At 41.6% G+C, this 243793-nt stretch overlaps 3 protein-coding genes and 1 long non-coding RNA gene across 19 annotated transcripts; 2 read left to right on the top strand and 2 right to left on the bottom strand.

Moving 5' to 3' along the window:
• Positions 1 to 3187: 3187 nt before the first annotated feature.
• LOC139180668 (uncharacterized) lies at positions 3188 to 8535 on the bottom strand. Its single transcript, XR_011564922.1, has 3 exons — positions 8347 to 8535; positions 8045 to 8128; positions 3188 to 3472 (listed from the first exon to the last, which is right to left on the bottom strand). It is a non-coding gene; the product is annotated as an uncharacterized lncRNA (long non-coding RNA).
• A 483-nt stretch (positions 8536 to 9018) lies between these two features.
• Positions 9019 to 33992, top strand: PCF11 (PCF11 cleavage and polyadenylation factor subunit). 2 transcript variants are annotated; one of them, XM_070782749.1, is made up of 16 exons: positions 9019 to 9535; positions 13227 to 13352; positions 15118 to 15306; positions 15689 to 15883; positions 16958 to 18072; positions 18477 to 18657; positions 18764 to 19247; positions 19772 to 21336; positions 23191 to 23290; positions 27792 to 27911; positions 28414 to 28519; positions 29780 to 29963; positions 30456 to 30611; positions 30984 to 31076; positions 31672 to 31707; positions 32870 to 33992. In XM_070782749.1, exons 1-16 carry the CDS (start codon positions 9344 to 9346, stop codon positions 33083 to 33085), a joined length of 5058 nt encoding a protein of 1685 aa, XP_070638850.1. In that variant the 5' UTR covers positions 9019 to 9343; the 3' UTR covers positions 33086 to 33992. The 2 variants fall into 2 exon arrangements, with proteins under 2 accessions (XP_070638850.1, XP_070638851.1); XM_070782750.1 differs by having other exon boundaries at positions 9020 to 9535; positions 18764 to 18854.
• Positions 33993 to 40864: 6872 nt separating this feature from the next.
• ANKRD42 (ankyrin repeat domain 42) lies at positions 40865 to 110415 on the top strand. 12 transcript variants are annotated; one of them, XM_070782751.1, is made up of 14 exons: positions 40867 to 41926; positions 46252 to 46418; positions 57485 to 57592; positions 61232 to 61351; positions 62170 to 62305; positions 67418 to 67618; positions 71488 to 71613; positions 76032 to 76137; positions 78714 to 78785; positions 80086 to 80261; positions 84274 to 84400; positions 91832 to 91976; positions 97185 to 97267; positions 102644 to 110415. In XM_070782751.1, the coding sequence occupies exons 1-14, from the start codon at positions 41869 to 41871 to the stop codon at positions 102795 to 102797; spliced, it is 1779 nt and encodes a 592-aa protein (XP_070638852.1). In that variant the 5' UTR covers positions 40867 to 41868; the 3' UTR covers positions 102798 to 110415. The 12 variants fall into 12 exon arrangements, with proteins under 12 accessions (XP_070638855.1, XP_070638857.1, XP_070638858.1 ...); XM_070782753.1 differs by having other exon boundaries at positions 40868 to 41926; positions 102764 to 110415; XM_070782761.1 differs by lacking the exon at positions 40867 to 41926 and adding an exon at positions 41940 to 44006 and having other exon boundaries at positions 46255 to 46418.
• CCDC90B (coiled-coil domain containing 90B) lies at positions 104511 to 130517 on the bottom strand. Of its 4 annotated transcripts, XM_070782765.1 has the most exons (10): positions 130097 to 130489; positions 128239 to 128382; positions 116979 to 117098; positions 114828 to 114931; positions 111650 to 111751; positions 110629 to 110670; positions 110467 to 110538; positions 110306 to 110359; positions 108053 to 108167; positions 104511 to 104973 (listed from the first exon to the last, which is right to left on the bottom strand). In XM_070782765.1, the coding sequence occupies exons 3-10, from the start codon at positions 117061 to 117063 to the stop codon at positions 104918 to 104920; spliced, it is 630 nt and encodes a 209-aa protein (XP_070638866.1). In that variant the 5' UTR covers positions 117064 to 117098; positions 128239 to 128382; positions 130097 to 130489; the 3' UTR covers positions 104511 to 104917. The 4 variants fall into 4 exon arrangements, with proteins under 4 accessions (XP_070638866.1, XP_070638867.1, XP_019810380.1 ...); XM_070782766.1 differs by lacking the exons at positions 128239 to 128382; positions 130097 to 130489 and adding an exon at positions 130496 to 130517; XM_019954821.2 differs by lacking the exon at positions 128239 to 128382.
• Between the last annotated feature and the right edge of the window lie 113276 nt (positions 130518 to 243793).

Genomic DNA, 243793 nt, shown 5'->3' with positions numbered 1-243793 from the left:
AGATTTTGTGTTGTATCTTGGACTGCATCTACCCAGAGTCATTATTCTTAAGCCATTAAGGAGCACATTGAACTCTTTGAAAATGATATGATAGATCGAATCACTGCTCCCCATGCTTCATGAACTTCCTGTATTACAGTTCTACATCCACGTACTTACCATATAATTTTTCAGTGTCTCCTACTAGAGGAGGCAGAGGACATCTCCCCTCACCCCAACCTATGATGCATTTGCCTTGTAACTTGGTTTGGTCAATGAGATGTGGGCCAAAATGACAAGTGTGCCAGTTGCAGGCTGAGATCTCAAGAGGCATCTTATGTTTCAGTTTACTCTCCTGGACTCCGGTGACCCTTCATGAGAAGAACATGTCCCAGGTAGCCACTGGTCCAAGGAGAATGAGGAAATATGTGGCATAGGCTTGAATTCAACCAGCAGCCTGGAATCAAGCCTAACTGATTCCTGTCAAGCCTGGCAGAGCCACATCCAACCTACAGATCAGTGAGAGAGGAAATAAATATTTGCAGTTAAAAGCCTCTAAAAGTTTAATGTTGACTGATATGCAGCAAAAACATTTTCAAGCCAATGATTAAACAATTTTTTTAAAGTTTATGATGATTTGGCTCTGTGAAATTTTCTGATTTGTCTTAGGTTTCTTCATTTGAGTGATCAGGTAGCTCATTTATTTGCTGTGTGATTGAATTGACATTATTTTCAGATTTTTGTTTGTCTATGTCCATGATTGTTATGATCATTCTAATAACAGATGCAAAGTAACTGATTCTGATAACAGATGTAAAGTAACTGCAGTTATCAGGATGTTTAGATTTCATGTATTTAATTCTGAAGCAGCTTAATAAAACTGTGTGCATTTGAATAAAAGATTTTTAATTATCTTATGTTTTTCCTATTGTTAAAAAAACAAAGAGTTTTTAGGGGCTTCCAGGTCGCAAAGAGTTGGACACGACTGAGCGACTGAACTGAACTGATGGTGGTCCGGCAGTTAAGACTCCATACTTGCACTGTAGAGGGTGTGGGTTTAGTCCTTGGTGGAGGAATTAATATCCCACATGATGTAGCCCTCCCATCAAAAAAAACATAGAAGAAAAAAAACCTTTTAGAATAATGGCTTTATCTAAGAATAAAAAGACACTATATGTAATTCATTAAGCATCTTCCAGGACTTGTGGAAAGTATGTATACATATCATCATTTTCTTTAAAAAGAAATTTAATTTTTTTCATTAATACTTTCATAAGGTGGAAAGTTCCAAAGGCAAAAAAGAGAATGAAGTGAAAAGATTTCTTCTTACCCTGTTTCCCATGTTGCCCTGTCCAAGGGCAATTACTGTCACCCGTTTCTCTGGTATATTCTTCCAGTGATACTATCTGCACATACAAACATGTACATCATTATGTGTGTATATTGTGTTTCCCTGATTTTTAAAAACCAATGTAGTATTAACATTGGTTAATATAATGTGACAACATAAATGGGAAAAGAATTTGAAAAGAAGTGGATATATGTATACGTATAATTGAATCACTATGTTGTAACCCGAGACTATCACATTGTTTATCAACTATACTCCAATATAAAATAAAAATATTATATTAATCTATAATGGAAAATAATCTGAGAAAGAATACATATTCATACATATATAGCTGAATCACTTTGCTGTACACCTGAAACTAACACATCATTATAAATCAAATATACTTCAATAATAATAAATTTTTAAGAAAAGAAAAAAAATGTGTTTAGGGAATTTCCTGGTGGTCTAGAGGTTGAAACTCCATGCTTCCACTGCGGAGGGACCCAGGTTCTGTCCCTGGTTGGGAAACTGAAATCCCACAAGCTGTGCTTATAGTATGGCCAAAAAGAATTTAAATTTTTAAAAAATATATTTTTAGATTAATATGTAAAGGGTTTATTATTGTATATTAAATGAATATTTTTTATGTCTAAGTTCTAATTTCTAAAATGATAAATGTTACTATATGTAATCCATATAAACTAAAGATATTTGGGGTCCTCAAAAAATTTCAAGAGTGTAATATGGTCTTGAGATTAAAAAGTTTGAGAACTGCCCTTCTATTGCACAGATGTATGGGCTTTCTTTGTGGCTCAGCTGGTAAAGAATCTGCCTGCAATGCGGGAGACCTGGATTTGATCCCTGGGTTGAGAAGATCCCCTGAAGAAGGGAAAGTCTACCCACGCCAGTAGTTTGGCCTGGAGAATTCCATGGACTGTATATTCCATGGGGTCGCACAGAGTCGGACACGACTGAAGCAGCTTAGCAGCAGCAGCAGCAGAGCAACTGTCACTTCACCATATTTTAGTCTGTCCCACGACAATGGACATTTCAATCGTTTTCAGTATGTTGCTACTTCAAGCCATGCTGGAATGAATAACCTCCTGCTGCACATGTGCTCAGTTGCTTCAGTCGTGTCCGACTCTTTGCGGCCACCAGGCTCTTCTGTCCACGGGATTCTCCAGGCAAGAATACTAGAAGGGGTTGCTATGCCCTCTTTCAGGGCATCTTCCCCACATAGGTATCGAATCTGAGTCTCCTGCCTCTCTTGCATTGCAAGCGGATTCTTTACCCACTGAACCACCTGGGAAGCTCTACATGCTTTATTTCCCAAATGTGAGTAAATTGGTTTTGTGTGGAATTAGAAGTGAGATTGCTAGGTCAATGTACCAGGACAAAGTCCACAATAATATCTATCATCTCATTCCATCCTTGTAATTACCTTATAAGGTAAGACTTGTCAATAATTCCCTCTTACATATGAGAAATCAGAAGTTCAAAGATGTTAGATAATTTTTTTTAGAGTCATTGGGTTAAGAAACTGCTACAGGGAAAGGAGTAAAACTATTTTATCAGACTCCATGCTTTGAACCACTATTCTGAGTTATGGTTTCTCTATGCAGTACACACTCCTTCAGTTTAATTCACTTACCTGATAACAGGCTCTGTTCTTGCCTTAACCCAAGTTATTTCCTGGCACAGAACAGTCCTGAAATTAGATGAACTGGCTTCTCAGAGCAGAAATCACCACCAGAAAATGATTTAAGTGCTAAGAAGAACAGGGCTTTTATTTTGACTCACAAGAATTTCCGCCACCAGGTAATCTGGGAAATGAATTTTAGAATGTGATGCAGTTAAAACTGAAGCACATAATTCCTTTTTAAAATCTATATTTATTTATTTTTGGCTGTGCTGGGTCTTCATTGATGTGCGAAGGCTTTCTCTAGTTATGGGCAGAGCAGGGGCTACTCTCCAGTTGCGGTGTGCGGGCTTCTCTTTGCAGTAGCTTCTCTTGCTGGGAAGCAAGGACTCTAGGTGTGTGGGATACTGAAATTGCAGCTCGAGGGCTCTAAATTGCAGGTTCAGTACTTGTGGCCCATGGGTCTAGTTGCTCCTTGGCATGTGGGGTCTTCCGAGATAGGACTGAATCCATGTCTCCTGAATGGGCGGGCAGATTCTTAACCACTGGACAACCAAGGAAGTCCTAATTCACATAATTCTCAGAGTAAACTTTATAACCAAAACTATATGTCAAAATTACATTATGTATATCTACTTTCCACCCCATGAAACTTACACTGTAGTTACCTTTGTTTAAGCAGCATCACTTTTTTTTCTTAAATACACAAAAAAGGCAACCCTAAGAGTTTTGAAAGAAATAATTTTGATTATTTATAAATATATTTGAAAATACAAATAAATATTTAAAAGAAATATAATAATTTTTTTTTAACCAGACCTGGCACTCACAGAATTATCTTTTGATACAAAAAATCTGGCCACTCCCCAATAAAAATCCTTCAGTGGACTCCTATTTCTTATACTTCAAAGCTCATAAAAGGCCATTTGCAATTGCTCTTACTTCATAAATTCTCCTTCACATATATTTTTGATCTGTTTTAAAATAGTTGCAGATCTCAGAGATTTATTTCCTTGTTTGAACAGGTTACTTCAAATAGGTTGGACATACAGTGAAACCAGCAAAACCTCACTTAACATAGGCCATAAAACTTTATATGTGTAATATTGCACTCTTTTTCTCTGAGAAGGTCTCCAAATTGTGTATGTTTTGGGACCCATGAAACCTGGATCTACCTGTCTTTTTGCTAGGAATGCCTTTTTCCAAATGCCATGCCTTTGAAAACTGTCAACTGTTAACAAATCAGGGAGGGCTTACCTGAGCACTCCAGTCTGATTTACATGCTTCTTTCACACTCACAGTTTATGTTGCTATCTTGTCACACTGTGTGGTAAGACTCTTGTCACGCTGGTTTAATTGCTTATCTCACTCAGCAGACTATGGCTCTCTTTCTGTTTCCTCTCTCTCTATATATAAAATATAGACTACATATATACAATGGGGCTTCCCAGGTGGCGCTAGTGGTAAAGACTCTGCCTGCCAATGCAGGAGACGTAAGAGATGAGGCTTCCATCCCTGGGTGGGGAAGATCCTCTGGAGGAAGAAATGGCACTCCACTCCAGTACTCTTGCCTGGAGAATCCCATGGACAGAGGAGCCTGGTGGGCTACAGTCCATATGGTTCCAACCAGTGGGGCTCAACTGAGCATTTGAGCACATATACAATGTAACTATCTCCATGAAAGCAGGGGCCATGTTGAGTGGACTAATGAAAAACATCAACTTTTTAGCAAGAAAATCTAGCTACCTATAATCTGTTATGAAATAACATTTTGGAGGTTTTCTGTTAGTATATATTTGCTGCATATTCTTTTGCTTTTTTCAAGCACAATTGGAAAGAAATGCTGAATGGTTAAAAATAAATATATGGGAGTAAAACTTAAATTGAGAAATTATATCATCATATTTTTCTGCAAACAAGTGAAAAGATTGCTAAAAGTAGAGGTGTTGGCAAAATTTCTAAGGCCCCAAACTATGAACTGATTTTTGGAACATGGTGATCACATCATTCGAATTGTCAGCCTCTTCCCCCTGATTATCTCTCAACTCCATATCATCAAGTCCAGCCTCAGCCTAGGTTCTCAGCTGACCTTGTATTTGCCTATTTCAGCTAGTGGAATACCACAGTGGACAAACAAGGCGAAACTGAAATCGAAAGTTTGGGTTTGTCAACAAGTGTTCTTTGAATAGTTACTATACGCCAGTTTTAGAACTTCGTTTAGAAATACCAGAATTGCTTTATTCTTGAGAGCTATATTTCTAAGCCATAAACTTTAAAAACAAATACTTTGAGTTACATAGTTTTAGGTCTGCTCTTGAAAGGATGTCCATTATACTTTGAGTTTGAAAAGTAATGGACCCATTTTTGTCAAGATCAAATATAATATACTGTACATATCATATTTATTATACGTTCATTGAAAAAGGCATGGAAAATACATTATATACTGAACAGTAATTATCTTGTGGCCAAGAGCAGAAAGTGGAACTTTCTTTCATTTTTTAATATTTATTTAATTATTTGGCCACACTTGGTCTCAGTTGCACTACTCAGGATCTTCCATCTTAGTTGCGTCATTCAAGATCTTTCGTTGTATCATTCAGAGTCTTAGCTGTGGTATGTGGGAATCTAGTTTTCTGACCAGGGATCGCACCCCGCTTCCTGCCTTGGGAGTGTGGAGTTTTAGCCATTAGACTACCAAGGAAGTCCCTCATTTTTTATTTATATATTTGTACTTGAATTCTTAAGAATAAGCATGCATTACTTTTATGATTGTAAAATATCTAAATAACAAAGAATGTTTTAAGTGGATACAAATTTTCTTCATGTTTTGAGCAGTCATGTGATAAGTTGCTTCAGTCACCTCTGACTCTTTGCGACCCTATGCACTATAGCCTGCCCAGGCTCCTCTGTCCATGGGATTCTCCAGGCAAGAATACTGGAGTAAGTTGCCATGCCCTTTTCCAGGGGATCTTCTGATCCAAGGATCAAACCTGCATTTCCTGTATCTCCTGCAGTGCAGGTGGATTCTTTACTACTGAGCCACTGGGGAAGCCCTTGAGCAATCATATACATACATATAATTAAAATATGCAAATATTTTACATATATACATACACACGGGGCTGTCCCTGGTGGCTCAGACAGTAAAGAAATCTGCCTGCAATGTAGGAGACCTGGGTTCGATCCCTGGGTCGGGAAGATTCCCTAGAGAAAGGAATGGCTACCTACTCCAGTATTCTTGTCTGTAGAATCCTATGGACAGAGGAGCCTGGTAGACTACAGTCTACGGGGTTGCAAAGAGTTGGACATGACTGAGCAACTAACATACACACACACACACACACACACACACACATACATATACTCATATATATATATACTGTAAATATTATCCCTGCATATTATTTATACAAACTGGATTCACATGTTAAAGATAATATTTCACCTGCTGGAAGTGCTAATTATCTGTTTATAAAGGGGTTGCTTTTTAATTCTCATTCTCGTATTTCCTTTTGACTTTTTATGTTTACTGCTACTGCTAAGTCGCTTCAGTAGTGTCCAACTCTGTGAGACCCCATAGACGGAAGCCCACCAGGCTCCTCCATCCCTGGGATTCTCCAGTCAAGAACACTGGAGTGGTTTGCCATTTCCTTCTCCAATGCCTGAAAGTGGAAAGTGAAAGGGAAGTCGTTCAGTCGAGTCCGACTCTTAGCAACCCCATGGACTGCAGCCTAGCAGGCTCCTCCGTCCATGGGATTTTCCAGGCAAGAGTACTGGAGGGGGGTGCCATTGCCTTCTCCGTTCTATGTTTAGTATATACATTTTAGTGTGATGACATCATTTACATCAAAAAGGTACCTGATTTCCTAAGACAGAGGTTTTTTTGGGGAAGAGTTAAGTCCTCTTGTAAACACTGTGAACCAAGGGAGGAGTTTAATTATTTTCCTCAAAAAAAAAAAAAAAAAAGAAAGAAAGAAAAGGAAAGAAACAATAACCAGTTGGTTTGATTTTTTACAATAGCTCTGGGAAACCCACTGTTTCCTGGTCAGGTGTAGTACTTTTTCCATTTTATTCCATGAGATTATAATTGGGCTGTACGTATGATAAGGGCCAGGCCCAGCGCCTATCATGGTCACCGATGAACCTAGCATAGAGATGGGCTTAATGTAGGTGCAGAGAGCATTAAAAGAAAACTGGCGTTGAACCTGTCACGGGAGAAGTTTCATGCATTCATTTGTATATTTAAAAATACTGATGATCTCGTTCTTGGAGTACATAAAGTAAAAGTGTATTCTTGTAAATAGTATTTAAATCAATTTAAATACGATTGTATAACACTCTTGAGTTTTCCCCGTCTTTTGTGGGTACATAGATTTGCTGATTTATATGCTAAGCATATACTGTTTACTCTCTGTGTAGCTTCGGAGGGACACAATAGAAGCCAAATCAGAGCTATGAAAACTTATTTTTTAAACGTTCACTTGGTTGTTAAGATGATTTAAAAAATAAGGAAAGACAAGGTATTTTCTGTAACTAAAAGTTTAGTAACTAAGTTCAGCTTTAAAATTACAAGGAAAACTATTAGAAGGGCTGTTTTACTGCGGACATGTGCCTTGAGAAAAGAGGAACTTTGACAGTTTCTCAACTTTATTATAACTAAGAATCATCACTAACAATGGTATTGAGATTCATAAATACTTATTCAACAATATTTAGTAGCTTCAAATAACAAAAAATAAGTTCTCCTCCCTAGGCTTTCATTCATTTGCGGTATCACGTTAGGAAGAAATGAAAAACACATGTCAAAACAATCTTGTACACTTTAAATATGTGCTACTATGTATCAATAAACCTCAATCAAGCTGCTGAAAAACCCCAAAAAGAAACAAAAAGAAACGAAAATGTTAACTTTACATAGGACAAATAAAGGAATTACTTCATTTTTAAGAGCAGTTTCTTCTGGGGAACAAGTACCTCTGCAGAGCCTAGTAGCCTGAGGGCAATGCACATTTTATGTAATTAATACCTATTTTTTTTTCCAGCCTACATTTAGATTACTATGTCGACTCAACGAAAACAAAACCCACCATTTGTGTTCTGTGGCAGCTCCTCCGCACTTGAATGCTCTGTGTTTTGCGTCATTTCCAGCCTCCAAATAGGACTTTAGAAACCTGGGAAAAGATTCTTTCAAGTATTTATGTAGTATTTCTTAGGTGACCCAAACTGCGAACCCTAGGGGTGTTTCGAAGGGGCTATCGGCTCGGGGCTGGGTGAGGCTGTAGTGAGAAAGCTTTCCTAGAACTCAGGACTGGGTTCCCAAATATCTCCTCCACATGCCTCATAGAAAAGCCTTCCTCTTTTCCTCTCTCTCTCTCTCTCTCACACACACCTTCTAAATCAAGGGCTTCAACTCTAGACAGTCAACTGAGGTGTTTTTTGTCTGTGGCAGTGGAAAGCGGCGCGCCGGGGCCGAGTCTAGCTCTTCCCGAGCTTCCGGGTGAAGCCGGCGTTTCCCTCTGGCCCTCGGCTCTGGGAGGGGACGGTCGGCCGCGACAGCGGGGCCCGCCCAGGCTCTCGGGAGCACCTGAGTCGCAGGACGCGCCAGGGGTAGGCGGGGCGCGCCAAGCGCCCCTTCTCGGTTCAGCCCTGGCTTTCCGCTGCGGCCGCCTGGCTGCCGGAAGGGCTGGTGATTGACAGAGCGCCTCAGCGGCCGGAGCGATGCGGAGGGAGGGTCGAAGAGCCGGCCGCTGAGAGCTAGCCTTAAATCGGTTGGGTTGGGCCTCGGGAATAGCCTCCCCCGGGCCCACTGGCCTCCCTGAATGGGTTGTTATGGCAACAAATGACCGAACAGTCCCTTACGAATCGGCCAATGAGAGAGGCCGTCTTTTCCACCCCACTTCTGAGAAATAGGTGTTGCGAAAGCCCGGGTAGGATCCCGAGAAGAAGGTGGTGCCAGGACGTTCAGCGGAAGGGCCGGTGGCGGGGCTTATGACGTTGCAGGGCAAGCCAATCGCGTCTTGTGTTATCAACGGCCCCGCCCCCTTACCGCACATTTCCCCTCCCCTAGCTCATTTCGCACGACGCAGCGGTTGGGAACACAGACATTTTCGGAGCTGGAGCCGCCACTGCCGCCGCCATTTTGTGTCTGTGGAGAAAGAAGATTCTGTGGCGGCTGGAAGTGGACGGAGATCACCCGTGAGACGGCGGCGTTTCATACCCGAGGTTCCCCCTGTGTCGTCCCCCAACCCCCCTCCGCGGTCAGCATGTGGTGAAGCCGGAGCCGCGAGAGACCCGGGGAGAGGAAGAGAGGAGTCGGAAGGGAGGCGGGGTATCCAGAGCGGCTTCAGCTTCAGCTGCGGCGGACCTCGGAGGGGGGCCGCGGCGCAATGTCAGAGCAGACGCCGGCCGAGGCCGGTACTGCGGGGGCCCGGGAGGACGCCTGTCGGGATTATCAGTCATCACTCGAAGACCTGACCTTCAATAGCAAACCGCACATCAATATGCTGACCATTCTAGCCGAGGAGAACCTGCCCTTCGCCAAGGAGATCGTCTCTCTCATCGAGGCCCAAACCGCCAAGGTTTTTATACACCCCGCAGCCTCCTATTCTTCTAATACTCCCTGATTTTAGTGTCAGCCTCATCCCAGGTCTCGCTTCCATCCGAAGGGGGACGGTGTTCCTCCTCTCCAACCCTCCCCCCCCCCAACTCAGGCTCTCGGTCTTTGGCCCAGGCTTCGAGCATGGGCCTCTCTCGGGGGGAGGGAGTGGGGAGGATCAAGGGTGGAGTCCCGCTTCCGCTCCCCAGCTCCCTATTTAGGCCACTGCCTCGTGTATCCCGACACACGCGCTCCTTTGGGGAGGGGGAGACTGGAAGGCAGTTCGTGGTGTGGGGAAGTAAGAGTTAAAGCCCTTTGAAGTGTCCCCCCCCCCCCCCCCCCCGCGTTGGGAAGGTGGGGAATGATTCTTTCCCCGTTCCCGCCCCCCTCTCCCCGAGCCCTTTTGGGTAATGGTGCTCTGTGGGTTGGAAGGAGGTGAAGGGGGACCTGGGAGCGAGCTATTGGGGGGTGGGAATAGGGCCTTGGCCCCGAGTGGAGCAGCCGCCTGTTAGGAGCCCAACATGGCGCCTGGAAAGCACATGATGCGAAAGGGAAGAGAGGAGAATCCATTCTCTGCCAGCCGGGCAGCTGCTCACACCCGTCATCCCCATTTTGGGGTGGGGGCGGCTAGATAGAACTTGTGCACATTCTCCTGTCGGAAGGTCTCATTTGTCCCCAAATCCGGGAAAATTGGGGTCGAGGGTGGGGTTGGAGAGGGTGGGGAGGAGATCTTATCCAACCTGTAGGTGGAGAACTGGCCCACTGGGTAACAAGTACTTGTAGTTCTTCTTGTTTTTTGAAAAGTTCAGTCCCTCCTCTTCCTTTCCTGCTTTCCCCCCTCCCTGCCTTCCCTGAGAGTGAAGACGTTCTTTGCTTCACCCCTGACAGTAGTGGTCCTCTGCCACCCTAATTTCCCTGTAGTTCTCCTCTTCTGTGGATTCATGTGGGAGCGAGGTGTCATTTAAGTCAACTTACTGTTAAACTTAGTTATCGTAATGAGTTTTAAAAGCTTCCCAGTAATACGTTTTAAGTTATTTTTGAAGCTTGTACTTACGGTTTAGTTTTTTTTCTAGTTAGTGATTGAAATGATCAGGATCAGCCTCCTTTTAGCAGAGTGAACCCCTTTTAAAAGGCCACTTTAACAACAACCACCAATATATTGTTTAGAGGCGGTTTCTGTCTAGTGTAAAACTGAGTGGTCTGACTTTAATAAATGGTTTTGAAATGTGTGACTGGTATTATAAAATTTGTGAATAAAACATATGAAATATGTATTTGTCTTTTTTATTTACCTTTGTAAGGTGTAGAATTTGTTTCCAAGACTTATTTTTATCTACGTGGTTGTGTGTTTTAAACAAAAGTCTTTAAGTGACTTGGGTTCATTCTCATAGGTTCTGTCCACTCTTTTGGGTAAATGTGCTCACAAGATACACGGTTTCAGGCGGTCCTTTCATACTTTAAAGAGGACAAAAATAAGGGTGTTTTTTTTTTTAAGCCCCAACAAGTTTGTCATGCTCAGTCTGACAGCTAAAATATGAGTCCTTACTCACCTTTTCCTGTGAATGTCTGTGAAACAGCTTTTGTTCTTTTTTGAAAGTATGAGATTTTAAAAGGAAGCATTCCTCATATTCAACATCCTTTTTATTGATACCACAAACATGTTGGACATGAAAACTTAAGTTTTTGCCTTGTTGAAGGCTTAACATGAAATGCCTTTTCTAAAAAAACAAAAGTGCACTTGCGTTTTTTAAGAAAATATCATTGGTTTTTAAAATCCTACCTGTATTTTTGGTGTTACTAATATTCCACAGAGCCTAATATTTAGCAGCTTAGGTTGTCACTCAACCGTTTCCTTGCTGGTTTTTAAAAGGATCCAGAAGACCTTCGAGAAATGAAAGCTAAATGCTGAATATAGTGACCACATTAAAATTTGTATTTGTGTATGGCTACACAGAGTGGTGAAAATAGATGGACTATTTGCTGATGAAAGACAGCTGAATCTTTTTTTTGGCACACATTTCCTGGTTATTTTTGTAAAGCCAGATGGAGGGAAAGATGTAACAGTCACTTTGGGGAAATATCTTAATGAGGGATGGGGGCAAGGGTGAGGGGAGGGATTTTCTGTTATTTGGTAGCAAACTGGCTTGGTTTTGTGTTTCTGGAGGTGAATGTTTGTGTCCTTATCCTCTAGTGTCTCAGCATTACTAAACTTAAGGATTCACACTTCTTTGACTCCTCCCATGAGGCAGTAGTAGCGAAAAAATATTACATACAAGGATTCATTTACTTGTACAATAAAAAGTTAGCCTACTGAACAGATTCTGGTTTTAAAGAGCCTGTTTCTTCATAAGTACAACAATGACTAAAATGGTATAAAACATGACATGGTAAGATAAAGACACAGCAGTAAAGCAGTTGACATGTTGGTAATAGTTTACCCACATGCAATGGCCTTGTGAAACCCTTGTATTAGTACTGTAAAAAACTTCTTTCATACAAAGTTATTCAAAGGTTTCCTTAGTCAACTTTGGTTGTTATCAGAAGCAGGAGCACTTCCACACACTTGTATGGGCAATTGGTTTTGTGAAATAATGGTGGCATTGTGTACTGCAGAACTGTGAGCTTACCCTAGCTTACCCTAGCTTCAGGTAGCTGTGGGTAAGTGTTCAGGGTTAATTCCTATACACATGGGAAGGGTAAAATGGGGTTAATTTTGTTTTTAAATCGTGGGTGCTCCTGTGGAGTGGGAGTTAACACTTGGTTTATGTGGTGTGTTTTAATGCTCCTCAACAAGTCTGTGAACCTGCTGATGCTTTCTGGAAACTTGCTGTGCCTTCTAAAAGCCAGTGATGGGTAGGCTTTACAGTTGAGCGGGGACAACGTTTCTTTGCTTTGGAAAGGGCCACCTGTATCGGCATCATCATACAGGCCCTGCACAAATTTAGAACCTTGGTTTGTGCTGGTCAGAGGAAAACTATTTCGACGGAGAATCCATGCGGTGAAGAAAATCTTCAGGACAAATCCTGGTTTCCAGAGTCAAGTTCAACCTGACTTACATGACTCAGCGGCTGCTCCATCCAGTTTTTCTTGTATCAGTAACAACTTGCACTTTTATGCATGTTAATGTGCAAGTTAAAAAAAAATTTTTTTTTGTCATTAACTTCATATGTGAAGTGTACTTAATTGCTTTTGTTCATTGGATTATAGAGAAATAATCCTAATGATTTTACAGGTAACAAGGGTTCATAGACTTTAACATATAAAAGACTAGGGCTAGAGGTCTGAAAACTGTTTCATTGAGTCTGGGTACATCAAAGTTAATGTGGGTCACAAAGCTTACACTTGGATTGCAGAAAATATCCACCCCCTTTTTTGGTCACTTTTAAACACATTTTTTTTTTACTATACAAACTTGAAATTCCATTGATTGTTAAATGAGTGTACTAGGGACTTTTTTCTTTCCGATTAATTCTGAAATTTGTATGCTCAACTAAAGACCGTTGTAAGAGGTGAGAACTTGAACACTTAAATTTCCTAAAGGTTAATATTGATTCAAAAGTATTTAATACCAACAAAATAGAGGTCTGTATTGTAGCCTAAAAATTCATTTTTAAAAGTAATTCTTTGGTTGCAATTCATTATACTAAACTTCTCAGTTTCTTTTTATTACTCAGGCTCCCTCCTCAGAGAAGCTTCCTGTTATGTACCTTATGGATTCTATCGTGAAAAATGTTGGAAGAGAGTATCTCACTGCCTTTACTAAAAATCTAGTTGCAACATTTATTTGTGTGTTTGAAAAGGTATATATACATTTAGAAACATTTGAATTTTTTTAAAAAATGTTCCTGATTAAATAAATTCTTGTCTTTGTGTTGGGTTTTCTTGGGTGGTTAAATGTTTATTCTTTTTGGGCTAAAGTTAGTGTTATACCTAAAGTGGGTGCTAGGTTTTTTAACATTATCCATTCAAAAACAGATGAGTTTGCTTTTAGAATTTTTTTATGTGTGTGTGTTTATTAGATGATCTGTTTCATTACTAGCATGTAGGCAAAAAGATCTGAAGCTGTCAAGAGTACTTCAAATGTCATTGTTTAGGTTTCCGGTGTTAGGATGTTAACTATTTCTTAAAAAGCATAATGCTAGTGTGTGTCAACCTGTGATTCCTGAAATTTGACTTTTTTTTTTCCTTCTGGAATTGTTACTCTTGTTACTTTGTTCAAGTATATTTTATGAGATACCTGAATGGTGGATCAGTGAAATGCTTTAGGTTATTTTGGAAGTACACCCACACCCACCCCCCTCCTGTGCACCACCAATTCTGGATCTTCTTAGTGTTTAGAAGAAAGGATTGTTAGTTTCTCTTACCTAGAAATTGTAAACTTCTATAACAGTGTATCTGATAGTTTGGTTAATCTAGTTATTATGTTGAGGAAGACAAAGGATTCGCTGAAGTAATTCTTTTTCCTGTCAGGCTTCATCTTTCACACTGAGCAAAAGGACATTTGTAAGATACTTGGGTTTAAATACTGTTTCTCACCAAAAAATGGGTGGTTTTTACATTTTAGTAGATATCTTGAGAAATCTTATAGTTGTCAGGTTTGGGGAATTGGGATTATTTAGAACTCCTGGTTATCAGATTTTACTTGTTTGTTAGAAAATGTGTAGTTGCTACTTGAGTAACTTTTCCCTTTAAGTTCCTAGAGAAAATAAATTTTAAGTATATGCAGAAGAAATTTGGAAAGCCATATTTCAAATTGTATTAATAGAACTTGTTAATAGTACTGTAGACCTTTACTAAATACTGCTTGCCTGGGACTTTAGTCTAAGGAGAAACCAACTTTGCATTGTAGAAATAGGGATGCTAAACCAGTTTCTTGGTTTCAGTTTCGGGATGTTCAAATTCATTTGGGTGTTTGGTAGAATACTTGTACTGACTCTTAACTAGGCCTTAACACTGAAGATGATGAAAATGACTTTGTAGTAAATATCTGAAGATTCAAATATAGTTAAAAATTAATTCAGTTTTCCCAAGTGCTAGATTTCTCTGATGGTAATTTAAAAAGTATTATTGTGCTCATCACAAGCATGAGCAGTTGTTATATAAAACTAAAGCATGAGCAGATATGTTATATAAAGCTTACCAGTGAGTAAAATTTTGTGAATTTAAATTATTCAGGTGTCTACCACACTACAAATAGCTTATTCATAGGTACTAACCATATTGTATTGCATGAAATCAGTTAAATAGTTTTGTCTTACTTTGTACTAAATGTAAATAACTTAAAATTTAAGTCATCAGATAAACTATTTTCTACTTTTATATTTTTGTCTAGAGTAAAAGTTACATTAGGAATACTATGTTAAGTCTTTTTTGACAAAAAGTTTTTTTAATTAACTTTGTATGTGCAAATACAACTTTATTAAATTATTACTGCTATATATAATTATGAATGAGAAGTATGTGTGCTATATGTGAAGTAGAACTGAGATTGATGTAGCATTATACTTGATATATAAAATATCCTATAGTAACTTAACAAGCCATAGAATTGTTCTGTTGTTCTAGGTGGATGAAAATACTAGAAAAAGTTTATTTAAATTACGTTCCACATGGGATGAAATATTTCCTTTGAAGAAACTTTATGCCCTGGATGTCAGAGTCAATTCGTTAGATCCTGCTTGGCCTATTAAACCTCTGCCCCCCAATGTGAATACATCTAGCATCCATGTGAATCCTAAGTTTTTAAATAAATCGGTAAGTTTTAACATAAATGATACATAACTAATATTTTCAACTGTCAAGTTTTGACTTCTCTAAAATTTCTTGCCAGAAAAAATTATCAAAATATGCTGTGCTGAATCAGTTTAATTAAAAAGTGCCCCCCCCCCCCCCCCCCCCCCCCGCCGCCTCAGGTTCACAGTGCCTTTAAGATAAGTATTGTCCTTGTTCAGTGCATAATATATTTATTTTGGTTTTTAAATTCCTGAAAATTTTCTATGCTTTTAAACATGATTAGCCATTTAAAATTATGGATAGTGTTTATTAAAAGAGAAACTGATAACTTTTAGTTCCCCCTTAGCTACTTCCTTTTTAGCTGTGATTTTTTTTTTTGTTAACAAATTATTTTTTCTTGTAGCCTGAAGAGTCTTCAACACCTGGCACAGTGGTCAGTTCCCCTAGCATCTCCACTCCTCCTATTGTCCCGGATATACAAAAGAATCTTACTCAAGAGCAACTAATAAGGCAGCAATTACTGGCAAAACAAAAGCAGCTGTTAGAACTTCAGCAGAAAAAGCTGGAGCTTGAGCTTGAGCAAGCTAAGGCACAACTGGTAAGTAAAGGAGATTTGGTATTCTGAGTGTTTTTAAATTTGCCTTCTGATGGAGGTGGAATTATTTAGTATTAACATGTTATGTTTGTTAACAGTGTATTTGTTTTGCCTTTATTTTGCAATTAAGGTATATTTATTAGGCCAGATTTTTATATCCTTATTATAAAACTCAGGAATCCCTCTTAGCTGGTAAAGAATCTGCCAGCAATGCAGGAGACCTGGGTTCCATCTCTGGGTGGGGAAGATCCCCTGGAGAGAAGGGAATGGCGACCCACTCCAGTATTCTGGCCTGGAGAATTCCATGAACAGAGGAGCCTGGCAGGCTACAGTCCATGGGGCTGCAAAGAGTTGGACACGACTGAGCAACTTTCACTTTATTGTAAAACTCACCTGAATATACACTGCACTATTTTTTTCAAAAACTTTTTTATTAGCTTGCTGTCTTATGAGATAGCATCTTAGTTTTGTTAAAAATGTGAATTTAATATCACTCCCCAGATGGTGTATTGTGGCAAGTGTTTTTGCCTAGTCTTTATTGTGAACTTAGGTTTCATGAGCAGAAATCTTTAGCAAGTTCCTTAGAAGGCTACCAAAAAAAAAAAAAAAGCCATCACAAAATTAAGGAAGCCAGGAAGATTGTGTATTTCTGTTCATGAATAACCTTGTATTATTTTACTTAGTGCTTGGCCTTATTTGAGAGTGAGGGAGTACAGCACTGCAAAATTTTAAAAGTTCATTATCAGTGCCACTGTGAGAGGAACTGAATTTTATGACTTGAAATTTAGCTGGAATGACTTTGATGCCTGTGCAACTAGAGTGTAGTGATTTATTTAGTAGTTTCTCAATATCAGTCTGGCCCAGAATTCTGAATAATTAGAAGATTTTTTTTCCCCATTCTACCTAAAAGTTATAAAACCTCAAAGTAGAGAACCAGGAAGAAATAACAGGCCACATAAATAAATATAATCTTTCTCCTTTTATTTTTATTTCCACTTAAAATACCAAAAGGATGCACTGAAAATTATGTTGGAATGTTTTCACAGCTCTAACATGAACATTTATTTTGTATTTCAGGCAGTTTCCCTTAGTGTTCAGCAGGAGACATCCAGCTTAGGTCCTGGATCTGCACCATCCAAATTACATGTTTCACAGATTCCCCCTATGGCAGTTAAAGCTCCCCATCAGGTTCCTGTGCAGCCTGAGAAAAGTCGTCCAGGTCCATCCTTACAAATTCCAGATACGAAAGGAACTAACCGGGATCCCCGTCTTAATAGGATGAGTCAACATTCTTCTCATGGAAAAGATCAAAGTCACAGGAAAGAATTCCTAATGAACACACTGAACCAATCTGATATTAAGACCAGTAAAACTGTACCCTCTGAAAAACTAAATTCATCCAAGCAAGAAAAAAGTAAATCAGGTGAAAAAATAACCAAGAAAGAACTTGACCAATTGGATTCTAAATCCAAATCTAAATCTAAATCACCGTCACCTTTGAAAAATAAATTATCCCACACAAAAGACTTGAAAAATCAAGAAGCTGAAAGTACAAGGGTGTCTGATATGAGCAAGAGAGATCCAAGATTAAAAAAACATCTTCAGGATAAGACTGATAGCAAAGATGATGATACAAAGGACAAGAGAAAAACTGCAGAAAAAAAGGATAAAGATGAGCACATGAAATCATCTGAACACAGACTGGTGGGAAGTAGAAATAAAATCATAAATGGCATTGTACAAAAACAGGATACAATAACGGAAGAATCAGAAAAACCGGGGACAAAACCAGGGAGATCGAGTACTAGAAAGCGATCAAGATCACGATCACCCAAGTCTCGGTCACCAATTATACATTCTCCCAAGAGAAGAGACAGGCGGTCACCCAAACGAAGGCAAAGGAGTATGTCTCCAACCTCAACCCCCAAAGCTGGGAAGATTCGCCAGTCAGGAGTTAAACAGTCACACATGGAGGAGTTTACACCTTCCAGGGAAGAAAGAAGTGCAAAGAGAAGTACTAAACAGGATGTTCGAGATCCAAGGCGGATAAAAAAGACTGAAGAGGAACGACCCCAAGAGACTGCTGGTCAACATTCTACCAAGTCAAGCACTGAACCAAAGGAGAATGTAGAAAATTGGCCAAGTTCCAAGTCTACCAAAAGGTGGAAATCCGGTTGGGAAGAAAATAAAAGGTAGGATGTTAACATTTTTAATCAAGTAGAATAATGTGTATCTTTAAAAACATAGTGTTACTTTAAAAACTGGATAATGTTTACTGGGTGGTATAATTAGTACTCCCCCCTCCCCCCTTTTAATTCTTAAAACCTTGTCAAGTTAAGTACCATTATTATTGCTTACCTTAACAGATAAACTGAAGTTTAGGAAGGTTAACTAATCTACCTAAGGTGGCACATCCAGGATACACAAGAATCAGTATTTATATCTGATTTTCCTGACTTCAGATCTTGTGTTCTTAATCATTTAATTCACTTTTATGATGTGTTCATTTTAACCAGATCCTATTAAGGATCTTTGAATATGGTCCTGAGTATTTAAGTATTTTTTATAAAGTAACATATTCTTTTTATGGTTTCAGTTTACAACAGGGTGATGAACATAGTAAAGCTCCTCATCTAAGGCATAGGGAGAGCTGGTCAAGCACTAAAGGAATCTTGTCACCTCGAGCCCCAAAGCCGCAGCATCGATTAAGTGTAGATGCCAATCTTCAGATTCCTAAAGAGTTAACTGTTGCAAGCAAAAGAGAATTACTTCAAAAGGTAGCTACCACACTCCCATGTAGTCATGATTCTCCTTTTGTCTGTAACTTTTATAAGTACTTTTTATATTTAAAATATTTGATTTCCTCTTATCATCCCTATGCAGACGAGTGAACGTTTAGCATCTGGTGAAATTACACAGGATGAGTTCCTTGTTGTTGTGCATCAAATACGACAGCTATTTCAGTATCAAGAAGGTAAACATAGATGCAGTGTACGGGATAGTCCTACAGAAGAAAATAAAGGTGGATTAAAAAAGAAACCTCTCTTATCTGATGCTGAATTAACCTACTATGAACATAAAGCAAAACTGAAAAGGACACAGGTTCAGCATTCATTTCCAAGACTTGATCTCTTAGATCCTGATATTTTTGACTACCCTTTGACTGATGCCTTGTTGTCTGGAATAGAATGTGAGCCATCCAAAAGTAAACATGCAAGTAGGAATAGTGGAGCACAGTTTGACAGAAAAGAACAATTTAGTGAAAGAGCAAGACGTCTTTCTCCTATATCTGGGAGTCGTACTTATGCTGAGAATCTTTCACCCCATGAGGGCCGGAGAAGACATGACGAGCAAGTCTCTTCTAAAGGTAGAAAAAGTTAAATCAGATTATACCTATTGAATCACACAGCAGTGAAGGGAAAATGAACAAGCTAAGTGGGGATGGATTTTTGTGACTGTTCAGACTACTGCTTTGTTGTTTGTTTTGTTGCGGTTTTTTCCCTCAAAGGGGAGGGAGCTAATACTAAAAGGGTCGACTGTGTGTTAGGTACTTACCTAGTAATCTGATGCATTCCTCACGGTGACCCAATGCAGTATGTATTATCCGCATTTTACAGATAGGAAACAAGACCAGAGAGGTTAAATAACTTGCTCTCAAAGTCAAATAATTAGTAAATTGTCTGAGTGGGGATTTTTTTTACCCCGGTGTGTTTAGTTCTAGAGGGCATTCTCTTACCCGCTGCTTGTTGCTGTCTTTTCCCTCCCCTCTGATAGTGAGATAGTTATGGGTGTTGTTGAATAAACATTTACAAGAATATAGGAAGAAGATTTTAAGATAATTTGATATACATTATCAGATTCAGGAAAATAATTTTTTTTTCCTTTTAAAAGGTGTACGAGAAGAGCAGAGATCACCATTCAATGATCGTTTTCCACTTAAACGACCTAGATATGAAGATTCAGATAAACCATTTGTAGATAGCCCTGCATCAAGATTCGCCGGCCTTGATACAAATCAGCGACTTACGGCTTTAGCTGAAGATAGACCGTTATACGATGGACCTAGCAGGCCATCAGTAGCGAGAGATGGCCCAGCCAAGATGATTTTTGAAGGACCTAATAAATTAAGCCCTAGAATTGATGGACCTCCTGCACCAGGTTCTCTTCGGTTTGATGGGTCACCAGGACAGATGGGGGGAGGTGGCCCTTTGAGATTTGAAGGACCACAAGGCCAGTTAGGAGGTGGATGTCCTTTGAGATTTGAAGGTCCTCCAGGACCAGTCGGGACACCTCTGCGATTTGAGGGGCCGATTGGTCAAGCAGGAGGAGGTGGCTTCCGATTTGAAGGTTCCCCTGGTCTGAGGTTTGAGGGATCTGCAGGTGGTTTGCGATTTGAAGGACCAGGGGGCCAGCCTGTGGGCGGTCTCAGGTTTGAAGGACATCGGGGTCAACCTGTGGGTGGTCTGAGGTTTGAGGGACCTCATGGTCAGCCTGTGGGTGGACTTCGATTTGAGAATCCTCGAGGTCAGCCAGTAGGTGGACTTAGATTTGAGGGAGGTCATGGTCCATCAGGGGCTGCAATGAGGTTTGATGGACCTCATGGTCAGCCATCAGGTGGGATCAGATTTGAGGGCCCATTGTTACAGCAGGGAGTTGGAATGAGGTTTGAGGGCCCCCATGGTCAGTCAGTAGCTGGTATGAGGTTTGAAGGACAACATAATCAGCTTGGTGGGAACCTTAGGTTTGAGGGTCCACATGGTCAACCAGGGGTTGGGATCAGGTTTGAAGGACCTTTAGTCCAACAAGGAGGTGGAATGAGGTTTGAGGGTCCTTCGGTCCCAGGAGGTGGCCTGAGAATCGAAGGACCTCTGGGTCAAGGCGGTCCGAGGTTTGAAGGTTGTCATCCTTTAAGGTTTGAAGGGCAGCCAGGTCAGTCATCACTCCTGCCAAGATTTGATGGATTACACGGTCAGCCAGGTCCTAGATTTGAAAGAACTGGTCAGCCAGGCCCACAGAGGTTTGATGGACCTCCTGGACAGCAGGTTCAACCAAGATTTGATGGTGTGCCTCAGAGATTTGAAGGACCACAACACCAGCAAGCATCAAGGTTTGATATTCCTCTTGGTCTTCAAGGCACACGATTTGACAATCATCCTTCACAGAGGCTTGAATCAGTATCTTTCAATCAGACTGGCCCATATAATGATCCACCTGGCAATGCTTTTAATGCCCCATCCCAAGGACTACAGTTCCAAAGACACGAACAAATGTTTGACTCACCTCAAGGACCAAATTTCAATGGACCACATGGCCCTGGAAACCAGAGTTTTTCCAATCCCCTTAACAGAGCTTCTGGACACTATTTTGATGAGAAGAATCTTCAGAGTTCTCAATTTGGAAACTTTGGCAATTTACCTGCTCCAATAACAGTAGGAAATATTCAGGCATCTCAACAGGTAAGTCTGTTATTCTAAAGTTAATATGAACCATTTTTAATGTGTCTAGTGTTTGAGAAAGGTTTTTAGGATATAGTTTATGGGTTAAAGGGCTTTTAAAGATTTAATTTTTTTTTAGTAAATTTTTGTTTTTGGAGGAAGTTTTTAGTGTACTTCAAAACCCCAACTGCTAGGAAAATGGGATGACAGTCTTTAGGAACTGAAATTTGTGATTTAAATCCAAAATTGATCTTAGTTCTTTCAGGATCTAGAGAACCCTCCCAGTCTCCCTCCCCTTACCCCACAAAATCTTGTTTTTTTTTTTTAAAAAGACTTGTTTTTTTAGAGTCGTTTTAGGCTTACAGCAAAATTGAGCTATGAAGTATAGGAATTTCCCGTATACCCCTTGCCCTTACATATGCATAGCCTCCCTGTTACGGCTTTTCATTTTATGGGTTTATTTTTATTTTTTTGGCTTCAAAGGTATGATTAAAGTATGATACAGTTGTGTGTGTTTCATAGACCTCTGCTATATTATACAACTGTTAAGCCTTCATAAGCTTTTAAGTAACCATAAAGCTGATTTTATGGACTGTTCTTTGAGAACTTCCTTAGCCTGAGTTAAATAAACAAGAAAATCAGATTGTCCATGTTTTTATGGTCTGTAGTTTTTTCTTCCTCTCTTTTTACTTTTCACCACCTTTCTGTCATTCCAGTCAAATAGAGTTGTTTGATGTTAACTTGTTCTGCATATATTTTAAAATGCACATTGAAATAATGTTAAAGCATATGCTTATAATTTGTGATTAATACGGTTGATGTTAATGACTATTATTGTTTGCCTGTTCAAATTCTCCAGGGCTAGAATTACTGTTTTGCAGGTACTGACACTTTCTTACTAGGATGAATTTATTTATACTAGTAACATCGCATGGAAGAAAGTCTAAAACAAGAAAGCTTTTAAAGCATGTTATAAGCATCATTGTTAGAAAGCAGCCTTCTGTCCATATCCAGTGGCTTGAGAAAACAATTGGCCTCCTTAGATTTACGCTATTACCTGTTCTTAAATGATACTGTAATCAATAAGATACTCTAGAATGGGACTTGACTTAGTCTTGTTCCTACATTATACAGAATTGATGGGGGTTTCATACATAAGAAAAAATACATACCACTAAAGGTTCAGAGGAATCCTGAACAAGGCTTATAAATGAACATTTGTTTATATAGTAGCAGTATGCAGATGTCCTACCTCACTCTTGAGTACAATACAATATTTGTATGCATATACAGCTCTTGTTTCATGGCTGTTTTAGTTTTTAACAGTCCCCTAAAATTTTTACAGACTACTTTGTAACTCAAAGTTTGATGGCTAACAAAGTGATCATAAAGCAGTTCAGATTGCTAATTAAAGCAGGCTCCTGAAATCTGTAAGGAAGTCAGGTCAGGAGTTCTGGCCTCAGCTCTGATATTTACGGCCATTATGATTCTGTATGGGTCACATATCTGCATGTCAGCTTTTCTGTTTGTAAAATAAGAGAATGCACTGGCAAGGTAAAGTGATTTGTGTAAGGTCACACAGTTCGCTAGTTGCTGGCTACCTTAAGTTTGCAGGGTATCTTAAACTTCAAAGAACTTTCACATCCATTCTCAGTTTCTTATAATTCTATGAAAAATCTAAGGGAAGGTATTACTGCTTTTTATAGAAGGCCTTAGAAGTGAATGAACTAGTCAGGTCATACTTTCACATCTTCATTATCATAAAAAGCTGGCCTTATGATATCTGTGACTATTTTAATGTATTGGTAATTTGAATGTTAAGATTTTAGTTAAAATAGAGAAAAAACATTCTTAAAACCAAGATTTTTCTTAAAGGTTCTGACTGGTGTTTCTCAGCCAGTAGCATTTGGCCAAGGACAGCAATTTTTGCCAGTTCATCCACAAAATCCTGGAGCATTTGTTCAGAATCCTTCAGGTATGTTAACTTTCTGAGCTTTGTGTTTCTCAAAAGATATTTATTGTTTGATTGAATAGCTACCTTGTCAGTTTTAGAAGATGATAATTTTGAGAGGGATGTGCAATTTAGAGAAATTTAATTTGACTGGAATGTTTTGCTTCCTTTCTTTGCTTGTTTGCATTGTTGACGTGTTTTCACATTAATCCCCTTTACAACTATAGATGGTTAGCCAGGATTGATAGACCACAAAAAAGAGGGAAGGAGTTTTGTTAGGTGGCAGCTAGAGGTTGGGATAGGAATGTGACAGTTGTGTTGAGATAAAATGAAATCAGTGACAAATCTCAGAAGTCTTAGTTATTTGATACTTTGAATTTTTGTTTTGTGTGTATGTGATGATCCAGTAAACATTAAGTGAATACTGGGGACATCACGTTATAAGTTGATTCATTTATATGTCTTTATGGATGCTCAAGTAGTAACTGTACACAACATGCTGAAAGAGAAGTAGAAGAACACTTTTGTGATTTCCTAGATATCTGTCCCTGATAAGCATCTATGGGATGAAGCATAACAGTGTTATGAATACAATAACAATAGTAGATACTGAGGCTTTAAAAATAAGTTTTAGGAAATTCCCTGGTGGTCCGGTGGTTAGGACTGTGCACTTGCACTGCTGAAGGCCTTGGGTTCAATTCCTTGTAAGGAAACTAAGATCCTGCAAGCCACATGATGCAGGCAAAAAAAAAAAAAGAAAAAAGAAAAAGTTTTAGTTTTAATAGGTGAAAATGGAAATATGTAAATAAGAATTGCCGTGAAGTCAATGTACTGAGAGCTAACTTAACCAAATTGTAGTGGTACTTGCTTTATTTCTGAATCATTAAAACAGCCATTTTCAGAAACATGGTCTAGTGTGCCTCTGTTAGGGGTACAAATTTAGAGTTTTCGAAAAGTTCTGAAGTAATGAGTAAAGTCCTAGCCAAGCTCTAGTTTATGGATTAATTATTCAACTGTATCATCACAAGAAACTAAATTAATTTGAAAACATTTTGCTTTTAATTGCTAGACTGACAGGATTAGTATTTTCTTATTTTCACATAATGAAAAGGGAAGGAAAATATTAGGATTCTAGAGTCAAAAGAGCAGGGATAGAACCTCTCTACTCTGCTGCTATACATGTATGTAGGCAGTAGTTCATATAAGTTCATATAAGCAAATAGCCTTTCTGGGCTTCATTCAGATTTTTCCTCTGTAGATAGGATATGATAAACGTCAGGATTTGCCTGGGAATCTTATTTTTTTCAGAGAATCAAATGAGATAGCATATGCAAAAGTACTTTGTGACTTGTAAAGTGCTATATTAGTGCATTTTCCTCGAGAACTCAGTTTTTCTTGTTGAGTGGAGGGTTTGTTGTATTGGAGTTGGTAGCATGAGATAGTGTGCAACGACTGTAAATTTTGCTCTTTTTTGTAGGAGATAATATACAGAACCTGTCAGTGTTCTTTTGCTTTAACAGCCTTAGGGTGCTGATGTATACAGGGCATGGCAATGTCACAGAGGAAATCACATCTTATGTCCTGGGTTGGAGGTTATTGAATATGTTAGATATGCCTGCCTTCTTCATTTTACTTAAAGAGATATGAAAAGTATTCCGTGTTTGGCTTCTCTCAAGGTCTTTTTCTCAAGATTTAAAACCTTTTTTTCCTTGTAGTAAACATACTCATGTTCATTTAGTCATTCAAACAAATATTGATCATTTGCTGTATGCTAGGCATTGTGCTGGGAGAAGGCAATGGCACTCCACTCTACTCTTGCCTGGAAAATCCCATGGACGGAGGAGCCTGGTGGGCTGCAGTCCATGGGGTCGCTAAGAGTTGGACCTGACTGAGCGACTTCACTTTGACTTATCACTTTCATGCATTGGAGAAGGCAATGGCAACCCACTCCAGTGTTCTTGCCTGGAGAATCCCAGGGACGGGGGAGCCTGGCAGGTTGCTGTCTATGGGGTCGCACAGAGTCGGACACGACTGAATCGAGTTAGCAGCAGCGGGCGTTGTGCTAGGATAACTTTAATAAGGTTTATCCTTCTAAGAGCTTTATAGTGTAGCAGGATCTATAGATTGTTTTTTTATTTAAATAGTTGTTCAGTTACATCTATCGGTTGATAAACTAGACACCATCATTGGGTACCCAAGTTTGAAATTCCAGGTCTGTTCTGAGAATCACCTCTTATTCCTGTTTCTAAATGCACAGAAAAGTAAATCTGAGACTGTCAAAGCTTCTTTTTGTTTTCTGTGTTTTTTTAAAAAATTATATTTTAGAGGTGTACAATAGAGTGATTCATAATTTTAAAAAGTTTTGCTCCATTTATAGTTATTGTAAAATATTTACTATATTCCCTGCATTGTACAAATATATTGTTGAGTTTAGTTTATACCTGATAGTTTGCACTTCCTAACCCTTTACTCTCTATATTTATATCGCCCTTTCCTTCTTCCCTCTCCCAACTGGTCACCACTAATTTGTTCTCTTGTGTTCTCTTCTTTTTTTGTTATATTCACTAGTTGTATTTTTTAGATTCCACATGTAAGTGATACAGTATTTGTCTTTCACTGACTTATTTCATTTGGACTGTTTTTCTTTAAACAAATATTATATATACTGCCAAATACCTCAGTGCCTTTATAAATATTAATTCATTTAATCCTTATAACAACCTCCGGTAGGAACAGTTATCATTACCCTTTTGTAAATAAAGTAAACTGAGGCACAGATAAGCAACTTAGCATGTAACACAACCAGAAAGTGGAATTTCTAGTTAGAATCCCAGGAGTCTGATTCCTGGCTCTTTTTCCTACAGTTCATGTTCTTGATCACTAAACTTGGCTGCTGGCAGACATGTGATCAGCTAGTTAGGATTCCTAGACATATAAATAACTAATTCTAATGAAATGTAAATGTTAAACTAGTGTGTGAAATGGCTGATGTAATTGACTTGTTCGTGTAGTCAGACGTTTCAACAGACATTAATTAGCCTACTGTACACACGGCACTGTGCTACATGTTAAGAGTGTGTGCATGGTAAGTTGTTTCAGTCGTGTCCAATTTTGTGCGACCCTATGGATTATAGCCTGCCACGCTCCTCTGTCCATGGGATTTCCCAGGCAAAAATACTGGAGCGGGTTGCCATTTCCTTCTCCAGGGGATCTTCCTGGGATCGAACCCATATTTCTTAGATCTCCTGCGTTGGCAGTCAGGCTAGCACCACCAGGTAAAGAGTACGCAGTGGTTAGGGGCAGAGATTATGTATTGTATTGTGGTGGTGGTGGTTCAGTTGCTAAGTCGTGTCCAACTCTGTGACTCGTGGACTGCAACATGCCAGGCTTCGTCCTTCACGGTCTCCCCGAGTTTGCTCACATTTATTGTGTTGTGGATGCAAATTGAATTTCTCCCATTAAGAGGAATTTTTAGTGGTTCAGAACTGTTGTGTAAAGGTGTGGTAAATAAGATGGATAGTAATGGTACACAAACATATTAAAATACTGTCTTTCATAATTGAGTTAAAGAATTATAATTTTTAAATTAGAACTTAGCCAAATATGGAATTGGATTGATTGCTTGCCAGGGGGCTTAAGGAGAATATTATTCTTGTTTCATTTATTCAAATTATTGGAGCTTCAGTAATTTACCTCTTCAGCAGTAGTTTGAGCTGCTTTCCCAGGGCAGTGATTAAGTACAGGTCAGAGGGGTAGGTATATTCTGAGCCCTATGGCTCATCTCCCTGCATTAGTTCTCCTGGGTAGTTATGGGGAGGCGGGGGAGTTGGGGAGCTGAGCAGGAGTACTTCTGTTTAGGCTCTGGTTATTTTTTTTTCCTCTTGGAAATCTCTGCTAAGAGATGGTAGCCTACTTCATCTGTATAAGACTACCTTTCCCAATATAGTTAGGTGAAGAACAGAGAATTGAAAGGGTGAAAAGTTGGATCTAGAGGTGTGGTGCTACATTGCATAGAAGGAAGCATTAAGCTTTCTGTACTCGGTCTTTCTTTGGCATGGATTAATTGGGCAACAGTGGGTAATACTGGTTTAATACACGAAAGTGAAAGTGTTAGTCGGTCAGTTGTGCCTGACTCTTTGCAGCCCCATGGACTGTAGCCTGCCAGGCTCCTGTCCTTGGGATTCTCTAGGCAAGAATACTGGAGTGGGTTGCCATGCCATCCTCCAGGGGATCTTCCTGACTTAGGAATTGAACCTGGTCTCCTGCACTGTAGGCAGGTTCTGTCTGAGCCACCAGGGAATGTCCTTTTAAATATTTGTGGTTCCAGTATTTGTCCTAAATAGATTTTTAAGAGGTGATGATTTGCTGACGTAAATTGCAAAGTACATTTTTAGGAGTTTTGATAATTACACTGATCTTAAGATTTTTTCAAAGTTAATATTGACAGGATATCTTAAAAAAAACTTTAAAAATGTTTAGTATAGTTTGCCTCTGTTCTACTTTTAAGAGTGTTATTTTTTTAAAGGAGCCCTGCCTAAGGCTTATCCTGATAATCATCTCAGTCAGGTGGATGTAAATGAATTATTTTCAAAACTGCTAAAAACAGGAATTCTCAAATTGTCCCAGCCTGATTCAGCTACAACACGTAAGTATGGATCTGTAATTCATCTACACAAAGCTTAAGTTATAAAGACATATGATATAAAATGATATGTTCTGTGATAGAGTTCTTAAAATAATTGAATTCTTAGGTATACTTTGTTTTTTGAAAATTAAATATAACTGGTTTATAATGAAACTTAAAAATTTTCTAACATGGAACTGTTACCTTTATAGTGGACACCGTTATCAGTTAACAAATATTCCTGCAAATACCATGTGCAGACTTTTTTCTAGTTGTTCTATATTATTTTAGCCTATAAAAATAGACTATTAATGAGTTTCATAAAGATTGACTTTTAACAGATCAAACATAATATCACTTATCAAAATAAATAATTGTATTAGGTTCCTTGGCCAGTAAACCTAAGATCAGAAGCCCTGAGTAGACAGGATGGGGTTCTCCATATGCTTTTAACACCCTAGTGTTCCCCTATAAAGAATACATGGAAACCGGTATTTAGAAATTTGTTTTTTTTCAATTGAAGAAGTAAATGAAGTTGCTGCTCAGCCCCCTGCTGAGGAGGAGGAAGATCAAAATGAAGATCAAGATGTTCCAGATCTTACCAATTTTACAATTGAAGAATTAAAACAGTATGTAATTTAGTTTACTGATTTTTCTCAGGTAAAAGGGACGGTGACTTTGTAACAGTGGTTATTGTCATTAGTGCCATTCATCTTACCCCTCTTACTGTTTTATAGCAAGTATAAGGAGATTGAGTATTAGGTATTAGTAAGTCACTCATGTCTTCCTTTACCTTTATTTTCTCCTAATCATAACTTTTTTTCTTTACTGCTATTCATGCTTTTGAAGTTAAGAAAATGAGATTTTTATAGGCTGATATTTAAAAAATTAAAACTTTTCATTTTACAGAAATAAAATCAAGAAAATAAAGTTACCTACAGTTCCCGCTTTACTGATAACCAGTGTTAACATTTGGTGCATATATTTTCATTTTTTTATTGCCTATATTACTTACATAAAATCATTTACAGTTGCTTTATTAGATTAAGAGCAACTTCTTAAAAAAAAAATAGAACTTCTGATTTAGTACATTTCTTGATTTATCCCATTTAGACAATTTCTTGACTTCCTGAAAGTGAAGACTTAGTTGGGTCTTCTGCTGTCCTACCAGCTCTCCTCTATATAGTTATTAAACCATTTCTCATTAAATTTTTATTCAGTAGTAATATTATGCCTCTAAATATTTTGTTTTCTGTTATATAGAATACTAGTGTACTATGCTTTGCTTTATTCTATTATTTTAAAAACGTTTTTGGAGTTTTTAATGGCCTGTTTGTTCACTTACTTGTTCTGCATTCCTATTTCTTTCCAAATAGGGAGCCCAGAATTTTAAAAAAAAACTGATTATTGCTGACCTCAGTTTCTCTTTCCTTATTCTTTAGACCAGGGTGGGACAGTTGAGTTGCTCAAAACTGTGAAGTTCTAGAAAGGTGAACCTGAATTGTTCTGCCATATCCACCTTGATACTGACATTAATCGAAGAATAGGCCAAGTATTGCCTTATTAGTGGGCCAATGATCATTCCATTATTTGCTAGAGGGAAGTAAGTAACTGAGCCAGGTCTGTTGATAAGAGGGTAGACTCCATGTTCCAAAATTTAACCAACAGTAAGGTAAAGACAGTCAGTGATACAATACTAGAGAATATTATTGATCTTTGGATAGTAAGTCTCAACCAGCTCTTGGCTGAAACGGTTATTTTGTCACATAATAATGGCTTCACCATTATTAAAATGTGGAAAATTGAAGTACTTATAACTGCCTTTTTTTTTAAAGGCCATTAAACCATGTTATCAAAACGAAAAATTATTTCTGTATTTTTCAAAATAGACGTTATGATAGTGTTATAAATCGACTGTACACTGGTATTCAGTGTTATTCCTGTGGAATGAGGTTTACAACATCACAGACAGATGTATACGCAGATCACTTGGACTGGCATTATCGACAAAATAGAACTGAAAAAGATGTAAGCAGAAAAGTCACTCACAGGCGTTGGTACTACAGTTTAACAGTAAGTAATTCATGTGCCTCTGAACTTCTAGCCTTTAAATTATATCATTCTAAAAGTAAATTAAGTAATTGATGAGTACTAGTGAATTTTTTGAATAAAATTTGACCCCTAGAATATAAAATCTTTTTAATTAAAAAAAAATTTTTTTGAAGAGTATGTATTTGCTTGTATTAGAGTACAACACAGGTTTGTTCCAGCTCTAAAATTTCAAGGTTCCATGACTGATTTTTTTTTTTTTGGTAAATTGTAAATGAAATTTATTTTACTTGCATAAGTAGTTGTAACTGTAGAGGTAGTGGAATGTTGATACTAAGATCGTAATTGTTCATTAGTTGCTTTATGTTGTCTATTAGTTATGGGGCTCATAGAGATGACAAAATTTTAAATAACCAATATTAAAGTATATTGTAGAAGAATGAACTTTTTATATTGAGATGGCATTATAAGTAAGAATTTAGAATCAAATGAAAATACTCTTTAACTGTTTTTAAGGACTGGATAGAATTTGAGGAAATAGCTGATCTCGAAGAACGTGCAAAGAGCCAGTTTTTTGAAAAGGTACACGAAGAAGTTGTACTCAAAACTCAGGAGGCTGCTAAAGAAAAGGAGTTCCAAAGTGTACCGGCTGGACCAGCAGGAGCAGTCGAGGTAAAAGGGAAACATTAAATTTTCTATCTCTGGTCATGCCTTTCATTTCCTTTAAGTAAATAACCATAAACATATAACTTTATTTACATCCCTCTTTTAATGAATTTAAGATTTCTTGTGAGCTTTACTCTTCTGTGTTTTTCTTGAGTTTGGTTTTGTATTTTATACAAAAGTGAGAGCAGTGAAATGTTAACTATTTTTGCATGGAAGAACGCAAAATTCTTAGGTCTTATTTTGTATTATATATTTGAACGTTGTTTAAATTTGCAGAAAACTCATTTTCTCCACGTAACAAAATGTTTGCTTATTTTTACTTAATGGGATTAAATGTGTTGTTACATAAACTTCATTTTTATATGATTCTATTTTTAGAGTTGTGAAATCTGTCAAGAGCAATTTGAACAGTACTGGGATGAAGAGGAGGAGGAATGGCATTTAAAAAATGCTATTAGAGTAGATGGAAAGGTAATTTTCAGCTCTTTATGACGTACTTTATAAGGAAGTGTTAAGATTTAAAAATTTTTAATTTTGTAGGGATAGTTCTACTTTGAAAGAAAATTGTTTTTGTTTTATGGTTTTTAATAAAAGCAGTATTTTTTAAGTATTAGACTTTAGGGAGTCACAGTATTTGAGATGGAAGGCATTTTACCAGTCATCTGGTCTTGTACTCATTTTATAAAAGAGGTTGCCTAACTAGTTAATGATAAGTCCAGCACTAGGTCTTCTGAGTCTAGCTAGTCTTCTGCTTAATCCCACAATTTTGATCTGAAATTATACTTCATCATCAAAACTCATATATTAACTAGTTTACTATATACCATGTTAACTAAATATACAAAGGAAGCTTTAAGAAAAATCAGAATGAAAATTTTGTTTTTATCTGTTTTTCTGACCAAATGATTTTCTTTGCCTTTCCAAAGATAGTTTACCTTCTGGTTTAAATTTAAAAAGAAAATTTTGTCAGAATAGTCCATTAGAAATGAGAATGCATGCATATGAATACTTAATTCGTGAATACTTAATTCTTTTTGTTAATAATAACTTTTTGTTTTTGCTTCAGATTTATCATCCATCATGTTATGAAGATTATCAAAATGTAAGTTCTTTTTGGTTACTCTTTGTTCTCATTTACATTGACAAATTTTATTTTTTGCATCTCAACATTGTTAATCTTGATATGTTGAGCTGTTAGAGTTGATGGAGCATTTAGGTTGTTCACTAAATATTGGTGGTAGATTGATATGGTCTGTTGAGATTGTGTGTCATTTTCCTTGCATTCTTTTCATTTGAATCTTGATCTTACTACAGCATTAGGCCTAGAGAAATGTGAGGAAGACTGAAAATGAGAAGGTTCATGATGGTAATATTGAACAAGTTATAGGTCACATTTACTTCTTTTATACACCCTACTCAGCCACGTAATATAGGAATAATTTTTAAATTATCATATATGAATTATGAAAAGACATCAGTATATTGACTTTAGAAGTTCAAATTTTCATATTTGTAGAGTGACCATTTTTTTAAAAAAACTAAACAGTGAAACATATTAATTCTCAGTGAATATGTTTCACAGGTTCAAGGGGCAGTTTGGAAGATATACTTAGGTCACCAAAAGATTAGACTTCACAGGATGTTTTGATGGTTTGGGAGGATTTTTTAAAAATCCTCAGAGTATTTGAAACTAGCAGTCACAAATCCCAGGATATATGTAGGGGGTTATGCTGCTGCTGCTAAGTCGCTTCCAGTCATGTCCGACTCTGTGCGACCCCATGGACGGCAGCCCACCAGGCTCCCCCATCCCTGGGATTCTCCAGGCAAGAACACTGGAGTGGGTTGCCATTTCCTTTTCCAGTGCATGGAAGTGAAAAGTGAAAGTGAAGTCGCTCAGTTGTCTCCAATTCTTAGCAACCCCATGGACTGCAGCCCACCAGGCTCCTCTGTCCATGGGATTTTCCAGGCAAAAGTACTGGAGTGGGGTGCCGTTGGGGGTTAAAATATAGAAACATGTCTAGTCATTTAATCAACTTCTTTTGGCCTCATGACTGCTTTTCTTACCTTATCTCATTACTTGAGTAGATATCAAACACTCAGTATACATTCTAATTGGCTGCCTTTATGGCATGTTTTGCAGGACAGCAGGGTTTTCAAATTGCATTTGGTATATATATGTTTCTTTGCCCATAAAAGGGTCTTATAAAACTAAATGTCATTTAATGTGATATTTATCGGTACTTAAAGGGTTTTTCATTTTGTAGACATCTTCATTTGATTGTACACCATCTCCCAGCAAGACACCAGTTGAAAATCCCTTGAACATTATGTTGAACATTGTCAAAAACGAATTGCAGGAACCCTGTGAAAGTCCCAAAGTTAAGGAAGAACGAACTGATACTCCACCAGCTTGCACAGAGGAAAGCATAGCAACAGCCACTGAAATTAAAACAGAAAATGATACAGTCGAGTCAGTTTAAATAAAATGAGAAAGGTATGTTTTTCTTTTAAAAAAAAAAAAAAGCTGCTGTTGAAATCTAGAAGGTGAAGAAATTTTTATGTATATATAGACATATCTATATAAATTGTCTAGCTGGGGCAGGGCCTTCAGCTATCATTTGGTTAATAAATACATTTTAGTATTTGCATTTCCTACTGCCTGCACAGTTTCAGGTGCTTGTCGTGTGAAAGTTCTGTAGATGTGTGCAAATTTAACAAAATGAAATTGTATGTGTAAAAATGTACGATTTTCACTTGTGAAACTGTAAATTATAAATAAAAAATATTTTTGCTATCCATGGAGTGTAATATTTATGCACACCATCAAATAAAGACAGTGTTTCTGTACTTTTTATTGGGCGAAAATGGAATTAAACAGCAACCTCAACATAAGATTTTTTTCTAGCAGCTTCCCATGATTAAAGCAAAGTCTGAATTACTTTAATCCTTCAAAAGGGGGTTGTGATGAGAGCACCGCAGGACTTTTCTCAAAATGAAAAGGCAGATTTGAAAAAAAACTTTTAAACGAAATAGGACGTATTTGCATATCTATCTATCTATGTATGTATCTCCAGCTAGAGAGAACCATCCAGATGTCCATTTTTGAAAAGTACCTAATGAAGCAACTTTTATTCTTGGACACTGATGCCCTCAAAAGATTAACAAATATATTTAAGTACTAAAGGTGATTTTTTTTTTAAATGACATTTTTCAGGTTTGTCAATTTAATGCAGATGAACATATTTCTATTTTAAGTTACAGGGGAATCTGTAAGAATGTTAATTTGAAACATGGTTAACCTTTTTTCCTTTGTTGGTTTTGACTGAATTAGATGGATGCCATGACATGTTAATATTCATACATGTAATAAATAGAATGATGAAGAAACTCCAGTTTGTATCTCTTTATTTCTTGAGTGCCTTCAGAAAGTGATTTCCTTTTCCTTTGTCTTTCATCACTCTGTTCTTTAAAACATGAAGAAGGCACTTGCTATGAGCTGGGCACTCTGAGATGCAAGATTAATCTTTCCTGCCATCTACTGGAGGAGATAGGCTATTATAAAACAACAAAAGTCTGTGTTTAGCACTTATTATATGGTAGGCACTTACATGGTAGGTATATTACATATACTCTGATGGTTACAAATAATTCTAAATGGTAGATGGTATTCTCACTTTACAGATGAAATTAAATCATTTATGAAGTTGTAGAGTGAATCTGGCTTTGTTTCACTTCATTTCATACTATTTCTGCAAATTACAAAAATCCCCTAAGACAACAAGGCATACCAAACTCTCTGAAGGTTGGTTAAGGAAGACTTTGTATGTTGAGGTGGTAGAATCTGAGGGCAAACTAGAGTCCACACTGGGTAGCAGGCAAGGGTATCTATGAAGAATGAGCAGCAGATGTGAAGGCTTGTATTACACTGATGACCACAGGAGCCACTAGAAATTTTAAGCAGAGGCGATAGCCTATCTGCATCCAAGGTTGGTCTTCGTTTTTAAAGAAAGTGAATAAAAATTGAAAGATTTGTAGTAAATGCAGTGGGGAGGTCCAGTGAGAAAACTGGTCTCCACTAGATTTGAGACAAACATTTATGATTTGCGAGAGATAAAACATTCATATGTTGTATGAACAATGTCATGGAAGAAATGCTGCAGTCTGAATCTAAAAATGTAGGCCAAGACTTCATGTGCCTTTTTGGGGGAAGACCATCCATAGCTTTTATCAAATGCTTATAAGTATGTCACAGTCAAGGAAGGGGACATTCAAACCTACATATGTATCGAGAATATTCAGGGAACATTAAAGACTCACTGGTGGGAAGGTGAGAAATAACCACAACTGAAGAAGCAAAAACCAGCAACTGGGAAACTGTTTTCCAGATAGGTAGTCCAAAAGGTCAAATACAGAAAAAGTGAGAGGTATCCCTTACTGACTGAACAACAGTTGAGTATGGGTGAGAGGTGACAAGCTATTCTATGAAATTTAACTGGAGAGATTTGATTGTAGTTATATAAACAGATGTTAGCACTTAGTTTACTAACGGAACTCACTGGAGAGACAGACTGAAGACGGAAATGATGGAGAGACCAGTCTCAGCTGGAAAGAGATGTGGCAGAATAGCACAAGAGGACTTAGTCTGAGGAAGGACAATATTTCTCTTACATATTCACAGGTATCTGCAGGTGAAGTTGAAAATTCAGTTCCTAGTTTTTGATGTAGATGTCAGGCAGTGACTTAGAAGGATGGCCCTTCAACTTGGCTATGCATTAGAATCATGGTGAATGCTAAGAAGAGACTGCTTACCTCCAGTCTTACTTAGTAGATTCTCAGAGACACCTCTAATACGTAAAAAGCTCCAGTTACACCAAAACCAACGTTCTATGTCGATTACATCCCCATTAAAAAGCCGTATGGTTAATTCTAGTAAATAGCCAGATCTGACAACTGATCTAGAAATCAGCAGCACCTACTTTTTTGGCTGTTAAGAAAATGGAAAAGAGTTACACATACCATTAGGAACTAGAACCATTAATCTACACAAGAGAGTATAGCAAGGAAAGCTAAAGGAGGCCCCAGGGAAGATGGAATATTGTCTTTTTTTTTTTTGGTCCTGCCTCACAGCATGCAGGATGTTAGTTTCCAGATCAGGGATCGAACTTGTGCCCCTTGCAGTGGAAGTACGGAGTCTTAACCACTGGACTGCCAGGGAAGTTCCTGGAGTACTGTCTGGAAATAAGAGTTGGAAGTTTGTGAGAAGAAATAAAAGGAATATTTCACTGTTTATACCCTCTTTACAATATCCTCTGATTTTAACATAATTTACCTACTTTTAACTTCCAACTTTCATGTTCTGTAAAATACAAAGTAATTTGTTATTCAGCTAACAATAAGCTTTGGGGAGAAAAATAAGGACCTCATATATTAAAAACATAACAAAATAATGATACCAAATGTGTCGAATCTAAAAGATAAAACTAGTAAACAACAAAAACAATTTACAAATATAGAACTAGTAGTTAGCAGTGGGGGAAGTGGGAAGGGGAAGAAGAAAGGTAAGAGGAAGGGATTCAGGGGTACAACACCTATGTGTACAGTCAACTACAAGCAAATACTGCACAGCACGAGGAATATGGCCAACCAACATTGACAATAACTATAAAGGAAATATAACCCTTACCACAAAAACTGTACGTCACTGTTGTACATCTAACACCAAATGTCAAATATACCTCAATTTAAAAAAAAAAGGTTCTCAGAATAGTTCAACCTAAAAGACAATTTTAGATTTTCACTGTATTTTCCTGGATGGCTTTCTTTATGCCTAGTTAGCACTCATTGAATGCTTTGATGGGTTTACTCAGAATATTCAGAAAGATAGAATAAGGTCTCTAGGCATTGTCTGCAAATAGAAAGATATAGCTGACTAAAGAGGCAGTCTGGAGGTGGAGACGGAAAATCAGGTAACTGTCAAGAACAGCCTGAACTTCTGTGGGAGTAGGAATTTTGCTCACTCCTATATGGGGTCAGCTCTCTGAAATAATGGGCACTGCTGGGCAGGTGGGGAAGGACAAGTTAATAGAATAAGAGCAAAAAAGCACCCATGGGGCAGCCCAGTGAGGGTTTAGAGGGGAGCACAAAAGGGAAGCCAAGAAGGTGTAAAGGCAGAAAGCAGAGATGGTTTCCAAAACCCACTTAATTCTTGTCCTGGGGTTGGCCCTACTCCCTCCTGTAGAACTAGATGGAAAGAGTTAGTTTACAGAGGATTATAGGAACAACCTGCTTTATCACCCCACTTTGCAAAAAATGAGATAGCCAATTTTACTTGTAACCACAAATTTCCTACTTACAAAGGGTTCTGATTCTCTGGAATGCCGATACCCACTTCAGTGTTCTGAAATGTTTCACTTGAGAAACTTCCTTCAGTTAGTCCCTCACTTACCTTGAAATCCTGTGCTTTTATACAGCTGGCCTATTTCATTAAAATTGCTCTCCTGAATATTATCAATGACTCCTTGCTAAAATCAGCGTCCTCTTAGCCTCTTAATCATTCTTGGCTCATATACTTCTTAAAAGTTTGCTTTATGTAAGAGTGCATGTTTTCCTGTGCTTCCTAATTTTACTTGAAAGTGAAAGTGAAGTCACTCAGTCGTGTTGGACTCTGTGAACCCATGGACTGTAGCCTACCAGGCTCCTCCCTCCATGGGATTCTCCAGGCAAGAGTACTGGAGTGGGTTGCCATATCCTTCTCCAGGGGATCTTCCCAACCCAGGGATCAAACTCGGGTCTCCTGCATTCCAGGCAGACACTTTAACCTCTGAGCCACCAGGGAAGCCCTAATTTTACTTAGGAATATCTAAAAAATAAAAAATTGATACCAGACAAAAATAGTTTCTTTTCATATCTTATTCTCTAAAGTAGCCACTGAGTTAACAATTTAGATCTTTACCAAACTTTGGAAAATTCTACAAACTAATTTTTAGAAATTAGATGAGATCACATATGTATTGTTTTGCCTTCTTTTTCATGTACTGTCTTACAACTATTTTCATTTTGATTAATGCATGGAGAGCTGCATTTCTCCTCATGTAATATTTCATTATATGAATATAACATAATTTATCTAGCCATTCTTTCCCTAATGTATATTCAAGTTTCTAATTTACAAAGTACTACAATGATTACTCAATATCTGGGTCAGGAAGATTGCATGGAGAAGGAAATGGTTCCCTACTCCAGTAATCTTGCCTGGAAAATTCCATGGGCAGAGGGGCCTGGCAGGCTATAGTCCACTGGGTCCTAAAGAGTTGGACAACACTGAGTGACTGAGCACACACAAATAATTCACTTCTGTTTTCAAAGTCCCTCATATCTGTAATATGTTCCCCTTGTTCCCGTTTTCTTTCCTTTTCTTCCTCAGATTTGCTATTTGTTCTTTTCAAACACCAGCTACTATTATGATCAATTTTACTTGTTTCATTAATTTCTGCTTTTATCTTTAATTCAAGTTTATTTTGGGAGATTTTCCTTTTTCTGCTTGTCTGTTTTCTTTCCTGATTCTCTCCACCAAATGTATATCAAAAGTGCGCTGCCTTATTCCCTCAGGGTGTTTATCCATACAACAGAGCAAAAAGGAAAGTCTTTACCATTATTATAATGTGGCTACAAACACGGGATTAATTTGGAGTCAGTCATAGTGGGTTCTAACTCCCTATCACCTAGCTATGTGATCTTGGCCAAATCTTGGTTTCTTCACCTGTAAAAATAGAAATAATAATACAGATTAAGTTTAAGACTATTTACAAATCATTTAGCATAAGAACTGGCCCATATTAATTAACTCAATAGATGTCTGATAAGACAAAAGGCCTCAGTTACACCATTTACAAAAATGAGAGGACTAGGCTGACTAATCTCAAATTCTCTACCAACTGAAAAATTTTGCTTTTGGCTTCACTGAGCAGCAAGTAGGATCTTTGTCCCCCAAGCAGGGTTCAGACCGGCACCCTCTGCAGGGGAAGCGCAGAATACTGTTAGGGAAGTCCCTGAAAAAATTTATGTTCAATCTACTAGTTCATTTACCAGACAATCAACCAAACATCAACCCACTCATTCACCCAAACAACAGTTAGAAAGCACTTCCCTTAAACTAGGTATTCTAGATGTTAGGAATGCCACGATGGACTAAACATATAGTTCCTATCTTCCAGGTCAGAGTCCCTAGGGGGTAGGAGTGGGCACCAACTGTTAAAAGGTAACTAATACAAGGTGATAGGAGAAGGCGATGGCACCCCACTCCAGTACTCTTGCCTGGAAAACCCCATGGACGGAGGAGCCTGGTGGGCTGCAGTCCATGGGGTCGCTAAGAGTCGGACACGACTGAGCGACTTCACTTTCACTTTTCACTTTCATGCATTGGAGAAGGAAATGGCAACCCACTCCAGTGTTCTTGCCTGGAGAATCCCAGGGCCGGGGGAGCCTGGTGGGCTGCCGTCTATGGGGTCACACAGAGTCGGACATGACTGAAGTGATTTAGCAACAACAACAATAAAAGGTGATACTTGGTCTAATAAAGACCGTGGGAATTCAGAGACTTTGAGGAGTATGCACAGCAAAATCAAGACTTAGGTTGGATACCTCATTCGGGGACTCACTACTTACTAGCTGTGTGTGCTGTACTGTGCTTAGTCGCTCAGTTGGGTCCAACTCTTTGCGACCCCATGGACTGTAGCCCGCCAGGCTCCTCTGTGCATGGGATTCTCCAGGCAAGCATACTGGAGGGGGTTGCCATGCCTTCCTCCAAGGGATCTTCTCAACCAAGGGATCAAACCCAGGTCTCCCGCACTGCAGGCGGATTCTTTACCGTCAGAGCCTGCTGCTAAGTCACTTAAGTGGTGTCCGACTCTATGTGACCCCATAGACGGCAGCCCACCAGGCTCCCCCGTCCCTGGGATTCTCCAGGCAAGAACACTGGAGTGGGTTGCCATTTCCTTCTCCAATGCATGAAAGTGAAAAGTGAAAGTGAAGTCGCTCAGTGATGTCCGACTCTTAGCGACCCCATGGACTACAGCCCACCAGGCTCCTCCGTCCATGGTATTTTCCAGGCAAGAGTACTGGAGTGGGGTGCCGTTGCCTTCTCCAAATGTACCCTCAAAAATTAACTTTGGCGTTAAACTTCTCTATCTGTAGAAAGGAACAGTAATACCAACCTGGTAAGTTATATTAAACAACACATCATTCGAATTCAACGAATGGAGGTTATTAGTATTACAAGAGGCGATGAAAGGTAAAGAAAGGCATTTACTATATTTCAAGAGAGGAAAAGCAGGGTCAGGGGACTTTCCCAATTGTGTTCACAAAACAAAACCTGTGGCAAGGCAGTTAAGGTTGTGGGGGGGGGGGGGGGGACAGGGTAAGAGGAGAATCTAAGTGTGTGATGCCCTTGTCCTTGGAGGGCAGAGAATTCTAATTTCTGTATCTTCAGATGCTAGCACAACACCTGACCCGTGTTTGCTATAAACACGAATGGAAGAACACACGTCAAGCAACTGGGCTGCAGAGAAAGATCTGGGCCAAACTGTTCAAAGAAACCATTTTACAGTGAAACGAGATCTTGGGAGTCAGGAGATCTGGAGCAGTCTTTTGACTAAAGACCTCTCTTTTCACACTGGCTTTGCAACTTACCTGCTGTATGGCCTTAACAAATTACTCATACCTCGAATCTCCTCATCTGTAAAACGGGGAAAACACCTACCTTACAAAATTAGTGTGAGAAATTGTACCAAGCGATTATCAAAGAGGCTGGCGGTGGGCACCCTCAATAATAGCACAGCACTGCAGCCGCTTAACTTCTCCATTAGGTCTTTTGTCCGTACTTATGACAGGGTAAGAATATACTTTCTCCAACGGTTCAACCGGCACCGAAAAAGTACACTAGGTTTCCAGAGGATGCAAGGCCCCGCCCGGTTCGCGGCACACACTCGGGTCACGGACGCCGACTGCAGTCCCGGATCCTCTCCACTGGCGTAGCCGAGCTCTGGCGGGCGCAACCGATACCAAGCCGTTATAGAGACGGGGCCGAGACAGGCTGGACGGGAGGCCGAGCGCCATTTCACCGAAACCCGTTCCACACCACCATGTCTAGAGGGGACGCCTCGAAAAAAATAAAGAGTACTTAAAAAAAAAAAAAAAGAAGAAGAAAGGGCAAGGAAGCCGGAAGTGACGCACAGCGGCGAGGAACCGGAAATTACCGCAGCACGCCGGAAGTTTACCCGTTTCCAGGGCGCCGGCTCCGCGTCCCGCGCCCCCCGCCCCCCAACTCTCTAACCAGGTAGCTGGTGTCGGGACGCTGGAAAGCGACTCAGTGGAGCGGGTGCTCGTCGACGGCGGCCGCCGCCACAGCGAATCTCGCGGAGTAGCAACCGAAGACGGCGGCCGCCGCACCAGCCAGCGCGTGTGGAGGATAAACGGCCGGCACGGCCGTCGCGGTGATCCGTCCAGGGATAGAGTGAGCGAGGGCCAAGGCTCTCGTCTTAGCGAAGACAGAGAAAGAATCCGCGAGGAGAGCGACCGCCGCTGCCGGGTACCGACGGGAAAAGGAAGTGAAGACGTCGGCTTCTCCCGCGATAACTCGAGAAGGGTCAGCGAAGACCTGGACCACGGCCGCAGCGTCTCTGAGGAGAGAGTCAGGGGAGACGGCGGCCACCGTCCCGGCAACTCTTGGGAGAGACTGAGGGGAGGCCTCAGCAGCGACGCGAGCTTCAGTGAAGTCGGAAGTCACCCAACTAGTGACTCCTCGGGATCCGTCAGAGACGACCGCGGCCTCCGCCTCGGCGGGACTTGGGAGGAAGTCCGGGAGGTCCGGGGCCCCCGAGCCAGCGACTCGGGCGGGAGGGGCAGTGACGACCGCCGTAGCCGCCTCAGTGGCTCTTGGGAGGGCGCGAGTGTGGATGGCGGCCGCAGCCTCAGCAGTTCCTGGGAAGGGGTGAGTGAAGATCGCGGCTACTTGGCCAGCGACTCCTCCGCGGTGAGCGTCAGCGAAGACGCCAGCCGCCGCCGCTTCTGGGAGAGGGAAAGTGAGGACGAAGGTTCCCGCTGCCGGGCCTCCTGGGGGAGGACGACGGAGGACGGCGGCCCCGGGCCTAGCGACGACGAGGGAGACAGCCGCTGCTGCAGTGGCTCGTGGGTGACAGCGAGCGAAGACCGCCGCAGCAGCGGGGGCCTGGACTCGACGCCCCCCCGGAGTCCGAGTCGCCGCACCATGCCCGGGGTGTCCGATTCGGGACCGTCCACCTCCTCCACGGAGACTGCGACCCCGTGTGAGTCGGACCGCTTCGCTGGCCCTTGTCTCTGCCACACTCCACTTTTCTCACTCGAGCCCCTTCTTGGCATTTCCCTTTCTCACCTGTCACTCATTTCTTTCCCCTTAATTGACCTGTTTACAGTGGGTCCCAAAGCTCATCTGGTCATCTGGCCCCCATCCTTCCTCGTTTCAGCTTTCCTTACCTTTTTTTTTTTTGGCGCCCATTTGCGCCCATTCCTGAGACTTCGTTCCTAGGTGATAGCAACTCTTGTTAAAGTTTATGGACCCTTTTAAGTTCTTGGCATCTCTGCGGCATTTGACTCTGTGAAAATAGTATTTGTTTGTTGTTGTTTAGTCGCTGAGTCGTGTCCGACTCTTTGCGACGCCATGGACTGTAGCCTGCCAGGCTCCTCTGCCCATGGGATTTCCCAGCTAAGAACTCTGGAGTTGGTAGCCATTTCCTTCTCCAGGGGATCTTCCGGAAGCAGGTTATGGAACTCGCGTCTCCTGCATTGGTTCTTTATCTCTGAGCAACCATGGAAGCCCTGGAAATATTAGACTCACCTAATTTTCTTCCTTCCACTTTCCCGACTCTCCCTGTCTGTCTGTCTAGCTAGCTAACTATCCACGCATCCATCCATCCACCCTAAATTTTCTTCTATCCTTTCCATAAATGTTGCTTTTTTCTCCCCCCTCCGATAGTGCCATCACTGATGCTTTTTTGCTTGTTATGTTCTACGACTTCAACCCTACTGAATAATAATAATAACCCTATTGTTCATTCAGTCATCCAGTAAATATTGAGTGTCTACTGTGTGCTTTTTCTTAAAGATACTGTGAGCAAAGAACACAAACACATTCCTTCCTCCTAGTGGGGAAGATAAATACTGAGCAAGTAATTACTAGCCTGAGGAATATTATAAGAAAGAGTAGAGGGCCCCTGACTCCATTGTGGGATGAGGTTGGGGATCAGAGAAAGCTGCCTACTACTGAGACACAGGTAACCGTGAGAGCTCAGCTCCAGACCTCTCCTTGGAGCTGCAGACTTGCATATACAGTTCCCTTGTGGAACTCTTCCTTGGGCACCTCAAGATCAACACATTCAAAATATGATTTTGTATCATTATGTCCTCTCTGTCCTTTAGTGTTGGTTGTTTCAGTGGCCCTGTACCACTGATGTAACTTAGTCACACACCTTGGAGTTGTCCTGTTATTCTTCCCTTATTTCACATACCAGATCCCTCCGAGTTCATTTCGTCCTGTTTGCCTAATATATGTTGAATCTGTTTCGGTTTCTGTTCCTACTGCTGTTCTCTTAGTTGAGGGTCTCAACCTCTCTGGTGGAGACTCCTGTAGATATCTTCCTACATGGTCTCCTTGAGTCTCTTCTCTGCTGTTTTGCTCCCCAGTCCATTAATTCCCCTCACTGCAGCCAGCGTTACACATCTGATCATTCTTAGTCCTCTACTTAAAATCCTTTAATGACTCCCCGCTATCTGTTCAACTCTCACAAGTTCCAGTACATCCTGTCTCTTGTCTAATTCTAGCTTCTTTTCCTTTCAACCTTATGCTTCCACAGTAGGGTGGGTATTTTTATAGTTTCTTGAACTGTCCAGGATGCCTTTCCCTGCATGCATTTTCACCTGGAAAAATCCTGCTAATCCTTGAAGATTCATCTCAGGTGTTACCTTTCCTAGAAACCCTTTTCTGCTCTCCTTCCCTCCTATCCTAGCTGAGTTAGAAGTCTTCTGCTTCCTAAGTTCTTAGGAATATTTCTGTCGTTGCTCTTACTACATTGGTTTGTAATTTGTATTTGTATATCTCTGTGAGTTCTTTGAGGATAGAGACCATGTCTTTTTTTTTTTTTTTCATGTTTCATCTTTTTAATCAACTGAGTGAAGGACATCCTAAACACTACATGAAACAACAGAATTTTTTTCTTCCAGTTTAAAAAAAATGACATACACAAGTATTTCTTAGAAAGTTCTATATAATCAAGGCAGAAATCTTGAATAAAAAACACCTATAAGTTATCATGCTTTTTAATTCTTACAGTTGGAAACTGCTTCCTAATCAGGATTCAACATTGTGTACAGGTTTTTAAAATGTTTCTAGATACATATTAGTAAAATAATCTGGCCAAACATTTCTTGTAATGTGGAGTGGGTGGATGAGTGGATGAATGAATAAACTGGAATGGCATTTGGTGAGAAAAAGGTTGTGAAATTAGATGGAGGCAAGTTATGGGAGGGCTTCGCAGGTGGTGCTAGTGGTAAAGAACCTACCTGCCAATGCAGGAGACATAATGAGATGCGGGTTGGATCCCTGAGACACAGGAAGATCCCCTGCAGGAGGGCATGAAAACCTGCTCCAGTATTCTTGCCTGGATAATCCCATGGACAGAGGAGCCTGGAGGGCTACAGCCATAGAGCCACAAAGTCAGACACGACTGAATCGACTTAGCATGCAGCAAGTTATGGGAGGGCATAGACAGTCATACTGAGAGCCTCTAGATGAGCACTGGATAACCAGAAGCGGTTTGGAGTGTGGAGGCATGAAGTGATCAGGGTAGTGTCCTTGCATATGGTGGATTAGAGTGTTCCTGTATAAAATGGATGAAAATGGGTAGAATGTCATTTGTAGATCTTGCAGTACTTGTTTAAAGGAGAATAATGGAGATTTCAGGGTGATTCAGTGGTTAAGGCTCTGCACTGTCACTGCAGAGGGGCATGAATTCAGTCCCTGGTCGAGGAACTAAGGCCCCACTGCTCATCTGGAGAACCAAATACAAGCCCTTACGCCAAAGTTTAAAAGAAATCAATAAAGGAGAATAATGAAGGTTTGACCTAGGGGGATTAACATCATTAAACATTTACCAAGTAGTTTGGTTTTTTGTGGGATGCTTCCTTATTCCTTTGCCCGGATACATATATCTCAATCGTTCTTCAGAGACTTGTTCCACTGTTTCCTCCTCTTCCTCCTTTATTTTACCTGAACTCTTAGGATGTTACTGTCAGGCTTTTTATTGTGTCGAATTTATCCCAGTAGTTTTAAAAGCATCTGTGGAAAGAAAATGTCTAAAATCCATGTCTGTTCATTGTATTATCATAATGCCTGGCACATGGTAGATGCTCAGAAAGGATTTTTGAGTAAAATGCATAGTATTTTGCTAATAGTTGGTGTAAGAAATGATTTCAGCTGTCAACTGATTTGAACTATTTACTTCTTCCCCAACTACTGTCTGTTCATGCTTAAGTACTTTCAGTGCTTCTGGTTCACAATGCACGTTAAGATATTTCACGGGACAGTAAGGCTGACGGTGCAGTCTTGATGTTTGGAACATGAAATTATAAAATATGAAACTTCATGTATGAAGTAAAAGTTGTGCCATCCCTTTCTTAGTGTAGGATATATGAGAAAGATATGAAAAACATTGATAAGATGTATCTGCCCATGTGAGATAAGGTTCTGGTTAAGTCTTTTCCACTGGAGTGTAGGCCTTTGTTACAGAGAATAGCTGGGCAGGTTTCCAAATGGTCACCTCTCTCCTCCCTCTACCGAAGACATGAAGCGATTTTTTTTTTTTGGTTTTTCACAGTGATAACCTGGTGGAGTTTTGAAGGTAAAATCTATGAAAATGAGGAGGCCTTGTAAGACTATTGCCCTGAGGAGTTTCTCACTCTTAGGCTAGTACATAACCCAGCCCCCAATAGTTTGTCAAAATTACCACTTGAGTGCTTCTGGAAGTTTGTGGTTCCAGTGGCTTCTGCTCCAGGTGAGCTGAACTTGACCACATTTCTCTTGACCTGTCTTTCCAAATTCAGGGTGGCTGTTTGCCCTGAGACCTGAATTCTGATGAGTCTAAGGAAAGTTGTTGATTTTCAGTTTGTTCAGCTTTTTTCCTGTATGAATGTATGTGATGACTTCTGTGCTCTTTACATATTAGAGCTGAAAATGAAGTCCGATTAAGATGTTATTCATGAGTATCTTTGTTAGTAAATTATTTGGAAAGCCAAAGTGACTTTGTACTTTCGGTTCAATTGTTGTTTTAGTCTTTTTTTATCTTAAATTTATTTTTTAATTGGAGGATAATTGCTTTACAATGTTGCACTGGTTTCTGCTGTACAACAATGCGAATGAGTCATACTTCTATTTATGTATATACCGCTACCTCTTAAACCTCCCTCCCGGCTCCAGGTCGGCACAAAACGCCGAGCTGGGTTCCCTGTGTTATAGAGCAGCTTTCCACTAGTTACCTACTTTACACGTGATAGATTATATATGTCAATGCTTAGGCTTTTTTTAGTTTTGCAATATATTTTAAGCAATTTGGTTTTTCAGTAGGTGCCAGGAAGAAAGTGCATTTTGGTAGCATACATGATGCAGTACGTGCTGGAGACGTAAAGCAGCTTTCAGAAATCGTACAGCGTGGTGCCAGCATTAACGAAGTTGATGTTCTCCATAAATTTACCCCTTTACATTGGGCAGCACATTCTGGCAGTTTGGAGGTAAGAAACTATAAATTATTAAACTGGGTAAGTTTGGAGCTGTTGGCAGCTTTGTAAATTTAGCAAACAGGACTGAGGCCTTATGCTGGGCACCGCAAATGTTTTTCTTTTTTTAAATTTTATTGAAGCATAGTTGATTTACAATGTTAATTTCTGCTGCTTAGCCGAGTGATTCAGTTATACATATATACACAAATATTTTTCTTTTCAATTCACTAACATTTGGGTGTTCTGGTTAGCTTTGTAATAAATTGTATCCTAAAACTTAGTGGCATAAAATAACTATTTATGCTTAGGAGTGAAGCAGGAATTTGGATATCAGAGACACCTTTGCTCTGCTCTATGATGTTGGGGCTCCAGCAAGAGGATTTAAAAGCTAGGGCTGGAATCTTTCAAAGGCCTGATCACACAGACATCTGGTAGTAGAGGCTGGCTGTGGGCCCTGGCCATCTTGATTCCTCTCCACGCAGGCCTCTCTGTGAGGTCGCCACATGTGGACTAGTTTGTGGTTCCTCTCAGTGTGGTGGCTGGATTCCAAAAGCAGCAGAGAGGGTGGCTTGCAGAGGATAACAGATCAGATCCTGATCTTTTTGCTGTAGTTGCTTCAGATTTTGGGCAGAGATGGAATCTCACAGATGCATTTTAAGCCCCTAAGCGCCCCTCCCAGGTGTCGTTTCTCTTCTTCCAACTCCAGAGGTAACTGTTGCTCTGAAGTTGGTGTTTATTATTACCATCTATGTTTCATGCTGTTATTACATATGATTAGATCATAGTTTTAAATGACATGTTTTATATGAATGTCATATTATTTGGATCATTCTGCAGCTTGCTTTTTTTTGTTCAACAATGTAGTTTTGACTTAATGAGGTGGTTACATATATGTACTCTGCTGCTGCTGCTAAGACGCTTCAGTCCTGTCCGACTCTGTGCGACCCCATAGACGCAGCCCACCAGGCTCCCCTGTTCCTGGGATTCTCCAGGCAAGAACACTAGAGTGAATTGCCATGTCCTTCTCCCTATATGTACTCTAGTTCATTTCTTTCAGCCATGTTGTAGTAGTCTATTCTTAGGTAAATATCAGAATGTATTCATTTTTTGGTTGATGGATATTTCGTTGGCTTTAGTTTTTCAATAGTATAAGCAGTGCTTAGTTAATATTTTAATGCATAAATTCCTTTTTTTATTGATATATCTTATCGAAGTATAGGTGATTTGCAATGTATTCATTTCTGCTGTACAGCAGTGATTCAGTTGTGCTTGTATATATACATTCTTTTTCATTTCTTTTCCATTATGGTTTATCACCAGATATTGAATATAGTTCCCTATGCTATACAGTAGGACCTTGTTGTTTATCCATTCTAAATGTGATAGTTTGCGTCTGTTAGTCCCTAACTCCCAATCCTTCCCTCCGCCCTGCCCCCTCTTGGCAATGGTAAGTCTGTTCTCTGTGTCTGTGAGTCTCTTTCTGTTTCATGTGCTGTGTGCTTAGTCACTTAGTCGTGTTCGACTCTTTGCAACCTCATGGACTTTAGCCCTCCAGGCTCTCTGTCCATGGAATTCTTCAGGCAAGAATACTGGAGTGGGGTGCCATGCCCTCCTCCAGGGAATCTCCCCAGCCCAGGGATGGAACCCAGGTCTCCCGCATTGCAGGTGAATTCTATTTCATAGATAAGTTTATTTGTACGCACAACTTTTTATTCTTGGGCTGTGTACAAAGCCAACTGGAATTTTCCTCATGATTCTCACTGTTGTGTGTGGGGAGCTTATTTTAGCTATTACATTTCCCTGTTGCCTGTAGGCTGCACTATGCATCTGTCTTTTTCCCCTGCCGCACAGTCTGCTTTCTATGAATATGGAGTCTCTGTGTGACTTCCTGTTTGGGCTTTTCTGCTTCTTGGAACCAAATCTGGTCCAAAGAATCTCTCTCCACCAGTTTGTGTGCCCCACTTGAACTGTGGGATTTCTCCTTTGCCCTTTTGGTGGCTCCCTCTCACCTGGGAGGAATGCGCCTGATGGTCTGTCTGTGCCTGCAGCCCCGAGTGGGGACTTCTCTCTGCTGTTTCCTCCCACATCCCTGATGGATCTACACTGTGGCAGCTTTCCCATCTATTTTATGGTTTCAGATGTCTCTTAGCTTCATCAACGATGGGATTTTCTTGCCTTTTTGTTAAAAATGATTTTGAAGAGAAGAGGAAATACTGATTTTAGTCTGCCAAATTAGTGGTTTTCTTTATGCCCTGCCAGTGGACTTCTCTCTTCTATGTTACCTCCAGGCCATTTTTAGACTTCCTTGTCTGATCTCTTCTGTATAATAATTCACAGAATTGTTTTCTCTCCAGAATCTGAATTGTGGTTTCTGCATACAGTGCTTATCAGCAGCTCATGCATACCTGACTGGCATCTCATTCAGTTGGTCTGAAACTAAACCATTATTCTTTTCATTCCCTTTCTTAGCTTTCCAGGCTAATGATTCAAATGTCCTTTGAATCATTATTGAGTTGTCTCAGAAGCAAAACTCAGTATAAGCATTTGTCTGGATGAAGTGCCTCACGGTGCGTATGGATGTGGTGAAAACTGATGACGAGGTTTGTTGATTCTCTTCCATCTTTGACTCTTAGAATTGTCCTCTCCACCTTCATAGCCACTGCTTTAGAGCTACTTGATTTCCTTCTTTCTTGGATCGTCTACCTCTAGTTATAACTGACACACAAGATTACTGCTCTAAAACAGAAGCAGTAAACCTTCCTGAAAGAAAGTGAAAGTGTGAAAATGTTAGTCACTCAGTCGTGTCCGACTCTTTGTGACCCCGTGGACTGTAGCCCACCAGGCTCTTCTGTCCATGGAATTCTCCAGACAAGAATACTGAAGTGGGTTGCCATTTCCTTCTCCAGAAAACCTTCCTTAAGTCCCTGTAGTGACTCTCTGCTCTGTAGGATAAAGTTTGGGCTGTTTAATATGGTAGACGCCTCTTCAGCCTCCACCCCTGTCCCTCCACTCCTGTCAGACTGGTTTTATGCTCCAGTGCAGGCGACTGGCATTTCCCAAACCAGTCTACCGTTTCATATTATTGCAGACTGCCTATGAGCCGTTTCACGTGTCTGGTCTCACCTCTTCCCAGTTGAAATCCAGCTCAAGTAGCACTTACTCAAGTAGCAGAGCCTTCTGTATTTCCCCTCTCAGTATCATCCAACTAGCAACTTTTCCCTCAATTTTATACACATTTGAAAAATTCTATTTATCACATGGAATTGTATTCTCTGTTAGATTTTGAGCTCTTTGAAGGTACCATTTTTTTCATTTGAGTTTTATCTTTTTTTCCCTCAATATCTAGTATAGTGCCTGGAATATTGGAGTCATGTTGTGGATTCACAATAAATGTTTGTCGTATTGCTAAGTTTGTTGAATTAAATTTATATTTTTAGTGTCTAGCACAGTGTATAGCAACTGTTCAAGAAATGTTTGTTGAATTTTAACAAAATTAAATCTAAATAAAAAAGTTTTGGTGCATTTCTTTGTTGCCATTTAACGATCATCTCCTACTTCTCTACTTCGGTGTTGCACTAATACCTTTACATTCTGTTAACCTTTTTGAGATTTCTTAAGACTTGTAGGACTTATGTTGGTAGTATAAAATGACAACTAAATTAATAACTGGTGAAAACTGTGCTTTACTAGACTTCATTTTTTTTCTTTTATCAGATGAAATCAGCTTTTGAGCCCCTGTAGTTCAGTTCAGCCACTCAGTTGTGTCCGACTCTTTGTGACCCTGTGTACTGTAGCCCACCAGCCTTCCTTGTCCATCACCAGCTCTCGGAGCTTGGTCAAACTCATGTCCATCGAGTTGCCATCCAACCATTTCATCCTCTGTCGTCCCCTTCTCCTCCTGCCTTCAGTCTTTCCCAGCATCAGGGTCTTTTCAAATGAGTCAGCTCTTCGCATCAGGTGGCCAAAAGTATTGGAGTTTCAGCTGCAGCATCAGTCCTTCCAATGAATATTCAGGACTGATTTTCTTTAGGATGGACTGGTTGGATCTCCTTACAGTCCAAGGGACTCTCAAGAGTCTTCTCCAACATCACGGTTCAAAAGCACCAATTCTTCAGCACTCACCTTTCTTTAAAAGGTCGAACTTTCACATCCGTACATGACTACTGGAAAAACCATGGCCTTGACTAGATGGACCTTTGTAGGCAAAGTAATGTCTTTGCTTCTTAATACGCTGTCTAGGTTGGTCATAGCTTTTCTTCCAAGGAGCAAGCGTCTTTTAATTTCATGGCTCCAGTCACTATCTGCAGTGACTTTGGAGCCCCCCAAAATAAAGTCTCTCACTGTTTCCATAGATTTCCCATCTTTTAATTTCATGGCTGCAATCACCATCTGCAGTGATTTTGGAGCCCAAGAAAATAAAGCCTATCACTGTTTCCACTGTTTCCCCATCTATTTGCCATGACGTGATGGGACTGGATGCCATGATCTTAGTTTTTTGAATGTTGAGTTTTAAGCCAGTTTTTTCACTTTCCTCTTTCACTTTCATCAAGAGGCTCTTTATTTCTTTTCACTTTCTTCCATAATGTAAACTTTTAGTTCAGATATATTTTGTACTTTCAGAATTTTCTTTTTAAAAAATTCTCTTTTTTTCTATTTGATGAATCATTGTTGTCATCATACTTTAATTCATTAAATTCTTTAAAAAATAATTTCTTTTCATTCTCTGAAGCTATTTATTACAGCTTTGAAGACTAAGTTGAGCATCTGTATCCTCTCAGAGAAAGTTTCTATTTACTTCATTTTCCTGTGTATATATTACAACATTCTTGTTTTTTAATTAGGTCCCATTTGTTATTTTTGCTTTTATTTCTATTCCCTTGGGAGACTGACCTAAGCTAAAACGTTGGTACTATTGATGTCATAGAATGTTTTGCCTATGTTCTCTTCTGGCAGTTTTATGATGTCATATCTTATTTTTTTAAGTCTTTAAGCCGTTTTGATTTTATTTTTGTATATGGTGTGAGAGTGTGTTCTAACTTCATTGATTTAATGAGGCTGTCAAACTTTCAACATCACTTGTTGAAGAGATTGCCTTTTCTTCATTGCACATTCTGGTGGATGTTTAAGATTGTATATCATAACACCTCTGGGTTCAGATTCTACTTCCTCTATCCCTCTTCCCTGGGGTGCTTGTTCTGTGTTTGTATGTTGGTTTGTTTGGACTAATTTTGTGGAATCTGTTTCCCTCACGGTTTGTGTGCACTGTTCTTTTTTTTTTTTAATTCTTTTATTTTAAAATATTTATTTAGTTTGGCTGTGGGGCTTGAGAGATCTTAATAAGTAGTTTTCCAACTGGAGATTGAATTTGTGCCCCCTGCAGTGAAAGAGCTGAGTCCTAACCAGTGGATCACCAGGGAATTTCCTTCTTATTTTTAAAGTCTGGCTTCATAGGGGTCACCCCTGGGACAGCATAGCTTAGTGGTCAGCCAGTGGTTAATCAGAGGCTGTGCTTAAATACCTTGAGCCACTAAGGCAACCACCTTGCTAATGATTCTGTGTATGGCTTGGGGAATGTCTTCAAAGTCCAAGCAGTTTACAAGTCAGCTTGCCTTTTTTTTTTTTTCCATGTGTTTTCAGGCCTTAGCCAGGAATGTCCAGCCAGCTTGGGACCTCTTCAATCTTTCCTGGCTATGAATGACGTTGTACATGTACCCAACTTTTTAGACCAGAAAGGATAAGTGGAATTTTAGCAAGGCTTTTGAATGTTGAGTTTTAAGCCAGCTTTTTCACTCTCCTCTTTTGCTATCATCAAGAGGCTTTCACCTTCATCAGCATTCAAAATCTTAGCAACTTAGGTTGTCTCATTTCTTGAATTTTTCTGTTGATTTTCTAGGAGGATTTTAGTTTTGTGTTTGCCCCAACCAGTATCATGACTGGTTCTGATGTTGGCTTTCCTAGATTGTTGTCACTGAGGAGTAGATTTGTTTTTAAAATGTGCCTGGGCAGGGACTTCTCAGTCTCTTCAGCAGGGCAGTGGAGCTGTCCACCTGGGTAGAACTTCTGTGTCATGAAGCTGGGGCTAAGGATGCTTGTAGTCCCAGGCTAATATGCCACAGGCTCCTCCTGTTCTTAGAATCAGCAGATATTTCTTGATACATGCTTCTCATTTTGTTATATGCCTTGCAGAGTCTTTAAATTTTTTTTTTTTTTTTTTTTGGCCATGGCTGCTTGGCATGCAGAATCTTAGTTCCCCTACCAGGGATCAAACCCATGTCTACTGCAGTGGAAGTGCAGAGTCCTAACCACTGGATGGCCAAATGGTTGTTTTTGACAGTTTTGTCGAGCTTTGTCATTTGCTTCTTGGGGAGGATTTACTACGCTCCTCACTTAGTCATTTCCGAAGTCCTGCTGATTGGTCAGTTGATTATTGACGGAGATGCAAATATAGTCCAATGGAAAGCAGTATTTTATTAAATGGTGTTGGCACAACTGGACAGCCGTATGTAAGAAAGTGAACCTTAATTCATACTTGGTACTGTGTGTGAAGATGTACTGAAAACAGATCATAAACACATGTGAAACTTAACCTTAATAAAACTTCTAGATGAAAACATAGGAACTTTTTGCAAATCATAAATATGACTAAGAACTTGTAGCCAGAATGTATGACTCTCATAATTCAGTAGTAAAATAAAAAACCCAATGAAAAATGGGCAAATGGTTTCAGTAGACACTTTCTCAAAGAGTATATATGACTGGTCATGAGCACATGAAAAAAGTGTTCAACATCATTAAATGCTAATTAAAACCACAATTAGATGCCACTACACACCTATTAGAATGGCAAAACAAAAAGAAAAACATAACCCAGAAAAATGATAATAGTAAATATGGACAAGGATATGGAGCAATGAGAAGTCTCATACACTGCTGGTAGAAGTGTAAACTGATACAGCCCCTTTGGAGAACAGTTTGGCAGCTTCTTGTAAAGTGAAACTTAACTGTGTCCTAGCAATCTCACTTGTACATATTTACTCAGGATAGAAACCTTGTACATGAATGTTTACAGTGGTTTTATTCCTCACTACCTATGCAGTGTTAGCATACACTCCATAAATATTTGTTGAGTAAAAACAAATGACTTACTGTGATTATTAGTGAGGTTGAGCACCACCCCCCTTATATTTTATCAGCCATTAATCTCTGTGATAGACAGATGATACCTAAGTTACTACCCTTTCCAAAAAATGATTTATCATAATGACTGATGTGACAGTGTATCTGAATGACACAAGAAAGAAACTTCTTGAAGGTAGACGACAAAGTTGAAAATATAAAGACAGTGACACCATATGTGGCACAGACCTCTAGTACTGTATTTGTTGAGACTTAATTTTAAAAGATCTTAAGATTTATTTGGCTCCCTCCCCTTTTTAAATATGCTACTTATTTTCTTTTGTCATTCAGTCACTAACTCATGTTTGACTCTTTCTGATCTCATCGACTGCAGCAAGCCAGGCTTCCCTGTCCTTCACTATCTCCTAGAGTTTGCTCACATTCATGTCCATTGAATTGGTGATGCTGTCTAACCATCTCATCCTCTGTTGTCCCCTTCTCCTGCCTTCAATCTTTCCCAGCATCAGGGTGTTTTCAAATGAGATAGTTCTCCACATCACGTGGCCGAAGTATTGGAGTTTCAGCTTCAGCATCAGTCCTTCCAATGAATATTCAGGACTGATTTCCTTTAGGATGGACTGGTTAGATCTCCTTACAGTCCAAGGGACTCTGAGGAGTCTTCTCCAACTCCACAGTTTGAAAGCATCAGTTCTTTGGCACTCAGCTTTATAGTCCAACTCTCACATCCATACATGACTGATGGAAAAACCATAGCTTTGACTAGACGGGCCTTTGTTGGTAAAGTAATGTCTCTGCTTTTTAATAAGCTGCCTAGGTTGGTCATAACTTTTCTTCCGAGGAACAAGCGTCTTTTAATTTTGTGGCTGCAGTCCTCATTCACAGTGATTTTGGAGCCCAAGAAAATAAAGTCAGCCACTGTTTCCCCATCTGTTTGCCATGAAGTGATGGAACCAGATGCCATGATCTTCGTTTTCTGAATGTTGAGCCTTAAGCCAACTCTTTCACTCTGCTCTTTCACTTTCATCAAGAGGCTCTTTAGTTCTTCTTCTGCCATAGGGTGTCATTTGCATATCTGAGGTTATTGATATTTCTCCCAGCAATCTTGATTCCAGCTTGTGCTTCATCCAGCCCAGCATTTCTCAAGATGTACTCTGCATATAAGTTAAAGAAGCAGGGTGACAATATACAGCCTTGATGTAGTCCTTTCCCAATTTGGAACCAGTTTATTGTTCCATGTCCATTTCTTTTTTTTTTTTTTTTTTTTAATAATCCCCGCCCCTCCTCTGCTCCTGGTTGTGCCTTTTCTATATGTTCTAGCCCAAACACTTATATGAACAGATATGTGGAATTCTCTGCCATCGTGGGATATTTGGCAGAGGCAACTTTGTTGAGTTATGGATGTTTTACTGGTTTTAGATGGAAGGGGAGCGGCAAAGGGAGCCATACAGCCATGATGCTGACGTCACCCTGAGCCCATATATCTTACTGAGGAGACTACCAGGAAGAATTGTGAAAGTTCCAAGCAATTTCTTTCAGTTGACTATTATAAAATACATAAGGAATGAGATGAGCTAAAAACCAAACCATTCAGCTTTCAAGCAGAATTTAGAGGAAAATTAAAGAAGCCAGGACAGTTTAGACTCAAAAGTTTAACTGTATGTAAGTCGTAGATACTTTACATGGTAGAAGGTTATCAAAGTAAAAATGATGTCGAGGCAAAGATCAAATTCTTAGGTGCTGGGAGGAAAATGTGGTCTTTGGTTAGAGATCTCAAGGATGTGGCTGTAAGATCCTTTGTTGGGACCTCAGTAAAATAAAGAGGAAACCTAGATTAGATTCTAAAAGACTTAAGGTCAGGTCTCCTAGATGCTCTATGCTAGATAAGAAAATCTCTAAGAATCTTAAGGACATGACTTATAGACTTTCAACCAGACAAAAATGTTTCTAGAAATCTTAACAATATTGTTCCAAAGTACCCTGACCCTCAGCCCAACTCAGAGAAAAGCTTGTATCAAAGAGCTTTGTGAATATGGCATTTGTCTAATTCAGTATATCTTAATAATAATTGTAAGGCCATAAAATATTTTTAAAAATAATTTCATTGGTGTCATCATTTTCAATTTCATCATATTGGGCTTTAGGGGCAAATTTAGAAAAATGCCCCCGCTTGGAGTTTACTACTACTATGTTGCTGTTAAAGTGAAGTTGCTCAGTCATGCCCGAGTCTTTGTGACCCCATGGACAGTAGCCTGCAGCAAGCTCCTCCATCCATGGGATTTTCTAGGCAAAAGTACTGGAGTGGGTTGCCATTTCCTTCTCCATCCATGTCCATTTCTAACTGTTGCTTCCTGACCTGCATACAGATTTCTCAGAAGGCAGGTCAGGTGGTCTGGTATTTGCATCTCTTTCAGAATTTTCCAGTTTGTTGTGATCCACACAGTCAAAGGCTTTGGCATAGTTAATAAAGTAGAAGTAGATGTTCTTCTGGAACTTTCTTGCTTTTTTGATGATCCAATGGATGTTGGCAATTTGATCTCTGGTTCTTCTCCCTTTTCTAAATCTAGCTTGTACATCTGGAGTTGTCAGTTCCCTACTGCTGAAGCCTATCATGAAGGATTTTAAGCTACTAGCACATGAAAGGAGCTCAATTTTTGTACAGTAGTTTGAACATTCTTTGGCATTGTCCTTCTTTGGGATTGGAATGACAACTAACCTTTTCCAGTCCTATGGCCACTGCTGAGTTTTCCAAATGTGCTGATATATTGAGTGCAGCACTTCAACAGCATCATCTTTTAGAATTTGAAATAGCTCAGCTGAAATTCCGTCACCTCCACTAGCTTTGTTTGTAATATTGCTTCCTAAGACCCACTTGACTTCGCATTCCAGGATATCTGGGTCTAGGTGAGTGACTACACTATTGTGGTTTTCTGGGTTTAAGGCCTTTTTTGTAGTTCTGTGTATTCTTGCCACCTCTTCTTAATATTTTCTACTTCTGTTAGGTCCTTATCATTTCTGTCCTTTATCGTGCCTATCCTTGCATGAAGTGTTTTGTTGATGGCTCCAATTTTCTTGAAGAGATCTCTAATCTTCTCCATTTTATTGTTTTCCTCTCTTTCTTTGCATTGTTCATTTAAGAAGGCCTTCTTATCTCCCCTTACTATTCTCTGCAACTCTGCATTCAGTTGGGTATATCTTTCCTTTTCTCCCTTGCCTGTCACTTACTCTTCTTTTTTCAGCTCTTTGTAAACCCTTTGTAGACAGTCACTTTGCCTTCTTGCATTTCTCTTTCTTTTGGATGGTTTTTTGTCATTGCCTTCTCAGAATAACAGTGTTTGCTCTGATATAGAATTTTCTGGACTCATTTCAAAACCTATGGCAGAGGTTTTAAATTGGTGGCTGTTGAATGAATTTAACCACAGATATGTTTTGTTTGGCTTGTAAAGTATTGGTCAAACATAAGATTTGGACCAGCGTTTCATTCAGTGCAAAAACCGACTGGGATAGTGTAGCATTTCACCTTATGGACAAGGAAGGTGGTCTCCAGTTTTCCTCATCTCCTACCACTCCGTATTGTTTACCCAACAGTAAGGCCAGATGTGGGCTACCATATCACTGTGATTGTGCTTTTGTTTTTCTTATACCTGCGCCCTCATTCATTTGTGATGCTTCTCAGGCTGTAGTATTTTATGATGATAGACTAAGATATAAAAATGTTACATCCTGCTAACATGGTTAACATGTTAGCACGTTTACATGTTAGCATGTTTACATGTTAACATGTTTTATATCTAACATGGTTAACATGTTAGATATAAAAATGTTACATCCTGCTAACATGGTTAACATGGTTGTTAACCATGTAGTATTTTATGATGATAGACTAAGATATAAAAATGTTACATCCTGCTAACATGGTTAACATGGTTGTTTTCTTAATGTAGTGTCTTCATTGGCTCCTCTGGCATGGAGCTGATATCTCCCAAGTAACCGCAAGAGGCTGGACGGCAGCTCACATATCTGCTATCAGGGGACAGGATGCTTGTATGCAGGTAATAATAACTTGGTTACGTTTTCTGTTTTTCTTATAATTTTATTTATTTATTTATGGCTGTCCTGGGTCTTCATTGCTGTATGTGCTTTTCTCTCGTAGCGAGTGGGGACTACTCTCTGGTTGCGGCATGCAGACTTCTCGTTGATGTGACCTCTCTTGTTGGGGAGCACAGGCTCTAGGGTGCCCAGGCTTCTATAGTTGGGGCTCCCGGGCTCTAGAGCACAGGCTTAGCAGTTGTGGCTCATGGGCTTAGTTGCTCCACGACACATGGGATCTTCCTGGATCAGGGATTGAACCCATATCTCCTGCATTGGCAGGCAGAGTCTTTACCACTGAGCCACCAGGGAAACCTTTGGTTACTTTTTTAAAAAGTCAATACATTTAATTGCTTTAGAAATTCCTTCCCTAGTGGCTCAGTGGTAAAGAATCCACCGGCTAATGCAGGATATGCAGGTTCAGTCCCTGGGTTAAGACAGTCCTCTGGAGAAGGAAATCACAGCCCACACCAGTGTTCTTACCTGGGAGATTCCATGAACAGAGGAGCCTGGCGGACTATAGTTCATGGGGTCTCAAAGAGTCTGACAGGACTGAGCGATTAAACAACAACAAAACAAATCACTCAAACAGATTGTTTAAGATCTGAAATTATTTTCTCTCTAAAGTAGTTGGCTATCTGTTTGGGTTGTTTTAAGGGCTGTTACAGTCATGTCCAGATTACCATGCCTAAAATTCCTCATTTAATGTATTTCCTTAGCTAGAGTTACACATTAATATGTGTCAGGATCTAGTTTATTGGAGTAAGTAGGTTGAAAAAAATGTAGTGAAAGGATTGAAATTTGGAGGAATACGAAATCGTATAAGCAAACAGTCCCTAACTGTAAGAAGCCTGAGATTCTATTTGCAATGACAGGACCTTTACTCAGTGAGTTACAAAACAGTACACATCATAGTCTTTGAGTAAGATTCTCATGAAAGTATAGATGAGAAGAACTGTAGAACTTGAGATAGAGGAGTCATAAATGGAGGGAATGAAACTTCCAAATGAAACTTCAGCTAATCCTAAAAGAATGAGTTGATTTTAAGAAGATAATTTGTGAGGAAGCATTATATGTAGGGAATGTGAAAAGAAAAATAGTGATTAAATTTATCAAACACTTTTTGTCAACCACAGTCTCCCATGCATCACTTAATTTAATACAATGGTGTTTTGAGTTTCCTTTCATGTAAATTAGGAAACAGATTCAGAGTTAAGTATGTTGCCTATGTTAGTGAAAGAGCCGAAGTTTGAATTCAGACTTTGTCCTATTAACATCTATGCTATAATTCTGTGTGAAATCTTTGAATTGGAAAAGTGTGGTGTGTTCAAGGAATATACTATTGTATGAGTTTGACTGAGTGTAGATGGTTTGTTATGTGAACTGTTCTGAACTAAGTTTAGATAAGCCAGATTTGTAAAATGTCTTAGTAATAGAATAAAGATTCATTTGTATAGGAAAGAGACTTTTATATGTGTGTATATATGTGTGCATATATATATATATATGCACATATTACACACATGCACATGTATGTTAACAGGGAAATGTGGTAATGAAAACAGTATTTTAGGAAGTTATTTTAGCAAGATGCATCCAGGATTATCTAGAATGAATAGTTTGGAAGCAAGAAAATCAGGAGACTTTTGGTATAATCACTAACCGTAGAGGATAAGATTAGTTGGTTGCAATGAGAAACAAAATTATTTAAAACATCTTACAAAGTAAGCACTGACAAAGTATAGTGAGACTGTAAGGTTTTGAGTCAGAATGACGGATAATTATGGCACTATAGATAGGGACATCTGAGAGGAAGAGGAGATTTGGGAGGAAGGATGTTGAGTTCAATTTGGCCCATGTTGAGTTTAAGGTGCCAGTCAGTCATTCAGGTACAGATGGTCTAGGCGGTTGAAAAGGGCACTGGGGAGCAAGATTTCAGGAGAAATAAAGCTTAGAGAAGAGTGTCTGGAGAATTGAGTTTTGAAGCATGTTTCTAGTGGGGATGGAAGCAAGTAGTGAAATGAGTAAAGAATTCAGAGGAGAAAGAGAGATAGAGAGCCAGGATGCATCGACTGCAAATGAAGGAAGAAGCTGAAGAAGTCAGGTAGTGTATCAGTTACAGAATAAAACTAAAAGGAACAACACTTAAGGAAATGCCATTGAATTGGAGAACTCTATAGTGGGAGGTTGGCTGTATTTCTGGAATGATAGAGATAGCATCCGGTTTGTAGGTGGACTTTACATTCAGGCACTGAGGTGTTAATTTGAAAAGTAGGCAATGGAAGGAAGGTACAAATACAGTAGTAACTTAAGGGGGTATCAAGGTCAAATGAAGTTTTACTTGATGCTTGCCTTCCCCTAAGCACTCGTTTAAGCCATTCTCTCTGTCTTGATTGTCCTTTTCTTCCTCAAAGTGATCTCTTCATTCTTGGAGCTTTTGTGATGCTTTTGGGTACTGTGCTGTGCATTTACTTACCAAGGACTGCTTTGTATAGTTGATTATCTTTGTCTCTACATATATCCTAATTGCCTAAGTTAGTACATCTTCATATTCTTTGTAGTGACGTAGTAAGCCCTTGGTATGTGGTTTGTGATGATTATTGACTGGTCTGTTAATGAGAGTCAGCCAAAATCATGGAAACTATTCTTCCTAAAACTCTTGGTAGGAATTATGACTAAGTAAACTTTAGCTGAGATACTGGTAAATATAGGCTGGTTAGAAAAGAAAAAGGTCTGAGGGAGATAAAATTGAAAAATGTTAGCTAATAATTTTTTAAACTAATTACTCTGTATATTATATAGAGGGACATGTTGTGTATATTCCATAACCCATATATAGAAACTGGGCCAAGTGTAAATTCATATGGAATCTCCTCAGATGCAGTTAGAAGTTTGATTTGGAGCTTAGAACTGGTCACTTTAATAGTGAAGTCCTTTTATTATATTAAAAACCCAGTTAATAAAAGATCCTGCTTTTGGAATAGAGGATGTTTAAATTTCAGTTTTATTAGCTTAGCATTAAATTATTTAAGTTAATTTTAATCTGTGCTCATGAAAAATTTATGAATTATATGTACCTGCTGCTGAGTCACTTCAGTCGTGTCCGACTCTGTGCGACCCCAGAGACGGCAGCCCACCAGGATGCCCCGTCCCTGGGATTCTCCAGGCAAGAACACTGGAGTGGGTTGCCATTTCCTTCTCTAGTGCATGAAAGTGAAAAGTGAAAGTGAAGTCGCTCAGTCATGTCTGACCCTCAGCGACCCCATGGACTGCAGCCTTCCAGGCTCCTCCATCCATGGGATTTTCCAGGCAAGAGTCCTAGAGTGGGGTGCCATTGCCTTCTCCGTATATGAGTATATGTACATACTCAAATCAAAATGTGAAATCAATTATGAGTGTCTCCTAGGTAATCTTAAGAAGGATTTCAAGCTTTTTCTTAGGACTGGCTAAGAATTTCTTAGACTTTGCGTGTAGCACACATGAAAAAAAGTTATGTAGTAGCTTAGCTATATATTAATAAATTGCTTGCCTTTAAATAATCTGCATCTGCATGATTTAGCGTCTGTGTTCACATACATTCCTTCTTATTTCTCTGCCTTCAGGCTCTTATAATCAATGGAGCCAACCTGGCAGCTCAAGATGATCGTGGATGCACTCCTTTACACCTTGCTGCAACACATGGACATTCTTTCACTTTACAAATAATGCTCCGAAGTGGAGTGGTGAGGTGTTCCTGTTAATATGTGAGAATGTATAATCATATAGATGGACTAACATTTGGTAGTCTGGTTATCTCTTCCTGACTTTTTATATCCTTCATAAGACTCTGGACATAATTTGGTCTCTCTTTTTAACTTTCCCATCCTTAAACATGGGAGCAATAATTTAATTAAATCTTCAGCAACAAAAAAAAGAGCTTAGTGGTACAAAATATTTCAGAGGCCATAGGTCCTTCATATGAGTTCAGAGTTTACCAGGGAAGATTTTGAGGCTTTCAAACACATCTTAACCAGCAATTGTAACCTTTTTGAATTGATATGTGTTTACCCGTGTTTCTTTTGTAACTCTTAGTTCATGAACTAATTTACAAAGTGATTTATATCTCCAAAAATTTCATTTATTGTAATATTTATTTTTAAAATTGCAGTGGTTATAAAAAATAACTTCTTATAAGAATTAAATATTTTTCATTAACTCTTGGATTACATTCCCAAGATATGATTTGATCATTTGAATCCATCTTTCATTTTGTTGGTCAGGAACTTGTGACCTGTAAAATGACTAGTTAAGTACCTTTTTAGAAACAGTTTCTACGTGGCAAGTTATAATCTTTTTAAAAAGATTTTAAAATATCATTAGTATTTTATTTTAGCTCATATGTTCAAATCAATGGTTGCAGTAAACATTTCTGTTATATTTAGTGTTTGCCTTACAGTTTTAATAACAGCTTCTTGTTCTCATTTGTAGAATTAAGCTGCTAGACTTAGTGTTTTTGCTGCAAAATGGGAAGAAACTGAGTCCTTGTGAATGTTATCTCTAGGATCCCAGCGTGACTGATAAGAGAGAGTGGAAACCTGTGCACTATGCAGCTTTTCATGGGCGGCTTGGCTGTTTGCAGCTTCTCGTGAAATGGGGATGTAGTGTAGAGGACGTGGACTACAACGGAAACCTTCCAGGTATTTGCAAAAGCAAACATTTTGACTTTTCATTAATATAAACTTTTCAAATGTTTGAATCATGTTTAAGAAGTTTAAACTGTCATCATTCTAATAGTTCCTAACAAAACTGAGGTAGTAAAATATATTTGACATGAACATTTTTTTAAAAAAATGTATTTATTTATTTGGTTTTAGTCATTCTTTTGAGTATATAGTAATATATTTTTGTGGTTTTAATTTGTATTTTCCCTGATGACTAGGGATGTAGAACATCTTTTCATATGTTTAATGGCTGTTTAGTTATTTTCTTCTGTGAAATACCAGTGTGAAACTTCTGCATTTTTTTTTTAATTAAACTGTCTTTTTTCTAATTGAATTATAGGGGTCTTTATATATGCTAGATGCAAGCTCTTTGTCACAGGCGTTGCAGCTATCTTTCCCATTTAACTATCTTTTCTATGTCTTGCCTTTTCATTCTTTTGAGATATCTTTCGATGAATAGAAGTTTTAATTTTAATGTTTAATAAGCTCTTCCTTTATGGTTAGCGTTTTCTGAATCTTATTAAAAAGTCTTTTCCTACTAGGTGAAGACACTCTTTTGTGTGTGTGCGCGCGTGTGTGTGTGTGTGTAAATTTTCCTCCCTTGGCAACACTACACGGCTTGAGGTGTCTCAGTTCCCTGACCAGGGGTTAAATCTGGGCTCTGCAGTGAAAACGTGGAGTCCTAACCACTGGGTCATCAGGGAATTCCCAAGGATACTCTTATAGTATCTTCTAGGAATTTTATTATTTCATTTTACGTTTAAATCTCCAGCCCACCTATCACCGACCTTTCTGTAATGCAAGGTAAGGGGCGGTTTCATTTTTATTTAGTACTTTATTGAATTTGCCTGATCACTTCGCTCGTCTATTGTTCACTGCTCATTGAAAAAACATTCAACTTTTATTTCTTTAAAACTATACATTCTAAAAAATGTATAATTATTTTATAACCATTTATAGTATATTTTTAATAGTATAATGTAGAGGTTAAGAATGTGGCCTCAGGACTATACTGCTTATATTCAGATCTCTCTCTTAAAAATTATTAATTCAAAATTTATTTCTAAAGCATCTGTCCGTCAGTCCCTAGGTGCTGTGGATATCACTGCAAATAAAACAGACAAAAGTGTCTGCCTTTGTATGGTGGTAAGGGGGGAGACAGATCCTAATATAATAATAAAAATGAATAAAGAAAGGCAATGCCAAAGAATGCTCAGACTACTGCACAATTGCACTCATCTCACACGCTAGTAAAGTGATGCTTAAAATTCTCCAAGCTAGGCTTCAGCAATACGTGAACTGTGAACTTCCAGATGTTCAAGCTGGTTTTAGAAAAGGCAGAGGAACCAGAGATCAAATTGGGAACATCTGCTGGATCATGGAAAAAGCAAGAGAGTTCCATGAAAACATCTATTTCTGCTTTATTGACTACGCCAAAGCCTTTGACTGCGTGGATCACAATCAACTGTGGAAAATTCTGAAAGAGATGGGAATACCAGACCACCTGACCTGCCTCCTGAGAAACCTATATGTAGGTCAGGAAGCAACAGTTAGAACTGGACATGGAACAACAGACTGGTTCCAAATAGGAAAAGGAGTACGTCAAGGCTGTATATTGTCACCCTGCTTATGTAACTTATATGCAGAGTACATCATGAGAAATGCTGGGCTGGATGAAGCACAAGCTGGAATCAAGATTGCTGGGAGAAATATCAATCACCTCAGATATGCAGATGACACCACCCTTATGGCAGAAAGTGAAGAAGAACTAAAGAGCCTCTTGATGAAAGTGAAAGAGCAGAGTGAAAGAGTTGGCTTAAGGCTCAACATTCAGAAAACTAAGATCATGGCATCTGGTGCCATCACTTCATGACAAATAGATGGGGAAACGGTGGAAACAGTGGCTGATTTTATTTTTCTGGGCTCCAAAATCACTGCAGATGGTGATTGCAGCCATGAAATTAAAAGACACTTACTCCTTTGAAGTAAAGTTATGACCAACCTAGACAACATATTAAAAAGCAGAGACATTACTTTGCCAACAAAGGTCCATCTAGTCAAGGCTATGGTTTTTCCTGTGGTCATGTATGGATGTGAGAGTTGGACTGTGAAGAGAGCTGAGCACCGAAGAATTGATGCTTCTGAACTGTGTTGTTGGAGAAGACTCTTGAGAGTCCCTTGGACTGCAAGGAGACCCAACCAGTCCATCCTAAAGGAGATCAGTCCTGGGTGTTCATTGGAAGGGCTGATGCTGAAGCTGAAACTCCAATACTTTGGCCACCTCATGTGAAGAGCTGACTCATTTGAAAAGACCCTGATGCTGAGAGAGATTGAGGGAAGGAGGAGAAGGGGACCACAGAGGATAAGATGGTTGGATGGCATCACCAACTCAATGGACATGGGTTTGGGTGAACTCCGGGAGTTTGTGATGGACAGGGAGGCCTGGCATGCTGCGATTCATGGGGTCTCAAAGAGTCGGACACGACTGAGTGACTGAACTGAACTGAATGAACAAAACATATATTAAATAAGGATATGTGTTTAGGTTCAATTGCAAAGGGAAGTACAGTGTTACAGGGATCAAGTTAAAATAGGGTGGTGAGAGAAGCCTGCATGAAGAGTTGACAGTTGAATGAAGACTTGGAGTTGAGAGAACAGGTCTTGATATCCTGGAGGAGAAACATTTTAGGAAGAACTTGAGCAAGTGTAAAGCTCTTGAGGCAGCGTCGTGCCTGGGTATATTTGTGTAACAGTGAGTAGTAACACCAAGTCAATATAGTTCAAACAGAAGTGAGGAGGTTAGTAATAGATGATGAGGTTGAGAGGTAACAGGAGCCACTGAAGGATTTTTACATAAAGGTGATCTGTTTAAGAGCATCATTTTTGGCTATTATGTTCATAATACTAGATTGTAATGAGGGTGTGGGCATGAGCATTTAGGAGCTTGATGCTATAATTTAGGCTGCAATTTCTTAGCCAGAGTAGAGGGCAGCAAAGATAGTAGAGGCAGCAAAGATAGTGAGAAGTGATTGGGGTTTGTGTATCTTTTAAAGATAGAGCCAGTAAGATTTGCTGATTGATAAGATGTGGGGAGTGACAGAAATAGGACTCAGGGTTTTGGCCTGACCTTCACAGAAAGAAGAGCATTTCTAGTAACTGAGATGGGGAGAGTTGTGTATGTATGTAAAAAAGGGTAAGGAGTTCAGTTTTTGACCTGTAAAGTCAGAAATTCCTATAATACATTTCAGTGTATACAACGAATAAGTAGTTAGAGGAATCTGAACTTTCAGGGGGAGTTTTCTAATGGAAAGTTCAGCTGAGAAAGTGTACAGTGGCACGTGCCAATGAAGTGTCTTTCGGATATTGTTACTTAATTGATTCTCCTGAGTTTTTCTGGTCACTTGGGCACTGCCCTATTTGTCCAGAGCCAAGATTTATACATGAATTGGACTGTTTCCCAATGGTCACTTCTCAAGAGGTGTAAAGGCTCTCCTGTTCTTTGTAATTATTGCCTCTAAGCTTGTGGTACTCCAGAACCACTCCTTTATTTTTGCAGATTTTGGGGTATGGCTCTCCAGTCTAATTCATTATATTTTCTTTCAGGGATTCCTTAACATTAAACATTTTTAAAAATTTATTTAGTTTCAGTTTATTTTCGTGGCGCTGAGTCTTCATTGCAGTGCGTGGGCTTCTTACTGTTGTAGAGCAGGGCCTGTAGGCTGGGTGGGCTTAGTTGCCTGGAGACATGTGGGATCTTTCTAGACCAGGGATCAAAACTTGTGTCCCCTGCATTGCAAGGCAGGTTCTTAACCACTGGACCACCAGGGAAGCACCCTCTGCCCCCTTAACATTTTTTGTCTGTTCACAGTATTCTTGTCTGTTTTTCTTGTCATTACGGCTTTAAGAAATATCTTTCCTATTGTTTTCAAGAATTTAAGAGAAGGAATGGGTGAGATAGTTTGTGTGAATAGATTGCAGTTTTGATCCAGTTTTCTTGTTTATAATAAAAGTAATATTTATAGAAAAGGACAAAATGCATAGTGATAAAAATAACATTACCCCTATTTGCATAATGACTATTTTGGTTTATTTCTTCCACTTTTTTCCAAAATATTGAGATAACCCACCTATCACCTGTATTACATAGAGGACTTCCCTGGTGGTGGGAGAAAGGGATGACAGAGGATAAGATGGTTGGATGGCATCACTGACTCAAATGGACGTGAGTTTGAGTAAACTCCGGGAGCTGGTGATGGACAAGGAGGCCTGGTGTGCTGCAGTCCATGGGGTCGCAAAGAGTCGGACATGACTGATAATAATATATAGAAAGGTTTTTTTCTCATATAAGCTGCACAGTTTGGATTTCGCTTTCCATGAAAATTTTTTCAGATCTGCGCTTTGGTGACCTTTATTTAGCTTTTCTAGTTCACAGTAAGTGTAACTGTTCAACCATTTAGCCTACTGCTGTGGCCTGACTTGGAGGCTACCTAAGGATAAGTATGCTGAAAAAACGGTCTGTGATCCTTGACTTCCCTGGTGGCTCAGACGGTAAAGCATCTGTCTACAATGCGGGAGACCTGGGTTTGATCCCTGGGTGGGGAAGATCCCCTGGAGAAGGAAATGGCAATCCACTTGAGTACTATTGCCTGGAAAATCCCATGGACAGAGGAGCCTGTTAGGCTACAGTCCATGGGGTCACAAAGAGTCGGACATGACTGAGCAACTTCACTTTCACTTTCATCCTTGCGTCCAGAGTACATCTCTGTTATATAAGAGTGTGTGTGTGTGCATGCTCAGGTGTCTGACTCTTTGCAACCTCATGGACTGTAGCCCACCAGGCTCCTCTGTCCATGAAATTCTTGAGGCAAGAATACTGGAGTGGGTTGCCATGCCCTTCTCTGGGGGATCTTCCCAACCCAGGGAAGGTGGTAGATGGATTCTTTATCACTGTGCCACCTGGGAAGACCCGTTATTTAGAGTAAGGATAGTCATCTCCCTAGGAGAACTAGAATTAATATGTTATTTCTTTTTTCAAGTTATTTTATTGTCAATCTAAAATTAAATTGTTATTTTCCCTCTCACCTCTAGTTCACTTAGCAGCCATGGAAGGCCACCTTCACTGTTTTAAATTCCTACTCAGTAGAATGAGCAGTGCTTCCCAAGGTTTGAAAGCCTTCAATGATAATGGAGAAAATGTATTGGACCTGGCCCAGAGGTTCTTCAAGCAGAACATTTTACAGTTTATCCGGGGGTCTGAGTATGAAGGAAATGATCCAACAGATCAAGAAAGTAAGTAATAAATCTGAAGTGTTTTAGCATTTAAAAAGCAGAATAGAGAAGAAAAGGAAAGGAGTTATAAGGCAAATATTATATTAAAATATATTGCATATCATTGTTCACACAATTCATCCAGATTCTCTTCTTTGTATGAAATATTTTAAGCAGATATATATATAGAGAGAGATTAACATAATGAACATCCTTTATACCACTAGATTTAAGAAAAAAATATTAGGTTAGATATACTTGAAGTTTTCTGTTTCAGTACCATTCATTCCCTTTTCTCCATCCTCAGAGGTAACCATTGTTTTAGATTTATAATTCCATTCTGTGGTTTTATATTTAGTATATATGTACTCACAAAAATATGCAGTATCATTTTGTGAATTTTTAGAGTAGGGAACTAAACTGTTGTAACTAATGAGAAATCCTAAAATTCAACAGCTTAAATGATATAGAAGTTTATTTCTTTTATGGGATAGCTTCAGTTGGAGAGTGAATCTTGTTCTGTGTAGTCAATCAGAGACCTGTTGTCATCCTAACCAGCTCTCTCTCTAGGTGTTGCTAATCCAGCAGGAGGTGGGGAGAGAACAAAGTATAAGCTAGGATTTTCAAAGTCTAATTTGCAGTCATCACTTTTTTTAACCTCCTGTTGGCAAGAGGTTAGTCAGTCACATGGCCACACTCAGTCGTGGGGAAGCCTGGAGAATTCAGTAACCAACTGAGAACCCTCAGCTCTGCTACACCTCTTGTTGCTATGAAAGGAAGGAGGTTTTAGTGGACAACTAGTAGTCTTTGAAACTTTTTTTTTTAAGATTGATTGATTGATTGATTTTTGGCTGCTCTGGATCTTTGTTGCTGTGCGCAGGCTTTTTCTAATTGTGACGAGCTGGGGCCACTCTTCAGTGCAGCGCAAGGGCTTCTTCTGTTGCAGGGCACTGGGCTCTGGGTGCACGGGCGTGCGTAGTTGCAGCATGACGGCTCAGTAGTTGCGGTTCAAAGGCTCTAGAGCACAGCTTCAGCAGTTGTGACGCACGGGCTTGCTCCACAGCATGTGCGATCTTCCTGGACCAGGGATGAACCTATGTCCCCGGGATTGGCAGGTGGATTCTTAACCACCACCAGGGAAGTCCCTGAAACTTCTTTTAAAACTTTATAAAAATGGCATAAAACAGTATGTATTCTTCTCTGAGTTTTTTTTTGCCAAATGTTATGATTTTTTGGAAGGGAAGTTAAGAGCAACCTAGATAGCATATTCAAAAGCAGAGACGTTCCTTTGCTAACAAAGGTTCATCTAGTCAAGGCTATGGTTTTTCCTGTGGTCATGTATGGATGTGAGAGTTGGACTGTGAAGAAGGCTGAGCGCCGAAGAATTGATGCTTTTGAACTGTGGTGTTGGAGAAGACTCTTGAGAGTCCCTTGGACTGCAAGGAGATCCAACCAGTCCATTCTGAAGGAGATAAGCCCTGGGATTTCTTTGGAAGGAATGATGCTAAAGCTGAGACTCCAGTACTTTGGCCACCTCATGTGAAGAGCTGACTCATTTGAAAAGACCCTGACGCTGGGAGGGATTGAGGGCAAGAGGAGAAGGGGACGACAGAGGATGAGATGGCTGTATGGCATCACTGACTCGATGGACGTGAGTCTGGGTGAACTCCGGGAGTTGGTGATGGACAGGGAGGCCTGGCATGCTGTGATTCATGGGGTCGCAAAGAGTCGGACACGACTGAGCGACTGATCTGATCTGATCTGATCTGATGATTTTTTGAGGCTTATTAGACAGATAGATGTATTCTAGTTTATTATTTTTAGTTTTTGTGTAGTATGGCATTTAATAAAAACATAATTATTCCATTCTCCAGTTTGATATTTAGGTTGTTTACAGTTTTCAGTGTTACAATCCATGTGGTGATGAATATTCTTAAAAGTGTCCTTGTGTGCATGTGCAAGATATTCTTTAGGGAAGTGCCTCCCTACCTTTTGCACACATAGCCTACACTGAAGATGATACTTGGGTGGCACACTGGTGCCAGTGGGTGAGACTTCTTGAGGTGTACTGCCTGTCTACTCTGAAGACTGAGAGTTGAGAGCTCTGCCTTGGTAAACACTTGGGAAATTCTACTTTAGGCTTTGTTTGGTGGGATACGCCCATCTTCAGTATAAATAGGTATAAATGCTGCATTCTTCATCAAAGTGGTTGTAGTAATTTACACTCTCATCAGCAATGTTTGGTGAGAATTTAGGCGAACAATATTCAGTATTGTCTGACTTAAAAGTTTTTGCCACTTAGTTGGGTATGAAGAGGTTTAACTTGTGTTTTAATTTGCATTTTTTGATTACTAATAAGGTTGAACATTGTTTCATAAAGTTACTGGCTGTTCTAGTTTACTTTTCTATGAATTGCCTGTAGAGTTGTTGTTTGTCCTTTTCTAAATTACTTGAGTTCTTTTATACAGTTCTGATACCTATCTTTTATTAATTTTATCTGATATATTTTTTCTCACACTGTGACTTGTTTTTTCACAAATTATGTCCTTTTTTTTAAAAAACAACTTTATTAAAATATGATTTATGTACAATAAACTATATTTAAAGTATGCAGTTTGAGTTTTACTATATATCATGAAACCACTATCACAATCAAGATGCAAAGCACTTTCATTACCTCAAATATTTTTTCATACCCTCTCATCCCTCTTTCACCCTGGCCTACACAACCACTGATTTGTTTTCTGTCACTATAGATTAGTTTGGGTTTTCTAATGGAAGTCTTTTGAGATTCATTTGTATTATGTATATTAGTAGTTCATTACTTTTTATTGCTTAGTAGTATTCCATTGTGTGGATGGCCCATATTTTGTTTGTGCATTCTGTCTTATTGATATTCCATTTATTTACCAATACTACAAAGTTTTGATTACTATAGCTTTATAGTAAGACTGGTAATCAGCTACTATATTTTCAACTTTGTACATTTAAAAATAATCTTTTGAGTATTCTAGGTTGTTTTCTTTCCATATATAAAATTGAGAATAGCTGTTGCAGGTTGTTAAGAGGGCAAAATGAGGCAGTCCTTATAAGTGCTTACTGCCAAGCTTGACATTCAGTAAGGGTCCAGTGTGTGCAATGGTTATCATTAAAAACATTTTATTAAGTATTTGCTATGTGCTAGGTGCCAGGTCAGTTGCATGCACACCTGTAGATGTATACACACACATATATACTTTATCTGCTTCCAGTTTCTTTTGTTTTCATCACTTCCTTATAAACGGAGTGGTCTGTGCAAATGGAGAACTTGAGACCAAGTATGCTGCTGCTGCAAAGTCGCTTCAGTCGTGTCCGACTCTGTGTGACCCCATAGACGGCAGCCCACCAGGCTCCCCTGTCCCTGGGATTCTCCAGGCAAGAACACTGGAGTGGGTTGCCATTTCCTTCTCCAGTGCATGAAAGTGACAAGTGAAAGTGAAGTCACTCAGTCGTGTCCGACTCTCAGCGATCCCATGGACTGCAGCCTACCAGGCTCCCCTGTCCATGGGATTTTCCAGGCAAGAGTACTGGAGTGGGGTGTCATTGCCTTCTCCCGAGACCAAGTATATCTTTATGCAAAAGGTTGAAAATGACCATCTCCTTGTATTTTGTGGTGGCCTGAGAGAAACAGGGAAGATGACAGGAATAGTTCTGGTACAGTATAGTCCTTTTGATATCCCAAGGGGTGGAAAGGCACATAATAATAATCTTATTACTTTTCATTGCATCAACTAAACTAATTCTAATATAACATTCTCATGATATTGAAACCTGAAATGTGTGACTGATTAAGGCAGGGAAAAAGAATGAATTCCTGTGTTTACTGAAATACTAAATTTTTTTATTCATAGCTTTAGCATTTCCAGGTCATGTGGCTGCCTTTAAGGGTGATTTGGAAATGCTTAAGAAATTAATAGAAGATGGAGTAATTAATATTAATGAACGTGATAATAATGGATCAACTCTTATGCATAAAGGTAAGTTATGATTCCTGCTTCAGTTTTGACACAATTTCTGTTGAGTTACTTCGGAGAAGGCAGTCGCACCCCATTCCAGTACTCTTGCCTGGAAATTCCCATGGATGGAGGAGCCTGGTAGGCTGCAGTCCATGGGGTCGCTAAGAGTCAGACATGACTGAGCGACTTCACTTTCACTTTTCACTTTCATGCATTGGAGAAGGAAATGGCAACCCACTCCAGTGTTCTTGCCTGGAGAATCCCAGGGACGGGGGAGCCTGGTGGGCTGCCGTCCAGGGGGTCACACAGAGTTGGACACGACTGAAGTGACTTAGCAGCAGCAGCAGCTGTTGAGTTACTTGCCTGTTAAAATAATTATTCATTGGAAGCACATGAAAATGTAAAATTTTTCCTGATATGCTGAGAGGTATCAGTCTACCTTATATGGGACACAGGGTACTTAATTTTCAACTCAAGTGTGATAATTTCTTTTATGTCAGACATTTACACATTATTACATTTGAGGGTAATTCACAAGAAATTCTCATGTGACACTGTCATGTTAGCTACATAGCAGTGTCATATTCACGACCAGAGAAGTTTCTGAGGACTATCATTTCTTTGGACTAAAAATGACTGATTAATTTATTGAAACAGAAACCATCTCTCTAGAAAAAAAGATTGAGCAGGGGACTTCTCTGGTGGTCCCTTTGTTAAAAAATCCGCCTTTGCAGTGCAGGGGATGTGGGTTCGCTCTCTGTTTAGGGAACTAAGATCCCACATGCCTTGGTGCAGTGAGCCCACAGCCCACAACAAAGGATCCTACATGACAAAATTTAAGATCCCACGTGTGGCAGCTAAGACTTGATGCAGCCGAATAAATAAATATATATATTTTTAATAAGGTTGAGTAGAATTTTCTTCTTTCTTGTACCCTGCAAAAATGTTTTTACTGCCATAGAAATATCAATGAACATTAGATTTGAACACACTTTCAAAATATCTGCCACTTTTCTTTGTGTTCTCCTTCCCTCTGTGAAATTCTAGAATCTTAATCTCCTTATGTTTGTTTTTTAATCAGACTGTTAAATTGTCAGCTCAGTGGTGGGAATATATACTGTAGGATTTATTCTTGACAATCTTACTTTTATTTATAAAATCAAAAACCAAATCTTTAACCTACTGCATGTGAATTTCCATTCTGTTTCATTTGTGATATGTCATAAGTTTCTTTATAATCAGTGGCATATAATTCTTTTAAAAGTCTTAGTGTAAAAAGTAGGCTTATTAATATAGTCTTGTGTTTAAATTGGACTTTATTTCATACATTACTCCTGGGAGTCCCAGTCGCAGATTATGTTTCTGTTGGTTCTGTTGTTAGCTTAATCATTAAAGTTCATCTAAGTCATATTGCGTCTCAAGTATAGAATCTAAGCACCATATTTTAGCAGAGAGAGAGGGTCAGTGGAACAGGAGGAAGAGGAACATGAAAAAGGGGTTTCTCCTCACATAGGAAGGTCCTCACTTCGGTAAACATTCTACCCTAGACTTGGAGAATTTCATTGCACCTATCTCCGCTGAATGTTTGTGAATGGGGAGGAGATTCAAAATGTTCATAGAGTATTTTTTAAAACGTGGTACCCTGGAGCAAAGTTCCATATCATATCCTATATATATAAAACTGGTTTCTATTGCTTATGTTTATGTGGGGTGTCATTGTTGTAGCATTATAACAAAGATGGGCATCTTGAGGTCTGGGAAATCCCATAGTGTTCTCTTTTTAAAATATATATTTATTTATTTTTTTGGCTGTGCCAGGTCTTAGTTGCCATGCATGAGGTCTTTAGTTATAGCATGAGAAATCCTTGGTTGCAGCATGTGGGACCTGGTTCCCTCACCAGGGATTGAACCCTAGGCCCTCTTCGTTGGGAGTGTGGAGCCTTAGCCAGTGGACCATCAGGGAAGTCCCCTGCAGTATTCTTTGTTAGCTGGTTTTAGATTTGCTGAGAGAAACGCCCGTCTCTTGAGGAGCCAGCACTGAATTTTGGTGATGAGTCAAGCAGAGAAGGGGAGGACAAGAGCCTTACAGGCCTCTGTAAGCTGGCTGCATGCTGCAGTGAGGGCATTGCCATGTCACTGGGTCTGGCTTTGTGTCCTTTCCTCACTGTTGCCAATATTGGAGGTAGATTGACTTTTAAAGCATCAGAGTCATACCAAAAGTTCCTCTTCTTTGACTCATTTTACAGAGGCATGTATATATTCAGCAGGGCTTCCCAGGTGGCTCAGTGGTAAAAGAATCCACCTGCCAGTGCAGGAGATGCTGGAGATGCTAATTCAATCCCTGGGTCGGGAAGATCCCCTGCAGAAGGAAATGGCAACCCACTCCAGTATTCTTGCCTGGAGAATGGACAGAGGAGCCTGGTGGGCTATAGTCCACGGGATCACAAAGAGTCAGACATGAATGAGCACACACACAGCACATAATTCAAATATGTATGCAGAGCTACACATCATTGACCTAAAGGGTTAAACAGTTGGAAAGTTAAGACAACAAGGCAGAGTTCTCCAAAGTAGTCATCTTCATCCATTCATTCACTTAAAAGATAAACATTTATGGAGTCCCATATAGGGTCACAAAGAGACACAGCTGAGCAACTGAGCACACATGTATGTATTCAGCACCAACCACATGCCTGCACCGTGAAGATAGTATGAGATTTAGACCTTACTACTAAGGAGCTACATGCTTATACTGTGAACACCTAGAGATTTGTATAAGTCAGGATGTAATCAGTGGCAAAAAGTATTTGGCTGTTAAAATATATGGAATAGCAATTCAGGAGTAGATGTTAAGGAACAGAAGTTTCTTGGGGTTAAATTACAGAAGTGTCACGGGAATATAGATATAATATGTTAGCAAACACTAAGCATGGAGAAGGCAATGGCACCCCACTCCAGTACCCTTGCCTGGAAAATCCCATGGACAGAGGAGCCTGGTGGGCTGCAGTCCATGGGGTCGATAAGAGTCGGACACGACTGAGCAACTTCACTTTCACCTTTTCACTTTCATGCATTGGAGAAGGAAATGGCAACCCACTCCAGCGTTCTTGCCTGGAGAATCCCAGGGACAGGGGAGCCTGGTGGGCTGCCGTCTATGGGGTTGCACAGAGTCGGACACGACTGACGTGACTTAGCAGCAGCAGCAAACACTAAGCAAGGTGTAAAACTGTCGTCATATTTAATCCTTATTGTAGTTTTATGAAGCAGTAGTGTATTATTCTTATAAATATGACATCAAGGAAATTGAGGTCCAGAGGGATCAGATTTGTTTTTTAATGTTCATTAAAAAAATTGAAGTTTAGTTGATTTACAATGTTTCAGATATATAACAAGGTGATTATATTTACATATATGTATATATTCTTTTTCAGATTCTTTTCCTTTGTAGATTATTATAAGATATAGTTCCCTATGCCATACAGTAGGTCCTTATTATTTATTTGTTTTATATATAGTAGTCTATCTGATAATTCCAAATTTCCCATTTGTACCACCCCCCTCAGGTTTCTTGACTGAGGTTGCACAACTAGTAAGAGCAGAGCTGAGATTTCATTCATTTTCTTCATCATTTATTCATCAACTCTGTAGACGTCTGTTATTTCTGTATGCCAGCCACTTTCTAAGTTCTGTCCTGTCCTCCAGTCTGTTGTTCAGTGAATCTAAACTCAGATCTTTTTAGATTATTGAACTCCACCCCCCCGCGCCCCCCCCCCCCCCCCCCACAGTTTCCCTGAGTCTTGAGATGGACTGAGGAGGAGGGGAGAAGTTAGATGAGCATATAATTGGGTGATGGGCACCAGGTACGAAAATATACAAGCTGAGTTGTGGAGGTGAAAATTAATATTGAGTGCATGTGTTTTAAGGAAAGGTAATGAATAGTTTAGGTAATCATTGAGGAGCCTGTAAATTCTGAGTTGTGAAGGTCAGAGGTATAAACTATTTATACAAGATGACAAGATTTTTCAGTCTTTCACATTCACACAGATTATACTCACATTTGGCCTGATACAGAATTGGTCAGGAGCTGTGAGTACAGTCGATGAGCACTGGATAAGGGTTAGCACAAAGCATATAGTTTAAAGTCCATTACTTATTGGCTGTGTGATGTTAAATAAATATCCTCTGTGAACTTGAGGTTTTTTGTATCTGTATGTAAAGTTCCTACATAAGGGCTGAGCATAGCAAACATTTGATTAAATATGTGTCTAATGAATGAATAAATGAAATAGAGAAGATAACATCTGGCCACCTACTTTTGTTGATTATTGTAAGGATTAGTATTTACAAAAGTATTCTCTAGTGGTACTGTCCAAAATTTTAGAAAATTGTTTACTGATTTTCTGTGTGTGTGTGCATTTTGTTTTGTTTGTTTTTTACAGCTGCTGGGCAAGGCCATATAGAGTGTTTGCAATGGCTAATTAAAATGGGAGCAGACAATAACATTACCAACAAAGCGAGGGAGAAACCCAGTGATGTGGCTAAGAGGTATCTCTATCTGTTTTGCTTCTGTCTTTGTTTTTAAAATTCTGCATTTATTCTCCTGTACTCAGAATTCTATCTCTGAAGGTTTCTGAAATTATAGGACTCAGTCAAATGCTGATGGCATGATAATTTTCAAGCTGAACTGATGTTTGACAGCGTATCGGCTCTTCTCTCTAAAGCAGTACTTTTCAGTTGGGAGATAGTATCGTCCCCTTTTTTCGTGGGGTGGTGAATTTGGAAATGTGTGTGGAGGGGTGTTGTCACAATGATGGAGACCATCACTGATGTTTCATGAGGTCAGTCCAGAATGCCAGACATTCTGTAGTGCTCAGAACAGTGGTGTACAGTGAAGAATTGTCCCACCCAAATGCTGGTACCTGTTGAGAAATGCTGTGTGATAGAAAGGAGGAATCAAAAGGAGCTGCATGGATTTTGAAACAAGTTTTAATATTTGTATTTGAATTAAGTGTAACACCCATTATTGCTCACTTGGAGCTCATTTCAGATCAGGTCCTCAAGGAATACTTAGTTTATCCATTTGTTCATTTGATTGTTTTTCATTCAGCTTAACCATGTTCCAGGTGCTGTGGTTAGCATTAGAATTATTAAGATGAAAAAACTTAGTCCTTGCTCTCAACAACCTTATGGTCTTGTGGAGAGATAAATGTGCAAATGTAACTTTTATTGATTATAGTTACATTATCAGTACATGTTATATATAGGATCTTCCCTACCCAGGGATTGAACCTGGGTCTCCTGCATTGTCTGAGTGACTTCACTTTCAGTTTTTACTTTCATGCATTGGAGAAGGAAATGGCAACCCACTCCAGTGTTCTTGCCTGGAGAATCCCAGGGACAGGGGAGCCTGGTGGGCTGCCATTATGGGGTCGCACAGAGTCGGACACGACTGAAGCGACTTAGCAGCAGCAGCAGCATCATTATCAACTCAGGCTAACTTTTGTCTTTATTTTTAAAAATAGATTTATCAGTAAAGCACACATATTTGTACAGTACAAACTGATGAATTCTGATACATGTATATACCTGTGAGGTCATAATCACAATCAAGATAGTGAACTTATCCTTCACCCCCCACAAAATCTTGTGCACCTTTGTAATCTCTCTCCCGTCCACTGCTTTCCACTGCTGCATCCCCAAGCAAACATGAATTTGCTTTCTGTCACTAGTGATTAGTTTGCATTTGCTAGAATTTTATATAAATGGAAACATACAGTATATACTCATACTCTTATGTATGTGGCTTTTTTCACTGAGCATAATTATTTTGAAGTTCGTTCATGTGTAGTGGTTCATCTCTTTTCTTGTTGCAGTTGTTGAATTCCATTGGCTGTGGAATTCCATAGTATTCCAGAGTTTGATTATCCCCTAACCTGTTGAAGGACGTCTTATTTGTATCTATTTTTGGTGATTATGAATACAGCTGCTATATGTATTTACATACAGATTTTTGTGTGAACACAAGTATTCAATTCACTTGGATAATAACTTAGGAGTAGGACTGCTGCTGCTACTGCTGCTACGTCATTTCAGTCGTGTCTGACTCTGTGTGACCCCATGGATGGTAGCCTACCAGGCTCCTCCGTCCATGGGATTTTCCAGGCAAGAGTATTGGAGTGGGTTGCCATTGCCTTCTCCAGAGTATCTTCCCGACCCAGGGATCGAACCCAGGTCTCCTGCGTTGTCAGCAAGACGCTTTACCGTCTGAGCCACCAGGAAAGTCAGATGCTAAGGGTGTGTTTATCTTTTTAACAAACTGTCACAGTGCCTTCCAAAGTGACCACACCAGTTTGCATTTCACAAGCAGTGGACGAGAGTTTCTATTACCCCTTGTCTTGCCAGCATTTAATATTGCCAGATATTTTTATTTTTGTAATTACAGTAGGTGTGTACTGGTATCTTATTGTGGCTTTTGTTTTTTCCTAATGGAAAATGATTTGATGCATCTTTTCATATTCATATTTGTCATTTGTTTTCCTTTGGCAAAGTGACTGTTCAGATCTTTTGTCTAGTATTAAAACTTGGGTAGTGTTGTTTTTATTGTTGAGTTTTAAGAGCTTTTTCTATATTCTGGATACTAATTCTTCCTCAGATTTTTGTTTTGTGAAGATTTTCTCTCAGTTGTGGTTTGTTTTTTCATCCTCTTAATAATGAAGAGCAAGAATAATTTTTAAAAAATATTTCCTAATTTATATGACTGTGCTGGATCTTAGTTGTGGCTTGCAGGATCTTCAGTTTTTGTTGTAGCATGTAGCATGTATTTAAAAAAAAAATAGTTGTAGCATATGGGATCTTTTAGTTGCAGGCATGCAGAATCTTTAGTTATTGCATGTGGACTCTTGGTTGCGACATGTGGGATCTAGTTCTCTGACCAGGGATGGAACTTGGGCCCCTGCATTGGGAGTGTGGGGTCTTAGCCACTGACCACCAGGGAAGTCCCAAGAACAAAAAAATTTTTTTTATCAATTTGCTCTTTTATGGGTTACGCTTTTGGTATCATATCTAAGAAATCTTTGATTTAACACCAGGTCACAGAAATTTCTTCTTTTGTTTTCTTTTAGACATTGTGCAGTTTTAGGTTTTACACTGATGTCTGTGATCCATGTTGAATTAATTTTTGTATATGGTATGAGGTATGCATCTAAGTTCTTTTTTTTTTTTTTTGCATATGGGTATCTAATTGTTCTAGCACCATTTGTTGAAACAGCTGTCTTTTTTCCTGAATTGCCTTTGTGTCTTTGTCCAAGTTAGGTGTCCATGTATACATGGGCTTATTTCTATACCGTATATTTAATCCACGGATCTGTTTGTCTATGTCAGTATCACGAGTGATTGTAATGTCTGGCCCACATTCTTTGTCATTCATCCACTAAAATGCTAAGTGTGAGTGTGGTGTTACATTAGTACCCTTGAATGTGTTGTAACGCAAGTACTCAGTGCTAGCTGTTAGGTTACAGTCTAATAATAGATATAATGAATTTTTGTAACCTTACAACTTCCTGTCTTTATTACTGTATCATTAATGATTTGCAGTACCTGGTGAAAGGTGAGGATATATGTGTGCATGTGGCTATGTGTGTAGGGAAAAAAATAGGGATTTTAGGTTTTTGTGTTTAGTGAGTAATTCTTCATCTCCTAAGAGAAAGCAATTAAACATTTTAATTAGCAAAACTTTGGGAAAAAATGCAGATTACATACAGTCACAGCAACAACTTGAAAACCAAGAGTATATTACTAGCTTCATAGAGGTGTGGAGAGATCAAAGAAAATAGGAAATGTGGACAGAAAAGTCATTATTTTTCCATTAAACTTCAAAGCCATGCTGAGTGTTTGAGGGTTGAGGAAGGATGAAGATTAAGGGGGCTAGAGCTGTAGTTTTCCCTAAAACTGGAACCAGAACTAATTCTACAGTCCAAATTAGGCCATCAGGAAAAGGTAGTGAACACAGGTAGATCAAGTAGGGTGGTTCTGGGCTTTCTGCTCAGTTGAGCAGCTCTGTCTGGGGCTACACCAAATATTCTTTTGATAGTAGATCACCTCTTTCAGTTGGATTTTTGTCACTAAAAATTACGGAATCTAGGAATTCCCTAGCAGCCTCGTGGTTAGGACTCTGCACTCTCACTGCTGAGGGCCTGGGTTCAATCCCTGGTTGGGGAACTAAGATTCCACATGCCATGTAAATTGGCCTCTCCCCAAAATATGGAATCAGCCTTTAATATGACTGCTTATCCTTCGTTTCCACTAACTATTTGAGTTTCCTGCATAGCTGGGTATGTGTCACCATGTCACCGACCTTCAGATACAGTTTTGCTTCTTTAGTGGTGGGTGAGCTGGTGAGATGATGTAGAGTGTAATTCCCTAAATTAAGTACAAACTGTGATTTAAATTTGAAAAAGATTATGGATCCTGTTAATTACTAATTCTTTTCTACAGGTTTGCCCATTTAGCAGCAGTAAAGCTATTAGAAGGACTACAGAAATACGATATAGATGATGCGAATGAAATTAATGAAAATGATATTAGGTTTTTTATAAGACATGGTGTTGAGGGAAGCACTGATGCCAAAGATGATTTAGGTCTCAGTGAGTCGGATAAAACAGATGCCAGAGGTAAGTGTGCCAACTCTTTCATGATTTTCCCTTAAAAAAAAATACCGTAGCCAGTTTTTACCACAAATTTGGGGAATTATTCTGAAGATAATTACCATCTACAAAGTACAATACTTTGGTATTTTGGGGAGAAGTAGTACAAAGTTTTGTACTAGGGGTTGTTGAACATGATCTCAGTCCCTCCATGAGGAAAGTGATATTTTCATGCCACATAACCCTAATTTCACTTCTCATGGTGTCTGTCAGAGAACCCTGGCTCATATGAGTGGATGAGAACAACTGTTTCAATGGCACTCTTTGATAATGAGGAGAAAGAGAAGAAGGATCTGTTTGAATGGAGGCTAACCAAAGCAGAGGCAGGTGTAGTATAGTGAGCAGTGCTTGGGCAGTGGATTCAGACATCAGGGCTTCACCTCTTTCTAGCTGTGTTACTCTGAACCTTGGTTTCCTCACCTGTAAAAATGAGAATATTAACATCACCCTCACAGAGGGCGCTAACGAATGGGATGTGCCTAGCTCACGGCAGAAGCTTAGTAAATGTCAGTTCCCTTCCTCTTTTTTTCTTTTTTAATGATATTCATTTATTTGGCTGTGCTGAGTCTTCGTTGCTGTTTGGGCTTTTCTCTGGTTGCAGTGCGTGGGCTTCTCATTGTGGTGGCTTCTCTTGCTGTGGAGCATGGGCTCCTGAGCGTCTGGGCTTCAGTAGTAGCAGCAGTGGGTTCAGTAATTGCGGCTCCCAGGCTCTAGAGCACAGGCTCAGTAGTTGTGCTGCATGGGCTTAGTTGTTCCTCAACATGTGGGATCCTCATGGACCAGGGATTGAACCTGTGTCTCCTGCATTGAGAGGCTGCTTCTTCACCACTGAGCCACCAGGGAAGCCCAGTTCCCTTCTTCCCGATCTCTGGGAAGTATTTTCAGTTATTCTGACAGGAAGAACTAGTTGTACCAAACCTGTAGTCTCTGAGAAAAATTTCTAATTCATGTCTAAATAAAAGAACATTTTTTTAAAGAACTCCCAGAACACTGTTAGATAGAACCTTATTCTCCAGGGATGGTAGAAACCTCTTTCCTGGTGAATGCAGGATCACCTCACAGCAAGGCTCAGAGTCAATGATCTTCTGAATTTCCTGATAGCTTTATTTTAAATAGCTTTATTGAGATGTAATTCACATACCATTCAGTCTACCTATTTAAAGTGTACAGTTTAATTAAGATTTTAGTGAATTCAGATTTGTGCAACCATTATTACAATAAAATTTGTAGTATTTCTATCACCCTCAAAAGAAACCTCGTACCTATTACCCCTACCTTCTTTTCCTTACCCCCAGACCATCCCTCAGATTAGGCACCTGCTAACCTACTCTCTGTAGGTTTGTCTGTTCTAGGCATTTCATATGAATGAGATGATACCATCTGTGGTCTTTTGTGACTAGCTTCTGTCACTTACCACGTTTTCAAGCTTCATGTACTTTGTAACATTATTTCATATTTCATATTTATTCTTTTTTACTGCTAAATACACTTTATATATCCATTTATCAGTTGTTGGTCATTTGAGTTGTTTCCATATTTTGGTTATTAAGAAGAATGCTGCTGTGAACATTCGTATACATGTTTTTGTGTGGACGTGTATTTTCATTTCTTTGGATACACCTAGGAGTTGGGATTGCTGCATCATCTGGTAAAAGTATGTCTGGCATTTTGAAGAACTTCAAACTGTTTTCCAAAGTGGCCGCACCATTTTACATTCCCACCAACCATATGTGAGCGTTCCAGTTTCTCCACATCTTACCAGAGCTTGTTGTTGTCTAATTGATTATATTAATAGTTGATTAGAGTGTGTAGTGGTATTTCATTTGGTAGATTTGATTGGCATTTCCCTAATGATTAGTGGGATGTTCAGTATCTTTTCATGTGCCCATTGATCACTTGTATATCTTCTTTGAAGAAATGTCTACTCAAATCCTTTGCCTATGTTTCAACTGAGTTATTTATCTTTTTATTATTGAGTTGTAAGAGAACTTCCAGATTTAAGTCCCGTGTCACACACATGATTTGCAGATATTATCCTGTTCCATGAGTTGTCTTTTTTCTTAATGATGTCCTTTGCAGTGCACATGCTTTTCATTTTGATGAAATCCACTTTATCTATTTTTTATTTTGTTTGTGCTTAGATTTCTTTTTGTTGATTGTACTGAGAATTAGCAAGGACTTACTAGAATTGCGGAAAATGAGCCGGGGATTTGTAGAATTTCAGTGTCTTCTGAAATGATTTGAGCAGGAGATATTTGTGAAGTATCATTGTCAGTGAATCACAAAATTTTTAAAAGATGCTTTGGGAAAGACCATGAATGAAACTAGAACAGGTTCCTACTGTGGTGTGTTTGATGTAAACATCCTCTTACACCCTTGTCATACAGTGAGACTGCTGGTGCCTGGCTGTGGTGTTGGCAGCTAGTGAGGGTTTTGTATGTGCTATTTCCTTATCCTTATTTAATTTTATGCCAGAACAAAATCCAAAGGACTAGCCAGTCTCTTCTTGGAACACTAGGTTTTGCAAGACCACCTACAGGGAACTGGTTGGATTTCTTGTCATCCCAGAATTCTTGGAACTGAGTTTCAGTTCAGAGCATTCTTTAGTGAGTTAGGTTTAGGGTCATGGCATCATAGAACCTTGGAACCATTTGATGTTTGGCTCCTGGCTTAACACTCCTGTCATGTCATCCAGCATCCAGTTGTTTTCAGTGAAGACACTCACTGCTGCCAAGGTGGCCCATTTCTACCTTCTGACAGGGTTCTTGTGAGGATTAAAATGTACAAGGCACTTCGCGTAGTGTCCTGCCCATCATAGGCACTCCACAAATGCACGGTAACTCTTAGCACTTTTATTTCAAGTTTCACCTCTGTTAAGATCTCTCTTCCTGGAGCTAATCCTGATCAGTCCTAGCTCTTACAATCCCATAGAACAGCTTTTTCAAAACATAGCCTTCAAATACTAAAGATTAGATAAACAGTCACAATTCTTTCAATCTTATGTAACATTAAAAAAAAAAAATCCCCTTATTTGCTTGCTGGTGGTTACAGTGGATCCCAAACCTGTCTGCACATCTGCATTGTCAGAGGAGCTCCTGAGGAGTATGAAGACCTGAATTTGTAGGACTGATATGGGGCTCAAACATATGCATTTTTAAAAGTGCCCAAGTTGATTCTGATGTGTGCAGTTTGGAACCTGCAACTCTAACCAACTGAGAGATAAATCAGAGGAAGTTATTTGTTAACCTAGTTGTATGGCAGAGTTTCTCAGCTTCTGTACCATTGACATTTTGGGCCAGATCCTTCTTTGTTGAGGGGGTTCTCGTGTGTATTTTAAGATCTTTAGTAGCATCCTGAGCCTCTACATGCCAATAGCCTGTTTCCCTTCATCCTCCAGCAAGTTAAAAGTTTTCCAGATACTGTCGCATACTCCTTCTAGGAGAAAAATCAACCCAGGTTGAGAACTAGTACCAGAAAGGATAGAAAAATGTTAGTTTTAATAGTTGGAGAATAGCTCAAAGCAGCTATCAGCAAACTTCGTTTTCAGTATCATCTTTTGAAGGTACTACAAGTGACTAATGACAAAATTTGGGGATTGTATTAGTTCTGGTTTATCTTAAAGAAATCAAGCATGTTTCAATTTTTCTAACTGTCTGACATAATTAGATTATGCGTGATCGGTAGTCCTAAAACGCTGCTGGCCAGCCTCCCTCCCTCCCTGTTCATGGTATTAATAACAGCAGTAACAATGACCTCCTTCAGCATCAGTATCGCCCAGTCAGGCATTTCACTGTTTGTTCACCCTAATACTCTGCTACTGGTGTTTATCCTTCTGTGTAGACACCACCCTCCCTCCCTCCCCTCCCCATGACCTTGCAGACACGGCTCTAGAGGAAGAATATGCTTCAGGGCCGGCCTCCTGTGAGCACATGGGCTGTTTCCTGTCTAAACTAGGTTGCTGTTCAACTCTGTCTTGCAGTGAGAGCTTTTAAGAAAATCGTAGAATTGAGACACCTCCTTGAAATTGCTGAGAGCAACTATAAACATTTGGGAGGAATAACAGAAGAAGATATAAAGCAGAAGAAAGAACAGCTCGAGTCTGCAAAGTAATGTCCTCAAAACTCTAGTAATTTGTTTTTACTTACCTTTCTACATGTCACGTGAGGGTTTGTTGCTGAAGAACTTGTTTTTTCATCCCACCAAAGGGTTTGAGTTTCCAACCTGTTTTCCTCTTAAACTCTCAGATGGAGAAGGTGTTAAGATTTTTTAAAAATTGTGGTAAAATATGCGTAACATAGAATATGTCACCTTAACCATTTTTAAGGTAGAATTCAGTCATGTTATGTACATTGACATTTTCACACAACCGTTCTCCAGAACTTTCTATCTTGCAAAACTAAAACATAAGGAGGAGGTGTTGTTTTTGAGACAGCTCTGCGCGATTTTCAGCCAACACAGTCTCTAGCCATCCCTGTCATATTGGACTTCCTGTTCACAAGTGTGTGACCCAGTCCTGTGTTCATGGATGGTGGTGCCCCCCAGAATGCTCGCAAGCCTGGAGGCAGTGAGGGCCCCCTCGCCTTTCACTTCCTGCACCCAAGGTCGGCTCTCGGCACATCTGGCCCCTCTCTAGTTGATGAACAGCTGCTGAGACAGAGGGTGTCAAGTGCTTACTCCTCCCACTGCTGCTCTGCTAGTCTGTCTCCTTTACACAGTGCGCAGAGAACACAGTTAGGCAGCAGGGAGAGTTCTGGTTTTAGTAAACGTGGGTCTTTAAAGAGTGGAGCACATGGGTTCTTTGCTTCCCCTGCCCTTTCCTTTCATTGGATTCTCTCCCTCCTCCTCATTAGAACCTCCTGTTTCCCTTTCATTCATCCTCTTCTGCATCTAGTCTCAGTAAGAGATCTGGTAATTTATTCAAAGTAACATCTAAGTCTTTGATAAGCTATCTTTCCATGGATATTTGAAAGTTGTGGTAAACCAAAAAAAATTTTATTTTAATAAGAGTGTCTTTGTATTTCATTAGTCACATCATACAAGTAGCTATCCACTGCCTCTGTAAAGTCTTTGAGCTGTAGAATGTTTTAGTATTGGCCTCTGCCTAAGAGCCTAGCTGAGATTTCTTAGATCCCTTGTAGTCTAGAAAAGTACTTCACAGTGGAGCAGTTATTTCCTAGATAATGAGCTTTAAATTTTGTTCCCTTTACTTCTGAGACAGATTGCTATACTACTTGTACTGTTGATACTTCTGAGCTCTGCTGTATGCTAGGTATGAGGTAAGCCTCTCATATATATTGTTTGATGCAATCTTCATACTTCCATGAGCTATTCTCTCACTATGTGGATTAGGAAACCAAGATTTAACTTACCGGTGAAGAGACTTGCATGAAGTCACAAAGAGAGGACTAAGGGCGAGGGGTGCAGCCAGGATTTGGCCTGAATCTATTGACTCCAAATCTATTAGCCAAGGTCATCACAATTTTAATAGTCTTCTTGTTATTGTTCAGTCACTAAGTTGTGCCTGACTCTTTGTGACCCCATGGACTGCAGCACACCAGGCTCCTCTGTCCTCGGTTAACTCCAAGAGTTTGCTCAGATTCATGTCCATTGAGTTGGTGATACTGTCTAACCATCTCATCCTCTGTTGCCTCCTTATCCTTTTGCCTTCAACCTTTCCCAGCTTCAGGGCCTTTTTCAATGAGTTGGCTCTTTGCATCAGGTGGCCAAAGTATTGAAGCTTCAGCATCAGTCCTACCAATGAATAGTCAGGGTTGGTTTCCTTTAGGATTAACTAGTTTGATCTTCTTGCAGTCCAGGGGATTCTTGAGAGTCTTCTCCAGCACCACAATTTGAAAGCATCAATTCTTTGGTGCTCAGCTTTCTTTATGCTCCAACTCTCACATCCATACATGACTACCGGAGAAACCATAGCTTTGATTATATGGACCTTTGTCGGCAAAGTGATCTCTGCTTTTTAATACACTGCCTAGGTTTGTCATAATTTTCCTTCTAAGGAGCAAGCACCTTTTAATTTCATGGCTGCAGTCACCATCCACAGTGATTTTCAAGCCCCCCCAAAGAAAATCTGTCACTGCTTCTACTTTTCTCCCCTTCTATTTGCCATGAAGTGATGGGACCAGATGCCATGATCTTCCTTTTTTTAAAGTTGATTTTTTAAATTAGTTTAATTGGAGAATAATTACAATATCATGATGGTTTTCCCCATACAGTGGGACTGTCCATGTGGCACTAGGGTAAAGAACCTGCCTGTCAATGAATGAGATGTAAAAGACACAGGTTCGATCCCTTGGTCCAGAAGATCCCCTGGGGGAGGGCATGGCAACCCACTCCAGTATTCTTGCCTGAAGAATCCCATGGACAGAGGAGTCTGGAAGGCTACAGTCCATAGGGTTGCATAGAGTTGGACACGACTGTGCGAGAATAATTGGAGAATAATTACTTTACAACATTGTGATGGTTTTTCCCATACGTTGAGATGAATCAGCCATGGGTCCATGGGTCCCCCCATCCTGAACCACCCCCCCCACCTTCCTCCCCACCCCATCCCTATGGTTTGTCCCAGAGCACCAGCTTTGAGTGCCCTACTTCATGCATCGAACTTGCAGTGGTCTCTGTTTCACATATGGTAATATACATGTTTCAGGGCTATTTTCTCCAATCACCGCACCCTTGCCTTCTCCCACAGTCCAAAAGTCTGTTCTTTGCATCTATGTCTCCTCTGCTGCCTTGCATATAGGATTGTTGTTACCATCTTTCTAAATTCCACAAATGTGTTAATATATAGTATTGGTGTTTCTCTTTCTGACTTACTTCACTCTGTATAATAGGTTCCAGTTTCATCCACCTCATTGGAACTGACTCAAATGTGTTCCTTTTTATAGCAGAGTAATATTCCATTGTGTATATGTACCACAACTTCCTTATCCTGCTGATGGACATCCATGTCCTAGCTATTGTAAACAGTGCTGCAAGGAACATTGGGGTACACGTGTCTCTTTCAATTCTGGTTTCCTTGGTGTGAATGCCCAGCAGTGGGATTGCTGGGTTGTATGGCAGTTCTGTTTCCAGTTTTTTAAGGAATCTCCACGCTGTTCTCCATAGTGGCTGTACTAGTTTGCATTCCCACCGATAGTATAAGAGAGTTCCCTTTTCTCCACACCGTCTCCAGCATTTATTGTTTGTAGACTTTTTGATAACAGCCATTCTGACTGGCGTGAGATGATATCTCATTGTAGTTTTGATTTGCATTTCTCTAGTAATGAGTGATGTTGACCATCTTTTCATGTGTTTGTTAGCCATCTGTATGTCTTCTTTGGAGAAATGTTTGTTTAGGTCTTTTTGCCACTTTTTCATTGGGTTGTTTGTTTTTCTGGTTTTGAGCTGATGAGCTGCTTGTATATTTTGGAGATTAATTCTTTGTCAGTTGCTTCATTTGCTGTTATTTTCTTCCATTCTGAAGGCTGTGTTTTCCCCTTGCTTATAGTTTCCTTCATTGCTCATAAGCTTTTAAGTTTAATTAGGTCCCACTTGTTTATTTTTGTTTTATTTCCATTACTCTGGGAGGTGGGTCATAGAGGCTCTTGCTGTGATTTATGTCATCGAGTGTTCTGCCTGTTTTCCTCTAAGAGTTTTATAGTTTCTGGTCTTACATTTGGATCTTTAATCCATTTTGAGTTTATTTTCGTGCATGGTGTTAGAAAGTGTTCCAATTTCATTCTTTTATATGTGGTTGACCAGTTTTCCCAGCACCATTTGTTAAAGAGATTGTTTTTTTTCCATTGTATATTTTTGCATCCTTTGTCAAAGATAAGGTGTCCACAGGTGCTTGGGTTTCCCTCTGGGCTTTCTATTTTGTTCCATTGATCTCTATTTCTGTCTTGTGCCAGTACCATACTGTCTTGATGACTGTACCTTTGTAGTGTCATCTGAAGTCAGGAAGGGTGATTCCTCTTGTTCCATTCTTCTTTCTCAAGATTGCTTTGGTTATTCAAGGTTTTTTGTGTTTCCATACAAACTGTGAAATTATATGTTCTAGTTCTGTGAAAAATACTGTTGGTAGCTTGATAGGGATTGCATTGAATCTATAGATTGTTTTGGGTAGTATACTTATTTTCACTATATTGATTCTTCCAATCCACAAACATGGTATATTTCTCCATCTATTTGTGTCATCTTTGATTTCTTTCATCAATGTTTTATAGTTTTCTATATATTGGTCTTTTGTTTCTTTAGGTAAATTTATTCGTATTTTATTCTTTTTGTTGCAATGGTGAATGGGATTGTTTCCGTAATTTCTCTATTTTTTCATTGATAGTGTATAGGATTGCAAGGGATTTCTGTGTATTAATTTTATATCCTGCAGCTTTACTGTATTCATTGATTAGCTCTAGTAGTTTTCTGGTGGCATCTTTAGGGTTTTCTATGTAGAGGATCATGTCATCTGCAAACACGGCAAGTTTTACTTCTTCTTTTCCAGTCTGGATTCCTTTTATTTCTTTTTCTTATCTGATTGCTGTGGCTAGGACTTCCAAAACTATGTTGAATAGTAGTGGTGAGAGTGGGCAACCGTGTCTTGTTCCTGATTTTAGAGGAAATGTTTTCAGTTTTTCACCATTGAGGATACTGTTTGCTGGGGTTTATCATATATGGCTTTTCTTATGTTGAGGTATATTCCTTCTGTGTCTGCTTTCTGGAGAATTTTTATCATAAATGGGTGTTGAGTTTTGTCAAAGGCTTTCTCTGCATTTATTGAGATAATTATATGGCTTTTATTTTTCAATTTATTAATGTGGTATATTACATTGATTGTGGATGTTGAAGAATCCTTGCATCCCTGGGATAAAGCTCACTTGATCATGATGTATGATCTTTTTAATATGTTGTTGGTTTCTGTTTTCTAGAATTTTGTTGAAGATTTTTGCATCTATGTTCATCAGTGATATTGGCCTGTAGTTTTCTTTTTTTGTGGCATCTTTGTCTGGCTTTGGTATTAGGGTGATGGTGGCCTCATAGAAACGAGTTTGGGAGTTTGCTTTCCTCTGCAATTTCCTGGAAGAGTTTGAGTAGGATAGGTGTTAGCTCTTCTCTAAATTTTTTGTAGAATTCACCTGTGAAGCCATCTGGTCCTGGGGTTTGTTTGTTGGAAGATTTTTGATTACAGTTTCGATTTCTGTGCTTGTGATTGATCTGTTCAGATTTTCTATTTCTTCCTGGTTCAGTTTTGGAAGGTGATACTTTTCTAAGAATTTGTCCATTTCTTCCATAATGTTGAGTTTTAAACCAGCTTTTTCACATTCCCCTTTCACCCTCATCAAGAGAGTCTTTAGTTCTTCTTCATTTTCTGCCATTAGAGTGGTATCATCTGCATATCTGAGGTTGTTGATATTTCTCCTAGTGATCTTGATTCCAGCTTGTGCTTCATCCAGGCCAGATGATGTATTCTGCATATAAATTAAGTAAGTGAAGTCGCTCAGTCGTGTCTGACTCTTTGTGACCCCAAGGACTGTAGCTCACCAGGCTCCTCCATCCATGGAATTTTCTAGGCAAGAGTACTGGAGTGGGTTGCCATTTGCTTCTCCAGGGGATCTTCCCGACCCAGGGATTGAACTTGGGTCTCCTGCATTGCAGGCAGATGCTTTACCATCTGAGCCACCAGGGAATAGGGTGACAATATACAGCTTTGATGTCCTCCTTTCCCAGTTTTGAACCAGTCAGTTGTTCCATGTCTGATTCTAACTGTTGCTTCTTGACCCACATACAGGTTTCTCAGGAGACAGATAAGGTGGTCTGATATTCCCATCTCTTTAAGAATTTTCCACAGCTTGTTGTGATCCACACAGTCAAAGGTATTAGTCAATGAAGCAGAAGTAGATGTTTTTCTGGAATTCCCTTGCCTTTTCCATGATCCATCCACTTCTTTGTTCCCCACTTTGTGTTGAGTACATCCTAAGACATTTATTTTTTGGATACAAAGTCCTGATACTAGATGTAAATGTAAAGAAAACCTGGCTAAGAATTGGTTGAGGGATGTCCTTTTGATTTTGTTATTAGTTAGATGAAACGAATCAATCATGGGGCTGATTTTCGTTTCCTGTTTTCTGAATTCTAGGTTTCCATAGTTACGTTGTTCTTCCTATCCCCAGCCTCAACCCCACTCACTTCCATACTAGAGCTACTATTGTTTATTCTTAGATTGCCCTCTTTGAGACCTGACATACAAGTCAGCATGCCTTGGGAGTTCTGGTCCCCTCATCATCCCAATAAGGCAGAAAATAACTCTGGTTCAAATCCTAGCATCACTTGTCTGGGTTTATTTTCGTTTATTTTCACATTATCCTGATATGTCTCCCAACTCCTTGTCCCTGCTCCTTCCTCTCCCACCCTTATACCCTGTGGTCTGTTAATCATGTTAAAACCCAAGCAGATAAATTTCACCTATTGTTCACTGAAAAGAAGCGAGGCCCACAAATGTATATAATGTACAACTTCATTTATGAGCAGAGACAAAACTAATCTAACATGATCAGTGTTCAGAAGTTTGGGTGCTTGTGCAAAGCAAGGATTGCCTGGGGAGAATGTGAGGAACTTTCTGAGATGACAGAAGTGTTTTGTATCTTGGTAGTCATGGTGAATGCAAAGGTGTACACATTAGTGGAAACTCGTTGAAGGGAATTCCCTGGTGGTCCAGTGTTTAAAGAGTCTGTGCTTCCACTGCAGGGGGCACATGCTGCATGGCCTGGCCACGAAAAAAGAAAAGAAACAAAACTCATTGAATTGTTTACTTGATATTTGTGTAATCACACAAAGTGGATTTTACATCATTAGAAAGCTGAACAAAGCAAAAGAAATCTGTTATTATAGTCCTGCTCTCTCTGTTGAGACCCTCCAATGGCTTCCCGTTTCACTGAGTGAAGCCTGGTCCTCCCTGTGACCTGTACGACCCTGCTTGTTCTGGCTTCTTTTACCTCTCAGACTCTACTCCAGTCACACTGGCTTCCAGTTTTCTTCTAGTTCCCAGGCATTTCTCTGCCTCAGGACCTTTGCACTTGCTGTTCTGTCTGGGATGCTCTTTCCCTGGATGTCCATTTAATTATTTCTCTTTCCTTTGGAATTTTGCTCACAAGCCCCCTTCTCAGTAAGGTGTTCTCTGGTCACTGTGTACGAAATATTAACCCCTTCCTCTACAACATCTTCTAGACTGTCTTGCTCTATTTTTTCCCTCCCTAGTACTTATTACCTTCCAACATACTTATATTTGAGTACATATATTTTCTTATTTTCTTTACTGTCTTTCTCCCCTGCCTAAGAAAGCCCCATGAGGGCAGAAACGGCCTACTTTGTTCACTACTTTATTCCCAGGATCTAGATCAGTGCGAGCTCACAGTAGACTTTTAATACATATTTGTTGAATAAATGATTTATTTGCCTTAAATATAATGTATGGATACTTTTCACTATTACCAGAAATAATTGCTAGTTGATATTGGTTATTGATTGAAAACAAAATTTTTTGACAGGACTATCAAAGAGCTGCAGGGCCAGCTGGAGTATGAACGATTACGCAGAGAGAAGTTAGAATGTCAGCTGGATGAGTATCGAGTGGAGGTGGATCAACTCAAGGAGATGCTGGAAAAAACTCAGGTCCCCAACTTTGTGGCTGTGGTTGGTATCCTTCTTAACACGTTTATGTTTCTCAAGAGATAGTATATAAGAGTAGCTAAGAGTACAAGCTTTGGATGGCGCTATTTCAGTTTGAATTCCAGCTACAACCATTTTTGGTTTGGACAAGTCATTTAACCTTTCTGTACCTTAGGTATAAATTGGAGATAATTTATAATTTCTAGAGTGTTCTAGGAATGAAAGGAATATATATGTGTGTGTGTATACATATATAAGAGATTAATTGAGAGTAATTATTAATTTGTACAAAATAAAAAGAAGCCAGGAAGTTTTTATTATAAATCATATTTGAGGTGGTATAGATCTGGAACAAAATTAACTCATGAGGACTTTAATAATCACTTTAAAAATACTAAAATAATATATGTCCTTGTTGTTAAATGTTAAAAGCAGGGCAGATGCTCCTTCCCATTCTGAGTTCCATTCTCCAGAAGAAGCTGCTGTGGTTTCGTCTCATATTAGACAACATTCTGTTCACCTGCAAATACATGTGTATATTTCTATATGCAAATTCAAACATTTTTCTCTGGGTTTTGGTATCTCATCTGTGCTTAATTTTCCAGAGGATATAATTAACCATCATAATTAACCCGTTCTCTTCTTTTGCCGTGATCATCTGATCTCATGTTTAGCCCCTGGGGCACTTTAGTATGGAGAAGCTGGCTGGGGCAGTCCTGCAGCGTTGTCTTCTGGACACACACCTTTAATAAACTCCCACACTCCAGATCCGCCTCCTGTCCGCCTTATGGTGGGAAATCTACCGGCTCCGGTCTCCTCAGAGCAGGGATGTACTGTTCTTTACTAGCTGCCTCTATCTTTTGCTGCACACCTTTTGAGTCAATCCAAATTGATGGTCTGCATAGGACATTTTTGGGGCTTTAGCTGTTTCTGATTACTCTTTTCTCGCCCAGAAACGTGTGTTCCCAGGGTAAGTTTGACATCACGCCCTAGAGCACCTCCTCCCTAAGACCTGCTCTCTACCAGCAATGTGTAGCTCTCAGGAGTGCTGACTTGTGGTCCTGTGCTCTGGGCCCTTTGGCTTTTGTGGTCCTGTAGGTTCCACCAGTTTTTGTAAATGAGCAAATGTCACTGACCTCTCATGGAAGCTGCTTATTTTCTGTTCTGCAAAAGTTTCTGGGTCTCAATTTCCTCATCTGTAAAATGGGGATAACACCTACCCCATGGGGTATTGATGTTAGATGAAATACTGTGTGAAAATCCTGAGGTATCTTCTGTCTCCAGTATTCATAGTATTACATTCTCCCTTCCTCATATCCTTTCCTTTTTCCTTTCTTTCCATTTTCTACATTTGAGTTATGTAAACAGTGGATAAATGTGTAGAGCCCTATGCATCTGAGAGTAGAAGGAATTAGTTTATTTTGGAGTCTAAACACATGAAGTATAAATAAAATGAACTTTGGATTCTGTACTTACTTTTATAGAGGCTTCAAGAAGCTCTCACTAATCTTTCTCCTGCCACCTACTGATAAAGAGACCCATGATTGGGTCTCCATCTTAAGATTTAGTAAAATCATCTATAAAAGAATCTGCAATAGTATAATTTTTAGCTAGAAAAAAATGTCTTAGGCTAGTTTGATGTAATGCACTTAAATCATTTCTTTATAATAACTGGTTTTGATAATAACTTTCTGTAGTGTTTTGTCGTATGCTGTCTCAGCTTATATTAACCCACTTCACAAGCTTGTTGTTTTCTATTCTCTTACATGTAGCCTACCTCTTCCTGAACTTGCCCAACACTTTCCCACCCCCAAGCCTTTGTTCATTTTGTTTTCATTTGTAAAGTTCATCACACTGCACACTCTTTGGGGTGCTCTTTGGTATGTGGCTTCCCTGGTGGCTCAGATGGTAAAGAATCTGCCTGCAATGCAGGAGACCTGGATTCGATCCCTGGATCGGGAAGATCCCCTGGAGAAGGGCATGGCAACCCACTCGTGTGTTGCCTGGAAAATTCTTTGGACAAAGGAACCTGGCAGGCTACAGTCCATGGGGTTGCAAACGGTTGGACATGATTAAGCAACTAACACTTTTAATATGTGTATTGTACTTAAGTAAAAATGTTTACTTAAAAAACTTAAACTAGATGGGAACTCTAATATAGCTTCGGTAGAGATTGAGGCAGATTGCTGCCACAGATTGAGGCAGCACTGAACTCATGCTTCCGTCTAAAGCCATTGTCATTTGGGAGGTCGTTGGTGTAAAGCTTTGGGCCATGCTTTCTAATCTAGAATGGCCACTGTGGAACTGGTAACATTCCATGATTACTTCCGGGTTTAACTTTCTCTCGTTTTCTGCCTACAAGGCTGTGGAACATGGTTGGACTTTGATATGTCCTCTGCTGGGCTTTTCTGTCCTGACATCCTAGCCTGTGAGCCTGTTAATGATCCTTGGAACAATCTGAGAGTTTAAGTGAGTTTATCCATGCTGAGCTATTACTGTAAGGAAGTTCTAGAAGTTTGTGATCTGTCTTTGTATTGGTTATACAGTTTTGACACTGTATTAAGACTTTTCTCATAATCAGGAAGGTGGGATTTATTTCGTTTTAGTTGTGTATGCTTCCCAGAACTTCTTAGGTTGCATGAACTTTTAAAAACAAGCATCCCATGTACCTTTGCCACCAGTTTCATGTGCAGTGCTGTTGGTCTCTTTAACAAACCTGTATATTCTTTCAGATGGAAACTGGTTAATATTTAGAATACATTTTCATAGAGGGGTTGTTGGCTAATGTACACTTAGAATTGCTTTTGGTGCCTAAGCATCATGATTTATACATCTCTCAGTATTGCAGTTCTTTTTTCCCAAGTTTGGGAGAAAACACATATTAGGGAGAAAAATGTTTCTGGCTATAATTTATGATGAGGAAATGAGTAATCTTGGTGAAGAATGTTCCCCAAATGCAAAAACATTTGGAATTTGGAACTTCCTGTGAACACTTACTGGAGGCCTGTTGGGTGCCAAGCACCTATTTTCTTTTGAACTAGTTTATGGTAAGGCTTGGTTTGATAGAACAAGTTACCTATTTGATGTTAGTTGAGGCTTTGGTATTTAATCACTTTCTAGAGTATTTGGGATTGTTAAAAACCTCCTTTACGAGTTAGCATATATGAAAAATGAAGGAAAATAAATGTTAACTGTTAGCAAAAGTCTGGTAATGCTATTAAGCACTAGAAAATTGGCTGTCTCTGACAAGTAGCTTCCTGTCTTTCCCTGCATTGTTTTCTTTCTCTGATTCTTAGTTGGGTGAGGTTAAACTCCTGCCCTACCTTAGTGTTTTTCTTTCATGTACATCTTTGCATTCATCCCCTGATGATCTTGAGGTCCTCCTGAAACCTGGGGGTCAACTGAGCATCTATTTTCCATTTCCTACTCCACCAGACTCCTGAGTGGGAACCAGCTCTCATGCCTATTTGTATACCTATAGCATAGTATATACAGTACATAGTACAGTTGTAGGAACCAAATGAGCAAACTTTTTGCTGGAAGACAATTGAAGAATGGTTATAACATGATCTTAGGTGTCAGACAAAATTTGGATTAAAATCCTGCCATTGACTTAGTGTTGTGACCTTGGGGAAAGTTGTTTAACGTCTCGGACTTCTGTCTCTGTATCTCTAAAATGTTGGTAATACAACCTGCTTCACCTTGTTGTATGTGTAAAGTATGAAGTACAGTGGCACCATCTGCTAAACCCCACTGAAAGGCTTGTTGATCTTGGTCTTCAGACTGGTTGGTTGGCAAGCTTTTTCAAGAGAAGGGGTCGTATTACTCTATGCTCACCAGTGCGTGGCCACTATAAGGGATGGCTAGCAGCCAACAAAGGTTCGTCCAGTCAAGGCTATGGTTTTTCCTGTGGTCATGTATGGATGTGAGAGTTGGACTGTGAAGAAGGCTGAGCGCTGAAAAATTGATGCTTTTGAACTGTGGTGTTGGAGAAGACTCTTGAGAGTCCCTTGGACTACAAGGAGATCCAACCAGTCCATTCTGAAGGAGATCAGCTCTGGGATTTCTTTGGAAGGAATGATGCTAAAGCTGAAACTCCAGTACTTTGGCCACCTCATGCGAAGAGTTGACTCACTGGAAAAGACTCTGATGCTGGGAGGGATTGGGGGCAGGAGGAGAAGGGGACTCCAGAGGATGAGATGGCTGGATGGCATCACTGACTCGATGGACGTGAGTCTGGGTGAACTCCGGGAGTTGGTGATGGACAGGGAGGCCTGGCGTGCTGCGATTCATGGGGTTGCAAAGAGTCAGACACGACTGAGCGACTAATCTGATCTGATCTGAGCAGGTTCTCCATCTATTCCTCGCTCAAGTTTGCAGCTGAGGGAAGGGACAGATGTGTGATTTTGTTTTCCCAGGTGGTGTTGCAATAACAGCAGTTTCCTTCTGTGTTCACGCGCTCGTGTGCGTTAAGCTGACTGACCTCATTAGCAAAGGTGTAGGTGGGAACACCTTGGGGAGTGCCGCCTCTAGTCACGGGCTCTCCTGATAAGACATGCACCTTGTGATGTTCCTGAAACTCCTGCTGCATTCAGATCTGTCCTGCTCAACTGAACAGAGCATTTTTGACTAGAAGAATTATTCAAAGATGACCGACATATATGAGTATCCAGTGTTTCTAGTTTTCTCTTCCTCCTGCTCAGAGCTTTTATGAAGTGAGTCTTCTGTACTAGATACTGAGAATACCATGATGGAATGAGAAATACTCAGAAACAGTACGCGACAGGGCAAAGCAGGATACGAGACAAGAGCAGTTAGGGGATGTTGTGTGAACAGAGGATGTGCAGGACCTGGAATGTGACTCCTAGCAGAATGGGGCTTGCTAAGAATCCAGAGGGTGGCATATTAACACTTTGTGTTATTTCCTTTAGTAACATTCTGTGAAATGTTGGTCTAAGAAGCAGGAATGACAAGGTGTTCTGTACTGGGGGTGTGAGGGGAAGGCAGGGCTGGCTGATTTCTCCAGGTGCCTCCCAGGCTGATGAGTCAGCACATTATGATACTCTGGTGCTTCAGATGTAAGAACTTACTTACACTTACACAAAATTCTAAAAGAGATGTAAACTAGAGTTGAAAATTATTAGCATGTTGAAACAGATAATGTAGAAAGATGAAAATGTATCTAGCATAGAAATCCTAAGACATCTAATTTGGCCATCTTTTCCTTTGTAGGAAGATGACATTTCCTGTGAGTTAAGCAAAGAGAAGAGGCGAGTGAAGAAGAAGGTGTCTTCTGGGGGAGTTTTTGTGAAAAGGTACTAATCAGTGAGATAGCTTTAAATAAACTTGCTTGATTTTTTCTATTTTTAAATAGATATAAATGTAAATCTATATAAATTCATCTCAGAATTACTCTGATGTGCAGTTATTCCAATTCTGAAGGCAGAAATATGTTACACAGTGTCAAAGGGATTAAAATTACATGGACTCAGTTGTATTTCCCCTCCCAATATACTTTTTATATATTTATGTAGGCAAGTCAAAACTCTGTATTTGTGAATTATTAATTTTGCAAGTATTTACATAAACTTTATAATGCAGTTAGTAAAAAAAGGTTTAGTTATAGATATTAAAGATTATTAAAAGTTCTGTTATGGCTTCATAATAAATTATATTTCTTCTACTTTCTAGAGTACTATTTTACCAGTGTAGGCATAGCTTTTTTCCCCCAACTTTTCAAATGACTTTTTAAAAATAATTTATTTTATTGAGATATAGTTGATACACAATGTTAATTTCTTCTGTACAACAAAGTGGTCTGGTTACATAAATATACACACATTCTTTTTCATATTCTTTACCATTATGGTTTATTATAGGCTACTGAATAGTTTCCTATGGTACACAGTAGTACATTGTCGTCTACCCCTTCTGTCAATATATAGAATAGTTTGCATCTGCGAGGCCCAAACTCCCACTCCATCCCCCTCCCCTCCCACCCATGCTTGCCTTGGCAACACAAGTTTATTCTATTGGTGAGTCTGTGTCTGCTTCATAGTTAAGTTCATTGGTGTCATACTTTTAGATTCCACATATAAGTGATATGTCTCTAACATGCTTCGTTTAGTATGATGATTTCTAGGTTCATCCATGTTGCTGCAAATGGCACTATTTCATTCTTTTTTATAGCTGAGTAGTGTAGCCGTTCATTTGCTGATAGACACTTGTTTCCACATCTTGGTTATTGTGAACAGTACTGCTGTGAACAGAGAGGTGTATGTACCTTTTTGAATTATAGTTTTGTCTGCCTGTATGGAATGAGGTTTGTGACACTGTACAGGAGACAGGGATCAAGACCATTCCCATAGAAAAGAAATGCAAAAAAGCAAAATGGCTGTCTGGGGAGGCCTTACAAATAGCTGTGAAAAGAAGAGAAGCAAAAAGCAAAGGAGAAAAGGAAAGATATAAGCATCTGAATGCAGAGTTCCAAAGAATAGCAAGAAGAGATAAGAAAGCCTTCTTCAGCGATCAATACAAAGAAATAGAGGAAAACAACAGAATGGGAAAGACTAGGGGTCTTTTCAAGAAAATCAGAGATACCAAAGGAACATTTCATGCAAAGATGAGCTCGATAAAGGACAGAAATGGTATGGACCTAACAGAAGCAGAAGATATTAAGAAGAGATGGCAAGAATACACAGAAGAACTGTACAAAAAAGATCTTCACGACCCAGATAATCACGATGGTGTGATCACTGACCTAGAGCCAGACATCCTGGAATGTGAAGTCAAGTGGGCCTTAGAAAGCATCACTACGAATAAAGCTAGTGGAGGTGATAGAATTCCAGTTGAGCTATTCCAAATCCTGAAAGATGATGCTGTGAAAGTGCTGCACTCAATATGCCAGCAAATTTGGAAAGCTCAGCAGTGGCCACAGGACTGGAAAAGGTCAGTTTTCATTCCAATCCCAAAGAAAAGCAATGCCAAAGAATGCTCAAACTACTGCACAAGTGTACTCATCTCACACGCTAGTAAAGTAATGCTCAAAATTCTCCAAGCCAGGCTTCAGCAATATGTGAACCGTGAACTTCCTGATATTCAAGCTGGTTTTAGAAAAGGCAGAGGAACCAGAGATCAAATTGCCAACATCCGCTGGATCATGGAAAAAGCAAGAGAGTTCCAGAAAAACATCTATTTCTGCTTTATTGACTATGTCAAAGCCTTTGACTGTGTGGATCACAATAAACTGTGGGAAATTCTGAAAGAGATGGGAGTACCAGAACACCTGATCTGCCTCTTGATAAATTTGTATGCAGGTCAGGAAGCAACAGTTAGAACAGGAAATGGAACAGCAGACTGGTTCCAAATAGGAAAAGGAGTTCGTCAAGGCTGTATATTGTCACCCTGTTTATTTAACTTCTATGCAGAGTACATCATGAGAAATGCTGGACTGGAAGAAGCACAAGCTGGAATCAAGATTGCCGGGAGAAATATCAATCACCTCAGATATGCAGATGACACCACCCTTATGGCAGAAAGTGAAGAGGAACTAAAAAGCCTCTTGATGAAAGTGAAAGTGGAGAGAGAAAAAGTTGGCTTAAAGCTCGACATTCAGAAAACGAAGATCATGGCATCCGGTCCCATCACTTCATGGGAAATAGATGGGGAAACAGTGGAAACAGTGTCAGACTTTATTTTTCTGGGCTCCAAAATCACTACAGATGGTGACTGCAGCCATGAAATTAAAAGACGCTTACTCCTTGGAAGGAAAGTTATGACCAACCTAGATAGCATATTCAAAAGCAGAGACATTACTTTGCCAACAAAGGTCCGTCTAGTCAAGGCTATGGTTTTTCCATTGGTCATGTATGGATGTGAGAGTTGGACTGTGAAGAAGGCTGAGCACCGAAGAATTGATGCTTTTGAACTGTGGTGTTGGAGAAGACTCTTGAGAGTCCCTTGGACTGCAAGGAGATCCAACCAGTCCATTCTGAAGGAGATCAGCCCTGGGATTTCTTCGGAAGGAATGATGCTAAAGCTGAAACTCCAGTACTTTGGCCACCTCATGCGAAGAGTTGACTCATTGGAAAAGACTCTGATGCTGGGAGGGATTGGGGGCAGGAGAAGGGGACGACAGAGGATGAGATGGCTGGATGGCGTCACTGACTCGATGGACGTGAGTCTGAGTGAACTCCGGGAGTTGGTGATGGACAGGGAGGCCTGGCGTGCTGCGATTCATGGGTCGCAAAGAGTCGGACACGACTGAGCGACTGATCTGATCTGATCTGCCTGTATGCCCAGGAGTGGGGTTGCTGATCATATGGCAACTCTAGTTTTTTGAGGAACCTCCATACTGTTTTCCATAGTGGCTGCACCAATTTACATTCCCACCAAGAGTGTAGGACAGTTCCCTTTTCTCCAGATTCTATCCAGCATTTATTTGTAAATTTTAGAAACATGTATTTACTTTTGGCTGCTCTGGGCCTTCTTCTATGTGTGTGGGGGTTTGTCTAGTTGCAGTGAGCAGGGGCTACCCGTCGTCGTGGCACACAGGCTTCCTGTTGTGGAGCATGGGCTCTAGGGTGCTCGGGCTTCAGTAGTTGTGCCTCACGGGCTTAGCTGCCCTGCAACTTGCAGGATCTTCCCAGGTGGGGGATTGAACCCATGTCTCTTGAATTGACAGGCAGATTCTTAATCACTGGACCACCAGGGAAGTCCTATAGATTTTCTCAATGATTGTCACTCTGACCAGTGAGTGGTGGTACTTCATAGTAGTTTTGATTTTAATTCCTGTAATAATTAGTGACGTTGAGCATCTTTCATGTGCTTGCTTTAGTCATATGTATGTCAAATGACTTGACTGTTAAAGAACATCTGAACTTGGGAGAAAAAGACTAGTAAGTGTTATTTATTTGTTTTTTAAATGTTTGCTTATTGGACTGTGCCGGGTCTTAGTTGTAGCACGTGGGATCTAGTTCCCTGACCAGGGGTTGAACCTGGGCCTTCTGCATTGGGAGCTCAGAGTCTTAGCCACTGGACCACCAGAGAAGTTACAAGACTAGTAAGTTTTAGAAAAGAACAACTTTATAATAACAACCAAATATCTCCAGGGAAGTTTACATAAAATGAAAATCAGCTCTTGTAAAAAGAAAAAATATATAATATGTATTTGCTAAAAATACACATCTAAATAATCTGCTTTAGAATTCAGCCGTTGTTCTGTCTTGCAAGCTTTATAAGAAAGGACTAATAGACAAGGTTGATTGGACAGGATGATAATCATATCCAATGATAATCAAGCCCAAAGCCCTTGCTTCACCGGCAGCAGCCTTCTCATCACACCCCAGACTGTCCAGCCTCTAGGGCCTGGCAGATACTTTACATGGTGCTGAAGGCCATTTTGGCCCAGTATCACCAGGACTTGAATGCCCTGACATGAGTGCATCTGGTTGCTAAGACTTGTTTAGGCTTGTCAAGGGCTATAAGCAAGTGTTAAAAAGTGGCTTACCTATCCTTTCTATAACTCTTTTAGTCATTATCATGCAGTAGGCTTTCAATCTGTAGTAAAAACGGTTGTCAACAATTTATTGGGCACTTTGTGTGTGATCTGTGTAAGTTCTTCACATTACTGCTTAATTCCCACCACAGCTTATATGACAGAGGTGTAGTACTTGATACATGGAGATTAAGGAATTCGTCCAGAGTCACACAGCCAACGTGGAGCTAGGGTTCTAACCTTAGGAGGGAAATTTCAGAGTCTGCATTCTTCTTTATCACAACTGGAATTCCCAAGTCCAACATTTCCCTCCCCTTCGGGGACTTCACACAGCCTTACTTTTTCCTTCAAGCCTGATAACTGTAAGGGAATCGCGCCCTGGAGTAGCTTCTTCTATTCACTCAGTTTTCTCACACTTTGTTGTACTTGTTCCAGTTTTCTCAGGGCCATATCTCCGTCTGTACCAGTGAGGCAGGAAGTACCAGGAGAGCGTTTTAACAGAGGCACGTACCCTTGTGGCAGAGGTTCCCTGGTTGTCCCCCAATTTCTCTTCTTTTCCCAAATTATTAGGATTTATCTGGGCTTGTGGCTACTCAGGCTAAGGGCTGACTTCTCAGTTTTCTTTGCAGCTAAGATGCCAAGTTGTGGCCGATAAGAGCGTGAGCAGAAATGCCATGTATAACCTTGTGGTCATGTCCCTGAAGGGAAACGGTTTGCCCACATCTTGCCCCTTTCTTCTTCTGCAATGCGGTACGGCAGTGAGTCACTGGACACTGCCAGGAGTGAACCTGGACACATGGAAAGAAGAGCCTGGATAGAGCCGCTAAGTACTAGAGAAATGCAAATCAAAACTAGAGTGAGTTATCAAAGAACTCAACTTAGGGATTATTCTTGTGATTAAGAGTATAAAATCTGGAGTTAAAGTCTGTGTGACTTACCCAGTGTGTGACCTTGGCAGCTTCACTGGTTCCGTGACCTTAATTTCACTTAGCTTGTTTCTTTAGCTGTAAATAGAGGATAACCACCTGCCTAAGAGGACTGCTGTGATGAACAGGTGAGTTGGTATGTATTATTTAGTGTATTCATGTTGTATAGTCAGTGTGGCTGTTTTACAGAATGACAGTCACTATTCTCAGTGTTTGTGCATAGCCGTTTCCACTGCCTCATTTTTTCCTTTATGTTGAGAAAATACTAGGACTCCAGTTCAGAATGGCTTGAAGGACAGGATCATGGAGCTCACTTCCTCCCACAAATACATCAAAAAATGCATCAACACGTGGAACAGTTCTCACAGAATACCTACAAATGCTTGCAGATCTCATAGAACCAAAGCTCCAATCCCCACATAACTGGGAGGATGAAGGGAAAGGGAGAAGAGGAATCGGGACGGGACCTGCACGCCTGGGCACGTGCTGTGGAAGAATGCCTGCGAGGCAGGAGCCTCCTGCGGGGCTGGCAGGCTGGCCAGGACAGGTAGGACACCTCAGGGGCTGGAGGGCGGGGTGGAGTTGGTCCACGGAGCTGAAGGGCACAGAGGGACCAACACGGAAGGTCCTGGCCACGTCCCCACACTTCCAGCCCAAGACGCATACCTGCTGGCGTGCGTGGCATCTGGGTGCGAAAACCTGGGCTTCAGCCAAGACCTGAGGAGGGGACTCAGTCTGGCTGCGCAGGGACAGCCCAGCGGGTCTGGAGCAGGGTCCAGGCCACGACTGCTTGTGCACACGTGCAGGTGGGGCTGCAGGCTGCGCTGACGGCTGGCCGTCCCGCTGCAGTGCTGGGATGCACTCCGGCAGGCTCCTGCTCTGGTGGACTTGTCAACTAGAACCGTGTGCGTGCGTGCGCCTGGGGGCCTCTGGGCCACTCGTGGGCTCCACAGCTGCAGCTCCAGTGGCTTGCACGCTGGTGGCTTGCTGAGTACCTGTGCTCTGAACTAATCACCAGGGCTTGATCCCACAGGAGCAGAATGGAATGAGCGCTGTGTGTAGAAAGGCTGGTCCCAGACAGGAGTGGGGAGAAGTGGCTGGGCTACCAGGGCCTGCTTCTCCTTTAATCTCACTGAACCACCTGTGGCAGGACAGCTGAGTGGTTCCAGTGTTATGCTATTGGAGCTTCCTTCACATGGAGGGAAGACATAGTCCCTCTTAAAATTTTAGCGTATTTTAAATTGTGCAAATGAATAATTTACCTGTTTACTGTCTATCTTCAACTGAGATCCTCAGTTCCATGGGAAGCTCTGCATGTGGGGACCAGCATGTCCACAGCAGGCATTCTTATTTGAGTGAGTAAATGTACTGTAGAATTTATTGCAATATGATCTTTACTTATTTACATACAATTTATAATGTGTTAAGAATTTTCTTAGTCAAGTGAATTCTGAGATATTTTAAATCAGAATACAAAATAATGTGTACAGAAAGTTTTGTTTTACAAACAAGTCAGCTGTTAGATCTTTGAAACAAATTTAGTTGGAAAGTGTCTGATTCTCACTCACTAGACCATATATATGGGCTAGTCTTTTGACTGCTCTACAATTTAGATTCCCTATTTATAACTAAACAAATGATGGAGGTCATTTTGAGTAACTAATGGATCATCAAACTTTAAAGTTTTGCCAAGGCATTATGAAACCTTGAAATAGTTAGCACTTCTTGGCCTTGGCTTCTTGATCTGGCTAAAACTGACGGTCTGAGATGAAATGGTATTTTGTACTTTCTTGAAATATATATCCTATTAATAGACGCCATTATCAAAGAAAATAGACCCAGTAATGGCAAAACAAAAATATAAAATTCCCCATGATTTTCTTGACAGTAGGGATTACGTGCCAGTAGACATGTGCTGGATTTTAAAAAGCTTTGTTTTATGTAGTAAATTTAAGATGGGTTCCCAAGAAGCAAGGATAAACCGGGTTTTGTGAATTAGAAATTAACAACTCTATGGATTTCATACTGAGTGTCATATACTTGAACTAGGGCACATATTGTTTTAAAATTTACTGTTTTAGTTCATTACCAAAAACCTAACTCTAGCCATATGATAAGTTGCTTTTAAAATCCAAACAACTTTGTTATTGTATATATTTTATATGAATACAGTAACAAGCGTGTGGGCTCGGGAATAGTTTTCAGATTTGTAACAGATACGAAAGAAATCCTGTATGATTTACAGTTCAAGTAAACATACAAAAAAACTAGTTCAGTTTCTATGAGCTATCAAAAGCATAAAGACAAAAGCCCTATCTCCAATCAATCAAGTCTGGAATGGCCTCTTTCAACATAATAAAGACATACATGAAAAACAAAGACAAAATATACCTTTCCGTTCTAAAATATTTCCTTTTAGTCTATGTACTTTAAATAATCGTGTATTCAGTTCCTACTGAATGTTCAGAGTAAATCCATCCAGGCAGTGTTCCAAGAGTCAAAGCACTGGAGTAGGAGCATGCATAGCTACAGCAATTCCACTGTTATTTCCAGAGTCGATAAAATCCCAATGCTATTGCCAGGCAAGTAAACACTGAGGCTGTGAAAAGAAGCAGCTATGTTATAGGTCATGCATTTGAGATTATCCTGCAGAGATAAACAGAATGATGTCATTTTCAATTTAAGTTGAAAGCAAAAAAAAAAAAAAAAAAAAATCAGGAAATCCAGCCAGTTTTCTACCTTAGCTTAATTTTCTAGGGGATGAAAAACCTAACAATAAAGGATATCCATTAGGGCATGATTAATACCAATTCTTCTTAGAAGCTTCCTATATTTTACATAAGGATGACAATAATTTAAAAGTATAGATGGTACATCCATTAGAAGCTATAAACAGTGTTTCATGTCATTATTATTACATTAACAATACTACTATAAATAATTACAAATTAATTTTAGATATAATTTTTAAGTGAAAAACTTTTCTTGCTGACATTAAAAATTATGTCATTAAGACAGAAGAACAGACATCCACATATCCATAAGACAAATTTAATTGTCTTAAAAGTACATTTAAAGTGATTTCATAATTAAAAATTAATAAAAAATGAATTTTTAATGAAAACCCTTCAAAAACAACTCAGTGAGGTAGAAGAAAAGGCAGAAAAGGCATCAGACTTTTAAAATAGTTCATATACCACCTGTTGTCTGTGTTACATCACTCTAAAGAGAAAACCTTTCTGTTTTCCTCAAGGTGGTGAATCTGGGTGAGGCTTTTGGACTCCCTAGGTTTTTAGTTTGTTTAAACAGCCATGATTTTAGAGACTCTGAGATGAAAAGCAAACTTCAATATTAAAGACATAAGAAACAGCCATTCTTAGTAAAGCTATCCTATTTTTAATGTGTAAATTAATTATATATTATCCCATTTGATCACACTATTAAAACTTGGTTAATGACAAGAGTTCCCTAATTTTAAGAAATGGGATTAGGTCTAAGTCACAGTGGGAAGCTGGACATTTGAGGAGAAAGAGTAACACTTTAAAGAATTTCTTGCCTTGTTGTCACTGGTCAATTACACATTCTCTCATTTGATCCTGCTGCTATTTACCATGTTCCAGGTAGTGTGCTGAAGAATTCCATATATTACCTTATTTAGCCATAATTAAAACCCTATGAAGTTGGTGATGGTATTCCCATCGAATAGATGAGGCAACAAGCTCAGAGCTGTACTGTGAGCAAGCCATGGAAGCAGGACTCCAGGCTGTGTGTACCTGACTCTAAAGTAGACGCTGTTGCTTAAAAAGAAGAGCAGTGCCCTCAGAACAAGTAGTTGTAAATCCTCAGTGAAAAAAGGAACATAGGAAATCTTCTAACTTTCTAAACAGACTTGCTAATTTCTTTTCCCACTGCCACTAAGTCTGCTAGTCTGCCTCGTGTATGTCCACTACTGAATGAAAAGCTTTCTGGAGACCATCACCGTGCTCACACTAACCACGACACTGATCTGTAGGTGGATACACCAGAAGAAGCCGAGTGGAACAGAAGCTCTTTCTAATGGGGTGCTTTGAGATCTGTTTTCAAAGTGGGAATGATCACTCCAAACTGGGCTGATCTGGAATTTCCCCTGAGCATTACTACTGAACAGATCTCTGGTTCCAGAGACTTTTGCTATGGTTTTTGAAACTCATTTTAGCCTTAGAATCCATTTCTTCAAATGGATCTTCAGCAGAAGCCCAATATTTGAAAAAGGCAGAAACTAAGTCATTCAAGTTGAGAGGAAGGGGGTGTGGAGGTGACCGTCAGTAGGGGGCTGGGGGCTTCATCTTTACTCCTGCTGTTGCTCCAACATAATGAGTGCCCGCCCAGAAAAATCACTGATGCTATAAAGCAGCTATTTTATTTTGGACAATAACATAAAATCTTAAATGTGTATATCTTTTTGATCCCAATTTTTAGATGTGCATAAGCAATTAATTTATATAGAAATTCTAGCATGAAGGCACAGGATGTAAATGTGTGTATGTGTATCTATTCACACATGTATATGGCTATTTGGTGCAATATTATTTTTAATAATGAAAACTTCAGAGCAGAATGTCTGTAAATAGATATTTAGGTAAATTATGATATTTTCATATTATACAATACTATGATTTCTAGTAAAAAGATATATATTCATATGGAAAGATATTCAAGACATTTGGTTAAATTTTTAAAAGTTGTAGCCTGTAGAGTATCATCTAATTACTATTTTTAAAATCTATACTGTTCACATACAGAAGGAAAAACCTAGGAAAGATATATACTACTAATAGTAAATACATATGGGGAGGAGAAGGCTTTCATTTTTACTATATTGCTTTTGAATTATATGACCAATTTAGGATGAAAATATATTACTTTTTAGAAAAAAGAAAAATACTATTCGAGGGCATTCTCCCTAACTCCTTGGGGCTCTATAAACCGGTCAGGTCACAAGGTTGTGACTCAGTATGTGACAGACTCATTCTGGGCAGTATCCCTGCTTCCTCAGCTGGATTCAAGAATGGAGGTAATTTGTACCCCTTTGTTGCTGTGGTGTTTAATGCTGCTGCTGCTAAGTTGCTTCAGTCGTGTCCGACTCTGTGCGACCCCATAGACGGCAGCCCACCAAGCTCCCCCGCCCCTGGGATTCTCCAGGCAAGAACACTGGAGTGGGTTGCCATTTCCTTCTCCAATGCATGAAAGTGAAAAGTGAAAGTGAAGTCGTTCAGTCCTGTCTGACTCAGCGACCCCATGGACTGCAGCCCACCAGGCTCCTCCGTCCATGGGACTTCCCAGGCAAGAGTACTGGAGTGGGGTGCCATTGCCTTCTCCGTGGTGTTTAATAGCCTGTATCTATTTTGGTGATTTGTACCTAAAAAATATTCATTTTTTTTCATTGTGGAATACCTAGTTTAATCTTTGTATAATTTTGTATGGGTGTTTATGTGTATCTTTGATTTCTGTACACTTTTTCCTATTCAGAGGATGCAGAGCTGCCTATTAAACTTACGTTTTCCAAGTACTGCAGGGGACCAAACAATAAATCTGTTACAGCTCCTCCTTTTGTGTCACATGGCTACCTTGGGAGGTAGGAGCTAATAGGTCTGAAAACCAAATGATAGTAATTCCTTTCTCTGACAACACAGTCTTACCTGCAAGATAACGAATTGTCTCAAGCTTGTTGGATTCCATCAGGGTTTTTAAAGAAGCAATTTCAGTGTCAATTTTGTTACCAATCTCTGAAATAATTCCTCTGGTTTTGGTATCCTGTAGTAATTAAGAATAAGATAATTAGATTTTGTCTCTATGTATCATGGACAGAAATGTTGACTTTAGAAACCCTCATGTAGGGGCTAATTTTGTGTTACAAAAGTTTTAAGTGGGGAAATAGCTTAAAAGCATGGTGATATAAAAACTACATGAACATTATAAACTGACAAAAACTATTCCTTCTACTTTGATATTTGGAGACTACTAGGATTATCACAGCAGAGAAGGCGATGGCACCCCATTCCAGTACTCTTGCCTGGAAAATTCCATGGACAGAGGAGCCTGGTAGGCTGCAGTCCATGGGGTCGCAAAGAGTCGGACACGACTAAGTGACTTCACTTTCACTTTTCACTTTCATGCACTGGAGGAGGAAATGGCAACCCACTCCAGTGTTCTTGCCTGGAGAATCCCAGTGATGGGGGACCCTGGTGGGCTGCCGTCTCTGGGGTTGCACAGAGTCAGACACGACTGAAGCGACTTAGCAGCAGCAGGATTATCACATTCTGGGCACATTCTGCTAAAAACCTCATAGGAAGTTACAGGCATACCTTATTTTACTGCATTTTGCAAAATCTGCATTTTTTAAAAAAACAAATTGAAGGTTTGTGGCAACTTTGAGTCAGGTAGGTTTATCAGCACTGTTTTTCCTAAGCATTTGCTCACTTCATGTCTCTGTGTCACATTTTGGTAATTTTCACAATACTTCAAACATTTTCGTTATTACTATATTTATTTTGATTTGTGATCAGTGACTTTTGATGTTATTATTGCAAAAAGATTACTACTCGGTAATGGCAAAAAGATTACTACTCGGTAATGGCTCAGAAGATAACTGGTTAACATCTTTTTAGTGACTGTTATTTTTTTAATTAAGGTATGGATATTGTTTATTGAGACATGCTATTATTGCATACTTAATAAATACAGTATACTGTAAATGTAAATTTATAAGAACTGGGAAACTGAAAAATTGCTGTGACTCCCTTTATTACAATATTTGCTTTATTGCTGTGTCTGGAACTGGACTTGGAGTGTCTCTAAGGTATGCCTGAATTTGAGACCTAAATATACAAGGATAAACTAAGAAGCAAAAATGTTAGTCACAGAACTATCACTTTATGGGTATAAAGTCCTTAAGATATCATAGTTAAAACTGTATCTTTTACAAAAGGAAAAACCAACCAGATTTATGATAAACCGACACCAATATTAAAGACCATGGCAGATATGCCTATTGAGTTAATGCTGAATGTTTCGTGCACAGAGGCTAATAAAGGGTAGGAAGAGAAGGTGATACTTAGAGCTCAGAAATTAGCTGTGAGAGAATTTGATTTCATCTCCTTTACCTGGCCAAGAAGTTAGAGAAGGGAACAGGCTACTTGGAAAGGCAAATGGTACCTGTACTTCTACTGAATTATAATCAAGAATGATGTCTCTCATGTTAGAATGTAGACCAAGTGGCTTATAACTTTTAAAAAAGGAAAAGACCAGGCTGAGTCAGAAAGCTAGGTTTTATTCAGCCATAGAGATTAAGTAATGATTACAGTTTAGGATTACTGAGAGACAAACAGTATTTATGAGTATGGAGTTTAGAATCCATGTTCACGTCCTGGCTCTACCACTTACTAGCTCTGTGACCTTTACTTCCCAAGGCTTCACTTTCCGAACTGGTAAAATGGGAGAAAGAGTGCCTGCCTCAACCAGAGGCTGATACAATAACTAAATAAATAGTAAGTAAAGTAGGATCTAACATATAATAAGCACTCAATAAATATTTACTTAAAAAATAATGTGAGAGAACTACTTGAATCTAGCACTTAAATACTATGACTCCCTGGTCTTTTTGAAAAAATAGTTCTCTTCCATATAAAAATAGTTGAAAAAAAGTGCTACCTGGAAAGCTTGATTCTGACTCAGAAGTCACAGCTCCAGGACTACCACCCACCTAGCGGCAGCTTCCCCCAAAGTACTGGTACCTATAGTAGCAGCTATGAGGAAATGACAGGCTGTATAGGGCCAGCTTGTTCAAGTCCTGACATACAGACTGACATGCGTGAGGGCAGCTACAGAGTGACACGCGTGAGGGCAGCATGACAGCGGTAGGAAAACAGAGGAACTGTTACCCAGTAGCTTACATTTCTGGTAAATTCTGTGGTTGCTTCCATAAGTTTCTTTTCTTGATCTGTAAACTAAAGGATATGACTTATCAGGAGGTTAGAGAAAAAAAAAAAAAAAAAACTAAAAATGAATTTAAAAGGAATAAGTGACCGAAAAAGTACATTTAAAAGCACATTACCATATCTGTTACTCTGCTCCTTTCTAGGTTGATATCCAGTTTGTTATCTGCTCTGATTCGACTAGTTTCATTCTGTAAAAGAAAATAAAAATATTTAAAAAGTGATCTTGTCATGAATATCTGACTACATATTCCGAAGTGGGGTAAAAAAGTTTCACTTACTATCAGTTGTTGTTTAACTTGTTCTAATTCAATTTTCATTTTCTAGGTATAAAGAAAGATCACACACAATTGGTGTTAAACCAAAAGTCCATATGATTTACCAAAAAAAATCTGAAACCCTGCAAAAGCAAAAATTGGACAATCTATGGATTTCTAATATAAAATTTGATTATAAATAAAGAAAAAAAACATAGTTCATCTTATTCAGAAAATAATATGAACATTAGAAAATGTTTTTATGTTTTAATATAGAAGTCCCCCCAGTCCATGTGGGAATATGTCCCAAGACCCCCAGTGGAAGCCTGAAACCCTGACTAGTACTGAAAGCTATGTGCGTACTGTTTTTTTCTTATGTTAACTGGTGGGTAGCATACACAGTGTGAATACTCTGGACAGAGAGATGATTCATGTCCTGTGGGGATGCAGCAGGGTGGTGAAAGACATTCTCCTACTCGGAATAGTGTGCAATTTGAAACATATGAACTGTTTATTTCTGGAATTTTCTACTTAATGTTTTCAGATTGTGTTGACTACACATAAGTACAACTGTGGAAAGCAAAAATGCAGATAAAGAGGGACCTACTGTAGTCTGCTTTAATAAAAAGTAGGTTGATATTCTAATATTTTAGGCTAGTGGATAACAAAGTTCTGACTGAATTACACAAGCATTTTTCTTTTAAGTGACAAAAACAATTAAAGAACCCTCCTCCTCCAAGCCATATTACTCTCAGCTCTGAAAACATTATTCTAAACCACACTAGAAATTTATAAAATACCTCAAAGATTTCCTCCTTTATGTGACCCATATAAAATACAACTCTTTTTTTTTTTTTTTTAACAATTCTTTAAGTATGCAAAACACTGACTTATACATAGGAAGATTAGGTATGGTTGAACACGTAGTAGACTTTTACCTAAAACTTATTTAATAACCACATGAAACTGTTTTTGGGTCCTATTCACCAAGCAGAATACTTGTGATATCAGTATTTTATTATTAATAAATTGAGACTTGTATCACCTGGTTCTCTGCTCGCAGATTTGCAAATTCACTTTTCTCTAGGATGACCATGTCTTTCCTGATGGAGTCCAAATGAGCCATTAGCTGTTGTACTGTTATTTCCTGAAATGCAAAATTAAAGTCATCTGCTGCTGCTAAATCACTTCAGTCGTGTCCGTGCGTGCGACCCCATAGACAGCAGCCCACCAGGCTCGTCCCTGGGATTCTCCAGGCAAGAACACTGGAATGGGTTGCCATTTCCTTCTCCAATGCATGAAAGTGAAAAGTGAAAGTGAAGTCACTCAGTCGTGTCCGACCCCCAGCGACCCCATGGACTGCAGCCTACCAGGCTCCTCCATCCACGGGATTTTCTAAGCAAGAGTACTGGAGTGGGGTACCATTGCCTTCTCCGTAAAGTCATCTAGTGGTCTATATAATACCATCCCCTTACATGGAACTTCATGAAACTTAAAAAACTGTAGTGGGGCGCTCTCTGTCCCCCTTCTAATGTCTGTGTCAGAAGCTTTCTGTCTCTTTTTATACTTTAATAAAACTCTGCCACACACACACACACAAAATTATCTTTTTACAAGGTATAATGTTGCTTGGCTAAGTAAAAAAAAATTGAAGCATATGAAACCTATATATCTGAGATATCCAAACAAAAAACAGGAGATTAAAGGAGGAGAAGGATTTCCCAGTGAAGAGAAACTAATGTCTAGGTCTTTTCCATGAAAGAATCCCAGTAAATTGCTTACTTAACCTCTATGAGTTCTTCAACAAATAATCTCATTTATTTAAAAAATATCTATATGGGAAAGTTTTTATCTTTCATTGCTTTAACTCTGAAGGGTTTTCTACCATTGGAAATTTCTAGGATACTAGATAAGAGTTAGAAGTCAGGTAATAAAATAGAAGTATGGTTTAAATTAGCCCTTGTCAGCATAACATAATTAGTTTTGTTTAAATTCCTGAGTATCTTTCCTATATTTGGCAATACAAAGAATTTTTGAAAGGAAAAGTGGGCCTGCTAGCAAGGGATATTTTTGTACAAATGATTATTTTTTGGCTGTGCAACATGTGAGATCTTAGTTCCCCAACCAGGGATCGAACCTGTGCCCCCTTCAGTGGAAGCAGAGAGTCCTAACCATTGAACCACCAGGGAAGTCCCTGTATAAATGATATAAAGCAGGCTTACAAAGAAAATCTAACTTTTACCACTAAACTTCTCAAAATCATGTAGTTTGCTGATTCATCTTTTATCCCTCTTTATCAAAAAGCAGATAAGAGTATAGCCTTGAAGAATCTCTATAACATGGTTCATAAAACAAAAAAAAACCCAAACAAGATCACTCATGGAACTCCCACTCTGTCATAGTCTATGGCCGGGGTGCACTGTTGGGGTCATAGTCCTCTGCTGACCAATTCAGGGAGAAAGGCTATTTCAAAACTGACTTTTAGAAAACAGGGGCTATAACAGTTCCAGATACATAACTAAGAAATGACTTCCAAGGGTCTGGAATGCACACATCATCTCCAAAAACAGCCCTCAGATGGCAGTCACACAGAGTGGAAGTTAAAAATGTGAGTTCTGGAGTCAGACTGCCTGGGTTTGAATCCAAATACTGTCATTTACTCTGAGACTCTGGGCAAGTTATTTATTAATGACTTTGAACTCCTCTTTGGCATAATGGAAATAACTACCTATACCTTATAGCACTGTTTTCAGGATTAAATGAGAAAATGCACATAAAACGTTCACAGTAGTATTTGGAGCACAGCTAGCACTCAATAACAGAGAAGGCAATGGCAACCCACTCCAGTACTCTTGCCTGGAAAATCCCATGGACAGAGGAGCCTGGTAGGCTGCAGTCCATGGGGTCGCGAAGAGTTGGACATGACTGAAGCGACTTAGCAGCAGCAGCAGCACTCAATACATGTAATAAGACAGAGGCCTAATGGCTGAAGCAGGACAGTGTGACTCCAATGAATGTTCTGATGTGCAGGAAGTTTTGCTTTAAATATTATTCCTATATAAAATTAAAAGTATTTTTTATTATGTACAGTTGACATCCCTGACTGTAATACAATCCTTAACCGTCATCTTTTATGCAGTTATGCTTGAAATATGAATGAGGGGCACCTCCCTGGTAGTCCAGTGGTTGAGAATCTGCCCTGCAGTGTTGGGGGGATGTGGGTTTGATCCCTGGTCAGGGAACTAAGATCTCACATGCCTTAGGGCAGCTAAGCCCGTGTGCCACAACTACTGAGCCAGTGCACTGCAACTAAGACTTGACACAGCTAAATAAATAAATACTTAAAAAAAAAAAAGAAATATTAAGGAGAATTACCTCAGAAGTCATACAGAAGTGGCTTCAAGGGGCTGTCAGTCTTGTTCCCCCAAAATATGATTATGAAGCACTTCTAAGGCATTAACTATATTATTATTTTTGTTTTAATCTTTAATAAACATTTTATTACAGAATAAATATACTCATTCTGTATGAATATAATAACGAATAGTAAGGAGAGAGAAAAAAGATCCTTTCCTAAGTGATCAATGCAAAGAAATACAGGAAAACAACAGAGTGGGAAAGCATCTTAAGCCAGGTGATACATGAAGTCCTTCCCAGCCATGCAGGGCTTCTCCTGCAATGCAGGAGACCTGGGTCCCATCTCTGGGCCGGGAAGATCCCCCGGAGAAGTAGTACGGCTACCCACTTCAGTATTCTTGCCTGGAGAATTCCATGGACAGAGGAGCCTGGAGGGTACAGTCCATGGGGTCGCAAAGAGTCGGACACGACTAAGTGACTCACACTTCCCAGCCTTGTAAGTAGCTTTCCAAGTTTGTGAAAATTAGCCAGCACACACACACGACTGCAGTAAAGTGGTCAGCTCCTCTACTGTGGTGGGCTTTCTATGGGGAAAGCCTTTTTTCACTAACCGTCTACCACCATCTCATGTCTCAAATAAAATAATTATCTTACACAATGAAAGATCTGACAATTTCATTCTGTGTGTTACCGTAATTTTGTGATGACCATTCTAACTCCTCAATCTCTCTGGATACTGACTTTACTAAAGGATTCTGGTCCCTTTAGAGAGAACAATAAGGAAGATGCAGGTGTGTACGGAAGGTGGGTTATGAAAAAGATTATCTTAATGAGACTATCAGAAGTGATAAAAATGAAAATCTTACCTGCTGAGCTTGAGTGACCATCTCCTTATAGATAGTATCGAGGCTGACATTTGATAAAGTGGTTAATGCTGATACAATTGTTTCTGCTTGTGCTTTGTCAAATCCTATAAACAGCAAATAGGTATTTATATTTTTTAAAAAGTGCACATCCATCTCAAAATAGACTTCCATCATTTAAATTTTCATAAAGTTGACTCTTGAACAACATGGATTTGAACTGACTAGGTCCACTTAAGGCTTCCCTGGTGGCTCAGAGTTAAAGCGTCTGCCTGCAATACGGGAGACCTGGGTTCGATCTCTGGGTCAGGAAGATTCCCTGGAAAAGGAACTAGCACCCCACTCCAGTATTCTTGTCTGGAGAATCCCATGGATGGAGAAGACTGGTGGTCTACAGTTCATGGGGTCGCAAAGGGTCAGACACGACTGAGCGACTTCACTCACTCACTCAGGTCTATGTAGATGCAGATTTTTCTCAATAGTAAATACGAATATACCAAGCAATCTGTGGTTGGTTGAACCCATGGATGAGGAATTGTGGACAGAGGGCCACTATAAAGTTACAGGCAGATTTTCAACTGCGCAGGCAGTCGGTGTCCCTAACCTCTGTGTTGTTCAAGGGTCAACTGAAGCCTTTTGAAAAAACAAAAAGGTTATAATTAAAAACCAACAGATTATACTAAGTTACTCTCTAAAAGCACTCTCCAATTTTAATTCCACTGATCCATTTCCCCATATCTACATCAACATTGGTATTACTGGTCTTTTTTTTTAAGTATATAATTGGTATAAAAATGGTATTGCGTTGTTATTTTTTATACTTAAAACTTGCATTTAAATATCTTTACACATGGGCTTCCCTGATAGTTCAGCTGGTAAAGAATCCACCTATAATGTAAGAGACCTGGGTTCGATCCCTGGGTAGAGATCTCCTGGAGAAGGGATAGGCTACCCACTCCAGTATTCTTCTGGGTTTCCTGGGAGGCTCAGACAGTAAAGAATTTGCCTGCAATGAAGGAGACCTGGGTTCGATCCCTGGGTGGGGAAGATTCCCTGGAGGAGGGCATGGCACCCCACTCCAGTATTCTTGCCTGGAGAATCCCCATGGACAGAGGAGCCTGGTGGGCTATACAGTTCATAGGGCTGCAGAGTCAAACACGACTGAGCGACTAAGCACCACAGCACATCTTTACATATATTTATTTTTCTGTGAGCTATTTATGGCCTCTGTCCATTTTTCTATAAAACTGCTTAACTTTTCTTATTGATTCATATGAATTCTTTGTATATTAAAGCAACAGGCTCATTGTCACATATGTTGCTAACATTTTTAACCTTATAGATATCCTTTGATACACAGATTTAAATATTTCTGTGGTCACATGTCTTTACTTTCATTGCCTTTCAGTCTTATGTCTTGCTTCCTTACTCTATTAAAGTCTAAAAATATTTCTGTAATATTTTTTACGGTTTTCTTTTTTCTTTTACATTTAGCTTTTAATCAATCTAGAATTTATTTTCAGTAAAGAAATTTATTCCAATAGCCAGTCATTTATCATAACTCATTTATTAAAGTCCTTCCTTTCCCTAATTTGTAATGCCTTTTTTATTGCTTTCTAAGATATATATATATACACACACACCTTACAATGATATATATATTCATATATGTGCACACACTCGTTTCTGAATGCCACTTTATTCCTTTAAGTCAGCTCTTCTATTTCTATAGTATCACATACTTTAAGTAACTGTTTTGATATCTGGTAATTTTTTGTGACTGTTCTTTGATTTTTTCTAATTTTTAATAGAAAATAAAAATTTGTTTTTCTTTTTTTCTGTTGTGCTTGTACTTCCACATGAACTTAGTATCAGCCTAGAAACAATGGTTGTTTTTTGTACATAATTGGAATCATTCTGTACACGTAATCTTATACAATGCTGTTTTCACTGAACATATCTTGAGCATTTCTCTTTTCAGTAAATATTCTTTTAAGTTATACCATTTTCATGACTAAAATACTCTACTTATGGACAGGTTTTATATTTAAATAATGACTTGTAATGGTTGATAACAGTGATATTGTCTTGATTAGGTAATCTATTATGAGTGTTGTTAACATTCTCCTTTCAAGAGGGATCCACGTTTCTCACCATGAGCTTCCAAGTCCAGGACCAATGCATGTGTATCAAAAGTTAACTTCCTTTGTTCTAAAGGAGTTATGTCCACTCGCCTCATATCATATCCTTCCTTGGTTTTGGTGGTGAAGAAGTCTGAAAGGAGAATCATTTTTCTGTAGTTAACAGAAGCATCACACTCTAGCTTCTAAAGCATTTCCCCCATAAACCTATAATATAGTTCCAGCTCTTCTGCTCAGGAATTCTGTAATTTCAAGCAAGATAACTCCTGAGTCCATTGTTCTTTTATCTGAAAAAAGTCTCCAACATTATTCTGTACCTAGAAAACAATCAATAAATGTTTTCTTTTAGTATTCTGAAATTTTAAGAGTCAGTTTAAGTAATATAATATATATCAAGGACTTTGGATATTACTGCCACAAAACTGCCCAACTCTCCTCAGAAGTCTTTCATAGAGCTATAATAATTGTTTATACATATGCCCCCATCTAAAGTAGTTTTCTATCCTCCCACTGTTAAACATCCACATTTTATTTCCTACACAGTTCTTAGTTCTAACTGGAAATTACCTTATTTACTGTTCGTCTCTCTGAACCAGAATGTCAGCTCCATGAGGCCTCGACTGTTTTCATTACTGTATCTTTAGCACCTAAAACTGGGGAAGGAAATGGCAACCCACTCCAGTATTCCTGCTTAGAGAATCCCATGCACAAAGCCTGAGCCTGCTGGGTGACAGTCCATGGGGTTGCAAAGAGTCAGACACGACTTAGCAGCTGAGCACAGTACCTAAAACAGTGCTTGGCAGTTAGTTGGGTCATGATATTTTATTGTTGAGCCAATCCGTGAACTGGATTTAAAATCCTGGAGTATTTAGTGGTATCAACATAAAAGACCTAATAAGTTTTTCTTAGTTTTGAAATAAATGTCCTATTTCAATAACTCTCGATTTTTAACCTAGACACAAAATGGTCCTGTTTTATCTACTGCTGATGATTTTATTAAAAAGTGAACTCTGACCACACAAAACTTTATTGCTATTATTATGTATTAAGTAAAATAACTGCTAATTAGCATAAACACTAGTTAAACACAAGGTACTATACTAGATACTTTATATTCTACCAAGGCCAGGTGGTATTATCCATCTTTTTAGATAAGAATATCAAGCCTAGGAAAAGTAAAGCCTAAGGTTTTGCCTAAGGTCATAGAGTCTCTGGCAGCATTGGGATTCAGACTGGAAACGCCCTGTTTCCTCACGCTGTCCTTTTTATCCTAAGTCACTTAAGACATCTAGGCACTTCAAAGACAAAGCTGCAACCTCAAGTATCACTTATTCTGCTAGTATAGTATATGGCGAATGTGATTCCTTCCCATGTATCTTGCCAGTCAAAAAACATCTGCATGCTAGGCATGTGTTGGGCACAGGGATGATGAGCAAAACCAGACATAACAGATGTCTTCACTGACTTCATAGACTGGAAGGCAGGAAACAGATTTTTTCTTTTTTAATCTAAACATAAACTCTAAATTCAAATAATGAAAGAGTAATGTCCAGTCCTTTAGACTAATTCATTCAAGTACTCAGATGAGTTCTGGTAACCAGATATAAAAGGAAGCAAATGTAAAGGTGGAGCAATTCTGCACGTGTGCACACACACAGAGACACACATTAGCACAGAGGTCAGCAATCTCCCTGGCTTTGAGTGCCATCTGGAACAGGGGCCCCAACCCCTAAGCCATGGACCAGGTGCCAGGCCGTACGGCAGGAGGGAGAAGCAGGTGGGCAAGCGAGGCGGCATCTGTGTCTGCAGCCTCTCCCCTGCCCGCGTTACCACCCGAGCTCTGTCCCCTGTCGTATCGGGTGGCAGTAGGCTCTATCCTCGTGGGAGTGCAGACCCTACTGTGAACTGCGCGTGTGAGGGGTCTAGGCTCCTTGTGAGAAACTAACACCCAATGATCTGGTGGACAAGTGAGGCAGTGATGCCAGTGCTGGGGAGCGGCTGCAAATACCAGTTACCATTAACAGCGGCTTGACTGCACAGAGACCATAAGTCAACTGCTTGCAGACTCATATGAAAACCGTATCAGGGAATGTCAACTGGCAATTCAGCTGCATCTGGTGGCAAGCTTTAAGTCAGAACCCAGTATTCTAGTCCATGCGTGGCCTGTCCATGATTTACCACTTCTGCACTTGATCATCTTACCTTTTCCTTATCTTTTAAATTTTTAAACACGTTCATATCTGCTAATTCTTGCATCTGTCAATTCTAGCTTGGTTTCAAATGGTTGATTTTTCGTCTTCATTATGGGGTTATGATTTTTTCATGCTTGATGATTTCTGATTGGATACTAAAAAGATTGTTACCTTGTTTGGTGGTGGATATATCTGTATTATAAATATTCTTGAACTTCATTCAGGAATGCACTGAAATTACTTAGAATTGGTTTGACTTTTCTCCTTATATACATATAAACGTATGTGTATGTGTGTGTGCATATAGATGTATGAAACATCCAGGAAGATTGAAAAAAAAATCTGGAGAATGGTAGGTTCTATAATACTGCTACAAAGGTAGGAGAGTAGATACAGGGAATAGGGCGAATGGAGGAGAAAACCAGACTGACCAGACTGTGAGGATCATGGCTTGCCGTGCAACGGTATTTAAAGTTTATCCTATAGGCCAGTGGTTCTCAACCTTATTTGTGTATCAGATTCAGCCATGAAGATTTTGAAAAATAAATATACCTAAATATAAGTTTTGGAGCTACTTGTGTAGTAGTTTTGAGGTACAGTCCAAGCCTATAATGCTTTAAAATCTTAACAGGCAGGACTAATGCAGTCAAATTTCTAAGTCAAAGCAGCCACTATTGGTCAAAGTTCTATGAAAACAGTAACAAAATGAATATGCTCTTCAACATTTGTATTGTGTGCGTTTTCTAGCTCTTCAAAGAAAGTAGAATAAAAAACGTAAAACTGAAGCACACTGTGGAGTCCATACATAGCTGCCGCTCTTCCTGCCTCACTCACAGTGGTCTGCTTTCTTTCCTAAGTAGTAAGCCTGCAGAGGCAGCTGGCTTGTAATATTTTGTGTGGACATGTGAGTTACGTGTAAATCACATGCAAAGAAACAATCATTTCTTAGATGGCCCAACTGAAGAATATTTTATCTTAGGGGAGACATCAAGATGGCAAAATAGAAGAGGGTAGAGCTCACAGAACACACAATTCTCACAAAACACTCACTGAACACTAGCATATCTCATACAGTCAAAGTTTCAAGAAAGGTCATCATGTACTGTGGTGGGATTAAAGGGGAAGAGAGAGAGAAAGAAAAGAATTGGGATGGAACCGGTGCAAGAAAAAAGTTCCCTCACTCTGGGAACCCCCATCACTGGCTAGGCGATCAGCTGGGACAGACAGGGTGCTGCAGAGGCTCAGAGAAGAGAGCAGCAGAGGCCTGCGTTAGGCAGGCGGAGCTGGTCCTGGCCACCTCACTTGCCCCAGCCTGAGACACGCATCTGCCGGTGCGCCTGGGGGCGGACAGATTGTGGAGAGGTCTGCCCTGTCAGTCCAACGGGGCTGGAGTGTGGTCTGGGTTGCAACTGCAAGTGTGCACAGGATGAAGCCTGGTCTGCCACAGAAGCCCCACGGTAAATCCAAGTGCGAGGGGAGGGGCAGCCTCGGTTTCAGCAAGCCCACAGCAGGTGTGGCTCTGACTCGACTAGCGTGGGGAACACACAAGTGCCAGCAAGCTGCCCACACCCAGAGGCAGGGCTGAAATCTGAGCATGTCTCCACAGATGCGTGACTGGCAGACTTATGATACTGGTGTCTTTGCAAGCTCAGGAGCCAATTAGAAAACTCATTTGCTGAGATGAAAACCAAACTAAAGGAATAAACTAAATAATGCAGAACAAAGAAGTGATCTGGAAGATGGAATACTGGGACTCACCCAATCAAAACAGCAGACAAAAAGACAAATGAAGAAAGATGAAAGCAACTAAAGACCTATGGATAATATAAAGTATGGCAATCTGTGCATTATAAGGATCCCAGAAGGAGGAGAAAGAGAAAAGGGGACTGAAAATGTATTTGAAAAATTGAAAAAATTATGGCCAAAAACCTCCTAAACCTAAAGAAGGAAACAGATATCCAAATACAGGAAGCACAGAGGATCCTAGCCAAGATAAAGAGACCTGCACCAAGATACTTTATAATTAAAATGGCAAAAGGTAAAAAGAGGACTTTAAGGGCAGCAAAAGAAAAAGAATTAGGTATAAGGGAACCCCCTTAAGGCTACTGGCTTATTTCTCTGGTGGCAAGATACATTCAAAGTGAGGGAAAACCGTGCAACCTAGGATACTCTACCTAGCAGTATTACCATTCAGAATAGAAGGAGAGAGAGAGAATTCCTCAGACAAGCAAAAACTAAAGGAATACAGCAACACTAGACCTATCCTAAAAAAAAAAGTTCCTAAATAGAGAAGCAGGAATCTAGAGAAAAGAGAAGCTCAACACTAGGAAAGTAAATCATTTAAATAAACCAGTACACAGATTAAGAAGAAAAATTTAAGAAAGAACAGGCTGCAAGTGTCAGACATTTTTTCTCTCTCTATCAAGCGGCAGGAGGAAACAAACAAGTGTTAGATTTTTCCCCCTTTCTTTACACAAATTTAAAAAGAGGTTTCTTTTAAAATTCTGTATTGCCATAACAACACTTAGTTACACCTAAACTTTTCTCAAACCTTGAGCTAACCAATGCATTTTTCTTCCAAAATGTTTGTCTTAAGCTATTCAACTAAGACTCAGAACCAAGTTGACAAACCAGTATGTTTTACTCATGCAAGTGTTCTCTTAAGCTATGTTAGTGGGACTGTATTTGTTTGGAAACCTGCCTTTCTTCAAGATTCATGTCAATCATTTTATGGCCTGGGACAACTCACCTTGTGCCAATGTTATCTCAAAATGTATGCTGTGGGTGAGGGGCCTGGTGCCAGTCTCTGAGTTTTGAGACATTTCCGTTCTCTAATTAGCAGTCTGCTGGTAGCCGTAAAACATCTGGCTAAAGACTAGCAGGGGGGCACTCTTTCTGCCCCCTTCTGATGTCTATGTCAGAAGCTTTGTCTATCTCTTTTATACTTTAATAAAACTTTATCACACAAAAGCTCTGAGCTATCAAGCCTCGTCCCTGGCCCCAGGGTTAATTCTTCTCCTCTATAGGCCAAGAATCCCGGTGTCTTTCACGGCTCAGCAACAACCTTTCAAAAGTAACTATAACTACAATGAACAGAAAAGGATAACCATGAAGACATAAAAATAGGACATCAAAATCACAAAATGCGGGCAAAGGGAATATGAAAATGTTGATCTTTTAGACCATGTTTGAGCTTATATGACTACCAATCTAAAGCAAGAAGATACCGTAATGGATTAACAAACTTGGAAACCAGGTAACCACAAATCAAAACCATACAATAGATTCACAAACACCAAGAAGAAAGGTAGTCAAGCATAATACAAAAGAAAACCATCAAGCCACAAAAGGAAACACAAAAAGCAAGAAAGAAACAAATACAAAGTCAACTGGAAAACAAGGTTTAAAATGGCAATACATACATATCTATCAATAATTACCTTAAATGTCAATGGACTAAATGCTCCAATCAAAAGACTTAAGAGTGGCAGACTGGATAATAAAACAAGAACCAACATTATGTTGTCTACAAGAAACCTACTTTAGGGCAAAGACACACACGGATTCAAAGGGTGGGGATGGAAAAAGACACTTCATGCAAATGGAAATGACAAGAAGGCGGGAGCAGCAAAACTCCTATCAGACAGAAATGACTTTAAAACAAAGGCTGTAACGAAGGATAAAGGACACTATATATGATGATAAAAGGGTCATTATAATAAAATGATATTACACTAGCTAGCATATGTACACCCAATATAGGAGCACCTAATACATGAAACAAATACTGTCACAATCGAGAAGCTGGCAGGAGTATAGGAACAGTAGAAGACTTTAACACGCACTGGCATCAGTGGGCAGACCTTCCAGACAGAATATCAGTAACGCAACAGAGGTCCTCAAGAACACAACAGAACAGTTAGAAGCAACTGATATCTTTGGGATATTACATCCCCCCACACACATGATTTTCAAGCACACATGGAATATTCTCTAGGACAGACCACGTATTAGGATACAAAACAAACCTCAATAAATTTAAGAGGATAGAAATTATTTCAAGCATCTTTTTTGACCAATTATGGTAAGAAATGAGCAATCAACCCCGGGGTAGGGGGGGAAGAGAAGGAAAAGATTACATGGAGAATAAATAATATGCTACTAAAAAAATAGGTCAACAATGAAATCAAAAGGGAAATATAAAAATACCTTGAGACAGATGATAATGAAAACACAACCAAGCAAAATCTATGGATACAGCAAAAGCAGCTCTAAGAGAGAAGTTCACAGAGAAACGCCTTCCTCAAAAAAAAAAAAAAAAAAAAGAAAGACAAGAAAATGAGAAATTTCAAACAACCTAAGCCACCACCTAAAGGAATTAGAAAAAGAAGAGCAAACCTAAAGTCAGTAGGTGGAAGTAAAAAATAAAGATCAAAGAAAATGAGGAATTCTCTGGTGGTCCACTGGTTAGAATTCCCACAAGTCATGTGGGAATAATGATAAAGAATAATAAATAATAATAAAGAATAAAAAATAAATAAAGAATAATCTAAAACAAACAAAAGAAAAACCCCAAAGTTGGTTTTCTGAAAGGATAAACAATATCAACAAATCTGGCCAGACTCACCAAGAAGAAAAGGGAGAGGATCCAGATAAACAGAAAAAAAAAATGAAAGAGGAGAAATAACAACTGAAACTGCAGAAATACAAAAACCTGTAAGAGAATACTTTGAATAATTATATGCCAATAAACTGGACAACCTAGAAGTGAACAAGTTTCTAGAAACACGGAGCCCCCAAAACTGAATCAAGAGATAATATGAACAAAACAACTGCTTATATGTGAATTAGAATGTATAATTAAAAACACTCCCTGCAAACAAAAGTTCAGGATGGGATGGTTACACTGGAGAATTCTACCAAATATACAAAGAAGAACTTATACTGATCCTTCTCAAACTCTTCCAAAAGACTGAAGAAGGAGGAACACTCCAAAGGTCATCCTATGAAGTCACTATCACCCTGATACCAAAACCAGACAAAGACATTAGCAAAAAGGAAAATTACAGGCCAATATTTCTGATGAATATAGATGCATAAATTCTCAACAAAATATTAGCAAACTGGATCCAACAACACATAAAAGGATCATATATCATGATCAAATTGGTTTCACTCAGGAACGCACAGAGAAGGCAATGGCACCCCACTCCAGTACTCTTGCCTGGAAAATCCCATGGTCGGAGGAGCCTGGTGGGCTGCAGTCCATGGGGTCGCTAGGAGTCAGACACGACTGAGCGACTTTACTTTCACTTTTCGCTTTCATGCATTGGAGAAGGAAATGGCAACCCACTCCAGTGTTCTTGCCTGGAGAGTCCCGGGGACGGTCGAGCCAGGTGGGCTGCCGTCTCTGGGGTCGCAGAGAGTCGGACACGACTGAAGTGACTTAGCAGCAAGAACACAATGATGGTTCAACACACACCAATCAATGTGCATTTCTGTACATTAACAATGAAGTATCAGAAAAGGAAAGTCAGAAAACAGTCCTTTTAAAAGCCGCATCAAAAAAATAAAAACAAAACAAAACATAGGGATCAACTTGACCAAGGAGGTGAAAAAGTTATATGCTGAGAATTATAAAACACTAATAAAACTGAAGGTGATTCAAAGAAATGGAAAGAAATCCCATGCTCTTGGATTAAAAGACTATTGTTAAAATGACCATACTATCCAAAGCAATATACAGATTTAATACGATCCCTACCAAATTACCCATGACATTTTTCACAGAACTAGAACAACTTCTATATAAATTTTAAAATTTATATAGAACCACACACACACACGCACACAAACCCCTCAGAATTGCCAAATTAATCCTGAAGAAAAACAACAAAAAACAAACAATACTATGACGCTACAGAAATTTCAGCAGTGTGGCACTGGCACAGCAACAGACACACGGGTCACTGGAGCAGGACACAGAGCCCAGAAGTAAACCCACAGCCCTCTGATGAATTCTCTTTGACAACTGATGCAAGAACACGCAACGGGAAAAAGAGAGTCTCTTCAGCAAGTGGTGTTGGGAAACCTGGCAAATCAATGAAATTAGAACACTCCCTACACAAGAAAATACTCAAAATGGCTTCAGAATACTACTCAGTCATAAAAAAGGGAAATAATGCCATTTGCAACAACATGCACGTGCCTAGAAAACGTCATACTAAGTGACACAAAGACAAATACTGTATGATATCGCTTATATGTGGAATTTAAGAAAATGGAGCAAATGAACTTATTTATAAAACAGAAAAAGGTGCAGAAAACAAACTTGTGGTTACCAGTGGGGAGAGGGGAAGGAGAAATCAGGAGATTAGGATTGACATATATACACACTACTATATATAAAATAGATACTAATAAGAACCTACTGGAAAGCACAGGGAACTCAATACTCCATACTGACCTATAGAATCTAGAAAAGAGTGGATATATGTATAGCTATAGGGGCTCCCCAGGTGGTGCTAATGGTAAAGAACCCACCTGCCAATGCAGGAAACTTAAGAGACTCAGGTTTGACCCCTGGGTTAGGAAGATCCCCTGGAAGAGTGCATGACAACTCACTCCAGTATTCTTGCCTAGAGAATCCAATGGACACAGGAGCCCAGTGGGGCTACAGTTCATAGGATCACAAAGGGTCAGACACAACTGAAGAGACAGCACACACACATATGTGTGAATAATTCACTGTGCTGTACAGCAGAAGCCAACGCAACACTGTAAATCAACTATATTCTAATAAAAATGTAAAAGGAATTTGTAAACAAAAAAAGATTATATACAAAATGGAATATTACTCAGCTATAAAAAAGTATGAAATAATGCCATGTGCAGCAACATGGATGGATCTAGAGACTATCATACTAAATGAAGTAAACCAGAGAAAGACAACTATCATATGGTATCACCTACATGTAGCATCTAATAAATGATACAAACAAACTTACTTACAAAACAGAAGCAGGCTCACAGACATAGAAAAGAAACTTAAGGGGAATGAGGAGGAATGAGTGTGAGAAGGGATAAATTAAGGGTTTGGCATTAGCAGATACAAATTGCTATGTATACAATCAAATCAAATATGTTTCAATAAAAATTTTCAAAACAGAAATAAAGTATAATGGAAAAGAATCTGAAAAAGAATATATAGTATAGATGTGTATATATATAACACCATTGCTGAAACTAACACAACCTTGTAAATCAACTATACTTGAATTAAATTTAAAAATTAAATAATATTACTAACTGTAGAGTTGCAACACTTCAGTGACATAGCTGATTATTAATATATATTTTTACATGCTGGTCTGTTGACATATGCTTTGCTAGTTCCATCAAGATGATCAGGAGTAATATATTAAATAATAAACTAACACAAGATCTATGGACTTCACATCCAGCGGCTGACTTCTCAGGGACAGCCAAAAAATCTGTTTTTAGAAGCTCAGTGTTTTTGATGTTCTGCTAAGTAAGAGAAATAGTAATGAACTAGGAAACCGCTGGATCATGGAAAAAGCAAGAGAGTTCCAGAAAAACATCTATTTCTGCTTTATTGACTATGCCAAAGCCTTTGACTGTGTGGATCACAATCAACTGTGGAAAATTCTGAAAGAGATGGGAATACCAGACCCCCTGATCTGCCTCTTGAGAAATCTGTATGCAGGTCAGGAAGCAACAGTTAGAACTGGACATGGAACAACAGACTGGTTCCAAATAGGAAAAGGAGTTCGTCAAGGCTGTATACTGTCACCCTGCTTATTTAACTTCTATGCAGAGTACATCATGAGAAATGCTGGGCTGGAAGAAGCACAACCTGGAATCAAGATTGCCGGGAGAAATATCAATCACTTCAGATATGCAGATGACACCACCCTTATGGCAGAAAGTGAAGAGGAACTCAAAAGCCTCTTGATGAAAGTGAAAGTGGAGAGTGAAAAAGTTGGCTTAAAGCTCAACATTCAGAAAATGAAGATCATGGCATCCGGTCCCATCACTTCATGGGCAATAGATGGGGAAACAGTGAAAACAGTGTCAGACTTTATTTTTTGGGGCTCCAAAATCACTGCAGATGGTGACTGCAGCCATGAAATTAAGATGCTTACTCCTTGGAAGGAAAGTTATGACCAACCTAGATAGCATATTCAAAAGCAGAGACATTACTTTGGCAACAAAGGTTCATCTAGTCAAGGCTATGGTTTTTCCTGTGGTCATGTATGGATGTGAGAGTTGGACTGTGAAGAAGGCTGAGCACCGAAGAATGGATGCTTTTGAACTGTGGTGTTGGAGAAGACTCTTGAGAGTCCCTTGGACTGCAAGGAGATCCAACCAGTCCATTCTGAAGGAGATCAGCCCTGGGATTTCTTTGGAAGGAATGATGCTAAAGCTGAAACTCCAGTACTTTGGCCACCTCATGCGAAGAGTTGACTCATTGGAAAAGACTCTGATGCTGGGAGGGATTGGGGGCAGGAGGAGAAGGGGACTCCAGAGGATGAGATGGCTGGATGGCATCACCGACTCGATAGACGTGAGTCTGGGTGAACTCCGGGAGTTGGTGATGGACAGGGAGGCCTGGTGTGCTGCAATTCATGGGGTCGCCAAGAGTTGGACATGACTGAGTGACTGAACTGAACTGAGGAAACCAGCACCACTGGTCACAAAACTTACATAACATCTTCCTGTGCCTTATTTTATCTTTAAAACGGTAATTTAACTAGATGAAAACTAAGATCCTTCCCTGAGTCAGAGGTCAAGGTTTTTAAATTCCTTGATTACTGACTTGAGGCAAGTTTAAACTACTTGAACACAGTAAACATTCAATAAATATTTGTTTAGTGATGAGGGACTCAAATTATATTAGCTCTGAAAGTTTACAAAAAATTGAGACTGGGATGATTTCCCAGGGTTCAAAAAACGTCCATTTTGTACAGTCCATCATAATGTGTATGTATGCTAAACTCCATGGGGTCTCAAAAGAGTTGGACACGACTGAGCAACTAAACACACACACGAACTAAATACCTTTGTTGTTGTTCAGTCGCTCAGTGGAGTCCGACTTTTTGCAACCCAATGGACTCTGGCATGCCAGATTTCCCTGTCCTTCACCATCTCCGCAGCTTGCTCACTCATGGCCATTGTGTCAGTGATGCATCCAACCAGCTCGTCCTAAGTAAGAACAAATACCGTGCCAAGGACCCTGGGCACTAAACAGCAGTCTTAGAGATTGGGGGGGGGGGGTGGGGAGGCGGTCAATAACGGCAGTCTTGCTGTGTGACTAAAATGAAACGAGCAAAACAGCACAAAGTTGTGGTGCTGGCATCCCGGTTCCCCCGGCACTTAAGATTTAAGGTGAATAGAGAGCGCTGAGGTTAGCACGAAGTACCTACTCTGCAGACAACCCCAAAGGGTTTAAAAATTGTGGGGAAAAGATTCTGGAAACGACTCTCAATAAATTCAGTTGTCCAACACACACTGGTGACAGGTGCACCTGCCCGTCAACCACTGTAGCTTCCCGTGATCACGTTCCTTTTTCTTGAAAGGCGATTGCCAAGTACTGAAAAACCACAGCGTAAATAAAGCGTTTGTTGTTCAGTCGCTCAGTCGAGTCCGACGCGTTGAGACCCCACGGGCTGCAGCACGCCAGGCTTCCATGTCCTTCTCTCTGAGTTTGCTCCCGAGTATGGAAAACTACAGCGAAAATAAAGCGGACCTGAACTAAAAAGCCTCTTAATGAAAGTGAAAGTGGAGACTGAAAAAGTTGGCTTAAAGCTCAACATTCAGAAAATGAAGATCATGGCATCTGGTTCCATCACTTCATGGCAAATAGATGAGGAAACAGTGTCAGACTTTATTTTTTGGGGCTCCAAAATCACTGCAGATGGTGACTGCAGCCATGAAATTAAAAGACGCTTACTCCTTGGAAGGAAAGTTATGACCAACCTAGATAGCATATTCAAAAGCAGAGACGTTACCTTGCCCACAAAGGTCCGTCTAGTCAAGGCTATGGTTTTTCCTGTGGTCATGTATGGATGAGAGAGTTGGACTGTGAAGCAAGGTGAGCGCCGAAGAATTGATGCTTTTGAACTGTGGTGTTGGAGAAGACTCTTGAGAGTCCCTTGGACTGCAAGGAGATCCAACCAGTCCATCCTAAAAGAGATCAGCCCTGGGTGTTCTTTGGAAGGAATGATGCTAAAGCTGAAACTCCAGTACTTTGGCCACCTCATGCGAAGAGTTGACTCATTGGAAAAGACTCTGATACTGAGAGGGATTGGAAGCAGGAGGAGAAGGGGACGACAGAGGATGAGATGGCTGGATGGCATCACTGACTCGATGGACGTGAGTCTGGGTGAACTCCGGGAGTTGGTGATGGACAGGGAGGCCTGGCGTGCTGCGATTCATGGGGTCGCCAAGAGTCGGACACGACTGAGCGACTGAATTGAACTGAAGTGAAACGTGCGCTGTAGATTACCAAATGACCTGGGCTCGAGGTAGGCACCCGAGTTAACACAGTGTAAGTTGAACAAACCGCGAAAGGTGACGGCCCTCTCCAGGCACAAACTACACACCTGCGAGGGGGCGGGGACGACCAGCCTCCCTTGACAGAGAAGGGTTGAGAGAGACACCTGGCGGGGCTCGAGCGAAAGAGCCAGGCGGGAAGACAGGCTTTCGGGCGCTCGCGCTCGCGCTCGCGTTCTGGGCCCTCGCGCCTCCCGCCTCAACCTCTCGGGGCGAGGCTCGGCAGCAGGGTCTCCAGGCCCCGGAGTGGGCTGGAGGGAGGCGGAGGCACCCTCGCCTTCCTCTCGCCCAAGCTGGCACCAACTACCGACACCACCTCCCCACAGCGAACACAGGCATCGGGCGACACGGTGCCTTTTCTCACCTCTCCGCAGGGCCGGCGAAAAACGCCCACAGGGGCTCGAAACCTCAGAACGCAGGAGCGGACGAACCCAGCGCCCCCACATTTCACAGGTTTTCCAACCGGAGGCAGCCGGGTGAGAAGACGGGGCGAATCGCGCTCAGCCTTTCGGGCAACGTAGTTCTGGCGCCAAGAGGATGCCGGGAAATGTAGTTTTCGGCCTGTGGCGTTTCTAGGGGACTTCCCGGCACAGGCTTGCACCGCGCGCGGTCTCGCGAAGTTGGCCCTCTCCAGAGACTGACCCCCAGCTCACTAACATGGTTTACAGCGGCTCCGCTTCTCTCACCGCCCCACCCCAACCCGTGCACGCCGTTACCGCCCTAAGAAGCGGAATCTTGTTTGAGAACCTCCCGACGCCCGTACCCTGGCAATGAGGTGTACAGCTAAACGGCCGACTCCCGCCAGAGAGCCAGCGGCCATCACCGGTTTGGGTTGGACGACAGGGTAACGTCCAACCCCGCGGCAACCTGGGACGTGCAGGCCCTGGCCGCTGAGCATGCCGGGAGTTGCGCAGAGCACTTCTGGGAAGTGTAGTCCCCCCAAGGTTCTCGTTTCTCATTTCTTGCTGCTGCAAATCTGGCTGCTTCGCCCTCTAGTGTACGGGAGGACCATATTTATTCGGTTTAGTTGCTGTCTTGCTGTTGCTGCTGCTGCTGCTGCTGCTGCTAAGTCGCTTCAGTCGTGTCCGACTATGTGCGACCCCATAGACGGCCTCCTACCAGGCTCCTCTGTCCAGGGATTCTCCAGGCAAGAACATTATTGAATTCTCTCGTTTCTTGGGACGACCTGATTGATATATCACCATTTTATCTCGCTCAGACCTTAGTTACTCCAGAGTTTTCCCCACATGGTAAAGTGTTGAAAATAGCAGCACACAGTAGTTGTGGGGTTCAGATGCGGGGATGTATTCTTTGTAAATTCTTCTCTGTTAGCGTAAACGGTAAAGCATCTGGCCGCAATGCGGGAGACCTGGGTTCAATCCCTGGGTGGGGAAGATCCCCTGGCGGAGGGCATGGCAACCCACTCCAGTACTCTTGCCTGGAGAATCCCACGGACAGAGGAGCCTGGTGGGCTACAGCCCATGGGGTCGCGAAGAGTTGGACACACTGAGCAACTAACAAAACAACAAAGTGGTAATCAATCGTCAGGTTTTAGTGGCTTAATTATGCTTATAAGAATGTAAAGTTACCACTCAATCTACGGATTTGTTTTCAGAGCTTTGTGTCAGCTGCATGACAAGCACAGTTCTAAGCACTGAGACACATTAAAAGAACAGGAGTCCCTTCGCTGTACAACTGAAACTACCACAACATTGTTAACCGGCTATCAGTTCAGTTCAGTTCAGGCGCTCAGTCGTGTCTGACTCTTTGTGACCCCATGAATCGCAGCACACCAGGCCTCCCTGTCCATCACCAACTCCCGGGGTTCGCTCAAACACGTCCATCGAGTTGGTGACGCCATCCAGCCATCTCATCCTCTGTCGTCCCCTTCTCCTCCTGTCCCCAATCGCTCCCAGCATCAGAGTCTTTTCCAATGAGTCAACTCTTCGCATGAGGTGGCCAAAGTACTGGAGTTTCAGCTTTAGCATCAGTCCTTCCAAAGAAATCCCAGGGCTGATCTCCTTCAGAATGGACTGGTTGGATCTCCTTGCAGTCCAAGGGACTCTCAAGAATCTTCTCCAACATCACAGTTCAAAAGCATCTACCCCAATGCAAAATGAAAAGTTTAAAGTAGGGAGGAAAAAAGAAAAGAACACAACTCCTGACAGGGCTTTAACAGTGTATGGAGAGGAAATATAAGTGATTATTTAAAAATTGAAAGACAAAGAACAACCCCTCCTCAAAAAGAGTTAATCTCACAGTTAAAAAAAAAAAAAAAAAAGTAAAACAGAAGGATATACCATTATTACCTGTTAAAGATTTTCTAAAAAATAATGATCAGTTCTACCAAATAAACCATCAGATACGGTCGCTCAAGCTACTGGCAGGAGTTTATGTTAGTACAACGTATTTGGAAAACAATGTAATAATATATAAACTCTAAAAATTGAATAGCTAGTTTCACTTCTAAGAATTTACTCTAAATTACCTTGTAGCTAAGATTTCTTTTAAAGTTTTTATTATTATTTATTTATTTGGCTGCACAAGGGATATTTTAATTGCGGTATGTGGGATTTAGTTCCCAGGCCAGGGATTGAACCTGGGGCCCCTCCACTAGGAGCACAGCGTCTTAGCCACTGGGCCACCAGGGAAGTCCTTGAGGCTAAGATTTTTTTAAAATTTTAGCTCTTGAAGTGTTATTTATAATAATGACATATTAGAAATAATCTGGTGGCTCAGATGGTAAAGAATCTACCTGCAGTGCTGGAGACCTGGGTTTGATCCCTGGGTTGGGAAGATCCCCTGGAGGAGGGCATGGCAATCCACTCCAGTATTCTTGCCTGGAGAATCCCCATGGACAGGGGAGCTTGGTGGGCTACAATCCATGGGGTGGCAAAGAGTTGGACACGACTGAGCGACTAAGCACAGCACAGAGATAATAAAGATATTCAGTCACTTCAGTTGTGTCCAGCTCTTTGCGACCCCATGGACTGTAGCCCACCAGGCTCCTCTGTCCTGTATTCAGTAACCTGCAGAAATATTCCTAATTGGAATATTATGCAATTATTAAGTATTAAAAAAACTTAGTGACAAGAAAATGTTTAATTTATGTACATATATAAATATAGTCCCAATATGATTTTAAGTCTCTTAAATGATATAAGTAAAGTCAACAGGTATTATTAATAAAAATAACTCCAGCTGCTCTTTAGGAGCTCTCAGTATACTGGAAGATACAGACCAGTGAGAACACAAAATTTTTATTTACCTTAAATTCAATAATGGTTATGAAAAAGTGTACCTCTTTAATATTAATACATATTATTATTTGTATTACTATAAAATTCTCTCCCCAACGTACATACACAGTGTTGATGTTGGGGCCAATCATATTCCTTTTTGTGGAATTAGCAATTGAATTCAGGGATTCTTAATCATCTTCTGAAGTTTGCTGGAACTACAGCAAGTGAATTTGGGAGCCCACACAGCCTCATTTTGCCAAAGAAGTACAGAGGCAGGAGCAGGGATAGCAGATGGAATGAGTCCAGGTGGTATTCAGCTAATAGATTTAGCCACTTCCTGAGTCCCTTGGACAGCAAGGAGATCCAACCAGTCTATCCTAAAGGAAATCAGTGCTGAATATTCAGTGGAAGGACTGATGCTGAAGCTGAAACTCCAATACTTTGACCACCTGATGCGAAGAACTGACTCATTTGGAAAGACCCTGATGCTGGGAAAGATTGGGGGCAGGAGGAGAAGGGGACGACAGAGGATGAGATGGCTGGATGGCATCACCGACTCGATGGACATGAATTTGAGTAAACTCTGTGATTTGGTGATGGACAGGGAGGCCTCTGGCATGCTGCAGTCCGTGGGGTCTCAAAGAGTCGGACACAACTGAGCGACTGACCTGAACCGAGACCGGGCAGCCCAGGTGGCACTAATGGTAAAGAACTCCCCTGCCAACGCAGGAGATGTAAGAGCCGTGGTTTGATCCCTGGGTTGGGAAGATCCCCTGGAGGAGGGCATGGCAACTCACTCCTCTGTTCTTGCCTGGAGATTCCCATGGACAGAGGAGCCTGGTGGGCTACAGTCCATGGGGTCGCAAAGAGCTGGACACAACTGAAGTGACTGAGCGTGCATGTGAGACCTGCCTAACGCTCTTGTGTTCCCAAACTCTCCACTGCTCCTATTATTTGTCTGCTGAAAGTCTTATCTGATAAAAAATATTTTTCCATAAATGTGTTAATATTTTCTCGTGTGTTAAGAGGAATAAAGGAGCTAATGCAGATAAAATACTTAGCATAGTATATGGTACATATAAATACTCAATGAGTTGCAGCTATTTTTAGTACTAAAGCCTGTTGACTTTGCTCAACATTGGGAGGCCGCTCTCCACAGGTCTGTCAAGACTCTGCATGGCTTGTGCACAGAGGCCTGTCTGCCTTTTGTTATGGGCTCTCTTTTTAAGGACGAGAGAACTTTGCAAGACAGTATAATGAACAGTCTTGGGAAGTACTGTTTCTCCCTCTGGAGTGAAAGGCTTCAAGTCTACTGCCTATTATAAAAGATTTGGGTTTTTCTAGCTCAAGGTTCGTCTCTGTAATGCAATCCACTGCACACGCAGGCACATGCCAGGGCCATCTGCATCATGCCATGAGACTCAGGGGAAGGGGAACTGAGGCAAATATGCAGATGCTCAAGTGGTTTGTTAGCCTCAGGTCTTCTGCCAGCGTCCGGGTAACTGTGGCAGGCTAACTTATTATCTTGCAGATAGGGAAGATCTCAGACCCTTCATAGTTCCTGATGATCCCTGCCCTTCACTGAACAATAAAACACTTTTCATTCTTTTAATTTTGCTCACAAAAATATCTGCCCACTTTAAGTTTAGCTGTTGTGAGGAATGTAAAGAAACATAACTCAGTTCAACAACTATTTGAGTTCCTACTATATGCAAAGATTTCTGCTCTTCCAGAACTTATAATATAACCAGGAGAACATAACAAACATTCTAATCCCTTGCACAAAAGGCAGTCATGGATTGTGAAAAAGTGAAAGTGTTAGTCCCTCAGTCGTGTCCCACTCTTTGCAACCCCGTGGACTGTGTGTAACCCGACAGGCTCCTCTGTCCATGGAATTCTCCAGGCAAGAATATTGGAGTGGGTTGCCATACTCTTCTCCAGGGGATCTTCCCGACCCAGGGATCAAACCCACGTCTGTCTCTTGCATTGCAGCAGATTCTTCACCGCCTGAACCACTAAGGGAAGTAGAGCCGTTTAAATGGTACAGAAAAAAGAATATAGTTCAGTTGAGGATGATACTTTTTGGTCATGGTTAGCAAGAGGAGGTAAGATTTGAGCCCTGCTTTTAAAGGTATTAGTAGGTAGAGATTGTCGGGACAAGGTCTGGGAGAGAATGCGGGAATAAGCAAGGACATTTAATTAATCTCCGCGCTTCTTCCCACTTTGGAGCATCTGTCCGTGTTGTTCTCTCAAGTTGGACCCCTTTCTCTTCCTCTTTACCTGGTTCATTCCTTCCTATCCTTCAGATCTTTGTTTAAATCCCACCTATTTGTGTGTGTGTTGTGGGGAGGCGGTTGCCTGCTCTCTCTACACATAAACCTCGTGTATTGGTTATGGACTCCTATAATACTGCCCCCTGCCGGGCTTCCTTGATAGCTCAGTTGGTAAAGAATCCACCTGCTATGCAGGAGACCCTGGTTTGATTCCTGGGTTGGGAAGATCCAGTGGAGAAGGGATAGCTACCCACTGCAGTATTCTAGGGCTTCCCTTGTGGCTCAGCTGGTAAAGAATCTGCCCGCAATGCGGGAGATCTGGGTGCGATCCCTGGGTTGGAAAGATCCCCTGGAGAAGGGAAAGGCTCCCCACTCCAGTATTCTGGCCTGGAGAATTCCATGGACTGTATAGTCCATGGGGTCGCAAAGAGTTGGACATGACTGAGCGACTTTCCAACCTTCCCACATCACGGCACTTCTTCTACGTAGCCTCCGTGATAGCAGAGACACATCTGTCATCATTTTCGCCAACACCTACCATAATGCCTGGCCCATAACGAGCCTTTAATAAATAAGTGTTTAATGAATGAATAAACCTTCAAAATATAGTCATAGTTTGGTGAGAAGACTTGATAGATCAGGGCACTGGAGTCATTTGGAAGACGGAGAGGAACTGGGGCAGATAAAACTGAGGAAAAAAAGAAAAAAGGACCAAGGAATTTGGATTTTACACAGTAGACTCTCAGGAGATTTCAAAAGCTTCTGAGCCCAAAGGGATAAAAGTTTGAGCACTTTCTAGAAAGCATATGAGCCATTCACTAGTGTAGGCTAAAGAATCACTGCTGCTCCCAATGTCTGATGAGGGGGGTCTGGCCGTGAAAATGCTCCATCTTGAAAGCAACCTAGTTAATCTGTATCTCCAAGGCCAACAGGCTATCAAGGAAGAGGGTCCTGATTTTTTCACTGTGAAGGGCCACTTTTAGTATGTTAAACACTTTAAAACGTACCTTGTACTCTTTACCCACCACATATATAAAATTATTACCTATTTTCCTATTTTCAATTAATTCAAGACATAGGTAGCTACCGTTTGGCAAATGGGAGATAAGCAGTGACAATCTAACCCCGAGTCAATACATTCCAGCTGAAGGTAAAAGTATTTGCGAGCTTCTTTGGCGGGTTCCCGTTTCATCTCCAGTGACAGCACAGTTTCTTTAGGCATCCTGAATTCCCTGGACACTTGACTCCAGTACCCTTTCCTCTGAGGCCCAGAGGTCTGGGGACCCAGCTTGGACGTTAAGTGCGTGAGATGGCTGGAGGTGCAGCGCTTGTGAATTTAAGAAGAGGGGATGCAGCCTGGGCCCCTGACATCGGTCAGTGCTTTTCTCTTTGAATAGGTGTTGTAAAGGAACCCCAGTGTCATTTTTAAGGCAGGGGGATGAGGCGCTGAGAGACTGGTGGGCCCCAGTGGGCTCCATTTCCTTCCTTAGCTTACCCGGAGCTCTCGACACTAGAGGGCGGATGTGGACTGAACAGAAGAAAATCCTCTGCCCTATTTCTGCAACAGCATTTTACAGTTTTTGTGTAATCCCTGAGTCAGAGGAGACCATTGTCACAAAAGCTTTGTGTCATGTTAATATCACATTTTTTCATGGCTTGAAAGTGACCACCAATCCTTGTCTCCCACACATCTGGGGAGAAATCTTTTCCTGATTGTACTAGGGGCCTGGCAATGTCACCCCGTTACAGGTTTGCTGATTACAATGAATTAAGGAAAGAATAATGGAAAGAAAAGAAAAAAAGAACTGCTAAAACATTATGTCCCTTGCTGTGTTACATCATATTTGATAGTGTCTCTCATTGATTTTTCATTGATTCCTTCAACTAATCCTTATTAAGCCATGTTTATGGTGCCAGGCACTGTGCTAAGCATGAGAATGCAGAAATAAGACACAGTCCTGCCGTCTGTAGATGATATCCAATCACCTCTGGGTCTTCTATGGGAAAATGTCCACCCCCTTTCACAAAGAATTCCCCATCCACTTCAAAAAGAAGTGGGTCTTCCCTCAAAAGGTTAAACACAGAATTACTGTGCTGCTAAGTCTGCTAAGTCGCTTCAGTCGTGTCCGACTCTGTGTGACCCCATAGATGGCAGCCCACCAGGCTCCCCCGTCCCTGGGATTCTCCAGACAAGAACACTGGAGTGGGTTGCCATTGCCTTCTCCAAAGTCATACAGAATTACTGTGTGACCCTGCAATCCCATTCCTAGATGTCTATTCAAAGAATTAAAGCAGATACTCAAACAAATACATGTATACACATATTCATAGCAGTACTAGTCATATTAGCCAAAAGAACAGTCCAAATGTGCCTATCAAAGAATGAATGGATAAATAAATTGTGGTATATATGTATGTGTATATATATGTGTGTGTGTGTGTAAATATATATATATATATATATATATATATATATATATATATATATATATATATATTTGTGTGGGCTTCCCTAATAGCGCAGTGATAAAGTATTCGCCTGCAATGCAGGAGACACAGGAGACTTGGGTTTGATCCCTGGGTCGGGAATATCCATAGAGGAGGGCATGGTAACCCACTCTAGTATTCCAGCCTGGAGAATCCCATGGACAGAGGAGCCTGGCAGGCTACAGTCCTTAGGTCCCAAAGAGTCAGACCCAACTGCAGTGACTGAGCGTAGTGCACACAGCACGTATATATGAATGAAAGGGGTGGGTGGCATGTATGAAAAAGGTGGGTGTTTCCCTGAGGATAAAGGCATCCTCTACAGATGAACAGAATAGGTACAGGCTGGGTATGAGAGAATGTGGAGTGGAGAACTGGCACCTCTCCAGATGGCTGTGGGCAGGACACACGGGAGGCAGCCTGGGGTAGAGGACCTCCTCGGGGCCGGAGACTCAAGACGGCACTGCATCCGGAGGTGGAGCTCCTCCCTTGAAAAGCCGAGCAACACGTGTCATGACATGTGTCCTCCTGCTCAGGGACTGTCGAAAGGCAAGCAGAACCGCACACCTCTTTAAGGTGGAGCAGTTTGTAGATATTTGCATTGATGTATTAGGAATCATGGCCACTAGAACCATAAAAATAATGACTTTGTGATTCTGTCAGCACTTATGGCCTGAACTTGGAACTAGGACAGAAAGGGAGACATCTATAAAGCAAGCCACGGCGGGGAACTTCCTGCCTGTCCAGGGGTTAAGGCCTTGCCTCCCCAGGCAGGGGGTGCAGGTTCAGTCACTGGTCAGGGAGCTAGGATCCCACAGGCCTTGCAGCCAAAAAACAAAAGCATAAAACAGAAACAGTATTGTAACAAATTCAATAGACTTTAAAAATGGTCCACATCGGAAATTCTTTAAAAAAAAAAAGTTACCAGGATATAGTGTACAACACGTGGATAATAGTCAATATTTTGTAATAAATACAAATGGAATATGACCTTTAAAAATTGTGAATCACTATATTGTATACCTGTAAGTTATATAATATTGTACATCAACTATACTTCAATTAAAAAATTGAAAACATCTTTAAAAAGAGAAAGAGAGAGTCTGAGAATTCTCAAAATTTCAAGACTAGCAGGTGGCCATTAGAGATATATGTGGGACATATGTCCTGTGGGCTCAGAAAAGGATAATAATGAAGAATCAGGATGACAAATGAAGACCTTCCAGATAGAAAGAGGGCAGAAATGTTCTTTGGACATACCTGGCTAAGCATCAAAGGGTTCCACCATTCCTGAAGTTACCTTCCCATCCCACAGAGTTGTACGTTTATGCTTAAATAATTTGCATAATAATTTGTATGTAGTTTATTTCATAGGTTAGTCTCGTTTATTCTCGACTTTTTTCCAGCCATGATAAGGTTCCAAACTTTGAATCATGCAGATAAGATTCTGATGTCCAGAATAGGCAGATCAATTACTCAGCTTACGGATACAAAAATGCAATCTGAATATAGGTTTTTTTCTATATAGGCCTTGCAAGAAACACTATGTTGTCATCTTGGTCAAACGGTTGCTGAGATGTCAGTATGGCATTTGACAAGATAGCTGCCTCTTAAGTACAAGTGCCTGTGTGTGCTTAGTGGCTCAGAGTGTCCCACTCTTTGTCACCCTTTGGACTGTAGCCCATCAGGCTCCTCTGCCCATGGGATTTTCCAGGCAAGAATAGTGGAATGGGTTGCCATTTCCTCCTCCAGGGGGATCTTCCCCACCTGGGGATCAATCCCACATCTCCCGTGCTCCTGCATTGCATGTGAATTCTTCACCCCTTGAGCCCTACAGGAAGCCCTCTCATGGGCACATGCTAAAGGTCTAGTCCTTGTTGCTGTTGTCCGGTCGCTCAGTTGTGTCTGACTCTCTGCGACCCCATGGACTGCAGCAAGCCAGGCCTCCCTGTCCTTCACTACCTTCAGCAGTTTGTTCAAATTCATGTCCATTGAGTTGGTGACGCCATCCAACCATGTCATCCTCTGTCTAGTCCTCTTCCAGTTTAAGTTATCCAGATAGTTGTCATGGTCACCCCTAAATTTAGCAGCACAGCACAAAAGAGAAACATGTCCTCTTGGAAATTTATATCCTCTTGGAAGGGTAGGTACTGAAGGCATTCACATCTGGGTCTGAAGCACAAAGTCTGCGTCTTTGGAAAATAAGTAGTTTCTTCACAGAAAGTTCCAACAAGGAGGAGAAAACCCTGAAACCCATTTTGCCTTTGCTTACAAATGATCAAACAGTAATTATCACCTTTAAGGGGTAATTGTTCAATTGTACTAGAGTGGGATGCTCCAGCCCTCTTTCTTCTGCCGACATGGTAGAATTGCTCTGAGGATGGAACGGTGCTCCCAGCACAGCTTGTTTTGAGCTGGTTCTTTTTATAGTGAAACTCAGGTCAGGGAAAGGTGCTGTATGGGCTGGCCCTCTCCGGTCTGCTGGGGTGTCAGCTTCTGAAACTCTTTCCTCCTCACAGCTGAGCCCTTAGATCGGCCCCTGCAGCCACAGACCCAGCCCTCAAAGGAGCGCCCACCTCGACCTAAGGCATGAGGACTTGGACCTTTCTTGTCTGATCCTAGGACCCGGACAGGAAGCCTGATGGTTCTCAGATAAGCTGCAAGGCAGATGAAGTGGGCAATCTGTCCTGAGATGCTTTCACGAGGGCAGGATGAGGGTGCACTGCAGTTATAGGGCTCTCCCGTGGGGACGAGGGGAAGGAAGGAAGATATCACACGATGAGCAACTGCTGTGCTCCAGGCACTGTGCTCATAGTCACCTCGGTTAGGCAGCGGAATCCCAGGTAGGGGAGGTACAGTGGGCAGAAATGACGTGGATACAGTGTCCGGGAGTCTTCCAGGTGAGCGAACCTCATCTGGCAGTGCTAAGGTCGTGAGCTCTGTTGTCGGGCTCACTATATCTGGAGAAAGAAAGAAAGAGAGTTGCTCAGTCATGTCCGACTCTTTGCGACCCCGTGGGCTGTAGCCTACCAGGCTTCTCCGTCCATGGGATTCTCCAGGCAAGAATACTGGACTGGGTTACCATTTCCTTCTCCAGGGGATCTTCCTGACCCAGGGATCGAACCTGGGTTTCCTGCATTGCAGGCAGATGCTTTTAACCTCTGGTCTTCCCTGGTGGCTCAGAGGTTAAAAGCATCTGGAGAAGTGACTAGCAAAAACCAGCCAAGAGAGCAGGACCCAAAGTGGACACCAATGCTGAGAATGACTTGTGAGTAGTTGGGGTGCGTGCTTGTTAAGTCACTTGTTAAGAGTTGTGTCCGACTCTTTGGGATCCCATGAACTGCAGCCACCAGGCTCCTCTGTCCATGGGATTCTCCAGACAAGAATACTGTAGTGGCTTGCCATGCCCTCCTCCAAGGGATCTTCCCAACCCAGGGATTGGACCTGCATCTTTTATGTCTCCTGGATTGGCAAACATGTTCTTTACTATTAGTGCCACTGGGGAAGCCCCAAGCAGTTTGGGTGAATTTAGATAAAACAGTTGTGGGACTGAGTATTCTAACACATATAAATGGAACCTAGAAAAATGGTACTGAAGAATTTATGTACAGGGCAGCAGTGGAGAGACAGACATAGAGAATAGACTTATGGACCTGGGGAGAGGGGAAGAGAGGGTGAGGTGTATGGAGAGAGTAACATGGAAACTTACATCACCGTATATAAAATAGACAGCCAATGGGAATTTGCCGTGTGGCTCAGGAAACTCAAACAGGGGCTCTATATCAACCTGGAGGGGAGGGATGGGGAGGGAGATGAGAGGGAGGTTCAAAAGGGAGAGGATATATGTATACCTGTGGCTGATTCATGATGAGGTTTGACAGAAAACAGCAAAATTCTATAAAGCAATTATCCTTCAATAAAAAATAAATTAAATGGTTGTGGGATTGAGACACTGTGTGGGAGCCCAGGAATTTTTCTCCCCCTAGTTGTAGATTGTCATGGGAAGCAGGCAGGGGAATGGTGAGACATGAAGCAGGAGCAAGACCCTGAAGGATCCTGTATGTTGCACAGAGAGGTCTCGACTTTCTCCTAGGGCTCCGGGAGGAGACTGGAGGGCTTCAAAGCTAGTAGGAAAGAATGTGCCCGCCAATGCAGGAGACTCAAGAGACTCGGGTTTGATCCCTGGGTCAGGAAAATCCCCTGGAGGAGGGCATGGCAACCCACTCCAGTCTTCTTGCCTGGAGAATCCCATGGACAGAGGAGCCTGGAGGGTACAGTTCATGGGGTTGCAAAGAGTGGGACCTGACTGAGCACCAGAGCACAAGGGTGTGATTTCATCTGGAAGTGGGATCTCAGAAGTTGGCTGCCCTGTCGAGACAGGAAGAGGAAGAGGCAGAGTACAAAGGTTGCCGGTGGACACCAGACTCCATGCTGGGCTTATACTATCTTTGCTAGACATTTTTTTTGTTGCTAGTGGTAGAAATTCCCCTTGAGTACCAACTGTGTCATGCATCCTTTTCTAACAGACTTGGGGCAGATGGTTCCAGATGCCGACTGGAACTGCCGAAACGGGGGCTTGAATAGAACCAGGGCTCTGGCCATCTCATTTTTTCTCACTTCTGCCTGCCAGCTCTCCAAGGTAGAGCAGAGCAGTAGTCCCCAACCTTCTTGGCACCTGGGACAAAATTTTGTGGAAGACAATTTCTCCATGGTTGGGGGCGGGGATGGTTTCAGGCACATTACACTTATTATGCTGCTGTTGATCTGACAGGAGGCGGGGCTCAGGCGGTGATGTGAGCAATGGGGGGCAGCTGTAAATACAGATGAAGCTTCTCTCCCTCACCCACCGCCCACCTCCTGCTGTGCCGCCCAATTCCTAAGGAGCCAGTACAGGTTTGGAGGCGGGGACCCACGGAATAGAGGCTATGATAATGGATTCTGGAGCCAAATGACCTTAGCTTTGTTCCTTAATAGCTATGTGATATTGAGCAAGTTACTTAACCCTGCTTTGTCTCAGTTTCCTTCTTTGTAAACAAAAAGATAATCATGTTGTTTCCTCCTGGGGTTGTTGTAAGGGCTAAATAGATTATGGACTAAATGGACTAGAAGCACAGAAAGGACTTGGTGTAGTGCCTGGTACATAGAAGGTACTTAAAAAGTATTAGTTGTTATTATGATTATTTAGTAGCAATCTGGCTTTTTTTTTTTTTTTTAATGGGAGGAAAACAGCCTCTGACAGCTCTGAAGTTTTGCATCTGGCTTTGGCTACCAGAGACTGATTGAATTTTCTCTGGACTTTCTCTGCAAGTCCAAACGCTGATGAGAAAAGATCCACAAGCCAGCTTGAATTTGTTTTTTGTTGTTGTTGTTCGGTCACTGAGTCATAGACGACTCTTTGCAACCCCAGGGACAGCAGCACACCAGGCTTCCCTGTCCTTCACTATCTCCCAGAGTTTGCTCAAACTCATGTCCATCGAGTCAGTAATGCCATCCAACCATTGCATCCCCTGTCACCTCCTTCTCCTCCTGCCCTCAATCTTTGCCAGCGTCAGAGTCTTTTCCAATGAGTCAGCTCTGCACATGAGATGGACAAAGTATTGGAGCTTCAGCTTCAGTCCTTCCAGTGAATGCTGCTGCTGCTGCTGCTGCTAAGTCGCTTCAGTCATGTCCAACTCTGTGTGACCCCATAGATGGCAGCCCACCAGGCTCCCCCGTCCCTAGGATCCTCCAGGCAAGAATACTGGAGTGGGTTGCCATTTCCTTCTCTAATGCATGAAAGTGAAAAGTGAAAGTGAAGTCGCTTACAATGAATATTCAGGGTTAATTTCCTTTAAGATTGACTGATTTGATCTCCTTGCAGTCCAAGGGATTCTCAGGAGTCTTCTCCAACAACACAGTTCAAAAGCATCAGTTCTTCAGTGCTCAGCCTTCCTTATGGTCCAGCTCTCACATTCATACATGACTACTGGTAAAATCATAGCTTTGACTATATGCGCCTTTGTCAGCAAAATGACATCCCTGCTTTTTAATATGCTGTCTAGGTTTGTCATAGCTTTCCTTCCATGGAGCACACATCTTTTAATTTGATTTTACTCATGAGCAAATCAGCCTGGCCCAAAAGTCAAAAGCCATCATTGCTCCACTTTGACCTGTGGTTCCAAAGATAGCTACAAGGACCACCAGGACCAAGCCCCTGGCCCCTCTAGTAGAGGAAAAAGCAGAATCCCCAACACCCTCAGGTGATGGGTAGTATGATGGAGGCACTCACCGAATCCACTACATTCTCTCATTTCAGAGGATACGTGCCAAGGCCTTTGGGACCTCTGAACTTGAGAACTCCTCTATAGCTTCATACTCTTCCACAGAATTCAGAAAAAATATTAATACAACCGAAACATCAGTCTCAATTGGTAGACGTGACAAAGAGCGTGCTTGGCTCCTGAGGTCTCAAGCTCCCACTTGACAGCTGGTGCCTGAGCCCTGGTCTCCAGTCATCAGTGATCAGCCCTGCCCCTGGGTCTTTGGCCATTCTCCCTACTCGGCCTTCCTCTTTCCCATTTTAGAGGACCTGGCCTACCTCTCCTGATGCCTCCTGATGCCCCTTTTCTGGGGTTCAGGGACTAGACTCTAATCCTTTGCCCACCCCTTCTCTAAGAGAGTGGGATAAAGGCGAGAGAGGACAGGAGTCACCACCACAGTCTGTCCCCTTCCTCCTCCGGGATCTTGTTTATGCTAAACCGTCTCACCAGCCTCTTGATTCCATGATCCTTTCCTGTACTCCAGACTCACAGCAACTGTGATTCAAATTCTATCCTCAACAAAACTCCAAGTTTACCCTGTCTTGGACCTCAGGGTAGTTTGAAACTGTTCGAAATGGAGAGCATTAAAATCTGTCAATGACAAAAGTGTCCGTAATACGAATGTGGAGAAGTCCATCCCATCTCTACGCATCGACTGAAGTTTTTTTTTGTTGTTGCTGCTGCATTCGCTTGATTTTGATGTGGCGGGAAAGCAGTGTGGATGGTCAGAGTGGGGAGGGTGCAGGGGGAGACAGCAGGCCACGTTTTGGAGCTAGTAAGGGTTAGATGCGTCTGAGCCTCAGGGTAAATGGAGAGATTAGTAGGAGACAAAGTTGGAATGGCCGCAAGTCCTCAGAATCTTTAATAAAACAGTAGTGTTCTCGTCCCCAGCAGCTGCATAGGGTTAAGATTCCGGGTATCCCTTGCATGGTAGTCAGCGATGAGTAAGAGTCTTTGTTATGAAGAAATAGGGTAGAGTTGGTGGGAAACCTCCATAAGGTCCTGCTTGTTTTCACTTTGAACCCATGATCCAGGCTGTGTAGACAAAGTATGGCCCAGTCTGCATTCATGTTTGCAGTCTCATCTATGGGGTCGCACAGAGTTGGACACGACTGAAGCGACTTAGCAGCAGCAGCAGCAGCAGCAAAGCATGTTCTTCAGCTAGACTTTGCCGCACACTTATTTCCCTCAGGAGTCTTGTGTGTTGGTAGGAGGATGGGATACTATGTCCAACCACCTGCTTTGATAGGTTGTTGAAAATACACACCGTTTGGGATTCCCTGGTGGTCCAATGGTTAAGACTTTGCCTTTCAGTGCAGAGGGTGTGGTTTCAACCCCTGGTAGGGAAGCTAGGATCTTTCATGCCTCTTGGCCAACCCCCCACCCCCCCAAAACATAAAAACAGAAGCAGTATGATAACAAGATTTACCAAAGACTTAAAAATAAATAAAAAATAAGAATTAAAAAAGAAAATACACACCCTTTTTCATTTATTTCTTGTGATACTTCTATAACTAAGTATTCTCATCCCCATTTTACAGATGAGAGAACTGAGGTTTAGTGAAGTTAAATAGCTTGCTCATAGTTTTATAATTAACTATGGTCATAATTGGAATGAGAGTTCCCACTGGTTTTTCAGACATGCTCCACCACAGTCAGCAAATGAAATAAGTAAAGCAAAATGTTTTCAAGGAGCTGGTTGGGAAGTTATTCCTACCAGGATCTTACCCTGGCTGTCCTTTTAATATTTTTATCTTCTTTGGGTAAAAACAGCACAGATTTATAATTTCAACTGCTGCAAGATCTGTTCCCAAATGAAAATAGCCATGACATCTTTTTATACAAATATATATGCATCCTTCCTGAACTGATATGTTTTTACCAGCCTCCAGATACTGGAGTGAAGTGGTTTTAGGAAAATTGTTTTTGGCAGCATTTGCTTTTGAAATAAACGCATTATTGTTATTTTTAAAATCCTTTTGATAAAGCTCCTTAGTCAAAGCAAAGATTTACTTAACTGAATTTTCCTGCAGAGGTGTTAGATATTACGGCAGTTGCAGCCTCTCAGAGTATAGTCATCATGTTCTCCCAGCTGAGGTGAAAAAAAAAAGTCAAAAGAATTCCACTATCTCAAGAAAACAATTATCTACATTTTGGTTTATTTATTTGCAATGTTTTTTTCCTATGAGTTCTTTTCTTTAAAGCATAATTGTCATTAACAACAGTGTATATACAATTATAGCCTACTTTAAAAAATGTAATATTGTCTGTTTATTAACTGCTTAATATAAATTCTTCCTGGTCACCATTTTCTCATGTGGGTACAGAAACTTTGAGCCTTCTTTTATAAACAATATAAAATGTTTACATTTTTTAAGATAGATTACCAGAATTGACATTTTTGGATCAGAGTGTATGCATTTATTATTGCTCCTTAGATACACTGCCAAATTGTTTTATAAATAAGTTGTATAAATTTATTCTGGCAGTTGCACTATTGAAAATACCAGTTTCCCTGTAGCCTAATAAACACTAGATCTTATCATGACAAAACCCATTTTTTTCTTTTCTAATTTTACATATAAAATAGCACCTCACAATCATTTTAGTCTTTATTTCTTTGGTTATTAATGAGGTTGATTATTTTTCTAGATACTTTTTTACTAGTTGTAAGTCCTTTTGTATGAACTTCATGTTCATACTCTTTATCCTGTTATTAATTGGGCTCAAATTAAAAAAAAAATTCTTTGTGTAGTATATGGTATAGGATTTTTCACTGATCTACTAGAGAGATAGTAATCCTTCCTCTAATACATGCTGTGAATATATTTTCATGACCTGTCATTTTTTCTATGTTAATTTTTGAAAATAGTTTTATCTGTGATGGGTCTTCCTTGCGGCATACGAGCTTTCTCTACTTGCGGCGTGTGGGCTCAGTAGTTGTGGTATGTGGACTTAGCTGCCCCAAAGCATATGGGATCTGAGATCCCAGGGATTGCATCCTTTCCCCCTGCGTTGGAAGGTGGAGTCTTCCTCACTGGACCATCAAGGAAGTCCCATGACTCTTTGGTAGTATGTATTATTTTTTTTTTAAAGCTTCAAATGGAATTTTTCAACGAGGATTGCTGGGTCCATGAGGTATCAAAAAATCGTGTCACAGGAAACAGGATTGAAGAGACTGTGTAGCATAACTTGGAAAAGACCCGGGGAACAGGACTGCATTCTTCATTTATGTGAAGAGCTGCGGTATTAAAAAGGCATCAAACCTCCTCCGCACAAGTGAAGCGCAATAACCCGAGTAAATGACAGGAAGTTGTAGGTAGCAAATAAAACATGATACTGATTGTGTTCTGCACGCCAGACTGTGTGCCAGGCATCCATTAATCCTCACTGCTTTCAAGGAGAAACTCTTACAGCTCTTTTCCAGGAAGCTTAGGGGACCTGCCTTAGGTCATGCGGCACCAGTGGCAGAGGCAGGCTCCAGCCCGGGTCTGGGACGGAGCCCAGATCCCGTGATCATCCCTCGGACTGTGCGATGGCGGCGGGTTCCTTCCACCGGCAGGGCCTCAGTTTCCTCATTAGAGCTTGAGAGGTAGAGCAGATGTCCTCTAGGACTCAGTCCAACTTGAGAGGGGCAGGAGGGTGCTGGGGGGCAGTAGCTGCTCCCCCACGAGCTCCCCCAGTCCTGGCGGACCGAGGAGGAGGTCAGAACTGGAAGGAAGCCTCCCGATCTCTCTTCTAAGAAAACAAGGCACGCGGCTTTCTATTAAACACGCTTCCTACCAAGATATGCTGCTTTGCTTTTCAACTGCGCCCCTTCAGTTTCCTCCAGACCCTGAGACTTTTGCCATGAAAGGGAACAAGGGAAAGCCCTACTGTGCACACGAAATAGTCTGCATGAGGGGTCCTGTCTTAAGGTCATGTGAAACGTTAGAGTTGCCTTTAAAGACAGAGAACTTAATCTTCCAAACAGTCATGGCCTTCCTGGAGCTATTGGAGTAAATTGGATGCTTCTAGTAGGAAAAGTGTGGTGTGTGGTTTTGTTTTTTTTTTTTTTTATGCCCAAACTTAATTAAAAGCAAATGAACTAACAAAACCAGCTCTAGGCCGGGTATGGAGACCAGAGGAGAAACCACCCACACAGAGTGCAGAAGAAATTGAGAAGTTGTTTACATCTGAGTGAGCTTCCGTTTTCTTATCTCTACCATGAAAATACCATTCTTCATTGATTCTAAGACACGTTTTCTTTTTAACTTTATTGGCTGTGAAACTGGGATGCATGGATTAAAATGGTGGGAACTTATCTTTCTTGCTGCTGCTGCTGCTAAGTCGCTTCAGTCGTGTCCGACTCTGTGCGACCCCATAGACGGCAGCCCACCAGGCTCCCCCGTCCCTGGGATTCTCCAGGCAAGAACACTGGGGTGGGTTGCCATTTCCTTCTCCAATGCGTGAAAGTGAAAAGTGGAAGTGAAGTCGGGTACATAAATCAATGAAACTTGTATAAGGGAAGATGTCTCATACAGGATTTCGTGAATTACATGAGATAATATATACTTTGCACATTCACACAGAGGGTAAGTGCGGGGAGCGAGCTCCGCCTCTGGCAAAGGTCATGAGGAAGGAGGCTTGGCATAGGCAAAGGCGGGATCAAGCCTCAGGAGTCTCCCTGGAAATTCTCGAGCAATCTACCCCCAAAACCAGAGTCTGCCTACTTTCTGCTTTGTGCTTTCACCTACACCTCTGACTTTATGGGGGGCTGTCCCCCACGACCTCTCTGAAAAAAGTTAGCTTACAGCTCCAGTTAATAATTCCTGGGTGTGACAGTGTTTAACCTACAAACTCCTTTGGAAATCCTCTAGCCTGCCTGAATAGGTTTTTCCGGCCTCATGTGATTGTTCGGAGCCTCCCAACTGTGAGAGGCAGGAGATGTCCTAAACTGTCTAAACACAGATTCTTTTGAGTAGTTAAAAGATTGATTAGAAATTGTATTGGTGAAGGGATTTTCACTTGTTGGGCCAATGTTTGCTGCTAAGTCTCCATATCCCTTACCTGCTGTGTCCCTGGCAGTGTATTGATTAATATAGTTGGTGTAAATAGTAGCTTTAATGTTTGTAACCTGGGACCCTTGAGTTAATTCTTTTTCTTGTTATAGCCCACCACACCTTTGCTCTGTAGGAATGCAACTTTATCTAATGCTTTTGGAGGGTGGCTCCTGACCAATCACCTTTAGAGAAAAATAAGTTTTCTGAAGAAAAGGTCTTAAAATGTTAACAGGCCTCCGGGCCAGAAGATGATGCAAATCACCTAAGCTTTTGCATATGATAAGTTTGCAGGAAGAAAGCCTGGTTTGCTGCAAGACTCTACCCCTTCCCCCATTATCCTCTGTGCATAACTTAAGGTATAAAAACTACTTTGAAAAATAAAGTGCGGGCCTTGTTCACCGAAATTTGGTCTCACCATGTCGTTCTTTCTCTTACCTTCTGGCTGAATTATTCAGCCTCTTTTCTACACTGAATTTCCTCACTGAGCTATCCTTATCTCAGCCTCTTTTCTCCACTGAATTTTCCTACTGAGCTATCCTCATTCTATTACTCTTTATATCCTTAATTAACGTTTAATTAAGCAATTGTTTCCTGATCTTCGCCGACGCCGTCTCTCCTTCGAATACCCTGGTTCAGCCGGGGCTGGTCCCCGGCAGGTAAGGTTTATACTAAGTAGGATCAGAGAGAGGTTAAGCGATTTGCCCAAGGCCACACAGCTGATAGATGGTAGAGCTGAGATATGAGCCTAGATAGTCTGACTCCAGTGCTTGTGTGCCTAACCAATATACTATACTGCTTCTCATGTTAATTGATTTATTATTCACCACCCCCCACCCCCACCGCCTGCAGTTTTATAGAATTTTAAGGGGGAAGTAAATATGTGTGCTTACTCTTAAATTTTGGGCTCATCTTTGTGTATCTCTCATGGAAGCTCAGATTCTTCTGTATAAACCACTATAGTATAGTGGTTGAGAATGGGGCTACACCAGTCCTAGTATCATAGGCTGTGAAGGTTATTTAATATAGTGTCAGTGTTCTTATTTGTGTAATTGGCATAATAATAGTGTTTTCTGTAAGATTGTTTTAAAGAGGGATAAATGCATTTAAAGCATTTTCACAGTGCTTGACACCATGTAAAAAAGTAGTATTTATTGAGCTATTATGTAATAGCATTACTAGAACTAATAGTATAGCATAACCAGAATTATTTTTATTTCCTACATATGCATCTTTCAGGCCCTCTCAGCCCAGGTCAGACCCTAGAGCTTACACAGCAGGAGCGTAGGCGGGGCTGCTTTCGCTTAATGTCCTTTTCTAGGCTTCTGGAATATTGGTGATGCCAGACCTGGATCCTGTCATTTAGTAGAAACAAAGCTGACAGCAGTCTCACCCCGTGACCTTTTCCATCATTTAAAACAGAGACAAAGGACACTCACCCAAAGAGAAAGATTAGATTAGGCAATTTACCGATTCATGGAATTCATCAACTATCCTGTCCTTTCCCTTTCCGAAGAGCTATGTCCCCACCTGACTTCTGCAGGCCATGCCCTGGGCAGGCCAGCCTCCCTGTCTGCAGAATTCCCTGCAGTAAGAGACCCTGCCCAGGGCCTAGGATGCCACTGGAAGTCAAGGTAGAGGGCTCTTTCTGCTGCTAAATGGTGTAGCTGCAGTCTATTTCATTTCTCTTGGTCTCAACAAGGCAGCTTGGAGGGATGAGAGAGAGGCAGAGGCAGCTTTTGGTGTCAGAGTTCTCCGACTTACCTGCACCCAGTCTGCTCAGCTCTCCCCATGTCCCCAGAGAAGCAGAAGAAGAGGGACTGTGATTGACAGCTGGGAGAAAGCAGGGCTGGGAGCTGTGTCTACCTTGTGGAGCACCCACGGAGAAGAAGGTTCTAGTTTTTCTAGCCTGTGAATAGTCCTGGGCTTATTCTCTAGAGCATTCAGTTGGGACTCTAGAGAGAAGGTGAAGGGAGAATTCTGCCTTTTTTTTTTTTTTTTTTTTTTAACGCATTAATTTTATTATAAACGTTTGTTTGGAAATAAAAAAAGTATGGAAATCTATAGAGTTCAGAATGAAATTATTCTCTAATACCATGTCCTAATGATAACCACTGTTAACCATTTAGTGTATTTCTTTTCTATTGTGCTGCAATACTTTTTGGTTATACTTGAGACATCTTTCCAAATCAGTACATATGGCTCTATTTCATTCTTCTTACTAAGTGATATTAAATGACTTAGGTAAGACATTCTCCTTCTATTTATTTATTTTTTCTTTTGGCCAAACTACTTGCTATGCAGGATCTTAGTTCCCTGACCAGGGATCGAACCTGTGTCCTGTGAAGAGGAAGCTCAGAGACTTGACCACTGGACTGCCAGGGAAGTCCCAAAACAGTCTCCATGTAACTGGTGTTCCTTTAATGGACACTTAAGTTGTATTTTTTTTTTTTTTTTTCTATTTTAAACAAAGCTGCACCAAAGATTCCTGTAGATATATCCTAGTGCATATGTGAGAATGTTTGTAGGAAGAACTCCTAGAGGTGTAATGGCTGTGCCAAAGAGTTTACACATTTAAAATGTTGAAATAGATTGGCTATTTGTTGTTCAGTCGCTTAGTCATATCTGACTCTTTGCAACTCCATGCACTGCAGCACGCCAGGCTTCCCTGTCCATCACCAACTCCCGGAGCTTGCTCAAACTCATGTCCATTGTCTTGGTGATGCCATCCAACTATCTTGTCTTCTGTTGCTCCCTTCTCCTCCTGCCTTCTATCTTTTCCAGCATCAGGGTCTTTTCCAATGAGTCAGCTCTTCACTAATCACTCTGTGATTAGTTTCACAAATTTGCATACTTTTAGGAGAGTGTTAATGTTCAATACCCCTTCCTAGCATTGTTGTTGTTATGTCACTAAGTCATGTCCAACTCTTTTGAGACCTCACAGACTGTAATATGTAATCACAGATTGGAATCAGCTCCTCTGTCCATGGGATTTCCCAGGCAAGAATACTGGAGTGGGTTGTCATTTCCTTCTCCAGGGGATCTTCCTGATGCAGGGATCAAACCGGCAACTCCTGCATTGGTAGGCAGGTTCTTTACCACTGAGCCACCAAGGAAACCTTCTTATCATCATGCAACCTGTGAATTTCCTCAAGCAATAGCTCCTGGGTTCTCCAGAGATTTGGACAATTCTCAGTAACTCTTTCCCTGCACATCAACATGCTTTTTTTGTGTGCCTGCTATGGATGCAAGGATGGGAAGTTGAATAATACTTCATACTCAGAGGAATTTACAAATAGGAGAAGAGACAAGTAAATGAAAATTAAAAAATAACGGGCCAGGTGTCAGGATGCGAGTTAATACTGAGAGGGTATGGAGAAGTGAGCAAAAGCCTCTCTCTGGGGGCCTTTGGGGAAGGCGTCTCAGAGGAAGTGGTTCTTGACGTATGAGTATGAGTTCTGGTAAAGAAGTGAGGAAGGGCACTCCAGGCAGAGGGACTAGCACGTGCAAAGCTGGGGTGCTCATGTGCGGACTGCGGAATGGCTCCATGGCCTGTGGGCTGACCAGGGGCAGTGGGGAGAAGAAATCAATCGAGAGAGAGAAGCTGTAAAGGACTCTGAAGGCCCCAGGAAGGAGAGGTTGTCCGGATCAGGTGGAGAAAGGCCAGAGGGCAAGAGCCTGGATTCAGGAAGCATGATTAAGAGACTAAGAGTGATTAAGCATGGGGTCAGGGTGACTGTGCCCAGGACAGAGAGGAGAGAGCAGGAGGAACGGAGAACATTTGCACACGTTGCTCTGAGATCTCAGACGCAGCCTGGCTTGGTAAGAATCAGCTGTAGAGGCTGTCATCTGGGGCAAATTTATTACACTGGATGGCTAATAAAACGATATTGATTTCATTTTGTTTTGCAACAAGCAATCCCTCTGCTGGGAACAATGTCAAATCTGATGTGTCCAAGTGGAATGAGCAATAAAACTGCTAGCTTGATTCACCTGAAAACTGCTGTCTCAGGCTCAGAGCTGCTTGCACTCTGTGATGGGCCAAGGTGAGGCCTTTATTGGGCTATAATTCCTGTCTTGATTAGGAGGTCTGACCCTGACCTGGGCTAGAGAGATTGGAGAGGTTGCAGGGAGAGAAAATTAAAGGGGAGGGCAATAACCTTGTGAAGGACAAAGCCAGGAGTTACTGTCATTCATTCATTCACTGAAGCTGTATGAGAATTTACTCTGTGCCCAGCAGATTGTGGGCCATTAGAGACACAAAGTGTTTGTCCCCCAGGGACCTGGTCTAGGACCAAAGCCATAAAGCTTACAGATGGGTTTGTCTGGCCTGGTCAGATCTCGTCTCCAATAAAACAATGGAGCTCAAGATGTTTGTTCTGGGAGCCCCTCTCTTCTCTCCTTTTCTTCATCCAACCCCGCCTCAGGCTTCCCCACTGACAGTGTCGTAGTTCAGTGGCTAAGTCATGGCCAACTCTTTGGGACTCCATGGACTGCAGCACACCAGGGCTCCCTGTCCTGCACTGTTTCCCCAAGTTTGCGCGAACTCATGTCCACTGAGTCAGTGATGCCATCCAACCATCTTCATCTTCTGCCCCCTCTTCTCCTCCTGCCTTCTATCTTTCCCAGCATCAGGGTCTTTTCTGATGAGTCAGTTCTTTGCATCAGGTGGCCAAAGTACTGGAGTTTCAGCTTCAGCATCAGTCCTGCCAATGAATATTCAGGGTTGATTTCCTTTAGGATTGACTGGTTTGATCTCCCTGCAGTCCAAGGGACTCTCAAGAGTCTTCTCCAACACCACAATTCAAAAGCATCAATTCTTTGGTGTTCAACCTTTTTTATGGTCCAACTCTCTCATGCATACATGACTACTGGAAAAACCATAGCTTTGACTATATGCATCTTTGTCAGCAAAGTGATGTCTCTGCTTTTTAATATGCTGTCTAGGTCTGTCATAGTTTTTCTTCCAAGGAGCAAGCGCCTTTTAATTTCATGACTGCAGTCACCATCTGCAGTAATTTTGGAGCCCAAGAAAGTACAATCTGTCATTGTTTCCATAATAGTGGGTTTATGTCATTTCTGTTCTCAGCCAGCTCCTCCTCATTAAAGTGTCAACAGATGATCAGAGCATTTCTAATAATAGCTTAACACAGAATCCATTCTGATTTCCAAGGTGTGAGAGAGAAAGCCTGGGAAAAATATCTGGTCTTGGCAAAACCAATACAAAATTGTAAAGTAATTAACCTCCAATTAAAATAAATAAATTTATATTAAAAAAATATCTGGTCTTGGTTCTGATTGATCCTAGCCTCACTGCTCATTAGTCTTGTAATTTTGGAAAAATTGTTTAACTTTTCTGAGGCTCGTTTTATTCACCTGAAAGTAGGAAGCTCCATAATTCCTGTCCTGCTCTTCTCATGGGATGGTTGGCAGGCTCAGTAGGACATGGTAGATGTGCTTTGAAAATTGTCGAGAGCAATACAAAAGCCAGAGCCTGTAATGACTCCCGGTGCTCTCTGTTGCTCAGAGACCGAGATTGTTCCTGCAGGGGGCTCCCAATGTGCAGGCCACCCTGCTCTGTGCCCAGCTCTCGAGGGACTGGACACATCACACACAGTTTGGTTCACCTCCTGCCAATCAAAGATGGTGGGATCTGAGGCTCTAATGGGGTTGAACTAATTTCTCCCAAGGAGATACCTGTGTGAAGGCCAAGATGAGTGAGACCTAAAAAGGAATCCCTGAAGATTTCTCTGTAGATGGCAGGATAAGAGTCATTACACTTGAGCTATAGCAGGAGAGATTAGGTCAAACATTGGGAAGAATATACTGGGTTAAGGGTTGGGAGTCACTGGACCGTGCAACCTTGGAACTTTCTAAGACCTAGGTATTTCCCCTTCTGACATGTTGTGTGACTTTGGGCAAATTTACTAAATTTGCCATTTACTAAATTACCAGGGGTCTCGGGGCCTCCATTGCTTCCTAAGTGTTGTGCAGAGGTAATATGCTGTATATGCCAAAATGTGGGCTGAACTGAATCTTCTTTTTGGGAACTTGTTCTGATAAGAAAGACGGAGGCAGCTCTTCTTGTTTAATTTGCTGGGTAGGAGATAAGTTAGACAACTAGAATCCTAGTATCCTGCAAAGCCCCTATGGAGAATTCACTTTGAAGATAGTTAGAAAAAAACTTTGTAAAAAACCAGCTAGTGATTCTGAACAGAATGTAACTGTTGAACTGCTGAAATGCTCTTTGGGCTCAGTTGGAAGAGATGAAAAAGACTTTTAGCAGGCTGCATATCACCGCCTTGAGTTTTTCCCTACAAAGTGTTTGGTAAAAAGAAAATTTTACCTAATTGTTCAGGACAAAAAGAGAACTAGTAAGGAGTTTGAGACTTATGCTTAAACATAAGGAGTTTGAGACTTACGCTTAAATATGAGAAGGAGACGTACGCTTAAATATGAGAAGGCATGTCTATTGCCACTGATAAGCATATCTTTATAGAAGGGGAGGGCTTTAGCTCATATGGTAATGAATCTACCTGCAATGCAGAAGACATGGGTTCAATCCCGGGTTGGGAAGATCCCCTGGAGAAGGGAATGGCAACCCTCTCCAGTATTCTTACCTGGAGAATCCCATGGACAGAGGAGGTTGGTGGGCTACAGTCCGTGTGGTCACAGAGAGTCGGACACGACTGAGGGACTATGGTTCTGATTCCCAGGTGGCGCTAGTGGCAAAGAATCTGCCTGCCAATACAGGAGATGCATGATATTTGCGATCAATCCCTGGGTTGGGACAATCCCCTGGAAATGGCACCCTACTCCAGAATTCTTGCTTGAACAATTCCATGGAGAGGGGAGCCTGGCGGGCTACAGTCCATGGGGCCACAAAGAATCAGACACGACCGAGAGACTGAGCGTGCATAGAAGGGGAATGAGTTTTTGATTGATTGATCACATCAGGGGTGGAGAGGCTCCTGTTGTGTCTCTCATCAGGAGCACTGGTGCTGAGACCTCCCCAAGTCACGCTCATTGAGTGATGTCACAGGGAGCACGGTTGTGATTAACAGTGATGAAGATGGTGGTGGTGGTGCCGGGAGCGGGCCTTCTCTGGAAAGTGTTTTGTATGGATGACCTCACTGAATTCTCATCACCACACGATGTCTTCTTAGCCTCACTTTATAGATGCAGAAACTGAGGTTAGTGAAGGTAAATACATTACTCAAGGTTGCCTTTCTAGGAAGTGGAAAAAACCTAGGCAATCTCACCCAAGAGCAACAACTAAACATACTGTCTCCTAATCCGAATTATATTCTAGCTTCTGCTCTAATCAGGACTGTAAGTTATAAAATATTTGAATTAAATTGAAGTAGCGTATGGAGGTTTCTTTTCTTTTAATGCTGCCAGATGGCTGAGTTTTAAACCTCCTTGAAGAGAATCTCTGACCTTTCAAACTAAGGCATCTTATTGCTTGCAAGATACCTTGCATTTTGGAAAAATAAATTTTTGGAATAATGTCACAAGGTAGGTACTACTATCCCATTTAACAAATAAAGAAATTAAGGTTCAGACAATTTAAATCCTTTTTCCTCAAATTTTAAAGTATATATAAACCCAATGGGGATCTTGTTAAAGTCAGATTCTGATTCAGTAGCTTGAAGCTTGAGATTCTGCATTTCCAACAAGGTATTACAGAGGTTGCTCGTCAGGGAGCAAGAAAGGTAACCTGCTCGGATGACATAGCACAGAAGAACAAAACCCTGAAAGCCTAGTCTTGTAGCACTATCGGGTGGCTTCGGAGGTTCGGTGTTGGTCGTATTAAAAAGACATGGTTGCCCTTCGTCTGGCGGGACAGGCAGCTGCACAGACATCTAGACCTGAATCTGGCTTTGACCGCTTGTGCCTCTGGGTCATGCTTATCTCCCCTCTGAGCCTCAGTTTCTCTCTCTGCACAGTGTTAAGGGTGAATTACATGATTTCCAAGTTGTCTGAGTACCAGGCACATCATGAGGAGAAGTGCCTGGGATGCAGGCTGGAACCCTGGATGGAAAGATCTTTCCCTGAAACGGGAACATTGAAAGGAATGACCTTAGAACACACATCATTTCTGAGAGAACTTCCTGCCCAGGATCAGTAGGAAAACTATTTTATCTGTGAGAGAGGAGAATGATTAATGCTTCTCAGTGTGCTGATTTTCTAAGGGAGTATGATTGAGCCTCAGAAACCTGGGGGGCTGGAAGGTCGGACTCCCCAGGCCGTCATTTAGACAGTAGGGAGGGAGCAGCCGCTGGATCTCTATCAACCTGGGGGATACCTGGGAAGGTAGTCTCGATTCTCTGAGACAGGAGCCAGATGGGGAAGGCCATTTGTTTATCTTCTTTAGAGAAATGGCTAAGTGGTTTTCTCATTTTTTAGTTTTTGTTTTTTTTTTTAATAATTAATTTTTTTGTGGCTGCCCTGGGTCTTCATTGCTGCTAACTGGCTTTCTCCCTAGTTGTGGGGAGTGAGGGCTACTCTTTGTCAAATGTGAGGGCTTCTCACTGCAGTGGCTTCTCTTGTTGCTGAGCACAGGCTCTGGGCGTGCAGGCTTCGGTAGCTGTGAATCAAAGGCTCCATGGTTGTGGCTCGAGGACTCCAGAGCTCAGGCTCCACAGCTATGACCAAGGGGCTTAGTTACTCCATGGCGTGTGGAATCTTCCTGGACCAGGGATTGAGCCTGTGTCCTCTGCGTTGGCAGGTGGATTACTATCCCCTGTGACACCAGGGGCGTCCTAGTTGGGTTATTTTGAGTTGTCAGATATACGATTTGCAAATATTTTCTCCCATTTCATGGTTTCCTTTTTTACTCTATTGATTGTGTCCTTTGATGCACAGAGGTTTTAAATTTTTTCCAGTTTACCTCTTTTTACTTTTGTTGCCTATACTTTTTGGCATCATATCCTAAAAATCATTGCCAGATCTGATATCATAAGGTTTTTCCTGTTTCTTCTAAGAGTTTCATAGTTTGAGACTTTGATCCATTTTGAGTTAATGCCATTCTTTTGCATTTTGTTGTTAATATCAGTTATCCCAACACCATTAGTTGAAAAGTCAACCTGATACCATTGTTGAAAAGTCGTTTCTTTTCTTCATTGAATGGTCTTGGCACCCTTGTCAAAAATTTCTGGAGTCTATTCTGTTCAATTGATCTGTGTTTCTCTTTTTATGTCAGTAACACTGCCACCCCCCCCCCCCCCCGCCCACTTTTTAATACCACACTTAATGGTAAAGAGTCTGCCTCCAATGTGGGAGACCCGGGTTTGATACCTGGGTCGGGATGATCCACTGGAGAAGGAACTGGTAACCCACTCCAGTATTCTTGCCTGGAGAATCCCATGGACAGAGGAGCCTGGCAGGCTACAGTCCATGGGGTTGCAAAGACTCGGACATGACTGAGTGACTTCACTTTCTTAAAAAAATATATTTTATTTATTTAGTTTTATTTGGAGGATAATTGCCTTACAGTACTGATTTGGTTTCTGCCATACAAAATGTGAATCAGCCATAAGTATACATATGGCCCCTCCCTCTTGAGCCTCTCTCCAGTACCACACTCTTTTGATTATTGTAACTTTGTAATGAGAGAAGGCAATGGCACCCCACTCTGGTACGCTTGCCTGGAAAATCCCATGGACAGAGGAGCCTGGTGGGCTGCAGTCCATGGGGTTGCTAAGAGTCGGACACAACTGAGCGACTTCACTTTCACTTTTCACTTTCATGCATTGGAGAAGGAAATGGCAACCCACTCCTGTGTTTTTGCCTGGAGAATCCCAGGGACCGGGGAGCCTGGTGGGCTGCCGTCTATGAGGTCGCACAGAGTCAAACACGACTGAAACAACTTAGCAGCAGCAGCAACTTTGTAATAAGTTTCAAAATCAGGAAGTATAAGACTTCCAACCTTGTTCTTTTTCCAGATTGTTTTGGCTATTTGGAGTCCCTTGATATACCAAATGAATTTATGGTGGAGTTTTCTCTTTCTTAAAAAAAAATGCGATTGGGATTTTGATAGGGATTGCATTAAATCTGTAGACTGCTTTGGGTAGCATTCACATCTTAACAATATTAAGTCTTCCAATCCATGAATACAAGATGTCTATCCATTCATTTGTGTCTTTAATTAGTTTAGCAATGTTTTATTGTTTTCAATGTAAAACTCTAAATATTTTAAAGATATTGTTTAGTCTTTATAACAACCTAAAGAGGTAGGTGCTATTATAATCTTCATTTATAAATGAGAATACTAAACTAGTCCATCCTAAAGGAAATCACCCCTGAATATTCATTAGAAGGACTGATGCTGAATCTTCAATACTTTGGTCACCGGATGCGAAGAGGTGACTCATTGGAAAAGTCCCTGATGCTGGGAAAGACTGAGGGCAGGAGGAGAAGGGGACGAGACAGAGGATGAGGTTGTTGGATGGCATCACTGACTCCATGGACAAGAGTCTGAACAAACTCTGGGAGACAGTGAAGGACAGGGAAGTCTGGCAGGCTGTAGTCCATGGGGTTGCAAAGAGTTGGACATGACTGAGCGACTGAGCAACAACAATAGTCAAGTGACTAGTAGGTAGAGGGGCTAGGATTCAAATCTTGGCAATCTGGACACAGGTCCTATGCTCTTGAATGCTTTACTATATTATTTAGACAACTTTTGGAAACCTGCAGAGGGAGATGACAATAAGCAAAGCTTTCAGTACCTCCAGAAGGGCTCAGGAATTGAAAGTACCAGAGACCTCACAAGGAAGAGGTGAGGGGTGAGGCTAAAAACAAGAGGGTTCTCTTCTGTACCCTAATCAGTTGGACAACCACCTCTCACATCCCAGCAGGCAAGGGGAAGCAGTTCACTCTTTGGAGAAACTGAATCAGACTGGCTCTGCACTCAGGGCACCAGGGGCAGTAGAGGACAGGCATCTTTCTGAAAGCAGTAGAATTAAGTGAAAGTCTACCTGTTGGATGGTGAGGCACAAACCGTCATATTTCTACTGGGCTATCAGGAAGCAGACTGTCAGACAAGGATAGAGGAGAAGAGAGATGAAATTAGAGGATCGAACCAGAGTTCTACTAGCTGATTAATTGGTGTTTACACAGGAAATGAGGAGAGGGAAGAAATTATTCAAAAGATAAAGCAAAAATTCTAGAATTGAAAGATGAGTTTGCAGATATAAATAATGCACTAAGCACTCAGAAAAATGAATTAAAAACTCTACTCTAGGCATATAATCATGAAATTCCTGAGCTCCAATTGTAAGAGGTCAGTTGTTGGGGCCCATTTATTTTCTATTCCACTGTACTCTGGATTCACTGTACCTTGGCAATTGGCCAAGTTATGCAGAGTAGTCAGGGCTTTGTCTTCAGGCCATGGTCATGTGTGGTGTGGGATAAATGGAAAAGAATGAAGATATTAAAATATTCATTCTCACGATAGTCCACTGGCTTGAAGGGACATATGGACTGTAATGAGGACCATGACACCTGCATACATCATTGAAAAGGTTTATAATGATGTGTAAAGCCTTCAGGAGTGAGTAGTATTCGATAATACACCCTGCTTCCTTGTCCTGTACAGAGCAAAGAGGCCATGGCAGTTTTCCTTGAATTGACTTTTATTCTCTTATTCTCTGTTTTTAGTGGTTACTCTCTGAAGAGGAGATCCTGGGACTCTTATAACTATCTTTACAAGATTCTGTCAGGCTAAACAAGCCCAGGCTCTCTGTTTGGAATTCTACTTGAGAAATGATATGCAAAGATGTAGTTCATGATTAACAAACAAACAAACGCACAAAAACTTTCAGGGGTTGTTTGAGCTCTGACTTTGACAGTCAAGACAAATGAAGCTGGGCTGATTTCCTTGATAAGAGAATTATCTGGTAACCTGTTGAGAAGGGAGATAAATCAAGTAGGAATATGATCTAAGAGTGTAGGCTGAGTTGGTTATTCAATTGTCACTCAACTCCAAATTCCACTTTCTGTATTCTGCCCCTGATGCTGGGGATGGGTGTGCTTAGTCGCTCAGTTGGGTCCGACTCTGTGTGACCCCATGGACTGCAGACCGCCAGGTTCCTCTCTCCAAGGGGATTCTCCAGGCAAGAATACTGGTGTGGGTTGCCATGTCCTCCTCCAGGGGATCTTTCTGACCCAGGGATTGAACCTAGTTCTCCTGTGTCTGGGGCTGGATCTCCGCGTAACATTTTTCTTTTGTAGGCTGGCATCTTTTTAGGTTCTGCCATGAGGGGGCACTAGCGGGAAGCCGGAAGGCAGGAGGAGGGGAGAAGTGACTTCCTGTTTGCTTGTGGTTCTGGTCATTGTCATCCCAGCCACAGCTCTTTGCCCAACTGTGGGGACGGTTGGTTCTAGCCTCCAGCTTCTTTTGGGACACCCAGCCCTGGCTTCATCTTGCGGTATCAGCAGGAGCCAGGCTTGCCTCTCCTGGAGGTCTGACTGTAGCTCCAGTAAGCATCTCCTTTTGTCTCTCTCTTTGTTCCCTCACTTAGGCGTGGCAGCTTCCAACTGCAGTTATTAAAACCTCTGGGTACCTCACAGGTTCCCTTTTTTGGCTCTTTTAGCCCCCTAACATCTGTCTAACCAGTTCCTTGAATTAAGTTCCCTCTGTTGAAATGCTTAGACTGGTTTCTGTTTTCCTGACAGATACACAGACTGAAATGAAAATGGATCTATAGACATGATCTGGTTTTCTTATCAGACAGCTGAGAAGCGCTGTGTGATACTTCTGGGTGAAACTTCTTATCCTTCTCCCGCTTCTGACCTATAACACATGAGTTAGTAAATGCTAGAATATATAGTTTTTCAGAAAGGCCAGATGGTACCTGGTCTGGGAAAAACAAAACAAAACAAAACAGTAATAAAGAGGGATTGCAACCCCTTTCCTTGACTGTTTACTTTTGGAGTCTGGCCACTGAATTGGACAATACTTGGCCACTTAGAAAGTGAAGAGGAACTAAAAAGCCTCTTGATGAAAGTGAAAGTGGAGAGTGAAAAAGTTGGCTTAAAGCTCAACATTCAGAAAACAAAGATCATGGCATCCGGTCCCATCACTTCATGGGAAATAGATGGGGAAACAGTGGAAACAGTGTCAGACTTTATTTTTCTGGGCTCCAAAATCACTACAGATGGTGACTGCAGCCATGAAATTAAAAGACGCTTACTCCTTGGAAGGAAAGTTATGACCAACCTAGATAGGATATTCAAAAGCAGAGACATTACTTTGCCAACAAAGGTCCGTCTAGTTAAGGCTATGGTTTTTCCATTGGTCATGTATGGATGTGAGAGTTGGACTGTGAAGAAGGCTGAGCGCCGAAGAATGGATGCTTTTGAACTGTGGTGTTGGAGAAGACTCTTGAGAGTCCCTTGGACTGCAAGGAGATCCAACCAGTCCATTCTGAAGGAGATCAGCCCTGGGATTTCTTTGGAAGGAATGACACTAAAGCTGAAACTCCAGTACTTTGGCCACCTCATGCGAAGAGTTGACTCATTGGAAAAGACTGATGCTGGGAGGGATTGGGGGCAAGAGGAGAAGGGGACGACAGAGGATGAGATGGCTGGATGGCATCACTGACTCAATGGACGTGAGTCTGGGTGAACTCCGGGAGTTGGTGATGGACAGGGAGGCCTGGCGTGCTGCGATTCATGGGGTTGCAAAGAGTCGGACATGACTGAGTGACTGATCTGATCTGATCTGATGTGAAGAGCTGACTTATTTGAAAAGACCCTGATGCTGGGAAAGATTGAGGGCAGGAGGAGAAGGGGACGACAGAGGATGAGATGGTTGGATGGCATCACTAAGTTAATGGACATGGGTTTGGGTGGACTCTGGGAGTTGGTGATGGACAGGGAGGCCTGGTGTGCTGCGGTTCATGGGGTCGCAAAGAGTCGGACACGACTGAGCGACTGAACTGAACTGAACTGATTCCTTCTATGTATATATTTCTATACTCTGTTGCATATGATAAAAACCAATTTGAGTTAGAGACAGCGAAAAAGAGACAATGTATCGTTCATGTACTGGAAAATCTGAGAGTAGAGCTAGCTTCAAGTACTGCTGAATTCTGGAGTTCAGTCTTTGCATGTCTGGGTTAGGGTTCCTCTATTGGCTTAATTTTCAGGCAGGGTCTTTTTTTTTAAATGAAATATAGATGATTTACAACGTTGTGTTAGTTGCTGGTATATGCAAAGTAATTTAGTTTTTACATATTTTCCATTATGACTTATGGAAATATACTATTTTATATTTATATATGCTGCTGCTGCTGCTAAGTCGCCTCAGTCGTGTCCGACTCTGTGCGACCCAATGGATGGCAGCCCACCAGGCTCCCCCGTCCCTGGGATTCTCCAGGCAAGAAGACTGGAGTGGGTTGCCATTTCCTTCTCCAATGCATGAAAGTGAAAAGTGAAAGTGAAGTTGCTTAGTCGTGTCCGACCCTCAGCGACCCCATAGACTGCAGCCCTTCAGGCTCCCCCGTCCATGGGACTTTCCAGGCAAGAGTACTGGAGTGGGGTGCCATTGTATATATATTTATATATACTATTTTATATATAGTATTTCTAACTGTTAATCCCAAATTTATCCCTCCCCTACCCCTTTCTCCTTTGGTAACCATACATTTGTTTTCTATGTCCATGAGTCTATTTTTGTTTTGTGAATAAGTCCATTTGTTTCATATTTTAGGTTTCACGTGTAACTGATACCATATGGCATTTGTCTTTCTCTTTCTGACTTACTTAGTGTGATAATCTCTAAGTTCATCCATGTTGCTGCAAATGGCATTATTTCTTTCTTTTTTATGGATGAATAACATTCCATTGTATATCTGTATATCTGTATCATATAGTCTTTGTCCATTCATCTGTTGATGGACACATAGGTTTCTTCCATGTCTTGGCTTTTGTAAACAGTGCATCTGTCTTTTCAAATTAGAGCTTTCTCTGGATATATGTTCAGGCAGGGTCCTTCTATGTGGTGGTAAAGACGGCTATACACTTTGTTATTAAAGTCTTACATTATTCTTAGAGCTTATCATTCCCCCTGAATATTCATTGGAAGGACTGATGCTGAAACTGAAGCTCCAATACTTTGGCCACCTGAAGCGAAGAGCTGACTCATTTGAAAAGACCCTGATGCTGGGAAAGATTGAAGGCAGGAGGAGAAGGGGACGACAGAGGATGAGATGGTTAGAGAGCATCACTGACTCAATGGACATGAGTTTGAGCAAGCTCCGGGAGATGGTGAAGGACAGGGAAGCCTGGCATGCTGCAGTCCGTGGGGTCACAAAGAGTCAGACATGACTGAGCGGCTGAACAAGAGTCTTATGTAATTCTTAGAGCTTATAATTCTGAAGAAAAGTGAGATCTCACCTTTCATCTTCCATTTTCAAACCATATTGACATTGAATTCGTTTTTTATGCTGGGGCCACATGCCCATTTGTCAACTAATTACAGTGGCCAGGAGGAAAGGATGGAACACTTGGCTGGGTCTGGGTATGTGCCCATCTGCCCCTAGGGTGGGGACCAGCAGATGCAGATAGAGAAAGGGGGTGAATGACAGTGATAATAGCTACTCTTGTTTATCTCATTTAATATATAAAACTCTGCTGTGGTCTGAATGTTTGCCCCCGGCTTCCAAATTGCTATTTTGAAATCTAATGCCCAGTGTGATGGTATTTGGAGGTGAGACCTTTGGAAGTGCATAAGTCATGAGGGTGGAGGCCTGGTGACTTACAAGGACCTTAGAGAGTTCTCTAACGCTTCCACCATGAGAGGACACAAATAGGAGGTGCTGTCTGTGAACCAGGAAGTGGGCTGGGCCCTCATCAGAAACTGAATCTGCCTGGCCTTGATCTTGAATTTTCCAGCCTCTAGGACTATGAGAAACAATAAACATGTGTTGTTTGTAAGCCACTCAGTATATGGTATTTTATTTTGTAGCAGACCAAGTGGACTAAGACATTCTCTATGGGGTAGGTATTTTTAAATCTGCTTTAACCCATTAAGAAATGTAGGCTCAGGGGCCTCAGGTATCTCAGCTTGTGAGTGGAATTCTAATCTAGGTCTGTTAAGTCCAAAGATCCTGCTCTTCAGATACTGATACACTGCTTATCCAGCAAAACCATGTTCGAGAGGGTCACACTGGGAACTCACATTTGTTTTTAGGTCCTGGAGGTTTGATCTTGGGCCTAGAAACAGAAGACACAGTCAGAAGGAATAGACAAGAAGTGAGGAGCCAAGGTCGGAATGAGATGTGGGAGTCCAGGGCTTTATCTGTGAATATGGTTGGGAGGATGCTCAGAACTCTGATCAAAGGGTGGTGTATAAAGGGCTTATCACCTTCCAGATGCTGTTTGTCCAAGAGGTACAGCTGAGTTGCTTGGCTCAGGGTGAGCTTGGTGATTTTTGGTTCTAGATGGAGCCACAACTTCCCATGACTTAACTAACTCTAGTCAGCTCTGGCTTCACCTTAATCCCTAGGTACCAGTCTTCTTTCAGCAGCTTTCCTCTCTCTGACTTTTCCTTCGCTCATCCTTCATCTAAGCATCAGGTGAAATACTATCCTCTTGGAGGGTATGGGTGTGTGCCTGAGACATGTACAGATTAATCACAAGAGATATGCACGCCATCTCTCCTGGGCAGAACTGACTGGATAGACTTGCTCAGTCTGATTTTCACTAGTTCATTATAACAGGCTCAGAGATGAATTTTGAAACGAGGAGCTCTGATTCAGAGGAAAGAGTACACAGGTGTAAAATCTATCCATCATTTAACCAACAAGTATTAATTAAGTCCCTAAGGAAATGGCAACCCACTCCAGTGTTCTTGCCTGGAGAATCCCAGGGACAGAGGAGCCTTGTAGGAGGCCGTCTATGGGGTCTCACAGAGTCAAACACAACTGAAGCGACTTAGCAGCAGCAGCAGCAGCAGTGTGTACCCAGCCCTGTACTAGGCCCTAAGATGGGTGGGGGCAGAGAGTAGAAAGGACAACAAAATAGTAGAAGACTAGTCCATGCCGATGAGAGCCTTTCTACCTAGCTGAAGACTTCAGAACAAGAAAAATAGAATACTTGAGGTTGAGATGATGGAACGTAATGGCCAATGTGCTCATTCATTGGACAAATCTTTGCAGTGTCTCCTATATGCCAGGCACTGTGCCAAGCACGGGTAAACCAAACATGCAATTATTTTCCTCAAAGAGCTTGTATCTAGAAGGAGATGTTTTCAAATAAGTAAAAAGACCATTGCAAACATTTGTTTGATGCTTGCTAAGTGATGGGCACTAAAGTGGGTTTTGTCTTTTGAACTGTGAATACAGAGACAAATAGAGACAAAAATCTAATCCTTTAACCAGGTGGTGTACTAATGGTGATGAAAAGCATGTAAATAGACATATTTTTCATGTGTATATGTGATTGATAGAAGTATGAACTGCATGCCATGGGAACACAGAAAAAGGAAAATGTAGCTCTGTATTGTATGAACTGTCTACAGCCAAAGGGAGCCTGATTGAGAAAAGGGGAAATTTGAAGATGGAGGGGCAAACATTTCCCAGATGGACAAGACATTATTAGCAGAGGAAGCAGATACTCATGGCATGTTTGACCCCTGCAAGTAGCTGTCCAGGTTTGAAATGAGGATGATTGGAGGGACATGAAGGCAGAGAGGCAGCCAGGGGCCAGGTCATGAAGATCCTCAGGCCATGTGTTACGGAGCTTGGATTTTTGTTTAGAAAACAATGCGGAATCACTGGAGCATTTTAAGATGAAACATGAGTTTAATGGTTTTGAAATGTAAAAAGAGGCTGAACTTGAGGCAAGGCGATCTATTAGGGGACCCTGTTAACAAATCAATTCCTGAATAGAATCAGGTAAGAGACAGTGGTTTTAAAATCAGGTAATAGACATGGTAGTAGGCAAGAGGATGAAGAGGGAGGAACTAAGTCTAGAAATACTCGGGAGGTAGTGTTTTCAGGACTTGGGTTTGTGGGGTGAAGGGAGGGAAAGGATCTAGCAGATCCCAAGCTTCTCACTTGGGCGGTCAGGTGCACGGTGTGACCATTTTTCTAGATTTGGGGTATGGGAGATGTGATGGTTAATTTTATGTGCCAACTTAGCCAGACCGTGGTACTCAGTTATTTGGTGAAAGACCAATCTGGATGCTGCTGTGAAGGTATTTTTTAGGTATGATTGACATGTAAGTCAGTAGACTTTGAGTACAGAAGGTAATGCTCCATGATTGAGGGGGATGGACCTGATTCAATCAACTGAAGACCTCAAGAGAGAAGACTGATCCCTTGAGAAAGGAGGCTTCCAGACCCAAGCCTGCAGCCTGACTGTTCCCTCAGCCTTTCCTGCAGATTTCAGCCTTGCAGCCCCCACAATTGCAGGAGCCAAGTCCTTAAAATACATCTCTTCCTATGTATACTTCCTTTGGCTCTATTTCTCTGGAGAACTTTGACGAATACAGGAGGATGTCTTTTTATTCAAGTGTGTGACTCAGAGAGGCTTTACTGAGAAGATGGTTCCGGAGTTTTGAAAGAGAAAGTGAAGGCTTATTTTCGTTGTTTATGCCAGGGGATATTGTGGTTCAATATTAATGTTGTTATTTCTTCCTTTGAGTTGTTGGACAACATATCCCTTCTAGGTTGTTGTATATTAGAAAGAAAGTAGGATATATTTGTGTAATTCTTACCAGTAATAAAATCCACTGCACGCAATAACTTCTAATTATTTTAGTGAAGCCAGAGTTGTCTGATGGTTTCTTTGGAAATTATACAGATGATTTTATCTGTAATAAAAGGTTGGAAATGCCTCTTCAGTGGAGCATTCGGATAGTGTTGAAAAGGATACTAGTTCAACACTATCACTTCACTCCTATTACCTCTCTGGGGGGACAAGTGGGTCCTTCTGTGGGTCATAGGAGGTGGGAAAGTAAATTAGATTATCCTGCTGCTGCTGCTGCTGCTGCTGCTAAGTCGCTTCAGTCGTGTCCGACTGTGTGCGACCCCATAGACGGCAGCCCACCAGGCTCCCCCATCCCTGGGATTCTCCAGGCAAGAACACTGGAGTGGGTTGCCATTTCCTTCTCCAATGCATGAAAGTGAAAAGTGAAAGGGAAGTCGCTCGGTCGTGTCCGACTCTAAGAGACCCCATGGACGGCAGCCTACCAGGCTCCTCCGTCCATGGGATTTTCCAGGCAAGAGTACCGGAGTGGGATGCCATTGCCTTCCTACAAAACTATAATTGAAAGATCTGAAACAGGGAGAATTTTATATGGTTCCTTAAATCTTTACTATTTCTTAATTTTATTTCCTCAAGAGCAAAGCTTTGGGTTCAAACAAAATTAGATCCTCCTCTTATTATCCTTGTAACTTTGGACAGGTAAATTTACTGTTTCAAGTCTCATTTGCAATATCTGTAAAACATACCATTTATGGTTTTTGAAGGATTGACTGAGACTTTTTTTTTTTTTACTAAGTGCTCTGTCCAGGGCTTGGTGCAGAGTTGCATTCAAGTAATAGAAACTGTTTTTATTATTATTTATATTTGTTCCCTCACAGGCTTTAAGCAGGAGGAGGAGGGGACAACAGAGGATGAGATGGTTGGATGGCATCTCCAACTCAATGGTGATGCCATCCAACCATCTCATCCTCTGACTCAATGGACATGAGTTTGAGCAAGCTCCAGGAGATGGTGAAGGGCAGGGAAGCCTGGCATGCTGCAGTCTATGGGCTTGCAAAGAGTTGGGCATGACTGGGCGACTGAACAACAACAGGCTTTCAAATCCCACACTTCCCCAGGATAGTTATATGTTCTTGCTCTCCTGGACTTTGTGGAATTCTCTCCTGTACCAATGCAATTCATAGATTCTCAATACCTAAAATTTCTCAAGAATGAAGGGACCTGACAGGAAGTAGACATGACATCTTCATGGTTAAATGATTCAAGCTGAAGAATAAACCTTATTTCTCGAGGAATAAAACTGGATCTTCACGTATATCTCCCCTTTTTTCTCTTTCACATGGCCAGTTCCTACTCATCCCTCAAAACTCAGGTCAATACCATCTTTTTTTGCTATAGGCAAGGTATACCATGTTTTAATGGAATTTTTTCTGTACTAGGTCTTCTTAACACACATCTCTAGGGAGTTCTACAAAGACTTACAAGACCTTCTAGATCTACCACCAAAAAAAGACATCCTTTTCATCATAGGAGATTGGAATGTAAAAGTAGGAAGTCAAAAGATACCTGGGGAAATAGGCAAGTTTGGCCTTAGAATACAAAATGAAGCAGGGCTAACAGAGTTTTGTCAAGAGAACACATTGGCCATAGAAAACACCCTTTTCCAACAACACAAGAGATGATTCTACACATGGATATCACCAGTGATCAATACTGAAGTCAGGTTGATTATATTCTCTTCAGCTAAAGATGGAGAAGCTCTATGCAGTCAGCAAAAATAAGCTGACCGGGAGCTGACTGTGGCTCAGATCAGCACCTTATTGCAAGATTCAGGCTTACATTGAAGAAAGTAGAGAAAACCACTAGAACATTCAGGTATGACCTAAGTCAAATCCCTTATGATTATACGGTAGAAGTGACAAGTAGATTCAAGGGATTAGATCTGATAGACAGAGTGCCTGAAGAATGATGGACAGAGGTTCATACATTGTTCAGGAGGCAATGACCAAAACCATCCCCAAGAAAAAGAATGCAAGAAGGCAAACTGTTTGAGGAGACTTTACAAATAGCTGAGGAAAGAAGAGAAGTGAAAAGCAAGGGAGAGAGGGAAAGATACACCCAACTGCATGCAGAATTCCAGAGAATAGCAAGGAGAGATAAGAAGGCTTCTTCAATGAACAGAGCAAAGAAGTAGAGGAAAACAATAGAATGGGAAAGACTAAAGATCTCTTCAAGAAAATTGGAGCTATCAAGGGAACATTTCATGTAAGGACAGACATGATAAGGACCTAATAGAGGCAGAAGAGATTAAGAAGACGTGGCAAGAATACACAGAAGAACTATACAAAAATGGTCTTGATGACCCAGATAACCACAATGGTGTAATCACTCACCTAGAGCCAGACATCTTTGAGTGTAAAGTCAAGTTGGCCTTAGGAAGCATTACTACATACAAAGCTATTGGAGATGATGGAATTCCAGCTGAGCTATTTAAAAAAGATGATGCTGTTAAAATGCTGCAGTCAATATGTTAGCAAATTTGGAAAACTCAGCCGTGTCCATGGGATTGGAAAAAGTCAGTTTTCATTCCAATCCCAAAGAAGGGTAGTGCCAAAGAATGGTCAGACTACCATACAACTGTGCTCATTTCACATGCTAGTAAGATTATGTTCAAAATTCTTCAAGCTAGGCTTCAGTAGTACATGAATGAAGAATTTCCAGATGTATAGGCTGGATTTAGAAAAGGCAGAGGAATCAGAGATCAAATTGCCAACATCCACTGGAACATAGAGAAAGCAAGGGAATTCCAGAAAAACATCTACTTCTGCTTCATTGACTATGCTAAAGCCTTTGGCTTTTTGGATCACAACAAACTGTGGAAAATTCTTAAAAAGATGGAACTACCAGACCTCCCTACCTGGCTTATGAGAAAGCTGTATGCAGGTAAGAAGCAATAGTTAGAATCAGTCATGGAACAACAGACTGGTTCAAAATTGGGAAAGGAATATGACAAGGCTGTATATTGTCTTTCTGTTTATTTAACATATATGCAGAGTACATCATGGAAAATGCTGGGCTGGATGAGTTATAAGCTGGAATCAAGATCGCTAGGAGAAATATCAACAACTCAAATATGCAGATGATATCACTCTAATGGCAGAAAGTGAAGAACTATAGAGCCTCTTGATGAGTATGAAAGAGGAGAGTGAAAAAAAAATTCAAAATACTAAGATCATGGCATCTGGTCCCATCACTTCATGGCAAATAGAAGGGGAAAAAGTAGAAGCAGTGACAGATTTTCTTTTCTTAGACTCCAAAAGCACTGTGAATGGTGACTGCAGCCATGAAATTAAAAGATGGTGCTCCTTGGAAGGAAAACTATGAGAAACCCACACAGTGTATTAAAAAGCAGAGACATCCCTTTGCTGACAAAGGTCCATCTAGTCAAAACTATGGTTTTTCCAGTAGTCATGTATGGATGTGAGAGTTGGACCATAAAGAAGGTTGAGCACTAAAGAACTGATGCTTTTGAAGTGCGGTGTTGGGGAAGACTTGAGAGTCCCTTGAGCTGCAAGGAGATCAAATCAGTTAGTCCTAAAGGAAATCAACCCTAAATATTCATTGGAAGGACTGATGATGAAGCTGAAGCTCCAGTACTTTGCCCACCTGATGTGAAGAACTGACTCATTGGAAAAGACCTGATGTTGGGAAAGATTGAAGGCAAAAGGAGAAGCGGGTGGCAGAGGATGAGATAGTTAGATAGCATCACCAAGTCAGTCGAAATGAATCTGAACATACTCTGGGAGACCGTGGAGGACAGAGGAGCCTGGAGTGCTGCCGTCCATGAGCTCACAAAGAGTTGGGGACAACTTAGCAACTGATCAATAATAGTGCTATTACATTGCTTATAATCATCTCTTCTCTTATTTTATCTCTTTCTAACAGGGAGCTCTTTTACAGGCATGGACCATATTCACCTTTCTACCTCCAATGTCTGGCACAGTGCCCAGAACATCATCTAGATGGATGAAGATATGGAGTGAGTTACAATCAGGACCATATGATAAACATAATTTCCCACCACCAATTGTCTCCAGTTGTGTCTATCTCCCCTAGGTACTGCTGAAGGCACTGCCATCTACTTATGACGCAGAAGAATTCTGCAATTGCTTTCTCAGGCTCTATACCCACCACAGTCAGATTGAGTAAGGCAGTTTCTATGTGCAAAAGTAGGATGAGATTAGGTATACCATGCGTAGAAACTGTGATTCACTTTTAATGAGGATAACTGTTTTGAATATCAAGCTGGTGTGCATTCTCATTAGCAATTCTCGTTAATTCTCTGAAATGCTCATAAAGTCAGGGTTACAAATTTAGAATGAATCACTCATATCTTGACTTCCTGTTGACTGGAGATTTTGAATTGCATCCTCTCTCATCAGAGGTCCCTATACATCTCCAGCCTTTATTTTTATCCTCGATAGCCAGCTCCTACCTAAACCAATTTCTAATTGGGACATATGAGGTTAAATCTAGGACAAAGGGAGAAGAAAATCTAGAAAACAACAACAGTCCTGTTAGACACAGGTTCAATACGGTGATTTTACAGAGAGGTGATTGCAGGAGGACCATGGCAGCCTCCCCGTTATAATGAGAGCTCATAGCCCCACCTCACACCCCCACCAGCTCCCTTCACACACTCTCTATGGCTCCACGTGGGGGCCTTGCCTACAGAGGCTTCAGCAAGTGTTTTGTGCCAGAGCGCTGCCAACACACCACCCACTCTGTCGGTTTTAATTTGTGGCCCCCCTTCCCCACAGAGGAGCTACCACTCAGACTCTGTTTATGATTCTTTTGCTTTTCGTTGCTCTTTCAGTTAGAGGTAAAAATGCATGCATTCCTGCATGATACAGTGTTAGGTTTGTTAGCATTTTAACTCTAGGAAACATGTATCATGCTGAATGTTTTCTTCTGTGACTCTCTTTCATTCCCTAGGCTTTTGGGATTCATCCATGTTGATATGTGTAACTGTAACTCATTCATTTTCATTGCTGATGGAATCCTGCTGTATGACTACACAGGTCCTCAAGGCTTTAGAAAAATCCCTGGGGCCAGAGGTGTTTCCAAATACATGCTTTTTTGCTTGTTTTAATAAAGATAATAGGATGTGTATTCTATCGTAGCCCCCCATTGGGGTCTTGAGAAGCATTTTGTAATCAAATACATGAATATTTCTGATTCAAATGTAGAAAATATTCACACTAAGTGGAATAATAAAGATGCTAAATAGCTTCATGGTAGTTCAAGTCAGGTTCTACCGCCAAATAAGTTTTGAGGTTGCTTTCTGTTTCCAAAGTTAGGGTTTATGGGCCTCCTCCATGATTGTTTTTGTATTCTGTCTTTGATAGAGACATTTGGTTGGCTTCCAGTTTTTTGTTATTGTAAATAATGCTGCTTAAACCATCTGTATATGGCTGCCTCCCCGTACTGGGCTCTTTGAAGGCAGGGCTGGGTCTTAGTCATCTTCATGGCTTAGCACAAGGCCTCAATAAATGTACTTTGAATGAATGAGTAAGTGCTCAGACACTTTTGCTCTTCTTGAAAATTATGGAGCCAGACCAAAACCACAGAAATGAGTCCCAAGGTAGAATTTAAATTCACCAATCTCATTTAAAAAGGGCTGCAATAAAGCAAATAAATAAATCCCCAAGGATCTCTAGGATCATTTTCCTCTATTGCTGCTTAGACAGAATGCCTTCATGTATCTCTCTGTTAAATCATTATTAGTTATAGGTCTTTCAAGGATATTCTATTACTTCAAAAAATAATTTTAGTATAGTGGCACCTCCAACATCCTTCTTTCCTCACTCTGATTTCAGGGGCCATATAAAAAGTTTGAAGAGTCAAATACAGAGAAAAGGATAGGAAGTGGGGAAGTAGCCTCTGAATTCATTAGACGAATCTTGCACTCCATCTATGGCAGTCTCCACTCATGACTCATGTGGCTTAAGGGCAACAGGGATAGAAGAAATGGTGCAGATTGTGCCCGGGGATTAGTCTGCAAGTCCTTGTTGGATGCCTTTCCATTCCACCTCAGGGGCCCAGGGAAAGAGAAGAGCATAAATGGAAATATTACATGGTCTCAGCTTAGGCAGCGGCCTGACATAGCTTTTCTCATTTCTGGACAGAGACTTATTTTTCCCTTCCCTGGATTGCTCCTAATCTTTTTGCCTATAAGGTTAGATAGACTATGGATCTCTAAATGAAAACTTGCCACTATTGTAAGGGGCTTTTGTAAGTATACAAATAAGTCAAAAAGAAAATGTCAAGTCATCCATACTGAACTGGATATTTCAAGGCTCTGAGAACATTGTTATCTCTTCATTGGACGCTATTCATTCAACAAACACTCTGTATATTAAATTTTTGCTGGGTGCTGAGGATGTCAAAGATATCCCTGTGATGGTTAATTTTACTTGTCAACTGGTCTGGGCCTCTGTGCCCAGATATTTGATCAAATTTTATTCTGGGTGTTTCTATATTTTCGGATGGGATTTACATTTAAATTGATGGACTTTTAGTAAAGCAGATTGCCCTCCATAATATTGGTGGGCCTCATCCAATCCGTTGAAGGCCTGAATAGCAAAGAGACTGACCTCTTCCCCCAAAGCAAAGGCAATTGGCTAGCAGACAACTTTCAGGTTTCATCTGAAACACTGGCTCTTTCTGGTTCTGTAGCAGACTGCCTCAAACTGCAACTCTTTCTTGAGCCTTCAGTCTGTCTTCCCTATTAGATTCTGGATTCACTAAGGCTCCACCATCCCATGAACCAATTCCTTCACTGAATCACTTTCTCTCTATATATGCACACATCCGATTGATTCTGTTTCTTTGGAGACTTCAACTAACAAAACAGCTGTTTTTAAACACCTCTGTGTCTCTTGAAACAGACATGCAAACAAGCGATTCTAATTCAGTATGAAGCCTGCCCCAAAGGTCGGTCACATGTACTAAGTATTGATAGAGTGAGAGCAGAGACAAAGAAGCACTCGCATTTCTCTAGGGATTCTCGGGGAACTCTTTCGAAAAGATATTTTCTAGGAGAGCAACATCTGAGACAGACAGATTAATATGTAAAGTCCAAAGGGCTAGGAAAACAGAGTGTTCTGAGGACCATCTATGCAGGAGGAAGTGGTGCAAAATAGAGATCCAAGGTGTGGTAACTGAACAAAACGCTCAGAAGTTAAGAGAAAAGCAATTAACGTGCCTATGTGCATCTGTGGACAGATGCTCCTTGGGGACAAGGACTGGAAAGGAGGTCACTTTGCTCTAGAGCTCTGTCCTGAAAACAAGGCAAACGAAGGCCAAGAAAGCGCTCCTGTCAGACTCAGAGGAAATTGGCCCGCCTTACAGAACTCCAAAGCTGGGGTGGGGGGCTCTGAGTACAGGCAGTGGCCACGCCATCAGCACCCAGGACTAGGGTGGTCTTCTCTATGTGACACCCGGGGTAGAATCTCACTGCAAATATTTGTTACAAAGCACTGACATTTAAACACTTTGCTTATTGTCTAAAAGCCTTCAGTCCCTGGTTTAGTGAAGCAAGGGCTTATTCTTAAGGCTGTGATTACGTAATGTAAGTAAATAGGCTTAAGAAAAAAGAAGAAAGGGAGAGGGAAATGGTAATCCATTAAGATACAGAGTCAGTTGACAATTCTGCCCCATTTTCTAAGGTAAGCTGAGTAGAAACAGCTGAAAATAGATACTGAGAAGGAAATGATAGAAACGGGAATCAACAAAGTCCACACCTCTAGGCTAGAGATTGATTAGAATTGAAAGTGGATTCAGTTAACTGAATTATGATGAAATGACTGTAATTAGGTTAAGGGAAATTTAGAGTGTAAACATTTCAGGCACACCTAGAATCTGTATCAGTTTCCAAGTGGAGATGTTAAGCAGAGAGCGAGCACCACTTTGAGGGTCTTATTCATTAGAAGGATAACTGAGAGCCTGGGAGGAGAGTTTTATCTGAGGGCGATCCCTTCCGAGCACCTTATGCACCGCTCCTGCACATTAGCTCCTCCAATCCTTATGTTTATCCCCTGTCCAAAGGCCCTCCTTGTGCTGAGCTCTCTGGTTTGCCTAGTTTCCATCCATGGCTTACAGCAGTGATCACCCATCACCTCCAGCAGATGATCCCCAACAGACCTTTCTTCTTTCCCAGGCCTGCACTCTCACAGAAGCAATTTTAATGACATTTAAAAGTAAATCGAGTGGAGTTTGTAACAGCAACATTATATGATTGTACCTTTCGTGGTCATGTTTTCAGAGCAGGTGGCATATAGAAAAGGGCTTTTCTTGATAAACGACATCCTGTGGGGATGTCGAGGAGAAAATTCAACTTGCCTTCTGTTGTCAGCACCAACAGTATCTACCATGCCCACAGCACACATCTGAAAGCTCAAGCTGCACAAAGCATCCGTGCTGACCTTAGAGTAACTGTGTGTGTTGGTGATATTGAAAATGACTTTGGGATATGGATAACAACCTCTCCTCATCAAGGCATCGTGGAGGAAGATGAAAGTACTGACCACCAAATATAATTTTATTTTATCCATGTGAAGATTAAGACTTGATGGAAGATTTTGCAACTAACTGGATGTTTGGTCTTAGACAAGCCTTTTAATGTCTTGGAGCTTTTGGGTCTTCATCTGTAAAATGGGGATACAGAAATTGTCTACCTAATGGGGCGCTTTGACCCAACCATTAGTGGTCGCTTTTGTTTTGTACCCCTTCCCTAAACAAACCCGTGCTCCATCTATACTATGGGCTTCCCAGGTGGCTCAGTGGTGGAGAATCTGCCTCCAATGCTGGAGAGACAGGAGACGTGGATTTGATCTCGGGTCAGGAAGATATACTGGAGGAGGAAATGGCAATCCACTCCAGCACTCTTGCCTGGAGAATCCCGTGGACAGAGGAGCCTGACAGGCTACAGTCCATAGGGTCACAAAGAGTCTGACATGTCTGAATGACTGAGCACGCATGCACACACGCCATCTCAACTGGTGTGCCCAGGAGATCTTATAAATGTCATGACTTGCCCACTTGGTTTTCCCCTCCTGCGATGCCAACTCCAGTTTTGTCTTTTTTCCTGATTGTTGAAGGAGTACAAAACTTCCAAACAGCCCGAATCTCATCAGTTTCATGAAGCCTTCCTAGACTATCTTAGCTCTCATGAATGTTGCTCCCTTGAACTCTGAACTCCTTTAGCCCCTTATCAAGTGTTTAACACACACCGCTCCTGGGCAGCTTAATGTTTTATGGCTATAACATAAGATATTTAAAAAATAATTCCTCTTACAATTTCACTTCTTGTTAATTCTGTGTATTTTTCTGTAATGTTTTCTCTAACAGGAAAAGACCAAAAGGCTAAAATAAAGAAAGGAGGAGACTATGACCTAAGGAATGTCCCTTCTTGGAGGGAAGAGGAAACTGGAAGACCTTCTGCTATTGGGTGAAAGAGGTGAGACCAAGTTCAGATGCAAATGACTTTCCTCTCCTCTCTGAGATCAGAGATTGAGGATGGTGATGGGCCAGTGGACAGGATGATAGAAGCATAAGGATAGAAAACACATGATCTGGGGTCTTTCTTTCCTCATACATGACCTGGAGACATTGTAAACTCCAGAGAGAAGCCCAGAATTTGGCATGGCAGACTTGCCTGTATGTATCCAAATGGTAGGGGAAAATTTGCTAAAAGAATTGCCTAAGGGATGAGCCTAGTTCTTTATTGTCTGTGTCCTAGGGGATGCAGAAGTTATACGTGTCCTCTGGCACTGGGGAACTTGGAAGATGCTGATTCTTGAGCCCAGAAGGTCAAGAAGATTGTTCATAGTAGTCAGAAGTGAAGAGATGTTAATACTAAAGCAGAAGGCAGGGCAGGCCACCCACGTGGGGGGCCTCAAAGCAATTGCAGATATCTTGGAAGACCAGTGGTTCCAGTGAAATCCAGGGAACGGTTATGCTATCAATAGTTAGCAAGACATTAGAATTAAACTTCAGTGAGAGAAAGACCCAGAGGAGGCCAGTCACAGGCCCACCAGTAGCAGAGGCAGCAGGAGGTGGAAGGAGACAAGGGGAAGGAGCATGGCTCCTAGGTTTAATGTTTCCAACTCTTTCTCTCCCACATCTCCTGATCACACTAGCAGGATGAGAGCTTGAGAACAAGGTGAGATAGATTATAGGAAAGGAGAGCTAAAGATCTCTTTTCCCTGCCCCTCTTCTCTTCCTCCCCTTCTTCCTTTGCACATCTGACAAGGAGTGAGCAAATTTTATCTTGTCTCCACAAATAGATTGGAAGTTGCTGAGCGATGCCTGACACTGTGTTCTGAATACAGTGAGTACTTCATCAGTGTCGTTGGTTCTGTAGAGTTTGAACAAGTAAATTACATCTTCATCTGTGGATGTGGTGGTGGCGGTGATAATCATTGCTCATGTTTGTTCTGAGGGGATCACGTGGGGTAGTGGGATGGAAAGAAAATTCTGGATCCACATTATCTGGTTTGCATCCTGGGTCCGCAATTGACTGGCTGTAGGAGGAATCACTCAAGCTGTCCCTTGGTTTCTTTAACTGTGAGTTGATGATAGTTCATAGGACTGTAGTAAGCACCAAATCTAGTACGTATAAAGAATGTGGAACGGTACTTGGCTCACACTAAACACTTCAAAACATTCTCAACTTAGGGAATTCAAGTGCTAATTTTGTCTCCAGTTTACAGATGAGGAAACAGTGATGCAGAGATATTAAGTGACTTGCACCAGAGCACAGCTAGGAGATGACAGAGCCGGATTCCAAAGCAGGCAGCCTGAGCTCACGGACCACTCCCACTCCTCACTGTCTGGTAGAGAAGACGCCGGATGGAAATCACTTATTTCCTATTGACCCTCAAGTCCGTCACTCTGTGAGCACTTTCTCCTCTACTTGGGTCATTCTGTTCGTGATTTCTTCTCTTCCAAGCCCACTTAGGTAGTGACTATGTAGAGGCCCTTAAGAGCCATCCTACTTGGTGTATTATGGATGAGAAAAAGAAAGTTTCTTGTATTGTGTTTATTCTCTCCAGGATTTTAAGTTTCTTACAATTAAAAATTTAAGTTTCCATTATTCTCCCAGGTTATTCATAGTTTTATTAGAATGAAGAATTTTATTTTGGGCCCTTTAGGAAGTTTAGATAGCATAGACTAAGCAGAAAATATCAACAAAATTAGACGCCATTTATTAAGTATACACTACCGAAAAACACGACATTACATCTGGCCTTCACAATGACCTTGAAAGTTCAGTATTACTGTTTAGTTTTAAGGGTGAGGAAACCAAAAGTCTTCATAATAGGAATACTGGGGAAAAGTTACATTTATATACATATAAAATCACATAAGTATTGCCAGGAATCCTCTGGAAATATAATTATGAGACACTGATTTTAAACGATTTAAGAAAGTGACGTTGATAGATTATGAAAGAACGGTTTCCATGGCTATGAACACGGAATGACACAATGCTAATGCAATTTTCTGGCAGCCACTTCAATGTGCTGCCTAATTCAAACTTGAAACCTGCAAGGAGTTAACTTGGTTATTCCCTGGAAAGATCCTTTGCAGATCCTTGCTCTAAGGCAAGACAATAAAATTAGGAAGAGTAATTAAATTAGAAACCCCAAGCTTAGAGGAAGAACAGGGCTCACAAACACACGGATGAAAGGGGCAGATGTCATAGGGTGACAGTTGCTGGGGAACGCCTACTTGTGTTTCTTCCCTGAGGCTCCAGGGGTGGGGTTCAGTGTCTGATAAGCATCATTTTCACAATATTCTGTTAGAAATAGAAGCAGCTGACTTGAAAGCTGCTGGGGCCTCCCCAACTGGGTTATGGAAGGGGCAGTCTTGGGGAGATAATGATGTAAGACAGTGGTTCTCCATTGCTGGCTTGCCTCAGAATCGCTTGGAAGGTTTGTAAAAAACAGATTGCTAGACCCAGATCTCTCACTTTAGTAAGTCTTGAGGTGGGCCTGAGAATTTGCCTCTCTAACAATTTTCCAGGTGATGCTGAGTTGAGAATCCAGGCACCACTCTTTAAGAATCATTGATTTGGGAGAAGTTTGATTAGCTCTATTCATTTGGGGTAAATTTCCTTCTTACTTTCCCCTAGTCTCAACCGATTATTCTTTGCAGGGTCTCCTCCTTGTTCTATTGTTGATTTTGTTTTCCTTGTTGATTTTGTTTTTTTTTATTTTGGTGGGGGGGAGGTGGGGTGGAAGAAATGAAAAATCAGGCAGCTGCGACTCTTCTCCCGGAAGATCCTGGGAGGCAGACTGTTCTGAGAGGAGGCGCCCCCAAGCGGAACTGTGCGTAAACAGCTGCCCTGCCCTCTGAGCTCTGCGCGTTTGTCTGCTTGGCTCTCAGTTTAGGCTGCTGGTGGACTGAGTTCAGCTGCTGTCTTCAAATGCTACAAATATCCTCTGTTGCGTTTCTTTTTATTTATTCAGTTGGCTGTGTTGGGTCTTAGTTGCAGCTCACGGGCTCTCGGGCCTGGGAGCGTGTTGGCTCAGCAGTTGCCACCCTCGGGCTTAGTTTCTCCATGGCATGCGGGACCTTAGTGCCTCTGACCAGGGACCAACCCACATCCCTGCACTGCAAGGCAGATTCTTAACCACTGGACCACTGCCCCCTGTTGCATTTCTACCAAGCAAACAGTTTCCCACTTTGCATTTCCTTTCCTCTGCCCCTCTCTCTTTACCCATGCCCTTGTGGAGTTCTCTTTTGAATCTTCCTGCTTCTCTCCCGAAATAATGCAATTGTCAAAAGCAGGTCATGCTTTTAGAGCACTCAGTCACCTGACGCCATCTCTGAGGCTTGTCAACCCCACGTCCCAACTGAGGACTGTTTGATGGCTGAAGTTTCTTTTTTTTTAATTTTTAAATTTTATTGAAGTGAGTTGATTTACCAGAGAAGGCAATGGCACCCCACTCCAGTCCTCTGCCTGGAAAATCCCATGGACAGAGGAGCCTGGTAGGCTGCAGTCCATGGGGTCACCAAGAGTTGGACATGACTTCACTTTCACTTTTCATTTCCATGCATTGGAGAAGGAAATGGCAGCCCACTCCAGTGTTCTTGCCTGGAGAATCCCAGGGGCGGGGGAGCCTGGTGGGCTGCCATCTATGGGGTCGCACAGAGTCGGATACGACTGAAGCCACTTAGCAGTAGCAGCAGCATTTGATTTACAACATTGTGTTAATTTCTGCTGTGCAGCAATGTGACTCGGTTTTATATATATATATATATATATATATATATATATATGATAGCTGAAGTTTCTTAATTAAAGAATTGTCAGACTGGTTCAGGGACTGAAATTTATGGGTCTGCTTTGTGTATAATTAATACTAGATGTATGTGTTTGTCTGACATGGGAATGAGTTCTGGCCACTTTTGACATTTTCCCAAGGCCAAGACAAGGTAAAAATAATAATTTAGAATGACCAGCTTCCAAACACTGGACACAAATGATGTTTCAAGGTGTAATTTACATTTCAATACAACCATTGCTATGGGATGCTCAGCACAATGAACCTCTGGGGACACATCCAGCCTGTGCAGCAAATTGAATCAATATACAGTGAGTTCCTGTATTAACATGCAGCTTAGGAGGCATTTGTGCTGAACTCAAAAATCTAATTAGTGGTTTCCTGTTTGGGATACAGTGGCTGTTTATTTCATTTCCAGTTCACCTTGATCTGTAATAACTTCTCATGCTTAATTTCCATTCAGAGGGAGACACTTCCTTTCATCTCCAGCTTTTCTACAAAAGGCCCAGGAACCCAGTGTGCTAGAAACAAATGGTAGGGAGAATTCAAAATGAGGACCTCTGATTAAAATGCTTAGGACTCCACGTCATTAATAGGAAGGAGCTAATAAAGTTCATTATATCAATAGTGGAAAGAGGATATTGGCAATGTGCTTTTCTAGGAGCTTCTCTCTTGAAATGGGGTGAGCTGGGTACTGATGGAAAAGTTGACCAACTGTAGCTCCTTTTGATGCACAAGGTCATAGGTGATCCTTGTTGAAGGAAGGATCCTTGTTGAATGGGAGCTCAAAAGCCATTCTGTGAATAGAAAAAGGACTCCCAGAAAGCTGAGAAACTGGGAAATGACATCATGGCTCCTATAAAGCTGGCTTCATCCAGGAATACAAAGTGTAGCAAGTTGGTGGTCTGGGGGTTGGCAGGATTGACATGCCCGGTTCTAGAAAAAGAGCCACTTTATCCACCAGGACTCACGTGGAAGTCTAGCCTTCAGAATTCTGCTCGTGGGCCATTATTGGAACAAAACAACTGGTAGCACTGGCTGGCAGCTGTTAACAACTATCTTTGTATCATATGATCCAGGAATTCCACTCCTTGGCATATATCCTGAAAAGATGAAAACTCTCATTTGAAAACATGCATGTACGCCAATGTTCATGGCAGGACTATTTATAATAGCTAAGACATGGAAGAGTCTATGTACAGATGAATGGATAAAGATGTGGTATATGTATGTAATTATTGTTGTTGTTCAGTCACCAAGTCGTGTCTCTTTGCCACCCCATGAACTGCAACACACCAGGCTCCCCTGTCCTCCACTGTCTCCAGTAGTTTGTTCAAATTCATATCCATTGTGTCAGTGATGTTATCTAACCGTCTCATCCTCTGTCGCCCCCTTTTTCTTTTGCCTTCAATCTTTTCCAGCATCAGAGACTTTTCTAATGAGTCAGCTCTTTGAATCAGGTGGCCAAAGCACTGGTGCTTCAGCTTTAGAGTCAGTTCAATGAATATTCAGGGTTGATTTCCTTTAGGATGGACTGGTTTGATCCAAGGGACTCTCAAGAGTCTTCTCCAGCACCACAATTTGAGAGCATCAATTCTTTGGTGCTCAGCCTTCTTAATGGTCCAGCTCTCACTTCCATACATGACTCCTGGAAAAACCATAGCTTTGACTATATGTACCTTTGTTGGCATAGTGACGTCTCTGCTTTTTAATATGCTGCCTAGGTTTGTCATAGCTTTCCTTCCAAGGAGCAAGTGTCTCTTAATTTCATAGCTGCAGTCACCACCTGCAGTGATTTTGGAGCCCAAGAAAATAAAACCTGTCACTGTTTCCACCTTTCTCCCTTTGGTTTTTCATGAAATGATGGGACTAGATGCCATGATCTTAGTTTTTTGAATGTTGAGTTTGAAGCCAGATTTTTTACTCTCCTCTTTCACCCCCATCAAGAGGCTCTTTAGTTCCTCTTCACTTTCTGCCATTAGAGTGGTATCATCTGCCTATCTGAGGTTGATGATATTTCTCCCAGCAATCTTGATTCCAGCTTGTGCTTCATCCAGCCCAACGTTTCTCATGATGTACTCTGCATATAAGTTAAATAAGCAGGGTGACAATATACAGCCTGTCATATTCCTTTCCCAATTCTGAACCAGTCAGTTGTTTCATGTCCAGTTCTAACTGTTGCTTCTTGACCCTCATACAGGTTTCTCATCCATGCTTAGCATGTGGCAGAATTTCCTTCCTTTTTAAGACTAAATAAGATTTCATTATGCATAAATGTTACATTTGTTTTATCTGCCAACATTTCTATAAATCAAATAACTAGATTTTAGGTTCTCCTGGGGCTCCTGTGTACTCACACACATCATCTATGGATACTGGCAGTTTTGCTTCTTCCTACCTAAACCTTCAAGTGACTCCTGGCTCCAGATTTCCTGTCCTCTTTTCCTGTACACAGATTGCAAAGTCAAATTCTGGTAACTTAACTATAGCTTTGTTGCTTCTGAAGGTCTCTCCACAAACCCAGTAGCTGCTCTGCTCGGTGGAGAAGCTGTGCTGCTGTGGACAGGACCCTGCCTGGTCAGGCCCTTCCTGGGTAGAATTAGCCCACGTTCCCCGCTTCCTCTCCACTGCCTATCTCAAGCTCATGCCAAACCCCCTGACTCATGTTCCACAGCCACTTCTTGAGCTAGTTTCCTTTTGGCCCTGTGGTCTCCTTGCCATTCTAGACCCTCACTCTCTCTCTGCCAGTTGAAATTCCACCGATCTTTCCATGAATCCTCTTAAGTACTATATTCTTTTTTTCCCCTTAAATTTTGGTCCTTCATAAAAAAAATATATTTATTTATTTTTGGCTGGGTTGGGTCTTCGTGGCTTATTGGGCTGTTCTCTGGTTGAGGCAAGCGGGGGCTATTCTCTGGCTGTGGTGCATGGGCATTGCAGTGGCTTCTCTTGCTTCAGAACATGGGCCCCAGGGTGCATGGGCCTCAGGAGTTGCAGCTCCTGGGCTCTAGAGCACAGACTTGACAGTTAAGGCACATGAGCTTAGTCGCTCTGGGGCATGTGGGATCTTCCTGCATCGGGATCAAACCCATGTCTCCTGCACTGGCAGGCAGATTCCTTACCGCTGAGCCACCAGGGAAGCCCAGGTAGCACTTTCTTGCTAAAGATTGTTGAAGATTTCTTCCTGCCTTCCTAAGTCTGATATGAACACTTGAAAAAGGTCATGAAAGTGAAAATCACTCTTGTGTCTGACTCTGCAACCCCATGGACTATACAGTCCATGGAATTCTCCAGGCCAGAATAGTGGAGCGGGTTGCCATGCCCTCCTCCAGGGGATCTTCCCAACCTAGGGATCGAAACCAGGTCTCCCGCATTGCAGGCAAATTGTTTACCAGCTGAGCCACAAGGGAAACCTTGAAAAAGGTCATAGTGGGAAGGAATTAGAATTAGGATGAGATGAGTGCAAACCCTGGTTCTCACCATAATAGTTTTGTGACCTGGTCAAGCAAGTTAGGTGGCTTGGTTTCCTTATCTGTAGAATCAGAACATTGATGCACCCTGGAGGCTCTTGTGAGGGTTAGCTGAAGAACTCAGTCAATGCTGAGTGACGCTGAGTAACTGTGCAGTGAGTGTTAGCTCTCTTCACTGTGGCCTTTGCATCTCCAGCATCCCACCGCCCCCTTCCCAAGGCATCTGCCCCACGCTGTTTTGCTTCATGGGTCTACGTGTCCTGGTGTGACCCTCAACTGGGTCTGAGTGTTCTTATTTCTGAAGCGAAGAAAGCATGGGATTCAAAGCTGGACAAGACTGGTTCACATCATGACAGTCAGTTACCAGCTCCATGGCCTCAGTTTACTCATCTAGAAATGGGAGCTTTTGTAAAGTTTGAAGTATGTAAGAGCCTTGCTCATTGCTTGGCATATAGTGATTGGATTATACACACATTGACCTGATTTGGAATTCTAGAAATTCCATTTTTAACCTGCTTCTTGCTGATACAAATCTACACTTTCCTACATGAGCAGTGCTGGGCAAGGGGTCCCATTATTCACCATGTCATCTAGGTCACAGCTGATGTCCTCGGTAACTCGGCAACATCTATCATGGGACTTGTTGCGTCCCCTGATCCCTGGCTTGTCTCTGGCAGCTGCTGAAAGTCAAGCAGTGTACCGAATGCAGTCAGTCTCTCTGGCTGGCGAATTACCTTCCCTCCAATAAATCCCATCAGTCGTCTTCAAATGTGCTTGCTCTGCACCTCGCGGGACCCAACTGTTGACGTTTCTTGGCTTTGGGCCTCTCCCCATAATCGCTCTTACAACTAGCTTTGCTAGACGTATTTTTAGAGGACAGAGAAATTTTTGTTTGGGGCCAGAGAGAGGCTGGGTTTGCACCATGAGATTGATAGCTTGCCCTCAGGAAATAGAAATGTTCTATTTTGCCTTTCTCTGACAGCTATCATTTACTGAATATCTTCAAGTCAAACAAAAGAGCAACATTCTGAAAACATTTCTCTCATAGAGATCGGGCCCATGGGGGCTGATACCTGACTTTTGTCCAAAAATAGTTTCAAGTGCAAGAGGGTGGCTGGAGGGCAGCAGAATGGAGAGCAAGAAGGTCCTGGATCTCCAGGGCTTTTCCTGGGCCCAAACCATAAAACATGATAGAATTACAAAAAGAAATTGACAAGTCTACAATTATAGTAGGAGATTTTAACACACCACTATCAGGAACTAGCAGATTAAACAGATACAAAATTAACAGGAGTTGAACATTTTGAACAATACCATTAAAAGCTTTACCTAATGCAAGAGTGGCAAACTTTTTCTATAAAGAATCAGATAGTAGTAAATATTTTATAACCACATATGGTACCCTTACCTTTCTAGCATAAAATCAACCATAGACAGTAGCTCAATGAAAGAAGATGACTATGTTCAGATTAAACTTTACGAAAAGAAAAAAAAAAAACTGGCTGTGGACTAGATTCAGCTCTAAGGTTGTAACTTTCAGACCCTCTGTCCTAATTGATAAAGTCCTTTACCCAATACACAAGGAATATACATTTAAATCAAGTTCCCCTGGGCCATTTAAACAATTAATCATAGAAGACAAACAAAGAAAGTTTCACCAAATTTCAGAGTCAATAACAAATGGCCATTTCTCTGATCTCAATATAATTAAATTATATTCTGTAGAATACTCCTAAACAGAGCTGTCACACTACTTTTTTAACAGTGTAATTCAAAGTAGCACAAGATTTAGGAAAACTTAAATGCCCATCAATAGAAGAAAGGATAGAAAAGGAAATCTGTGATAGTTATAGAATGTAATATTATACAACAGGTAACATAACTCTGTGAATTTAAAGGGATCAAAAAAAAAGATGATTGAGAAAAGCAAATTCTAGAAGAATAAACAATACCATTTATAGAAATTTTAAGGCATACAGATATTGTTTATAGATATTATTTATTTATAGGAGTGGATATTAAAATGGGACTTTTCCTATTTACTAAATAATAATTACATCCCTTAGGCTGAAAACACTTGTCCATTCTAAGAAGATTATATATGTGGTAAATCATGGTCTTCAAGTCTGGGGCTTTAGTTTTTTAAAAATAGTAACTGTTGAGAAATAATCATTAAAATGTTTTAGGTTGTAGAATTGATCAGCCTTTCTTCTTTGTGCGTATGTCTCATTTAAAAAAATCCTTCCCTGCCCTGCGTTGTTCACAAAAGCCAAGATAGAGAAACAACTTAAATGTCCCTCATCAGATGAGTGGATAAAGACGATGTGGCACATATAGACAAAGGAATACTAGCCAGCCACAAAAAGAGTGGAATAATGCCATCTGCAACAACATGGATGGAACCAGAGATTATCATAGTGAAGCAGGTTAGAAAGAGAAAGACAAATACTATATGATATCATTTGTATGTGGACTATAAAATATGAAACAATGAACTTATCTATGGAACAGAAACAACTCACAGACATAGAGAACAGATTTGTAGTTGCTGAAGGGGAAGAGGGAAAGGGAAGAATTGGGAGTTTGGAATGAGCAGAATCCAAACTGGTATATACAGGATGAATAAACAAAAAGGTCCTACTGAATAGCACAGGGGACAATATTCACTATCCCGTAATAAGCCATAATGGAAAAGAACATGAAAAAGAAATGTATGCATATGTAAACTGAGTCACTTCGCTATTAGCAGACATTCACACAACATTGTAAATCAACTACATGTCAATAAAATAAATTTTAAAAAAGAGAAATCATTCCTTGTCCTGAGGTCATACAATAACCTCCTATGTTTTGGGCTGTGTGTGCTATGCTCAGTCGAGTTTGACTCTTTGTGACCCTATGGACTGTCCTGCCAGGCTCCTCTGTCCATGGAATTTTCCAGGCAAGAATACTGGAGTGAGTCGCCATAAATATATATGCTATAGACTAAATATCCGTGTTTCCTAAAATTCCTATGTTGAAACTTAATCCCTAAAGTGATGCTATTTGAAGGTAGAGGCTTTGGGATGTGAATAAGTTACGAGGGTAAAACCCTCATGAATGGGATGAGTGCCCTTGTAAGAGAGACCCCAAAAAGAAGCCTTGCCTCTTCTGCCCTGTGAGGACACAGTAAGAAGATGGACTTTATGAACCAGGAAGCAGGCTCTCGCCAAATGCTTTGACTGTGCACTTCCCAGCCTCCAGAAATATGAACAATATATTTCTGTTGTTTATAAACCACCCAGCTTAGGTAATTTGTTACAGCAGCCCAAATGGACTAAGACTGTATATATATATATATTTTTTTTTTCCTCCACATTTTCTAATTGCTTATTTTTCATAGACTTCTTTCGCTTGTTTTAATGTCATTCCATATTTAAAAAAATGAAAATCATTTTGTTAATCTCTGAGCATTCTAAACATTTATTTAAAATCTTATGTTTCTGCAAAATTTCATCTTTTAAAAATTTCATCTGACATTTATGTTTCAATTATTGATTTTGTTGGCTGTCTTAGCAGTGAAAGAAAGTGAAGTCACTCAGTCGTGTCCAACTCTTTGCAACCCCATGGACTGTAGCCTACCAGGCTCCTCCATCCATGGAATTTTCCAGGCAAGAGTACTGGAGTGGGTTGCCATTTCCTTCTCTAGGGGATCTTCCTGACCCGAGGGTCGAACCCGGGTCTCAGGCATTGCAGGCAGACGCTTTACCATCTGAGCCACCAGGGAAGTCTTAGCAGTAGATTTGGCATTTTGATTTACAGGCTAATTTTAAATAAGGGTGTAGTTTTGTTTTTTGTTGCAGTCTACTTCCTTCTCCGGTATGGGCTTATTTTTACCTCCCTGTGCAGTGCAGTAATTTCACTTTTTTTTTTTTTTTTTCCAGTTGGCACTCTGGAACTTCCAGCCCCAAATCGTGCCATATAATGGAAGTTTGACGCTCCTATTCCTTAGTGGCTTTTGGAATATCATCTGTCTAAAAACTGGTGGATTGATTACTGGGCCGGTCATGTCCTCCCTCTTTTCTAAGCTCTTTATTTCCTAGAAGGCCTTGCCCCCAGGTTGTGAGCTGGCATTCGTTCTGTCATCTTCTTTCACAGGCATTGCTCAGAGGTTAAAGCGTCTGCCTGCAATGCAGGAGACCTGGGTTCGATCCCTGGGTCGGGAAGATCCCCTGGAGAAGGAAATGGCAACCCACTCCAGTATTCTTGCCTGGAGAATCCCATGGATGGAAGAGCCTGGTGGGCTACAGTCCACGGGGTCGCAAAGAGTCGGACACGACTGAGTGACTTCATTTCTTCACAGGCATGGGTGTCTTTACGCCTTGGTTTGGATTTCTTGGCTTGCATAAGCAATTTTAGTCCTGGTGTCTCTTCAGGGGCCAGAGTCTTGGCGGCTGCTACTTCCTGCACAGACTGGGCTCCAGTGGGTCTATGGCAGTGACACCTCTATGCCCTCTCTGTGTTTCTACTCTTTCCTTGGGTCTACTGGGATGTAAGTATGGTTTTTGAATGAAGCTCCTTTTTAAATCTATCACTGCTGTGTGTTGGAAGAGAGAGGTGCACCAATGCATACATCTCATGGATTTACAGAACCAGTCTTTGGGCTATCATTTGGTTATTTTCCTCTACCCCCACAAACATCCCATCTCCATGGTTTCTGAGACATCTGATGACGGATATCTCAGTCCATTTGTGCTGCTATAACAAAACATCATAGACTGGGTAGCTTACACCACAAACACTTATTTCTCACAGTTCTGGAGGCTAAGTCCAAGATCAGGGTACTGGCAGATAGGTGTAGTCTCTAGCAGAGAACGAGCTGCTATGTTAGTAAGCAAGGTATTTTATGACAGGCTTTAAGAGGCGGTATACGGTATACAGCAACATTTAAGATCTGGGTTTTGGAACCAGAATACCTGGACTTGAATCTTAGCTCTGCCCCTTATTAGCTCAGACAATTTATTTCACCTCTTTGTACCTGAGATTCCCTTATTGATAGAGGTTTGTAAAAAAAAAGGGGGGGGGGTTAGTAATATTACTTTCCTTATAGAATTTTGTAAGAAATACATATATTAACTTTTCTAATAGTGAGTAAAAGTGAAAGTTGCTCAGCTGTGTCCAATTCTTTGCGACCCCATGGACTACAGAGTCCTTGGAATTCTCCAGGCCAGGATACTGGAGTGGGTAGCCTTTCCCTTCTCCAGGGGATCTTCCCAACCCAGAGATCGAACCCAGGTCTCCTGCATTGCAGGTGGATTCTTTACCAGCTGAGCCACAATGGCTATTATTCCAGTCAGGTCCAGGCAGGAATCACCCACCTATTTGCTCTATGTCTCCAGGTTAGAAAGCTTCATTCTCTCCCACCTCTAACAAAGCAGAGAAAACCCAGTCACCTCTTTCAGAAAGTTTATGACGATTGCACATTTTGGCTCTTCTTTTCATTGGCGACTGGGTACAGAGAGATGAGGAAGAGGCAAAAAGGACAGGAACAAACTATCAGAGGCCACTACAAGGTGAGAACCAGAGAAGGTTTCAGAGTTTAACAGGGATGTGTAGACGACTTTTATGACTGCCAACACACCCAGGGAAACCTCCTCCTGTAGTCTTTGAACCTCAGAATAGGAAGGATCCTTAGACATTGCTGATCAGACTCTTTATACGAAGCTGGACTTCCTGTTCCTATTTGCGCCTGCCTTTCTCATGGAACGCAGAATGGGGAGGAACACTCTCTACGCCCTAAAGACAGAACACATGGGCTTCATTCAAAGCTAGGCAGACATGAGTTTATACTCTGACTCTACTGCTTATCAGCTGTAGGATCTTGGACAAGTTAATTTTAAGTGAATTTAATATCTCCAAATTTCAGTTTTCAATTTATAATATGGAAGAATGATAATATGTTTATTACAGGGCTACTGTGAGACTTAGAGATGAGAAATGCAGAATACCTGTACATAATAGGATTGCATCATTAGGTTATGATGTCCCCAAAATAGTCATTAGGTTCTGCTTAGACCTCCAGAGATGGGAATCCACTTAAGTGAGGAACCACTTAAAATTCCTCGCACAGCTCTTGGCATCAGGAAGTTGTATATGTTCTGCACAAAGATACTTGTGCAATTATTTAGGTAAGTCGCTACCTTGATTGATCTCAAATTCTGTCATCACCATATTTCTCTGCAGTGACAGGAAAAGAAGGCACTTTGTTGGTTGGCACCCAGACTCCTTGTCCCCCAAAGAACCCTTCTTTTATCAGCCATTTCTCCATCTGCTCTTCTCTGCAGCAACAGTTTTATAGTGTAGATGTTTTCAACTGGAACGGGAGCACATGGCTTGAATAAATGTAATTAGTGCATTCCTAAGGAAAACAGGCTAGGCTATGCAGAACCCAAGCGCTTTGCATCTTTAGAAAAGCTTCGGAAGATATGCGCTCCCTTACTGTCTCCCTAATTAAAAAAAGAAAAAGAGACGGAGATAATGGTAATTAAAATGTAGGATCATTAACCAAACAAAAGGAAACCCGAACCAAAACCAAACCACTAAGGACAATGGTCACACTTCCTGGGTTTATGCTCAATCCTAAACCTTTGAAATTTCTTTTGTCAGATACAAATAAATTTCTTCTATAAAGAAATTTACAGATCACAGGAGCTCAGGGAAGAAAAACTACACAAAAGCCTCAGTCACCATCCCCAATCCGGTTTTTCTCCACACTCTCAGAGGGAGGCAGCAGGAAGGTGGGGCTCTTTGCCCTGTCTGGGCTCCTGTGTTGCTGCTAAAAAACCCGGGTGCCCAGGTGGAGGGCAATGTGAGGAGCACCCTGGGGAACTCCGTGACCGCAGGAGTTATCTTAACTCCTGGGCCCCAGGTTTCCATTAATGAAATCGGAATAAAGAATCTTTAAGAATGTTCATGGCTCTGAGTTAATATGAATCTAACTTTCTTGAATTGATAAGGACATCAGAGGCACACTCATGATAGCAAAGAGCTTTACGTAGGTTATCTCATTCTTTTTCTTCACAGCCACTTGGTGTGATAAGGGCCTGTAGTTCACACTTTGCTGAAGAGGACAAAGGTTCAAAGTCATCAGCTGATTAGCCTAAGATAGCTATTCAGTGGTCCAATCTGGATTCAAGCCCAGATCTGTCGGAGTCATCAAGTCATGCTTTTTTTCACTTAAAGAAAATTTTCGTTGGGTCCTAAAGATTAGGAAAATGGAAATGCTGCTGGTAGTCATTAATTCTTTCATTTGTTGTTTAGTTATGATGTTGTGTCTGACTCTTTGGGGCCCCGTGGACTGTAGCTCACCAGGCTCCTCTGTCCATGGGATTCCCTACATGAATACTGGAGTGAGTAGCCATTCTCTTCTTCAGGGGATTTTCCCAAGGTATCAAACTTGGGTGTTTACATTGCAGGCAAGTTCTTTACCCTCTGAGCCACCAGGGAAGCACAGATTCTTTCATTTATCGGGTATTTATTAAGCACCTACAGTTGCCAGACCCTGCGCTAGGAGGTAGGAACACAATGGGAACACTCCTATACCTAACCATCCCGCTAAGATTGAAGGCGTTATTGTTACTGCTCCTCTTCACAGCTAAAGAAGGAATGCAAAAATAGATTTTGATCTTTCTTAAACTTATACAGCTGTTTACCATTTCCAGGCTCTTTGGGTTCCTTACCTTTTTTTGATCTTCACAATGAGTGAGAGCCCAGATGAGGAAATTGAGTCTCAGAAAGACATGCAGCAGAACTTGAGTCTTCCCAGCCCATGTCCAGTGCTCTTATATTACACAAGGCAGCCTCCTGCATTCAGAAGGGAAGAATAAGTACTGTTGAATCCAGCTAATAATTCTTTTGTTCACTTGTTTTCCTGTGTGATGCCAAGTAGCTTCAATGGCAGTTTAGAAAAAAAAATTCTCAGTTTGAAATTAAAAAAAAATGTATTTATTTATTTGGCTGTGTCTTAGTTCAACGTGCAGAGTCTTTGATCTTCACTGTGGCATGTGGGATGAGGGATCTTTTTTTTTTTTTCCAGTTACAGTGTGCAGGATCTTTAGATCTGAGTCATGCGAACTCTTAGTGGCAGCATGTGGGATCTAGTTCCCTGCCCAGTAACTGAACCCAGGCCCCCTGCGTTGGGAGCGTGGACTCTCAGCTGCTGGACCACCAGGGAAGTCCCCAGGGGCAGTTTCCATTTTCTTCCACCCTTTGTAGGCACGGGCAGGTCTGCCTGAGCTGTCCCTGGGTTGAGGTCCACTTTCTCTGCTTCAGGGTTGTAGACAGAGCTTCTGGGCCTTTGCCTCATAACCCAGGCAGTGGTAAAGGGCTCAGCAGCCACTGCCTCTCAGCAAATTCACACAGTTTTGGATAGGACGTGCCTGCAGCCCAGCTAAACCTGCATCCATGCTTGCAGCAATTTGGACCATCACTTGGGGGCCCTTCTCCAGGGCTGGACACCGTGTTTGAAGAGAGACACAAATGAACAGAAGCAGAGTGAGGATACATGTCAGAGTCCTTGTCGGCTGAGACGCAATTGACGCCGGGGAATTTTTGCCTGGAGAACACGTGGGTAGATGAGGAAGGAGATGGTGAAAATAAATACTGATTTAGTATTCATATGTGTCAGGCACTGTGTGAGGGTCTGGAAAAAGAGTGACGCTCTCGCCCTCATGAAGCCTGTGCTAAATGAGGAATACTATAATAACTTGATTTTTTTTTTTTTGAGAGCTTATCTTGGCTAGGTACCAATCTGAGAATCTCACATAAATGATCATATTTAATTCCACCAGCACCCTCTAGGAGGCAGCTAGTATTATTATCACCTTCATTTTGCAGGCAGGAAGACAGGCGTGGGAGGTAAAGAGCGTGCGTAGGTGCTGGGATCTGACCTTTCACATTTAGGCTGCTGCCCTGCGTGCCCGGTCGCTAAGCACATCGCGCTCCTGGATTCTGAAGAGGCGGCTGCAGTGTGTAAAGTGCTCGTGCACACACTGCCCCATTTGATGCCCAGAGCGGTTCTTTGAGGCACATGTTGCCACCACCATTCTACAAGGGAGGGGTCTGTGACCTGGGGAGGTGAAGGCTTTTGCCCAGCAGGTTAGCATCCACAGCCTGGTCTGGCACGCACTGCAGGATGCATGCTCAGTAACTCCTTTGTGCTGAATCTGAAAAGTTCCTTGCAGTGAACAGGTGTTCTTTTGTGACCATAAAGACAGCACTGAAGCAGAGAAAATGGCTTCTGCTCCTTCACGTTTCCCGAGGTTGGCTCTGAGCTGCATTGCGGTGATGTCATCCAGGGCACTCTGTGATTAAGCCATCTGGGGGAACAAGGTACTCTTTCATTTTTCTCATTAACAAGTTCGGACGTGTGAATTGTGTGAGGGTGTCACTAGCGGCACCAGGAGCCATCTCAGCATTCCTGGTCGGGGGCATTCACGGGTGCCTCTCCTGTGTGCCTGGGGCGGTTTGCGGGAACCTCAGAGGCGGCATGTACTCTTTCTTCTCAATTATCTGCTCATCTTAGGGCAGGTTGCTCTACTTTGAAAACAACATCAATTGGACCCAATCACTCACATTTTTCTCTTTCTGCAGTTTGCTAATTATCTCTGAATGTTACCAGCAGCAGAGACTTGATTCTGAGGCTTACAGACCTGGAGGAGGTCAGAGGCCACGTGCGCCAGCTCTTTGTTGGGAAGGAAACGGGAAACTGAGGGACTAGGGGGCGCGGTCTGCTCCTCCAGGGAGTAGCGTCCCCTCCTGCCCTCCTCCTGCGCCCCACACACCTCTCAGCTCTCCTGTGAGTGAGCAGGACCCAGTGGGGCCTTCCCAGGACAGACCTTCACTGCCATGTCCTCTGCCACAGCTACTCTCTGAAGGACCCACGTGATAGTATCTCATGCATATTTCCTGAGTTTTTCAGATACTAAAATGGCCATAATCAAAAGATCCAAAAACAACAAGTGCTGGAGAGGGTGTGGAGAAAAGGGAACCCTCCTACACTGCTGGTGGGAATGTAAATTGATACAGCCACTATGGAGCACAGTATGGAGATTCCTTAAAAAACTAGGAATAAAACCACCATATGACCCAGCAATGCCACTTCTAGGCATATACCCTGAAGGAATCAAAGCTCAAAAAGACACATGTACCCCAGCGTTCTTTGCAGCTTTATATACAGTAGCCAAGACATGGAAGCAAACTGGATGTCCATTGACAGATGAATGGATAAAGACGCTGCGGTACATACGTACAGTGGGATACTACTCGGCCGTAAAAGGAATGCACTTGTGTCAGTTCTGAGGTGGATGAACCTAGAGCCTATTATACAGACTGAAGTAAGTCAGAAAGAGAAAAACAAATACTGAATATTAACGCATCTCTATGGAATCTAGAGGGACAGTACTGAGGAACCTATTCACAGAGCAGCAGTGGAGACGCAGGCATAGAGAATAGGCTTACGGACAAGGGTGGGGAGAAGAGGGAGAGGGTGAGACGAATGGAGAGAGTAGCCTGGAAGCATGTACGCTAACATACGTAAATAGATGGCCAATGGGAATTTGCCGTATGACTCAGGGAACTCAGACTGGGGCTCTGGAATAACCTACAGGGGTGGGAATGGGCGGGAGGCGGGTGAGAGATTCAATAAAGAGGGGATATATGGTTAATTATGGTTAATTCATGTTGATGTATGATAGAAATCAAACCAATATTGTAAACCAATCATCAATCAATCAAAAATAAATAAATATTTTTAAAATGGCAAAACCCCAAAAAACCCTGCCCCCAAGTGGAAGAAGTTAACCACTCAGTGATCATGAGCACAGGGCCCCCAGGCCCCCAGGCCTTCTGAGGAGTGATAATGTGACTCTGCCTTGTTACCTCAACATCAACCACCAGAGGATTGGGCACAAGCTGGTCACACCCCCTGGGATGTCCTTCCCGCCCTCACCTGGCCTTTAAAAATGCTTTGCTGAAACTCTTCAGGGAGTTCAGGGTTTGGGTGGGCATCAGCCACCTGCTCTTGCTCAGCCCTACAGTAGACTTTCTCTGCTCCCAGCTCTGATGTTTCGGTTTGTTGGGTCTCACTGTGAGTCGAGCACAGGAACTTGTGCTCAGTAATGCTCCTAGTTCACCGTTTTCTTTATTTTAAATTGAAGTTTAATTGATTTACAATGTCCTACTAATTACTTGGAGAAGGCAATGGCACCCTACTCCAGTACTCTTGCCTGGAAAATCCCATGGATGGAGGAGCTTGGTAGGCTGCCGTCTATGGGGTCGCACAGAGTCGGACACGACTGAGCGACTTCACTTTCACTTTTCACTTTCATACATTGGAGAAGGAAATGGCAACCCACTCCAGTGTTCTTGCCTGGAGAATCCCAGGGACAGGGGAGCCTGGTGGGCTGCTGTCTATGGGGTTGCAAGAGTCGGACACGACTGAAACGACTTAGCAGCAGCAGCAGCATTAATTACTGCTGTATAGGAAAGTACTTCAGTTATACATACAAACATAGTGTATACATGGATACATCCACATACAGTATATATATACATACATGTGTAGTTCTCTGTGCTGTACAGTAGGGCCTTGTTGTCCCACTGTATACACCAGTTTGCATCTGCTAATCTCAAACTCCCAATCAAGCCCTCTCCCGCTCCCCTCCCCCGTGGTAACTTCCAGTCCATTCTCTGTGTCCGTGATTCTGTTTCTGTTCATAGATAGGTTCATCTGAACCGTAGTTTAGATTCCACATTTAAGTGATATCATATGGTATTTGTCTTTCTCTTGCTGACATACGTCTCTTAGTATGATCATCGCTAGTTGCACCACCTCCTTCTTTTAAGAGGTGATGGAAGAGAGGCCGGAAACGTATGTGACTTGTCATGGCCAACAAGTGAGGAGAAACGGGCCAGAGGCCAGGCGTTCCTGCTCCCTGTCTCAGCAGCTGGGGACTAGCTGGGCCAGGACAAATGGGCTTGCTGTGTGTGCTGTTACCCGGCTTAGCCTAAGCACATGCTCCTCACAGAGGAAACACACATGGAACAACCAGGCATGTGAGAGAAGAGAGAGAGAAAGAAATATTCCCCTAAAAGTAGATACAGAAGAGCAAATGTCATGGGAAGAAACAGCATCAGTCTCTTTAGGAGAGCTGAGTCCCCAGGAGTCTCTGCTGCCCCCAGAGGAGGAGGTGAACCAGGCGACTGACAGAGAAGGAGCTGCTGGAGCCCCAAAGGGAGCTCTGACTCTGGGTTCCTCCAAACCCAACCCCGAGTCCAGGCCGTGGGTGCAGGCTGTGTGTCTGAGAGGTGAGCCCAGGGAGCACAGGTGAGGGGACAAGGGGGTCAGGGAAGGGAGAAGGCCCGAGGGGGGCTTTACTGAGGGGGCGCCATGTGGGCGATCCTGAAGAATGGGGCTGAATGTTGTCCCACCTGGCATCAGGGAGGCCGTAGGGTTTTTCTGGGTTGTGTCTCTCCTTGGATGAGGGTTATCCCCAGTCAGCATCTCAGGGCTGCCCTGGATGGGTTAAATACGTTTTACATCCAGGAGAAAGCCTGTAGGTGAGGGAGTAGAGAGACAGAGGTGGAAAGCTGCAGTGCTCTGGAAACTGCATATTGTAGCTGTTAGTGGACTCAGACGGGACAAAGCGTATGCAGGCTGGGGTCTGACACAGAGCCTGGTCTGTTTTGGAGCGGAGAGACGGCAGAAATCAGCACGCTGCGGGGCTGCCACTCTCTCACCATTATGAAATGCACAGAATCCCTGTGGAGAAACACGTGAAGGGATCGAGGCATGCGTCTGGGGTGATGTGGGGCAAAACAGAGGCAGTTGCACAGTCCTTGGAGGTGGATCATGAGAGCATGGGCCTTAGGAATTGGTCAGACCCGAAGTGGAGCCTCATCTGCTTCCAAAGGCAGGGGGCCTGGGTGCCTCTGGGGTGTCTGGCTTCCATACACAGCCCTTCTGCAGCTGCTCCAGGCACCGGGAGGGGTGATGTGGGAATGAATGAGTCCTCTCATTAGAGGAGGGACCCTCACAAACTCTGGATGGTGGCTCTTGAGCCAGGGCTGACAGAAGCCTCCACCCATGCCCACGTCTGTGTCGAGAGCCCACTTGCTCTTTGAGGGCTGTGAGTGATTCCTGGTGTGAGCCACTCAGTCCCCGTTCCCAGGAGGCAAGCTGGGCACCTGAGGCTGCAGGAAACTCCAGCTGAGATGAGCCCTTCACCAATGACTCATGTCAAGTAATGATGACTTTGGGCTTCCCTGGTGGCTCAGGGTTAAAGAATCTGCCTGCCAATGCAAGAGATGCAGGTTCGATCGCTGGGTTGGGAAGATCCCCTGGAGGAGGAAATGGTAACCCACTCCAGCATTCTTGCCTGGAAAATCCCATGGACAGAGGAGCCTGGTGGGTTTCAGTCCATGAGGTCATGAAAGAGTCAGACAGGACTTAGCAACTAAACAGCAGCAAAAGCCACCACAACAAATGGTGACTTTATGTCAATCAACGGTGTCCCATACAGATAGACAGATATTTGTGGGGAAGCCCGGAAGAAAGGAGGCAATGAGAGCTACTCCTGCCAAAGCACTGACGAGGGGCATGGTTTTCCTGTTTTGAGATAAATATCTGCTACCATGGCATGGGTGGGGTGGTGGGCGGATAAACTTGAATCTCTCTCTTAAGTGAAGGAAAGGCTGCTAAGATCCGAAAGGAAAGAGAGAGACGGAAGAACCCGGTTCCTTTGGATTCAGCGTGTCCCTCTGATGCTGTGGCCAAAACAGTGACCGGCACAGCTGGCCACAGGATGCGTGGCCTGCCTGGTTTTGGCGCAGCTGAGAGCAACTCAAGCACCACGTTGTCTGTTCTCCAGGTCTTTCGTCAGAAACTCGTCCCTGTCCCTCTGTCAATATCAACATCCTCAATGACTGGACCGACAGCCCCCAGGCAGAGGGAGCCTGTGTGTGAGAACGGGACGGTGCCCTGGGCTGGAACGAGGGGCGCCTGGACTCAGGCCTCCATTCCCCCACCAGCTGGCTTTCTGGACCCTGCTGTCCTTGTCCAGGAAGCCAGGGAGTCAGACCAGAGATCTTTATCTCCTCTTCCACATCCAGAGGTGATGTGTTCTCTGGGGGAAGAGATAGGGAGTTTGGGATGGGCATGCACACGCTGCTACATTTAAGATGGATAACCAGTAAGGACCTACTGTACAGCACATGGAAGTCTGCTCAGTGCTATGTGGAAGCCTGGATGGGTGGGGAGTGTTGGGGAGAAGGGAGGCCTGTATACGTGTGGCTGAGTTCCTACACTGTTCACCTGAAACTCTCACAACACTGTAATCAGCTATATTCCAATACAAAATGACAAGTTTTTTTTTTTTTTAAAAGAACTGATGCTTTCTCATTTTATTTTTCTCTGGGAAGGCGATCTGAGATTGAAGACATACTTTGAGAAAAGGTTTTACTGTAGCTGCTACTTTGACCTCTCTGAATCTGTCTGCTCTTCTCTAAAATCGGGATAATAAAATTGCTCTTCCTAATTCACGGGTTTTTAGCTAGAAGATCAGATGAGATAGTGATTGCAAAAATGTTTCTATAACCTGTATAGCATGTCATTCACTCATTCATCAAATGTTTTAAGCATCTACGTCTGTGTTGGTGCCTAAGAATATCAGGATGAGATAGAGTCCCTGCCCTGGTGGGGCTTCAGTTTGATGTGGTATCCACCAGCAAGCACATAGCTGAGTTACTGTGACTCACCCTAACCAAGCGACTACAGGTTGCCACGCTATGAGAACACGGAGGACTTGGTGGCACCCAAGGGCAGGTCGGCACACACACCAACGCACACACCTAACAGGGAAATGATACACTTATCCATTCACCGAACATTTCTAGAATTCCTGCTCAGTCCATGTGCATCTCTCCTGGTTCAGGCATGAACTTTCCTGGTGTCTATGTCATGGCTTGTTCTCTGTGTCTCCTGTTGCTTGAACCGTGTGGGTACGCCCTTCTTTCCAAGCCACGGAGCAGACCAGGTCTGCTGTCCTTTCTTGGGCACACATCCCACAGAGGGAGCAGGGCCAGCTTTCCAGGTAGTACAGGCTGTTCTTGCATGCACACGGCTTCAAGGGCCAGAGGCCTGCCAAGCTGAACATGCTTCTTCTTTGTGTGTGTATTATTATTGCTGAAGGCATGGCATTCATAGCAAAGGAGCTCAGCGATCTCCCCTCATGAACTGCAAAGCTCCCTTCTACCTGCCTAGTACATAAAGAGCTATGCACTGGCCCAGCCCGGTGGCCACCTCTATCTCCTACCACATGGCAAGAAGCAAGCCTGCAAGAGATCAGAGGAATGTCTCTTTAAGAATGCTTGAGCTTATGGGACAGGCCAGATGGATGGCGACAGGCAGAGATTGCCCACTGGCCAGCAGAGGTCCAGGGGATGCCCAGAGGAGAAGGTGTCCCACCCTCTCAAAGAAGTGTTTCTTTGTCCAGCTCTGGCCACTTCTGGCAGTGCTCCTGTGTCTAATCTACTCATCTTTCCCCTCAAAGACCCCAAATATCCCTGTGCCTTTGGCTTTTATAGCAGAAGCTCTCATAATTTACCTTCATGATTTGGCCTGGCCAAGTAAACTGGGGCTATCCCCTCTGTGAGTGCTCTGATTGATATCCACGGGAGGTGGAGTCCTCACAACTCAGAGGCCGCTCTCTGGTCTGCACGTGGACTTTCACTCCCACTAACTGAATTGCTAGTTATTAGTTCCTACTTATTGAGAGTCAGTTCTAGGTGATCCTGAACTGTTTACTCCTTCTCTAGTTCAAGAAAACGTTCTATACATTGATGAAATAGAACTTATTTCCATAAAAGCTGAAGTTGTATCTTTTTTTTTTGGAAAGCTTCAGTAGAATTGAGGAGGTTACGGAAATTGCTGTCAAGGGTGTAGGTGAAACGACTGGATGTTGATGTGATGGTCACTTTTGCTCGTATCTCATGGGTCAGAACTTGGTCACATGGACATGCCTGACTGCTGCAGGCTGGGAAATGTAGTCTTTATTCTAGGAGGCCACATATCCAGCTAAAATCTGGGTTTCTATCACTTCAAGAAAAATTAGAAGGGCTTTTGGGAACAATGGGCAATCTCTACCACGGTATATATAAGGCTTTTGTTTTTCTGTAAATCCCAACCAGTAATGCTGAAGAAGCTGAAGTTGAACAGTTCTACAAGACCTTTTAGAACGAACACCCCCAAAAGATGTCCTTTTCATTATAGGGGACTGGAATGCAAAAGTAGGAAGTCAAGACACACCTGGAGTAACAGGCAAATTTGGCCTTGGAATAAGGAATGAAGCAGGGCAAAGACTAATAGAGTTTTGCCAAGAAAATGCACTGGTCATAGCAAACACCCTCTTCCAACAACACAAGAGAAGACTCTACACATGGACATCACCAGATGGTCAACACCGAAATCAGATTGATTACATTCTTTGCAGCCAAAGATGGAGAAGCTCTATACAGTCAGCAAAAACAAGACCAGGAGCTGACTGTGGCTCAGATCATGAACTCATTATTGCCAAATTCAGACTGAAATTGAAGAAAGTAGGGAAAACCACTAGACCATTCAGGTATGACCTAAATCAAATCCCTTATGATTATACAATGGAAGTGAGAAATAGATTTAAGGGCCTAGATCTGATAGATAAGAGTGCCTGATGAACTATGGAATGAGGTTTGTGACATTGTACAGGAGACAGGGATCAAGACCATCCCTATGGAAAAGAAATGCAAAAAAGCAAAATGGCTGTCTGGGGAGGCCTTACAAATAGCTGTGAAAAGAAGAGAAGTGAAAAGCAAAGGAGAAAAGGAAAGATATAAGCATCTGAATGCAGAGTTCCAAAGAATAGTAAGAAGAGATAAGAAAGCCTTCCTCAGCAATCAATGCAAAGAAATAGAGGAAAACAACAGAATGGGAAAGACTAGAGATATCTTCAAGAAAATTAGATACCAAGGGGATATTTCATGCAAAGATGGGCTCGATAAAGGACAGAAATGGTATGGACCTAACAGAAGCAGAAGATATTAAGGAGAGGTGGCAAGAATACACAGGAGAACTGTACAAAAAAGAGCTTCACGACCCAGATAATCACGATGGTGTGATCACTCACCTAGAGCCAGACATCCTGGAATGTGAAGTCAAGTGGGCCTTAGAAAGCATCACTACGAACAAAGCTAGTGGAAGTGATGGAATTATAGTTGAGCTATTTCAAATCCTGAAAGATGATGCTGTGAAAGTGCTGCACTCAATATGCCAGCAAATTTGGAAAGCTCAGCAGTGGCCACAGGACTGGAAAAGGTCAGTTTTCATTCCAATCCCAAAGAAAGGCAATGCCAAAGAATGCTCAAACTACTGCACAATTGCACTCATCTCACACGCTAGTAAAGTAATACTCAAAATTATCCAAGTCAGACTTCAGCAATATGTGAACCGTGAACATCCAGATGTTCAAGCTGGTTTTAGAAAAGGCAGAGGAACCAGAGATCAAATTGCCAACATCTGCTGGATCATCGAAAAAGTAAGAGAGTTCCAGAAAAACATCTATTTCTGCTTTATTGACTATGCCAAAGCCTTTGACTGTGTGGATCACAATAAACTGTGGAAAATTCTGAAAGAGATGGGAATACCAGACCACCTGACCTGCCTCTTGAGAAATCTGTATGCAGGTCATGAAGCAACAGTTAGAACTGGACATGGAACAACAGACTGGTTCCAAATAGGAAAAGGAGTTCGTCAAGGCTGTATATTGTCACCCTGCTTATTTAACTTCTATGCAGAGTACATCATGAGAAACGCTGGGCTGGAAGAAGCACAAGCTGGAATCAAGATTGCCGGGAGAAATATCAATAACCTCAGATATGCAGATGACACCACCCTTATGGCAGAAAGTGAAGAGGAACTAAAAAGCCTCTTGATGAAAGTGAAAGTGAAGAGTGAAAAAGTTGGCTTAAAGCTCAACATTCAGAAAATGAAGATCATGGCATCCGGTCCCATCACTTCATGGGAAACAGATGGGAAAACAGTGAAAACAGTGTCAGACTTTATTTTTCTGGGCTCCAAAATCACTGCAGATGGTGACTGCAGCCATGAAATTAAAAGACGCTTACTCCTTGGAAGGAAAGTTATGACCAACCTAGAAAGCATATTCAAAAGCAGAGACATTACTTTGCCAACAAAGGTCCGTCTAGTCAAGGCTATGGTTTTTCCTGTGGTCATGTATGGATGTGAGAGTTGGACTGTGAAGAAGGCTGAGCACCGAAGAATGGATGCTTTTGAACTGTGGTGTTGGAGAAGACTCTTGAGAGTCCCTTGGACTGCAAGGAGATCCAACCAGTCCATTCTGAAGGAGATCAGCCCTGGGATTTCTTTGGAGGGAATAATGCTAAAGCTGAAACTCCAGTACTTTGGCCACCTCATGTGAAGAGTTGACTCATTGGAAAAGACTCTGATGCTGGGAGGGATTGGGGGCAGGAGGAGAAGGGGACGACAGAGGATGAGATGGCTGGATGGCATCACTGACTCGATGGACGTGAGTCTGAGTGAACTCCGGGAGTTGGTGATGGACAGGGAGGCCTGGCGTGCTGCGATTCATGGGGTCGCAAAGAGTTGGACACGACTGAGCGACTGAACTGAACTGAAATCTCTGATGGAACCAATTTTTTTAGGGGAGACTGGGGGACTGATGGATTCTTGGGTCAGATATCCTCCGATAAGAGGACTCTTACGTACAACTTATCTTCTAGGGCTCTCACCATACTCTCCCCTGCCTAAGTCCTATTCAGCTTTGTTCACTTGCTGTTCTTTTCCCGCATTTGTTCACTCGGTCCACAGATGTTTCCTGTTGTGTGAGACATCGGCACTGAGGAAACTGAGACAGGCGAGTGAGACGGAGCCCCTGCATGTGCGGTTCAGAGCCTTGCTGGGGAGGCAGGGCCAGGGATGCGGAGAAAGTGCTATGCAGGGCGTGCACAGGGTCCTGTGGGAACGTGCCGAGGGGGTAAGAGTTAGGGGAGACCCCCAGGAGGTGAAATTTGAGATGGTCAGGGAGGTGAACGGTAGGAGTGAGGGGGCAGTGAGATGCAGGGATATCATAGCTGAGATCGTGCTGCACAGAACGGTCACTGGGAGCGAGCACTCGCTGGCCCCTGCATCCTCTCCTGTCCCCTCCCCCAGCCTTGCCACGCCCTCCTCCTGACTAGGCAGGCTCTCTACCCTTCTGTGCCTCTGCCCACCCTTTCCCCACGCCAAGACCGCTTTTCCCATCTTATCGTGCTGACTGCCTTTTTTATTTGGGGGCTGCACGGGCGCGAGCACGCGTGGGCTCAGTAGTTGTGGTGCTCAGGCTCAGCGGGTGTGGCACAGCCATCTCTCTAGTTGTGCCTCAGGGGCTTAGTTCCCCAGGGACACGTGGGATTCTCGTTTCCTGATCGGACATTGAACCCAAGCGCCTAGCATTGAAAAGTGGATTCTTAACCACAGGACCACCGAGGAAGTCCCCCACACTGATCGTCCTCCACTCATCCTGCCAGGTCTGGCTCAAACAAGCCTCACTCTGACCTTGCTCCCCTGACTCTGCCCAAAGCAGTAGCCTCTCCTGCCTTTGGACTTTCCTAGCACATTTTGGCGGAGAAGGCAATGGCACCCCACTCCAGTACTCTTGCCTGGAAAATCCCATGGACGAAGGAGCCTGGTAGGCGGCAGTCCATGGGGTCCCACAGAGTCGGACATGACTGAGCGACTTCACTTTCACTTTTCACTTTCATGCATTGGAGAAGGAAATGGCAACCCACTCCAGTGTTCTTGCCTGGAGAATCCCAGGGACGGGGAAGCCTGGTGGGCTGCTGTTTATGGGGTTGCACAGAGTCGGACATCACGGATGTAATGTGCAGCAGCACGTTACAGATGCCTCTAGAATACTGCCTGTCTCATTGTTTCATTTGGTTGCTTTTGAACTGTCATCTTGGAGAAGACTCTTGAGAGTCCCTTGGACTGCAAGGTGATCAAACCAGTCAATCCAAAAGGAAATCAACCCTGAATATTCATTGGAAGGACTGATGTTGAAGCTGAAGCTCCAATATTTTGGCCATCTGATGTGAAGAAATGACTCATTGGGAAAGACCCTGATGTTGGGAAAGATTGAAGGCAGGAAGAGAAGGGATGACAGAGGATGAGGTGGTTGGATGGCATCACCGACTCGATGGACATGAGTTTGAGCAAGCTCCGGGAGTTGGTGATGGACATGGAAGCCTGGTGTACCACAATCCGTGGGGTTGCAAAGAGTCAGGCATGACTGAGTGACTGAACTGAACTGAATTCCCCCGGCAGAATTTGAGCCCCTTGGAGGCTGTCATGGGCTTTATTACTGGCCAAAGTGGACACTTATCCAAGTGCATAGTCTTTAGTGGGGGCTCGGCAATGTTTGAGGGAGATTTGGGAATTTAGAGGAGTAGGATGAGCACTGGACCAGAAGTCAGGAGGCTTGGTTTAGCTCCACCTTTGACATAGCGCATGCCCTTGGACAACTCACTTTCTCAGTCTGAAGTTTGGTTCTGCATCTATAACAGGAGAGGACTGGGTTTCATAATTTCTGTGATGGTTATGAAACCATAATTCAAAGTGCTCAGCACTCTTACAGCCACCTTCCTAGAACAGAAGCTGCCAAGCTTTGCATCACTTTGCAACTGTGGTCAAATGGAGACTGGATGGATATGAAGGAGGCCAGTGTCTCGGAGGTGGCCTGGCCTGAGATCTGAGCCTTAGGGGAGGGGAACCACTCAAGCGAGGAAGTTGAATGCCAAGTGCAGTACGTGGAGAAGCTCTGGGAGAGAAGCCACTGACAGAGGAGAGAGGAGAGAGCGAGGCGTCATCAGGAGCGACAGAAACAGGCTGAGAAGAAGTGAGGGGGTGCGCTGGGTCGTCAGGACTCTAGTGGCGCCATGAGTGACTCCCTCTGCTTCCTGACCTCCCGTGTGGTGGTTTAGATGATGTACGAGCCCTTTGCTATTTATTTAACGCTTACTGTTCTAAACCTTTTAGAATCCTTATAATAGACACCGTCATTATCCCCTTTCTGTAGAGAAGGAGCAGGCAGGATTACACACTTGTAAATGGCAGAGCCTGGATTCAAACGTAGGCTGCCTGGATCAAGTCCGGGGACTTGGCCCTTATGCCGCAATGCCTCTTAGAGACAGTAAGCGGTTTGTGAGCACCTATCAAATGTCAAGCTCCACGCTAAGTACTTCACTATTAATTTCATTGAACCCTATACCTATTTCATGCAACCCTATACCAAATTCTTGCAACAACTCAATGAAATAGATATCAATATGCCTATTCTGTAGATTAAAAAAAAAAGAGAGAGAGAGAGAGACTGGAAGAAGTCTCTGGAACTGAAAGAAGTTCAATGTTTTGTCTGAGGTCAAACAGCTGGCCAGTGGCAGAGCCAACCATGCCTGCCCGGAACAGTAAAGAAATAACTCTCTTCAATTCCCTTCTGAACGATGGAGGCAGCTGAGTCCCGGTCTTAGGATCTGCTGTTCACAGTGACAACCTGTTCACTAGCTGTTGTTTTAGGGACCGTGAAACATAAGGCAGAGCCTCAACATGTTAAGACTCCACAGGCGTTTCTGGAGGCTGCAGCTGAAGTGAGGCTTGGGGGAAGGGAAGAGAGAGCACAAGGAATATAGGTGGCTTTAGTTCGAAAGGAGCTCTTTTTTCCCTCTCTCATCTTTTCTGCCTTCTGTTTAACTGCTTTATAGAGATAAATAAAGCTGGAGATAATTACATTTGGCAACCTTCAACTGGGCTTGGGTTTGTGGTTCTTTCTTCACGGCTGCCCAAGATGGTGACAGCTGTTTTGTTAATGGTGGATTTGTTAACCGAGTTGTTCCTCTTTTGTGCTTGTGTTCTTTTCTGGGTTGTATAAGAAAATGATATGCAAGTGATTCCCTAGCCCTGGGCAAATAAACAGATACATATGCATAAAATTATGCAAATAGGAAATAAGCCTTGGGGCTAACTGACCTTGTTGTCCAAAATCACTTACCTAACTTGTCTGTGCTTTTGCTGTAGCCTTCATAAATTGGGAGGTAAGAAATTCAGCCAAAACCACATGGCTGCTGTAAAGATCCAGTGAGATAATAATATTTATTTTATTTTATTTACACTGTTTTGTTTTGGATTCACCTCTGAAGCCTTTTCACCGATTTCCGGGAGATGGACAACTTTATCTCCATTTAACACATAAAGGGCTTCCCTGGGAAAGAATCCGCCTGCAGAGCAGGAGACCTGGATTTGATCCCTGGGTTGGGAAGATCCCCTGGAAGATGATATGGCAACCCACTCCAGTCTTCTTGCTTGGAGAATCCCATGGACAGAGGAGCCTGGTGGGTTACAGTCCATGGGTTTGCAAAGAGTTGGACATGACTGAGCAACTAACAGTTTCTTTTTTTCAATGCATAAAGGAATAAACTTTGAGATGTTAGGTAGCTGGGCTATTGTCACCAAGCTAGTACATTCATGGCAGCTTCATGACTCTAAGTGACTCCCTGACCAGGGACATGAGGTTAAAGTTATTACAAAACAATAATGCACACAGAGGTCACATCATTTACCTTTTTCTCTTAATTGGTTTTTCTGGCACAAAATTAGAGGGAGTTGATTGTTTTCAATTCAAAGTGGTTAAAAACACAAATCTAAAAAGTATCTTTCAATCTCTCCACGTTTCAGATATAAATGCTGCTAACAGTTTGCTGTATATTTTCCCAAGCTTTTTAATATCACCATCACTAATAACAATAATGCAGTAAGTCACATTCCGACAGTACGCTATAGCTGCAAAGTCCTTTTGCAGACATGATCTCAAGGCACACATATCTATCATAATTTCCTTTTCCAGTGGTTAGAGGTGGTGCTGAAGCTGAGCCCCTGAGGACACTTGAGATCCTGTGAGTGAGATTTGTCTCTGCCTGAGGTCATAGGAGTGAGCATTTTAACCAAACTTACTGTTCTCTTCAAATTGGGGTATTGGCTGTCCTCTCTTCAATCAGCTCTGCTGAGCTGTTTGAGAGAGCTTGATGTTTGTTTTCACATTTTACAGGCATAGCCTCAGCTGCTGCAGAGAAGGAATTTAGCCATCTACCAAATTCTCAACAGCTAGGTTCCCCAAGATTTTAATAAATTAATTTTCAAAGATTTAAATGGCTTGAACTAGGAAGTTGAATATTCTGAAAAGGTATGCAAGGTGGAGTCCTAGACTGTTCACGTGAGCAGGAACATCAGAAATCACCTCGTCAAGTCGGTACTCTGTATTTCATAGTGAAGAAAACTCAGGTCCAAAGCTGAGCAGAGGTTTAACTTTTAACTTCCATGCTATTATATAACTTCCATAACTTTTATACTTCCATAGTTTGGACAAGAGATTGCATAAGTCTCTTATCCTCATCCATCAGAGGGTACACAGAATGAAAACCAAAAATCACAAAAAACTAACTGAACTGATCACATGGACCACAGCCTTGTCTAACTTAGTGAAACTAAGAGCCGCGCTGTGTAGGGCCACCCAAGATGGACGGGTCATGGTGGAGAGTTCTGACAAAACGTGGTCCACTGGAGAAGGGAATGGCAAACCACTTCAGTATTCTTGCCTTGAGAACCCCATGAACAGTTTGAAAAGGCAAAAAGATAGGATACTGAAAGGTAAACCCTCCAGGTCGACAGGTGTCCAACATGCTACTGGAGATCAGTGGAGAAATAACTCCAGAAAGAATGAAGAGATGGAGCCAAAGCAAAAACGACTCCCAGTTGTGGTTGTGTCTGGTGGTGAAAGTAAAGTCCGATGCTGTAAGAAAATATTGCATAGGAACCTGGAATGTTAGGTCCATGAATCAAGGTAAAATGGAAGTGGCCAAACAGGAGATGGCAAGAGGGAACATCTAGGAATCAGTGAACTAAAACGGACAGGAAGCGGGGAATTTAATTCAGATGACCATTATATCTACTACTGTGGGCAAAAATCCCTTAGAAGAAATGCAGTAGCATGCATAGTCAGCAAGAGTCTGAAATGCAGCATTTGGGTGCAATCTCAAAAACTAGAGAATGATTCTGTGAGGTATGGTTTGTATGATATGGTTTGGTTTTGTATGTAAGGTATGGTTTACCTTACTAAAAGGTAAACCATTCAGTATCACAGTAATCCAAGTCTATGCCCCAACCACTAATGCAGAAAGATCTTATACAACTAACACCAAAAAAAAAAAAAAAAAAAGATGTCCTTTTCATCATAGGGGACTGGAATGCAAAAGTAGGAAGTCAAGAGATACCTGGAGTAACAGGTAAGTTTGGCCCTGGAGTACAAAATGAAGCAGGGCAAAGTCTAACAGAGTTTTGCCAAGAGAATGCATTGGTCATAGCAAACACCCTCTTCCAACAACACAAGAGATGACTCTACACGTGGACATCACCAGATGGCCAATACAAAAATCAGATTGATTATATCCTTTGTAGCCAAATATGGAGAAACTCTATACAGTCAGCAAAAAATAAGACCAAGAGCTGACTGTGGCTCAGATCATGAACTCTTTATTGCAAAATTCAGACTTAAATTGAAGAACTTAGGGAAAACCACTAGGCCATTCAGGTTTGACCTAAATCAAATCCCTTACGATTATACGGTGGAAGTGAGAAATAGATTAAAAGGATTAGATCTGATAGAGCGCCTGAAGAACCGTGGATGGAGGTTCGTAACTTGGTACAGGAAACAGTGATCAAAACCATTCCCAAGAAAAAGAAATGGAAAAGGGTAAAATGGTTGTCAGAGGAGGCCTTACAAATAGTTGAGAAAAGAAGAGAAGTGAAAGGCCAAGAACAAAAGGAAAGATACACCCATCTGAATGCAGAGTTCCAAAGAACAGCAAGGAGAGATAAGAAAGCTTTCCTAAGTGAACAATGCAAAGAAATAGAGGAAAACGATAGAATGAGAATGATTAGAGATCTCATTAAGAAAATTAGAGATACAAAGGGAACATTTAATGCAAAGATGGGCACAATAAAGGACAGAAATAATATGGACCTAACAGAAGCAGAAGATATTAAGAAGAGGTGGCAAGAATACACAGAAGGAACTATACAAAAAAGATCTTAAGGATCCAGATAATCACGATGGTGTGATCACACACCTAGAACCAGACATGCTGGAGTGTAAAGTCAAGTGGGCCTTAGGAAGCATCACTACGAACAAAGCTAGTGGAGGTGATGGAATTTCACTTGAGCTATTTCAAATCCTAAGAGATGATGCTGTGAAAGTGCTGTACTCAATATGCCAGCAAATTTGGAAAACACAGCAGTGGTCACAGGACTGGAAAAGGTCAGTTTTCATTCCAATCCCAGAGAATGGCAATGTCAAAAAATGTTCAAACTACTGCACAATTTTACTCATTTCACATGCTAGCAAGGTAATGCTCAAAATCCTTCAAGCTAGGCTTCAATAGCATGTGAACCGAGAACTTTCAGATGTATAAGCTGGATTTCGAAAAGGCAGAGGAACCAAAGATCAAATTGCCAACACCCATTAGATCACAGATAAAGAAAAAGAATTCCAGAGAAACAGCTACTTCTGCATATTGATTATGCTAAGTTATTTGACTGTGTAGATCACAACAAACTGTGGAAAATTCTTAAAGAGGTGGGAATACTAGATAACCTTACCTGCCTCCTAAGACACCTGTATGCAGGTCAAGAAGCAGCAGTTAGAACTGGACATGAAGCAATGGACTGGTTCAAAATTGGGAAAGGAGTACATCAAGGCTGTATATTGTCACTCTGTTTATTTAACTTATATGCAAAGTACATCATGCGAAATGCCAGGCTAGATGAAGCACAAGCTGGAATCAAGATTGCCAGGAGAAATATCAATAACCACAGATATGCAGATGACACCACCCTAATGGCAGAAAGCTAAGAGGAATTAAAGAGCCTCTCGATGAAAGTGAAAGAGGAGAGTGAAAAAGTGGGCTTAAAACTCAACATTCAAAAAACAAAGATCATGGCATCTGGTCCCATCACTTCATGGCAAATAGATGGGGTATAACGAACATAGTGACAGGTATGACAGGTATTTTCTTGAGCTCCAAAATCATTGTTGACTGTGACTGTAGCCAAGAAATTAAATGACGCTTGCTCCTTGGAAGAAAAGCTCTGACAAACCTAGACAGCGTATTAAAAAGCAGAGACATTACTTTGCCTACAAAGTCATATAGTCAAAGCTATGGTTTTCCCAGTGGTCATGTATGGATGTGAGAGCTGGACCATAAAAAGGGCTGAATGCCGAAGAACTGATACCTTCGAACTGTGGTCCTGAAGAAAACTCTTGAGAGTCTCTTGGACAGCAAGGAGATCAAACCAGTCAATCTTAAAGGAAATCAACTGTGAATATTCATTGGAAGGACTGATGCTGAAGCTGAAGCTCCCATATTTTGGCCACCTGATGTGAAGAACTGATTCACTGGGAAAGACCCTGATGCTGGGAAAGATTGAAGGCAGGAGGAGAAGGGGATGACAGAGGATGAGATGGTTGGATGGCATCACTGACTCAATGGACATGAGTTTGAGCAAACTCCAGGAGATGGTGAAGGACAGGGAAGCCTGGCGTGCTGCAGTCCATGGGGTCACAGATTGTTGGACATGACTGAGAAACTGAGCGACATTAAGCACCAAGTATGTGCTAGCTTTTGGGGAGGTGTTTGGGTTAGATCTGCTTTCCAGCCTTCAGAGAACCGACAGTCCATGATTCACTGTCCAAAGTGTCATATAAGAGTGAGGGGAAATATTCTAAACATTTTTCTGAAGGAAGAAATATAAACTGGCTCTCTTGCCAGTATGATGCACCCTTGAAGAACCCTCGAAATGTGGGGTTAGCATGCTCACTCCCACATAAAGATCCATAAATAACTTTACAGTCTGTCTTCTGTGTCCCTGGTCCTTCACTGACAGATACAACCAACCATAGAGAGTATAGTAACATAGGACGTATTTAGTGAAAAGAATCCGCATTCCATATGCAGTTCAAACCCTTGTTGTTCAGGGTCTACTCTGCATACCAGAGAACCATTTTAGTAACTGGTTTTTTTTTTTTTTAATTATCCCAGTTTCATAAATTAGGAGATGGAGGCCCAGAGTATAACTTATCCTCTGAGTAACTGCCTTTCCTATACAATCTCTTGCAACCCTTGCCACTCACCCGGTGATCTTCCCTCCCTTTCACCTTGATCTCATCTGTAACCTTTGAACTCTCCATCTCTAATCAAGCTCCCCTCCCTCATCAGACTGTGGCCAATTCCTGATCAAAGGCTGTTTCCTGCTGATATTTTTATTTCTGACACCTAGACTGCACATTGAATAAATGCTGTCACTTGATGAATGAATTTCTGTTTCTTTAAGACAAATTGCCCTCTTCATGGTATTATACATAGCTTCCAAAATAAACATTTCTGGAGCATTAGATCAGATAGGTGTACAGACTAGAGAAGATAAATTCCACCTACAGGCACCCTGGGCTCCCCATCACATTTTCCTCTCAGGGCTGAATCCCAGGTGTTCATGCTCTGATGTCTGGCCTTGTGCCTAGTGTTACTAAGATTAAACCTGACACTCTTCTTTTGTGGAATACCAACAGAGACAATATTTGGTCTATGATCCTGTGACCATTGCTAAAAATGTGTAGATTAAGTCTGGACAGAGCGTATTTATGACATTTATGCTGCTTCACATCCAAATTTCCCTTTCTTTAATCCTTAGACTGGAAGCCAAAGTGGCAGATTTTCTGCTCTCAGTTTCTCGATGGCCAGAACTGGACATGGAACAACAGACTGTTTCCAAATCAGGAAAGGAGTACACCAAGCAGTATTGTCACCCTGCTTTTTTAACTTCGATGCAGAGTACATCATGAGAAACACTGGGCTGGATGAAGCACAAGCTGGAATCAAGATTGCTGGGAGAAATATCAATAACCTCATATATGCAGATGACACCACCCTTATGACAGAAAGTGAAGAACTAAAGAGTCTCTTGATGAAAGTGAAAGAGGAAAGTGAAAAAGTGGGCTTAAAACTCAACATTCAGAAAACTAAGATCATGGCATTTGGTCCTATCACTTCATGGCAAATAGATGGGGAAACAATGGAGACAGTGAAAAACTTTACTTTTTGGAGCTCCAAAATCACTGCAGTTAGTGACTGCAGCCATGAAATTAAAAGACCCTTGCTCCTTGGAAGAAAAGCTATGACCAACCTAGACAGCTTATTAAAAAGCAGAGAAATTACTTTGCCAACAAAGGTCCATGTAGTCAAAGCTATAGTTTTTCTAGTAGTCATGTATGGATGTGAGAGTTGGACTATAAAGAAAGCTGAGCACCAAAGAATTGATGCTTTTGAACTGTGGTGTTGGAGAAAACTGTTGAGAGTCCCTTGGACTGCAAGGAGATCCAATCAGTCCATCCCAAGGGAAATCAGTCCTGAATATTCATTGGAAGGACTGATGCTAAAGCTGAAGCGCTAATACTTTGGCTACCTTATGTGAAGAAATGACTCATTGGAAAAGACCCTTATGCTTGGAAAGATCAAAGGCGGGAGAAGGGGACGACAGAGGATGAGGTGGTTGAATGGCATCACTGACTCGATGGACATGAGTTTGAGTAAGCTCCAGGAGTTGGTGAAGGACAGGGAAGCCTGGCGTGCTTGCAAAGAGCTGGACAAGACTGAGCGACTGAACTGAGAGAGAGGATGTGGCCTGGAGACTGTGAGTTTGGAGTAAGTGACAGAAGCAAGTAGGGAGTTGAGTTCAGCCTGGGGTGGTGGAGACGGGGCATCAAAATATAGAGTGTTTAGCAGCTACAGTGTCAGCGTTAGCAGCCAGGGTCTAGTGCCCATGGCACCAACTTGACTTTTATTTGAAATTTCTGTGTTTTTTTCTTGTTAACCTGTTCTATTGTGCCCAGTCCTACTATATATATTTTTTCTAAGTGGAGGAAATTTTGAGTGAGGGAAATCTAGGAAATGTTTTAGCTTTCAGAGACCTGGGTCTTTTCTGTAAGAAAAAGATAAGGGTATACGATAAAAACCTGATCTATTCAAAACTAAAAGTAGAACTACCGTATGATCCAGCAATCCCGTTGCTGGGAATATATCCAGAAAGAACCACAATTAGAAAAGTTATATGCACACCCCAATGTTCATTGCAGCACTGTTTACAAGAGCCAGGACAACCTAAATGTCCATTGACAGATGAAAGTATAAAGAAGATGTGGTTCCTGCACACAATGGGATATTACTCAGTCATCAGGCAGAATGAAATAATGCCATCTGCAGTAAACATGGATGGACCCAGAAATTGTCATACTAAGTAAGGCAGACAGAAAAAAAAGAAATATCGTACGGTATCACTTATGTGTAGAATCTAAAAAGATAATACAATTGAACTTATTTACAAAATAGAAACAGACTCACAGACCTAGAAAACAAACATGGTTATTAGAGGGGAAAGGTGATGGGGAGGCGTAAATTAGGAGATTAATACAGACACACTACTCTACACAAAATAAATAACAATAGTTCAAGAGAGAGAACTATACTCAGTATTTTATAATACTCTGTATGGGAAAGGGGCTTCCCAGGTGGCTCAGCAGTAAATAATCTGCCTGTAACACAGGAGATACAGGAGACGCAGATTCAATCCCTGGGTTGAGAAGATCCCCTGGAGAAGGAAATGGCAACCCATTCCAGTATTTTTGCCTGGGAAATCCCACGGACAGAGGAGCCTGGCGGGCTACAGTCCGTGGGGTCACAAAGAGTTGTAAAGAACTGCAAGGACTGAGCACGCACACATATGGAAAAAGAATCTGAAAAAAAAAATTGTACACATATGTAACTAAATCACTTTGCGGCACACCTGAAACACAATATAGTTAATTGTGAATCAACTATACTTCAATTAAAAAAGAAAACTTGCTCTGTCCCAAATGTCAAGTTTTCAGGGTATTTGGCCTCCCTGTGCATCGGGCGGACGACCTTGCCTTCGGCCAGAGATCCTGCATTTGAACCTATATTAATTCCAAAGTTCTTCTTTGGAATCTTTTTTCCTGCTTTATTTTTCCCAATAGCTTCTGTCACCATCTTACATATTTAGTTGTTTATTTTCTGTTCATCTCCCACCCCCTAGAGTGAGAGCCTCTCGAGAGTGTTGCTTAATTTTTTTCGCTATCTTATTCCCGATACACCCAAAAGAGCAGGCGGCTTACTGGGCACTCAATAAACATGTGTGAAATGAATACATTTTTAAGCCTTGAAGACATTTTGTAGTTGTTAAGTAGACGGAAACACATTTTCAAACCATGCCTTCATTTTATAGTAATTGAAGAACTCTACTTTCATTTCCTCCAGAGAAGATGTAGCTCACATATTACACAAACTTAGGATAATTTGCCTTTCATGAAAGTTTCTCAGGCTTAGCCTTCAGGTCTCTGTCTTAGCAGACCTGGAGTCAGAGAGACCTCAGCTGAAGTACCACTTCTGCCTTGGACTAATGGTGTATCTTCTTAGTAGGTCACAAACCTTTTCTGAGCAACAGTGCCACATTAGCAAAATGTTGATTCTGGTACACTGCAAAGTTCTTGGGAGGATTAAAAACTATAGTGTCCGTGTGTGTGTGTTAGTGGCTCAGTCGTGTCCAACTCTTTGAGACTGCATGGACTGTAACCCACCAGACTCCTCTGTCCATGCAATTCTCCAGGCAAGAATCCTGGAGTGGGCAGCCATTCCCTTCTCCAACAGTGTCCATGAAAGGGCCTTAAAAACCGCAAAGTCCCTTGCAGACTGCAGGTATGCAAAGTTCTTTTTGCTGCAGGTTTGACAGAAGGCCTAGATCTTTAATTTTGCATCTGAATGATTTGTCTTTTCCTCTTTTTTAAACTACCTACCAAAAATAGAAATCACCTAATAAAGGCTGACTGAGTGACTGACGTTAGGAAATCACAGGAGTTGATAAAAGAGCAATTGAATATTCTCAGAGAAGGTGGCATCTCATTTGAAATTCTAAGTGAGGCTGAGCAAGGAACACACAATTCTTGAAGGATTTCTGAAGTTTAATTGGTCTGTCTGAAGTGACTAGAGCTATAAAGAGAAAAACCAAAGGAAAACTGAGAAAGGTGAGGTGTCATCATTGGCTTCAAGTGATTCAGATGAAACATGTAATTTAATGATTTAACAGTTTCCTGCCTCTTTCCCCTCTTTTCCATCCTCCCGCCCAACATTTTAAGAATCTGACCTTCAGGGACAGAGGGATAATTACAAAGAATATGATGGCAGGTGTCCTTTTAAAAAATAGACGTTTTCCTGGTATAGCATGTGTAATTGAATTTTTATAGATTGAACACTCCAAATTAAGTTATATTTAAATACCCTCAGAGAGCTGACTCTAGGAAAATTGAAATAGAAACATTTGTATAATAATAGATAACAATGATCAAGTTAGCTACTGAACATGAGACCCTTTGTGTACACTATCCTAATTCTGCAATAACACGCAGGATAGGAAATATTTCCATTTTACAGATGATGGAATGGAAGCATGGAGTAAGAAATTTGTCCTTGGCCACAGAGACAGTAAGTGATAAAACAAATTTTAAACTGGTTTCGAGACCAGTCTACTACACCACAGTTGCCTTGAGATGAGAAAAGTTTTGAAAATTTTCAAAGTGATTCTTCTCTGAATTTTCACAGAAAATAACTGATTTTTTTTGGCACCTAGGTGACTTGGAATTTTCCACGAGCTTCCTTCCAGTCAGTCCTCCTGAAGCTCATTCCCTTGTCTACTCACCCAAGTGCATCTCTGAATGTGGGTCAGCAGGCTCTCTCAGCAACTGCTGCTGTTGCTGCTGCTGCTGCTGCTGCTGTCGCTTCAGTTGTGTCCAACTCTGTGCGACCCCAGAGATGGCAGCCCACCAGGCTCCCCCATCCCTGGGATTCTCCAGGCAAGAACACTGGAGTGGGTTGCCATTTCCTTCTCCAATGCATGAAAGTGAAAAGTGAAAGTGAAGTCGCTCAGTCGTGTCCGACTCTGTGCGACCCCATGGATTGCAGCCCACCAGGCTCTTCCATCCATGGGATTTTCCAGGCAAGAGTACTGGAGTGGGGTGCCATTGCCTTCTCCGTCTCAGTGACTAGGCGAATATATCACCTCCTCACTTACTCTTATTGGCTTCTCACTGCCTATAGGATTGTGTCAATTTTGATTCTAGTCAAAGCCCTGTTAAGTAACAAGATTATACCCCAGGTGGAGTCACTCCTGCTCAGCCCCATGCCAGCAAACCAAGATTTAACTCATTTTCTATGCAAAGTGCTCCCAGAGAAGGAAGGAAGGAAGGTCTAGGTCAGCCAGTCAGTACTTGCCTGCTCAGCACGTTACCTAAGCAGACTCCAGGACTGCCCTGTGCTTCATATAAGGAAGGTTACCCTGCTTTAACCTATCAGCAGATAACTTTCTGTTCCTGCTCTTTGGTCTATAAAAATCTCTTGCCCTGTAAAGCTCTTTCAAGCTCCTTTCTATCAGCTAGATGGGATGCTCCCTGATTCATAAATTGTCAATAAAACCCATAGGATGTTTAAAATGGACTCAGTTGAATTTTGCTCCGTAACAGTCTTTAGGATCTCCCCTGACCTAGCTCTCTAGTCTTGCCTCTTCTGCTGCTGCTGCTGCTAAGTCGCTTCAGTTCAGTTCAGTTCAGTCGCTTCAGTCATGTCCAACTCTGTGTGACCCCATAGACGGCAGCCCACCAGATTTTCCAGACAAGAGTACTGGAGTGGGGTGCCATTGCCTTCTCCATGCCTCTTCTACTTCCCTATAAAGCTCTAACTGTGGTTTCCAAAGTGCTCTAGCCTTGGTCTCACCTTTGCCTGGAGTGATTTCTTCCTCGTCAGTCTGGTAAACTCCTCTTAAGCCTTACCTCAAGGATTCAGGTCTAAAACCACCTTCTCTGGGGAAGCCTGTGTGACCTTGCCACACAGAAGCTCCTTCCCTTCTGTGACACTTGGCTGAGTGCTCATGTCTTTCCTGGGGTCTTACTGTGTCCCCACTAGAAAATAAACAACTTGAGGAAGACAGGTACTGAGGTCTTCGGTACCCAGCATAGTGTGGGAATAAACTCACGACTTGAAGAACCCTCCCAGAGGCCACCATCAGCCCTGGGACTCCATCACATTGATGAGACACCATAACAAAACCCAAAGACCCTATGCCTTCAGAGTCTCACTCTAACCTCCAAGTCCTGCCATTTCCCCACTGCTTTGAAAGGTCCTTTTGCAAGCAGTAAGTGTTCAGTCAATGTTCCTTGGATGCCAGGATGAATGATTGGTCTGTCCAGATATCCTAGAATGCCTGAGCTCCCAATGCAGACCAACATTTCCTCAGACCATCCCCACTTCTTATACTCATCCACTCCTTATCTAACAAAACATGAGAAAACCAAAGTACATTTTTAGCAGGAGTCTTAAATTTGGTTAATCTCGTGATTCCTCCTTGCTAGATGTTGCTTTGGGGAACTCTTAACATTAGGAGCTCTTGTCAATTTAGCTTCCTAGCATCCAGCCAAGATAAAGGGAAAGACCAGCTATTAGGCTGCTGTGTTTTCCATGAAAACTTCATTTTATCACCATCTTCCCAGTTTCAAAGATAGGGAAGCTGGAAATCTCAGAGGAGTTAAACTCTCCCAAGTCCTTTTGATTTACAAAGGGTTGAGCTGGGATTGAGCCTCAGGCTCTTTGGAACCCAAATCCATGCTTTTTCCAATGCATCAACAATACTGTTCCGGTCTCAGGGGTTAATCGTGAAAACTGAGTGAGCTAATGACAGTGAAATTGCTTTGGAGCGTGTGAAATGCTGTACAGATGTTAGATTTTTAGAAGTATTCATCAGCATGTCAACAATATGCAATGTTCTGCACAGAGTACAAATCCTAAGGAAGATCACCTCTCAAAGGCAATAACAGCAACAGCAACAACAGTTAAGGGGGAAACATGGCATTTAAAAACCAAAGTCAGCAGACAAACTAGAATGTGACCTGTAACATTTAATACACTTCACTTAATTCTTTGCAAATGTCCAGAATTAACCCCAGATCTATAAAAACTTTCAGCTAGAAGGTTCCTAAATGGCCAGATAGCCCAACTCTCTCATTTTATTGAAGCTCAAATGGAAAGGCAGAGAAAAGGGGTGGCTTGTGCATAAAGGCAGCTAGCTCATAGAACTGTGCAGAACTAGAGCCCAGGAGCTTTGACACTGAATTCGAGCCTCTTCACATTAAGGAGTCACCTTCAGATCAGATCAGATCAATCGCTCAGTCGTGTACAACTCTTTGTGACCCCACGAATCGCAGCATGCCAGGCCTCCCTGTCCATCACCAACTCCCAGAGTTCACTCAGACTCATGTCCATCGAGTCAGTGATGCCATCCAGCCATCTCATCCTCTGTCGTCCCCTTCTCCTCCCGCCCCCAATCCCTCCCAGCATCAGAGTCTTTTCCAGTGAGTCAACTCTTCGCATGAGGTGGCCAAAGTACTGGAGTTTCAGCTTTAGCATCATTCCTTCCAAAGAAATCCCAGGGCTGATCTCCTTCAGAATGGACTGGTTGGATCTCCTTGCAGTCCAAGGGACTCTCAAGAGTCTTCTCCAACACCACAGTTCAAAAGCATCAATTCTTTGGTGCTCAGCCTTCTTCACAGTCCAACTCTCACATCCATACATGACCACAGGAAAAACCATAGCCTTGACTAGACGGACCTTTGTTGGCAAAGTAATGTCTCTGCTTTTGAATATGCTATCTAGGTTGGTCATAAGTTTCCTTCCAAGGAGTAAGCGTCTTTTAATTTCATGGCTGCAGTCACCATCTGAGGACTGTAAAAGGAGTCTAATCTGCTCACAATTACAGCTCAGGACATACTGCAGGGAGTGCCCTCCGCTTCGGTCATCAGCTACAATGGACTAAGCATATTTCTTAGTTTTTAGAAATGTATGTAATTGTACCGGATCCTTCCTTCCCAAGGATAATTATCTCTCAAAATTGAGTTACTGCTTATGAAAATACCTCGATTCTTAGTGAGAAGGGGACTCAAATGGTTTTGTACTTGAGGCAGATGAAGTATGCAGTGTGGAATGCTAAATTTCCTCTCCAAGGGAGAGCAGCTTCATGTTTTACTAGATGCGTCTGCTTTTCCTCATTATTCCCCTGTTAGTCAAAAAGGCTGCCTTGAGCTAATTTCTTTCTAAATGAAATCTTTCTAATCAGATTTTCCACTCTATATGGATTTCATATGAAAATGATCCTTATCTTGAAAATTAAAAATATTTTCTCCTGTATTTCAGTGTGCGGTGGAGATAACAGCCTAGAAGGCCTTAAAGCAAAAGACAGAGTGACAGCTGATTCATTTGAATTTGTTACAGCAGATTATGTATTTGACATGCCATGGGTAAAAAGAGACAGGGGACAGGGGTCTTGAACTAAAAGCTCAGGATTTGAGGTCAGGTTTGAAGTTCCTATCTCAGTGGTACCACTATTAGCCTAGTTACCTTAGGTAAGTTCTTTAACCTCTCTGAGCTTCAGTTTCCTCTTTTTAAAAGTGAGGGTGATGTCATCAATCTCGCAGGGCCATTGTGAAGACTAAGGAGAAATAAGAGGGGCTAATGTTTAATGAGCACTTACTGTGTGCCTGGTAATGTGCTAAGTCCATTATATGAATCCTCTTCTTTAGCTATCACAACAGCCTTATTAGGTGAGTTCAATCATGGTCTTCATTTTACAGGTTAAGAAGTTGAGGTTTAGGTTAATTAACTTATAAATTTACACAGAAACTGTGGTCGGCAATAGGGCTTGATAATGTGGATCTGTTTAATTCCAAACTTCATACTTTTTCTGAACCACTATGCTACCCGTCTGAAAGTTTGTATTTATATCTTTGTTTACATCTATGATGGGTTTCCTGGGTGGCTCAGTAGTAAACAATCTGCCTGTAATGCAGAAGCCACAGGAGCCTCAGGCTTGATCCCTGGGTTGGGAAGATCCACTGGAGGAGGAAATGGCAGCCCACTCCAGTATTCTTGCCTGAGAATCCTATGGACAGAGGAGCCTGTTGTGCTACAGTCCATAGGGTGGCAAAGATCTGGACGTGACTGACGCGACTGAGCATACACTTAGCCCACACATCTATGATATGTATACACATTCCTATACCCATTTTTATGTCTCAGATATAACTGTCTCATGTCATCTGTCTACCTATCATATCTGGCACACAAGTCATACAGAAGCTAGTACAGTGCATGCTCAAAGCTATGTTGGTAAATGTGATAAGAATTCAGAGAAGGAAGATCACACTGGACTTTGATGGTCAATAGTGCTTCAAGAAAGAGATGAAACTAAACCCGAGCTTGAAGGATGTTGTGACCAGCGTGCTGCTCACTCTATCATCCATTCTTCCCTTCCTCCTCAGTAACAGAACGCCCTGTTGAAGGATATGGTTACAGCCTCCCTTGCAGCTATAGGGCTGCAGCTAGATGTGACTAAGTTTGGCCAGGGACATGTAAATGAACATGTCATATAGTAATTCCAGGAAGTCTTTTAATGGGAGAAGTGCATTACTTTTTAATCCTTTCCTCCATTATGTTGCTTGGAACTTGGGTATGAGGGTTGGAATCCTAGCAACCACTTGGATCTTGAGTATGAGAGCCATACCATAAGAATGGCAGAGGAGAGACCTGGTGGGGGCCTGGGTTCCTGGTCATTCTGAAATTGCCAGGCCAGCCTGAGGCTGCCTACCTCTGGACTTTCTTATGTGAAAGAAAAAAAATGTCCAGTCATTAAACTTGTTATTTTGGGTCACATGCAGCCAAAACACTGATACAGATGGGGAGGGCTTGGATTTGATAGGGGAGGACTTGCTAAGCTGAGGAATCTATCAGAGTGTGAGCAAGGTCAAGAGAAACTAAATGTTTGCCAATTCCTTCTAGACCTGCTTTAATGGTGGAGATTATAATCAGATATACCCGAGTTGTTCTGGAGGAGGGCATGGCAACCCACTTCAGTATTCTTTCCTGGTGAATCCCATGGACAGAGGAGCCTGGAGGGCTACAGTCCATGGGGTTGCAAAGAGTCAGACATGACTGAAGTGATTAGTGTGCACACATACCTGAGTTGAAATTCAGCTTCTACCAAGTTACTCACTTGATGATCTTGGTAAGTCCCTTCATATAAAGGTTCTGCACACCCATTCCAATGTGTGTGTGTGTGTGTGTGTGTGTGTGTTTGTTGGAGGAGGGAGTTTTTCCACATCAACAAGCAATTTCTTGACACCAACGGGGTGTCCTACAATTTACCTCAGTTCTGATGCTATGTTCCTGGAGATAGCATCAGATTGCATGAGTTGAGAACTCAGTCCTAGATGACCACCCTGCACTGTAGATGACAGTCATAAGCTCAGATTGTTACCTGTACTTCTGATCAACTAGCTATAAATCCTAAGTTCTCACCACCTCCTCCTTGAGTTTGATTAATTTGCTACAGTGGCTCACCAAACTCAGGAAAATGGTTTACTCCGTAGATGACCGATTTATTACAGAGGATGTTAAAGGATGCTAATCAACATTGAGATGAAGAGATACATAGGGTAAAGTATGGGAAAGGATCCAGAACTTCCAAGCCTTCTCTGAGCATACCCTTCTTCTCCCAGATCTTCACATGTTCACCAACTGCAGACCCTGCCCTTTGGGGCTTTTAGGGGGCCCCATTACATGTGCACGACTGATTCAGTCATAAGCCACTGGGGACTGAACTCCATCTCAATTCCCTCTGCCTTTGCTGGAGGTCAGGGCTGGAACTGAAAGCTCCAACTCTGAGCACATGGTTGGCAGCCAGCCCCCACCTTTAGGTCCAAAAGCCGCCTCATTAACATGGCGAAACATCTTTATTACTCTCGTCTCTTAGGAAACATGTTTTAGGAACATGCCAGAAGCTAGGGTGAAGGCCAGATATGTAATTCTTACTACATTCCACACTTCACCTGAGTTCAGTTTCCTAACCTATAAAACAGGACCTTAATATCTACCCTATGGGATTTTCATGAGGACAGTAGAGGATATTAAACCTCAAGTAAGTCCCTTAGCTTTCCAACCTCTTGGACACATAAATTTGAGTAAACGGTGTCCATTATGATTATCATCTATGATGGCCATGCCCTCTATGACAAGAGATAATTAAAATTGCAATACTTGTGGCACTGGAATTATAATCAGAAGATCCAGAATAAACTCCTTTTCAACTGCTGATTTGCTATTTAGCTTTGGACAAGTCACCTTTTCTGAACTTCAGTGTAGCTATCTGTAAAATGGGCATGATAACCTGCTTTTCATGAGTCTTATCTGAGAATTAAATAAACCAGAGGTGAGAAGTAAGGCATGGGAGGGCATGACTCTACTCACAACCCCGTGATCTTGAATTCTGTCAGTACCAGGATACTTCACCCAGTATCCTGCTGTGTCTATCCAGCTGGGCATCAGCACCAGCTCCAGGCAATCCTAAATTATCTTCCAGATTTGGGAGACTGGAGTGCTGGTGAGGCCCTGGTATCTGGTCAGTTCCAGAAACCCCATTTTCTCCGAACATAGTGCTAAGGTCCCACCATTACCTGCTTGAATCTTGGGGCAGTTAACATCTAGTGGTTAAAAACATAGGCTTTGAAATCAGTCTTGGCTTTAAATCACCGTGTTCACCTTCTAACTTTGTGACTATAGGAAAGCCTCTTAATTCTCCAAACAGAGCTTCAGGTTCCCCATCTATGAAACAGGGAGAGTAACAATCATTTCTCCAGTTGACGTGAGAATTAGACGAGCTGGTTTAAGTGAAATCTCACTACAAATGCCATATGTTATGCTTAATGTAATTTCCTGGTTTCCCCTTGAGTCAGCTTTTATTAGGACCTGATCCTGCATTCATCGGGAGTTAACCTGCATAGTCAGTAGTCTGCACAGAGGCTTTCAGGAGGGATGCTGTCTCTATAGCAACCGATCGTTAAATCTCTAGGGACTTCAGAGACAGGCTTGGGCTAGAGGGACTGGCAAAGCAGAGAAGACAGATCAAATAACCTGCTTCTGGGTGGCCTGTGGGAGGTTGGAGGGCCTCTGGAATCTCCTAGTGCCTGGGGCATTCGTGCTGAAATGCTGCAGGTCTGGGCCAAGAGAACCTGTGGTTGCCATAGGAACTGCTTGGCATTTAGTAGCTCTAAAAGCTATTCCTCTTGACACTATGGAATAATGGAATTTGAGGAATGGAGCACATTGGGCACGAATGGGGAAATGAAGGCCAAAAGAGGGAAAGGAACCAACTTCAGTTCCTCAGGTTCCAAAATGCCTACCTAGTCTTGTGCCTCTTCATTAATTTATTCTTTCAATGACTTTTCGTTGAGCACTTACTAGGTGGAAAGCCCTGGTTAGGAATGGAAGCTGCAGAGATAAATGAAAGAAGATCCTTATGATCTAGTCATGTCTAGTGGTGGAGAGAGACATGCTATGTAAAGGAAAAAGCTCTCCTGTTTCTTCAATTCAACTAAAGGAAAACTTCTGTTTTTCCTCTACTCCTCTCAACACTCTGACATCCGATGTGTGGATTTCATACTGAGCAATTCTCCAGTTCCCAGAGGACACTGAGTAGGTGTCCTGCAATTTAACTCCATTCTTATACTGCCTCCCTGGAGTTAGCATAGATCCCTCAGTTTAAGGGCTCAGTCTGACAAGATCGTTCCCCCACCCGACCCGAAACTTCAGACACCAGTTGGGAGCCCTAAGTTTTATATGTACCTCTGACTGACTGGCTATAAATCTCTGAGCTCTCATGACCCCCCTCAGGTTTGATAGTTTGCTAGAAGAACTCACAGAACTCAGAAAAAGTTTACTTCTTAGGTTACCAGCTTGTTATAAAGGATACAACTCAGGACCAGCCAGATGGCAGAAAAGCACAGGGCAAGGTATGTGGAAAGGCGTGTGGCGCTTGCATGCGCTCTGCAGGCATGCCACCATCCCAGCACCTGCCTGTGCCCCTTAACCCCGGAAGCGTTCTGAACCCCTTCAGTTAAGGTATTTTATGGAGGCTTCATTACACAGGTATGACTGATTACAATATTGGCCATTTGTAACTGACTCAACTCCATCCTGGAGGTTGAGGTGGGGAGAAGATGAAAGCGCCAGTCCTCTAATGACATGGTCCACTTTCCTGGTGACCGGCTTCCACCTAGGAGCCCCAGTCATAGCCATCTCATTAGCATACAAAAAGACTCTCACGACTATAGAGATTCCAAGGGTTTTAGGAGCTGTGAGCCAGGTTTGGGAGGGAGGGGGTGTTGGGAAGATATCAAATATATGTTACTTATTATGCCCTACCGTATAGGTAGGACCTATAAAAAGATCCCTTAAAAACCCTACCAGGATTTTAGGAGCCCTGATAGGGGTACTAGGAAAGCATGTGGTAGAAGCTCCTAGGCAGCCTGATGTGTCAGGAAGGAGGAGGGAGAAGATATTTAAGTTTAGAATAAAGTAAGAATTAGCCGGATGAAGGTGGATGGAGATAAAATGCACCAGGAAAAGGCACAAGCATGCACAAAGACCAGAGGAAGGAGAGAGAATGCCAGATGCTGAAGTTAAAGCAGGTTGGCCTGGCTGGAGAAGATGATGAAGTGGAGGGCAGCAACAGATAAATCCAAAAAAATAGTTAACAGGATCTCGATCATAAAATGCCTTGAAAGCTTCCATAAGGGATCTGGTTTTCATTCCCTGGGCAAGGGAAGGACCTTTAAAGGACTTTTTTTATATGTCCTCTTTATAAAGAGTACCTTTTCATTAAATATGACAGCTATTTTTAAAATCTACAAGTCTTTACAGATGTAGAGCAAATATGGCTAAATATTAACAACTGTCAACATTTTGTTACTTAGTTCATAGGTATATAGATGTTCATTACCCTAACTCTTGTGTAACATTTTAAAAATTTATTTATTTTTCATTGAAGAATAATGGCTGTGTGAATTTTTTTATAATAAAATGGTTTAGGGAAAAAAATGAATATGATTGCTCTACCATGCTCTTGAATTGCTTGGGCCAGTTAGCCACTCAATGCACAGGTACTCTGTGTCTAATTTTTACAAATAATTGGGCCAAACAGGTACATGAAAAGGTGTTCGATGTCACTAATCATGAGGGAAACACAGATCAAAACTACAATAAGCTGTACTTCACATTTGTCAGAATGGCTATCGTCAAAAAGAAGACAATGACAAATGTTGGCGAGGACTGGAGAAAACTGTTGGTGAGAATGTAAATTGGTGCAGCCACTATGGAAAGCAGTGTGGAGGCTTTGCAAAAAAATTAAAAATAGAACTACCACATGATCTTGCAATTCTACTCCTGGGTATAGATCTAAAAACAATAAAATCACTAATTTGAAAAGATACACGCACCCCAATGTCCATAGCAGCATTATTTACAACTGCCAAGATAGAGAAGCAACCTAAGTGTCCATCAACCGATGAATGGATAAAGAAAACGTGGTATATATGTACACAACAGAATACTGCTGCTGCTGCTGCTAAGTCACTTCAGTCGTGTCCGACTCTGTGCGACCCCATAGACGGCAGCCCACCAGGCTCCCCCGTCCCTGGGATTCTCCAGGCAAGAACACTGGAGTGGGTTGCCATTTCCTTCTCCAATGCATGAAAGTGAAAAGTGAAAGTGAAGTCACTCAGTCATGTCCGACCCTCAGCAACCCCATGGACTGCAGCCCACCAGGCTCCTCCATCCATGGGATTTTCCAGGCAAGAGTACTGGAGTGGGGTGCCATTGCCTTCTCCGCAATAGAATACTACTCCACAGTAAAAGGAGAAGGAAATGGCAACCCACTTCAGTATTCTTGCCTGGAAAATTTCACAGACAGAGGAGCGTGGTGGGCTACAGTCCACGGGGTCACAAAGAATCAGACATGACTGAGTATGCATGTATGCAGTGGTAAAAAAGAATGAAATTTTGTCATTTTCAACAACATGGATGGATGCGGAGGGTATCATTCTAGGTAAAGTAAGTCAGAGATAAAAAGACAAATATTGTGTGTCGTATATGTGAAATTAAAACATGCAACAAACTAGTGAATATAACAACAAAAAACTGACTCAAAGGTATAGAGAGCAAACTACCGGTTACCAGCAGGAGAGGGCAGTGGGGAGGGGCAATACAGGGACAGGGGATTAAGAAGTACAAGCTGTTGGGTGTAAAATAAGCCACAAGGACACAGTGTACAACCCAGAGAATATAGCCGATATTTTATAGCAACGATCAATGGATTATAACCTTTAAAAATTGTGAATCACTGTATTGTACAACTGTAACTTATGTAATCATATAGATCAACTATACTTCAATAAGAATAAACAATAAATAAATTATGTGACCAGTTCACAGCTCTTTTTAACTTGAGTTACCTCTGACACTCTCAGAACCTATGCCTTCTAACTCTAATAATTCCTCTGTTCCAGGCAAGAGCTATTTGTCGTGCAATCACTCTCTTCTAGGCACAGGGACCAAAGTAGAAATGAGATGAGTCCTCCTGGTATTTCAGTCTCCGAGGAGAGGTAATTAAGTAAACAGATCATTAGAATATAGTGAAGTAGAACACAGAAATATGTTCAAACTGCTGTTGAAACTTATGTAGAGTGCCAGGGAAGGCTGTGCTGATTAAGAAATGTTATCCTTTCCATGGTCTCTGATGGAGAAACGCTGGGTGATTTGATAAGGGGCTCTTGATCGTCAAGAGTCATGTCAGTGACTGAAAGCAGAGTATGGGTAGATTGCTCTGAAATTTTTGAGCCTGAATGAGCGGGATGAGGGTCATGAAATGAGGAGAAAGTATGTATTTAACTGATTTTCAGCCCCCTCACTCCTGAAAAGGGAAATGGTCTCTGTTCATTCATCTAATGATTTTCATTATTATGGGATATATATTGTTACTAGAGATGTGACCGGAGAAGGCAATGGCAACCCACTCCAGTACTCTTGCCTGGAAAATCCCATGGACGGAGGAGCCTGGTGGGCTGCAGTCCATGGGGTCGCTAAGAGTCAGACATGACTGAGTGACTTCACTTTCACTTTTCACTTTCATGCATTGGAGAAGGAAATGGCAACCCACTCCAGTGTTCTTGCCTGGAGAATCCCAGGGACGGGGGAGCCTGGTGGGCTGCCGTCTATGGGGTTGCACAGAGTCGGACATGACTGAAGTGACTTAGCAGCAGCAGCAATGTGACATGTGTCTGAATTGAGATGGGACTGCAGAAAATTCTTTAATATAGACAGGGATTCAATTATGAAATACATATGCTGCTTTAATTCTTTGTAGCTGGCCTTAAGATGCTCACCTGACTACTCCAGGGTGGCTGTTGGTTTTTGTAGAGCAAAATAAAATTTAACTTAAACCACCAGTGAACAGAGATTGGAAACAGAGGCATAGAAGTGGGTGGGGGAAAACAATGACATGTCTAAAGAATTTTTATCTCTACTTGGGATTGGCTCTGGAGGCAATATTAAGTCTCACCAATATTTAACAATGAATAATTTAAAAATATTTCTTCTTATAGTTTAGGAAGTCTATTTTCTTAATTGATAAGGAAACAAAGTGAACATTTTAAAAGCCCTAAAGACCATGTTGTCGTTGTTGTTGACTTGCTAAGTCGGGTCTAACTCTTTTGCGACTCCAAGGACTATAGCCCACTGGGCTCCTCTGTCCATGGGATTTCCCAGGCAAGAATACAGGAGTGGGTTACCATTTCCTTCTCCAGGGGATCTCCCCACCCCAGGGCTCGAACCTGCATCTCCGGCATTGGCAGGCAGATTCTTTACTGCTGAGCCACCAGGAAAGCCCCAAGGCCGTATAGATACAGTTAAGCTTGCAGGCATCCTTTGTCGAAGGAGACCCAGAAGAGATTGAGAAGATGGAGAGCTATAGCAAGGTGGGAGTGCAGACAGAGGGTGGGTAACAGGAGTCAAGCCAGATTCATACAAATCAAATGAATACAAAAACTCCCTGTAAGAGAGGCATCTAAATTGGTAGATACCCTTTCTATAAGTATTAAAGTTTTTTAAAAGGAGAGAAAAAGGAGAAGACGGATGGCTTTCATCAACTGGGAAAGGATAGCTCATGGAGAAAGTCATGCACCTGGCTTTGGCTTATCTTCTTAATGTATTTATTGCTGCTGACGCCTCTACTTGGGTCAGAGACCTTGGCTTGAAAGCACAGCTGTGTTGAAAGGACAGATCATCACTCAGGAGAGAAAACTGCCTGCCCAGCCACCCCAGCAGATCCTTCTCCATCCATCATCCTTTAGCAACTAGTCCAAGGTCAACGAATACAGGGCTCACTGGGGCCAGCTGTGCACTGCACACACCAGGCCACCCCCAGAGGGCTGCCCTGACTCAGCCAGATGCTCGCTCACAGTTCGGGCCATTCGTGATGACCTTCTAAGGCTTTGGAATGGATCCAGATGGGTCCCAGGTGTCCAGAGAAGGCTCAATACCCTGAATGGGAGTATCAGGCCTCAGAATGGCCATCAGTCTCCGGATTTCACCACTGCTTTTCTGTTAGTCCTGCCCCACATTCCTGCCTAAATACACAGAAGACACACGGTATATGGAGACTCTGCCATGCTCAAGGCCTGCACAACCCCAGCCCATGCTAGAATGTATTAGAAGATTCACCAAACAGGAACAGGGATGGTCCAGAACTGATCCTTCTTCTCAAGCTGGTACCTATCCAAGTGCCTTGGGTGGGCGCCATGGACACCTGTGTGCTCACCATGTCGTTCTCTTCACACGACGGGCATCAGATCAGTTACGCCAAAACACTTAACCGGAAACACGCACCCTTCCTCAAAATCCACACTTGTCAAATATTCTGGTTATGATTCAGTTCACGTCTGGAGGGTGAACTGGTCAGATGATCTAGTCTTCTAACCAGCCATCATTTAAACTTTAAAAATTAAGACAAAATGCACAGAACATAAATTTTCATGTAACAGAAAAAAAAATCATTTTAAAGGGTATAATTCAGGAATTTTTATTCAAAAGGTTGTGCAGACATCACGGCTATCTAGTTTCACTTCTGTCCACTCACAAAGCAGCCTTGTACCTTTTGCAGCCTCTCCCAGCTCTTCCCTTCTCCAGCCCCTAATAGCCACACATCTACTTCCTGTTTCTGTGAGTTTGTTTCTTCTGAACATTTCACATAAATACAGTCCTACAATATGTGACCTTTTGTGTCCGGCTTCCTTCATTTCACAAGGTTTTCAAGGTTCATTTGTGTTGTAGCTCATGTCAGTATTCTGTTTTTTTATTGCCTTGTAATATTTCATTGTTATGGATGTATCACATGTATTTATCCATTCATCAGTTGATGGGCATTTGAGTTGCTTTTGCTTTCTGACTTATGGATAATGCTGCTATGAACTTTCACATACAAATTTTAGTCTGGATGTATGCTTTGGCTTCTCTTGGGGTAATATACTTATGAGTGGAATTGCTGGGTCATATGATCATGTCTCTATTTAATGTCATTTTACTTTTTAATGAATGAATTGACTTTCTCCCATTAGCTCTCAGTCTGTTGGAAGTTTGTTTGTGTGAGTTCCTGCCAGAGAGATCACGTTATCTGGTGAGTTGACAAAATTAGGCCAGAAACCGGTAAGACCAGAGTCACCAAGCTCTCCTGGCCACCAGCCTTGTTTTCTGAAAACTTTCACAGACATATTGAAGATAATCACATTAGCCATGGATCGTCCTTCATTAGAAAAGGTTTTAAGATGAGGACTGTATTTGTTCCCATGGAGATACCGCAGCCAGATTTAGCACTGCACAGAGACGCCCTTGAGCCTATGTCTGAGGAGGTTTCTCCAGATGCTCTCTGTGCCACCTCCTCCCAGGGACAGATGTGACCTAGAACATCTTGCTGTCATTTTCTGCCTAAAACGCATGCAGGCACTTGCTTTTCCTTGCTTTCCTCTCCTTGTCCTCCACAGAGTTGTTGCCCATCTCAGCCACCCCCCTCCCTGCTGGCACCTTCCCTGGAGGAGCAGGTGTAGCCAGAGTTACTGTGGGAACACGTGCTGACTCGGGGGGAGGGTGAGCCTGTTGCGGTGGGCTGGTGGGGACCCCACGGTGGAGCTTTGGGAACCCGAGCAGCGGCTCAGGGCACAGGGGAGCCTGAATGGTGATGTCCTGGGATAGTTGTTTGCTCACTATCTGGATTATGTTTTACTATTTTTTCTTAATTTTAAAAGCCTTTACTTAAAATAATGATATGTTAGGAAGTGCAGAGAGGAACAAATTAAAATTAAAAATCATCAGGCTCTAGAGATAAAGCAGGATTAGGCTGCAACATTCTAGGCAATTTGTAGCCTGCTTATTTTGTTTCCCCATGTTATGCGGTCATCTTCAAAACACCCGTTTAAGTGGCTATATATATGATTTTGTGTCTGCCCTTTGGAGGACCACTGTTCAAAAGACTTAGTCTCCCATCTCTGCCAAGACCCATTAGTCCTCTTCCATTATGGTTTTCAGAAATTCCAACCTCTTTGTTTGCAGAGGGGAAAGAACAAAGGAGGCTTATGAGAATCAACACAAGAAACACACTGGCTAGGGGTTAGTTACCACCCAAGTCATCTGCGTGGCTTCGCTGGGAGCCCTCCACCTGCTTGGGCCTCCTTGTCTCCAACCCCACCCCCGTCCACCCTACTGAACTGGAGCCAGAGCAGGAAGTGGAGAGCAGGTCTCTCCTGACGGGCAATGTGAAATCCTAGTCTCTCAACCAGACAGCTCCAAGGGCACATAGGCGTTCCTGTTTCATATTTGCTGCTGCGCTGAGAACATCTATTCAAGGTGCCTAGCGCCCTCAGCTCTCGCTGAAACTGGACAGCACTACGCTGCTTGCAGCGATGAGGCGCATCTGGTATAGGATGAAAGTTGTCACTTGTCTCCTCTGCCATGGAGAGGACTTCTACTTGCCATACCAGTTCTTGGCCTTTCTAATTGAGGATCTGGAGAAAAGAGGAGGAGGGGGTTATGAGAGATACGCGGCCAGGAGGCAGGTCGGAATGGGAGGGAAGGGTTAAAGGAAATAAAAGGGACTGTCCTCAGGATGGGAGGGCTGTGGATAGGTAAGAATGAAAGTGGATTTTAGAAAACAATTGTGAAGTTCCCACTTTGTGTTCCCTTTATAGTGTTTGAGATAAAGATGTAAGGCACTTAGATTATTTCAAAATTACTTTTCGTAGCATGGACTGTGTCTTCACAACATTACACTAGGAGTGAATTATGCATGCGTGCGTGCTCAGTTGTGTATGACTATTTGAGACCCCATAGACTGTAGCCTGCCAGGATCTTCTGTCCATGTAATTTTCCAAGCAAGAATACTAGAGTGGATTGCCATTTCCTCCTACAGGGGACCTTCCCAACCCAGGGATCAAACCTGTGTCTCCTGCATTGGCAGACAAATTCTTTCCCAATGAGCCACGTGAGAAGACCCAGGAATGAATTATAATGTTTTATAAACACCATACTAGTAAATAAGGGGGCAGGGAAGTCTGTGACCAGTCAGATAAGTAGAGTTCAAAAGCAGATGAGGTTTGTGTTGTCTACTTTGATATCGTTGGGGGAAGCCCAGGAGAAAGGTAATAAAATTGTCAGAACCAGGGTACCCAATACTTATATTCTTCCATTGGTTGGACTATAGGGAATGGGTATATTTGCTAGCTAGAGAAGTGTGAGGAGATAAGACCCTTGACTTCATGATGGCTTGACCAGTTTCATAACTTTCTTATTAGTGAAACTCCTTCCTTTACAGCAGCGATCAGAATCTGTATTTATGACTTTCTGATGAGTATGCCCAAATCGGACAGTGATGTAGTGCTAATGCAGCCTGGGCAAGGCAGGGAGAGAGAGGGAGGAAAGGAAATGGGGCTTTTGTGAGGTCTCAGAAAATAAATGTATCTCTCTGAACTAACCTGACATATTGTTTCTTAATACAGTGCTCAAGGACAGGACCCGTGAAACATCAAAGATAGATGTTTTCAGTTTGATGGTTTCAAGAAGTGAAAAAGTTGGCATAAAATTAGCATTTGGGGGCAGCAGCAAGTCCTCGTGACTCATGACTGATTTGATTCTTAGATAATAGTGGCAAGTTGAACTGTCTTGAAGACGTCCAATGTAACTACATTTTGATTTTATTCAGTAAGTCTCCTCTCCTTAGTGCTGGGACTAAATGAGTCCCTAGTGACTGGGAACCCTGGTCATTCATTGTGTCAAGGGACAGATTAATACATACCTAAGTGGGCTTCAGGAGAGAAAAGAATGGGAGGGATGTGCGTGTGTGTGTAAAACAGACCCCTCAGTTATATAGACATATTATAATCTGTATAATCATTTCCTTCATTTTTGAGCAACTTTGCTTTTTTCTAATTTTACACTAGTATAAAAAGGATACAAATGAACTTATTTACAAATCAGAAAGAGATTCGAAGACATAGAAAGTGAACTTATGGTTTACCAAAAGGAAAAAATTAGGAAATTGGGATTAAATAGATACGTGCTACTATATATAGATGAATAAGGACCTATTGTATAACACATGGAATTACACTCAAAAGTTTGTAATATCCTATGAGGAAAAAGAATCTGAGAAAGGATATCTGTATCTATAGATATATATTTATAACTGAGTCACTGTGTTATACATCTGAAACTAATACAACACTGTAAACGAACTACACTTCAACAACAAAATCTCCCTACAAAAATAATGTTACTGTGAACATCATAGTAACAGAAGCAGAAGATATTAAGAAGAGTTGGCAAGGATACACAGAAGAACTATACAAAAAAGATCTTCAGGATCCAGATAATCATGATGGTGTGATCACTGACCTAGAGCCAGACATCCTGGAATGTGAAGTCAAGTGGGCCTTAGACAGCATCACTACGAATAAAGCTAGTGGAGGTGATAGAATTCCAGTTGAGCTATTCCAAATCCTGAAAGATGATGCTGTGAAAGTGCTACACTCAATATGCCAGCAAATTTGGAAAGCTCAGCAGTGGCCACAGGACTGGAAAAGGTCAGTTTTCATTCCAATCTCAATGATAGGCAATGCCAAAGAATGCTCAAACTACCGCACAATTGCACTCATCTCACACGCTAGAAAAGTAATGCTCAAAATTCTCCAAGCCAGGCTTCAGCAATATGTGAACCGTGAACTTCCAGATGTTCAAGCTGAATTTAGATAAATCAGAGGAACCAGAGATCAAATTGCCAACATCTGCTGGATCATCAGAAAAGCAAGAGAGTTCCTGAAAAACATCTGTTTCTTCTTTATTGACTATACCAAAGCCTTTGACTGTGTGGATCACAATAAACTGTGGAAAATTCTGAAAGAGATGGGAATACCAGACCGCCTGACCTACCTCTTGAGAAATCTGTATGCAGGTCAGGAAGCAACAGTTAGAACTGGACATGGAACAACAGACTGGTTCCAAATAGGACAAGGAGTATGTCAAGGCTGTATATTGTCACCCTGCTTATTTAACTTATATGCAGAATACATCATGAGAAACGCTGGGCTGGAGGAAGCACAAGCTGGAATCAAGACTGCCGGGAGAAATATCAATAACCTCAGATATGTAGATAACATCACCCTTATGACAGAAAGTGAAGAACTAAGGAGCTTCTTGATGAAAGTGAAAGAGGAGAGTGAAAAAGTTGGCTTAAAGCTCAACATTCAGAAAACTAAGATCATGGCATCTGGTCCCATCACTTCATGGGAAATAGATGGGGAAACAGTGGAAGACTTTATTTTTTTGAGCTCCAAAATCACTGCAGATGATGACTGTAGCCATGAAATTAAAAGATGCTTACTCCTTGGAAGGAAAGTTATGACCAACCTAGATAGCATATTGAAAAGCAGAGACATTACTTTGCCAGCAAAGGTCCATCTAGTCAAGGCTATGGTTTTTGCAGTGGTCATGTATGGATGTGACAGTTGGACTGTGAAGAAAGCTGATGCCGAACAATTGATGCTTTTGAACTATGGTGTTGGAGAAGACGCTTGAGAGTCCATTGGACTGCAAGGAGATCCAACCAGTCCATTCTAAAGGAGATCAGTCTTGAGTGTTCAATAGAAGGACTGATGTTGAACCTGAAACTCCAATATTTTGGCCACCTCATGTGAAGAGCTGACTTATTGGAAAAGACCCTGATGCTGGGAGGGAATTGAAGGTGGGAGGAGAAGGGGATGACAGACGATGAGATGGTTGGATGGCATCACTGACTTAATGGATGTGAGCAGGCTCCAGGAGTTGGTGATGGACAGGGAAGCCTGGCGTGCTGCAGTCCATGGGGCCACAAAGAGTTGGACACGACTGAGTGACTGAACTGAACTGAAGAACATCATATAAAAATCTTATTAAAAGTTTTAGATACTACCATTTAAAAACTGGTTTTCACATATTACCAGATCTTCTTAAGAAGATATGATTATTCTCATGATGAAAATAAGGAAACAGGTACAGACATACAGCATTTTCAAGGCCACAAAACTTCACGTGCTGGGTTGGGGAGAATACAGTTTGGTGTAAGCTGGACTCCTCAGAAAAGATGAATAAAAAATAATTCTAACCTTTAGTGAGTGTTCAGTCTGGCAAAACAGATGGACAAGTTAATAAATAAAATTTGCTATAAAATTTGGATTTGCTTAATTTTGAATGCTTATGAAGCTTTCAACTTTGTGTGTGTTTGTGTGTACCATTTGTAAGAAGACAGATTCAGATTTCTTTTATCTATAGGATTAAACTGATTTTGGAATACTAGGTGTTAGAATGTATATTATTTTTTGAAAAAAAAAATCAACTATAAAATACATCATGGAGAAAAGTTGTCCTCTTTTAAGGTCATTCTCAATTGCAGTTATTTTTTGGTAAATAGCCAGCTCACTTTATTCAAACTGGGCAACTTGTTCCTTCTATCTAATAGGTTCCTATCAAAAGAGGTGAGGTATGCACCCCTACATCATGTGCAAAAAGAAGCTCAAAATGGCTTAAAGACTTAAATATAAGACACAATATCATAAAACTCCTAGAAGAGAGCTATGCAAAACATTCTCTGACATAGATTGTACCAGTGTTTTCTTAGGTCAGTCTCCCAAGGCAATAGAAATAAAAACAAAAATAAATAAATGGGATTTAATCAAACGCACACGCTTTTGCATAGCAAATGAAACCATAAAGAAAAAGAAAAGACCATCTATGGAATGGGAGAAAGTATTTTCAAAGATGTGACAGACAAGGACTTAATCCCCCAAAATATAAACAGCTTGTACAATTTAACAACAAAAGCAACCCAATTGAAAAAATGGGCAGAAGACCTCATTAGACATTCCTCTGAAGAAGACATACAGATGGCTAATAAGCACATGACAAGATGCTCAGTATCACTAATTAGCAGAGAAACACAAATCAAAACTACAATGAGGTACCACTTCACACCAGTTAGAATGGCCATCATTAGAAAGTCTACAAATAATGAATGCTGGAGAGGGTGTGGAGAAATGGCAACTCTCTTACACTGTTGATGGGGATGTAAGTTGGTTCAGCTATTATGGAAAACAGTGTGGAGGTCCCTCAGAAAACTAGAGATAGAATTACCAGATGATTCAGCAGTCCTCCTCCTAGGCAGGTATCCAGACAAAACTATAATTAAAAAAGATATATGCACCCCTATGTTCATAGCAGCACTACTTACAACAGTCAAGATAGGAAAACGGCCTTAATGTCCATCAACAGAAGAATGAGTAAAGCAGAAGTGACACATACATACAATGAAATACTGCTTGGCCGTAAAAATGAAATAATGCCATTTGCAGCAACACGGCTGCAACTAGAGATGATCATACTAAGTAGTGTTAAGTCAGAAAGAGATAAAAACTGCATGATGTCACTTATATGTAGAATCTAAAATACAGCACAAATGAACCCAGCTACAAAATAGAAAGAGACTCACGGACATAGACGACAGACTTGTGGTTGCAAAGGGGGAGGATGGAGGGAGGGGGGAGGACTGGGAGTTCGGGATTAGCCAGTGTAAACTATCACACACAGGATGGAGAAACAAGGTCCTGCTGAAGAGCACATGGAACTATATTCAATATCCCGTGATAAACCACAGTGGAAACGAATATTTAAAAAGAATGTCTATATAAAACTGAGTCACTTTGCTGTACAGCAGAGATTGGCACACACTGTAAATCAACCACACTTCAATAAAAATATTAAAAAAGAGAGATGAGGTATGAAGAAGGAGCTTAGGAAGCTTAAAAACATCATAATTATTTTTAAAAATTGCCACTTAATTATTTTGACTTGTCCTGAGCCAGAATGAATGTTTCTCCATTTACTTAACCAAAATTTATTTAATATGTTGTATGTATAAGTTTTTTGCATATATTATTACTAATCCTCAATAACCCTCAAGGTGATAAACTTCAAAGTAGATATTATTTTCATTTTGCCTGTGAAAACATGGATACTAAGAACAGTGACTTTAGCCCTGACGGGGGAATTAGATTGCCAAGCTAGACTGTACAAGCAGTAAATGTTAGAGCTGGGAGTTCATGCGGGTGAGTCTTTGCTCTTTCCATCATGGTAGAAGAATAGCATGGCATTCTATCTTCTAGAGAGGTACTGACCATCCTTTCCTTGTCTCTGACTTGGTAGAGATGGTTTACACACAGGACATATGCTCCCCAAAGCACACCCTGGATTTAGGAAATTTCCACTACCTGAGGCAACCTCTAATCTCTTCTCATAAAAGAATAAAGACAAGAAGGCAAGCAAGAGAAAGTATTTTATAGTTGTATCTTATAACCTAAGCTACAAGAAGTCACTATTTCACAAAGTTTTGTTTTTTTGACAGTTACAATCATGACATCAAATCTCTTCTGCTGGACCTCATACCTCTAAATCATGTCAATGTGCTTGGCGAGCTAGTGCCCCAGAGCAATAATTCCCAAAGCACGGTTGGAAAAGCTCTCCCAAATGGTCCCAAACTGATCAGTCATGCCACTCCTAATGGATGAGGGACACTACATTCCATAGACTTCCACTTCTGTAGGATTAACTCATGATCATTTTCTTATTTAATCTCTATAACAATTTTTATAAGTCAGGTGTTATTATTACCTGTATTTTATAAATGAGGAACTTGAGGTTTAGAAAGATTAACCAGTTTATCCTAGGTCACGCACACGGATTAAATGCTGGCATTAAAATACAAACGCAGGCTAATTCCAAAGTTGAGTCTTTACCGTGATGTAACGGAGAGGGCAATGGCACCCCACTCCAGTACTCTTGCCTGGAAAATCCATGGACGGAGGAGCCTGGTAGGCTGCAGTCCATGGGGTCACGAAAAGGTAGAATGTTTAAAAGTGGTTAAAAGCTATTCACAGTCAACTCTGAAGAAGGAAGAATAGGTAGGACTTTTACAAAGGGGGCGGAGAAGGCACTGGCACCCCACTTCAGTGTTCTTGCCTGGAAAATCCGAGGGACGGGGGAGCCTGGTGGGCTGCCGTCTATGGGGTTGCACAGAGTTGGACACGACTGAAGTGACTTAGCAGCAGCAGCATACAAAGTGGTACTGAGGAGGGGAGGGAGAGAAAACAGCGGTGGAGGAGCCAGGGTGGGCCGAAGCGGGGAGGTGGGAGTTTTCATGGAGATTCAGGTTCAGTGGGTTGAGGCCACTTATGGAGTCTAGAGTGAAAATAATGAAAAGTTAATAACTAAGTCAGTAGAGGTTATCAGGTTTCTTTTTTCAGTTTAATGTGAAATTGCAAGGGAAAAAAAAAAAAAAAGACAAACTCTGTCAGGAAACATCTTTTAAACAGAAAATGCTAAAGACCTTGAAAACAAATACCAAACCACAAATGTCAGAGAGTACTTCACTCTGGCATTTGAGTCTCAGAGGAAGAAAAAAAAAATCTTATTACTTCCTGAGAAAAATGTAGGCATAGAGATGTTGATGGGTGAACTTTCATTTTAAAAGGTTATTCTAAACGGCTGTGATTGTTAATGGAAGTTTTAAGCCTGTTCTCTGATTGGACACTTAGCAACAAGGGACTTTATTCATCCCATAGCCTTGAGATACTTGTTTTTTCCTTGGCTGGTACTTACCTATCCTTCAAAGATCAGCCTGGTAGAAAGAGCATTGGGTGGATCCAAGTGGCAGGCTGATCACACGCAACTATACCTGGAAACTGAGCTAGACTTGCACGCAGGCCGCCCTTCACTATTCATGCACACCGAGGTCCTCTCACTGGGGAGAGTCCTGTACAAACTACGGAGAGATGGGGGCCCACAGGAGTCCTTTGAAAGCTACAGTCCCTTTGGCAGAGGATTCTGGAGGGAAGAAAGTTATCTATAGAATTTGAGAACATCAAAGCTAGAAGGGGTGTTCTCTGGACCATGGCCTCCTTAGAAGTCACTGTAAATGGTGATAGGAAACCTCAAGTCCTTTCTAATATATCCCCAAACCCAGAAAACCTTAACCATTAACATTAACCTTTTTTTTTAAAACAGAAGTCCACTTCAGGTGAACCAAGACGTTAATCTTCTTGTCTTCAGCAAAAGTTATTTTAACTCACAGTGGTAACACCAGTTATCTTGTGGTGATCAGGACTCTTGATTGGTGGTTTGACTTTGGTTAATAAAAAATGAAAAAAAAATTGTCTGTGATCAAACAATGTGTGCATGCTAAGTTGCTTCAGTTGTGTCCCTGACTCTTTGTGACCCTATAGACTAGAGCCCACCGGCTCCTCTGTCCATGGGCTTCTCCAGGCAAGAATAGTGGAGTGGGTTGCCATGCCCCTCTCCAGGGGATCTTCCTGACCCAGGGATCAAACCCACGTCTCCTGCGGCTCCTGCACTGGCAGGCTGGTTCTTTACCACTAGCGCCATCTGGAAAGTCCTTCTCACACTGCTGCTGCTGCTGCTGCTAAGTCGCTTCAGTCATGTCTGACTCTGTGCGACCCCACAGAAGGCAGCCCACCAGGCTCCCCCATCCCTGGGATTCTCCAGGCAAAGATGAATGAACTTGTCTAAGTCAGTTAGTAGAGTTGGGACTTAAACTCAGTGATGGAAACCAGAATGTGAGCCCTTTACTGTTACTTCATTGTTATCATCTTGTGTAGGGGGGTGGTGGTGGTGTTGGCTTCTACACAAACCAGAGAAATAAGGGGAGAGCCTTCAATGGGAAGAATTAGAAAAGTAAAAAAAAAAACCAAAAAACTATAATGAGTTGTTAAATTGAACTAGCCAGTTTCATGTTTCTAAAAGTCTCTAATAAGTTAAAATCCCAATGTGTTAAATTAAATCATGCATGAGATCAGGACTGACAGATAGATCAGTGGTAGCACGTGCCGTGAACAGAACACTGGACAGGGAGTCAGGAGGGTGAGGTTCTGGCCCAAGTACCTAGATGATCTTGGGAAAGTCACCTCCCAACTGGACTTCTACCTGGCCCTCTATCTCCAGTAGAATGTGAAAGTGAAAGTCGCTCAGTCGGGTCTGACTCTGTGACCCCATGGACTTCTCTAGTCCATGGAATTCTCCAGGCCAGAATACTGGAGTGGGTAGCCTTTCCCTTCTCCAGGGGATCTTCCCAACCCAGGGATCGAACCCAGGTTTCGTGTATTGCAGGCAGATTCTTTACCAGCTGAGCCACCAGGGAAGCCCCTCCAGTAGAACAGTTGGACTTTTTTCAGGGTGGCCAGTTTCCCAGAGAGCAAAAGAAGAATCTATCAAGGCTTTTTAAGGGCTAGAGCCAGAAGGGACACAGCACACTCTAGACACATTCTATTCAACCAAGTAAATCACAAGACCAGCTGAGATTCAAGGAGAGAGGAGACGGACTGTCTGGCGCTGGGGAGAGCGGCATGGACACACGGGGATGGGAGGGATTGGTGGTGGCCACGGGGAGACCAGCCACTGCACACATCATGAGCCGGGTTCTGTGGCCAAACAAGTTTGGGAAATCTGGATTCAACACAATTTAAAAAGTTTCTCGGGCTTCCCTGGTGGCTCAGTGGTAAAGAGTCTGCCTGCCAATGCAGGAGACATAGGTTTGACCCCTGGCCTGGGAAGATCCCACATGCAAAAGGACAACTCAGCCCAACAAAAAAAGCCCACCTAAGCCCGCCACTGAAGCCTGTGCACCCAGAGCCTGTGCTCCACAACAGGAGAAGATCTCCCCTGCAATGAGAGATCTACGCTCAGCAACTGCAGAGTAGCCCCCACTTAGCGCAACCGAAGAAGGCCTGTGCGCAGCAACGAAGACCCAGCAAGCCAAAAATAAACAAATCTTTAAAAAACGGTTTCTTAACAGCAAGAGTTCTTAGAGCTGATAAAATGCTAACCACGCTACAAAGCAAGTAGCAAGTGTAAAAAGAAGTAAAGGGAGGAGTTTAATTATTGCTTTCTAGCCTAACTTTGCCCCTTCTGACCTTACACATTAATATGGAAGAAGAGGATGAAAATGTAACCAACCTAACAGGATATATTTATGGTTCAACTGGCTACCACAGACAGTCACAGTCTTTGAAAGATAAAGAATGTCTTCAGGACATTGCAAAGGACCCAGACAGACTTCAGCATTTTCTCCATCCTTTGTGGAAACAGACACTTTTCTTGCTAATTAAAGCCTCCTTCAGCATAAATTGAGATTCTGGACTTCTTGTTGCTGAGAAAAAGTCAATCCTATTGCTCATTAAAATGACTTCTTCCTACCTTTAGAATAAAGGTTTTTAATGAGTTCCCATTAGTTGTGGGAAGGTAATAAAATCAGGGGTGACTTTTCAATTCTTTGTTTCTTATTAGGCAACTGGTATTGTTTTCTTGGCTATCTGGTCAATCACAAACCACAGAAGTCACCCACTGGGGGGACTGATTCTGTGGACACGTGGATTTGGTGTGGAAAAAGAGAACAAACTCTGGAACATGACTGGGGTTTGAATTCCTGTTTCTCTTCTCCTCTTCTTGCTACTCTTTGAGAAAGTTACATAAGCCGTCTGATCCTTAGTTTGTGTGAGCTTAGTTTCTCAGTCGTGCCCAACTCCTTGCGACCCCAGGGACTGTAGCCCACCAGCCTCCCCTGTCCATGGGAATTCTCTAGGCAAGAATCCTGGAGTGGGAGGATGAGAAGGAGCCAATCATGTGAAGGGCAGAGAGAGGAGCATTCCAGGCAGAAGCAACAGCAAACTGCAAATTTCCAACAATGATCAAGAATTTAATGAATTTGAATTGAACGTGAACTGACAGAAGACCGATTTGGTTACATCGTAAAGGGAGGGGAAGGCTGGTGGGCTTGGCAAAAGAAGGACTGTGTAGGATGCAGGTAAGGGGTTTAGACTTTATTCTAACTGCAATAGGAAGGCACTGTGGAATTCTGAAGAGAGAAAACATGACCCAATTTAAGATACTGAAAGATCACTCTGGGTCCCTCTGTAGATTGGATTGAAGGGGAGCAAGACTGGAGAAAAGGGAAACAGTTGAGACATGAGAGTAGTTTGGAGGAGAGATGACTGTATGTGCCGGGCTGGTGGCACTGGCAATAAAAATAAAGTGACAAAGTATCTGCAGCTGAACTGGCAGGACTTGGTGATGGATGGGATGTGAAAGGTGAGAGAGACAAAGAGGTCAAAATGGATTTCTCTGGGTTTTGGTCTGGAAACCAGATGAGCAGAGATTCCATTTACTGAGACGGGGAAGTTGGAGGAGGAGCAGATTTGGGCTGAGGATCAGAGGATCTTAAGACTTTCAGTTTGGTCATGCTAAGTTTCTGAAAGAGTGAGTTTGAGAAGCCAGGTAGGTAACTAAATACAGGAGAGAAGATCAGAGACAAGGTCTCGGCTGGAGGATGAATTTGGGAATCATCAGCATAGAGACAGTATTTGAAGTCATGGGACTGGATGAGATCACTTAGGATGAGATTGTTGCAAGAGAAGAAAGGCCAGAGGAATACTTGAACTAAAACTGAGTATAAAAAAGGAGTCAGTGAGAGAAGGAAAAAGGGCTTGTAGACAGAACCAAATATTGAGAACCAAATATTGTGATGTTGAGCAGGCTAAGAGAGAAAGGATAGCATTTCATAGAGAAATACTGAAATGCTACTGGGAAGCTGGATATGAGAAAGAGTGGTCTGTCCACTGGATTTATTATATAGCAACATGGTGTAATGTGGATAGAACCCAGACTGATGGAAGGAGGAAGGGGAAGTGCAGAAGTGGAGGTTGTGTATGCTAATATCTCTTTTGTGAAATTATGTTAAGAAATGAGAAATGAAGGTGTCCCAGAAGGATCTCAAAGGAAGTTGAGCGGAGTTTCCCACTAGTCTGCCTCACACCCTCACACTTGTCCCTCCTCCTTGGTAACTTTTTCTTGGGGCAGCAAAATGTTTGCGTGCGTGCTAAGTTGCTTCAGTTATGTCTGTGTCTTTGTGACCCTATAGACTGTAGCCCACCAGACTCCTCTGTCCATGGGATTTTCCAGGCAAGAATACTGGAGTGGGTTGCCATGCCCTCTCCCAGGGGAATCTTCCTGACCCTGGGATGGAACCCACTTCTGTTCATCTCCTGCCTTGGCAGGCAAGTTCTATACCACTAGTACCACCTGGACGACCAGCAAAATGTTTGCTGCTAAGTCACTTCAGTCCTGTCCGACTCTGTGCGACCCCATAGACAGCAGCCCACCAGGCTCCCCCGACCCTGGGATTCTCCAGGCAAGAACACTGGAGTGGGTTGCCATTTCCTTCTCCAATGCAAGAAAGTGAAAAGGGAAAGTGAAGTCGCTCAGGCGTGTCCGACTCTTAGCGACCCCATGGACTGTGGCCCACCAGGCTCCTCCATCCATGGGATTTTCCAGGCAAGAGTACTGGAGTGGGGTGCCA

Source organism: Bos indicus, chromosome 29 (assembly GCF_029378745.1).
Source record: "Bos indicus isolate NIAB-ARS_2022 breed Sahiwal x Tharparkar chromosome 29, NIAB-ARS_B.indTharparkar_mat_pri_1.0, whole genome shotgun sequence".
Classification (NCBI taxonomy): domain Eukaryota; kingdom Metazoa; phylum Chordata; class Mammalia; order Artiodactyla; family Bovidae; genus Bos; species Bos indicus.
Note: the sequence above shows the minus strand (reverse complement) of the source record. Positions and strands in the feature narration are given on the sequence as shown.

Coding starts and splice junctions, on each gene's coding strand:
- PCF11 (XM_070782749.1), top strand. CDS start 9,344: ATGTCAGAGCAGACGCCGGCCGAGGCCGGTACTGCGGGGGCCCGGGAG. Junction 9,536..13,226: donor TCGAGGCCCAAACCGCCAAG/GTTTTTATACAC, acceptor TTTATTACTCAG/GCTCCCTCCTCAGAGAAGCT. Junction 21,337..23,190: donor ATATTCAGGCATCTCAACAG/GTAAGTCTGTTA, acceptor TTTTTCTTAAAG/GTTCTGACTGGTGTTTCTCA.
- ANKRD42 (XM_070782759.1), top strand. CDS start 43,946: ATGCTTTTTAATTCTTACAGTTGGAAACTGCTTCCTAATCAGGATTCA. Junction 67,619..71,487: donor TGATCCAACAGATCAAGAAA/GTAAGTAATAAA, acceptor TTTTATTCATAG/CTTTAGCATTTCCAGGTCAT. Junction 78,786..80,085: donor ATTTTTGTATATGGTATGAG/GTATGCATCTAA, acceptor TCTTTTCTACAG/GTTTGCCCATTTAGCAGCAG.
- CCDC90B (XM_019954821.2), bottom strand. CDS start 130,178: ATGTGGGGGCGCTGGGTTCGTCCGCTCCTGCGTTCTGAGGTTTCGAGC. Junction 117,099..130,096: donor TTCGCCGGCCCTGCGGAGAG/GTGAGAAAAGGC, acceptor TTCTCCTTTCAG/ACTTCTTCACCACCAAAACC. Junction 110,671..111,649: donor ATCTGCGAGCAGAGAACCAG/GTGATACAAGTC, acceptor CTTTATACCTAG/AAAATGAAAATTGAATTAGA.